Source organism: Pseudophryne corroboree, chromosome 4, assembly GCF_028390025.1.
Source record: "Pseudophryne corroboree isolate aPseCor3 chromosome 4, aPseCor3.hap2, whole genome shotgun sequence".
Taxonomy (NCBI): domain Eukaryota; kingdom Metazoa; phylum Chordata; class Amphibia; order Anura; family Myobatrachidae; genus Pseudophryne; species Pseudophryne corroboree.
In genome coordinates this window covers 890,416,774-890,705,131 of record NC_086447.1, presented here as the reverse complement: position 1 = coordinate 890,705,131, position 288,358 = coordinate 890,416,774, and the positions used below count along the sequence as shown (strand labels likewise).

Here is a 288,358-nt window from a genome sequence, read left to right as displayed (position 1 = left end):
CAGCCCGTCCATAATTGTATATACCACCTAACCGTGGTTTTTTTTTCTTTCTTTATACATACATACTAGTTACGAGTATACTATCTCTTTATCAACCAGTCTATATATTAGCAGCAGACACAGTACAGTGCGGTAGTTCACGGCTGTGGCTACCTCTGTGTCGGCACTCGGCAGCCCGTCCATAATTGTATATACCACCTAACCGTGGTTTTTTTTTCTTTCTTTATACATACATACTAGTTACGAGTATACTATCTCTTTATCAACCAGTCTATATTAGCAGCAGACACAGTACAGTGCGGTAGTTCACGGCTGTGGCTACCTCTGTGTCGGCACTCGGCAGCCCGTCCATAATTGTATATACCACCTAACTGTGGTTTTTTTTTCTTTCTTTATACATACATACTAGTTACGAGTATACTATCTCTTTATCAACCAGTCTATATATTAGCAGCAGACACAGTACAGTGCGGTAGTTCACGGCTGTGGCTACCTCTGTGTCGGCACTCGGCAGCCCGTCCATAATTGTATATACCACCTAACCGTGGTTTTTTTTTCTTTCTTTATACATACATACTAGTTACGAGTATACTATCTCTTTATCAACCAGTCTATATATTAGCAGCAGACACAGTACAGTGCGGTAGTTCACGGCTGTGGCTACCTCTGTGTCGGCACTCGGCAGCCCGTCCATAATTGTATATACCACCTAACCGTGGTTTTTTTTTCTTTCTTTATACATACATACTAGTTACGAGTATACTATCTCTTTATCAACCAGTCTATATATTAGCAGCAGACACAGTACAGTGCGGTAGTTCACGGCTGTGGCTACCTCTGTGTCGGCACTCGGCAGCCCGTCCATAATTGTATATACCACCTAACCGTGGTTTTTTTTTCTTTCTTTATACATACATACTAGTTACGAGTATACTATCTCTTTATCAACCAGTCTATATATTAGCAGCAGACACAGTACAGTGCGGTAGTTCACGGCTGTGGCTACCTCTGTGTCGGCACTCGGCAGCCCGTCCATAATTGTATATACCACCTAACCGTGGTTTTTTTTTTCTTTCTTTATACATACATACTAGTTACGAGTATACTATCTCTTTATCAACCAGTCTATATATTAGCAGCAGACACAGTACAGTGCGGTAGTTCACGGCTGTGGCTACCTCTGTGTCGGCACTCGGCAGCCCGTCCATAATTGTATATACCACCTAACCGTGGTTTTTTTTTCTTTCTTTATACATACATACTAGTTACGAGTATACTATCTCTTTATCAACCAGTCTATATATTAGCAGCAGACACAGTACAGTGCGGTAGTTCACGGCTGTGGCTACCTCTGTGTCGGCACTCGGCAGCCCGTCCATAATTGTATACTAGTATCCAATCCATCCATCTCCATTGTTTACCTGAGGTGCCTTTTAGTTGTGCCTATTAAAATATGGAGAACAAAAATGTTGAGGTTCCAAAATTAGGGAAAGATCAAGATCCACTTCCACCTCGTGCTGAAGCTGCTGCCACTAGTCATGGCCGAGACGATGAAATGCCAGCAACGTCGTCTGCCAAGGCCGATGCCCAATGTCATAGTACAGAGCATGTCAAATCCAAAACACCAAATATCAGTAAAAAAAGGACTCCAAAACCTAAAATAAAATTGTCGGAGGAGAAGCGTAAACTTGCCAATATGCCATTTACCACACGGAGTGGCAAGGAACGGCTGAGGCCCTGGCCTATGTTCATGGCTAGTGGTTCAGCTTCACATGAGGATGGAAGCACTCAGCCTCTCGCTAGAAAAATGAAAAGACTCAAGCTGGCAAAAGCAGCACAGCAAAGAACTGTGCATTCTTCGAAATCCCAAATCCACAAGGAGAGTCCAATTGTGTCGGTTGCGATGCCTGACCTTCCCAACACTGGACGTGAAGAGCATGCGCCTTCCACCATTTGCACGCCCCCTGCAAGTGCTGGAAGGAGCACCTGCAGTCCAGTTCCTGATAGTCAGATTGAAGATGTCAGTGTTGAAGTACACCAGGATGAGGAGGATATGGGTGTTGCTGGCGCTGGGGAGGAAATTGACAAGGAGGATTCTGATGGTGAGGTGGTTTGTTTAAGTCAGGCACCCGGGGAGACACCTGTTGTCCGTGGGAGGAATATGGCCGTTGACATGCCAGGTGAAAATACCAAAAAAATCAGCTCTTCGGTGTGGAGGTATTTCACCAGAAATGCGGACAACAGGTGTCAAGCCGTGTGTTCCCTTTGTCAAGCTGTAATAAGTAGGGGTAAGGACGTTAACCACCTCGGAACATCCTCCCTTATACGTCACCTGCAGCGCATTCATAATAAGTCAGTGACAAGTTCAAAAACTTTGGGTGACAGCGGAAGCAGTCCACTGACCAGTAAATCCCTTCCTCTTGTAACCAAGCTCACGCAAACCACCCCACCAACTCCCTCAGTGTCAATTTCCTCCTTCCCCAGGAATGCCAATAGTCCTGCAGGCCATGTCACTGGCAATTCTGACGAGTCCTCTCCTGCCTGGGATTCCTCCGATGCATCCTTGCGTGTAACGCCTACTGCTGCTGGCGCTGCTGTTGTTGCCGCTGGGAGTCGATGGTCATCCCAGAGGGGAAGTCGTAAGCCCACTTGTACTACTTCCAGTAAGCAATTGACTGTTCAACAGTCCTTTGCGAGGAAGATGAAATATCACAGCAGTCATCCTACTGCAAAGCGGATAACTGAGGCCTTGACAACTATGTTGGTGTTAGACGTGCGTCCGGTATCCGCCGTTAGTTCACAGGGAACTAGACAATTTATTGAGGCAGTGTGCCCCCGTTACCAAATACCATCTAGGTTCCACTTCTCTAGGCAGGCGATACCGAGAATGTACACGGACGTCAGAAAAAGACTCACCAGTGTCCTAAAAAATGCAGTTGTACCCAATGTCCACTTAACCACGGACATGTGGAGCAGGGCAGGGTCAGGACTATATGACTGTGACAGCCCACTGGGTAGATGTATGGACTCCCGCCGCAAGAACAGCAGCGGCGGCACCAGTAGCAGCATCTCGCAAACGCCAACTCTTTCCTAGGCAGGCTACGCTTTGTATCACCGCTTTCCAGAATACGCACACAGCTGAAAACCTCTTACGGCAACTGAGGAAGATCATCGCGGAATGGCTTACCCCAATTGGACTCTCCTGTGGATTTGTGGCATCGGACAACGCCAGCAATATTGTGTGTGCATTAAATATGGGCAAATTCCAGCACGTCCCATGTTTTGCACATACCTTGAATTTGGTGGTGCAGAATTTTTTAAAAAACGACAGGGGCGTGCAAGAGATGCTGTCGGTGGCCAGAAAAATTGCGGGACACTTTCGGCGTACAGGCACCACGTACAGAAGACTGGAGCACCACCAAAAACTACTGAACCTGCCCTGCCATCATCTGAAGCAAGAAGTGGTAACGAGGTGGAATTCAACCCTCTATATGCTTCAGAGGTTGGAGGAGCAGCAAAAGGCCATTCAAGCCTATACAATTGAGCACGATATAGGAGGTGGAATGCACCTGTCTCAAGTGCAGTGGAGAATGATTTCAACGTTGTGCAAGGTTCTGATGCCCTTTGAACTTGCCACACGTGAAGTCAGTTCAGACACTGCCAGCCTGAGTCAGGTCATTCCCCTCATCAGGCTTTTGCAGAAGAAGCTGGAGGCATTGAAGAAGGAGCTAAAAGGGAGCGATTCCGCTAGGCATGTGGGACTTGTGGATGCAGCCCTTAATTCGCTTAACAAGGATTCACGGGTGGTCAATCTGTTGAAATCAGAGCACTACATTTTGGCCACCGTGCTCGATCCTAGATTTAAAGCCTACCTTGGATCTCTCTTTCCGGCAGACACAAGTCTGCTGGGGTTGAAAGACCTGCTGGTGACAAAATTGTCAAGTCAAGCGGAACGCGACCTGTCAACATCTCCTCCTTCACATTCTCCCGCAACTGGGGGTGCGAGGAAAATGCTCAGAATTCCGAGCCCACCCGCTGGCGGTGATGCAGGGCAGTCTGGAGCGACTGCTGATGCTGACATCTGGTCCGGACTGAAGGACCTGACAACGATTACGGACATGTCGTCTACTGTCACTGCATATGATTCTCTCAACATTGATAGAATGGTGGAGGATTATATGAGTGACCGCATCCAAGTAGGCACGTCACACAGTCCGTACTTATACTGGCAGGAAAAAGAGGCAATTTGGAGGCCCTTGCACAAACTGGCTTTATTCTACCTAAGTTGCCCTCCCACAAGTGTGTACTCCGAAAGAGTGTTTAGTGCCGCCGCTCACCTTGTCAGCAATCGGCGTACGAGGTTACATCCAGAAAATGTGGAGAAGATGATGTTCATTAAAATGAATTATAATCAATTCCTCCGCGGAGACATTGACCAGCAGCAATTGCCTCCACAAAGTACACAGGGAGCTGAGATGGTGGATTCCAGTGGGGACGAATTGATAATCTGTGAGGAGGGGGATGTACACGGTGATATATCGGAGGGTGAAGATGAGGTGGACATCTTGCCTCTGTAGAGCCAGTTTGTGCAAGGAGAGATTAATTGCTTCTTTTTTGGGGGGGGGTCCAAACCAACCCGTCATATCAGTCACAGTCGTGTGGCAGACCCTGTCACTGAAATGATGGGTTGGTTAAAGTGTGCATGTCCTGTTTTGTTTATACAACATAAGGGTGGGTGGGAGGGCCCAAGGACAATTCCATCTTGCACCTCTTTTTTCTTTTCTTTTTCTTTGCATCATGTGCTGATTGGGGAGGGTTTTTTGGAAGGGACATCCTGCGTGACACTGCAGTGCCACTCCTAGATGGGCCCGGTGTTTGTGTCGGCCACTAGGGTCGCTAATCTTACTCACACAGTCAGCTACCTCATTGCGCCTCTTTTTTTCTTTGCGTCATGTGCTGTTTGGGGAGGGTTTTTTGGAAGGGACATCCTGCGTGACACTGCAGTGCCACTCCTAGATGGGCCCGGTGTTTGTGTCGGCCACTAGGGTCGCTAATCTTACTCACACAGCTACCTCATTGCGCCTCTTTTTTTCTTTGCGTCATGTGCTGTTTGGGGAGGGTTTTTTGGAAGGGCCATCCTGCGTGACACTGCAGTGCCACTCCTAGATGGGCCCGGTGTTTGTGTCGGCCACTAGGGTCGCTAATCTTACTCACACAGCTACCTCATTGCGCCTCTTTTTTTCTTTGCGTCATGTGCTGTTTGGGGAGGGTTTTTTGGAAGGGACATCCTGCGTGACACTGCAGTGCCACTCCTAGATGGGCCCGGTGTTTGTGTCGGCCACTAGGGTCGCTAATCTTACTCACACAGCTACCTCATTGCGCCTCTTTTTTTCTTTGCGTCATGTGCTGTTTGGGGAGGGTTTTTTGGAAGGGCCATCCTGCGTGACACTGCAGTGCCACTCCTAGATGGGCCCGGTGTTTGTGTCGGCCACTAGGGTCGCTAATCTTACTCACACAGCTACCTCATTGCGCCTCTTTTTTTCTTTGCGTCATGTGCTGTTTGGGGAGGGTTTTTTGGAAGGGACATCCTGCGTGACACTGCAGTGCCACTCCTAGATGGGCCCGGTGTTTGTGTCGGCCACTAGGGTCGCTTATCTTACTCACACAGCGACCTCGGTGCAAATTTTAGGACTAAAAATAATATTGTGAGGTGTGAGGTATTCAGAATAGACTGAAAATGAGTGTAAATTATGGTTTTTGAGGTTAATAATACTTTGGGATCAAAATGACCCCCAAATTCTATGATTTAAGCTGTTTTTTAGTGTTTTTTGAAAAAAACACCCGAATCCAAAACACACCCGAATCCGACAAAAAAAATTCGGTGAGGTTTTGCCAAAACGCGTTCGAACCCAAAACACGGCCGCGGAACCGAACCCAAAACCAAAACACAAAACCCGAGAAATTTCAGGCGCTCATCTCTAATAGATACCCTGGATAGGGATAACGTTCTCTTGACACTTGGTCATATCAGGGATGCTGCAGCATACCTAAAGGAAGCTGCGAGGGATATTGGCCTTTTGGGATCAAAGGCCAATGCCATGGCGGTCTCAGCTAGGAGAGCATTGTGGATTCATAAATGGAATGCTGATGCTGACTCTAAGAAAAATATGGAGTCTCTACCGTACAAAGGTGGTGTCTTGTTTGGTGACGGCCTCGCTGATTTGGTGTCTATGGCTACCGCGGGTAAGTCATCATTTTTACCTTATGTTCTTGCACAACAAAAGAAAATACACCACTATCAGATGCAGTGCTTTCGGCCCAATAAATACAGGATAGGCCGAGGTTCTTCCTTCCTTGCAACTAGAGGAAGGGGAAAGGGTAAAAGATCTCCGGCCGTTGCAGGTTCCCAGGAACAGAAGTCCTCCCCAGCTTCTGCCAAATCCACCGCATGATGCTGGGACTCCTCTGCGGGAGTCCACACTGGTGGGGGCACGTCTCAAACTTTTCAGTCAATTCTGGGTTCGTTCGGACCTGGACCCATGGGTTGTAGAAATAGTGTCCCAGGGATCCAAACTAGAGTTTCAAGACGTTCCCCCTCGCCGATTTTTCAAATCGGCCTTACCAGCTTCTCTTCCGGAAAGGGAGGTAGTATGCGATGCAATACAAAAGTTGTGTCAAAATCAGGTCATTGTCAGGGTTCCCCCATCACAACAGGGAGAAGGCTTTTATTCGAGCCTGTTCATGGTCCCGAAGCTGGGCGGCTCGGTCAGACCAATCCTGAACCTGAAATCCCTCAATTTCTACCTCGAAAATTCAAATTCAAAATGGAATCTCTCCGGGCAGTGATCTCCAGTCTGGAGGAAGGGGATTTTATGGTGTCGGTAGACATAAAGGATGCCTATTTACATGTTCCCATTTATCCTCCGCATCAGGCTTACCTGAGGTTTGCAGTTCAGGATTGTCATTACCAATTTCAGACGTTGCCGTTTGGTCTGTCCACGGCTCCGAGGGTTTTCACCAAAGTCATGGCGGAAATGATGGTTCTCCTGCGCAAGCAAGGAGTCACAATTATCCCGTACTTGGACGATCTCCTGATAAAGGCGAGATTCAGGGACCAGCTACTGCAGAACGTTACGCTCTCCCTGACGGTTCTGCAACAACATGGTTGGCTCCTAAACTTGCCGGAATCACAGTTGGTGCCGACGACGCGGCTGTCGTTTCTGGGAATGTTTCTGGACACAGAATTACAGCGAGTTTTTCTTCCAGTGGAAAAGGCTCTGGAAATCCAGAACCTGGTCAGACAAATTCTGAAACCAGTGAGAGTGTCAATCCATCAATGCTGGGGAAAATGTTGGCGGCCTACGAGGCCATTCAGTTTGGCAGATTCCATGCCAGAGTGTTTCAGTGGGACCTGTTGGACAAGTGGTCCGGATCCCACCTGCACATGCACCAAAGAATAATCCTGTCTTCCAAGACCAGAATCTCACTCCTGTGGTGGCTACACAGCTCTCACCTCCTAGAGGGGCGCAGGTTCGGGATCCAGGACTGGATCCTAGTAACCACGGATGCGAGTCTCCGAGGCTGGGGGGCAGTCACACAGGGGAAAAACTTCCAGGGAAGATGGTCAAGCCAGGAAACTTGTCTACACATAAATGTTCTGGAGTTAATGGCCATTTACAACGGCCTTCTTCAAGCAGAATGTCTGCTTCGCAATCTGCCCGTATTGATTCAGTCGGACAATATAACAGCAGTTGCGTACATAAACCGCCAAGGCGGAACAAAAAGCAGAGTGGCAATGGCAGAGGCCACGAAGGTTCTCCGCTGGGCGGAAAGACATACAAGCGCCCTGTCTGCGGTCTTCATTCCAGGAGTGGACAACTGGGAAGCAGACTTCCTCAGCAGACACGATCTCCATCCAGGAGATTGGGGTCTTCATCAAGAGGTCTTCACAGAAGTGACAGGTCTTTGGGGAATTCCTCAAATAGACATGATGGCGTCTCATCTCAACAAGAAACTTCAGAGATATTGTTCCAGGTTGAGGGATCCTCAAGCAATAGCATTGGACGCCCTAGTGACACCGTGAGTGTTTCAGTTGGTGTATGTATTCCCTCCGCTACCTCTCATTCCAAAAGTGCTAAAGATCATAAGAAGAACAAAGGTTCAGGCGATCCTCATTGTTCAGGACTGGCCAAGGTGGGCTTGGTATCCAGATCTTCAGGAATTACTCATAGGAGATCCCTGGCCTCTTCCTCTACGAGAAGATCTGTTACAGCAGGGGCCGTGCGTGTATCAAGACTTACCGCGGCTGCGTTTGACGGCTTGGCGGTTGTACGCCAGATCCTAGCTCGAAAGGGTATTCCCAGTGAAGTCATTCCCACACTTATTCAGGCTAGCAAAGGGGTAACGTCTAAACATTACCACCATATTTGGAGAAAATATGTGTCTTGGTGTGAATCCAAGAAGGCTCCTACGGAAGAATTTCAGTTAGGACGTTTTCTCCATTTCCTACAAGCAGGTGTGGATGCGGGCTTAAAGTTGGGCTCAATTAAAGTTCAAATTTCAGCCTTATCGGTTTTCTTTCAAAAACAATTGGCCTCCCTTCCAGAAGTTCAGACTTTTGTAAAAGGCGTGTTGCACATCCAACCTCCATTTGTGCCCCCAGTGGCACCATGGGATCTTAATGTGGTGTTGCAGTTCCTTCAATCACATTGGTTTGAACCTTTACAGAAGGTGGAGTTGAAATTCTTCACTTGGAAAGTGGTCATGCTGTTTGCCTTGGCATCCGCAAGGCGGGTATCGGAGTTAGCGGCTTTGTCTCACAAGAGCCCTTATTTGATCTTCCATGAAGATAGAGCAGAGCTGAGGACTCGTCAACAATTTCTGCCGAAGGTGGTTTCATCGTTCCACATGAACCAACCTATTGTGGTGCCTGTGGCTACTGACGCCTCAGTGGAGTCAAAGTCTCTCAATGTGGTCAGAGCTTTAAAAATCTATGTCGCCAGGACATCTCAGCTTAGGAAAACGGAGGCTCTGTTTGTCCAACAAGATTGGGGCTCCTGCTTCCAAGTAGACTATTGCACGCTGGATCTGTGCTGCGATTCAGCAGGCTCATTCTACGGCTGGATTGCCGTTACCGAAATCGGTGAAGGCCCATTCTACCAGAAAGGTGGGCGCGTCCTGGGCGGCTGCCCGGGGGGTCTCGGCGTTACAACTTTGCCGAGCAGCTACTTGGTCGGGTTCAAACACTTTTGCAAAGTTTTACAAGTTTTAACCCTGGCCGATGATGACCTCAAGTTTGGTCAATCGGTGCTACAGAGTCATCCGCACTCTCCTGCCCGTTCTAGAGCTTTGGTATAACCCCATGGTTCTTATGGTGACCCCAGCATCCTCTAGGACATATGAGAAAATAGGATTTTAATACCTACCGGTAAATCCTTTTCTCTTAGTCCGTAGAGGATGCTGGGCGCCCGTCCCAGTGCGTACTGTATCTGCAGGTATTAGTTCTGGTTACACACAGGTTGTGTTTCGTTTATAATCAGCCGGTTGCTGACATTGTTCATGCTGTTGACTTGCGTTCTGTTGAATGCCATGTTGTACGGCATGTTTGAGATGTGAGCTGGTATGTGTCTCACCTTAGTTTAAAAATAAATCCTTTCCTCGAAATGTCCGTCTCCCTGGGCACAGTTCCTATAACTGGAGTCTGGAGGAGGGGCATAGAGGGAGGAGCCAGTTCATACCACTTTCTAAGTCTTAAAGTGCCCATGTCTCCTGCGGATCCCGTCTATACCCCATGGTTCTTATGGTGACCCTAGCATCCTCTACGGACTAAGAGAAAAGGATTTACCGGTAGGTATTAAAATCCTATAAACCTCCTAATGATAATTTGTGGACCCCTTATTCAAAAGTAAAGCATTCAGTACCTTTAATACCAAGAAATAATGACACGGAGACTTGAATTTGGCAGAAAATTGTTAGCTATTTATTGTACCCTAACCATTAGTAAACCTGTAAATTGAAAAATTTATTTAACATGCCGATTCAGCCGGCATATGGTGGCAGAAAAAAGAACGGCTCTATTAAACTGACGCTAACCTTAAAACGTTAAAATTCAAAACTATCCTAATTTAAATACAAACTATAAAATCGGTAATAGATGCCCAACTCATACCCCCACGGTGACTACCCACCCTGATGGGTGATGCCGCTGCCCCCGGACGGGTGGTCGAGAGGCCTTAAAAGTCAATGGAAGTGAGTGCACCTAAACCACACCAAACTGTAAATCACTGCAGCTAACAAGACAAACTACAACCTGCCGTTCTTTTCCGCCAACAAATAGCCAACGATAAAACCAGACTAACAATTCAAAGCCAAGGCACTCCGTGCCAGAACCTCTACCAAACAGGGTGGGAGGGCGGGAAGGCAATTCAGCAGCAAGAGAGACCGAGCTGGCCTAGCATTCCCTATATATATTAACCCTCCCCTTTTTCCATGGGCTGTACTTTCCTCACAGCTAGGTCCACCCCTCACAGGATGTTTAACTCTCTCCATTCCTATGCAGTGATTTCGCTCTCCTAAACCTCCTAATGATAATTTGTGGACCCCTTATTCAAAAGTAAAGCATTCAGTACCTTTAATACCAAGAAATAATGACACGGAGACTTGAATTTGGCAGAAAATTGTTAGCTATTTATTGTACCCTAACCATTAGTAAACCTGTAAATTGAAAAATGTATTTAACATGCCGATTCAGCCGGCATATGGTGGCAGAAAAAAGAACGGCTCTATTAAACTGACGCTAACCTTAAAACGTTAAAATTCAAAACTATCCTAATTTAAATACAAACTATAAAATCGGTAATAGGTGCCCAACTCATACCCCCACGGTGCTACCCACCCTGATGGGTGATGCCGCTGCCCCCGGACGGGTGGTCGAGCGGCCTTAAAAGTCAATGGAGGTGAGTGCACCTAAACCACACCAAACTGTAAATCACTACAGCTAACAAGACAAACTACAACCTGCCGTTCTTTTCCGCCAACAGCGAAAGACTCCTCCCCAGAGTCTTCGCACCGCCACCATAACCTCAACCTAACTCCTGCAACACAAGAAACAGATCCTCCAGGAAAAGCATCATCCCCTCATTGGACAGATGCACACCATCAGGCCGAAAAAGGTGACTGTCTCGAAACCGAATCCTAGGGTGGCGAACCACTTTGCCTCCGTGGGACAACACCCACTTCGCCACCGCCCCATTCACCTTCTGCCTGGCCTCATCAATCAGGCGACCGTCCGCCACACCTCGCCAACTCAACCTTGGCACCATCATTGAGAACACCAAGACACAATTGGTCCATGCTGCGGCCACACAGGCCAGATCCTTCATCATGGCCCACCGCAGCTCCAAAGATGTCCTCTTCCCCAGGTCGTTGCCACCTAAATGGACAACCAGTACCCTAGGGACTCCATGCTCGCTGGCCTGACTGACTAATCTACTCTTCAGATCTTTCCACATCATCCCCCGCCAACCAAGCCAACGAATGCCATGAGCCCTAGGAAACATCTGCGCCCCCTCCGAGGCCAAAAACCTGGCTGCCCAGTACACATAAGAGTGGCCAACCACCCAGACTGCCAAATCATCGTCTACCCTACCTGAAGAGAAGGAAAGGGGTAAAAATTTGGTTAATAAGAATCTAAAGCAGAGTTTATTAAATGCATTAACCTGAAAGATCTGCCAAAAGAAAAAATGGATTTTCGTGTCTTGCAGAAGTAACGGCCTAGCCGATCTGCACAAGCTTCCAGCCAATTTGAAGCAGAACATAAACACACAATGGGAAAATCAAAATTAAAATAAGAAAATAAACGGGGGGTATAAAATGGGAAAAACATGTAAGAACTCAGCTGGAGGTGAAAGCGTAAAAACCTGCTGAGGGACTTTGATTAGAACTGATCAGCCGAATTGTAGATTAGAATTCAGTCCGTCAAGTCAGGCAAAAAATCGCAAAAGAACTCCAGACCCCCGCTGCTAGCAGCGGCGAGTGGCTAATCCCTGAGTAGGATAAACAGGGGAAACAAACAGATACACCACACAAGGACGTACCGAACTTTACAACAGGACTTATACAACTACAAATAAACAAAACCATATTCAAGCAAACATATCATGCAACGAAGCGAATGTATCGTCTGTAACTCGACGACTTCCATTGCCCCACCGCCTGGATTTCAGCCACGGAAAACCCTGCCGACGCAGCCGACGTCGCAGCCCCGATGTGGAAGGAATGCGTCCCGAAAGCAGCGGGTGGAAGGCCCAAGCTCGCCAGACAGCGACCCAGCATCCAACGAAACTGATATTTCGTCACCGGCAGACCGTCATAATGCAGCAACCACGACCCCCGACCATCGGGCCGTACTGCCGCATATTGTACTGCCAACCTCACTGGGCAAATGCTCTCCTCCAGCGCCGAAACCAAGGTGACCCATCGACCTCTACCTACTTGATCCGTCTTAGAGCGACGCAATCTGCACAGCAAGGACCTCTCACCCACCACCACGTCCTCGAGAAGCATGCGTGAATCTGCTCGCTTAGATGGCGCCACCAGCTCCGAAACCCGAAAGGCACCGTGATAAGCCATTGAGAATGCCAAACGGAACAGCAGCGACTCAAAAATAGACGACGCGATACTGCCAACCACCATGATGACGCATCAATGGGCCGCCTCCTATCAGGCGGCGTCGGCGCCACGCGCGCCCACCCCTTCATCGCCTTAAGCAGAATCCCGCTCTTTGTCACGTCAGGGACACCCTTGATTTTGTTAAAGAACGAAATACCAGCTAAGTACCGGGATACCACCGCTCTGGACCTACCCGTAACAAACAGCTGCCAAAATAAGAATTTACTTACCGATAATTCTATTTCTCGTAGTCCGTAGTGGATGCTGGGAACTCCGTAAGGACCATGGGGAAATAGCGGCTCCGCAGGAGACTGGGCACATCTAAAGAAAGCTTTAGGACTATCTGGTGTGCACTGGCTCCTCCCCCTATGCCCCTCCTCCAAGCCTCAGTTAGGATACTGTGCCCGGACGAGCGTACATAATAAGGAAGGATTTTGAATCCCGGGTAAGACTCATACCAGCCACACACCATACAACTTGTGATAGGAAACCCAGTTAACAGCATGATAACAGAGGAGCCTCTGAATAGATGGCTCACAACAAGAACCCGATTAGTTAACAATAACTATGTACAAGTATTGCAGACAAGCCGCACTTGGGATGGGCGCCCAGCATCCACTACGGACTACGAGAAATAGAATTATCGGTAAGTAAATTCTTATTTTCTCTGATGTCCTAGTGGATGCTGGGAACTCCGTAAGGACCATGGGGATTATACCAAAGCTCCCAAACGGGCGGGAGAGTGCGGATGACTCTGCAGCACCGAATGAGAGAACTCCAGGTCCTCCTCAGCCAGGGTATCAATTCGTAGAATTTTGCAAACGTGTTTGCCCCTGACCAAGTAGCTGCTCGGCAAAGTTGTAAAGCCGAGACCCCTCGGGCAGCCGCCCAAGATGAGCCCACCGTCCTTGTGGAATGGGCTTTTATTGATTTAGGCTGCGGTAATCCTACCGCAGAATGCGCCAGCTGAATAGTGCTACAAAACCAGAGCGCAATAGACTGCCTAGAAGCAGGAGCACCCAGCTTGTTGGGTGCCATCAGGATAAACAGCGAGTCAGTTTTCCTGACTCCAGCCGTCCTGGAAAAATAAAATTTACAGGGCTCTGACTACGTCCAGCAACTTGGAATCCTCCAAGTCCCCAGTAGCCGCAGGCACCACAATAGGTTGGTTCAAGTGAAAACCTGGGACCACCTTCGGGAGAAACTGAGGACGAGTCCTCAACTCCGCCCTATCCATACAGAAAATCAGATAAGGCCTTTTACATGACAAAGCCGCCAATTCTGACACACGCCTGGCCAAGGCCAAGGCCAACAGCATGACCACTTTCCACGCGAGATACTTTAGCTCCATGGTTTTAAGTGGCTCAACCAATGCGACATTAGGAAATCCAACACCACGTTGAGATCCAAAAAGTGCCACAGGAGGCACAAAAGGAGGCTGAATATGTAGTACTCCTTTAACCAAAGTCTGAACTTCAGGCAGTGAAGCCAGTTTTTTCTGGAAGAAAATCGACAGAGCCGAAATCTGGACCTTGATGGACCCCAATTTGAGGCCCAAACGTCACCCCTGCTTGCCGGAAGTGCAGGAATCGACATAGTTGAAATTCCTCCGTCGAGGCCTTCATGGCCTCCCACCAAGCAACAAATTTTCGCCAAACGCGGCGATAATGTCTTGCGGTGACATCCTTCCTGGCTATGATCAGGGTAGGGATGACTTCCTTCGGAATACCCTTTTCCTTTAGGATCCGGTGTTCTACCGCCATGCCGTCAAACGCAGCCGCGGTAAGTCGTGGAACAGACAAGGTCCCTGCTGCAGCAGGTCTTGTCTGAGCGGCAGAGGCCAAGGGTCCTCTGCCAGCATCTCTTGAAGTTCCGGGTACCAAGCTCTTCATGGCCAATCCGGAACCCCGAGTATGGTTTTCACTCCTCGCCTTCTTATTATTCTCAGTACCTTGGGTATGAGAGGTAGAGGAGGAGACACAAAAACCGACTGGTACACCCACGGTGTCACTAGAGCGTCCCCAGCGATCGCCTGAGGGTCCCTTGACCTGGCGCAATATCTTTTCAACTTCTTGTTGAGGCGGGACGCCATCATGTCCACCCGTGGTCATTCCCAACGGTTTACCCGCATTTGGAAAACTTCTGGATGAAGTCCCCATTCTCCTGGGTGTAGGTCGCCCATCGGAGAATCCTTGTGGCTTCTGCCATCGCCATCCTGCTTCTTGTGCCGCCCTGTCTGTGTACATGGTCGACCGCCGTGATGTCGTCTGATTGCATCAGTACCGGCTGGTTCTGAAGCAGGGGCCTTGCTTGTCTTAGGGCATTGTAAATGGCCCTTAGCTGCAGAATATTTATGTGAAGCGAAATCTCCTTGGAAATCCGTGGTCACCAGGACCCGTGGTCACCAGGATCCGTGGTCACCAGGACCCAGTCCTGTATTCCGAATCTGCGGCCCTCTAGTAGATGAGCCCTCTGCAGCCACCACAGCAGCGACACCCTGTTTCTTGCTGACAGGGTTATCCGCTGTTGTATCTGTACATGGGACCCGGACCATTAGTCCCACAGGTCCCACTGGAACGTCCTTGCGTGGAGTCTTCCGAATGGAATTATGCTTCGTACGAAGCTACCATTTTTCCCAGGACTCGTGTGTATTGATGTACCGACACCTGTCCTGGTTTTAGGATGTCTCTGACTAGAGATGACAACTCCTCGGCTTTTTCCACTGGAAGAAACACTCTTTTCTGGTCTGCGTTCAGAAACATTCCCAGGAACAGAAGACGTGTTGTCGGGACCAGCTGTGACTTTGGAATATTGAGAATCCAGTCGTGCTGTTGTAGCACTTCCCGAGAGAGTGCTACCCCCACTACCAACTGTTCTTTGGACCTCGCCTTTATCAGGAGATCGTCCAAGTACGGGATAATAAAAACTTCCTTCTTGTGAAGGAGTATCATCACTTCGGCCATTACCTAGGTAAAGACCTTCGGTGCCGTGGACAACTCCAACGGCCGCGTCTGGAACCATGCAGGTACGCATCCTTGATGTCCAGGGAGACCCTGTAATCCCCCTCGTCCAGGCTCGTAATAAGCGGCCTGAGCGATTCCATCTTGAACTTGAATCTTCTGATATAAAAGTTCAAGTATTTTAATTTCAAGATGCGTCTCACCGAACCGTTGCGGTACCACAACCACTGTGGAATAGTAACCCCTTCCTTGCTGAAGGAGGGGCACCTTGACAATCACTTTGTTGTGATTATAGTGTTGAATATCCACCAACACCGTCTCCCTGGCAGAGGGAGGTGCCGGTAAGGCAGATTTTAGGAAACGGCGGGGGGAAGAACGTCTCGAACTCCAGCCTGTACCCTGAGATACTACTTGAAGGACCCAGGGATCTATGTGAGAGAGCCCACTGTCCGCTGAAATATCTGAGACGGGCCCCCACCGTACCCGGGTCCGCCTGAGCAGCCCCAGCACCATGCTGTGGCCCTACCGGACGCAGGGAGGACTTCTGCTCTTGGGAACTAGCTGTGTGTTGCAGCTTTTTTCCTCTACCTTTGCCTCTCGGCAGAAAGGATGAGCCTCTAGCCCACTTGTTTTTCTGGGGCCGAAAGGACTGTACTTGATGATACGGTGCTTTCTTTTGTTGTGGGGTAGCCTGTGGCAAAAAAATTAATTTCCCAGCAGTAGCTGTGGAAACGAGGTCTGAAAAACTATCCCCAAACAGTTTTACCCCCTTATAGGGCAACTTCCATGTGCCGATTCGAGTCGGCATCGCCTGGCCATTGCCAAGTCCATAACCCCCGTCTGGCGGCAATGGACCTAGCGCTTATTTTTGATGCCAGCCGGCAAATATCCCTCTGTGCATCACGCATGTATAAAACCACGTCTTTTATATGCTCTATTTTCAGCAAAATATTGTCCCTATCCATAGTTATTTTCCGACAGGGAATCTGACCACGCAGCGGGAGCACTGCCCATCCATGCCGAAGCAACGGCTGGTCGCAATATAATGCCCTAGTGTGTGACCATATCTTATAGGGTAACCTCCTGCTTTCTATCAGCAGGTTCCTTCAGGGCGGCCGTACCCGAAGACGGTAGTGCCACCTTTTCTGATAAGCGTGTAAGCGCTGTATCTACCCTATGGGGTGTTTCCCCGCGTGACCTATCCTCTGGCGGGAAAGGGTACGCTGCCAATAACCGTTGTAGAAATTATCAATTTCTTACCGGGGGAAGACCACTCTTCCTCACACACCTCATTTAATTTCTCAGATGCAGGAAAAACTACTAATAGTTTTCTCTCACCAAACACAATACCCTTTTATGTGGTACCTGGGGTATAATCATAAATGTGTAATACATTTTTCATTGTCTCAATCCTGTAACAGGTGGACCTATTTGGAGGGTACACCAGTCTCATCGATGTCGACACTGGAGTCAGTGTCCGTGTCGACATCTGTGTCTGTTATCTGAGGTAGCGGGCGATTTTAGAGCCCCCCATGACATTTGAGACGCTGGAACAGGCACAAGCTGAGTAGCCGGCTGTTCCGTGTCGTCGGCCTTTTATGTAAGGAGTTGACACTTTCACGTAATCCTTCCATAAGTTCAACCACACCGGTGTCGACCCCGCAGGGGGTGACAACATATTTACAGGCATTCGCTCCGCCTCCACCTCATTATCCTCCACATACCTGTCGACACAGCCGTACCGACACACAGCACACACACAGGGAATGCTCTGATAGAGGACAGGACCCCACAAAGCCCTTTGGGGAGACAGAGGGAGAGTATGCCAGCACACACCAGGGCGCTATATATCACATGGATAGCACCTATAAAAAAGTGTTTTCCCTTATAGCTGCCTATATGTTGTATACTGCGCCTAAATTGTGCCCCCCCCCCCTCTCTTTTTAACCCTTTCTGTAGTGTATTAACTGCAGGGGAGAGCCAGGGAGCTTCCCTCCAACGGAGCTGTGAGGGAAAAATGGCGCCAGTGTGCTGAGGAGATAGGCTCCGCCCCTTTTTCGCGGACTTTTCTCCCGCATTTTTATGGAATCTGGCAGGGGTTAATATACATCCATATAGCCCTGGGGGTTATATGTGATGTATTTTTGCCAGCCAAGGTGTTTATATTGCTGCTCAGGGCGCCCCCCCCCCCCCCCCCCCCCCCCAGCGCCCTGCACCCTCAGTGACCGGAGTGTGTGGTGTGCATGAGGAGCAATGGCGCACAGCTGCAGTGCTGTGCGCTACCTTGGTGAAGACTGATGTCTTCTGCCGCCGATTTTCCGGACCTCTTCTTGCTTCTGGCTCTGTAAGGGGGCCGGCGGCGCGGCTCTGGGACCGGACTCCGAGTCTGGGCCTGTGTTCGGTCCCTCTGGAGCTAATGGTGTCCAGTAGCCTAAGAAGCCCAAGCTGGCTGCAAGCAGGCAGGTTCGCTTCTTCTCCCCTTAGTCCCTCGATGCAGTGAGCCTGTTGCCAGCAGGTCTCACTGAAAATAAAAAACCTAAAACTAACTTTTTCTAAGAAGCTCAGGAGAGCTCCTAGATTGCACCCTGCTCGGTCGGGCACAAAAATCTAACTGAGGCTTGGAGGAGGGTCATAGGGGGAGGAGCCAGTGCACACCAGATAGTCCTAAAGCTTTCTTTAGATGTGCCCAGTCTCCTACGGAGCCGCTATTTCCCCATGGTCCTTACGGAGTTCCCAGCATCCACTAGGACGTCAGAGAAATAAAAGAAAGCATCATCCGATGCCCGCTCTTACCTTGTTGACTTCGTCCTCGGACAAACTCCTCCCACTCGCTCCAAGCTTGTCCGTAAGCCTTGAGCGTTTTCGCTAGACCCTCCAGTCCGGCCCGATCACCTGCCAGACATAACCGGGACATTGAAACCCTTGCTCATCGGCCTCGGGTGCCAACAAACAAAACCTCTCCCACTGACCTCGTGACAACGCGTCGGCAATTCCGTTCTCCAGACCAGGCACATGCTGCGCGCGGAACCACACATTCCTATGCAAGCATGTCAACAGCAACTGCCCCAGCACCCTCCGGACCACCAGCGATTTCGCCCTCTGGTTATTTATCGCATGCACCACGCCCAGATTGTCACATCTAAACAAGATGCTGCGATGCGCCAGACGAGCGCCCCAAACCTCCAGCGCCACCATAATGGGGAAAAGCTCCAGCAGCAAAAGGTCCTTAGTAAAACCCTCGCGATGCCATTCCGCCGGCCACGAGGCCGCGCACCAAGATCCCTCCAGATAGCAACCGAACCCAGAGGAACCCGCCGCGTCAGTAAACAGCTGCAGCCCAGCGCTGTCGACTGTTGGGGCCTGCCATATACACACCCCGTTGAAGTCCTCCAGGAACGAGGCCCATACGGCCAAATCCCTCTTAATCTCAGAGGACAAGCGTACGAAATGATGCGGTCTGGCACACCCCGCAGTCGCCCTCTCCAGCTTCCGTCAGAAAACCCTGCCCATCGGGATTACCCGACAAGCAAAGTTCAAAAGGCCGAGCAAGGACTGCGCCTGCCGCAGCGTGACTTTGCGCGACCTTACGAACCGGCAGATAGCCTCGCGGAGCTTCGAAACCTTGTCCGGAGGCAGTCGACACGATCCCGCCACCGTGTCGATTTCTATCCCCAAAAATGACAAACAGGAGACCGGCCCCTCCGTTTTATCCTCGGCCACAGGAACGCCAAAGTGAAAAAACAGAGCTCGGATGCTGAACAGCAAGTCGCCGCAGCGTGGCGAATCCGCCGGACCCACACACAGGAAGTCATCGAGGTAATGGGCGACTCCGTGACCCCCCGATGAAGACTCCACGCACCAATGTAGGAATGTGCTAAACCGTTCGAAAAACGAGCAGGAAACGGAACATCCCATCGGCAAACATTTGTCGATGAAATACTCCGCTCCAATCCGAAAACCCATAAAACGGAATGAGTCCGGATGCAACGGCAGCAACCGAAACGCGGATTCCACATCTATCTTAGCCATCAGGGCCCCAGGGCCGTAACTACGGACCAACTCTAGCGCCTTGTCAAACGACTGATACACCACCGAGCAATGAGCCGGTGGTATTGCGTCGTTGACCGACGACCCCGACGGGTAAGAAAGATGCTGAATGAGCCTAAAAGCACCTGGAGTCTTCTTGGGAACTACCCCCACTAGGGAGATGACCAAGTCATCCACCGGGGGTGAGATAAACGGTCCCTCCATCCTACCCAGCCTTATCTCCTTATCCACTTTCTCCCGCAGAACCGACGGCAAGGCACGAGCAGACTGGAGATTCCGTTGGGCCCGGACTGAAACCTTGCTCGCAACAGGCAAGCGAAAACCAAACTGAAAACCGTGAAACAAAAACTGAACGTCCGCCTTATTTGGATACCAATCCAACCACTTGGCCATTGTATCCAAATTAATTGGCGTTGGTGCCCTGCGGAGCGCTCCCGCTCGCGCCAGGTCTTGGGTAACTTTGCTTACCCCGGGCGCCCTAGCGACTGCCTTTAAAACAGGTAGAGGCTGGGTGGGAGCCGCCACATTGCAAGCACAAATGTCGAAACCGACACTGCTTGCCGAAGGAACAGGACGCATTGTTAAATGCGAAGCACTTCCCTTTTGCGGCGGCCTGCCCCCCCCCCCCCCCACGGACGGCCAACCTACCTGTCTTGCCAGATCCGCCGTCCGCGCCGGTCCCTTGGGCGGACGACCCTGCGCGGTGCCCGTCCGCCCCCGGATTCCGGGGCTCCCTAGCAGGTTGAGAAGCCCGGGTGACTTGGAGCCAGACTTCCACGTCCTTGCAACCAAAGTCAATCACCTGCAAGCAGTCCTGTTTTTCCCGGAATTTCTCGTCATACATCCGCCATTCGATGCCCGACGATGTGCGCTGCATATCGTGTATTAAATGCAGGTATCTAATGACGTTCATATGTTCGTCAGGCCTATCTTCTAGGTAACAAGCCGCGAAGACACAAAAACCGGCCAGCCAGTTGTCGAAGGTACGGAAAGCCTCGGCCCCGATGCCCTTCTTTGCTGACGCCGACTTATAGTCCTTCTTTGCGTCCTTCGTCAAGACGAACATATCAACGTAATTGCCCCTGCAGATATTCCTACGGCAGCTATCCCGCAGTCCCCGCATCACGGCAGTGTAATCGCAGTGGACTACCCCAGGCAAATTGCGGCGCTTCTTGGCCCTGCGAGCGTCCTCGCTAAGCCGCTTACGTCTCTTCCGCCTCTCCTGCTGACCCGCCGCCCTCTTGGCGTATTTCGTTGCGCGCTTTTTCGCCCTAGTCGTGCTACTGACTTCGGACGCCGGCGACGACAGAGAAGAAGAAGAGGAAGAGCTGCGAGAACTAGAGCGCGTGCTGGAGCCCGACACCGACTGCTCAACCTCACCTGATGCTGTCGACTGCTCGGACCGGGAATCTTCCGGCGTGGCCACTGCGACATCCACGTCCTCGCTCCCCACCATCTCAACTTCGCCGCGGTCACCTGAAGTAGAAAACGGCGCAGAGGACCCAGCAACCAAACGAGGCGCATGCCTAGCACCCCGGGGTGAAGGCGTCCCCACCACGCGCCCTTGCTCGTCCCGCATGGAACGACGACCTAGCTGCGCCGCGGCCGCCCCTGCGCGCGCGGCCCGCTGCTTCCCGCCACAGTGTCTGCAGCCTGCGCCCGGATAACAGCCGGACGAGACCCCGCTACAGGCCTCGTCCGCCTCGCGACCGCCGCCCGCCCGCTCTGCCCCCCTCGCCCGGCACCGCCTCTCGTCCGCGACAAGGGGGAAGAGAAGGGGACTGCAACGGCAGCCTCCGTCGGCCGCCCAACGTGGCGTGCGGGCGCCTGAACGCAGCACCGAAGCCGCCAACACTGCACCCGGAGGTGAGGGCCGATGCCCGACTACCTCCGGGCGTCCTGCCTGTGCCCCCAGCCCTCCCCGCCAGAGCCGTAACTAGGTATGTGCGCTGTGTGCCTTGCACACAGCGCAGGATGATCTGGGGCGCAATCAGCAGCCTCCACCACAATCAATATTAGGTGACGGTCAGCTCTGCCTATCCCCGCCCCAAGCCGGAGCTTAAGACTGAGAACAGCTCGCACAGTGAGTGACGGTGACGGGAGGAAATGATGCTGCTGCAGTGCGGACACTTGTCTCCTCCCCGTCCGGCGCTGCCAATTCGGGTCTCCTCTCCTCCTCACCGCCGCGGCCAACTGTCTCCTCCCCGTCCCGGCGCTGCTACTCGGGTCTTCCCCCTTCACCGCCGCGGCCTCCTGTCTCCTCACAGTCCCGGCGCTGCTGTACAGTTAGTTTCCCCCTCACTGCCGCGGCCACTTAGGATGCTGGGGCATGCGCGGGCGTCACTATAGCAGCAGGAGCTACGGAGGCAGCGGCCGGGAACGCCAGAGCTGGGGGACGCGATGCGGCGCTGGGCAGCGCTGGAACCTTACCTTCCTTGTCCTCTGCACTCCTCGGCAGCACCTGCACCCTCCGGGACGGGGGCCCGCGGCATCACCACACAGGCGAGATGAGGGAGGGGGGTAGGGTAGCTGTACTGGGTGGGAAGTGTCTGGCCAGCTCACCCTCAGATCACCTGGACTGCAGCTCACCCTCAGATGATCTGGGGATGAGCTGCAGTCCAAGTGACCTGGGGATGAGCTGCAGTCCAAGTGACCTGGGGGTGAGCTGCAGTCCAAGTGATCTGGGCCAGATCACTTGGACTGCAGCTCACCCTCAGATCACTTGGACTGCAGCTCACCCTCAGATCACTTGGACTGCAGGGACATGGAGGAATAAATGAAATAAATGTAACAAAAATGTATTTTTTTTTATATATATATAGATATATATATATATATATATATATATATTCTCACAGCTGACCAACGCATGCTGCACTGCCACTGAAAGCTGACCACAACTGGCGGTGGTCAGAGGGACATCAACGCCGCAGCAACGGACAGCTTAGTACCGCCGTATCCCCGCAGACCATGGGCTCCGCCGCCGCCAACCGTCCCTTCCGCACCTCCGCTGCACGTATCAGGTAATGTTTCCCTGCTTCCCTATATCCCTGCTGTCACTTTCCCTGTCCCTTCTGTCACTCTCTGTCCCTTCTGTCACTCTCTCTCTCCCTGTCCCTGAAATGTAGATCATACCGTGTGCTGTAATGTGAATTTCGGCTCATACCGTGTGCATAAATTTGTGTGTCCAGCACTTTTTTAAATAAGCTATTCAGCCCGGCGTGTTTATCCCGGCGCACTCCTTTTTAACAGCAATCGCTGGAATATATACATATGCCAGAGGGGGGACCCACACGTGACGTTTGTAGGGTCAGTGGGGAGCCCAAACACTGCAGGGGGAGGCAGCGAGACAGCTCCGCAGTGGTGGTGGGTGAGCATTGATGGCGCTGGATTTTCTCCCCTTTACTCAACCACTGCCCTCTCCACAGTGTTGGACTGGGGCATGAAGGGCCCACTGGGGGAATGCAGTGGTAAGGGCTCAAGTGCAGGCGTGTGTCCAGTCTCCAGAGGGGATGTGGCCAGCCGTCACAGAGGCTTGGCTAGCTATTAGAGAGTGCATGGCCTGGGCCCCTTGATAAATGTATATTGTTATTGCTGCTAGTGCATTCATGGTAATGCACCAGCGGGGGCATTTTAAGAGCAGAGAGGGCCCGCTTGCAGACTCCGATGTGCCCCCCCCCATCCCCCCATCCCCCCATCCCCCCATCCCTTCTCTGGCAGTGAGTAGAATCTGGCATCTACTGCACAAGCGCAGGTCCGGATTTAGGGGCCTGTGAGCACCGCAATCCTTGCACTCATTATAAAAAAACATATGTGTACCAGATTAGTAACAGCAATGCACTGTGGAAAATACACCGTCCTCCTGTGCAGTGTGAGGCCTACGTCCCAACTGTCCCGATTTTCATGGGACAGTCCTGTTTTTGGGCACTGATCTACTGTCCCACAGTGTCCCGTGGGGGGTCAGTTGGGAGGCTCCTGTCACTCGCTGCTCTGCTTGACAGAGCAGCGGTGAACAGACAAACAGCATCCATTCATGGGAGACAGAGGGACAAAAACGAGAGGCGTGGCTCATGATCGTGGCATTCCCGCGAAGCCAAGCAGTTTTTGCAGAGGCCACGATGCCTTTTTTGGGCTCACAGATAATTTTAGATGTTGGGAGGTATGGTATAAGGTAACTATGTATGATGTATAATTCAAGTGCACAGTCTGGAACCTAGGGGGTCATTCCGAGTTGATCGCACGTAGCAACTTTTTGCTGCTCGTGCGATCCACCTGACGCCGCCTGTGGGGGAGTGTATTTTAGCATAGCAGGGCTGCGATCGCTTGTGCAGCCCTGCTATGCTAAAAAAGTTTCAAGTAAAAGAAGACTAGCCCTGCAGCTACTTACCCAGTGCGACGGATCCAGCGATGAAGGTCCCGGCAGTGACGTCAGACATCCGCACTCCAAACGCCTGGACATGCCTGCGTTGGACTCACCACACCTGGAAAACGGTGAGTATCCGCCCAGGAATGCCTCCCGCCTGTCTGTCTTCTTGCGATCGTCGCTGCGATCACATTTCTCGATGGTGGCGTCGCGGCCCACAACGTGCGTGCGCAATGTGTCCGACGTGAATGCGCATTTCCGACCCGTTCACACCGCAGTGAAAAAACGCTGTGCGCGAATGGGTCAGAATGACCCCCCAGATCTCTAGAGCTAGAGGTGGGCCCTCAGACAGCGGGGCCCACTGTGGGCCAATCCAACCCAGCCTATGTCATACTTCATGTTCCATTATAATATGAATCAGTTTGCATATAACTTTCCCATACATTGCTCAGAGCTGCAGAGACTTCCCAACACCATATAAATAAATAGGAAACATCGATGCCTATTAATTCTTATTTTTTTTACCGTAATGAGAGCATATTTCCAAAATCACACCAGCATGCCACAAAACCCTCCTCTAGGCATTTTGTGCCCTTCATCCGTATCCCTACTGGCTGTGGTGGATAACGCACTGAACATTAGGAGACATGTCATCTATTAGCTGAGGCACTGACCTGACACTGTGATCCCTGGGAGCACCTGCTCTGCTGACAGACCTGTATGAGGAGCTACGGCTGAGCCAACAGGAAAATGACTTTAGTAAATGAGTACAAGGTGAAATGGACTCAGCTCTGTTTCTCAGTGATAGCTGCACCTTGTGTATCTGAGGCACGTGCCAGCTATATTTATATACACTGGTTCATCCCTGCCGCCCGGAGGCAAGATGGAGGTTGGAGCCACCTCCCCTCTTAATAAAAAGGGTGTATGAGTGAGTGAGTGTGTGTATGTATGTGTGTGTTGTGTGTGTGTGTGTGTGTGTGTGTGTGTGTGTGTACATATATATATATATATATATTATATATACATACACGTGATTTACAGAACATAGTTGCCGACTTCTGGGCTGCTCTCTCCGGGAGAGAGCAGCCCGTCGGCTCAGCAGGGGGGGCGGGCAGTGAGGTGACGTGACAGGGGGGTGGGCCGGAGGTGGGCCAGAGGCGGAACGGGGCGTGGCTTCTGGACCGCGTCATTTAAGCCATGCCCCCACTGTGTAATTCCGCGATTACCGGCATTATGCAGCAGGGGGCGTGGTTACGATGACGCGATTCAACAAGAATCGCGTCATCGCTTGCCCGGACTGCCCACTTTACTCGTTAAGTGGGCGGCGGGCAGGGGGTGACCCGCGGATATCGGGAGACTTGCCTGCTCTTCCGGGGGGCTGGGAGGGTCACCCGTTTTTCGGGAGCCTCCCGGCCATTCCGGGAGGGTAGGCAAGTATGTTACAGAATTATATATTTATCACTCTCTGCCAATCTACAGGGACCGGAGCCTGCAGTGAATTGTCAGGGCTCCAGCTACACTGTGTGAGAACGGCGGGTGGGTCAGGGTCAGACACACAAGATTCAGCCGTCTGCAGCATGCCAAATCAAAGATCACCGGTAGTCCCATCCAAGGCTGCCAAGAGAAATCCTGGGCCCCAGTACAACAAATGACCAGGCCCCCTGGAGTGGGTGTGGCCACAGTATGTAAATGTATATATCTCCAATAGAAAAAGGCACTCTGGAGACTTACATTTAGCAAATCATCTATATTAGACTTAGTATATTGGGGGTCATTCCGACCTGTTCGCACGCAGCAGTTTTTCGCTGCAGTGCGAACGGGTGCAGAATGCGCATGCGCGGCGTCAGCAGTGCATGTGTGCGACGTTGCCCGATGACAGGGGTAGCCGGGTTACACCGCGACTACCGAAAGAAGCGGTCGCAACTGCGACCGCTTAGCAGATTGACAGGAAGGAGGCGTGGCTGGGCAGATCCGGACCGTTGGAGACCGTTTTCGGGGAGTGGTGAGTGAAACACAGGCGTGTCCCGGACAACGGAGGGCGCAGGAGTGACGTCAAAGCCGGGCCCATCATCGCTGGATCCATCGCACAGGGTAAGTAGGTATAGGCCTAGTCTACTTCTGCTTGAATTTTTTCTATCTTAGCAGGGCTGCACAAGTGATCGCAGCCCTGCTAAGCAAAAATACACCCCCCCATAGGCGTGGACTAGTTGATTGCACCAGCAGCAAAAAGTTGCTGGCTGCGATCAACCTGGAATGACCACCATTGTGACAATGTAAATGTGAATGTAAGACTCCAGAGTGCCTTTTTCTTTTGGATTCATAGATATCTATTACTAACTAGGTGATTCATTACGCCCTACGGGCGCTCTTCACACCGTCGTAAGGGGCTATGCCCCCTTAACCCTTGTGGCATGCAATATTTGTATTATATGGAGTATTACATCCAATCATAATTGTGTGAGTGGTTAAATATTGCACGGACAAAGGGTGTGCGATAGTTAAGGGGTGGAATCTCCTTGCAACGGCGTGAACAGCGCATGCAGGGCCTGATGAATCACCTAGTAGGTGCTGTGGTTGGGGCAGTGGCGGGTGCGGGGGAGGCACAGATGGGGGAGGGGGTCTGGGGGTGCTGCGGATTGGGGAGGGGGTCCGGGGGTGCCACGGGTGGGGGAAGGGCAGTTGCGGTGGTGCCGCGGGTGGGGCTGGTGCGATGGTGGAGCGGGTGGGGGAGAGGCGGGTGCGTGGGTGCTGCGGGTGGGGATGAGGGTCCGGAGCCACCGCGGGTGGGGAAAGTGTGGTTGCGGGGGTGTTGCAGGTGGGGAAGGGGCAGGTGCAGTGGCGCCGCAGGTGTGGGAGGGGTGGGGAAGGGAGTTGCGGGTGGGGGTGGGGGTCCGGAGCCACCGTGGGTGGTGGAGGGGGGTGTGTGGGGGTGCCACAGATGGAGCCCGGGGGTACTGTGAGTGGGGGAGGAGCGGGTAATGCTTCTCCTCCTGGAAGCAGCTAAGCTGCTGTCCTCCCTTTGGCAGTGGCTCTCCCAGAGACTTGCACAGCAGCCAAGCAGCCAGTCACTATTGTTAGCGCCAGTGTCCCAACGCGCCGCCCTACAGGGAAGAAAATGCACTCAATAAACTACAGCTCCCAGCAGACCTTAGCTCCGGAATGCTTCGGCACTAAGGGCGGCTGGTAGCTGTAGTTTATTTAGTGCGTCTACTTCCCTGTAATGTGGCGTGTTGGGACACCGGCGCTAACAATAGTGACTGGCTGGCAGAACTGAGTGACTCGCTGAATCAATGTAAAAGGTGAGAGTGCTGTGCAGTATCAGTGACACTGCACACCCACTGCACTGCACAGCACTGTCACCTTTTACATTGATTCAGCGTCCAGACATTACCCTGCGTGATATCACCCACTCTATCTGTTACATTAGCCATCTCGGGGCTTCCAGGCCGGCAGCCCAGGTGCTGTGTTGCGGAGTCTGGGCCTCTGGGGATCTGGGTGCGTCTGTGGCGGGGAGGCACTTCTGTGACATCATGCGCAGAGAAGGCTCCGGGGTTCAGAGAGTATGCGGCGCAGGGAGGGCTATGAAAGCCTTCCGATGTGCCGCTTTCATACACATCTATGCCGGTGGCCGCAGCAGCTTTTGTTCCACCTGCGCCGCAGCTAGGGAGTGGGGATTGTTGATGCCGGAGGGGGCACGTGGACTGCCAGCAGGACATAGGGGGCCATTCCGACCTGACCGCTAGCAGGATACTTTTAGCACTGCTGCGATCAGGTAGTCGCCGCCTACAGGGGAGGGGGGAATTGCTGTGCAGGGCTGCAAACGCTTGTGCAGAGAGCTGCACAAACAAAAGTTTTTGCAGTCTCTGCACAGCTCAGGACTTACTCACCCGCTGCGATCATCCAGGACGGAGCTGACGTCAGGAACCCTCCCTGGAAACGGCTGGGCATGCCTGTGTTTGGACAGACACTCCGTGAAAACGGTCAGTTGACGCCTCCGGCCAGCCTCTTCCTGTCAATCTTCTTGCGTTCCCCGTTGCAAATGCTTTCTTTGTTATTCTCATCGCTGCCCGCAGTGAGGCACCTGTGCATTACAGCGCACATGCGCAGTTCTGATCCGTTTGCACGGCTTTACCCGTGGTCACGCCCCCTTTTCGAATTTGTAGCGATTTTTATGTGTAAAGTGTTGGAGGGTATGTTGCTGCAGATGCAGTGGGCCTATTTTGGGGTGTGGACCTGGAGCTGCAGCTCCATCAGCCCCATTGCTAATCCTGCTCTGGTAACACACAGCAGCCAAAGGGCAGAGCCTCCCATTGGATGTAACCTGTGTGGGAGGGCGTTTCTCGCCCAATCAGCTGTGGACTGGGTGTGATAGATCTGCTACTAACCCAATGAGAGCTCCTAGCCACGCCCAGCCACAGAGTCACAGATCTGGGCTATTATATAGCAAGTGGTAATGTATGGATGCATGTATTATAGAATATTTATATAGAATTTATAAACTGTTTGCAGCTGCCTGCCGCACCACAGTGTTGTGTCTGTCACTCACAGTCACAGATCTCAACTCACAATGTCACACCCTAACAGGCTAGCTCCCAACAAGGTGACAGCCCTGCTGCAGATTCTTACAACTGAGGTGAGCTGCACAACTTCTTAAACCCATGGGCCATGCTCAGCCAGTTGCATGCCTGCCCCTCCCAGTCCTTGCTCACCACACAGAGCCTGCTGATTCTGAAGAGTCCGCCCAGAGCTGGCTGCAGAGATTGACTCTCAAGATGATGTCATCATCTCACATAATCTTAGCAGCGATGCTGCAGCTGGAAGTGGCTGTGAGGGACTTCCACAACAAGGGATAAACAGCCAGGTGAAACACACATACATCCCACCTCCCGGGAAGCCCAACCCGCCGCTCGCCCGCCCTCCCACTGATTTATAATCCCTCACCAAAAAATTCCCACTGGTGTGCCCTGGCCTGGGCCCCCTGGCATGCTCGGGCCCGGGTAATCTGTACCCCCTCCCCCCTCTCTTGGCACCACTGGTCCCATCTCACAGTCCAACAACAGCGTCAGGTGCACCGTCGCTTGCTGCAGCGCAGGCTGAGCGGTACCAGGTGGGAGCCGTCCTGTCCCCTATTGCAGGTGTAATCAGGGCTCCTGAGACAGAGCCAATTACTCAGAGCCGGCCCTAACCAATATGATGCCCTAGGCAAGATTTTGGCTGGTGCCCCCTAGCACCGCCGCTAGTTCTGCAGGAGATGCCTGGCATGAGTCAGCTGGCAGCTCTGCTAATGTCAGGCGCCTTTTGTTTATGAAAATTACTATGTGGATCTGCTGATTAAAATGATATGCAGCATGCCTATATTCTGTGTGCGACTGCGGCTGTATCTGCATACGAAATGCTACATTACAGTGATTTCCAGGAATACACTGCAACGTAGCATTTCGTATGCAGATACAGCCAGAGTCACACACAGTATATAGGCATGCCGCATATCATTTTAATCAGCAGAAGCTGCTGGTGCCCCTAAGCATACCAAATGCCCTAGGCATTTGCCTAGTTTGCCTATGCCTAAGGCCGGCTCTGCAATTACCTGTGCAGCAGCAGCAGCAAGTGCGCCACCTTGCTCCATTGGAAGAGCAGCAGTCACACTTGGATCCCGCTATGAACCACACAGGTGCTGCAGTACATACAGGTTCCCTTTCAGGTCTTGGAGCCCAGAGGCAGGAGTCTGGGAGTCTATCTACTAAGCCTTGGATGGAGATACAGTAAAGTGGCCGGAGATAAAGTACCAGCCAACCAGCTCCTAACAGTCATTTTTCAAACACAGCTAGGAGCTGATTGGTTACAACTTTATCTCCATCCAAGGCTTAGTAAATAGACCCCTTACTCCCCTGTTTACACTACTGTATGTGTCACTCTTTTCACATGTTGATTAGTGAGTGTCTCTCATGTCAAAATACACGCTGGGCTTTTGTGTGCAACATTCTCTCATTAGGATCTGTACATCTCTCTGATCAATCTCAGAATGGGCTAGAGCTTCAGTACTGTATGTACAGGGACGGTCCTAGACCTTGTGGTGCCCAGGGAGAAAGTTTCCTTTGGCGCTCCGCCCCCCCGACAGGTGACATAGGGTTAGCGGCAAAATAGGGGCGTGGCTTCATAGGGAAGGGGCGTGGTCACAGTTTTGCTCCCCGAAGTTTTGCCCCCTGTAGCTGTTGTGCCCATTGTAGCTGTTGTGCCCCCAGTAGTTTTGCCCCCAGTACTGCGCCCCCATTAGTTTTGCCCACATTAGTTTTGCCCCCATTAGTTGTGCCCCATCATTGGCGGATCCAGGGGGGGGGGGGGGGGCATTCGGGCCCGTGCCCCCCTCCCCCGTCGTTACCCAGGAATTGATGTTGGGCACAAAACATAAAAAAACACCGGGTCCCGGCTCCCTCAGGACGCGCTGTGAGCCGCAGCGCTGTCCTGTCCTGCGCTGTCAATCAGTCTGGTGGGAGGGACGGAACGGAGGGAGGAACTTGGAAGAGGCGGAGACCATGAACAGTGTGATCTCCCGCCCTCCCCTCTTTCTCTGCTCCGCATGCTCTCCCCCCACGATTAACTCCGCTGCTGTACCTGAGGTGGGGGCAGTTCGGTCCCTGGTCCCCCGGCTGTATGCCGCCGCTCTCCCCGCTGATTCCACTCTTCTCCCTCCTCAAGCATGCGGCCGCCCCCTCCGCGTTTCCCGCTCCCTCCTGGCCGCATCCTGTGACTCCATGCTGGCGGCGTTGTGGCCTCATGCGGATCGGACTATACCCCCGGCCTGACAGCGCTGCTGCTCACAGTGTCCATGGTAAGCGGTGGGGGCCTGGTCCCTGGAGGGAGTTATTTGGTGGGGTTTCTGGCTGCGCTCTCTCCTGCCTCTCTGTCCCTACCCCCTTAGTGCCTCTGTCCCTACCCCCTGGTGCCTCTGTCCTTACCCCCTGGTGCCTCTGTCCTTACCCCCTGGTGCCTCTGTCCCTACCTACTGGTGCCTCTGTCCCTACCCCCTGGTGCCTCTGTCCTTACCCCCTGGTGCCTCTGTCCCTACTCCTTGCTCTCTCTGTCCCTATTCCCTGGTGCCTCTCTCTGTCCCTACAACCTGCTACCTCTGTCGCTACTCCCTAGTACCATATAAAACGTTTATAACATGCTCTACCTGGCGCAATGTGTATAGAACACTACCTGGTGCAGTGTGTATAACGTGTTCTACCTGGCGCAATCTATATAACGTGTTCTGCCTGGCGCAATCTATATAACGTGTTCTACCCGGCGCAATCTATATAACGTGCTCTACCTGGTGCAATCTGTATAACGTGTTCTACCTGGCGCAATCTATATAACGTGCTCTACCTGGCGCAATCTATATAACGTGTTCTACCTGGCGCAATCTATATAACGTGCTCTACCTGGCGCAATCTGTATAACGTGTTCTACCTGGCGCAGTGTGTGTAACGTGCTCTACCTGGCGCAGTGTGTATAACGTGCTCTACCTGGTGCAGTGTGTATAACGTGCTCTACCTGGTGCAATCTGTATTGCGTGCTCTACCTGGTGCAGTGTGTATAACGTGTTGTAACTGGCGCAATCTGTATAACGTGTTCTACCTGGCTCTGTCTGTATAACGTGTTCTACCTGGCGCAATCTGTATAGCGTGCTCTACCTGGTGCAGTGTGTATAGCGTGTTGTAACTGGCGCAGTGTGTATAACGTGCTCTACCTGGCGCAGTGTGTATAACGTGCTCTACCTGGCTCAGTGTGTATAACATGCTCTACCTGGCGCAGTGTGTATAACGTGCTCTACCTGGTGCAATGTGTGTAACGTGCTCTACCTGGTGCAGTGTGTAACGTGCTCTACCTGGTGCAGTGTGTGTAACTTGCTCTACCTGGTGCAGTGTGTATAATGTGTTCTACCTGGCGCAATGTGTAGGGTGTTCTAACTGGTGCAATGTGTGTAACGTGCTCTACCTGGTGCAATGTGTATAGGGTGTTCTAACTGGTGCAATCTGTATAACGTGCTCCACCTGGTGCAATGTGTATATAACGTGCTTTACCTGTGTGGTGTAATGTGAATTGGTACTGTTATGTGGCCATGCTCTTTCCCCATGAAGCCACACCCATACATTTTTGGTGCGCGCCTTCGGCGCGCACTGTCCCTGGTTTGAAGTACGGCAGGAGGAGCACCAATTTACTTTCTCCCAAAGGGCACTGAAATGTCTAGTTACAGCTCTGGGGCAGAGTGTCCTGTATGCTACACAGCCCAGCAGCATTGTCACCCCCTCCTCCCCCTCGCAATACTTTTGTAGTGTCGAAATCAAGTCTGTTTTTATATTTGAATAATTAATAAGATTAATATGAACCTTCATTCCGATGGGACCCAGAAAAGGACAGATAGGACCCTAATTTTTAAAAGTGAGGGGTCCGTGGGACCCACTTTTTTTGGGGGCTCAGCGCGATCACTGACACTTCTTTTTTTTTTTCAAAAGGAGAACCACACTCCTTATCGGAGAGCATGCGTGCCTTAGGTGCATGTAAATATAACTATTACCGTTCCCCTATCATGGTGCCCCCCTTTCATTTTCTTCTGGATCCGCCCCTGTGCCCCATTAGTTTTGCCCCTAGTAGTTTTTCCCCTAGTAGTTCTGCCTCCAGTAGTTGTGCTCTCATTACTGTGTCCACCTTCCCGACCGCTGCTGCACTCCATCTCCGGGCGCCGGCGCCAATCCTCAGATCTATGGGAGAGACATCATGACGTCTCTCCCATAGGAGGGCACAGACACCAGAGGTCAATTATGACCTCTAGCGTCTATGGCTGTTCTAAACTGCAGTGCGGTGCGCGATGATGTCAGTCAGACCGCACGGCAGACACCAGTAGCGGGGAAAGGTCCTGTCCGCGAAGGGAAACAAGACGCTACCTCACTGCACGTCTAGTTTCCCTTCGCGGAGAGCACCTTTTCCTAACCACCGCCGCCACCACCGCAGTTAGTAGCGGCTCTTCTCACGGCGGCAGCGCCCTCGGGATAGCGACGCCCCGGGCAAAAGTCCTGTTTGCCCGTCGCAAGAGCCGCTACTGTGTATGTACAATAAACCTTTGTGTGTTTTATTGTACCTCTTTTTACATTTTTACATTCACCTCCATCCAAAATGTCATTTTCAATATTTTATTAACAGATTACAGAAACTATGTTGCTATATGTAATTTCATAATAATTAAAGTAATTAAAGAAAAAATATATCCTGAGATATGGTGTTTGGAATTTTGCTCGCTATGCTAAAACCTAACGATCCCCCTGAAGATCCGAACATGGTGACTCATGTAAGTGGTCAATGTACTAAGCTTTGGAGAGAGATAAAGGGGCTAATTCAGGTTGGATCGCAAATCGTGATCCAACCAGAATTTTTGCGGTGGGGCCGCGGGCACATGCGCAGCGGGTCATACTCCTCATGCGCCCGCACTTACTGCAGGGGGAAGCGCAGAAAATGCGATCTGTCAATCAGGCAGAGGCGGTCGCGGGGCGGGAGGGGGGGCGGCAACGCTCCGTTTCCAGGGAGGAGACGAAGCGTTGTAGGGGTGGGGCGACCCGAGTGGTGGGCGGTGCGGCGTGAACGGGGGCATGTCGGGGGCATGGTTGCGGCGGCTGTGTTACGTCAAACGCAGCCACTGTGACAGGTAAGATGGCGCCGGGACTCCTGCAACTGCAGCTAAGCTGCTGCGGCCGGAGTCATCCTTAGTTTCTGCTGACAAGCAGAAATTGCGAAGCGATCGCAATTTCTGCTTGTTGAAGCGGGGGAGGCGCCTCTCAGTGTGCTGGGCGGCCTTGCCCAGGGATGGGCGGCCACCAGCGTGCGACCAAAAGGATAGCAAATTCTGCTGATTATCAGAATTTGCTATCCTTACTTAATTAGCCCCAAAGTGGATGGATAAAATACCAACTAACCAGCTCATAACTGTCCCTTTTCAAACACAGTGAACGTACCAACTAATCAGCTCCTAACTGCCATGTCACAGGCTATGATTCAAAAATCTCCATCCACTTTATCTCCAACAAAGGCTTAGTACATAGATCCCTTAGTCTGTAACATGGCAGTTAGGAGCTGATTGGCTGTTACTTTATCTCTTAACTTTATTTTTCACTATCTATTGATTGCACAACTATCTCCTCCAGCCCCCAAGTACGATGTCTTGGAGTTATCCTTGATCCCTCCCTCTCCTTCAAACCACACATACAGTACCTCTCACAGTACTGCCGTTTCCATCTCAAAATTATTTCCAGGATCAGACAATCACCCTGGATGTTACAAAGACCTTCATTCACTCACGCATCTCTGGCCTTATCTCCCTGTACACTCCCACCCATCCTCTTCACTCCACAAACTCATGCCGCCTCTCCAGCTAGTTGATTACTTCCTCCCATTCCTGTCACCAAGATTTTGATAGTGTTACTCCCTATCTCTGGAATTCACTACCTCTCCCCCTCAGACTCTGCACCTCTCTTCAAAACTTTAAATGGGCTCTCAAGACCTACTTCTTCATCAAACCCAGATAACTGTCCTTCTAACCCTCTGCCACATGCTGACTTCTACCCCATCTCTCATCCTAACCCTCTGCTACATGTCTCACTTCTACCCCAAATCTTATCCTAACCCTCTGCTACATGGCTCACTTCTACCCCATCTCTCATCCTAACCCTCTGCTACATGGCTCACTTCTACCCCACATCTCATCCTAACCCTCTGCTATATGGCTCACTTTTACCCCAGCTCTCATCCTAACCCTCTGCTACATGGCTCATATCTACCCCAAATCTCATCCTAACCCTCTGCTATATGGCTCACTTTTACCCCCAGCTCTCATCCTAACTCTTTGCTACATGGATCACTTATACCCCGTCCCTCATCCTAACCATCTGCTACATGGCTCACTTCTACCTCATCTCTCATCCTAACCCTCTGCTACATGCTCACTTCTACCCCATCTCTCATCCTAACCCTCTGCTACAAGGCTCACTTCTATCCCATCTCTCATCCTAACCCTCTGCTACATGGCTCACTTCTACCCCATCTCTCATCCTAACCCTCTGCTACATGGCTCACTTCTACCCTACATCTCATCCTAACCCTCTGCTATATGGCTCACTTTTACCCCAGCTCTCATCCTAACCCTCTGCTACATGGCTCACTTCTACCCCAAATCTCATCCTAACCCTCTGCTATATGGCTCACTTTTACCCCCAGCTCTCATCCTAACTCTTTGCTACATGGATCACTTATACCCCGTCCCTCATCCTAACCATCTGCTACATGGCTCACTTCTACCTCATCTCTCATCCTAACCCTCTGCTACATGCTCACTTCTACCCCATCTCTCATCCTAACCCTCTGCTACAAGGCTCACTTCTATCCCATCTCTCATCCTAACCCTCTGCTACATGGCTCACTTCTACCCCATCTCTTATCCTAACCCTCTGCTACATGGTTCACTTCTACCCCATCTCTCATCCTAACCCTCTGCTACATGGCTCACTTCTACCCCATCTCTCATCCTAACCCTCTGCTACATGGCTCACTTCTACCCCATCTCTCAGCCAAACCCTCTGCTACATGGCTCACTTCTACCCCATCTCTCATCCTAACCCTCTGCTACATGGCTCACTTCTACCCCATCTCTCATCCTAACCATCTGCTACCTGGCTCACTTCTACCTCATCTCTCATCCTAGCCCTCTGCTACATGCTCCCTTCTTTCCCATCTCTCATCCTAACCCTCTGCTACATGCTCACTTCTTCCCCATCTCTCATCCTAACCCTCTGCCATATGGCTCACTTCTACCCCATCTGTGTCACCCCTGTCTATCTGCCCCTCCTTCAGAATGTAAGCTCTCACAAGCAGGACCCTTTGCCTTCATATGCTTTCCCTCTCTTAGACTATTTTCTACTCCAAACTCACTATAACGGCTCCTAACCCTCGGTTCCTGCCTCCCTGATGATTATTTCAGTTTCCTGTCCCCTGACGCAGCAATGTTTATATACCATGAACTTGTCCTACATTGTATTGTACTGTAAGTCATTGTTTATTTGTTTTGCACATTTGTTTATGTACTTTGTTATTCGCTGCGCATCCCTTGTGGTAGTATATAAATAATAATGATAATAAGAATAACAATAATAATATTAGACCGCTTATTAGGTAATAAATTCAAATAGTAACAGAAGAGGGAAAGATCATTACGATATTGCCATATTTCTCATTGGGAACCCCATCACCTCTTACTGCGGTCAGGGGCCTAATCATCCGTTACAAGACTATTACACATGTGAAAACTGTAGTTTCCGCATTGTCAAAGTCAGAAAAATATCTCTATGCACACTGCCATATTTGCACCTCACACAGGTCTGCGCTGCGCATGCGTGCGCTCTCCCGTGCGTGCGCATACTCGCTGTTGCGGGCACCCGCGGGTGCGCGGTATGTGCATTTACGGTAGAGTTCATGTGTTCGTAGCGTGCGACCCAATCGTTACATATTTCCACTATATAATGTATTTTGTAGATCATGGTCCCTTTGATAGAGTCTGAAAGTTTTGTTAATGTAGAATGTTCATGAACAGAGAAATCCCTCTTTGTTTGATACGAAGGGTCAGACAGGAGTATTACAGTGGTGTTTAGTACCCATCGGAAGAGTATTTAATTAGCAATATTCCGGTGTTGGTTTGAAGCGGATTAATCGCTCGTGCGAATAGTTATGGACATAAGAAGTTTATGAACATTTACTGTATTTGCACTTACCGTATATACTCGAGTATAAGCCGACTTTTTCAGCACTTTTTTTTGTGCTGAAAAAGCCACCTCGGCTTATACTCGAGTCAGTGCAGGCAGAGGCAGAGCAGTGTGAAGGAGGGACATGGAGCGCACAGCGCGCGGCGCTCCTGTGTCCCTCCTGCATCTCCGGCGGCAGCAGCGGCGGTTCTATTACAGGAAATACCCGTTCGTGACCTCTGATCACGAACCGGCACTTCCTATAATAGACCCGCCGCGGCCGCCGAAGATGCAGGAGGGACACAGGAGAGCCGCGCACGCTGTGTGCTTCGTGTCCCTCCAGAAGACAGCGCGGGATCGACGGAGGGGTAAGTAACAGCACTGTGGGGCATACCTGGCACTTGGGGAGGGAACGTATCTGGCAGCACTGTGGGGGCATATCTGGCAGCACTGTGGGGGCATATCTGGCAGCACTGTGGGGGCATAACTGGCAGCACTGTGGGGGCATAACTGGCAGCACTGTGGGGGCATATCTGGCAGCACTGTGGGGGCATGTCTGGCAGCACTGTGGGGGCATAACTGGCAGCACTGTGGGGGCATATCTGGCAGCACTGTGGGGGCATATCTGGCAGCACTGTGGGGGCATATCTGGCAGCACTGTGGGGGCATATCTGGCAGCACTGTGGGGGCATATCTGGCAGCACTGTGGGGGCATATCTGGCAGCACTGTGGGGGCATATCTGGCAGCACTGTGGGGGCATATCTGGCAGCACTGTGGGGGCATAACTGGCAGCACTGTGGGGGCATATCTGGCAGCACTGTGGGGGCATATCTGGCAGCACTGTGGGGGCATATCTGGCACTATGAGGGCATATCTGGCACTGAGGGCTGTGTACGGCTAGAGCTGCATTTCCCACCCTAGGCTTATACTCGAGTCAATAAGTTTTCCCAGGTTTTTGTGGTAGAATTAGGTGCCTCGGCTTATATTCGGGTCGACTTATACTCGAGTATATACGGTACTTATCCATGCGGCGGGAAACCCAGTTTCCCTCCCACCTGAGCTGTTGGAAATAGTCACAGCCCACCTGTATGAATCAACCTATGACCTTTTGTTATAATGCGAGGAGGAATTCCTGTGTCCAATGAACAATGAGATTGTAGGGACCATTGAATTGTATTGTGTGTGGGGCATAAATAGACAAGCCGATCACATCCAGCTCTCACTCTTCAACGGTTATCATTGCTGAAAATCGGGAGCTGGATGTCCAGAGGCGCATGCGATCGTTTCCTTTGTGCGTAAGTTTTCTCCGCAATCATATTGTCTTTCGTGATGTTATGGGCCATTTCTCTCTCTTTCTCTCTTCTCTTCTTTCTCTCGTACTCTCCTAAACGTAATAGTATTGTATTGTATTTCCTGTGTAGTTATCTGGTTAGGTAGTCTATGTTATATTGTAGTGTATGACTTGTATTGTATTAATTCTTTTGCAAGTATAACATTCATAATATATATATTAGGCGTTGGACCCTAAGCACGGTATCTGTGTATTTCTTATAGTGTTAAGTATTCACAGAGCGTCGGTGACGCTCAAACAGCTTTTAAGTTAATAAGGTTACACTGTGTTGCATCTACACCCTATCTCTACACTAAGGTTTTACAGCATATTACATTGTTTTTGGTTTAGATTTAAATGTTTAACATTGTGAGCGTCAGCGCCGCTGGTGATCTCCTCGTGGTCCCGAGCGTCCGCTACGCTATAGCGAATCATTACGTTAGCCGGCAGCCAATAGCGTGCCTGCCTGTGATCTCTCGGCCGTGAGCGAACGTGACGCTTGAGCGTCTCGACCACGGCTAAGCGATCGTTACGCAACGAGCGTACCCTTACGGTACTCCATACGTAAATAGCGTACAGTGTTCTTAGACCTCATAAAGAGTTTTATATAAGATAAATATTTAGCTTTATCAATTGGCGGCTCGTCCTGTCCTTCACATATCTCTGCTAGGTAATTTCAGCAGACATTATCCAGCAGCAAAGGGCGGGAGGTCATATTCCTCGTAGTGCTGTTTGGATAAGCGTCTGCTTCGCTTAGTAAAGGGTGCTGAAGGAATCCGGAACCGGAGGTAAGAACAACACGCTAGTGTCTTTTAAAACTGTTTATTTCTGTCTTGCGTACACACGCACATATCTGCATTTCTTTTTCATTCGTGTATTTTCATATATCACTCTCCTGTTTGCCATTTTATAATTGATAAAACGTGCTAAGAGAGATTTGTCGCTATTTCATAGTTAAAGTGTAAAAGCACACACGCAGCTCTACCTAAAGGTAAAAGTAGAGATTGGTGTGTTGCGCGGTAGACGATCGAGGATCATCTACATTGATAAAAGTGTTAGTTGTGTTGCGGTGGACATTGGTTTTGTGTACACGTGTCTCTAACAAAGGGCTGAGACTCGCGTACGCCAAGGCCGACGCACGCAGCGTAAATTACGCAACGGAGCGTCTGGGTACGCCCACATAACTCAAGTCACACGATAGTTGATTTTTAAGTAGCGCAACAGGCGATAAGTAGCGCAACAGGCGATAAGTAGCGCATCAGGCGATAAATAGCGCAAATCTATTTTAAATCCGAAATTTAGATTAACAGATCCTTCTCCAAATTCACAACACATCTGGTCTAAAGAAAATTTCTGCGCAGAAATAGAAATAGAAGCAAAAGTGTACGTGTGGTGAGTGAGTGTTTTGTATATATAAGTTTATACAATTTTACAGGTTGAACCACAAGAAGTCGAGTTCTCGCAGAGGTACATACATGTAAGTGACGTGCATGGTGGCTAGGGAGGCATCTCTGGTTAAACATAAAATTTGAGCAGTAGAGAATAGTAGACCAGGAGGTCATACTACAGACCGGGAGGTCCAGGTACAGCAGACTAAGAAGTCTGCCATAAAAGAGAAAAGGGCACAACCCAGGGGGTTGGTGCAAAACCCATATAGGCCAATAAAGCTCTGGCTGAAGGAATTCGCAGCCGAAATTTTCGATTCCATTGGTCGCTCAGTACATAAGATTAGTTGCTTATGTGCTGAACGATTGTACCGCACGTAATTGTGTACATTAGTTAAATCTGACCAGTACCATTTGTGTACGATCCCGGTCATAAAACTATTTGTACACTCTGATGTGATTTGTGTAATTTTTTATTTTCTGAAGGGAAGTTCGCTGGTCACTCAGGAATTGTGCAACAACCAATAGTTACTGGAAAGAGTAAGTGTTCTGCGGATATCCCTCGCATGTTCCAGTAAATAGAGGTTCATAGGGGCCCTGGGTCGAGTACGCCAGCACTAAGGCAGTGTGTGGGTCGTATTGGTCGGCGTGGGCGAGTGAGTGGGGTACTCGGTAAACCGCCACCGTCAGCCTATCGTGAACATTTTGGTTTTTGTAAGGGTTCGCTGAAGACCCTGAAATAAGGTCAGAGGTGGTGAAAGCAACGCCTGCAAGTTATGGGGGCCAATTGTTCAGGAAGGGGGCGATCAACCTCGGTTCGGGTTGATTCAGTAAACCGACCAGTCGGGTCGGCAAGGTACGTAATGTGTGAAAAATATGGCTCACATACAGAGGTTTTATGTGATGAATGGGAGAGAATGACAGTGCATGACGGGGAGAAATTCCCAAGAGTAGGTAGCTTTAGATCAGAAGTGTTGCAAAATTTAAGGAGGAGGATATGTCTCATTAAATCAACAAAGAGACGAATCCAACATTATGATTATTTGCAGTTATGGCAACAGGAGGGTGAAATACAGAGAGGATTGGCTTTGGCGGCAGGATCTAATCCTATCAAGAAATTGATAGCGACAGCCCCGCCGCCACCATACATATCAGGAGAGAAATTGGTTGCGGAGAATGACGCATTAGGGTGTAACAAACAAACACTTAGCAACTGTGTAAATGTTAATAAGTTAACTAATGCAAGTATTAACCCGTGCAAGGGGGATTAACAAAATAGTTGAGAGTCAGTTCCCCGTAGTGCCAAATCCAGCTGTCATCCTTATGCAAATCCCTCCCACTGCGAAATTTTTCACTGTTATTGACCTCTGCTCCGCTTTCTTTTCGGTACCTCTGCACCCTGACAGCCAATACTTGTTTGCATTCACATACAGAGGAGTCCAATACACATGGACACGATTACCACAAGGTTTCATAGACAGTCCAAGTATCTTTTCCCAGGCTTTGCATGATTGTTTACAGTCTTTCCAACCAGAGAGTGGATCAGTATTAATACAGTACGTGGATGATCTACTACTGTGTTCTGATTCATTGGAAGCATCCCTGAAGGATACGAAACAGCTCCTGTTTCATCTTTCAGACACAGGACACAAGGTTTCCAAAGACAAGTTGCAATTATGCCAAACTAAGGTAAAATATTTGGGACACTGTCTAACACAAGGACTGAGACACCTGACCGCTGATAGAATTCAAGCAATTAGAGACATGACTCTGCCACAAACCCAGCAACAGATCAGAACATTTTTAGGAATGTGTGGGTATTGCCGTAACTGGATCCCAGGGTTTTCCATTCTAGCGTTACCTTTGCAGAAGATGGTCTCCTCAAACAAACCTGAGCGGATTTCGCATACAGACGAGTCCGAGATGGCATTTGAGAGACTTAAACAGTGCCTAACGCAGGCACCGGCATTAGGTATGCCAGACTATGGGAAACCCTTTGAGCTGTACGGAACAGAAAGTGCTGGTTGCGCGGCAGGCGTCTTAACCCAAAAGCACGGTGATGCCAGCAGGCCGGTAGCATACTACAGCGCTCAGCTAGACACGGTAGCGCGATCTCTCCCCACATGCTTGCGAAGCGTTGCTGCGATAGCATTGCTAGTAACGAAAAGCGAAGATGTAGTGCTAGGTCACAACCTCACAATTCATACACCACATGCAGTGTCAGCCTTGCTAAATTCTGCCCAAACCAGGCACGTCTCATCAGCGCGGTTTACAAGATGGGAATTGGCACTAATGGCCCCCGTAAACATCACCATAAGGAGATGCAGTGCATTAAACCCTGCAACATATCTCCCAGGTGCGCCTGGACAGGCACAAAGGGTGGAGGATGAGAGTGGTGGGGAAGGAGAATTTAACACAAAGGAAGACACACATGATTGTATGGAATATTTGACCCAAAATTTTACCGCAAGGCCTGACATCAGTGACAATCCACTGGAAGATGTAGATCTAACTTTCTACACGGACGGTAGTTGTCACAGACAGTCAGACTCGGGAGACTTGTGTACTGGATACGCAGTCGTAGATGACCAAGGCACCATAGAAGCGGAACCGCTAGGCCCACCTCACTCAGCCCAGGTTGCTGAACTGGTCGCCCTAACCAGAGCATGTGAATTGGCTAAGGGCAAATCAGCCAATATCTACACCGACTCTAGATACGCATTCGGGGTAGTCCATGATTTCGGAGCCCTATGGCGCCTCAGAAATTTCATGACGGCAGCTGGTACACCGGTAGCGCATGCAGCTCACATCAAAAGGCTTCTAACAGCGATACAGGAACCCGACAGAGTGGCTGTTATCAAGTGTAAAGCACACACATATAGCCAGGACCCAGTATCACTTGGTAACAGCCGAGCAGACGAAGCAGCTAAGTTAGCAGCTGGTACCCCCAGACAGACAGACACCACACAACTGATGGTATTTCATACCATCAACACACAGAAGTTGTGTGAAATGCAAAATTTGTGTTCCACACAGGTAAAGGCAGTCTGGAAGGCAAAGGGATATGGCCAGGAGTCCTCTGGACTCTGGACGGATGGACAAGGTAAACCGGTGGCCCCCAGAGCATACCTTCCATGTTTAGCTGAGGCAGCTCACGGGCTGACTCATCTGGGCAAGGAGGGAATGTGCAAGTTGGTAAGAGCATATTGGTGCGCCCCAGGATTTTCATCTCATGCAGGTAAGAGAGCAATGTCATGCCTTACCTGTTTGAGAAAGAACATCGGAAAAGCAATACCAACAGAACCATCTCATATCCCACCTGCAGGCGGCCCTTTCCAGGTAATACAGATTGACTTCATTCAATTACCCCCTTGTCGAAATTTGAAATATGTACTTGTTTGTATAGATGTTTTCTCAAATTGGGTCGAAGCATTTCCTGCGGCCACAAATACCGCTATGTTTACTGCTATGAAAATTGTGCAGGAATTTGTATGTAGATATGGTATCCCTAGAATAATTGAAAGTGATAGGGGTACCCATTTTACAGGTGATGTCTTTCAAGGAAAGTGTAAGTTGATGGGAATTGATAGCAAGCTGCACACTCCATACCGTCCACAGGCGAGTGCGAAGGTAGAAAGAGTGAACAGCACTATTAAAAATAAACTGAGCAAAGTTATGGCAGAGACAGGATTGACATGGCCAGAAGCTCTACCCATTGTACTGTACAGCATCAGAACCACTCCCAGGTCCCCTCTTAATCTGTCTCCTTTTGAAATCTTGTTTGGTCGACAACCGCATGTTATGATTAACCCTCAGGATGATTTGAAGTGTAACAATGAAGTGACTGTAAAGTACTTGATTAGCATGAGTAAACAGCTAAGGAATCAAAATGATAATTTGAAGTTGGTGATTCCTGATTTACCAGATAGTAATTGTCATGACATTGAACCTGGGGATTATGTAATGATACGGAATTTTCTACGCTCAGGTTGCCTTATTGACAGATGGGAAGGACCATACCAAGTCTTATTGACTAGCACTACAGCATTGAAAGTTGCAGAGAGAGAGACTTGGGTTCATTCGTCCCATTGTAAGAAGGTTGCTGATCCAGAGAGGTCCCGTGATAAGGAACAGACGGTAGAGGAAGTTGTATCACTGGAGTGTCTGTTCCAGGAGGACTGAGGCGGCACCTGAGCATTGAGAATCACAAGATCAAAAGCAGTTGTCGATTCCCTGTTCCCTTTTATTGTTTTTCTCCACTTCCCATCCCCCCTCCCTCAAATTATTTTTCCCCCTTCTCATTCTTCTTCGTTTCCTCCTATAAGATGGACTTGCCCCAAGAGACTGTGATCCGGATTTTCCTGTTGACCATGATGTTGACCAGAGCAGTCTGTTCCGGCGAGAGTACCATGGAGGTCGAGAGAGGTTCTGGAATGGGTTCTGATGACAGAGATGGAGGCGTAGTTTCCCAAGAACAACATAATCAACAAGCAAAGGCGAGTATCAGAAAACGATCCGATAGCATTGACCATAGAAGGAATTGTGAAGGATTGTTAGCTGAAGAAAACTGTATCTGTAGGCTCTGTGACAATGTAGTCGAGGATGGGTGCATTAAGAAATGCCAATCCAGTTTTAATATCCACATGGACCGGCATCCCTTGAGTGACTATCACTCCTTAGTGGGTAGTGTGTTAAATCAAACAGATTGTTGGGTATGCTCTCAAGTACCTCAAGGTCATAGCAAATCAGGACTAGTACCATTTCCTTTAACGATAGGGGAGGTACTTGAGCTAAGTGGTGGGAGGCCGGTGGACAGGAGGTTTAATATCTCCAGTCCTCCTAGTTTGAAGCTCCACCAATATCATGTGGATAGATCCCTCATATGTTTTAACATTTCCAATCCCCGAAAGCCGGGAAATTGGGAAGTGTCATGGAGTAACCAAACCATGACCTTTTCATATAGAGCAGATAGAATGCCGACAGATACAGAGCTTATACGCCACATAGCCAGTAGAGGAAAATCTTTCCGATATAGGTATACCCTAGGAAATAGGATTACGAGAGTTGGAGAGGTATCACCAGGATACTGTGCACATATCGTACAAGCTGATACGTGTACTAGACAGATGGGAGAATTAGGGTTAGGAGATTTCACATGGAAGATGTGTAATATGGTTATGTCCTACTCCGTCCCATATGTTCTCCCCGATGATGCATATTTCATATGCGGGAGGAAGGCGTATAAGTGGCTTGCCCCAAACTCTGAAGGATTGTGTTATATTGGAAAAGTACTGCCTGAAGTAATGACTGTATCACATGCCAAAATGAAGGATATACACCGTGTTGCCCAAGCTCCTTATACTCACACCCATTACGAGCACGTAGTTAAACGGCACCTGATAGAAAGAACAGAGCATCCGGCCTCTGACATGGTCCATGAATCCACCGGGATTCAGGTTCTAATCGCGTTAGATTTCACTCGCACCGCCAGAGGAGTGTTGAATTATAAATACATATCTGCGCTCGCAAATTTGTTAGACAATATCACAGAAATGTATGATGACACGTTTAGGTATACTGGAAGAGAACTTCAAGCTTATAAAACAGAACTGGTTCAGCATAGAATGATTCTCAATTATCTCACGGCAGTGACAGGTGGATATTGTGTCACACTGGCAACGCAGTACGGCGTGAAATGTTGCACATATATTACAAATAGTACCGAGGACCCGGTCGTGGTCATAGACCAAAAGATGGACGATATTCTCCAACTGAAGTGGGAATTTCGCAGGAGACACAATCTCACTCTTGCTGCTGTAGGTAATGAGCTGACTGGTTGGGTGTCATGGTTGAACCCGCGAAATTGGTTCTCTGGTTTAGGAGAATGGGCTCAAGGAGTCATAATGGATGTTGGGAAGTTTCTCCTATGTATCTTAGGTGTTATCATAACGATTGGCTTGATATTTAGATGCGGTCAGGCTTTAACGAAGTGCAAATGAAGTACCAGGGTGATGAGTTTAAGGAGTGAGGAAACTGTAATTCCAATGGATTTGATTTATGACCCAAATGTAGAAACAATGATGTGATGAAAATGCGATTTCTACGGTCCGTTTCTTTCACCTGTTTTTCCGATTTCCTCCAAGGTAAAAAGACCCACTTGGACGAGGAATTTGATGAGCCGATATACAGACAACGGATGGATTAAAGAAGAAGTTTTGACAACCTGATACACAGATTTTTGATGAACTTTGCCATAGATCCCCAGTTTCCCTAGAAATTTTAAAATTACGCTAGCCCAACACTTTTGTAAATCTATGGACATTGACAAAGCTTTTGCTCGCACCTTATGGGCAAAAGCACAAAGAAGACTGCATTCAACAGACACCGAACAAGACTTCAACCGACAAATGTTCATTTACCTGACATAGAATACCACTGCATTTACCGTAATTATGTCTTTTCTTCATCTCTACAACCTTCAGGTAATTACACACATAGTATAGGGAATACAGGCACAGATACCAGCAATCACATATTCCCCCATTCATGTATCATCAACTAAAATGTGCTCCCCATTTTGTTCAAAATCCGAAAAGAGCTCGGTAAAGTTTGACAGCCCATCCACAGACCCGTACCACGGGATAAGAAGGAATTCAAATGTATACTTCGCAATGCCTCGAAGCTTGATTTAAAACACGTACGGCACGATGATACATGACCCCCAAGCACGGATTAATACACACATGCTTCTGCTATCACACTAGGTCATACCCTTTTCCCACCTTCTCCTCTCCTCCCCTACCCAACCATGTAAATGTATTAACCCCTGACATATATTTTTCTCGTTTTGAAATGTTTTAGGAAGTGGCAGTTATTGTTGACTGCCAAAGGGTGGACTGTCAAAGTCAGAAAAATATCTCTATGCACACTGCCATATTTGCACCTCACACAGGTCTGCGCTGCGCATGCGTGCGCTCTCCCGTGCGTGCGCATACTCGCTGTTGCGGGCACCCGCGGGTGCGCGGTATGTGCATTTACGGTAGAGTTCATGTGTTCGTAGCGTGCGACCCAATCGTTACATATTTCCACTATATAATGTATTTTGTAGATAATGGTCCCTTTGATAGAGTCTGAAAGTTTGGTTAATGTAGAATGTTCATGAACAGAGAAATCCCTCTTTGTTTGATACGAAGGGTCAGACAGGAGTAATACAGTGGTGTTTAGTACCCATCGGAAGAGTATTTAATTAGCAATATTCCGGTGTTGGTTTGAAGCGGATTAATCGCTCGTGCGAATAGTTATGGACATAAGAAGTTTATGAACATTTACTGTATTTGCACTTACTTATCCATGCGGCGGGAAACCCAGTTTCCCTCCCACCTGAGCTGTTGGAAATAGTCACAGCCCACCTGTATGAATCAACCTATGACCTTTTGTTATAATGCGAGGAGGAATTCCTGTGTCCAATGAACAATGAGATTGTAGGGACCATTGAATTGTATTGTGTGTGGGGCATAAATAGACAAGCCGATCACATCCAGCTCTCACTCTTCAACGGTTATCATTGCTGAAAATCGGGAGCTGGATGTCCAGAGGCGCATGCGATCGTTTCCTTTGTGCGTAAGTTTTCTCCGCAATCATATTGTCTTTCGTGATGTTATGGGCCATTTCTCTCTCTCTCTCTCTTCTCTTCTTTCTCTCGTACTCTCCTAAACGTAATAGTATTGTATTGTATTTCCTGTGTAGTTATCTGGTTAGGTAGTCTATGTTATATTGTAGTGTATGACTTGTATTGTATTAATTCTTTTGCAAGTATAACATTCATAATATATATATTAGACGTTGGACCCTAAGCACGGTATCTGTGTATTTCTTATAGTGTTAAGTATTCACAGAGCGTCGGTGACGCTCAAACAGCTTTTAAGTTAATAAGGTTACACTGTGTTGCATCTACACCCTATCTCTACACTAAGGTTTTACAGCATATTACATTGTTTTTGGTTTAGATTTAAAGGTTTAACATTGTGAGCGTCAGCGCCGCTGGTGATCTCCTCGTGGTCCCGAGCGTCCGCTACGCTATAGCGAATCATTACGTTAGCCGGCAGCCAATAGCGTGCCTGCCTGTGATCTCTCGGCCGTGAGCGAACGTGACGCTTGAGCGTCTCGACCACGGCTAAGCGATCGTTACGCAACGAGCGTACCCTTACGGTACTCCATACGTAAATAGCGTACAGTGTTCTTAGACCTCATAAAGGGTTTTATATAAGATAAATATTTAGCTTTATCAGCATGTTTTACGTAACAGGCCCATTCATTATTAACGGCCTGGTAGGGCCGCCTAGCATTATGCAAACTCCGAACACTGAAAAGTTTCAGTGTTTGCTTGCGAGAACCCACAGTATGCCATCTTTAGATGGCACTGGTCCTCAGAGCATCGCTCCTTCCTATAGGAAGGAGGTCTTGGGTTGAAAAGGGGGATCCAAGCGGATCCCTCTGCCACACATTGCAACCTTTGGCTGTGTATATCTTAAACCCATTGGAAAAAAACCCATTAAATACAATTCTGATTGTACTACTTGGTTCAGGGTTATTTAGCAAACTCTGCTTGCTGGGACAGTGCGTGTGATAAGAGGCTATCCTAGTAAAGCACTTTCCTATTGTACAGTCCTTAATCGCTAGCACAACACAGAAGTGTAACACTCCATGGAGTAAACTGCTGCGCATGTGTGGCCTAAAACCTGGTAAAGATGGCAATAGTTACTGGGGGCAAGATCCAATGCTTGTCAGAGCTTGATAAATTTTAAAATAATAACTCTGTAATAGTAGAGATGTATATAGACGGCAATATCCTCTATTTTAACATCTGAGAGCCTTAATAAATAGCTCGTAATTGAACAATGTCCTTTTTTGATAATAGAACTTTGTCTTTGGTATAATACCCTACATTTATTATTTACTATTGCAGCAACTTTACACATCTCTGATCACAGCATACAATATATCTTTTCTGCCTGCAGATGGCGCTATAACATTTCTTATTTTGGCTACAGTCCAGCTTTCATCTCATCTCAATAGTACATTAAGAGATCTGAGGGTACTGCCTGTCAAGAAACTGTATAATATATCCTCATTTTACACAGGTCATAAGAAGAGGTTGTCTAACTTTTGGAGCCAAGGCTTCCTTTTGAGTTTCGATCTTTGGTCCGACTCCTTAAACCCCCAAAATAGGCTCTAAGGGGCTAAGGTATCATTTCTGGAGGAATGTTTCCAAAAGCTTAACTTCCCAGCAAAGCAAAAACGTTTTTGTTTTTTTTAAGTTAAATTATTTTACTGTAAATACCAAGTTCTGCTGAGTCACATTTGGCAATGTTACTGATGTATTCATAACCATAAATGAGGATGGCCCCAGAGCTGAGGACATCATACCTGTTTACCCATTGAATAACGAATATTAATAATCGTTTTGGTGGAATTATTTTTATTTTCATTATTTCTTAAAATTAAGGTAAGGAAACTCCACCAAAAACAAAACAGTTAAGTTTCCAGTGGAGTGCAAAAGTTGAAATAAAACTAGAATGCTGTATCTGCTGGGTCCACCATAGACAATAGAGAGCATAATGTGTAATGGTTCCATGCTGTACCCCATTCTCTTCTGCCCACTCTACCTGTTGGAGACAAATCAATGAACATTTTATGGATCCTGTGGGGCTTCAGGGCGTGTGCCAATTATCCTCAGAAGTTGTGTCTCCACCATTAGCAGGCAGGGGGTGAAGGTGGCAACGTCTGTTCCTCAGACTGAGAATGTGGTGCTTGGCTGTGACATCATAACCTATCAAATCTCCATCTTATCGCGGACATGGAAGCAGCCTAAATACTCAATATTAAATATTAAATTATTAATGCCATTCTAATTTATTATGCAGTTTCGGTGCATGTCTAGCAAAAATAGTAGAATACTGTTTTCTGAAATATTGGCTTCATTCCGCATTTGGCTGTGGAATTTTGCACATTTATCCATCAGAATTTAGCTGTAAGTTTTCCAAATGGAATTCCCATATTATTTTTGTTCAGTCAAGATTTAGCTATTATTCTATCTCAACTACTCTATGGAGCTCTATTTATAGCCCCAAACTACCCACCAATTGCATGATAATGAGCTATACCTACTGTACAATATATGGAAATCTTGCCGTTTGTCAACTCCTCATTTACTGTAAGAATTTAATCATATGTAAATTGTAATTTCATTCACTGGACAATAATCCCCTAACCATACTGGGCACAGTTTGGCTTCTTGCCTCTGGTGTAAATGTTGACTTACCTGAGTCATTCCATTAAGGCAGCAGAATCTAGTACATTTGCATATGTAAGTACAAGGACCTCTATCAAACAAATCTTCAATTTTGGAAATCTGCTAAGTGTTCGGGGATCTACCTCTCTCCAAGCGGATCACTTGCCTTTATGTGCTCACATAGTCAGTTGTTGTTAACAAAACCTCTGCCTGCTCCCTGTTTATTGCATATTCTGGGGGGGAGTGGTTTGTATAATGCGTGATTATGCAATAGATGGCAGCAGAGCACAATATTGGAAACTTTTGCAGAATGATATAATAATATGCCTTCCGAATTATTTATTTTCAATTGACCAAAAGTGCATTCTGTCATGGATTGGGTGGCTATACAGTATGTGCGTTTTTATACTTATGCTCAGCAGGAGTTTGATGATTTGTCAGTGGAGTCAGAAGCCAGGAGCAGCAGCCATAGCCTAAATCACCTGTTGTGGAAGGGGGTGAGGGATTAGATCAATAGAGTAACAAGTACTATTAGCTGTTTCATTGACACATGTTGGTAGCTTGCCCAACAACCATCCATCTGCCATTTGTCTCATCTCAAATTTTGCAGACAGAGATGATTTGCTGAGGATGTAGGCATTATAGCATGAACCAGGATAGCCAGTAACAACACTCATGAATTAAAGTTTCATTTTATCATCCGATGAAAGTGTCAGATATTGCGCTATGCTGCTATCTATTGCATATTCATGTACTGGGCATGATGCCCATTTGTATAAAAATGAACAGTATCCGGACTTCCGGTTCCGGCAGCGACATGGACGGCTGCTGATCTATACAGCTCCGCTGACTGGGACGCCTCACTACCGATCTCATGGCTTTTTTAGCCTCCCTAACGCTGCCAGCCACTCAGGATAGCTGAGGGAAGGTGTCCGCTACATGGACAAGTACCTCACCTCCATGCCGTCTACAAAGAAGCGCAACGCGAAGGAGAAAGAGCGGCGCCACGCGGACTCCAAGTTGGCGCTGGACGCCGCATCGATCACAGCGGGCCGCCCGTCCACTCCTCTGCCGCAACGTGTACGCAACCCAGGGCAAGAGGTAACTGACCCCTCCGATGCAGACTCCCCCCCGGACTCTCCGGCCTCAGTCTCTGACCGGGTGATACCGCACATGGATCACCCGGTCACATATGGGGAAATGGTGCAGGCAGTGATGGCTAGCAATAGACCCGCTTTTAAAGGCACAGACTGCACAGATTAATCAGAAATTGTCTATGCTGACACAAAGAGTACTGAATACTGAACATCAGTTGGGGGAAACGTTTGCTGATGTTAGTACACTGAAAAAACAAGTCGCTGCGCAAGCTACTGAAATTCACCAGCTACATAATAAAGTACAAGACCTGGAGAATCGCTCACGCAGGCAAAACTTAAGGATTGTGGGCCTCCCTGAGACAGTTAAGGGCCAAGAACTATTTGACTTTATACGCATTACACTACCGACATTGCTGAATGTTGCCGACAGATGTCAGGATTTAATAATTGAACACGCGCACAGGATTGGTCCGCCACGACATCATGAAAATGCGCGGCCCCGAGCTGTTGTCTTTAAAAGCCTTAATTATCTTCATAAAGAATTGCTCTGGACAGTTTCTCGTAGATGCAGGAATTTATCCTGGAATGGAGTAAAAATCCTCCCTTTCCAGGACTTTTCGGCCGAACTGTCCAAAGCAAGAAAGGATTTTGCCCCCATTTGTTCACAGCTAGTGCAAGATGGATGCAAGTTTGCACTTTTGTACCCAGCTCGCTTACGTATATATGACGGTGCCTCGTTTACTGATTTTTTAAATCCTGCAGATGCTAAACCCTACCTGGAAGAATATGCTGCGGGGGCTAAGTTTAAGTCTACGTCTGGATCACACATGGCAGACTATGATTGACCTGTTATGTAACGGTGATACCACCTTATAGCTGATACTCATATGCAATGTTTTCTTTATATTTACATTTTCTGCCCTAATATGATGTTTATTGATATAATATGGGCCTTAGCTCTCCCTACATCTGAGAATTCTCCAACTCTCCATTGCGTTATTAACATATATAGGCTGCAGACCCCAATAAGACCGTGCTCAAGTGAGGTGTGCCGGCCCAGGAGCCCGGCATTTATTATTCCTTATTATATGGATATATGGTAATGTATCACGGAAGTCAGAGAATGGTTTGTGTCCTCCTTAGGATGAGTTGTATGTTGTTTAGTTGTCGGTTTACCCCTTCATTGTTTGCCCCCTGTTGCATCTACCCTCCCCAGTCCCCCCCCAGTACAGCCTGATATTCATGTTACACTGCTTGGCTCCGAATTGAAATGTTCAGTATGTATACCCAACCAGCAGAGGTCTTCACCGACCTCTTACTAAAACTGTTTCCCTTAAGATGTCACAGACGTTCAAATTAGGATGCTGGAACGTTGGCGGCATCAATTCACCCCAGAAAAGGAAGCGCATCTTAATATACCTTAACAAACTACGGTTAGACCTAGTATACTTACAGGAGACTCATTTGGTCCCCTCTGAAACCCTAAAGTTGAATATGCTGGGATGGAAGGTCCTGGCCGCAGCATCATATACCTCTAAGGCTAGAGGCGTAGCAATATTAGTAAGGCGAAGATTCCACACTGAGGTCTCAGATATTCTTTCAGACCCTATGGGGCGATATGTCTCGTGTCAACTCAAGTTTGAAAAACAACTATTTTACTGTATGAATGTATATGCACCCAATGTATATGACCGGGCTTTCTTTACCCACATTATTACTATTCTTACACCGAAAACACACAGTAATGTTCTTCTGGGTGGAGACTTCAATCTAGTTGCTCATCCTCTCCTAGACAGACAGGTACAGCGTCCTAAGAGATGTGGATCTCCATCTCTGGGGATCCCGGATCTGGCACGACAACTACAACTTGTGGATGTATGGCGTCTATTACATCCCACAGATAGAAATTTCTCCGGCCTTTCGGCGGCCAAACATACCCTATCCCGCATAGATTACCTCCTTATCTCAACCAATCTGGTACCAAAGGCTTCCATTTCTGAAATGGAGCCGATACATCTCTCCGATCATGCGGTAGTGTGGGTACAGATTGCAATCTCTTGCGACAAGGGTAATTATATAAACTGGAGATGTCCCTCTAATTTAGCGACGTTAACCAGACTCAAACAAGCTGTCTTAGACGCTTGGTCTAACTATGAAAATAATAATTTAGATACCAAACAAGCGGATCCGGCCCTTTTTTGGCAGGCATCTAAAGCCACTATTAGAGGAGAAATGATATCCCGATCATCCACACTCAAAAAGCAGATGACTAAACAATATCTAGAATCCCATGACCTTGTCACTCAGACATTTCTAGCCTTTACAAAAAATCCTACTCCCTCACATAGGGCTTCTTACCTAGCAGCAAAATCAGCTCATGAGAAAATATTCATCAAAATGGAGATGTCCTACTCATTCTCCCGAGATTTTAGATTTCACAAATTTGGCAACAAATCAAGTAGGCTTCTATCAAATTTACTCCAGGGCTCCCGTCCCACGTCTGTGATCCACCCTTTGAAACTCTCAAATGGCAAACTGACCATTGAAAACACACAAACCACACAAGTCCTTCATGACTTTTATCAGAAGCTTTATTCTGCCCCCAGTTCAGACAAATTACAGGAGACCCGGTTCTGGGACAATCTTGTGCTGCCCACAATGCCGGCTGACGGGGGAGAGGCACTGATAGCGGAGATTACCCAACAAGAGGTGAGAGAGGGGATATCCAGTCTTAAACGTGGAAAGGCACCGGGTCCAGATGGCCTTACAGCAGATTATTATCTGCTTCTCGCTAATAATATTATCCCTATATTGACCTCAGTATACAACGCAATTTTATTTTCAGGTAGCATTCCTGCATATTTCAATAGGGCTCTCTTGAGAGTACTGCCAAAGCCAGGCAGGGATCCCTCAGATCCGGGCTCATATCGCCCAATATCACTCCTCAACTTAGACTATAAAATCTTGATGAAGATTTTGGCTGGTAGGTTAAAGCCTTTCCTACCGGATCTGATACACAGAGATCAGACAGGCTTCATTCACGGAAGAAACCCAGTGACCAATATAAGAAAGGTCCTGGCGGCGGTGAATGCTTCCCAGTGCGCCATGTCAAATTCTAATACAGCAATACTATCTTTAGATGCGGAAAAGGCTTTTGGCATGGTGCACTGGGAACACTTATTTCATTCCCTCCTTAAATTTGGTTTCCCAGACCGCTTTGTCCAGTTTATCAAAACATTATACAATGATTCAGCTTCCAATATTCTATGCAATGGGGCTCTGTCCGACCCCTTTCCCATCCGGAGGGGCACTAGACAAGGCTGCCCTCTATCACCATTACTTTTTGCGCTCGCACTAGAACCCTTAGCTTTAGCCCTTCGCCAATCCCCACATTATCAAGGTATCTCAATTGGCCCCGTAGACCTCCGTGTGTCACTATTCGCTGATGACATGTTACTCCTTCTTTCACACCCAGAACACTCCATCCCAACTGCCATCTCGATCATCTCTGACTTCAGCTCCTTTTCAGGATATAAAATTAATATTCACAAATCTGAATTGCTAGTGCTAAATGGCCCCGCCCCGATCCTGCCTCAAAAAGATGGTATGGCATCTATTAAATCAGCCAGCTCACACATAAAATATCTGGGAATGCAAATTCCCCGATCTCTCCCGAATCTTTACAAACTTAATTTTACACCGGCCATATCAAATCTAGAAAAATCCCTGAAACATTGGCATGATCTTCCACTATCCCTACTAGGCAGGGTGGAAGTGATCAAATCTATATTACTTCCAAGGCTAACTTACATAATGCAACTTTTACCCATTAAACTTACTGCTACAGACATAAAATCCATTAATAAAATGTGTATGAAATTTGTCTGGCAATCTAAGAAACCAAAAATTTCCCTTAAAAAACTATGTCTGCCAAAGAAGGATGGAGGGCTGAGTTTCCCGGATTTAACAATGTATTCCCACGCTATTCACTTTCGCTACGCCATGGACTGGCTTCTAGAACACAAACAATACACAAATTACGAGATAGAATGCGCGCTGTTTGCACCATTATCCCCAGGGGCCCTATTGCACGTCCCTAAAACTGCAATAGATAAGAGCATATACCATAATATATTTCTCAGAGAGGCCCACTCAGCTTGGCATTATGTAAACACGGCACTTGGCCATGACCCATTATAGTCCCAGTGGTTACTGATATGGGGTAACCCCTTATTTAGCCCGGGAATCGAAAATGCAGCTTTTCATCGCTTTAGACAAAAAGGTCTAAGGGCAGTTTCTCAGGTGTTTGATCCTGGAGGGAAAATCCGCCCCTTTAATCAGTTACAAAACACATATGGCTTAGCCAACTCAGGCTATTTTGCCTACGCACAACTGAGACACTAGGGGGTAAATTTACTAAGGTGGGAGATTTTTAGAACTGGTGATGTTGCCCATAGCAACCAATCAGATTCTACTTACCATTTATCTAGCTGCTTCTAGCAGATAATAGATATAATCTGATTAGTTGCTATGGGCAACATCACCAGTTCTAAAAATCTCCCACCTTAGTAAATTTACCCCTATGTCTTGTCTCTCCCCATAATACCTAAATCTCCAACCTCCACAGACAAATTGAAACACATTTTTAACAAATGCTTGCTTAATAAATACAAACCAAGATACACTTATTTAGCTTTATTAGACCGTCATAGAGAATACACTTGGACACAAGTCACAGACTCATGGGTAAGGGACATCCCCTCATTGCCACAAGATGGCTCAATAGTGAAATATTATCATTCAGTGTTAAAGGTGGTGCACTCCTCTGTGCTTCAGGAGGTTCATGTGAAAACTATCCATAGAGCGTATATCTCCCAGAGCAGACGCAGTCATTTTGTGCCGGAGGAGGATGGCAGATGCCCAAAATGTAGGGCGTCTTCTGCGACGCTCTTGCATAATTTTTGGACCTGCGGACACATAAAGAAATATTGGAATAAGGTTATGTATTTTATAAATACAACCTTCAATACATGTCTAACTCCCAATCCTCTACCTCTACTATTCGCTAATTTTGATATTTGGGACCTTGGGGCACAGAGGAGGCGCCTCATACCCATACTGTCCATGATAGTCACAGTAGCAAAAAAGGTAATCTTGAACTCATGGATCAAGCGTAAGTCAGAGAGAGATGACGAACCTACTCAACAAATACATAGCATTTGACAAATATGATGTTTTATCTGACTCTAGAAATGGCACAGAGAGATTCAACAGGAAATGGGGTCCCTATACAGAGAATATATAGAGATTGTGTGGAAAGATGGAGTGGGAGATAAGATATGCTACCATACTGAGGACATAAAAACGAGGGGTGGATAAATCTTTATAAATCTTTATAAATCTTTATAATTTTCATAAGTCCTATGTTTTACATTGTCAAGGTTACAGACCCTATATGCTGTGTGCTGACCTGAAGGCTCAATTTGGTTATGATTATTTACATGCCTCTATTCACCGACCAGGTACAATGCTCCTGTACGAATTGAAATGTATGATCTCAGGCTATGTCCCTAGTTTCCCCCTCCTCACTCCTTCCCCCCCCCCTCCCTTGTTCACCCCCCCCCCCCCCCCCTTGCTGAATTTTCTAGCATGTATTGCTTATGAATATATATTGAATACCAGAGACGCCTACGTGCTCAATGTTGGACTACCCTGCACAAGTTATATATTACAATATTTTATTTTTGTCGTGGCTCTCAAGGTTACCGCTGCTGGCCCACCTACATCAGAATCCACTCTTTTCTTTCAAGAATGGAATACGAAACCATGTTATGTTTCACTGACCCCTATTTGTATCAGTCTCTACTGTCGATGTTGTATGTTGTCTGATAAATACGTAAAAAATCAATAAATACATTTGAAAAAAAAAAATGAACAGTATTCAACTCCTGAAGCTGCTGATGTTGCTCTGATTAATGCTCCTGGGTTCCTCTCAGTCATGTGGGGATTTTCATACTGGTGGTTAGGTGCACAACATACCATAACCTTGGATAGCCATTATTCCTAGAGCCACATTGCTCCACATGCTTTGGGGTACTTTAAAAGTTATCACAACCAATTTCCTTCCAATAGAATGGTGTTTAGAAGCACAAATCAAATGTCTAACATGATGCAATATATTTGGGAATTTGAAGATCAATTTAGAGTTTGATTTCAAATTGAATTTTAGTAAATGAGGGGATCTTATAGTCGACTATGGGAAAACATTGATGTTTCTCAGAAATTTGATTTTGAGTGGGATTTTAGTTGAATTTGGTTTTAGAATTGATTTGACATTCAATTTTGCCTTTAGTAAATCTCTTCAATCAAAATCTAAAGTAAATCAAATGGAAGTCGAATGCCAAATCCCTAGAAAATCAAAATTTAACTTTAGTAAATATACCCTTAGATACTCCCTTGATCAATAATTTGTCAACTTGGCTGATTACTACTGTATCTATTAGCAGCCATTTCTCATTCTGTACTAAGAACCATATGCTTCCCTGCAGTCTATCCAGGGCTTCAGTATGAAGAACATAGAGGTCATATTCTTTTATTTAACTAATGGTACATTCTAATTGAGGACTATCAACGAAAATGGATCTCAATTCCGACTACTACTGGAGATTTTCAGTGACATACAGTATAGGCAAGCAACGCTGGGGGTAATTCAGACCCCATTGCTGCTGTGCAATGTGCAGGCGCGAGCCCCCCTAGCAATGGGGGCAGCGACGAGAAGAAGAAGAAAGAGATCACACAGGCAATCGCAAAAAGATTGACAGGAAGAGGCCGTTTGTGGGTGTCACCTGACCGTTTCCAGGGAGTGTCCGGAAAAACGCAGGCATGTCCAGCCGTTTGAAGGGAGGGTTCCTGACGTCAGCTCCTACCCGGATCATCGCAGTGGAAGAGTAAGTCCTGTGCTGTGCAGAGACTGCTCTTTGCTCTTTGCACACCCCAGAACAGCGACTACCCTCTCCCCCTGTAGGCGGCGACTACCTGATCACAGGGTGCAAAAAACGCACCCTAGCGATCATGTCTGAATTAGGCCCATTGTTTCGACAATTGCTTTAAACAGAGCATCACGGTTTCCCATTAATGAGTGCTTGAAACCTGGGCACCAGACTTAAAAGTCCACCTTCAAACAGCTCCTGACTCCCACTGTACTAAAGATCTGCATGCAGGTGCCTTTCCATGAGGTTCCTTTACCTTCATCTTTGGCTCATTTTGTAAGTTTTTTGAGGGGTTACTTCTTTGAGGGGTTATACCCTTAAAGGGAACATTCTGTCCTACTCCACTATTTCACGACCATGTATAATGCCCTTCTTGGCCACAGGAATAGCATTCTTGAAGGTTCTTTTCTGGACCATTTGTGCATCCTCATGTGCAAGTACAGTAGACCTAGTTGACATCTCTTTGGGCCATCAGCCAATCAACAAAGTCTGTAACTAAGTCATATCACTGTCAGGTTCCAAGGAAGATTTGACCACTGTTGGGATGTGCATAGTATAAATATAAAGACTGTGTAGGGCATCTTGTGTGCCCGAACAGCATAAACTCACCGGTCTGGGCATTTAGCATGTCAGTCAATGGATCACTGCTGGCTGTCAGGGGTTAAGGTTTTTTTTTGGGAGGAACGTTGTGTATGTCCTGGTTTAACTTGATTGGCTGTTATAGAGTCAGGGGTGGTACTGCTAGTAATATAGGATTTCAGCCTAGAAGTTTCTGCCTCTTTCCAGTTTTCTTGTTGGAAGGATAAGTACGGTGCTTCTGTTGAAGTGTGGTTTTGCTGTAATTCTATATTCATACTTTTCTATTCTGCTCTTATCTGCATCTTCATTCTAACTATTAATTATTTTCTTTCTTTTCCTCTATTCTTCTGCTTTCTCTGTTGTGTATAGTTATGTCTGCTAGGCCTAGGCACAGTGCGGGAATGCCAGCGAGATTAGCTGACGCGGACTGGGTGTCCCAGGTGGGTGTTCAGGGTCGTGGCAGGCCGGAGGCAGTTAGGAGTGGCGCGGGCCTTCGGGGACGTGCTTGTCCTCCGAGCCGTGTCACAATAGGGCCCCTTCTCGGTCTCCAGCGAGGTCCTCTATGGCTATTAAGGATGTCAGACCGCACGGGCTCCGGTGCGGGATCCGGGCTTGATGGTGCAGGTGGGGCACTTTCCGAGGCAGGACTTAGTGATGAGTGTTCCCGCTCCGTTAAAGCTAGGTCGTCCCACGGCATAACAGGCGGTAGGGCTGGTAGGCTTGGAGGTGGATGATCCTGGTCCGGATGGGCCGGGGCGTCCTCCGGTGCGGGGGGGGCATGGCTTCTCGTGGCCGCAGATGGCAGGTTAGGCCTTTGCTAACAGAGGACTCATTTGGGGGTGCTTCGGATGGAGCTATGAGTTCAAGTACTGTGGGTATTGCGCGTGATGGGGGTATTGAGTCGACTACGCAAGGTCACATGGCCTTTCTGGGTCGCGCTTGGCATTCAGAGGCAGGCTTAGTGTTGTGGGGAATGCTGGAGCTGCGGTCGGGGATCCCAGAGTCTCCATGGCAGCGATAGCATGCAGGCTGTGGAAAGAGGGGCTAACGCTAGGGAAAGGAGGAGAGTGAGGCGTAGGAGTGCGTAGCAGAGTTCCTCTGGGGTAGATGATGGTTCCACAGCGGCTGACAGTGAAGGCTCGGCTGGGCTGTTGCAGCCCACTGGGGGCGCACATTCCTCTCTTCGAGGCCATAGGACTTACGCGGAGGTAGTGCGTGGCGTACCGCCTAGCTTAGCCGCTCCTACTTTGGATGCATCTGTTTTATCTACAATTTGCTCGGCGGTTGTAGTCCCCCTGCTAACCACCGTGCCAGGTGGGCAGGGCACTGATGCTGGTTCATTGGCTACTGATGTTATGTGGGTCCTTGCACCAGTTTTGGTCTCGAAAAGTGCACCTAATTAATTCAATGTGGTTTCGTGCGAAACTTGCGTTCCACGCGTGACTTTCCGGATGTTTTGAAGCATAAGGTTTCTGCCGAGGTTAGTTTAGGACGGATGGTGGGCCCCTTTCGGGGGGCTCCTATTCCGGATTTAGTGCTTTCACCTGTGGGGGTGGTACCAAAAAAGATTGCCGGCAAGTTTAAGCTCATTCAGCATCTTTCTTATCTCCTGGGGGCATCAGTGAATGATGCTATCCAGAGGAGCTTTGTTGGGTGGTTTACTTATCTTTCGACTCTGCCTTGGAGATAGTCAGATCATTCGGTAATGGGGCGCTTATGTGAAAGTTGGATGTGGAATCGGCCTTTCGCCTCCTTCCTTTACACCCGTCGGCGTTTCGGTTTATGGGTTTTAAGTTGTATGACGGGTTTTATGTCTTCAGATGCCTGCCTATGGGTTGCTCAATTTCTTGTGCGTATTTTGAGCAGTTTAGTACATTCTTACATTGGTGTCTACAAGAGGCTACGGGGGAACGAGGGATTACACACTATTTGGATGATTTTCTGCTGATCGGTCCCCGGAATTCAGATCGGTGTAGGATTCTGCTAAACAAGTCATTAGCATTGTTCGAGGTTTTGGGAGTTCCAATTGCTTGGGATAAGACCGGGGGTCCTACAGAGTACTTGATTTATTTAGGTATCCAGATTGATACTCTGGCAGGTTTGTGCAGGCTTCCAGAAGATAAAGTTCGGCGTCTCCATGATGGAATTTTGTTGCGCTTGCAGCAGGCAAACTCACTCTTAAGCAGGCTCAATCTCTTTTGGGACTGTTTAACTTTGCCTGCAGGGTGATCCCTATGGGGAGAGTGTTTTGTAGGAAATTGGAAAGGGCAACAGTGGGAATTAGACGGCCGCATCATTTTTTGAGGTTATCTCATTTTCTTTTTCAATTTAATGGGGTGTGTTTATGGCAAGAATCTGCAGTTCCCAATACTGTATTGGAGCTTTTTATGGATACAGCGGGTGCCTGTGGTTTGGGGGCTTATTTCGTGGGTAGATGGTGTGCGGCGAGTTGGCCGGAGGATTGGGTAACCAATCGATTGCTAGGAAACATGTTGTTACTCAAAATGTTTCCTATCATGGTGGCATTGGAATTATGGTGTCATTGCCTGCGGAATAAGGAGGTAATTTTTTGGTGTGACAACCTAGGAGTGGTCTTTGCCATTAATCGGCAGAAATCTCCTTCCTTGCTGGTCCTGTGGGTTCTTGCGCAAATAGTGTTGACATGCTTGGTGAACAACATCACGTTGCGAGCCAAGCATGTTTGGGAGTGCGTAACGACATTGCTGATGCCCTCTCCCGTTTTGATTGGTAACGTTTTAGACGGTTGGCTCCCTCTGCTTCATCCTTTGGGTGATGAATGTCCTGATTATGTGTGGCAGGTTATCCACCAAGACTGGAGGACCTAGCGCACAGGTCCTTGGCTCCTGCGACGTTTGCGGCCTATTTGGCTTCTTGGGAGTGTTGGAACCGTTGCTTGCTGGAGAGAGGCCATAGGAGAAAGAACTTTCCTGACTTGATTCTTGTCTTTGTGTGGCATCTTTATGTCGACGGGAAGTCGCGCGCCTACGTCGGACGGGGTTCTTGCGAGCATCTCATAATTTTTGCGTCTTCGTGGGAAGAGGGACTTTACTAAGTCCTTTTTCCTTACGAGGGTTCTGAAGGGCTGGGCAAGGGCGGTTCCACCTTTGCCTGACAGAAGGCGCCCGATTGATGGTTCCTTGTTGAGGCAAATTTTGTGGTTGCTGAGGAGGATTTGTTCCTCAGACTACGAAGTTCATCTCTTCAAGATGGCCTTTGTGATGGTTTATCATGGAGCATTCAGGGTGGGTGAACTGATGGCGGTTTCTCGTACAGCAGTTTCGCCCATGCTGGCGAGCCATGTCGTTGTGCGTCCCGACGGTTTGTGGAGCAAGATACAGTGCTCGAAGACTGACATAGTGGGCAGGGGGCAGTGGGTCCGAATGTGTTGGGCCAGTGTACGCCGCATTTGTCCGATGGCTGCGGCCGAGGCTTATTTGGGCTTACGGCCTCATTCGTCTGACGGGTGGCTAGTTCATAGTGACGGTTCCCCGTTGGATCGTTTCCAGTTCAGGTCAGTTTTGAAGCACTGTCTATTGGACCTGGGTCTGTCACCGGTCGATTATTGGACTCATTATTTCCACATTGGTGCTGCTTCATCTGCCGCTGTGGTGGGTTGGTCCGAAGTCGATATCCGGGCACTGGGTAGGTATTTCAGTTGTCAGTGTCCTTATTTATTTAGATAAGTGAGTTTGAATGATGTGCGGATGCATCTGGCCGTGTGATGTTTATGGATTAATGAGTGTACAACCGCCGTCCCCAACCCTAAAATCAGAAACCCTAAAGCCCCCTATGTGCCAGTGGAGCATTTATAACATATCAGTGAGAAATAGGTGTATGGTGCAATTAGACTGTAAGGTGAATTAGGGTTGTGTAGGTCACTGTTGTGATGTAATGATGAGTGTGCAGTGTTGGATACTGTAGGTCTATGTTTGTTGCAGTCAGTGCCACTGATCTCTCTCTGGAGTCTCCTGGGTGAAGTTGATACATGCCGCACTGATTTCTGCCAGAATAATTAGTTCACATTAAGAGCATTTAACAAACATAAATAATAATTATCATTGGCACCAGCTCTGTACAGGGAGGCTAATTACTCTGACCCAGCACACACTGAGAGCTGTATTGTATATATCCATTATCCAGTATATGTACACAGTAGCCTGCAGGGCAATATTATACTCCTGTTACAGTGTATCTTAGATGTCGTTCACCATCCCTGACTTACAGGCACCTCCCCCGGCTTACAGGTACTTGTCACTAACCTCTCAGATTTAGGACATGGTAACTGACATTTGAATGACTATGATGGATTAAATCGTATTTGGCACTTTCGCCGATGTGAAAGGAAACACAGAGACACTGTGACATTACAGAAACAATGATGAGTGGTATAATAAAATATAATTGACGTATTAAGATATTTTTAGAGATTAGAAGTGAACCAGAATCAGGAGAAACATTCAGAGATAAAGTCAGAGGTTGGTCTCAGGGCCTCAGCCTAGGGGGACAGAGCCTGGTGGGGTAGATATGACCAATGGCTTGAAGACTGTAATGGCCCATACAGACTATGCAATATAATTTACGATTTGAACGATATTGTTCGTTTCTGAATGATATTGTATAATGTGTACGCAGCATCCAACGTAGGATGCGCGCTCCAGCGGGTCGCTTGTGACATCATACGTCGGACTGCATGGTCTTGATGAGGCGATATTGTGTGCTTTTGTACTCCAATGATGACTTTGTTTCTAGACATCGTTTGACATCGTTTGTAGTATGTACACACGATCCGATCCGATATGATATTGTATACAATATCATAAGATATCGTATCGTATGGGATTGCACAATGGCCCTCATTCCGAGTTGTTCGCTCGCTAGCTGCTTTTAGCTGCATTGCACACGCTAAGCCGCCGCCCTCTGGGAGTGTATCTTAGCTTAGCAGAATTGCTAACGAACGATTAGCAGAATTGCAAATAGAAATTTCTTAGCAGTTTCTGAGTAGCTCGAGACTTACTCCTACACTGCGATCAGTTCAGTCAGATTCGTTCCTGGTTTGACGTCACAAACACACCCAGCGTTCGCCCAGACACACTACCCCGTTTCTTCAGACACTCCCGCGTTTTTTCCAGAAACGCCAGCGTTTTTCCGCACACTCCAATAAAACGGCCAGTTTCCGCCCAGAAACCACACTCCGATCACCAGAACGATGAAAAATCTTCGTTAGGCCGTGAGTAAAATACCTAACTTTTGTGCTAATTTACTTGGCGCAGGCGCACTGCGAACATTGCGCATGCGCAGTTTGCGACTAATCGCTCCGTAGCGAAAAAAAACTAACGAGCGAACAACTCGGAATCACCCCCAATGTGTACATAGCATAAGATGCAGATTGTGAGTGAGGAGCTTCTGTTCCATGACAAGTGGGCAGCTACATAAGCGAGAATTGTGAGGGGCACTGGGATGGCCAGAGGTACCTAAGGTGATGTTAGAGAATAAAGTCATTACTTTAGAAACAAATACTTGTAATTGATATGGTGAAACACATGATTACGTTTTCAACAGGTTTATGGCTTTTAAAAAGTAATATTACACACTTGCCACTTTTCTTCTGCTTGAAGGTACGTGGGACAGTGTGCCATGAACTGCATCATTCCCGCTCCGGACCACAGGTGTGGGATTAGACAACTATGACTTGTTATGTACTAACATTATCCGAGCCATTTAAATGCTAGTTTCAGGTACAGCACATAGCATACTTGCCCACCCTCCTGCCACGTCTGTGAGGCTCCCAAATCAAGAAGTCTCCTGGAGGATGTCTGGCAGCCGCCCACTTACCAAGTAAAGTGGACGGTCCCGGCAGTCAATTCGGCCTGAACAGGTAATCGTGGCATTGTATAGTGGGGCAGGGCCATGATGATACAAAGCGCAATCACCACTTGGCAGTGATACACTCACCGTTTCGCCAACCTGGGGGCCCCCCTTTTATAGGGGACAGCCAATATGCCGGCAACTAACGTATGTACACATTTACCTATATACATTATAGCTATGTACAGTACCTACAGTATGTACACCTATAGCTATGTACCTTTCTACATCTATTCCTATGTACACATCTACCTATATACATCAATAGCTATGTACAGTACCTACTGTATCTACACCTATAGCTAGGTACCTACTGTATCTACACCTATAGCTACAGTATTTATCTACACCTACAGTATACCTGTGAAGACACTTATTTCTTCTACACTACAGTATGTAACCTGTTTCCTAGCTGGTATCCGGACTCCAGGTCGACAACAAAAAGGTCAACACACCTTAGGTCGACGCCAATTGGTCGACACACCTTAGGTCGACATGGACAAAAGGTCGACATGAACAAAGTCGACATGGAAAAAGGTCGACATGAGTTTTTCATAATTTTTTTCTTTTTTTGGGACCTTTTCATACTTAACGATCCACGTGGACTACGATTGGAACGGTAATCTGTGCCGAGCGGAGCGAAGGCACCATGCCCGAAGCATGGCGAGCGAAGCGAGCCATGCGAGGGGACGCGGTGCACTAATTTGGGTTCCCGGTCACTCTACGAAGAAATCGACACAAAAAAAACCATAAAAAACTCATGTCGACCTTTTTCCATGTCGACCTTGTTCCTGTCGACCTTTTGTCCATGTCGACCTAAGGTGTGTCGACCGTTTTGTTGTCGACCTGGAGTCCCAGACCCTCCTAGCTATGTGCTGTATGTACACCTTTACCTACTGGATCTATATGTCCCATGTGATTTCTTAAAATATATGAAAACATGTACGTGTTATAAAGCAATGTTACTGATATAAAAAGTCACCTGTGATTGCTTTGTCCTGTATTAGAGCACTTAGCCTACAGCCTCGGGCATCAGTTTGGTCGGAGGAATGTTTCTCAGGTAGAGCTATCAGATCAGCCATATAAATCTAGAGAGATCTGGCTGTGATGGCCGAGAGCAAATTCTCTGCGGGGGAGAATGGAACAAGTGTCAGATGCATGTAAACACATTTTCAGAAGTGCCCTGAGTGCTAGGATTTAGCATTGGTGCAGTAAGCCTCAGATGCTCTTCTAAAAATCTTTGTTGTAGCCTTTGAATTTCACAGGTTACCTGACTGCATTACATGTACTGTAGCTGCTACCAACACTGCAATCCTGCAGTCTGACTACATTCAGTATATATATATATATATATATATATACACACACACACACACACACACACAAAGTGGGGCAAAAAAAGTAATTGTACAGCCACCGATTGTGCAAGTTGACCCTCTTAAAAAGATGAGAGAGGTCTGTAATTTCCATCATAGGTACACTTCAACTGTGAGAGACAGAATCTGAAAAAAAACCGAGGAAATCACATTGTATGATTTTTAAACAATTTACTTGTATATTATTCTTGTGGAAAATAAATATTTGGACACCTACCAAGCAGCAAGATTTCTGGCTCTCACAGACCTGTTACTTCTTCTTTAAGAAGCTCTTCTATCCTCCACTCGTTACCTGTATTAATGGCACCTGTTTGAACTGGTTATCTGTATAAAAGACACCTGTCCACACCCTCACACAGTCAGACTGCTACCTCTCCACCATGGCCAAGACCAGAGAGCTGTCTAAGGACACCAGGGACAAAATTGTAGAGCTGCACAAGGCTGGGATGAGCTACTCGACAATAGGTAAGCATCTTGGTGAGAAGAGATCAACTGTTGGCGCAATTATAAAAAAATGGAAGAAATACAAAATCACTGACAATCTCCCTCGACCTGGGGCTCCATGCAAGATCTCACCTCATGGGGTATCAATGATCTTGAGAACGGTGAGGAATCAGCCCAGAACTATACGGGGGGACATGGTCAATGACCTGAAGAGAACTGGGATCACAGTCACAAAGGTTACCATTAGTAACACACTACATCGTCATGGATTGAAATACTGCAATGCCTGAAAGGTCCCCCTGCTTAAGCCAGCACATGTCCAGGCCCGTCTAAAGTTTGCCAGTGACCATGTGGTCAGATGAGAGCAAAATCAAACTTTTTGGTATAAACTCCACTCGCCGTGTTAGGAGGGAGACGAAAGATGAATGGCATCCCAAGAACACCATACCCACTGTGAAAAAAGTGTTTTTTCACATCATGTTTTTCACCACTGACCACAGCAGCCGGATCTCATCCTGACGAAGGGACTATGCCAGGTCCCGAAACGAGCCGTTGAAATTACAGGCAGGCTGTTTTCTTCTATGTGTATCAAGTGATGATTTAAAAGCTTATTAAAAGCACTTTTTTTCAAGCTGGAGTGACGTGCAGTTTGCTAATGCTTATCTAGCAACAGTGGAACTTATATGTGTATATATATATATATATATATATATATATGCAATGATTTTGCTGTTTCATGGCTTTTGCTTGCAGTGCTGCAATGTGAGCTGTTACCGCCATCTCAGTATGGCATTGTAGCAAAATAAGTTAAAACAAAACGTTATTGTTTGAATAAAGCATTTTTTAATGAAAAAAGTTTTTAAAATGTGTCTAATTTTTATCTGTTTTTATTTTTATTTTATATCTGCTGCTGCGCTGTCAGGTTCCCTGGGTATGGAATAGTCAGTTAGCCGACACATGACATGACATATCGGCATACACAGGCCCATTGAAGTGGTAATTCCACCATAATAATCTTTACATATTTCTTACTTAATACTCAGCAGCCCTGGCAATATTTTAGAGATAAGTTGCGGCGATTGGGACACAGACAGTTACATACTGATAAATACGCTCCACAGTGTAAAATTTGCTAACTCAAAGATTGCATCACCGGAACGTCACACCCCTGTGAAATTCCCTGTTTCACTGCATAACGTGATTCCTGTGAAATTTTCACACAATTTGCCTTGGTGCTAGGCTTGGCGATTGCTGTTACAGATCTATAAATTTAACAAAATGTGAGTTTGCAAATACAGCATGGTAGAGAGCAGATTGCACATCCCAAACTACGCACGTTGGTTACGCAGCCCGTTCCGACCTCAGAATTTGCTTTACATGCAATTTTGCTGAAACGTGGCTCATTTCTATATACATGTCATTTGGATATGAACTAGGTCAATCTTTCCATGCAATCTTATTCGATCAAAATGTGCGCCTTATTCGCACGAAACAACTAGAAGTGACAAAATTGTCTTATTGGGGAAAAGTGCTATATAAATAAAAATGGGATTTTAATACCTACCGGTAAATCCTTTTCTCTTAGTCCGTAGAGGATGCTGGGGTCACCATTAGAACCATGGGGTATAGACGGGATCCGCAGGAGACATGGGCACTTTAAGACTTTCAAAAGGTGTGAACTGGCTCCTCCCTCTATGCCCCTCCTCCAGACTCCAGTTTTAGAATTGTGCCCAGTGAGACTGGACGCACTACAGGGGAGCTCTACTGAGTTTCTCTGAAAAAGACTTGTTAGGTTTTTTATTTTCAGGGAGACTGCTGGCAACAGACTCCTGTTATAGGAACTGTGCCCAGGGAGATGGACATTTTGAGGAAAGGATTTATTGTTAAACTAAGGTGAGATTCATACCAGCTCACACCTCAAGCATGCCGCACAACGTGGCATTCAATAGAACACAAGCCAACGGCATGAACAATTTCAGCAACAGGCTGACTATAAATGTAACAACATGTGTGTAACCACAACTAATAACTGCAGATACAGTACGCACTGGGACGGGTGCCCAGCATCCTCTACGGACTAAGAGAAAAGGATTTACCGGTAGGTATTAAAATCCCATTTTCTCATACGTCCTAGAGGATGCTGGGGTCACCATTAGAACCATGGGGTTATACCAAAGCTCTAGAACGGGCGGGAGAATGCGGATGACTCTGCAGCACCGATTGACCAAACTTAAGGTCATCATCGGCCAGGGTATCAAACTTGTAAAACTTTGAAAAAGTGTTTGAACCCAACCAAGTAGCTGCTCGGCAAAGTTGCAATGCCGAGACCCCCCGGGCAGCCGCCCAGGACGAGCCCACCTTTCTAGTAGAATGGGCCTTCACCGATTTTGGTAACGGCAATCCAGCCGTGGAATGAGCATGCTGAATCGTATTACAGGTCCAGCATGCAATGGTCTGCTTGGAAGCAGTGCACCCAATCTTGTTGGGAGCATACAGGACAAACAGAGCCTCCGTTTTCCTAACCTGAGCCGTTCTGGCGACATAAATTTTCAAAGCTCTGACCACATCCAGAGACTTTGACTCAATTAAGGCGTCAGTAGCCACTGGCACCACAATAGATTGGTTCATGTGGAAAGATGAAACCACCTTCGGCAGAAATTGCTGACGAGTCCTCAACTCTGCTCTATCTTCATGTAAGATCAAATAATAGCTTTTGTGAGACAAGGCCGCTAACTCAGACACCCGCCTTGCGGATTCCAAGGCCAACAGAATGACCACTTTCCAAGTGAGGAATTTCAACCCCACCTTCTGTAAAGGTTCAAACCAATGTGATTGAAGGAACTGCAACACCACGTTAAGATCCCATGGTGCCACTGGGGGCACAAATGGAGGTTGGATGTGCAACACACCTTTCACGAAAGTCTGAACTTCTGGAAGGGAGGCCAATTGTTTTTAAAAGAAAACCGATAAGGCTGAAATCTGTACCTTAATTGAGCCCAACTTTAGGCCCGCTTCCACACCTGCTTGTAGAAAATGGAGAAAACATCCTAGCTGAAATTCTTCCGTAGGAGCCTTCTTGGATTCACACCAAGAAACATATTTTCTCCAAATACGGTGGTAATGTTTAGACGTTACTCCTTTCCTGGCCTTCTTCTTATGATCTTTAGAACTTTTGGAATGAGAGGAAGTGAAGGGAATACATACACCGACTGAAACACCCATGGTGTCACCAGTGCATCCACTGCTATTGCTTGAGGGTCCCTTGACCTGGAACAATATCTCTGAAGCTTCTCGTTGAGACGAGATGCCATCATGTCTATTTGAGGAATTCCCCAATGACTTGTCACTTCTGTGAAGACCTCTTGATGGAGGCCCCACTCTCCTGGATGGAGATCGTGTCTGCTGAGGAAGTCTGCTTCCCAGTTGTCCACTCCTGGAATGAAGATTGCTGACAGAGCGCTTGTATGCTTTTCCGCCCAGCGGAAAACCTTTGTGACTTCTGCCATTGCCGCTGTGCTTTTTGTTCCGTCCTGGCGGTTTATGTACGCTACTGCTGTTACATTGTCCGACTGGATCAGTACAGGCCGATTGCGAAGAAGATGTTCCGCTTGTAGAAGGCCATTGTAAATGGCCCTTAACTCCAGAATGTTTATGTGGAGACAAGTTTCCTGGCTTGACCATCTTCCTTGGAAGTTTTCCCCCTGTGTGACTGCTCCCCAGCCTCGGAGACTTGCATCCGTGGTTACTAGGATCCAGTCCTGGATCCCGAACCTGCGCCCCTCTAGGAGGTGAGAGCTGTGCAGCCACCACAAGAGTGAGATTCTGGTCTTGGAAGACAGGATTATCCTTCGGTGCATGTGGGATCTGGACCACTTGTCCAACAGGTCCCACTGAAACACTTTGGCATGGAATCTGCCAAAGTGAATGGCCTCGTAGGCCGCATCCATCTTCCCCAGCAACCGAGTGCATTGATGGATTGACACTCTTGCTGGTTTCAGAATTTGTTTGACCAGACTCTGAAGTTCCAGAGCCTTTTCCACTGGAAGAAAAACTCTCTGTAGTTCTGTGTCCAGTATCATTCCCAAAAACGACAACCGCGTCGTCAGAATCAACTGTGATTTTGGCAAGTTTAGGAGCCAACCATGTTGTTGAAGAACTGTCAGGGATAGTGCAATGTTTTGCACCAACTGGTCCCTGGATCTCGCCTTTATCAGGAGATCGTCCAAGTACGGGATAATCGTGACTCCTTGCTTGCGAAGGAGAACCATCATTTCCGCCATCACTGTGGTGAAAATCCTCGGAGCCGTGGACAGACCAAATGGCAACGTCTGAAATTGGTAATGACAATCCTGAATTGCAAACCTCAGGTAAGCCTGATGCGGAGGATAAATGGGAACATGTAAGTAGACATCCTTTATGTCCACCGACACCATAAAATCCCCTTCCTCCAGACTGGAGATCACTGCTCGGAGAGATTCCATCTTGAATTTGAATTTTTTTAGATAGAAATTGAGGGATTTCAGGTTTAGGATCGGTCTGACCGAGCCGTCCGGCTTCGGGACCACAAACAGGCTTGAATAAAAGCCTTCTCCCTGTTGTGACGGGGGAACCATTACAATGACTTGATTTTGACACATCTTTTGTATTGCGTCGCATACTACCTCCCTGTCCGGAAGAGAAGCTGGTAAGGCCGATTTGAAAAATCGGCGAGGGGGAACGTCTTTAAACTCCAGTTTGTACCCTTGGTATACTATTTGTAAAACCCATGGGTCCAGGTCCGAACGAAACCAGAACTGACTGAAGAGTTTGAGACGTGCCCCCACCGGTGCGGACTCCCGCAGAGGAGCCCCAGCGTCATGCGGTGGAGTTGGCAGAAGCCGGGGAGGACTTCTGCTCCTGGGAACCCGACAAGGCTGGTGATCTTTTACCTTTTTTCCTTCTTGTAGTAGCAAGGAAGGAAGAACCTTGCCCTTTTCTGTATTTTTTGGACCGAAAGGACTGCATTTGATAGTGGTGTGTTTTCTTTTGTTGTGGAGAAACATAAGGCAAAAAGGATGACTTACCCGCAGTAGCCGTAGATACCAAATCAGCGAGGCCGTCACCAAACAAGGCACCACCTTTATATGGTAGAGATTCCATATTTTTCTTGGAGTCAGCATCAGCATTCCATTGGTGAATCCACAATGCTCGCCTAGCTGAGACTGCCATGGCATTGGCTTTTGATCCCAAAAGGCCAATATCTCTCGCAGTTTCCTTTGGGTACGCTGCAGCGTCCTTGATATAACCTAGCGTCAAGGGGATGCTATCCCTATCTAGGGTATCTATATCAGATGACAAGTTATCTGCCCACTTTTCGATAGCACTACTCACCCACGCAGATGCAATGACAGGTCTGAGTAGCGTACCTGTGGTCGCATAAATGGATTTTAACGTAGTTTCTTGCTTACGATCCGCAGGGTCCTTAAGGGCTGCCGTGCCAGGTGACGGGAGAGCCACCTTTTTAGACAAACGTGATAGGGCCTTGTCTACAATGGTGGGTGACTCCCACTTTTCCCTATCCTCAGAGGGAAACGGATAAGCCACCGGAATCCTTTTGGGAATCTGAAACTTTCTGTCAGGGCTTTCCCAGACTTTTTCAAATAGAGTGTTCAGTTCATGAGAGGGAGGAAACGTTATCTCAGGTTTCTTTTCCTTATACATACAGACCCTTTTATCAGGAACAGCAGGGTCCTCAGTGATATGTAATACATGTTTAACTGCCACAATCATGTACTGAATGCTCTTTGCCAATTTTGGATCTAATCTGGAATCACTATAGTCAACACTGGAATCAGTGTCCGTGTCGGTACCAGTGTCTGCCAACTGGGCAAAAGTAAGTTTTTGTGACCCCGAGGGGTCCTGGACTTGTAATAACACATCCTCCACAGATTTCTTCCATGCCTGGGTCTGAGACTCAGACTTATCTAATCTCTTACTAATAAGAGCCACATTAGCATTCAAAGCATTTAAAACATTTACCCAATCAGGAGTTGGCGGTGACCGACAGGGTCACCCCCACAGACGTTTGTGTCCCTAATACAGCCTCCTCCTGGGAAGAGCACTCAGCCTGAGACATTTCGACACACGTGTACCAAACACCCACAGACACACCGGGCATATAGGGGACAGACCCACAGTAAAGTCTGTCAGAGAGACACAGAGGGGATTTGCCAGCTTACAACCCAGCGCCAAATTAACGGGTCTGAAAACACAAAAAAATGCCCCAGACCTTTAGCGCTTTAAATATCAAATATATTGCACCAAATTATACTGTGCCCCCCCCCCCCCCCCCCCCGTTTTGCACCCTGATACTTGTCAGCAGTGTGAGGAAGGACCAGCGTCTCTGCAGCCCTGTGTAGAGGAAATGGCGCCGAGCTGAGAGTGAGCTGTGAGGAAGAAGCTCCGCCCCCTTAATGTCGCGCTTCTGTCCCGCTTATTTTAATAAATAATTATACTGGCGGGGGTCAGGACTAATGTCCCCTCTTGCCAGTGGAAATTGAGGATTTTTGCTGCTCAGGGCGCCCTCCCCCGCGCCCTGCACCCTGCAGTGCTGTGAGTGTGGGAGCATGGCGCGCAGCGTACCGTTCGCTGCGCGGTACCTCAGAATGCCATCACTGAAGAAGAGTCTTCTTTTCTTCTGCTACTCACCTGTCTTCTGACTTCTGGCTCTGTGAGGGGGAACGGCGTGCTGTGGGAGTGAGCATCTAGGCGTACCCAGCGATCAGCATTCTCAGGAGCTAATGGTGTCCTGTCAGCCAGAAGCAGAGCCATTGAACTCACTAGAAGCTGGTCATACTTATCTCCCCTAATTTCCACGAAGCAGGGAGACTGTTGCCAGCAGCCTCCCTGAAAATAAAAAACCTAACATAAATCTTTTTCAGAGAAACTCAGTAGAGCTCCCCTGTAGTGCATCCAGTCTCACTGAGCATAATTCTAAAACTGGAGTCTGGAGGAGGGGCATAGAGGGAGGAGCCAGTTCACACCTTTTGAAAGTCTTAAAGTGCCCATGTCTCCTGCGGATCCCGTCTATACCCCATGGCTCTAATGGTGATCCCAGCATCCTTTGCCGCACTAATCTATTTGAAGCGCAACATTTGTACATCCGTGTGCGAATAAGTCTGACTCTGAATCTGTATGTGCAGTGCTGCGTCTGTGGCTTTTCCTCACACCAAGGCCAGTATTTACTAAAAATCCGAGTTTGTTCGATTTGTGTTTTTCTTTCTAAGTCCCAATCCGGGAATTCACTAAGCACCAATCTCGGCAGTGTCTGGTCTATTCGTAATGGTTTGACTGACAACGTCCCGAAATACGAATGAATAGACCATCGGTCAAACGCGGCTGTTATTTCATAGAATACGGGAATTCACTATTCATTCGTATTTGGGTGTTAGTCTCTGAGGGCTCAAATGCGGTCACATTTTTTTGCGATTCGTTAAAAAAAGCGGCAAAAAAATAGACCTGCTTTTTTCAGTCGTGTTTACATGTGTTGGCAATAAAAAATCACTCACACCTGAATTAGGATGCCTATAAAAGGATGTTAGGCCCATTTCAATATACCTACACTCAGAAATGGCAGCAGGACTGTGGGCCAGTGATCTTTTGTGTGCTGTGGGATTCCTCAGACTCAGACATCAGCCTGTAAGTACCCAGGGCCAAGAAAATGAACATGGTCAGCAGGTTGTACAGGGTCCGCGGAAGCTGCGCAGGCCTCGTTTTTTTAGGGGGCGTTTAAACTTGAACGCATTGTCCGATGATAAGGTCATACAGATGTTCCGTCTAAATCGTAACAACATTTTCCGTCTGTATGACCTTATCAAACTGGGCCTAGACCCTGAGACAGCACGCTCTCGCCCTGTCTCAGGCCTGCACAAACTCCTGGCTGTGTTGCACTTTATGGCTACTGGCAGCTTTCAGGCTGTGTTTGGGGATGTCATAGGAATCTCACAGCCCTCATTTTCAAGAATCTTAATACAGGTGATGTATACCTAACAACCTCTTCTGTTTTGTGTTTGTTTTAATTTCTCGGTGGCCAGTTCTGTCCTAAAATCTCAAGTTTATTGTTCGTTAAAATGTTCACACAGGTTTTGGCTGTTTTGCAGCCCCACATCGAGGCCTCAATCTGCTTCCCTACCCAGGAGTCTCAGTGGCATGCCGTCAGGGTAGATTTCTATGAGCTGGCTGGCATGCCCAATGTGCTTGGAGCCATAGATTGCACACACATTCAGCTGAGACCACCTAGGGGCAGGCAGCACATATATACTAACCGCCATTTTCAACACTCCACAAATGTGCAGGTGGTTTGTGATGCAAATCTCAAAATAATGAGTGTTGTTGCTGGTTACCCTGGGGGCTGCCATGACTCCTTCATCCTCAGTCAGTCATCCCTCTTTGATAAGTTTGAGGACGGACAAATGCCAGATGGATGGCTGCTGGGTATGTAATTTGATATGTGTAGGCCTGCGTATACTTTGTCCAAATACAGGGGCAGATGTATTAACCTGTAGAAGGCATAAGGAAGTGAGAAACCAGTGATCTGTGCAAGGTGATAAAGGCACCTGCCAATCTGCTCCAATATGTAAATTAACATTTAGGAACAGATTGTCTGCTGCCTTTTTTACCTTGCACATATCACTTGTTTTTCACTTCCTTATGCCTTCTACAGGTTAATACATCTGCCCCACAGTGTGTTACTTATGTGTTGCTATATCTTAACATGATTCATGTTACTGTATCTGTCTTTTAGGTGATGGAGGATATGGCTGTTACTCTTGGCTTCTAACTCCATTGTCCCGACCTGATACCCCTGCTGAACACAATTACAATAATGCACATAAGTCCACGCGGAATGTGATAGAAAAATGTTTTGGTGTGCTGAAATCTAGGTTTCGGTGTCTGGATAAGTCTGGTGGCCTTTTGTTGTATAGTCCCTCCAAGGTGACTCAAATTGTGTTCTGCTGCTGCTTTCTTCATAACATGTGTTTGCAACAACATCTGCCACATGTTGAGTAGGAGGAAGAAAGCAGCCAGCAAGCAGAGGAATTAGAGACATCTGGTGATACTTGGAGTACTGATGTAGGGAGGCAGGTTAGGCAACAGATCATAAATCGCTATTTCTAAGGTAAGCTTGTTTTCCTTATTTAATTTGTTGTGTCTTCATAAATAGATGTTTTGTGTTTTTTGCCAAAATCCATTACTCTGAATGTGTCTGTCTCCTTGACACATACAAACATACCCTCGCTATATGCTTAAAAAATGTTGCATGTGTATTGTGTGTTTTTTTAATATCAAAACAACAGATTATGAGTGGCATGCATTAAGTCTGGATAAGTGTTCAAAATCTTGCAGTGCTAATTTCTTACAAGCCAACATCAACCATTTAGTATTTTACTTTATCATTGTGTGTAATGTCCTAATGCACAGGTTCACAAACTCGGCCCTCAGGACCACACACAGTGCATGTTATTCAAGTAACACAGTAGAAGCACAGGTGTATGAATTACTCACAGACATATGTTAAAAGGTTCACAGGTGGAGCTAATTATGTCACTTGTGATTCTGTGAGTAGACTTGCAAAACATGCACTGTGTGGGTTCCTGATGGCCGAGTTTGAGAACCTGTGTTCCCAAAAAACACTCCTCAACATATAATATGTTAGCCTTGAGGAAAACATGTGTCCCTATGTGTGATGCACCATCATATTTAAGACTCACAAACTTACTGTAATCATGAATAATTTTTTTACTAATGTTTGATGCTGTAAACTTGATGATGTGTAAGTAAATACACAGTTTGCCACACATATACATTATTGTCCACTTTTTTTTTAAGGGTAAAAGTACATATTTGTTTGTTTATGCATCATGTGTAAAAACATGCTTAATCATTTTTAACACACACAAACATGTCCCAACAATACTGACATTCATTTGGACAATGTTTTATAAACAAAACAAAGGCAACATATTACAAGCTTTTTACGCCACTCAATTGAGTTCATCTTGTAATGTTGTATAGATAAGATAGCTAAGATATGTATCACTAACATTGTAATTTGGATTGTCTGCAGGCAAAGAGAATGATTGGAATCTAGAAAGAGTAATGATTAGAAAAAAATCAAGTGGTCAGTTTACTTCCTGCTAAAGACATTCTGCCTGGCAGGCAATTATTGTATCTGCAGGCAAAAAGAATGATTGGAATCTAGAAAGAGTAATGATTAGAAAAAAATCAAGTGGTCAGTTTACTTCCTGCTAAAGACATTCTGCCTGGCAGGCAATTATTGTATCTGCAGGCAAAGAGAATGATTGGAATCTAGAAAGAGTGATGATTAGAAAAAAATCAAGTGGTCAGTTTACTTCCTGCTAACATGTATGTGTGGCTACATCAACATTTTCCTCCTCCAATACCCTAAAAAAAAGAAAAGGAATAAATGTGCGTACTATTTTTTTCTATTATTTTGGCCCACTTATAATTAATGATGTTAAAAAAAGGGTCAAGGAGCTAAGTGTGATATTTTGTAAACCATCAAAAACACTTGCAAACTATTTTGTGTTAATTATCACAAATGTCTAACTTGTTTTTTTACGTTTTGGGTGGCTGCTTGTCCTGGCCTTTGCCTTTAGCACTGTCATGTTGGCGTGCTCTGGTGGACCGTCTTCTTGGTGGTGATGAGACTGGCGTGATATTTGGAGTAGTCGTACCAGAACTGCTGGTTGTTTGCTGTTGGTGCATGCATCTGAGAGTTTCATTCAGGTTAGTGAGGGTGGCATTGAGTTCACGTGTAGCAGCATTTTGATTGTCTACTATTCTGATTAAACTTTCATTAATCTTTTGACTGTTTTGAAAAAAGCTCATATAACTTTGCTGTTGTCTGTGCTGTTCTTCCATTAGTCTGTGCTGTTCTTCCATTATGCGCTGTAAGTTGCCCATGACCTGTGTAATGTCTGTACGCATGACTTCCATGGTATTGCCTATTCTGGTTGTTTGCTCATTTTGTCAACTCAGATTTCTTGAGATTCTTCTCAGGTGAGATGGTAGGCTTGCAAACATTTGTGTCTGCTTACGCAGGCAATCTTCATTAGTGGCCTGCTGTCTAGCCCAAATAGTCCAAAACACCTGATCAGGGCCTTGTGTTCCTGGTGTTGTTGGGCTGTGTTGTGGTTGTGGTGTGCTTTGCTGTGGTGGTGTACTCACAGGTGCTGGGAGGCTCATTCCTTGCATTAATGGCTGCATTTCTAAGATGTTTGTCTCCTCCATGTCACTGTGTTGGTGTTGTTGCGGAGGGATGCTGTTCCCAGGACTCGAAGCTGAAATATTAAACTTATCTACGTTAGCTATCCATATGTTTGTGAAATGATAAAAAAACACTACACATGGAACACATGTCATTCACTGTTGCTTTCAACTATTCTGCCTAGCAACATCATCACTCATAGCTTAAATGCATACATATGCCTGTTTGTGGCAAATGTGTCTGGTTACTTAATTGTGAAAGCAAACACTTTAGTTTTATTGTAGCTCACACATACTCCACCATAAAAAAAACATTGTAATACATAATGTGTTACCTTATAGCTTTGTTCCAACAAACATAGTAATGTTTTTGAATGTATTTTGCAATGTAACCTCAAGCACACATGAGAGTTTCAGAAAAAAAAAAAACTTTTAACAAACAAACCAACATGCTTTTTTGTTGCAGCATCTTATACCCAATGTCATACTGTATGACTCAAGTGGACATACATATCTTTACTGGATGTGGACAAGGACATTTAGTTTGGATTCCATTTCAGCTTTTACTTACTGCGGTAAGTATTTTTGTTTTGGAAGTGTTTTGACTTAGTGCGGTTATGGCTGATTATAATTATGTTCTGACATTTTTCACTTTGATTCCAGTTTGATACTCACAATCAAGATGAGGGGAGTGTGGATGACATCTTGGAGGTGTGTCCATAATTTGGAGTGGGGGCACCGAACATACGGACGATAATCTTCGTGGCGGGGTAGCCTGCTGTGTTTGTGCCGGGACAGACTACCTTGCTTTCTTTTCCGCCACAGATTTCTTGTGGTGATGTCTTCCAGAAGAGCCACTTCTGCTGCTCCATACTTCTTTTGATGGACCTTTTAATGAAAGTGCAATTTTGTTATGGCCATTCCTTTACAAGCATACCCTATACTACAATGGACACTTTACCTGCTTCCGCAGCGTCATCATCATCAGATGTGTTAGGATTTACTGGCCGACGAGTAGTACTGCTTTTTTCAGACACTGTATAAAATGAGATATATTCATAAATCATGCTATTGCGTATACATCCACCCATTATGCTTATAAACAGTTTTACATTTAGAAATGCTTGGTTTTTAATTCAAACAAACATAAGGACCAGAAAGCCAAAAATTAAACACAAAAAACAACCAAAACACATATGCACTATGGCAACATCAAGACAGCCAAACATGTACAGGACACTGACATAGGCCACAAGTTCAAGGAAAGGTTTTTTATTTTTTTTAAAAAAGACAACTTCATTTTGTATTGATTTTAAAAATATTACAGATGCAATATCTAATTTGCTCTGTGATGTGGCACTCCAAAGACACATTACCAGTATATGACCAAAATATTTTAAAAACTAATTTTTGGGTAAAAAAATATGCAGTATGGTGTCACGGTACAAATACAAGCCAAAAAAACCCCCCAAAAAACCAATAACATTCTCTAAAGATGACATTACACATGTAAGTGGTTTAAAAACCACTTTCCAGTACTCCAGCCTCTAACATGACAACAAATTTGTTAACTGAAAAAAAAACATGGAACACATATATAAAACATAGTCATAATCTAAAAAAAAAAAAAAAGCCCAAAAGGAACACATTATTGCAGTACAAATCAGAGACACACCAAGTCCAAACTACACATGCAAAATATCTGTCTGAAAAACACATGACATACAATAAAGTAAGATGTTACATTGGCTTTTAGCTAACACATGACCCAAAACAATGAATTTGCAGACACACACTTGAAGATGGGAGTAATATGCAACGTCACATGACACAGATTACAAAATAAAACATTTTAACGCAAAAAAACCCACAAAAAAATACACATGCTCACCATTCTTCCTTGGCCTATCTGAATCCCGGACATGGGTTGCAGAGACAACTTCAGGAGGTATTACACTCCGCATGGGCTCCTCATACTCCAGATAACTTGCAATATAGGGCTGCCCACCACCGGTTTTCCTAGCAGACTTGGCCTCCTTGGCCATTTTGGACTTAACACGTCGCTTTGTGTCATAGTACCGTTTGCGGCATGTGTCCTCCGTCCGCTTGACCACCCCCTCACTATTGACAGCAGCAACTACTTTCGACCACAACACCGTCTTCCTCCGTGTTGGCACCTTGGCAGACTCAGGGCCAAATAGCTGCCTCTGATACTTCATCAGCTAACGCACCAATGCCACATTTTCTGCAAAACTAAACTTAACATTCCGCCCAGTCTTAGTAGTGGTGCGTGGCTGCGGAGCACTCTGACTGTCACTGTCACTTGAGGCTGCTGCAGCAACCTCACCCACCTCCTCCACCTCACTAACCTCACTAACACTCACCTCCTCCACCTGACCGACCTCCTCCCCCTCACTCACACCCTCCACCTCTGAGTCACACATAATTGTGTGTCTACACAGTTAACACAGGGAAAAAAAAAGACAAACAACACACTCCTCCACTACCACTACACAACTCACGCACACACACACACACACACACACACACACACACACACACACACACACACACACACAAACACTGACAAGGGACTATAAAGAAAAATAACTTGGACTAAAAATGAGACAAAACCACAAAATACAAGACAACAAGAAAGACAAGACGACTTTCAAACACAATACCATACTCAGAAATCGCTACCAGCACTCCTCACCAAACCACAAATTCACCTACCTCCACAGCACAACCTCCCTCCTCCTCACCACTAACTAAACCCACGAGGTGCGGCGGTTTGGGGCGTATTTATATGGTTGCGCACAGACACTCCTACCATCTGAAACACAACCAATCACAAACGGGGATGAAAATAGAAACTGAAAGTGAAAATGCGGCCGCGAGAAAAAAAAACCCTGCCACGTTTAACTTAGGAAAAAAAGCTGCAAATCCAACAAAAACACGTACGCAAACGACAATGATGTCCGTAAATGTGCCAAAAAAACCGACTGGCATCGACATCGGAAAACTCGAAAACCATAAAGTCGACTGCTTCGTAACTTTGCGTATATGGATTCAAAAAGTTGCATGAAAATGCACCCGATACAAAACGAGTTTAAACACTACACAAACCGAATCAAACACGAATATTAGTAAATATTGCCCCAAGGGTGTAATTCTGAGTTGATCGCAGCAGGAACTTTGTTAGCAGTTGGGCAAAACCATGTGCACTGCAGGGAGTCAGATATAACATGTGCAGAGAGAGATAGATTTGGGTGTGGTGAGTTCAATCTGCAATCTAAATTGCAGTGTAAAAATAAACTAAAGCAGGCAGTATTTACCCTGCACAGAAACAAAATAACCCACCCAAATCTAACTCTCTCTGCAAATGTTATATCTGTCCCCCCCCCCTGCAGTGCACATGGTTTTGCCCAAATGCTAAAAAAAAATTCCTTCTGCGATCAACTTGGAATTACCCCCCAAGTTCTGTTATGTTTCATCTGAGACTTTGTTCGTAGTTAAAACCAAATCCTGTGTGGTTAAACCCGGCATCTGTAGCTTTGCCCCCTGCTATGTCAAGATTCTCAGCATTGTACAGAAGGGGGCGTGGCTACAATGATCCGATTCAGCGCAAATTGCATCATCGGCCACCCAGTCCGCCCACTTTACATGGTAAGTGAGTGGAGGGGTGCAGGCGGCTCCGGGAGATTTGCCCACTTCCCTGAGGGGCCGGGAGCACCAACCGAGTTTCGGGTACCTCCTGGCCGATTTGGGAGAGTTAGATAGAATGGGACACATCTGGATGCGCATGCAGCATATGGCGTACAAGAGTTTATTGTTTTGTTTTATCATTTCTCTATTGCATCCTTGAAAATGATAGACAGGATCTGATTGGTTCCTCTGGGCAACAGCACCACTTTGCATTTTCAGAAGCTTTAGTATATTTACCCCTAGCTATTTGGGTGACTGTGTCAGTTAAGAATGACGATAGATTGAGACGAAGATTTCTAAAAGGGCAAAAAGTGCCACTAATTAAGCATTTCATTGCAATTCATTTGAGGGTAGTACTTCGTCATAGCCTGTAAGGGGTGCTGTTGGTGTCACTATCTATGAGCAGGAAGATCAGTGTTATGTGTATAGCCACCTGCAGACTGTACAAACCAGAATAGGCAGTCACTGCCACCAAATAATACTGTAGCTACAGATAAATACATGTTATCGTACATTTAATTGACAGTTCTAATGTAAAACAAAGCAACAAAGGTAATAAAACAATAACCTGTATGAAAACAGTGATGCACTTTATAACCTCTGGGGATGACATCACCAGAGATTGGAAGTCAATCTCTCACAATTTATATGTCTACAAATCAATAGGAATAAGCAGAAAGCAAAGTGCACATGGAAGCGGCTTCTTTGTGGCTATAGGTAAACTGCAGATACAGTAATCTATACAAACAGCAGAGGAAAATTACCGGGTACTGGTTAGGAACGCGCAGCGGGACTGCAAGCTTATTCTGCAAGGTTATGGCTTTCAGGCTACAACAACTGTATATCATGAAAACACTTTTATTTCTTATACCTCTTCTAAACATTTATATATCTACTCATAAGAGAGAAGAGGAGACTGTTAGCGTTCGTGGGGGGTGCCACATCTACGCTGATTTGTCAGCTGCGCATATTTAATGGTATTTATATTACTTGGTGGGATGTATTAAACATCGCATTTTAAATGCAATACATTCCGCCACTGATCGCATGCAGGGTGGCGTTGTATGCATGTACTATTGCGATGAAAATGGAAAAGTATAGCTATTCCGATAAAAGCTGTCCTTTGTGATTAGAAGACTTCCAGGTTTATGACCCAGTAGTCCTTCTGAGCATGCTGGAGCATTGGGAGAGATCATATCGAATCAAGTCCTGGAAATTATGAGTAAATAATCTCATAGGTTTCAATTAGGCAGCACCATCTATAGGCATTGGGAGGGGATGGTTAGGGTTAGGCACTAGGGGAGGGTAAGGGTTAGGATATGGGATGGTTAGGTTATAAGGGGAGGGTAAGGGTTAGGATGAGGGAGAGGATGGTTAGGGTTAGACTGTAAAGGGGCGGGGTTAGGGTTAGGATGAGGGAGGGAACAGTTAGGGTTGGGCACTAGGGGAGGGGAGTGTTAGGCTGCAGGAGGGGACAGTTAGGCACTTCATGGAGGGTTAGGCTGTGGGAGGGGACAGTTAGGGTTAGGCGCTAGGGGGCCGTGTCCATCTTCTCCCTTTTCTATCACACAGCAGTGCTGCAGAGTGTGTACATCTTGCCTCTGTAAAGCCAGTTTATCAACGTAGAGACCATTGGCAGATTGTTTTGTGGAGGCCCAAACAAACCAATCACTTCAGCCACAAATGGCAGTCCCTGTCACTGAAGTGATTGGTTTGTTAAACTGTCCATGTCCTGTTTAATATATACAACGTAAGGGAAGGTGGGAGGGCCCAAGGACAATTCCATCTTGCATCTCTTTTCTTTGCATTATGTGCTGTTTGGAGCATTGCTGATACCCCTTTCACACCACACAAATAACCCGGTATCGACCTGGTATACTGCCGGGCCGACGCAGGTCACTGTGCGAAGTAAAAGGGGTCAGTCCCGATTTCCTGGGTTGCCTAAACCGGTATTTCAACCCGGGAATAAAGAAGGGTTATTACTGGGTAAGGTGCAGTGTGAACAGGTTACCGGGTCGATGTCAGATACAGATCTTAAACCAAACACGGGGGTCGGTGCACATCTCTAATACAAATACAAAATAGAGATGTGCACTGGACCAGGATTTTGATCTGGCTCTGATTCCTTGGCGCATGCGCATTGTGATCGCAGCACATGCGCAGTCTGCCAATAATTGCTCCATTGCGTGATAATCGGCCATTGCTCACAAACTTGAATTAGACCCAGAGTACGATCAGCTGATATTGGATTCTTCTTAATTATAATTAAAGTGCTAACGTGTTTTGTATTTGCTCCTTTTGGAGTTTTCGATAGGAAACTTTCAACATCTCAATGCTTTACTGCAAGAATATTTAAGAGGGAATTCAATTAGCCACGTGTTAAATCGGAGTCTAATTGAATAGCCCCATGCTTTCACCCTGCTTTCACCAGCAGTACTTTACCACGGGTACAGTAGCTGAATACTGCCCAAAGTGTGAAAATTCAGTACATATGGACCTGGGTTCTAGTACAAGACGTCTGAAGGATCTGACACTGCTCAATTCAGGGATGCCTTAATTGCATAATACCCTAAAATTCCAGGATGACTGCCAGATTCCGAGGCGATCTCCCAAACTCTCAAGAGCATAAACTAGATTCCCGACTCCATCCACTTCCTCAGAGAAAGTAAGGTTTGATGACCCAATTCACGGTGAATCGTGGTATTATCATCACTGCCCAGTGCCACGTATTGCGGTGTAGTACTGCATGGTGTGGAGCCACAATAATACCATTCTCAGTGACATGCATCCCTCCCCCACACACACCCACAAACACCCACACACCTGTACATCTCCCGGGGTGCACAGGCAAGTATGAGTAATGTTGGACAGGAATTTTTCCCAAGCGAACTTAATTACATCGGCACAGAAATTGGGAAGTTATTCAATTTGGCAGATTCATAAAACTGAAATGTCACATATATCTAGACAATTGGAACGCTTGAAGACTTTACAATTTCATATTACTCTACCTTGATCTGCCTGCAGTGCAGGGGACTTATTATGCCGGAGTACAAAAGACTCAATGTATTCCGGATAAACTGCCCATGTATTAAGCTGTTCTATGGGGCTCTTGGCTGCAACTTGAATGCTGAACTTTAGTAAACTATGCTGACTTTCCCACTGTGCCTATATTAAGACTCCTCACTGCCCGCGAGATCTAATGACACAGCGCACATACATTCACTCTCACTGTTGTTAGAAACCTTTCTGTTCACGTTCACCTCTGCTGCAATGTCAACAGGCCAGAGAAAATCCACAGGGCAGATTAAAGGACGAATAAGCCCCAATGGCCTGCAAACCCCCCCAGTATTTTCAATGGTGATAGTACCTAGCATTATACTGTACATTAAGGAGTTAAGCCCAGATATTAATTATTATTATGCACGTTTATTTTTATATATATATATATATATATATATATATGTGTATATATATATATATATATATATATATATATACAGGTTGTGTATCCCATATCCAAATATTCCGAAATACGGAATTTTTTGAGTGAGACTGAGATAGTGAAACCTTTGTTTTCTGATGGCTCAATGTACACAAACTTTGTTTAATACACAAATTTATTAAAAATATTGTATTAAATGACCTTCAGGCTGTGTGTATAAGGTGTATATGAAACATAAATGAATTGTGTGAATGTACACAAACTTTGTTTAATGCACAAAGTTATTAAAAATAATGGCTATAATTACCTTCAGGCTGTGTGTATAAGGTGTATATGAAACATAAATGCATTCTGTGTTTAGACTTGGGTCCCATCACCATGATATCTCATTATATTATGCAATTATTCCAAAATACGGAAATATCCGATATCCAAAATACTTCTGGTCCCAAGCATTTTGGATAAGGGATACTCAACATATATATATATATATATATATATATATATATTAGAGATGAGCGGGTTCGGTTCCTCGGAATCCGAACCCCCCCAAACTTCACCCATTTTACACGGGTCCGAGGCATACTCGGATTCTCCCGTATGGCTCGGTTAACCCGAGCGCGCCCGAATGTCATCATCCCGCTGTCGGATTCTCGCGAGATTCGGATTCTATATAAGGAGCCGCGCGTCGCCGCCATTTTTCACTCGTGCATTGGAAATGATAGTGAGAGGACGTGGCTGGCATCCTCTCACTTTGTTTCAGGGGGCTACATATCTTTATTCTGGGGACCAGCAGTATTATAGGAGGAGTACAGTGCAGAGTTTTGCTGACCAGTGACCACCAGTATTATACGTTGTCTGCCTGAAAAACGCTCCATATCTGTGCTCAGTGTGCTGCATAGATCTGTGCTCACACTGCTTTATTGTGGGGACTGGGGACCAGCAGTATTATATAGGAGGAGTACAGTGCAGAGTTTTGCTGACCAGTGACCACCAGTATACGTTGTCTGCCTGAAAAACGCTCCATATCTGTGCTCAGTGTGCTGCATATATTTGTGCTCACACTGCTTTATTGTGGGGACTGGGGACCAGCAGTATTATTAGAGATGAGCGCCTGAAATTTTTCGGGTTTTGTGTTTTGGTTTTGGGTTCGGTTCCGCGGCCGTGTTTTGGGTTCGAACGCGTTTTGGCAAAACCTCACCGAATTATTTTTGTCGGATTCGGGTGTGTTTTGGATTCGGGTGTTTTTTTCAAAAAACCCTAAAAAACAGCTTAAATCATAGAATTTGGGGGTCATTTTGATCCCAAAGTATTATTAACCTCAAAAAACATAATTTACACTCATTTTCAGCCTATTCTGAACACATCACACCTCACAATATTATTTTTAGTCCTAAAATTTGCACCGAGGTCGCTGTGTGAGTAAGATAAGCGACCCTAGTGGCCGACACAAACACCGGGCCCATCTAGGAGTGGCACTGCAGTGTCACGCAGGATGTCCCTTCCAAAAAACCCTCCCCAAACAGCACATGACGTAAAGAAAAAAAGAGGCGCAATGAGGTAGCTGTGTGAGTAAGATTAGCGACCCTAGTGGCCGACACAAACACCGGGCCCATCTAGGAGTGGCACTGCAGTGTCACGCAGGATGTCCCTTCCAAAAAACCCTCCCCAAACAGCACATGACGCAAAGAAAAAAAGAGGCGCAATGAGGTAGCTGACTGTGTGAGAAAGATAAGCGACCCTAGTGGCCGACACAAACACCGGGCCCATCTAGGAGTGGCACTGCAGTGTCACGCAGGATGGCCCTTCCAAAAAACCCTCCCCAAACAGCACATGACGCAAAGAAAAAAAGAGGCGCAATGAGGTAGCTGACTGTGTGAGTAAGATTAGCGACCCTAGTGGCCGACACAAACACCGGGCACATCTAGGAGTGGCACTGCAGTGTCACGCAGGATGTCCCTTCCAAAAAACCCTCCCCAAACAGCACATGACGCAAAGAAAAAAAGAGGCGCAATGAGGTAGCTGTGTGAGTAAGATTAGCGACCCTAGTGGCCGACACAAACACCGGGCCCATCTAGGAGTGGCACTGCAGTGTCACGCAGGATGTCCCTTCCAAAAAACCCTCCCCAATCAGCACATGATGCAAAGAAAAAGAAAAGAAAAAAGAGGTGCAAGATGGAATTATCCTTGGGCCCTCCCACCCACCCTTATGTTGTATAAACAAAACAGGACATGCACACTTTAACCAACCCATCATTTCAGTGACAGGGTCTGCCACACGACTGTGACTGATATGACGGGTTGGTTTGGACCCCCCCCAAAAAAGAAGCAATTAATCTCTCCTTGCACAAACTGGCTCTACAGAGGCAAGATGTCCACCTCATCTTCACCCTCCGATATATCACCGTGTACATCCCCCTCCTCACAGATTATCAATTCGTCCCCACTGGAATCCACCATCTCAGCTCCCTGTGTACTTTGTGGAGGCAATTGCTGCTGGTCAATGTCTCCGCGGAGGAATTGATTATAATTCATTTTAATGAACATCATCTTCTCCACATTTTCTGGATGTAACCTCGTACGCCGATTGCTGACAAGGTGAGCGGCGGCACTAAACACTCTTTCGGAGTACACACTTGTGGGAGGGCAACTTAGGTAGAATAAAGCCAGTTTGTGCAAGGGCCTCCAAATTGCCTCTTTTTCCTGCCAGTATAAGTACGGACTGTGTGACGTGCCTACTTGGATGCGGTCACTCATATAATCCTCCACCATTCTATCAATGTTGAGAGAATCATATGCAGTGACAGTAGACGACATGTCCGTAATCGTTGTCAGGTCCTTCAGTCCGGACCAGATGTCAGCATCAGCAGTCGCTCCAGACTGCCCTGCATCACCGCCAGCGGGTGGGCTCGGAATTCTGAGCCTTTTCCTCGCACCCCCAGTTGCGGGAGAATGTGAAGGAGGAGATGTTGACAGGTCGCGTTCCGCTTGACTTGACAATTTTGTCACCAGCAGGTCTTTCAACCCCAGCAGACCTGTGTCTGCCGGAAAGAGAGATCCAAGGTAGGCTTTAAATCTAGGATCGAGCACGGTGGCCAAAATGTAGTGCTCTGATTTCAACAGATTGACCACCCGTGAATCCTTGTTAAGCGAATTAAGGGCTGCATCCACAAGTCCCACATGCCTAGCGGAATCGCTCCGTGTTAGCTCCTTCTTCAATGCCTCCAGCTTCTTCTGCAAAAGCCTGATGAGGGGAATGACCTGACTCAGGCTGGCAGTGTCTGAACTGACTTCACGTGTGGCAAGTTCAAAGGGCATCAGAACCTTGCACAACGTTGAAATCATTCTCCACTGCACTTGAGACAGGTGCATTCCACCTACTATATCGTGCTCAATTGTATAGGCTTGAATGGCCTTTTGCTGCTCCTCCAACCTCTGAAGCATATAGAGGGTTGAATTCCACCTCGTTACCACTTCTTGCTTCAGATGATGGCAGGGCAGGTTCAGTAGTTTTTGGTGGTGCTCCAGTTTTCTGTACGTGGTGCCTGTACGCCGAAAGTGTCCCGCAATTCTTCTGGCCACCGACAGCATCTCTTGCACGCCCCTGTCGTTTTTTAAAAAATTCTGCACCACCAAATTCAAGGTATGTGCAAAACATGGGACGTGCTGGAATTGGCCCAGATTTAATGCACACACAATATTGCTGGCGTTGTCCGATGCCACAAATCCACAGGAGAGTCCAATTGGGGTAAGCCATTCCGCGATGATCTTCCTCAGTTGCCGTAAGAGGTTTTCAGCTGTGTGCGTATTCTGGAAAGCGGTGATACAAAGCGTAGCCTGCCTAGGAAAGAGTTGGCGTTTGCGAGATGCTGCTACTGGTGCCGCCGCTGCTGTTCTTGCGGCGGGAGTCCATACATCTACCCAGTGGGCTGTCACAGTCATATAGTCCTGACCCTGCCCTGCTCCACTTGTCCACATGTCCGTGGTTAAGTGGACATTGGGTACAGCTGCATTTTTTAGGACACTGGTGACTCTTTTTCTGAGGTCTGTGTACATTTTCGGTATCGCCTGCCTAGAGAAATGGAACCTAGATGGTATTTGGTACCGGGGACACAGTACCTCCAACAAGTCTCTAGTTGGCTCTGCAGTAATGATGGATACCGGAACCACGTTTCTCACCACCCAGGATGCCAAGGCCTCAGTTATCCGCTTTGCAGTAGGATGACTGCTGTGATATTTCATCTTCCTCGCAAAGGACTGTTGAACAGTCAATTGCTTACTGGAAGTAGTACAAGTGGGCTTACGACTTCCCCTCTGGGATGACCATCGACTCCCAGCGGCAACAACAGCAGCGCCAGCAGCAGTAGGCGTTACACGCAAGGATGCATCGGAGGAATCCCAGGCAGGAGAGGACTCGTCAGACTTGCCAGTGACATGGCCTGCAGGACTATTGGCATTCCTGGGGAAGGAGGAAATTGACACTGAGGGAGTTGGTGGGGTGGTTTGCGTGAGCTTGGTTACAAGAGGAAGGGATTTACTGGTCAGTGGACTGCTTCCGCTGTCACCCAAAGTTTTTGAACTTGTCACTGACTTATTATGAATGCGCTGCAGGTGACGTATAAGGGAGGATGTTCCGAGGTGGTTAACGTCCTTACCCCTACTTATTACAGCTTGACAAAGGGAACACACGGCTTGACACCTGTTGTCCGCATTTCTGGTGAAATACCTCCACACCGAAGAGCTGATTTTTTTGGTATTTTCACCTGGCATGTCAACGGCCATATTCCTCCCACGGACAACAGGTGTCTCCCCGGGTGCCTGACTTAAACAAACCACCTCACCATCAGAATCCTCCTGGTCAATTTCCTCCCCAGCGCCAGCAACACCCATATCCTCCTCATCCTGGTGTACTTCAACACTGACATCTTCAATCTGACTATCAGGAACTGGACTGCGGGTGCTCCTTCCAGCACTTGCAGGGGGCGTGCAAATGGTGGAAGGCGCATGCTCTTCACCTCCAGTGTTGGGAAGGTCAGGCATCGCAACCGACACAATTGGACTCTCCTTGTGGATTTGGGATTTCGAAGAACGCACAGTTCTTTGCGGTGCTTTTGCCAGCTTGAGTCTTTTCAGTTTTCTAGCGAGAGGCTGAGTGCTTCCATCCTCATGTGAAGCTGAACCACTAGCCATGAACATAGGCCAGGGCCTCAGCCGTTCCTTGCCACTCCGTGTGGTAAATGGCATATTGGCAAGTTTACGCTTCTCCTCCGACAATTTTATTTTAGGTTTTGGAGTCCTTTTTTTTCTGATATTTGGTGTTTTGGATTTGACATGCTCTGTACTATGACATTGGGCATCGGCCTTGGCAGACGACGTTGCTGGCATTTCATCGTCTCGGCCATGACTAGTGGCAGCAGCTTCAGCACGAGGTGGAAGTGGATCTTGATCTTTCCCTAATTTTGGAACCTCAACTTTTTTGTTCTCCATATTTTATAGGCAGAACTAAAAGGCACCTCAGGTAAACAATGGAGATGGATGGATTGGATACTAGTATTGGATACCTGCCGACTGCCGACACAGAGGTAGCCACAGCCGTGAACTACCGCACTGTACACTGGTTGATAAAGAGATAGTAGTATACTCGTAACAACTAGTATGACACTATGACGACGGTATAAAGAATGAAAAAAAAACCACGGTTAGGTGGTATATATTATAATAATAATACAATTATGGATGGACGGACTGCCTGCCGACTGCCGACACAGAGGTAGCCACAGCCGTGAACTACCGCACTGTACACTGGTTGATAAAGAGATAGTAGTATACTCGTAACAACTAGTATGACACTATGACGACGGTATAAAGAATGAAAAAAAAACCACGGTTAGGTGGTATATATTATAATAATAATACAATTATGGATGGACGGACTGCCTGCCGACTGCCGACACAGAGGTAGCCACAGCCGTGAACTACCGCACTGTACACTGGTTGATAAAGAGATAGTAGTATACTCGTAACAACTAGTATGACACTATGACGACGGTATAAAGAAAGAAAAAAAAATACCACAGTTAGGTGGTATATATTATAATAATAATACAATTATGGATGGACGGACTGCCTGCCGACTGCCGACACAGAGGTAGCCACAGCCGTGAACTACCGCACTGTACACTGGTTGATAAAGAGATAGTAGTATACTCGTAACAACTAGTATGACACTATGACGACGGTATAAAGAAAGAAAAAAAAATACCACGGTTAGGTGGTATATATTATAATAATAATACAATTATGGATGGACGGACTGCCTGCCGACTGCCGACACAGAGGTAGCCACAGCCGTGAACTACCGCACTGTACACTGGTTGATAAAGAGATAGTAGTATACTCGTAACAACTAGTATGACACTATGACGACGGTATAAAGAATGAAAAAAAAACCACGGTTAGGTGGTATATATTATAATAATAATACAATTATGGATGGACGGACTGCCTGCCGACTGCCGACACAGAGGTAGCCACAGCCGTGAACTACCGCACTGTACACTGGTTGATAAAGAGATAGTAGTATACTCGTAACAACTAGTATGACACTATGACGACGGTATAAAGAATGAAAAAAAAACCACGGTTAGGTGGTATATATTATAATAATAATACAATTATAGATGGACGGACTGCCTGCCGACTGCCGACACAGAGGTAGCCACAGCCGTGAACTACCGCACTGTACACTGGTTGATAAAGAGATAGTAGTATACTCGTAACAACTAGTATGACACTATGACGACGGTATAAAGAAAGAAAAAAAAATACCACAGTTAGGTGGTATATATTATAATAATAATACAATTATGGATGGACGGACTGCCTGCCGACTGCCGACACAGAGGTAGCCACAGCCGTGAACTACCGCACTGTACACTGGTTGATAAAGAGATAGTAGTATACTCGTAACAACTAGTATGACACTATGACGACGGTATAAAGAATGAAAAAAAAACCACGGTTAGGTGGTATATATTATAATAATAATACAATTATGGATGGACGGACTGCCTGCCGACTGCCGACACAGAGGTAGCCACAGCCGTGAACTACCGCACTGTACACTGGTTGATAAAGAGATAGTAGTATACTCGTAACAACTAGTATGACACTATGACGACGGTATAAAGAATGAAAAAAAAACCACGGTTAGGTGGTATATATTATAATAATAATACAATTATGGATGGACGGACTGCCTGCCGACTGCCGACACAGAGGTAGCCACAGCCGTGAACTACCGCACTGTACACTGGTTGATAAAGAGATAGTAGTATACTCGTAACAACTAGTATGACACTATGACGACGGTATAAAGAATGAAAAAAAAACCACGGTTAGGTGGTATATATTATAATAATAATACAATTATGGATGGACGGACTGCCTGCCGACTGCCGACACAGAGGTAGCCACAGCCGTGAACTACCGCACTGTACACTGGTTGATAAAGAGATAGTAGTATACTCGTAACAACTAGTATGACACTATGACGGTATAAAGAATGAAAAAAAAACCACGGTTAGGTGGTATATATTATAATAATAATACAATTATGGATGGACGGACTGCCTGCCGACTGCCGACACAGAGGTAGCCACAGCCGTGAACTACCGCACTGTACACTGGTTGATAAAGAGATAGTAGTATACTCGTAACAACTAGTATGACACTATGACGGTATAAAGAATGAAAAAAAAACCACGGTTAGGTGGTATATATTATAATAATAATACAATTATGGATGGACGGACTGCCTGCCGACTGCCGACACAGAGGTAGCCACAGCCGTGAACTACCGCACTGTACACTGGTTGATAAAGAGATAGTAGTATACTCGTAACAACTAGTATGACACTATGACGACGGTATAAAGAAAGAAAAAAAAATACCACGGTTAGGTGGTATATATTGTAATACAATTATGGATGGACGGACTGCCTGCCGAGTTCCGACTGCCGACACAGAGGTAGCCACAGCCGTGAACTACCGCACTGTACTGTGTCTGCTGCTAATATAGACTGGTTGATAAAGAGATAGTATACAATACATACAACAATATATTACTATACTGGTGGTCAGGCACTGGTCACCACTAGTCACACTGGCAGTGGCACTCCTGCAGCAAAAGTGTGCACTGTTTAATTTTAAATTAATATAATATTATGTACTCCTGGGGGCTCCTGCTATAACAACCTGCAGTGCTCCCCAGTCTCCCCCACAATTATTATAAGCTTTGCCTTTTATACATTGATGTGCAGCACACTGGGCTGAGCTGAGTGCACACAGACTGAGTCACACTGTGTGACTGGCTGCTGCTGTGTATCGTTTTTTTTCAGGCAGAGAACGGATATAGCAGAGAACGGATATATTAAAATAAATAAAAGTTAACTAACAACAACTGCACTGGTCACTGTGGTAAACTCTGTCTGACTCTGCACAATCTCTCTCTCTCTTCTAATCTAATTTCTAATGGAGAGGACGCCAGCCACGTCCTCTCCCTATCAATCTCAATGCACGTGTGAAAATGGCGGCGACGCGCGGCTCCTTATATAGAATCCGAGTCTCGCGAGAATCCGACAGCGTCATGATGACGTTCGGGCGCGCTCGGGTTAACCGAGCAAGGCGGGAGGATCCGAGTCTGCTCGGACCCGTGAAAAAAACATGAAGTTCGTGCGGGTTCGGTTTCAGAGAAACCGAACCCGCTCATCTCTAAGTATTATATAGGAGGAGTACAGTGCAGAGTTTTGCTGACCAGTGACCACCAGTATACGTTGTCTGCCTGAAAAACGCTCCATATCTGTGCTCAGTGTGCTGCATATATCTGTGCTCACACTGCTTTATTGTGGGGACTGGGGACCAGCAGTATTATATAGGAGGAGTACAGTGCAGAGTTTTGCTGACCAGTGACCACCAGTATTATACGTTCTCTGCCTGAAAAACGCTCCATATCTGTGCTCAGTGTGCTGCATATATCTTTGCTCACACTGCTTTATTGTGGGGACTGGGGACCAGCTGTATTATATAGGAGGAGTACAGTGCAGAGTTTTGCTGACCAGTGACCACCAGTATTATACGTTCTCTGCCTGAAAAACGCTCCATATCTGTGCTCAGTGTGCTGCATATATCTGTGCTCACACTGCTTTATTGTGGGGACTGGGGACCAGCAGTATTATATAGGAGGAGTACAGTGCAGAGTTTTGCTGACCAGTGACCACCAGTATTATACGTTCTCTGCCTGAAAAACGCTCCATATCTGTGCTGCATTGTAGTATATAGTAGGAGTACAGTGCATAATTTTGCTGACCACCAGTATATGATATATAGGAGTACGGTACAGAAGGCCACTGCTCTACCTACCTCTGTGTTGTCAAGTATACTATCCATCCATACCTGTGGTGCATTTCAGTTTTGCACAGTTTGCTGACCACCAGTATATAATATATAGCAGTACGATACAGTAGGCCACTGCTCTACCTACCTCTGTGTCGTCAAGTATACTATCCATCCATACCTGTGGTGCATTTCAGTTTTGCACAGTTTGCTGACCACCAGTATATAATATATAGCAGTACGGTACAGTAGGCCACTGCTCTACCTACCTCTGTGTCGTCAAGTATACTATCCATCCATACCTTTGGTGCATTTAAGTTTTGCACAGTTTGCTGACCACCAGTATATAATATATAGCAGTACGGTACAGTAGGCCACTGCTGTACCTACCTCTGTGTCGTCAAGTATACTATCCATCCATACCTGTGGTGCATTTAAGTTTTGCACAGTTTGCTGACCACCAGTATATAATATATAGCAGTACGGTACAGTAGGCCACTGCTCTACCTACCTCTGTGTCGTCAAGTATACTATCCATCCATACCTGTGGTGCATTTAAGTTTTGCACAGTTTGCTGACCACCAGTATATAATATATAGCATTACGGTACAGTAGGCCACTGCTCTACCTACCTCTGTGTCGTCAAGTATACTATCCATCCATACCTGTGGTGCATTTCAGTTTCTCTAATGTCCTAGTGGATGCTGGGGACTCCGTAAGGACCATGGGGAATAGACGGGCTCCGCAGGAGACAGGGGCACTTTAAGAAAGAATTTAGATTCTGGTGTGCTCTGGCTCCTCCCTCTATGTCCCTCCTCCAGACCTCAGTTTGAGACTGTGCCCGGACGAGCTGGGTGCTGTTCAGTGAACTCTCCTGAGCTTGCTGTGAGAAAGTATTTTGTTAGTTTTTTTATTTTCAGGGAGCTCTGCTGGCAACAGACTCCCTGCATCGTGGGACAGAGGGGAGAGAAGCAGCCCTACTATCTGAAGCTAGGTCCTGCTTCTTAGGCTACTGGACACCATTAGCTCCAGAGGGATCGTACACAGGATCTCACCCTCGTCGTCCGATCCCAGAGCCGCGCCGCCGTCCCCCTCGCAGAGCCGGAAGACAGAAGCCGGGTGAGTATGAGAAGCAAGAAGACTTCGAAATCGGCGGCAGAAGACTCCGTTCTTCACTGAGGTAACGCACAGCACTGCAGCTGTGCGCCATTGCTCCCACACACCTCACATACTCCGGTCACTGTAAGGGTGCCGGGCGCAGGGGGGGGCGCCCTGGGCAGCATATGGACCTCGTTTGGCAAAAGTACACATATATACAGTTGGGCACTGTATATATGTATAAGCCCCCGCCAAGAAAATGTATATTTAAGCGGGACAGAAGCCCGCCGTCGAGTGGGTGGGGCTTCTTCCTCAGCACTCACCTGCGCCATTTTTTCTCCACAGCTCCGCTGAGAGGAAGCTCCCCTGGCTCTCCCCTGCAGATACACGGTAGAAGAGGGTAAAAAGAGAGGGGGGACACATAATTAGGCGCAAAAATCTATATAAACAGCAGCTACTGGGTTAACATTAAGTTACTGTGTTATTCCTGGGTTTATAGCGCTGGGGTGTGTGCTGGCATACTCTCTCTCTGTCTCTCCAAAGGGCCTTGTGGGGGAATTGTCTTCAGATGAGCATTCCCTGAGTGTGTGGTGTGTCGGTACGTGTGTGTCGACATGTCTGAGGTAAAAGGCTCCCCTAAGGAGGAGATGGAGCAAATGTGTGTGTGAGTGGTGTCTCCATCGACAACGCCGACACCTGTTTGGATATGTGAAATTAAGTGCTAAGGTAAATTTATTGCACAAAAGATTAGAGAACAGACAGGGAATCTACCCATGTCTTTCCCTATGTCGCAGAGACCTTCAGAGTCTCTCAATGCTCACTATCCAAAATAATAGACACTGATATCGACACGGAGTCTGACTCCAGTGTCGACTACGATAATGCAAAGTTACAGCCAAAATGGCAGGAAAGTATTCAATATATGATTATTGTAATAAAAAATGTTTTGCATATCACTGATGACTCATCTGTCCCTGACACAAGGGTACACATGTTTAAGGGGAAGAAAGCTGAGGTAAATTTCCCTACTCTTATGAAGAAAAAGAGCGGGAATCTCCAGACAAGAGACTGCAGTTTCCCACAAAGAATTCTCAGGGAGTATCCTTTCCCTACTAGGGCCAGGATACGATGGGAATCTTCCCCTAGGGTGTCACGTTTGCCCAAAAGGTGGCGCTGACTTAACAGCTATCCTCAGGGATCCTGCAGATAGCATGCAGTAAAAGTACTTTGAAGTCCATTTACACACATTCTGGTACTCTACTCAGACCGGCGATTGTGTCGGCATGGGTTTATAGCGCTGTAGCAGCGTGGACAGATACCTTATCAGCAGAGATTGAGACCCTAGTATGTATATATATATATGTATATATATAGATATATATATATAAAAGATGCTGTCTTAGATATATATATATATATAAAACATGCCCAAAGAGACATTAGTCTACTGGGTTCTAGAGTCAACGCTATGTCAATTTCTGCTTGACGTGTCCTGTGGAACATGCAATGGACAGGTGATGCCGACTTAAGAGGCATATGGAAGGTTTACCTTACAAGGCTGAGGATTGTGTGGAGAAGGGATCTCGGACCTGGTCTCCACAGCTATAGCTGGTAATTCTGATCTTTTGCTTTATATTCCAGCACAGCCTAGGAAAGCACGACATTATCAAATGCAGTCCTTTCGATCACAAAGAAACAAGAAAGTCCGAGGTGCGTCCTTTCTTGCCAGAGGCCGGGGCAGAAGAAAGAAGCAGCACAACACAGCTAGTTCACAGGAACAGAAGTCCTCCCCGGCCTCTACAAAATCCACCGCATGTCGCCGGAGCTCCACAGGCGGAGCTAGGCCCGGTGGGGGCACGTCTTCGAAATTTCAGCCACAAGTGGGTTCACTCCCTGTTGGATCCCTGGGCAATAGATATTGTGTCTCAGGGATACAAGCATATAATTCCACACATTAAAAAATGGAGAACAAAAATGTGGAGGGTAAAATAGGGAAAGAACAAGATCCACTTCCACCTCGTGCTGAAGATGCTGCCACTAGTCATGCCCGAGACGATGAAATGCCATCAACGTCGTCTGCCAAGGCCGATGCCCAATGTCATAGTAGAGAGCATGTAAAATCCAAAACACAAAAGTTCAGTAAAATTACTCAAAAATCAAAATTAAAAGCGTCTGAGGAGAAGCGTAAACTTGCCAATATGCCATTTACGACACGGAGTGGCAAGGAACGGCTGAGGCCCTGGCCTATGTTCATGGCTAGTGGTTCAGCTTCACATGAGGATGGAAGCACTCATCCTCTCGCTAGAAAAATGAAAAGACTTAAGCTGGCAAAAGCACAGCAAAGAACTGTGCGTTCTTCTAAATCACAAATTCCCAAGGAGAGTCCAATTGTGTCGGCTGCGATGCCTGACCTTCCCAACACTGGACGGGAAGAGGTGGCGCCTTCCACCATTTGCACGCCCCCTGCAAGTGCTGGAAGGAGCACCCGCAGTCCAGTTCCTGATAGTCAAATTGAAGATGTCACTGTTGAAGTACACCAGGATGAGGAGATGGGTGTTGCTGGCGCTGAGGAGGAAATTGACAAGGAGGATTCTGATGGTGAGGTGGTTTGTTTAAGTCAGGCACCCGGGGAGACACCTGTTGTCCATGGGACGAATATGGCCATTGACATGCCTGGTCAAATTACAAAAAAAATCACCTCTTCGGTGTGGAATTATTTTAACACAAATGCGGACAACAGGTGTCAAGCCGTGTGTTGCCTTTGTCAAGCTGTAATAAGTAGGGGTAAGGACGTTAACCACCTCGGAACATCCTCCCTTATACGTCACCTGCAGCGCATTCATCATAAGTCAGTGACAAGTTCAAAAACTTTGGATGACAGCGGAAGCAGTCCACTGACCACTAAATCCCTTCCTCTTGTAACCAAGCTCCTGCAAACCACACCACCAACTCCCTCAGTGTCAATTTCCTCCTTACACAGGAAAGCCAATAGTCCTGCAGGCCATGTCACTGGCAAGTCTGACGAGTCCTCTCCTGCCTGGGATTCCTCCGATGCATCCTTGAGTGTAATGCCTACTGCTGCTGGCGCTGCTGTTGTTGCTGCTGGGAGTCGATCGTCATCCCAGAGGGGAAGTCGGAAGACCACTTGTACTACTTCCAGTAAGCAATTGACTGTTCAACAGTCCTTTGCGAGGAAGATGAAATATCACAGCAGTCATCCTGCTGCAAAGCGGATAACTCAGGCCTTGGCAGCCTGGGCGGTGAGAAACGTGTTTCCGGTATCCACCGTTAATTCACAGGCAACTACAGACTTGATTGAGATACTGTGTCCCCGGTACCAAATACCATCTAGGTTCCATTTCTCTAGGCAGGCGATACCGAAAATGTACACAGACCTCAGAAAAAGAGTCACCAGTGTCCTAAAAAATGCAGTTGTACCCAATGTCCACTTAACCACGGACATGTGGACAAGTGGAGCAGGGCAGACTCAGGACTATATGACTGTGACAGCCCACTGGGTAGATGTATTGCCTCCCGCAGCAAGAACAGCAGCGGCGGCACCAGTAGCAGCATCTCGCAAACGCCAACTCGTTCCTAGGCAGGCTACGCTTTGTATCACCGCTTTCCAGAAGAGGCACACAGCTGACAACCTCTTACGGAAACTGAGGAACATCATCGCAGAATGGCTTACCCCAAATGGACTCTGCTGGGGATTTGTGACATCGGACAACTCCAGCAATATTGTACGTGCATTACATCTGGGCAAATTCCAGCACGTCCCATGTTTGGCATATACATTGAATTTGGTGGTGCAGAATTATTTAAAAAACGACAGGGGCGTGCAGGAGATGCTGTCGGTGGCCCGAAGATTTGCGGGCCACTTTCGGCATTCAGCCACCGCGTGCCGAAGACTGGAGCACCAGCAAACAGTCCTGAACCTGCCCTGCAATCATCTGAAGCAAGAGGTGGTAACGAGGTGGAATTCAACCCTCTATATGCTTCAGAGGATGGAGGAGCAGCAAAAGGCCATTCAAGCTTATACATCTGCCTACGATATAGGCGAAGGAGGGGGAATGCACCTGACTCAAGCGCAGTGGAGAATGATTTCAACGTTGTGCAAGGTTCTGCAACCCTTTGAACTTGCCACACGTGAAGTCAGTTCAGACACTGCCAGCCTGAGTCAGGTCATTCCCCTCATCAGGCTTTTGCAGAAGAAGCTGGAGACATTGAAGGAGGAGCTAAAACAGAGCGATTCCGCTAGGCATGTGGGACTTGTGGATGGAGCCCTTAATTCGCTTAACCAGGATTCACGGGTGGTCAATCTGTTGAAATCAGAGCACTACATTTTGGCCACCGTGCTCGATCCTAGATTTAAAACCTACGTTGGATCTCTCTTTCCGGCAGACACAAGTCTGCAGAGGTTCAAAGACCTGCTGGTGAGAAAATTGTCAAGTCAAGCGGAACGTGACCCGTCAACAGCTCCTGCTTCAAATTCTCCTGCAACTGGGGGAGCGAGGAAAAGGCTAAGAATTCCGAGCCCACCCGCTGGTGGTGATGCAGGGCAGTCTGGAGCGAGTGCTGACATCTGGTCCGGACTGAAGGACCTGCCAACGATTACTGACATGTCGTCTACTGTCACTGCATATGATTCTCTCACCATTGAAAGAATGGTGGAGGATTATATGAGTGACCGCATCCAAGTAGGCACGTCAGACAGTCCGTACGTATACTGGCAGGAAAAAGAGGCAATTTGGAGGCCCTTGCAGAAACTGGCTTTATTTTACCTAAGTTGCCCACCCTCCAGTGTGTACTCCAAAAGAGTGTTTAGTGCAGCCGCTCACCTTGTCAGCAATCGGCGTACGAGGTTACTTCCAGAAAATGTGGAGAAGATGATGTTCATCAAAATGAATTATAGTCAATTCCTTCATGGAGACATTCACCAGCAATTGCCTCCAGAAAGTACACAGGGACCTGAGATGGTGGATTCCAGTGGGGACGAATTAATAATCTGTGAGGAGGGGAATGTACACAGTGAAAGGGGTGAGGAATCGGACGATGAGGAGGAGGTGGACATCTTGCCTCTGTAGAGCCAGTTTGTGCAAGCAGAGATTGATTGCTTCTTTTTTGGTGAGCGCCCAAACCAACCAGTCATTTCAGTCACAGTTGTGTGACAGACCCTGTCGCTGAAATGATGGGTTTGCTAAAGTGTGCATGTCCTGTTTATACAACATAAGGGTGGGTGGGAGGGCCCAAGGACAATTCCATCTTGCACCTCTATTTTCTTTCATTTTTCTTTGCATCATGTGCTGTTTGGGGACTATTTTTTTGAAGTGCCATCCTGCCTGACACTGCAGTGCCACTCCTAGATGGGCCAGGTGTTTGTGTCGGCCACTTGTGTCGCTTAGCTTAGCCATCTAGCGACCTTGGTGCACGTCTTTTTTTCTTTGCATCATGTGCTGTTTGTGGACTATTTTTTTGAAGTGCCATCCTGTCTGACACTGCAGTGCCACTCCTAGATGGGCCAGGTGTTTGTGTCGGCCACTTGGGTCGCTTAGCTTAGTCATCCAGCGACCTCGGTGCAAATTTTAGGACTAAAAATAATATTGTGAGGTGTTCAGAATAGACTGAAAATGAGTGGAAATTATGGTTATTGAGGTTAATAATACTATGGGATCAAAATGACCCCCAAATTCTATGATTTAAGCTGTTTTTGAGGGGTTTTTGTAAAAAAAACACCCGAATCCAAAACACACCCGAATCCGACAAAAAAATTTCAGGGAGGTTTTGCCAAAACGCGTCCGAATCCAAAACACGGCTGCGGAACCGAATCCAAAACCAAAACACAAAACCCGAAAAATGTCCGGTGCACATCACTGTCTGGTATGAAATTATAAATTAAAACTCTGCTTAAATGAAGACTGGTGAGTGCTCCCATTTTTTGCCTGTATATATATAAAGAGAAATGTTTCGGCACTCAATACCTCTCACTGGTATGCCCGGGTGCCCTCCTATGACCCAATGGTCTATATAGCAAATACGGTGTGGCGGCACTCACTCAGGACTTAAATGAAATAACGACTCCACAGACAAGCTGTCTGTGGAGTCGTTATTTCATTTAAGTCCTGAGTGAGTGCCGCCACACCGTATTTGCTATATATATATATATATATATATATATATATAAGCAAAAGCCCTCACTCACTGACTCATCACTAATTCTCTTACTTACCGATATGTAAGGGAGCTGATATTTAACATAGGTATTCTTCAGGTGGGAAATAGGAAAAAATACGTAATTAGATTTTTTTTTTCTTAACTGAATTATTTATATTGAAGAAGAAAAGCGTTTTACATTACAGGTCTTTGAAATCGGTGTTAACATACATGTACAAAATGTCATGTATGTTAATAACATCTGATCTGTTTTAACATGAAAGCAAGCAAAAAGTTGAGGAAAGGAGAAGAAAAATAAAATTTAAAAGGGGAAAAGGACCTGACAAATATAAGTTCTAAAAAATGTAAATCAATTGATGAGTATGCGCATGCCCTTAAGTAATTAGAATTTTAATAAACCTCCCCTAAGGGAATGAAAAGGGTGTTGACATAATGACGTTATTACCGATGTGTTGATTGTGTTGCGTGAACGATAACGCCGTAACGGACAATCGGATCAAAATTTGGATTGCACCTCCAGTAGGTAGAATTGAATAAACTACAAAATGGTCCTGTCACTTTTTACCGTATTTGCTATGGGTGCTCCTCGGGTAACGCCAAGAACCATGGATTAATATTTACTTACTGTACATTAAGATGTCTCAAATTTACAGCTCTATAGATTTATAAAAAAAATGTAACAATCATTTATATTTACAACTGAGAAAATCAGAAACTCCCGTACGAGCAAGTTTATTAATAACACTGTCCAGACACGGACAGTCTTCTGTATATACTACTTCGCTAAAGTACAATACGACATTGTGTATTCATTGTGTTCCATAACTTGAGAATTTAGGGTCTAATTCAGTATCAGTTGTAAAACTGCTAATATCACAAACGTCCGATTATCGCCCATTTGCACATGTTTAGCGTGCGCATTGTGCATTCCCGAACTTTCACTTTGTGTTCACATCCCGGAAGGATGTGATCGCAAAGTGATTGACAGGCGGCGGGCATTCAGGGGCAGCGACATTGTCTTAGGGGGGAGTGGAGCCTGAAATACAGGAGTTGCAGCCCAATGTCATCTACGTTTCCTGCAACGGCAGTGTATATTGATTCATGCTACAGTACCTCAGTATTCAGAGCATAAACTCCATGTGAATTGGATTTACCGCAATTATTTAAAACTGAGAAGGAGTACATAAACTTCCTATCAGCTTATGTCCATCTACATTTCTACTCCAGGTGAATAGAAGAAAAAACATCTACAATAAAGACACAGAGACATATTGGTGAGGAAAAGGGTCAGATTTATTGAATTATTTATTGAAATGAGGAGAAAGGTATCATGGTGGAGAAAGAATGGCCCTACAGTATACACAGTATGACCATCTTGCCAAATGATCCAATAAAAGGTGAAGATGGCCTCCAACTGCCAGCCCATCACCAATATCTCAAGGCTGAAGATACATACACATGGTGAGACCCTTCCTATGCCCAATTTTTACTATGCGATTTCCCTTGAACCCCCCCAGAGCCCAGAAGCACCGATTTTGACTATCTGTACTTTTGATTTTTTCTATGTATGATTTAGATTAAGGGCCAATTTTGACTATACTTTGTACTAAATAGTATACTAGATAGTCAAGATTGACTTGCCTGCACAGTCTATCTAGCCTCGAATTGGTATCGCAAGCTGCCTAACACCTTGCGATTTCCACTAACTTTCCTTGCGATTTTGACTATATAGTCAAAATCAAAAGGAGAAATCTCACCATGTGTACACACCTTTAGATATGGCCAACTGTCAGCCCATCACCAATAACTCAAGGCTATGATGTGGCCAACTGCCAGCCCATCACCAATAACTGAAGGCTTTGATGTGGCCAACTGCCAGCCCATCACCATTAACTGAAGGCTTTGATGTGGCCAACTGTCAGCCCATCACCAATAACTCAAGGCTATGATGTGGCCAACTGCCAGCCCATCCCCATTAACTCAAGGCTATGATGTGGCCAACTGTCAGCCCATCACCGATAACTGAAGGCTTTGATGTGGCCAACTGCCAGCCCATCACCATTAACTCAAGGCTTAGATGTGGCCAACTGCCAGACCATCACCAATATCTGAAGGCTTAAGATACATACACATGGTGAAACCCTTCCTATGCCTGATTTTGACTATGCGATTTCCCCCGAACTCCCTCAGAGCCCAGAAGCACTGATTTTGACTATCTGTACTTTTGATTATGTCTATGTATGATTTTGACTAAGGGCCAATTTTGACTATACTTTGTACTAGATAGTACACTAAATAGTCAAGATTGACTTGCCTGCACAGTCTATGTAGCCTCGAATCGGTATCACAAGCTGTCTAACACCTTGCGAATTCCGCTAACTTTCCTTGCGATTTTGACTATATAGTCAAAATCAAAAGGAGAAATCTCACCATGTGTACACACCTTTAGATATGGCCAGCTTTCAGCCCATCACCAATAACTCAATGCTATGATGTGGGCAACTGCCAGCCCATCACCAATAACTGAAGGCTTTGATGTGGCCAACTGTCAGCCCATTGCCATTAACTCAAGGCTAAGATGTGGCCAACTGCCAGCCCATCACCATTAACTGAAGGCTTTGATGTGGCCAACTGCCAGCCCATAGCCATTACATCAAGGCTATGATGTGGCCAACTGCTAGCCCATCACCATTAACTCAAGGCTATGATGTGGCCAACTGCCTGCCCATCACTAATAACTGAATGCTTTGATGTGGCCAATTGCCAGCCCATCACCATTAACTCAAAGCTTAGATGTTGCCAACTGCCAGCCCATCACCATTAACTCAAGGCTAAGATGTGGCCAACTGTCAGCCCATCAGCAGTATCTCAAGGCTATAATGTGGCCAACTGCCAGCCCATCACCAATAACTGAAGGCTTTGATGTGGCCAACTGCCAGCCCATCACCAATAACTCAAGGCTAAGATGTGGCCAACTGCCAGCCCATCACCATTAACTCAAGGCTTAGATGTGGCCAACTGAGAGCCCATCAACATTAACTCAAGGCTAAAATGTGTCCAACTGTCAGACCATTACCAATAACTCAAGGCTTTGATGTGGCCAACTGCCAGCCCATCACCAATAACTCAAGGCTAAGATGTAACCAACTGCCAGCCCATCACCAATAACTCAAGGCTAAGATGTGGCCAACTGTCAGCCCATCAGCAGTATCTCAAGGCTATAATGTGGCCAACTGCCAGCCCATCACCATTAACTTAAGGCTAAGATATAACCAACTGCCAGCCCATCACCAATAACTCAAGGCTAAGATGTGGCCAACTGTCAGCCCATCAGCAGTATCTCAAGGCTATAATGTGGCCAACTGCCAGCCCATCACCAATAACTGAAGGCTTTGATGTGGCCAACTGCCAGCCCATCACCATTAACTCAAGGCTTAGATATGGCCAACTGAGAGCCCATCAACATTAACTCAAGGCTAAAATGTGTCCAACTGTCAGACCGTTACCATTAACTCAAGGCTTTGATGTGGCCAACTGCCAGCCCATCACCAATAACTGAAGGCTTTGATGTGGCCAACTGCCAGCCCATCACCATTAACTCAAGGCTAAGATGTAACCAACTGCCAGCCCATCACCAATAACTCAAGGCCATGATGTGGCCAACTGTCAGCCCATCACCATTAACTCAAGGCTATGATGTGGCCAACTGCTAGCCCATCACCAGTAACTGAAGGTTTTGATGTGGCCAACTGCCAGTCCATCACCATTAACTCAAGGATTAGATGTGGCCAACAGCCAGCCCATCACCATTAACTCAAGGCTAAGATGTGGCCAACTGCCTGCCCATCACCAATAACTCAAAGCTATGATGTGGCCAACTGCCAGCCCATCACCAATAACTGAAGGCTTTGATGTGGCCAACTGCCAGCCCATCACTATTAACTCAAGACTTAGATGTGGCCAATTGCCAACCCATCACCATTAACTCAAGGCTATGATGTGGGCAACTGCTAGCCCATCACCAACAATTAAGCCTTAGATGGGGGCAAAATACCAGGTCACTTTTACAAACTCAAGGCTTAGATGGGGGCCAACTACCAGCACATTGTCAATAACCTGAGGATTAGATGTGGGCCAACTGCAAGCCCATCGCCAACAACAAAAAGCTTAGATTCCATGTGGACGGAAAATTAAGAAAACGTTTTTTTCAAAAATGATAAAAATCCAAACAAACTTGTCGACCATTTGTTTGTCACCCACTGTCATGTCAACCTTTTGACTATGTCGACCTACTGCATGTCGGCCATATGGAATCGACCTATTGACTGTCTAACCAGACACTATGGGGTATATTTACTAAAATTCGTATTTTTCAGAATGAGGTTAATGTTCATACACGAATGACATTGAAAGTGTAAATTTGCAACTTTTTGAATTTATATGACTAATTTACTAAGCTGTCGTATTCTGCATTTTCGTGTTTTCCGATGTCGATGTCATTCGTATTTTTTGGCAGTGTTTTACGGGAGTCAATAGTAAAACACTGCCGACATTAACACAATGAATCTCGGCCGGATCTGTGAGATCCGTGCAGGGCTTCATTGTGCACCTTTCGTAAAAAAAATAACATTGTTACAAATCTAAAAAAAAATGCGTGGGGTCCCCCCCCCCCTAAGCAAAACCAGCCTCGGGCTCTTTGAGTCGGTCCTGGTTGACAAAATATGGGGGGAAAAATTACAGGGGTTCCCCCATATTTCATAAACCAGCACCGGGCTCTGCGCCTGGTTCTGGTTCAAAAAATACGGAGTACAAAAAGCGTAGGGGACCCCGTATTTTTGAAACCAGCACCGGGCTCCACTAGCCAGGTACATAATGCCACAGCCGGGGGACACTTTTATACTGGTCCCGGCGGCCCTGGCATTACATACCCAACTAGTCACCCCTGGCCGGGGTACCCTGGAGGAGTGGGAACCCCTTAAATCAAGGGGTCCCCCCCTCCAGCCACCCAAGGGCCAGGGGTGAAGCCCGAAGCTGTCCCCCCCATCCAAGGGCGGCGGATGGGGGGCTGATAGCATTTTGAAAAAAATGTGAATATTGTTTTTAGTAGCAGTACTACAAGTCCCAGCAAGCCTCCCCCGCAAGCTGGTACTTGGAGAACCACAAGTACCAGCATGCGGTGGAAAACCGGGCCCACTGGTACCTGTAGTACTACTACTAAAAAAATACCCCCAAAAAACAGGAGACACACACCGTGACAGTATAAGTTTATTACATACATGCACACCTCCAAACATACATACTTACCTATGTTCACACGAGGCTCGGTCCTCTTCTCCATGTAGAATCCACGGGGTACCTGTGAAAAAAATTATACTCACATAATCCAGTGTACCTTCTGTTCTTTGTATAATCCACGTACTTGGCAAAATAAAAAAACGGAAACCTGACCACGCACTGAAAGGGGCCCCATGTTTTCACATGGGACCCCTTTCCCCGACTGCCAGGACCCCCCCTGACTACTGTCAAAGAGGGTCCCTTCTGCCAATCAGGGAGCGCCACGTCGTGGCACCCTCCTGATTGGCTGTGTACTCCTGTAGTGTCTGTCAGGCAGCACACAGCAGAGATACAATGTAGCGCCTATGCGCTCCATTGTATCCAATGGTGGGAACTTTGCGGTCAGCGGTTGACCGAAAGTAACCTCACCGCTGACCGCAAAGTTCCCACCATTGGATACAATGGAGCGCATAGGCGCTACATTGTATCTCTGCCGTGTGCTGCCTGACAGACACTACAGGAGTATAAACAAAAAAAAAGAATAAACACATGCGCTGCCAATGATGTATATGCAGCCAACCACTAACACTGGAACCTTCACAAAAATTCCACAGAAACTGATACACATAGGATTGGAAAGTGATAGGCGCAAAACACCATAAAAAACGTCCTTACATCTGATATAGATAAATCAAAACAAGGGAATCCTCTTACAATCCTTCACTGGAGTGTTTGCAGATTCCCTTGTTTTGATTTATCTATATCAGATGTAAGGACGTTTTTTATGGTGTTTTGCGCCTATCACTTTCCAATCCTATGTGTATCAGACACTACAGGAGCACACAGCCAATCAGGAGGGTGCCACGACGTGGTGCTCCCTGATTGGCAGAAGGGACCCTCTTTGACAGTAGTCAGGGGGGGTCCTGGCAGTCGGGGAAAAGGGGTCCCATGTGAAAACATGGGACCCCTTTCAGTGCGTAGTCGGGTTTCCGTTTTTTTATTTTTGCCAAGTACGTGGATTATACAAAGAACAGAAGGTACACTGGATTATGTGAGTATAATTTTTTTCACAGGTACCCCTAGGATTCTACATGGAGAAGAGGACCGAGCCTCGTGTGAACATAGGTAAGTATGTATGTTTGGAGGTGTGGATGTATGTAATAAACTTATACTGTCACGGTGTGTGTCTCCTGTTTTTTTGGGGGTATTTTTTTAGTAGTAGTACTACAGGTACCAGCTGGCCCAGTTTTCCACCGCATGCTGGTACTTGTGGTTCTCCAAGTACCAGCTTGCGGGGGAGGCTTGCTGGGACTTGTAGTACTGCTACTAAAAACAATATTCACATTTTTTTCAAAAGGCTATCAGCCCCACATCCGCCACCCTTAGATGGGGGGGACAGCCTCGGGCTTCACCCCTGGCCCTTGGGTGGCTGGAGGGGGGGACCCCTTGATTTAAGGCGTTCCCACTCCTCCAGGGTACCCCGGCCAGGGATGACTAGTTGGGTATGTAATGCCAGGGCCGTAGGGACCTAGATAAAAGTGTCCCCCGGCTGTGGCATTATGTACCTGGCTAGTGGAGCCCGGTGCTGGTTTCAAAAATACGGGGGACCCCTACGCTTTTTGTCCCCCGTATTTTTGGAACCAGGACCAGGCGCAGAGCCCGGTGCTGGTTGATTAAATATGGGGGAACCCCTGACATTTTTTCCCCCATATTTTTTCAACCAGGTCCGGCTCAAAGAGCCCGAGGCTGGTTTTGCTTAGGAGGGGGGACCCCACGCATTTTTTTCCTGAAAATGTAACACTTTCCCACCCCTTCCCACTGATAAACATGCACGGATCTCATGTATCCGTGCATGCCTATCAGAACACGGTAAAAAAAAGCAGGTCTGTTTTAAATCTGCTTTTTTTTACGATTTGTATTTTTTCACGGCAGTGTTTGGCTATTGCCGGCAGTGTTCGTGAAATACACTTTTTAGTAAATTACCGAGTTGTATCAAAAAACAGTCGTATTTGACCGATGGTGTATTCATTCGTATTTTTTTTCTTTGACTTCCAAAAAAATACGAATGCCGACATCACTGCCGAGATTTGAGTTTAGTAAATTCCCGAGATGACACTTTGAAGAAAAAACACCATCTCGGTCAAAATCGGGAGCTTAGTAAATATACCCCTATCTATACATTGGTATCGTGTCAATAATAGAGATGTGCACAGAGCCGTGTGTTTTGGGTTTGGAACTAAACCATCAAGCAGTTTGATTTTGGTTTCGGATCTGGCTTTCTTTAAAAATATATAAAAACAGCTAAAATCATGTAATTTGGAGCCTGTTTCTGCTCCTACAGTATTATTAAAATCAATAACATTAATGTCCAGTCATTTCCAGTGCGACACCTGAAACATTGAGGGAGGGACTTACATGTAATCCAAAATACGCAAGTTTTGGTTTTTAGATCCAAGAACTGACTTTGTTGGACTAGAGGTGTGTACACACGGTAAGATATTTTCTTCCGATTCTGACTATATAGTCAGAATCGGAAGAAAATATAGTGCAGATCGCAAGGTGACAGTCACCTTGCGATCTGTATCCGATCCCGATGCGCGTCCCCGCGCGGTCGGCATCGCAAGAAAAGATAGACCGAGCTGGCAAGTCAATCCTTGCTAGATCGGTGTCCTATCTAGTTCATATCGCAAGTGTTTCTAGTACCTTGCGATATGAGCTTGCGATGCCGATCAGCGTCATGTGGCCACTCCCCGCCGGTCTATTCTCTTCACAGCGCGGAGGAAGGAAGAAAGAAGAAGCAGCAGCAGCGGCAGCACGTGGAGGAGAAAATCCAAGGACACGTAAGTATATCCAGCGGGGTTGGGGGGCAGCACTGGGGACTGTGGGGCACTGGCACTGTGGGGCAATGTAACCTGGCACTGAGGGGCATATCTGGCACCGTGGGGCAATGTAACCTGGCACTGGGGGTCATATCTGGCACTGTGGGGCAAAACTGGCACTGAGGGGCATATCTGGCACCGTGGGGCAATGTAACCTGGCACTGGGGGTCATATCTGGCACTGTGGGGAAAACTGGCACTGAGGGGCATATCTGGCACCGTGGGGCAATGTAACCTGGCACTGGGGGTCATATCTGGCACTGTGGGTCAAAACTGGCACTGAGGGGCATATCTGGCACAGTGGGGCAATGTAACCTGGCACTGGGGGTCATATCTGGCACTGTGGGGCAAAACTGGCACTGGGGGGGCATATCTGGCACCGTGGGGCAATGTAACCTGGCACTGGGGGTCATATCTGGCACTGTGGGGCAAAACTGGCACTGGGGGGGGCATATCTGGCACTGTGGGGCAATGTAACCTGGCACTGGGGGTCATATCTGGCACTGTGGGGCAAAACTGGCACTGGGGGGGCATATCTGGCACTGTGGGGCAATGTAACCTGGCACTGGGGGTCATATCTGGCACTGTGGGTCAAAACTGGCACTGAGGGGCATATCTGGCACAGTGGGGCAATGTAACCTGGCACTGGGGGTCATATCTGGCACTGTGGGGCAAAACTGGCACTGGGGGGGCATATCTGGCACCGTGGGGCAATGTAACCTGGCACTGGGGGTCATATCTGGCACTGGGGGGGCATATCTGGCACTGTGGGGCAATGTAACCTGGCACTGGGGGTCATATCTGGCACTGTGGGGCAAAACTGGCACTGGGGGGGCATATCTGGCACTGTGGGGCAATGTAACCTGGCACTGGGGGTCATATCTGGCACTGTGGGGCAAAACTGGCACTGGGGGGGCATATCTGGCACTGTTGGGCAATGTAACCTGGCACTGGGGGTCATATCTGGCACTGTGGGGCAAAACTGGCACTGGGGGGGCATATCTGGCACTGTGGGGCAATGTAACCTGGCACTGGGGGTCATATCTGGCACTGTGGGGCAAAACTGGCACTGAGGGGCATATCTGGCACCGTGGGGCAATGTAACCTGGCACTGGGGGTCATATCTGGCACTGTGGGGAAAACTGGCACTGAGGGGCATATCTGGCACCGTGGGGCAATGTAACCTGGCACTGGGGGTCATATCTGGCACTGTGGGGCAAAACTGGCACTGGGGGGGCATATCTGGCACTGTGGGGCAATGTAACCTGGCACTGGGGGTCATATCTGGCACTGTGGGGCAAAACTGGCACTGAGGTGCATATCTGGCACTGTGGGGCAATTTTTCTGGCACTAGGGGGGCACCGTATCTGGCACTGGGGGGGCACCGTATCTGGCACCGTGGGGCAATGTATCTGGCACTGTGGGGGCTCTCCCACATGCGGCTCTCCCCCCTCCTCCGCCGGCTCCGTCCTCCCACTGACAGGAGCAGCGGCATGGCCCTGCAGTGTATGCGGCTCTCCCCAGCAGCAGCAGGTTAGTCTCTCTCTCTCTCTCTCTCTCTCTCTCTCTCTCTCTCTGTGGATGTGTGATGTGTTAAGTTTTTTTTTGGATTTTTTTACAGGTACCCCTACCCTATTGGATTCTACTGGACAAGTGGACGTGACCGGCGTGGGATGTAGGTAAGTAATCTGTCTCTCATTTTTACAGGTACCCTATTGGATTCTACTGGACAAGTGGACGTGACCGGCGTGGGATGTAGGTAAGTATGTGTGACTGTGTAAGTGTGTTTTAATAAATTTTTACTGTCACGGTGTGCGAGTTGTGTTTTTATTTGGGTATTTTTTTTGTTGTAGACCTACAGGTACCAGCGAACCCGTTATTTCCCTGCATGCTGGTACTTGAGGTTCTCCAAGTACCAGCGAGCGGGGGAGGCTTGCTGGGCCTTGTAGTTCCACAACAAAAGACAATATTCTCTTCTTTAAACACATGACTATCAGCCTCCCATCCACCGCCCACGGATGGGGGGGACAGCCTCGGGCTTCACCCCTGGTCCTTGGGTGCCTGGAGGGGGGGTGACCCCTTGATTTAAGGGGTCCCCACTCCTCCAGGGAACCCCGGCCAGGGGTGACTAGTTGGGGGGGTAATGCCACGGCCGCAGGGACCTCCATAAATGTGTCCCCCGGCTGTGGCATTATGTCCCTGGCTAGTGGAGCCCGGTGCTGGTTTTAAAAATACGGGGGACCCCTACATCTTTTGTCCCCCGTATTTTTGGAACCAGGCCCGGACTAAGAGCCCAGTGCTGGTTGTCGAAATACGGGGAACCTCTGTCCATTTTTTTCCCAGTATTTTAACAACCAGGACTGGCTCAAAGAGCCCGAGGCTGGTTATACTTAGGAGGGGGGACCCCACGCATTTTTTTTTTGAACTTTTTTAACACATTCAGACCCTTCTCCATTAAGTTAATGGAATCCCTGGACAACAAAATTGCATTCATGTCCTCCTCCCACTCCCTTCCCATACAGTAATTGTTATTGTTTCTGTAAAAATGTACAATATATTACAAGTATGATGAGCAGGCAGGCCTGGAGATGCAAATTAGTGGCGGAGGGCTGGGTCAGTTGATGGTGGGCGACTTCGTAAGCCATTGGTGGTGGCAGCAGGCATTGGCTCATAGGCAGTAGTGGGCATTGGCTCGGCGGCGGTAGGGGTCATCTGCAGGATTCGTCGAACATTATGGCTGTAGTGCCTCACCAGCCACTGACCTCACCGCACGCCACTGGTAAAAAGTGGACTCTTGCCTGCCGTGATGTATAAAATGGGGACAATTGCCTGCAGTAATGTATAAAATGGGCATTCTGCCCTGATGTATAAAATGGGGACACGTGCCTGCCATAATGTGTAAAAAGGGGGACACTTGCCTGCAGTAATGTATAAAATGTGGACTCTTGCCTGCCATAATGTGTAAAATGCGGACTCTTGCCTGCCGTAATGTGGGGATTTCATGTATCAAGGGCATTGCGGAGTGTGGCTTAATATGGTGCAGGGGGCATTACTGTGTGGGGCTTAAGATGGTTGAATTTTTATTTCCCTATGGTGGGCGTGATCTGTTGGTACACGGTCAAATACTGGGGTTTGAGGTAGTTTTTTCAGATGAGGCACGCCCATTAAAATGAGGCCAGCACATTCAAATAATGAGGACACGAACCCTTGCCGGGGGGATGCTGGCGACACATTAAGGGATGCATTTTTGGGGTAGATAGATACATATATATATATATATATATATATATATATATATATAGAGAGAGAGAGCGAGAGAGATAGATATAGATATATAGAGATAGATATATAGAGATAGATAGATAGATAGATATATAAATAGTATTTTTAGGCTTTTTGTATGTGACGGTTGTATTTTGTCGGCTAATTGTGTTATTTTATTTTCAACCAGCAATGTCATCTGCGGAGTACCGCCAATTCTGGTCAGGATTCATTGATCTGTACCGTCAGAACGAGTGCCTGTGGCGTGTCAGGAGCCCGGACTATGCCAACAGAATCAAGCGGAATCGGGCATATCAGCAGCTTATTGAGTACAGTAGAGGCAAAAACTCTGATGTTGATGTCGATTGGGTGAAGAAAAAAATTTCAAATTTCCGAACAGTGTTCGTGAAGGAACGCAAGAAGGTGCAAGATTCACAGCGATCCGGAGCCGGGACTGATGAGGTCTATAAACCGACGCTGTGGTACTATGACCAAATTCAGTTCATTATAGAGCAAGAGGCGCGGGTAAGGTCACGGGACGCTCTAGATCCAGAGTCTCCAGTTCTTGTCGAAGAGGAGGCCCAGGAGAGTCTGGATCTGGTAAGTACACACACATTTGTTTCATATGCCACCCACCAATTTTGACATAGACCTAATTTTTGTTTTTCTTATATTGCAGGATGCTACCCCGGAGCTGGAGGTGGAGCCTACCACAAGCCAAGGGGCAGAAGTGGAGGAGCCGGTAGCGGAGCCGGTAGCGGAGCCGGTGGCACCCCCACAGGCGCGCCCAGGAAGACCGAGGCGCACGGCAAGGAGGACCACTTCTGCAGCCTATAGCACCCCCTCTGGCTCCCAGCAGTTTTTTCAACGCGCTGAGGAGGTTTTGCATAGGCCCCCGGATGCCGAACAACAATTTGGCAATTTTATTGCATCGGAAATGCGCCTGATGACGGATGATCAAAAATTCATCGTCCAACGGTTAGTCAATGAGATTGTCTCACGTGGCAGGCGCCAAACACTGGTGTCGGCGTGTGAGATAGTGCCAACTGACCCTTGGTATCACCCAAATTTGTCCCGTCCCCCCTTCCCAAACAACCCCCCCATGGAGCATGCGCCGGTAAACCCCCCTCAGCAACCGTATTTTTTTCCGTCGGGAGCCACACAGCCCAGCCCCTCCCTCCAATCTAGCACCTCGTCCAGTGGCATGTACTCTGACATGCAGAGTACACAGTCCTCTGTGCTGGGCGACCCACGCTTTTTTCATTTATAATTAGTTTTTTGGACCCGGTTTTTTAGTTTTGTTAGAAAAATCTGCTGGTGACCTTATCCTACGCTCTTGCTCAAAGTGAACTGTATTGAGGTCATTAGTACTGCAGCGTCGGTTTTGTGTCCTCACTGTCCCGGACTACGGATCGTTGTAAAGACTGCACTTCTTGTGTTCCTTCCAGACTGTTTGGAAATTTGATGATGTTCTTCACCCAAGGCAAAATTGCACTGTTTACCTCTACTGTACTCGGATATGCCCGTTTCCTGTTCTGTTGGCATAGTCCCTGTCCAAAGGCACTCGTTCTCATGGTACAGCTTATGAATCCTGGCCAGAGTTGGCGTTGGCATTTAATATTTTTATAAATTTTACGAAAAAACAAACTGTGTGGTGTATTTTTTTTAAAAAAGGTAAAGGGGTTTATATTGTGTTATCGGCAGGTAGTAAAAACTACATGTCCCAGCAAGCCTCCCCACATGCTGGTACTTGGAGAACCACAAGTACCAGCATGTAGAGAATTAAAAGGCCTGCTGGTACCTATAGTTCCACAACAAAAGAAATACCCCAAGAAAGACAAAACACACACACCGTGAAGGTAAAAGTTTATTGACACACACACTAACACACTCGCACATACTTACCTAGTGTCCCACGCAGCCCCTCGGTCCTCTTGTCCATGTAGAATCCATAGGTTCACTGGAAAAAAATGTCAACAAAAATCAGCCACAGAGCAGAAATGCACTGTTTTAAAAATGGCTGACAGTCGAAAAAGACACTCCCCCCAACCCTGTAATGCCATCCCACTATTATAATGAGATAGTCAAAATCTCACATAAGCCGAAATCTCACATAAGCCAAAATCTCACATAAGCCAAAGCACACAAACACAGATCTCAAGAAAAGTTAGTCAAAATCTGTCCTATCTGGCCTCCGGGGAGTTCAAGGGAAATCTCAAGAAAAAATAGGACATAGCAAGGATCTCATTCCGACCCAATCGCTCGCTGCACTTGTTCGCAGCACAGCGATTGGGTCGGAACTGCGCAAGTGCCGGCGCCACAGTGTGCCGGCGCATGCCGGATTGGCCGCCGTTTTGGGGCCGCGGTCTGGCCAACGCAGGCATGGCCGCACCGTTCGGGGGCGGGACGTGGCGGCTGCGTTACATCACATGCATCCGCTGCGACCAGGGGCAGCGACGAGCAACTCCCGGTCAGCCGCAGGAGATGCGCTGGCCAGGAATTACTCAACAAATACAAAAGCACCGCCGCTGTGCGATGCTTTTGTACTTGTGCAGGGGAAAGGGGCGCGGACAGACATGTGGGGTGGGCTTGCCCTGTGCTGAGCATCCCCCCGCATGTCTGGGAACATGATCGTAGCTGTGCTAAATTTAGCACAGGTACGATCAACTCGGAATGACCCCCTAAGGGTGAACAGCAATAGACTGTGCATTGCGCCGACAACAACGGGCATCGCCGGTCAGTGACAGGATGGTGCAAAAATTTCATTCGCACGGGCATTCGCAAGGTGATTGACAGGAAGATGCCATTCGTGGATGGTAACTGACCGTTTACTGGGAGTGTCCGTAAAGACGCAGGCGTTCCCAAGCGTTTTCAGGGAGGGTGTCTGACGTCCGCTCCGGCCCTGATCAGCCTGTTTGTATCGCACTGTAGCGGTAAGTCCTGGTCTGCACACAGACTGCACACACTGAGTGAGGTGCGAACGGATTTGCAGCTGCCCGCATGCGATTGGACATTTGCATGGGTGAATTTCCACTCGCCCTTGGGCGGCGACTATCTGATCGCAGGACAGCAACATTAGCAGCCCAGCGATCAGGTCTGAATCACCCCCTAAGTTCATACTTACCTACTCTCCCGGAAGCTGCGGGAGGCTCCCGTTTTTTGGGGTAGCCCCCCGCACCCCCAGAAGAGTGGGCAGGTCTCCCGCATCCTGCTCGCACCCTAGTGATGCGAGCAGGATGGAGAGATTTGGAACCCCAAAGTTTGAGTATGTTTGGTTTTCAGCAACATCAAACTGCTCATCTCTAATCATTAATCTCACTTTCTGAGAAGATGACAAACAATATTATCTGTATTGGTCATCTTTTACTAATTAAACAACTGTAAATACATTATTATTCATTTGAATGGAGAGACAGAGGTACTGCACTATGGGGGTAATTCCAAGTTGATCGCAGCAGGAATTTTGTTAGCGGTTGGGCAAAACCATGTGCACTGCAGGGGGGGCAGATATAACATGTGCAGAGAGAGTTAGATTTGGATGTGGTGTGTTCAATCTGCAATCTAATTTGCAGTGTAAAAATAAAGCAGCCAGTATTTACCCTGCACAGAAATAAAATAACCCACCCAAATCTAACTCTTTCTGTACATGTTATATCTGTCTCCCCTGCAGTGCACATAGTTTTACCCAACTGCTAACAAAATTCCTGCTGCGATCAATTAGGAATTACCCCCTATGTTATTAAATTTGTGGATTAAAATAAGACATACATTACTTACCTACTGTAACAGAACATTCAGAAAAGCCTCTCGGAGGACCTGCTTACATCTGCCTACTTTGGTTGGTCCAGAAGGCTTGATGAGGTGATTTGCACTGAATTACGGCCCTGCTGATAGCCAGGATGTTGGCAAGCATGAAATAAGTACCTAAGGGGAGAATTATCAATGTGATAAAGTGGAGAGAGATAGAGTACCAACCAATCAGCTTTCGTCATTTGACAGGCAGAGTTTGAAACATGGCACATACCTCTCAACTTTCCAGATTTTCGCAGGACAGTCCCTTTTTTGGGGGATTGTCCCGCTGTCCCACCCGCGGGCCACAGTGTTCCGCGTTGGGGGGCAGTTGGTAGGCTCCTGTACTTGTTCATGGCCAGCAGCTCAGAGGTGCCGTCCATGCCTCCCCTGTGACGAAGGCATTGCCGCAAAGCCACGCCCCCTTTCCCCGAGGTCACTCCCCCTTTTTTGACCTTTACGCGCATAAAGGTCCTACTTAGGAGATTATAAATGTTGGGAGGTATGATGGCAGGAGCTGATTGGTTGATTCTTTCTCTCCATTTTATCTCTCTCCAAGATTTGATAAATCTCCCCCCTAGTCCAGAGAAAAAAATTGCAGCTGCAGGTTCTACCCATGGTAAAAAGGTTGTACAAGCTAGTATGTGTCTAATTGAATCTGCCCCATATTATTCATTTATTGCCCCTTATTGTACGCTATGACAGCTAGCTACTCTTCTTTAAAATATTTAAACTATTTTTATTCCTTAATAAATAAGACAATTGATAATTGATTTACTTTTTTGTATGTGCTCCTAAGGCGGGATGTAATGGAGCCCGACATCATTGGAGGTGCGGAATGCCGGCCGATCTTGGATGTTTTTTTAAAGAGCCAGTCACTTACACGGCAAAAACATCCTATTGTTGATTTATGAATACTTTATGCCAGCATATCATATTGACAGTTTTATTGGTAGGACCCTTTAACCTCTTGATGCCTGCCTGCAGGAGATTTACGGTGAACCACTGCCTCTGTCACTTTTAAGCAATGGTTGGAACATCACCTGGCAATGACAGCACTGCCCTCCTGGGCTTTGCCGTATTAGTGAATGCGGGCAGCCTCTGACAGATGCAAGAATCCATAAAGATCTAGGAACCGAATCACCATCCACTTAAGAAACCTGGATCCTGTGATTATCATATATATATCACTCTGAACTCTGAGAGGACTGCATTGATCCTAATTTATCTGCTAACCACGGTTATTTTATGAAGCCGGTTACCATCTGTCCATATAGAGTCAGAGTTTTTATTTACTTTTTCTATACCTATAGTCGGTCACTTACCTGACCCCCATTCAGAATTTTTTGAATTCCGTTCAAATATGGAATCATGTCAGTAATTCGCCTGACATATTGACTTGGTGTCATTCCTATTTTTATCGTTACACACTTCAGAATCATTTTAAGATAATTGGCATTTGATTCTGTACCCCTGAGGTAGTCCCAGAAAGGGACAAAACGCGTTGGGTTTTGTTCAAGTACTGTATCCATCTTTGTTATATGCCATCAATGAAGGATTGTCTAAAGCACTAAATATATTCTGGACATATGACGACAAAGAATTGTTATACCATCTGTATGTCCATCCGTGAACACCTGGAAAACCTTGACTGTAATTCTATATTCGTGCATTTTTTTATGTAATAAATGCTAAAACTGAGTCTCTCTTACGTCCTAGAGGATGCTGGGGACTCCAAAAGGACCATGGGGTATAGATGGGATCCGCAGGAGACAGGGGCACACTATAAGACTTTGAATGGGTGTGAACTGGCTCCTCCCTCTATGCCCCTCCTCCAGACCTCCGTTAGATTCTGTGCCCAGGAGAGACTGGACACACACTAGGGGAGCTCTACTGAGTTTCTCTGAAAAGACTTTATGTTAGGCTTTTTTATTTTCAGAGAAACCTGCTGGCTACAGGCTCCCTGCATCGTGGGAGTGAGGGGAGAGAAGTCAGACCTACTTCTTCTGAGTTAAGGGCTCTGCTTCTTAGGCTACTGGATCTACTACTACTGAGATCTGTATTCTATATATAATATATATATATATATATATATATATCTATCCGGTAAGTCCACACTCACTGCTGCAGTTCACAACATGGGCGGTGCTCTGTAAAGGGCTCTCAAGAAGTCCAAAACATATCCAAAAAGAGTACAGGCACTCACCACTTCCTTGATGATGAAAAATTTATTACAACTCACAGGTGTATCTCACATAGAGACAGTCAACAACATGTCAGCAAAAGATGTCGACGTTTCGGCTCCATCTGAGCCTTTTTCAAGACAGATAAGATCACATCAGGTTCACACCCAGCAGCCCATAACACACACCAAACCCTGAAGCACCTTTATAGCAGAGGCATATCACAAACCCCGCCCATCAATCAACCAACAGGAAGTAGCTAAAACACTAATACTACAGTGCCTAATCTGAAATATAGATATAGCCCATCCACTGTGTCATAGCGCCAAATATATACATAGCATATGGACACATTAAAATGTGTTGTTGGTCCATCAAAGCGGCTAATTGCGGCTAATAGCCGCGATGCCGGAAGTGATGTGCGTTCCATTGCCCATGGAACGCACTCGTCAGAATTGTTAATTGCGGAAGTGAGTCATGGTACCGGAAGTGGTGTGCGTTCCACTGTCCATGGAACGCACCCATGTGACCGGAAACACAGGCTGCGTAAGACGGCTGCCGGCCGTCGCTAAGCAACCTCACTGGCAATACTGGTCACCGTGATACACGTAATAGAACTACATAATGCGATCACATGACCTGACTGGGCTGGCTTGACAACAAGAGGAAACTAAACGATAAAAACCTAAGTTATATCATATAGAGTATGTGAATCAGATGAAACACACCAGACAAATAATGGATGCATTGAGCATGAGTATGGACTCCATAACAGTCCTGGGTAAGGAATAAACACTTGTCGCGATACACAATACTTGTTCAATTTCGATAAGTAATAAACATTTTTATCACAATAAACACATCTTTGTTCAATTTCGATATTAACACAACCTAAGATAACCAAATTCCTATGGTAAATACTGGTAGCCACCAGATAGTATCCAGGTAGCCCACCAACACTCCCCTATATATAGACAGAACAGTTCATAAAAACTATCAAGATTAGCTAGAGGATGTGTAATGCAAAAGTGCTAAGTCTAAAGAATATGGATATACATATTAGAGATGAGCGCCTGAAATTTTTCGGGTTTTGTGTTTTGGTTTTGGGTTCGGTTCCGCGGCCGTGTTTTGGGATCGAACGCGTTTTGGCAAAACCTCACCGAATTTTTTTTGTCGGATTCGGGTGTGTTTTGGATTCGGGTGTTTTTTTCAAAAAACCCTAAAAAACAGCTTAAATCATAGAATTTGGGGGTCATTTTGATCCCAAAGTATTATTAACCTCAAAAAACATAATTTACACTCATTTTCAGCCTATTCTGAACACATCACACCTCACAATATTATTTTTAGTCCTAAAATTTGCACCGAGGTCGCTGTGTGAGTAAGATAAGCGACCCTAGTGGCCGACACAAACACCGGGCCCATCTAGGAGTGGCACTGCAGTGTCACGCAGGATGTCCCTTCCAAAAAACCCTCCCCAAACAGCACATGACGCAAAGAAAAAAAGAGGCGCAATGAGGTAGCTGTGTGAGTAAGATTAGCGACCCTAGTGGCCGACACAAACACCGGGCCCATCTAGGAGTGGCACTGCAGTGTCACGCAGGATGGCCCTTCCAAAAAACCCTCCCCAAACAGCACATGACGCAAAGAAAAAAAGAGGCGCAATGAGGTAGCTGTGTGAGTAAGATTAGCGACCCTAGTGGCCGACACAAACACCGGGCCCATCTAGGAGTGGCACTGCAGTGTCACGCAGGATGGCCCTTCCAAAAAACCCTCCCCAAACAGCACATGACGCAAAGAAAAAAAGAGGCGCAATGAGGTAGCTGACTGTGTGAGTAAGATTAGCGACCCTAGTGGCCGACACAAACACCGGGCACATCTAGGAGTGGCACTGCAGTGTCACGCAGGATGTCCCTTCCAAAAAACCCTCCCCAAACAGCACATGACGCAAAGAAAAAAAGAGGCGCAATGAGGTAGCTGTGTGAGTAAGATTAGCGACCCTAGTGGCCGACACAAACACCGGGCCCATCTAGGAGTGGCACTGCAGTGTCACGCAGGATGTCCCTTCCAAAAAACCCTCCCCAATCAGCACATGATGCAAAGAAAAAGAAAAGAAAAAAGAGGTGCAAGATGGAATTATCCTTGGGCCCTCCCACCCACCCTTATGTTGTATAAACAAAACAGGACATGCACACTTTAACCAACCCATCATTTCAGTGACAGGGTCTGCCACACGACTGTGACTGATATGACGGGTTGGTTTGGACCCCCCCCAAAAAAGAAGCAATTAATCTCTCCTTGCACAAACTGGCTCTACAGAGGCAAGATGTCCACCTCATCTTCACCCTCCGATATATCACCGTGTACATCCCCCTCCTCACAGATTATCAATTCGTCCCCACTGGAATCCACCATCTCAGCTCCCTGTGTACTTTGTGGAGGCAATTGCTGCTGGTCAATGTCTCCGCGGAGGAATTGATTATAATTCATTTTAATGAACATCATCTTCTCCACATTTTCTGGATGTAACCTCGTACGCCGATTGCTGACAAGGTGAGCGGCGGCACTAAACACTCTTTCGGAGTACACACTTGTGGGAGGGCAACTTAGGTAGAATAAAGCCAGTTTGTGCAAGGGCCTCCAAATTGCCTCTTTTTCCTGCCAGTATAAGTACGGACTGTGTGACGTGCCTACTTGGATGCGGTCACTCATATAATCCTCCACCATTCTATCAATGTTGAGAGAATCATATGCAGTGACAGTAGACGACATGTCCGTAATCGTTGTCAGGTCCTTCAGTCCGGACCAGATGTCAGCATCAGCAGTCGCTCCAGACTGCCCTGCATCACCGCCAGCGGGTGGGCTCGGAATTCTGAGCCTTTTCCTCGCACCCCCAGTTGCGGGAGAATGTGAAGGAGGAGATGTTGACAGGTCGCGTTCCGCTTGACTTGACAATTTTGTCACCAGCAGGTCTTTCAACCCCAGCAGACCTGTGTCTGCCGGAAAGAGAGATCCAAGGTAGGCTTTAAATCTAGGATCGAGCACGGTGGCCAAAATGTAGTGCTCTGATTTCAACAGATTGACCACCCGTGAATCCTTGTTAAGCGAATTAAGGGCTGCATCCACAAGTCCCACATGCCTAGCGGAATCGCTCCGTGTTAGCTCCTTCTTCAATGCCTCCAGCTTCTTCTGCAAAAGCCTGATGAGGGGAATGACCTGACTCAGGCTGGCAGTGTCTGAACTGACTTCACGTGTGGCAAGTTCAAAGGGCATCAGAACCTTGCACAACGTTGAAATCATTCTCCACTGCACTTGAGACAGGTGCATTCCATCTCCTATATCGTGCTCAATTGTATAGGCTTGAATGGCCTTTTGCTGCTCCTCCAACCTCTGAAGCATATAGAGGGTTGAATTCCACCTCGTTACCACTTCTTGCTTCAGATGATGGCAGGGCAGGTTCAGTAGTTTTTGGTGGTGCTCCAGTCTTCTGTACGTGGTGCCTGTACGCCGAAAGTGTCCCGCAATTTTTCTGGCCACCGACAGCATCTCTTGCACGCCCCTGTCGTTTTTTAAAAAATTCTGCACCACCAAATTCAAGGTATGTGCAAAACATGGGACGTGCTGGAATTTGCCCATATTTAATGCACACACAATATTGCTGGCGTTGTCCGATGCCACAAATCCACAGGAGAGTCCAATTGGGGTAAGCCATTCCGCGATGATCTTCCTCAGTTGCCGTAAGAGGTTTTCAGCTGTGTGCGTATTCTGGAAAGCGGTGATACAAAGCGTAGCCTGCCTAGGAAAGAGTTGGCGTTTGCGAGATGCTGCTACTGGTGCCGCCGCTGCTGTTCTTGCGGCGGGAGTCCATACATCTACCCAGTGGGCTGTCACAGTCATATAGTCCTGACCCTGCCCTGCTCCACTTGTCCACATGTCCGTGGTTAAGTGGACATTGGGTACAACTGCATTTTTTAGGAGACTGGTGAGTCTTTTTCTGACGTCCGTGTACATTCTCGGTATCGCCTGCCTAGAGAAGTGGAACCTAGATGGTATTTGGTAACGGGGGCACACTGCCTCAATAAATTGTCTAGTTCCCTGTGAACTAACGGCGGATACCGGACGCACGTCTAACACCAACATAGTTGTCAAGGACTCAGTTATCCGCTTTGCAGTAGGATGACTGCTGTGATATTTCATCTTCCTCGCAAAGGACTGTTGAACAGTCAATTGCTTACTGGAAGTAGTACAAGTGGGCTTACGACTTCCCCTCTGGGATGACCATCGACTCCCAGCGGCAACAACAGCAGCGCCAGCAGCTGTAGGCGTTACACGCAAGGATGCATCGGAGGAATCCCAGGCAGGAAAGGACTCGTCAGACTTGCCAGTGACATGGCCTGCAGGACTATTGGCATTCCTGGGGAAGGAGGAAATTGACACTGAGGGAGTTGGTGGGGTGGTTTGCGTGAGCTTGGTTACAAGAGGAAGGGATTTACTGGTCAGTGGACTGCTTCCGCTGTCACCCAAAGTTTTTGAACTTGTCACTGACTTATTATGAATGCGCTGCAGGTGACGTATAAGGGAGGATGTTCCGAGGTGGTTAACGTCCTTACCCCTACTTATTACAGCTTGACAAAGGGAACACACGGCTTGACACCTGTTGTCCGCATTTCTGGTGAAATACCTCCACACCGAAGAGCTGATTTTTTTGGTATTTTCACCTGGCATGTCAACGGCCATATTCCTCCCACGGACAACAGGTGTCTCCCCGGGTGCCTGACTTAAACAAACCACCTCACCATCAGAATCCTCCTGGTCAATTTCCTCCCCAGCGCCAGCAACACCCATATCCTCCTCATCCTGGTGTACTTCAACACTGACATCTTCAATCTGACTATCAGGAACTGGACTGCGGGTGCTCCTTCCAGCACTTGCAGGGGGCATGCAAATAGTGGAAGGCGCATGCTCTTCACGTCCAGTGTTGGGAAGGTCAGGCATCGCAAACGACACAATTGGACTCTCCTTGTGGATTTGGGATTTCAAAGAACGCACAGTTCTTTGCGGTGCTTTTGCCAGCTTGAGTCTTTTCAGTTTTCTAGCGAGAGGCTGAGTGCTTCCATCCTCATGTGAAGCTGAACCACTAGCCATGAACATAGGCCAGGGCCTCAGCCGTTCCTTGCCACTCCGTGTGGTAAATGGCATATTGGCAAGTTTACGCTTCTCCTCCGACAATTTTATTTTAGGTTTTGGAGTCCTTTTTTTTCTGATATTTGGTGTTTTGGATTTGACATGCTCTGTACTATGACATTGGGCATCGGCCTTGGCAGACGACGTTGCTGGCATTTCATCGTCTCGGCCATGACTAGTGGCAGCAGCTTCAGCACGAGGTGGAAGTGGATCTTGATCTTTCCCTAATTTTGGAACCTCAACTTTTTTGTTCTCCATATTTTATAGGCAGAACTAAAAGGCACCTCAGGTAAACAATGGAGATGGATGGATTGGATAGTTTACTAGTATACAATTATGGACGGACTGCCACGGTTAGGTGGTATAAAAAAACCACGGTTAGGTGGTATATATTATAATAATAATACAATTATGGATGGACGGACTGCCTGCCGACTGCCGACACAGAGGTAGCCACAGCCGTGAACTACCGCACTGTACACTGGTTGATAAAGAGATAGTAGTATACTCGTAACAACTAGTATGACACTATGACGACGGTATAAAGAATGGAAAAAAAACCACGGTTAGGTGGTATATATTATAATAATAATACAATTATGGATGGACGGACTGCCTGCCGACTGCCGACACAGAGGTAGCCACAGCCGTGAACTACCGCACTGTACACTGGTTGATAAAGAGATAGTAGTATACTCGTAACAACTAGTATGACACTATGACGACGGTATAAAGAATGGAAAAAAAACCACGGTTAGGTGGTATATATTATAATAATAATACAATTATGGATGGACGGACTGCCTGCCGACTGCCGACACAGAGGTAGCCACAGCCGTGAACTACCGCACTGTACACTGGTTGATAAAGAGATAGTAGTATACTCGTAACAACTAGTATGACACTATGACGACGGTATAAAGAATGGAAAAAAAACCACGGTTAGGTGGTATATATTATAATAATAATACAATTATGGATGGACGGACTGCCTGCCGACTGCCGACACAGAGGTAGCCACAGCCGTGAACTACCGCACTGTACACTGGTTGATAAAGAGATAGTAGTATACTCGTAACAACTAGTATGACACTATGACGACGGTATAAAGAATGGAAAAAAAAACACGGTTAGGTGGTATATATTATAATAATAATACAATTATGGATGGACGGACTGCCTGCCGACTGCCGACACAGAGGTAGCCACAGCCGTGAACTACCGCACTGTACACTGGTTGATAAAGAGATAGTAGTATACTCGTAACAACTAGTATGACACTATGACGACGGTATAAAGAATGGAAAAAAAACCACGGTTAGGTGGTATATATTATAATAATAATACAATTATGGATGGACGGACTGCCTGCCGACTGCCGACACAGAGGTAGCCACAGCCGTGAACTACCGCACTGTACACTGGTTGATAAAGAGATAGTAGTATACTCGTAACAACTAGTATGACACTATGACGACGGTATAAAGAATGGAAAAAAAACCACGGTTAGGTGGTATATATTATAATAATAATACAATTATGGATGGACGGACTGCCTGCCGACTGCCGACACAGAGGTAGCCACAGCCGTGAACTACCGCACTGTACACTGGTTGATAAAGAGATAGTAGTATACTCGTAACAACTAGTATGACACTATGACGGTATAAAGAAAGAAAAAAAAATACCACGGTTAGGTGGTATATATTGTAATACAATTATGGATGGACGGACTGCCTGCCGAGTTCCGACTGCCGACACAGAGGTAGCCACAGCCGTGAACTACCGCACTGTACTGTGTCTGCTGCTAATATAGACTGGTTGATAAAGAGATAGTATACAATACATACAACAATGAATATACTACTATACTGGTGGTCAGGCACTGGTCACCACTAGTCACACTGGCAGTGGCACTCCTGCAGCAAAAGTGTGCACTGTTTAATTTTAAATTAATATAATATTATGTACTCCTGGGGGCTCCTGCTATAACAACCTGCAGTGCTCCCCAGTCTCCCCCACAATTATTATAAGCTTTGCCTTTTATACATTGATGTGCAGCACACTGGGCTGAGCTGAGTGCACACAGACTGAGTCACACTGTGTGACTGGCTGCTGCTGTGTATCGTTTTTTTTCAGGCAGAGAACGGATATAGCAGAGAACGGATATATATTAAAATAAATAAAAGTTAACTAACAACAACTGCACTGGTCACTGTGGTAAACTCTGTCTGACTCTGCACAATCTCTCTCTCTCTTCTAATCTAATTTCTAATGGAGAGGACGCCAGCCACGTCCTCTCCCTATCAATCTCAATGCACGTGTGAAAATGGCGGCGACGCGCGGCTCCTTATATAGAATCCGAGTCTCGCGAGAATCCGACAGCGTCATGATGACGTTCGGGCGCGCTCGGGTTAACCGAGCAAGGCGGGAGGATCCGAGTCTGCTCGGACCCGTGAAAAAAACATGAAGTTCGTGCGGGTTCGGTTTCAGAGAAACCGAACCCGCTCATCTCTAATACATATCCCAGGACATAATGGAATCCATATAGGGTGTGTGATATAGCCTCTGCCATTAGGTAATCCAGGGTAATCACCAACATAGAAGACAATGTAAAAAACAAAACAACACACATATATATGTAATCATACATGTAAAACATGTATAATTAAACAACATGTATAATTAAAAAGAGATGTCTAGTCATAGCCCTATCCGAGAAAAATGTTAAATGGATTTGCCTCATTTAATCCTCGTGGTGCTAAAGTGTCCAGCTCATAGATCCATTTAGCCTCTCGTTGCCGTAACAGCCTTTCCCAGTCACCCCCACGTGGAGGCCTTGGTACGTGATCAATCAACATACACTTCAAGCTAGATATTGAATGCCCTCTAGTTGCGAAGTGTTGCGCTACTGGTTTGTCAGACACCTTGGAAACCAGGGCAGCTCGAATTGATGTGCGATGGTTGGCCATCCTGTCACGAAAGTTTCTTGTTGTCATGCCAACATAATAGTACCCACAGGGACAGACAATGATGTAAATTACATGGTCAATGGTGCAGTGCAAGCGGTGGCGGATTTTAATTTGTTGACCACTATGTGGGTGTGCAAAACTCACACCAGTCATCAATGATCGGCATGTGGTACAATTAGGGCACCGATAGCAACCTTTCTTGGTGTCTGGAAACCAGGTATTGCTGGTGACTGATGGTTGTAAAGTCGGATGCATTAGCATTTGTCGTAGGTTTTTTCCACGTCTGTAGGCACAGAGCGGTGGCTGCTGACTTAATCCTTTAAAGACTGGGTCAGTGGCTACAATCGGCCAATGCTTGCGTAGCACTTTTTCGGAATGAGGTGAGGCAACGTCATATGTAGACGTGAAAATCATTCTGTTAGCGGCTCGCTTGGCACAACAACTGTTGTTAGAGTGGGAGTGCCTGTACCTTGCTTTGTTTAAACATCTTTTGACGGTTTTCCTCGTATAGCCACGTTCATAGAATCTTTCAGCCATCGCCTTAATCTGTATCTCAATGTCCTCATCTGTGGTATTATTTCGTAGCAACGCATGAACTGTGAAATAGGTAAACTCTCTTTAAGATGAACGGGGTGATGACTGGAGGCATGAAGGAGTGTGTTCCTACCAGTCTCTTTTCTATAGAGGGTCGAGGCAAGTCTTCCATTGTGTTGAAAAAGAGACACGTCTAAAAAATTCACTTTATCACGGTCAATGTGATATGTGAAGCGGATAGGGCTATCTAGACTATGAAGATAATCAATCATCTCATAGAACTCTGTGTCAGTCCCTAGCCAAAGAATGAAAACGTCATCAATATACCAAAAAAAAAATAAACACTTAGACCCAAACCTTGGTATGATATTATTAGATTCGTATTTGTGCATGTATAAGTTGGCATACGATGGGGCCAAATTTGACCCCATCGCAGTGCCACTACACTGAATATAGAAGTCCTTGCCATAGGCAAAATGGTTCTTTTTCAATACTAAACCCGCGAATTCAAGCAAAAGTTCAGATGGTGGACCCTCATGAGGACCCGCAATCAAAGCATCACGCATAGCCTCTAGGCCCTCTGTGTGTGGAATAACTGTGTACAAGGACTGAATGTCCATAGTTATTAGCCAGGCATCCTCAGGTATAACGCCAAGAGAGTCTATCTTGTCAATCAGATCTGCAGTGTCCCTAATGTAACTAGGCATCATTGTTACAAGTGGTTGAAGAAATGAATCAATAAAAATTGCTAGTGGCTGTAAAACAGAACCCATCGCCGAAATAATCGGGCGACCGAGAGGGTCAATCATGGATTTGTGTATTTTTGGTAGTTTTTTTATTTGTAACATTGGACTACCTCTGCACTTCACATATACCTTGGAATCTGCCAATTGCCTAAGTATTTCAGCATTGTATTTACACCAGTCCTGCACCATTACGGCACCGCCCTTATCGGCGGTGCCGTGGTGGTGCAGGACTGGTGTAAATACAAGGTATATGTGAAGTGCAGAGGTAGTCAAATGTTACAAATCAAAAAACTGGTTGATACCACTATCAACCAGGCTTTGGTGTGTGGATGGTTGGACCAAAAAATATCTGGCAATCTGACAGTGGACAGTCCAGTGTGTCCAATCATCTACACACTACCGAAAATACGCAAATCCATGATTGACCCTCCCGGTCGCCCGATTATTTCGGCGATGGGTTCTGTTTTACAGCCACTAGCAATTTTTATTGATTCATTTTTTCAACCACTTGTAACGATGATGCCTAGTTACATTAGGGACACTGCAGATCTGCTTGACAAGATAGACTCTCTTGGCGTTATACCTGAGGATGCCTGGTTAATAACTATGGACATTCAGTCCTTGTACACAGTTATTCCACACACAGAGGGCCTAGAGGCTATCCGTGATGCTTTGATTGCGGGTCCTCATGAGGGTCCACCATCTGAACTTTTGCTTGAACTCGCAGGTTTAGTATTGAAAAAGAATCATTTTGCCTATGGCAAGGACTTCTATATTCAGTGTAGTGGCACTGCGATGGGGTCAAATTTGGCCCCATCGTATGCCAACTTATACATGCACAAATACGGATCTAATAATAAAAAAACAACTACACTAAAGTAGCTCCCCTAGCGCCAATATAATTAGATTTGTTCAATTAACAACATGTATATGTCCCAAATCTGCACGCAGCTCACTATGCACAGAGGGACTTCCCAACCCTCTTCAGATATAAGAGAAAACTAAGAAAAAAAGGAACTACAGACAGCGCTTGCAGATTTCTTATTATAATAAATTTATTAATTAATTTTTATCTCAATGATAAATTTCCACTAGTATTATTATAGTACCGAAACTAAAAAATCTTTCCCTTGCCTTAACAACAAATTTGCATGTAAAATTACTAAAACCACATTAATACTTCATATTACATATAATAAAACATTCAATGCTCTGCTCCTTACATCAATTTAGCTAGCCCTTTTGGTGCAAAAAAGATACAATAGTTTCAATGAATCCTAGTGTTGCATTTAGTTGCTACAAAGCTTACAGCAGCTGAGTCCGTGGTTTGGTTACTTATTTCCACTCGGTTCTCTGCTGAATCCTTTCTTTAATAGTTGTGATCTTGAGCTGGATGTTATGACACTAAGTGAGATATACTACAGGTGAAAGGGATTGCATTTAGTCACACACAGTCCGTGTATAATCCAGTAGCTTTTTTTCTCTCTCCCCCTCCTCACTTTAAAGTGACACTGATCCAGTTAACAGTAATTTAATCATGCATAGCTCTTTTGGAGCAGTAAGGTTAGTGAGCAAAGTCACAGCTTTTAAAACATGGCCATGTTAGGTTTTAATTACCACTCCGCCTTAGGTTAATGATTCTGTAGTTCTCCTGGCTCTGGTGCTGATCAACCTTTCGTAGTGAGCCTTACCTCAAGATCACAACTATTAAAGTAAGGATCTAATAATATCATACCAAGGTTTGGGTCTAAGTGTTTATTTTTTGTTCGTTTTATTGACGACGTTTTTTTATTATTTGGCTAGGGACTGACACGGAGTTCTATGAGATGATTGATTATCTTCTATAGTCTAGATAGCCCTATCCGCTTCACATATCACATTGACCGTGATAAAGTGAATTTTTTAGACGTGTCTCTTTTTCGACACAATGGAAGACTTGCCTCGACCCTCTATAGAAAAGAGACTGATAGGAACACACTCCTTCATGCCTCCAGTCATCACCCCGTTCATCTTAAAGAGAGTTTACCTATTTCACAGTTCATGCGTGTGCTACGAAATAATACCACGGATGAGGACATTGAGATACAGATTAAGGCGATGGCTGAAAGATTCTATGAACGTGGCTATACGAGGAAAACCGTCGAAAGATGTTTAAACAAAGCAAGGTACAGGCACTCCCACTCTAACAACAATTGTCGTGCCAAGCGAGCCGCTAACAGAATGATTTTCACGTCTACATATGACGTTGCCTCACCTCATTCCGAAAAAGTGCTACGCAAGCATTGGCCGATTGTAGCCACTGACCCAGTCTTTAAAGGATTAAGTCAGTGCCTACAGACGTGGAAAAAACCTACGACAAATGCTAATGCGTCCGACATTACAACCATCAGTCACCAGCAATACCTGGTTTCCAGACACCAAGAAAGGTTGCTATCGGTGCCCTAATTGTACCACATGCCGATCATTGATGACTGGTGTGAGTTTTGCACACCCACATAGTGGTCAACAAATTAAAATCCGCCACCGGTTGCACTGCACCATGGACCATGTAATTTACATCATTGTCTGTCCCTGTGGGTACTATTATGTTTTTTATCGCTTTGTTTCCTCTTGTTGTCAAGCCAGCCCAGTCAGGTCATGTGATCGCGTTATGTAGTTCTATTACGTGTATCACGGTGACCAGTATTGCCAGTGAGGTTGCTTAGCGACGGCCGGCAGCCGTCTTACGCAGCCTGTGTTTCCGGTCACATGGGTGCGTTCCATGGACAGTGGAACGCACACCACTTCCGGTACCATGACTCACTTCCGCAATTAACAATTCTGATGAGTGTGTTCCATGGGCAATGGAACGCACATCACTTCCGGCATCGCGGCTATTAGCCGCAATTAGCCGCTTTGATGGACCAACAACACATTTTAATGTGTCCATATGCTATGTATATATTTGGTGCTATGACACAGTGGATGGGCTATATCTATATTTCAGATTAGGCACTGTAGTATTAGTGTTTTAGCTACTTCCTGTTGGTTGATTGATGGGCGGGGTTTGTGATATGCCTCTGCTATAAAGGTGCTTCAGGGTTTGGTGTGTGTTATGGGCTGCTGGGTGTGAACCTGATGTGATCTTATCTGTCTTGAAAAAGGCTCAGATGGAGCCGAAACGTCGACATCTTTTGCTGACATGTTGAGTTGTAATAAATTTTTCATCATCAAGGAAGTGGTGAGTGCCTGTACTCTTTATGGATATATATATATATATATATATACTGCATGCTACATGAGGTCAACTAAAGAGTGCAAATATAAAAAAATACAATTCTCTATAATAAAGATAAAAATGTTTGGAAGACAGTAAAAAAGAAAGACTGTGCCTCCTCCCTTGCAAGCGTGGCAAGTCCTTGTCACTCATATATCTGTAACACTTACGATGTCCATGTTATTGTAATAAACCTGAACAAATAATATCAAGCTGTGCAATAAAATCTCATATTTACTATACGCTCCAAAATCTGTCCTACTAGCACTGGCCTTATATATCGTTCAGAATGGCAAAATGCCAAATGTCAACATTGACCGTGGCGTTAGACTCTATCCTATGAGCTGTACTCCACAGAAATTACCAGGAGAGGGTTCACAGTGGAACCCTCTCTGCAAATGGCTTTTGCACATGTACGGTCAGCAGGCCGCGAATGCGCAGTAGATCTGCGGGGTCCTGAAAGAGAAGCGATCACTTCATTTCCAACACATCTCATGATTGGTCTGTCCCTGAATGTAATTTTTAAAACCTTTCGGCGAATCTTTATTTCTTAAATAGCGGCGTTAAAAAGTGACAATTACTGATTCTCAGACCCAATAAGTAATAAATGTGCCAAAATATAACAGCGCCACCAGTGCCGGATTAAACCCTGTGGAGGCCTCCTAGGCAGTCGAAAATCTCGTGGTCCCCCTCGCAAATCATCTCCCTAATACGTTTTTAATTTTACCAACCCACAGTCTACAATATGAAAACTCTAATGTGAATCTGACGTCTATATACCACATTCAGATCGCAAATGCCGGATCCCACCCGGTAAAAGAAACGTGTCCTTACCGGGTGGGATCCGGCATTTGCGCTCCTTTGCTGGCTTTCCGACCCGGCAATATACCGGGTCGGTTGCCATAGCAGCGGGGGGGTGCAGCAGCAGCAGGGGCGGGGGTGGAGGCGGTGCTGGGAGATGAGGTCATCTCCTGCGCCGCCTCTCCCTATGCTGTGAATGGGAACCGTGTCGCATCGACGCGGCTCCCATTCACACTGCACCTGACCCGGTATTCAACTCGGGTATAATCCTTCTTTTATACCGGGTTGAATTACCGGGTCAGACGACCCGCTAATTCTTGGAAAGTGCTTTCACATCGCACACTGACCCGTGTCGACACGGCAATATGCCGTGTCGATACCGGGTTATTTGTGCGATGTGAAAGCGGTATATGGTTTATGGGGATCCGGTCTGAAGATCGACAGTATCTAGGTCGACAATGTTTAGGTCGACCACTATAGGTCGACAGTCTCTAGGTCGACATGGATGGAAGGTCGACAAGGTTTCTAGGTCGACATGTGCTAGGTCGACAGGTCTAAAGGTCGACATGAGTTTTTCACATTTTTTTTTTCTTTTTTTGAATTTTTTCATACTTAACGATCCACGTGGACTACGATTGGAACGGTAATCTGTGCCGAGCGAAGCGGTAGCGGAGCGAAGGCACCATGCCCGAAGCATGGCGAGCGAAGCGAGCCATGCGAGGGGACGCGGTGTACTAATTTGGGATCCTGGTCACTCTACGAAGAAAACGACACCAAAAAAAAAAAAATCCTCATGTCGACCTTTAGACCTGTTGACCTAGCACATGTCGACCAAGGAACCCTGTCGACCTTCCATCCATGTTGACCTAGTGACTGTCGACCTATAGTGGTCGACCTAAACATTGTCGACCTAGATACTGTCGATTTGATGAACCACACCCGGTTTATGGATTTAAACTGTTAATAGGTACATTACCTTAATACAGTATTTTCTTTATAGAGTCTTTAAGGTAAAGTTTTCGTTTCTTTGAGTTGATTGATTTTTGCTATCTTTTGGGAACAATTAAAGAACGCTTGATTGTAATTTTCTTTCAAGATCAAATCAATATTATTTTGTTCCAATGTCGCGGAGCCCCTAAAAGCCGCGGGCCTATAGGCTGGTGCCTACTCTGCCTATTTGGTAATCATATTTGATGCGCGCCATCAAGTGCTCCCTATTTGTCATTACAGAAAATATATCATATGTTTGAACTTACAGTGTATGACTATGCATACAACACAGAAGGAAAACGACACTGAGGTCGGAATGTTCTCCGAACATAAAGCTTAGAATGGAACATATGGAAGAAGATAGGACCTATGTCTCTCTCTCCTCCATATGCGCAGACTCAGTTTTGCATCCCAGACATACAGTATACGGTAAATGAAGTCTGCTGTAAGGATACATTGCTGTGTTTATAAGGTCAGGTGTCACTGTTTTATCCCAATAGCAAAGACTTTGTCCTCAGATTGTTGTCATTCTGTAAGTACATATGATCTGTGTAGATGTCACACATACCGTGGATGTTGTCTCCAGAGCTCTCGCTCTCACACCATGTGCCCTGCCTGGCATTCCAGCCAGCTGAGATGTCAGCCTCTCCATTGAACAGAGCTATGGGTAGAGACAAGCTCTATAATTATATCACTCGGGGAGGGGAAGGACGGACGGTTTTCAGTCCTTCTCTTAAAAAGTCACTTAATTTATTTTACATGAACAAATTATTATTGTAGTTCCGCATTGATCACGTTACTTGTTCTGTGTGGCCGAAATGGTAACACCTGATATAGCGCCAAATTCATAAACGACAATATATTCAACACGTGTGTTTATGAAGATTTACAGCCCGGTACTAGAACAGAGGGACCTATTTTAATGAGGCATTTTTGTTGGACTGATAGGATGTTGGTGATACCGTGCGAGGTTTGAACGCTTGAAATATTTACTATACTGTATGTAGCACAGTGGTGCAACAGATGCGGCCAGATCTCACGATCGCAACCTTCAACTGAGAGCATTTGCTGTACGAGTGGGCATGCAGACAGAGTTATTCGGAGATGAACAAGTGCGTGAGCCGTCTATTTCACGCATATCTCCTGGACTAAGGCTAGTGCCTGTACACATGTAGATAAGGGAGATGTTATGCAGATAATGGGGGATACAGTATCTGCTTTTACACACGGGGGAATAGGGGAGTTGCGGTCAGATAGTTGTGTTCCGACTGAGATTACAGGCGGGTAAAGATGGACACTCACGCAGGATTTCTGGTCGCTGGAAGCGGCTGCAATTGCGACCGCAGTACAGGCAACTCGGAATCAGGCCTCTATTTAGTGCTAAAGTATGGAAATTAATGGGGCCATTTTAAGATAGAAATACAATTTTGATATTATATAATTATATATAATCAACATTATGTCTCTGCAATATAGATTTTTCTCATGTCCTCTAGATGGGGAGATACCTTCCAACATTATTCAGATGACCTTGGACCCTAACCTTTCATTCTCTCTGTACTCACAGTGCATCTGGAAAGTATTCACAGCGCTTCAATTTTTCCACATTTTGTTATGTTACAGCCTTATTCCAAATTGGAATAAATAAATAAAAATTCCCCTCAAAATTCTACACACAATACCCCATAATGACAACGTGAAAAAAGTGTTTTTGAGTTTGCAAATTTATTAAAAATACAAAACTGAGAAATCACATGTACATAAGTATTCACAGCCTTTGCTCAATACTATGTTGATACACCTTTGACAGCATTTACAGCCTCAAGTCTTTTTGAATATGATGCCACAAGCTTGGCACACCTATCTTTGGGCAGTTTCGCCCATTCCTCTTTGCAGTACTTCTCAAGCTCCAACAGGTTGGATGGGAAGCGTCGGTGCACAGCCATTTTCAGATCTCTCCAGAGATGTTCAATTGGATTGAAGTCTGGGCTCTGGCTGGGCCACTCAGAGACATTCACAGAGTTGTCCTGAAGCCACTCCTTTGATATCTTGGCTGTATGCTTAGGGTCGTTGTCCTGCTGAAAGATGAACCGTCACCCCAGTCTAAGGTCAAGAGCGATCTGAAGCAAGTTGTCATCCAGGATGTCTCTGTACATTGCTGCATTCATCTTTCCCTCTATCCTGACCTGTCTCCCAGTACCTGCCGCTGAAACACATCCCCACAACATGACGCTGTCACCACCATGCTTCACTGTAGAGGTGGTATTGGCCTGGTGATGAGTGGTGCCTGGTTTCCTCCAAACATGACGCCTGGCATTCATGCCAAAGAGTTCAATCTTTGTCTCATCAGTCCAGAGAATTTTGTTTCCTATGGTCTGAGAGTCCTTCAGGTGCATTTTTGGCGGGCTGCCATGTGCTTTTTACTAAGGAGTGGCTTCCATCTGGCCACTCTACCATACAGGCCTGATTGGTGTATTGCTGCAGAGATGATTGTCCTTCTGGAAGGTTCTCCTCTCTCCACAGAGGAAGGCTGTAGCTCTGAAAGAGTAACCTTCGGGTTATTGGTCACCTCCCTGACTAGGGCCCTTCTCCCCTGATCGCTCAATTTAGACGGCCGGCCAGCTCTAGGAAGAGTCCTGGTGGTTCCGAACGTCTTCTATTTATGGATGATGGAGGCCACTGTGCTCACTGGGACCTTCAAAGCAGCAGATATTTATCTGTACCCTTCCCCAGATTTGTGCCTCAAAACAATCCTGTCTCGGAGGTCTACAGACAATTCCTTTGACTTCATGCTTGGTTTGTGCTCAGACATGCACTGTCAAGTGTGGGACCTTATATAGACAGGTGTGTGCATTAGCATTTCTATAATGGGTGCAATGGGCGCGGTGCACACGGGCCCCTTGGTCCAGGGTGGCCCACACCGCACCCATTGCACCCATTTTAATACTTACCTTTCCGGAGTCCAGCGGCGAGAGCTGTGATTGCGCCAGAAATTGCAGCAAAAATGGCCGCCACGCATGCACGGTAGCCAAATTGGTCTCCGGATCATGGCAGGCGCCATGTTTCCGGAGACCTGCGCATGCACAGTACCGGAGTCTACAGTGCAGTGCAGAGGAGGGGGCCCATCCGGAGGTGCACACAGGCCCCCTCCTCTGTAGAAACGCCCCTAGGTGTGTTCCTTTCCAAATCATGTCCAATCAACTGAATTTACCACAGGTGGACTCCAATTAAGCTGTAGGAACATCTCAAGGATGATCAGTGGAAACGGGATGCACCTGAGTTCAATTTTGAGCTTCATGGCAAAGGCAGTGAATACTTATGTACATGTGATTTATTAGTTTTATATTTTTAATAAATTTGCGAAAATCTGAAAAACATTTTTTTCTCGTTGTCATTATGGGGTATTGTGTGTAGAATTTTGAGGGAAAAAATGAATTTATTCCATTTTGGAATAAGGCTGTAACATAACAATGTGGAAAAAGTGTAGCGCTGTGAATACTTTCCTGATGCACTGTATTTGTCTAAACTGACCAATTAAGACTGTATGGCAGATGTACTAAGCATTGAAAAGTAATAAAGTAGAGAGAACCAGCCAATCAGCTCCTAGCTGTCATGTTACAGGCTGTGTTTGAAAAATGACAGGAGCTGGTTGGTAGTTTATCTATCTCCACCTTATCTCTCTCCAAAGCTTAGTTCATCTGCTGCTACATAAAGTTTTGATGGAAACTGTGAGCAACGGAAGACAGTAGAAGTCTACACCACCAACAGAAGTCATACAGACTAGAGAACTCTGTATAATCATAGGAAGCAGGGGCGGATTGGGAACAAAAAGCGGCCCTGGGAAAATTTGTACCAGTGGCCCCACATGGGCAGCACCAGAGGTGTAAGGTCTAGCCATGGGCCATGGCAGCAGCACCCTACCCCCAAGACTTTCCAGATAGTGGGCATGTCCAGCATCAAGGGGGAAGTTAAAAAGAAATAAAATTACATATTATGAGCACATTATATGATACACCTTTAGAATTTAGGAAACTAAATAATTATTTAGAAAGATATATTTTCTTGCTTATTACACCAACCGTATCCCAATCACTATTCACTCAATCTTATATGTCAGCCAAGCAGGCAGACAGAGTATACACTAGATAATCTGCAATCACAGGCTAAGTAGCAAAGTAATTTTCATATATGCTAATTATTTTGCATCTTATTCATTATGTCTATAAAAAGGACCACATGTCCTCAAACAAAACAGGCCCCACGGGTGCGTCGGCCCACCGGGGATCTTCCCTGTGAACCCTATGGCCAATCCGCCTCTGATAGGAAGAATACAGTAAGTTATGAATCGGATTTCCCAGGCTGAGATTAATTACATGGACAGGCAAAAGGATTCTTTTCATCTTTTTCTGTTAGTAAACTCATATGTATTGGCAACATACAGGCTATCTCATGATGTTTATAAATCCCAGTGATTGACCCAATGACAAGAACATCTCCTTGGCATGGTAACAGGTATTTTAATCTTCTTATCCCACCAAAGATCAACGGAACATGCCCCGGGGCATCACAATCAATTATTCCCAACCACAAAGACAACATCCTCTAGAACTTCAACTAGGGTTGGGATCGAAATGCCGGCAGACGGGATGCCGACGGTCAGAAGATCAACAACTGCATCCCGATGCATAGAACCCCAACAGGGGAAGGTAAGTTAGTGATCTTTTGGTATCCCAGCAGACGGGATTCCAGCACCGGACTTGTTACCCTATTCAGGGTGCCGGTGTCAGCATTCTGAGTATTGTTGGGATTCCGGCATCAATATTTTGACTACCGGGATCCCGACCGGATCCTCTTCAACTAGTTGTTGTAATAAATAAATGAAGTCAACAGCGGTTCATAGTTTTACATCAAAGATGACCCTTTGTGAGACTGCCCTCCTGCTTGCCCCACAATTAGAGAAGTGGACCAGTAGAGAAGTTGCCCATAGCAACCAATCAACTTTGAGGTAGAGCTTGCTATGGCACCTTCTGCGCTTTATCTATCTCCAAGGCTTGATACATCTCCATCAGAGCCTGAAAAAGAGAGAAGAGAAGACTGATTTATCCTGAGAGAGCACAAGGCAAGTAGTAGGTACATGAGCGGAGAGCACCTACCCCAGTGTAAAGGGGACTACATACATTTTCCTAATCCACTAACAACGTCAATGTCAGACTATAGTTATAAATGAAATAATAAGCAGATACTGTATTAGTGTTTCATTAAGGCAAATGAACTGCTCAATGTCTTATCTACCGTTTCAGCAAAGACTCATTGCCAGTATGCTGCTTCAAAGGACCAAGTACTGTAGGCCATAAACTACAGCATGTCTGTGTCTGAGGTTTCCATGCAGTAGGAGATATTGCATTTCATGTGGAGCATCTGAATCCAGAGCCACCAGGAAACCTGATCCAAGTCTTTGGTTATCCATGAGGTCACCCATGCACACTTAACCTCTGCTGAGTGGGTGGCTAAACTGACAAGCGTCAGTTTATAGAAACTGCGGTGGCTGGTTTGCATGACCCCATGGGTCACACAGCCAGCTGATGGTGTTGCAGGTGATTCGATGCTGCGTGCTAGGAAGCAGCACGGGTCACTAATGCAAGCAGGAAGCATCTACTTATATCAGATGCCTCTGGCTACATTATCAGACGCAATGCCTCCTCCAACCAGTGGCATCACAAGGGGGGTGCGGGCAGTGCCGTTTCTTGGGCCGGGTCGGCGTGGCCATGACAACTGCATGTTACAGTATTCTGTCTGGAATACTATTGAAACTGTCCCTCCCAAAATGGCTGTTTTTAAGAATGCTAGAGGAGGTGACGGCCATTTTGAGAAGGTAATTTTCAATACTTTGAACCAGGAGTAGGCATCCTGGGGACTGCAGAGAGCAGAGCCGATGGCCAAGGGGATCCCTTGACAACGAGCAGAACCCCTTGACAAGGAGCAGGCACTGTGGTATTACAGTAGGGTGTATAATATGTTGACAAGGGCATGTGGATGCATAATATGGTGTCAGGGGCATAACAGTGGGGACATAATATGGTGATGGGCAAGTAAAGGTCATAATATGGTGTCAGAGCATTACAGTGGGGGCATAATATGGTGACAGGGGCATTATTATTTACTTATTAGCAGTTTCTTGTATAGCGTAGCATATTCCGTTGCACTTTAAAATTGGGGCAACAGTAATAGAACAAAACTGGGTAATAACAGACAGACCTAGAGATAAGAGGGCCCTTCTTGCAAGCTTACAATCTATAGGGAAATAGACATTGATACACAAGGATAGGTGCTACCTATTGCATAATGGCAATGCCAAATTGCAAAGGTTCTTAATGGGCTGTATGATATGATCACCCAGCAACGTTGGCCAAAGGTCAGGAGGATGTGAAAGTGAAGAAAGAAAAAATATGTGAGGGCATAATATGGTGTAAGGGACACTATGTTGTGAAAAGTGTCCTTTTCCTGCAAGGAAAGGGTGTGCTGTAAGGCCACACCCATTGCAGCAAAGCCACACCGATTACGGCGAGACCACGTACCCTTTTGGGGGCGCGCACTAATGATAATTTTTTTATATGTATATGGGGGTGGGCGCATTTTTTTGTGTTCGCACTGGGAGACAAATTGTCTAGAAACAGCACTGGGTGCAGGCCTCACTCGAGTGTCACTCTCAGAGAGGGTGACACCAAAATCTCTGGGGTTGCTGAGCATGCCCCCAGAATAATGTAGAGTGGGGGCTTCCGTGAGGACACCTCCAGGACATATGGACTGTATGGCTCTAGTTATACCTAAGATACAAAGACTGTATTGCTATAGTTAAACCGCTGAACTCATGGACTGCATGGCTATAGTTACACCCTAGGACTCAAGGACTATATGGCCTTAGACTAGTTACAGCCTAGGATCCATGGACTCTATGGCTCTAGTTACATCCAAGGACTCACGGACTGTATTGTTAAATTTATATTTATATGGCTATAGCTTAGTGATGAGCGGGTTCGGTTCCTCGGAAACCGAACACCCCCGAACTTCACCCATTTTACACGGGTCCGAGGCATACTCGGATTCTCCCGTATGGCTCGGTTAACCCGAGCGCGCCCGAACAACATCATCCCGCTGTCGGATTCTCGCGAGATTCGGATTCTATATAAGCAGCCGCGCGTCGCCGCCATTTTCACTCGTGCATTGGAAATGTTAGGAAGAGGACGTGGCTGGCGTCCTCTCCGTTTATTCATTGTTGATGCAAATATTTGTGCTTGCTTATATCTTCTTAATTGTGGGGACTGGGGAGCAGCTGTATATTAATATAGGAGGAGTACAGTGCAGAGTTTTGCTGATCAGTGACCACCAGTTCTTTTATCCGTTCTCTGCCTGAAAAAAACGCTCCTTATCTGTGCTCAGTGTGCTGCATATATCTGTGCTCACACTGCTTAATTGTGGGGACTGGGGAGCAGCTGTATTATATAGGAGGAGTACAGTGCAGAGTTTTGCTGACAGTGACCACCAGTATACGTTGTCTGCCTGAAAAACACTCCATATCTGTGCTCAGTGTGCTGCATATATCTGTGCTCACACTGCTTTATTGTGGGGACTGGGGACCACCAGTATAATATTATATAGGAGGAGTACAGTGCAGAGTTTTGCTGACCAGTGACCACCAGTGTACGTTAACTTGTCTGCCTGAAAAACACTCCATATCTGTGCTGCATTGTAGTATATAGTAGAGATGAGCGCCGGAAATTTTTCGGGTTTTGTGTTTTGGTTTTGGGTTCGGTTCCGCGGCCGTGTTTTGGGTTCGACCGCGTTTTGGCAAAACCTCACCGAATTTTTTTTGTCGTATTCGGGTGTGTTTTGGATTCGGGTGTTTTTTTCAAAAAACACTAAAAAACAGCTTAAATCATAGAATTTGGGGGTCATTTTGATCCCAAAGTATTATTAACCTCAAAAACCATAATTTACACTCATTTTCAGTCTATTCTGAATACCTCACACCTCACAATATTATTTTTAGTCCTAAAATTTGCACCTAGGTCGCTGGATGACTAAGCTAAGCGACCCTAGTGGCCGACACAAACACCGGGCCCATCTAGGAGTGTCACTGCAGTGTCACGCAGGATGTCCCTTCCAAAAAACCCTCCCCAAACAGCACATGACGCAAAGAAAAAAAGAGGCGCAATGAGGTAGCTGTGTGAGTATGATAAGCGACCCTAGTGGCCGACACAAACACCGGGCCCATCTAGGAGTGTCACTGCAGTGTCACGCAGGATGTCCCTTCCAAAAAACCCTCCCCAAACAGCACATGACGCAAAGAAAAAAAGAGGCGCAATGAGGTAGCTGTGTGAGTAAGATAAGCGACCCTAGTGGCCGACACAAACACCGGGCCCATCTAGGAGTGTCACTGCAGTGTCACGCAGGATGTCCCTTCCAAAAAACCCTCCCCAAACAGCACATGATGCAAAGAAAAAAAGAGGCGCAATGAGGTAGCTGTGTGAGTAAGATAAGCGACCCTAGTGGCCGACACAAACACCGGGCCCATCTAGGAGTGTCACTGCAGTGTCACGCAGGATGTCCCTTCCAAAAAACCCTCCCCAAACAGCACATGATGCAAAGAAAAAAAGAGGCGCAATGAGGTAGCTGTGTGAGTAAGATAAGCGACCCTAGTGGCCGACACAAACACTGGGCCCATCTAGGAGTGGCACTGCAGTGTCACGCAGGATGTCCCTTCCAAAAAACCCTCCCCAAACAGCACATGACGCAAAGAAAAAAAGAGGCGCAATGAGGTAGCTGTGTGAGTAAGATAAGCGACCCTAGTGGCCGACACAAACACTGGGCCCATCTAGGAGTGGCACTGCAGTGTCACGCAGGATGTCCCTTCCAAAAAACCCTCCCCAAACAGCACATGACGCAAAGAAAAATGAAAGAAAAAAGAGGTGCAAGATGGAATTGTCCTTGGGCCCTCCCACCCACCCTTATGTTGTATAAACAGGACATGCACACTTTAACCAACCCATCATTTCAGTGACAGGGTCTGCCACACGACTGTGACTGAAATGATGGGTTGGTTTGGACCCCCACCAAAAAAGAAGCAATTAATCTCTCCTTGCACAAACTGGCTCTACAGAGGCAAGATGTCCACCTCATCATCATCCTCCGATATATCACCGTGTACATCCCTCTCCTCACAGATTATCAATTCGTCCCCACTGGAATCCACCATCTCAGCTCCCTGTGTACTTTGTGGAGGCAATTGCTGCTGGTCAATGTCTCCACGGAGGAATTGATTATAATTCATTTTAATGAACATCATCTTCTCCACATTTTCTGGATGTAACCTCGTACGCCGATTGCTGACAAGGTGAGCGGCGGCACTAAACACTCTTTCGGAGTACACACTTGTGGGAGGGCAACTTAGGTAGAATAAAGCCAGTTTGTGCAAGGGCCTCCAAATTGCCTTTTTCCTGCCAGTATAAGTACGGACTGTGTGACGTGCCTACTTGGATGCGGTCACTCATATAATCCTCCACCATTCTTTCAATGGTGAGAGAATCATATGCAGTGACAGTAGACGACATGTCCGTAATCGTTGTCAGGTCCTTCAGTCCGGACCAGATGTCAGCATCAGCAGTCGCTCCAGACTGCCCTGCATCACCGCCAGCGGGTGGGCTCGGAATTCTGAGCCTTTTCCTCGCACCCCCAGTTGCGGGAGAATGTGAAGGAGGAGATGTTGACAGGTCGCGTTCCGCTTGACTTGACAATTTTGTCACCAGCAGGTCTTTCAACCCCAGCAGACTTGTGTCTGCCGGAAAGAGAGATCCAAGGTAGGCTTTAAATCTAGGATCGAGCACGGTGGCCAAAATGTAGTGCTCTGATTTCAACAGATTGACCACCCGTGAATCCTTGTTAAGCGAATTAAGGGCTCCATCCACAAGTCCCACGTGCCTAGCGGAATCGCTCCGTGTTAGCTCCTCCTTCAATGTCTCCAGCTACTTCTGCAAAAGCCTGATGAGGGGAATGACCTGACTCAGGCTGGCAGTGTCTGAACTGACTTCACGTGTGGCAAGTTCAAAGGGCATCAGAACCTTGCACAACGTTGAAATCATTCTCCACTGCGCTTGAGACAGGTGCATTCCACCTCCTATATCGTGCTCAATTGTATAGGCTTGAATGGCCTTTTGCTGCTCCTCCAACCTCTGAAGCATATAGAGGGTTGAATTCCACCTCGTTACCACTTCTTGCTTCAGATGATGGCAGGGCAGGTTCAGTAGTTTTTGGTGGTGCTCCAGTCTTCTGTACGTGGTGCCTGTACGTCGAAAGTGTCCCGCAATTCTTCTGGCCACCGACAGCATCTCTTGCACGCCCCTGTCGTTTTTTAAAAAATTCTGCACCACCAAATTCAAGGTATGTGCAAAACATGGGACGTGCTGGAATTTGCCCATATTTAATGCACACACAATATTGCTGGCGTTGTCCGATGCCACAAATCCACAGGAGAGTCCAATTGGGGTAAGCCATTCCGCGATGATCTTCCTCAGTTGCCGTAAGAGGTTTTCAGCTGTGTGCGTATTCTGGAAAGCGGTGATACAAAGCGTAGCCTGCCTAGGAAAGAGTTGGCGTTTGCGAGATGCTGCTACTGGTGCCGCCGCTGCTGTTCTTGCGGCGGGAGTCCATACATCTACCCAGTGGGCTGTCACAGTCATATAGTCCTGACCCTGCCATGCTCCACTTGTCCACATGTCCGTGGTTAAGTGGACATTGGGTACAACTGCATTTTTTAGGACACTGGTGAGTCTTTTTCTGACGTCCGTGTACATTCTCGGTATCGCCTGCCTAGAGAAGTGGAACCTAGATGGTATTTGGTAACGGGGGCACACTGCCTCAATAAATTGTCTAGTTCCCTGTGAACTAACGGCGGATACCGGACGCACGTCTAACACCAACATAGTTGTCAAGGCCTCAGTTATCCGCTTTGCAGCAGGATGACTGCTGTGATATTTCATCTTCCTCGCAAAGGACTGTTGGACAGTCAATTGCTTACTGGAAGTAGTACAAGTGGTCTTCCGACTTCCCCTCTGGGATGACGATCGACTCCCAGCAGCAACAACAGCAGCGCCAGCAGCAGTAGGCATTACACTCAAGGATGCATCGGAGGAATCCCAGGCAGGAGAGGACTCGTCAGAATTGCCAGTGACATGGCCTGCAGGACTATTGGCATTCCTGGGTAAGGAGGAAATTGACACTGAGGGAGTTGGTGGGGTGGTTTGCGTGAGCTTGGTTACAAGAGGAAGGGATTTACTGGTCAGTGGACTGCTTCCGCTGTCACCCAAAGTTTTAGAACTTGTCACTGACTTATTATGAATGAGCTGCAGGTGACTTATAAGGGAGGATGTTCCGAGGTGGTTAACGTCCTTACCCCTACTTATTACAGCTTGACAGAGGCAACACACGGCTTGACAAATGTTGTCCGCATTTCTGGTGAAATACTTCCACACCGAAGAGCTGATTTTTTTTGTATTTTGACCAGGCATGTCAATGGCCCTATTCCTCCCACGGACAACAGGTGTCTCCCCGGGTGCCTGACTTAAACAAACCACCACACCATCAGAATCCTCCTGGTCAATTTCCTCCCCAGCGCCAGCAACACCCATATCCTCCTCATCCTGGTGTACTTCAACACTGACATCTTCAATCTGACTATCAGGAACTGGACTGCGGGTGCTCCTTCCAGCACTTGCAGGGGGCGTGCAAATGGTGGAAGGCGCAAGCTCTTCACGTCCAGTGTTGGGAAGGTCAGGCATCGCAACCGACACAATTGGACTCTCCTTGTGGATTTGGGATTTCGAAGAACGCACAGTTCTTTGCGGTGCTTTTGCCAGCTTGAGTATTTTCAGTTTTCTAGCGAGAGGCTGAGTGCTTCCATCCTCATGTGAAGCTGAACCACTAGCCATGAACATAGGCCAGGGCCTCAGCCGTTCCTTGCCACTCCGTGTGGTAAATGGCATATTGGCAAGTTTACCCTTCTCCTCCGACAATTTTATTTTAGGTTTTGGAGTCCTTTTTTTACTGATATTTGGTGTTTTGGATTTGACATGCTCTGTACTATGACATTGGGCATCGGCCTTGGCAGACGACGTTGCTGGCATTTCATCGTCTCGGCCATGACTAGTGGCAGCAGCTTCAGCACGAGGTGGAAGTGGATCTTGATCTTTCCCTAATTTTGGAACCTCAACATTTTTGTTCTCCATATTTTAATAGGCACAACTAAAAGGCACCTCAGGTAAACAATGGAGATGGATGGATACTAGTATACTTATGCATGGACTGCCGAGTGCCGACACAGAGGTAGCTACAGCCGTGGACTAACGTACTGTGTCTGCTGCTAATATAGACTGGATGATTGATAATGAGATGAAATCAATATATATATGTATGTATATATAATATCACTAGTACTGCAGCCGGACAGGTAGATAATATATTTATTAGGTAATGATGACTGATGACGGACCTGCTGGACACTGTCAGCTCAGCAGCACCGCAGACTGCTACAGTAAGCTACTATACTATAGTAGTATGTACAAAGAAGAAAGAAAAAAAAAAAACCACGGGTAGGTGGTATACAATTATGGATGGACTGCCGAGTGCCGACACAGAGGTAGCTACAGCCGTGGACTAACGTACTGTGTCTGCTGCTAATATAGACTGGATGATTGATAATGAGATGAAATCAATATATATATGTATGTATATATAATATCACTAGTACTGCAGCCGGACAGGTAGATAATATATTTATTAGGTAATGATGACTGATGACGGACCTGCTGGACACTGTCAGCTCAGCAGCACCGCAGACTGCTACAGTAAGCTACTATACTATAGTAGTATGTACAAAGAAGAAAAAAAAAAAACCACGGGTAGGTGGTATACAATTATGGATGGACTGCCGAGTGCCGACACAGAGGTAGCTACAGCCGTGGACTAACGTACTGTGTCTGCTGCTAATATAGAGTCTAGACTGGATGATAAATTATTGATAATGAGATGAAATCAATATAATATCACTAGTACTGCAGCCGGACAGGTACATTATATATTTATTATGTAATGACTGATGACGGACCTGCTGGACACTGTCAGGTCAGCACAGCAGACTGCTACAGTAAGCTACTATAGTAGTATGTATAAAGAAGAATGAAAAAAAAAAAACCACGGGTAGGTGGTATACAATATTATATATATATATATATATATATATATTATATACAATTATATATATATATATATATATATATATATATATTAAACTGGTGGTGATTGATTATTAAACTGGTGGTCACTTCAGGACAGGTCACGTTGCAACTTGCAACTAGTACTCCGAGGCCTAAGCAGACAATCACAAAATATATTATTATACTGGTGGTCAGTGTGGTCACAACAATGGCAGTGTGGCACTGACTCTGGCAGCAAAAGTGTGCACTGTACGTTATATGTACTCCTGAGTCCTGCTCTCAGACTCTAACTGCTCCCCACTGTCAGTGTCTCCCCCACAAGTCAGATAATACACTTACAGTCACACTATCTAATCTATAAATATCACTTCAGCAAGTAGTATAGTAGTATACAGTAGTACTCCTCCTAATAATGCTCCCCGAAAATACTGTGTCTCTCTCTTCTCTAAACGGAGAGGACGCCAGCCACGTCCTCTCCCTATGACTCTCAATGCACGTGTGAAAATGGCGGCGACGCGCGGCTCCTTATATAGAATCCGAGTCTCGCGATAGAATCCGAGCCTCGCGAGAATCCGACAGCGTGATGATGACGTTCGGGCGCGCTCGGGTTAGCCGAGCAAGGCGGGAAGATCCGAGTCTGCCTCGGACCCGTGTAAAAAACCTGAAGTTCGGGCGGGTTCGGATTCAGAGGAACCGAACCCGCTCATCTCTAGTATATAGTAGGAGTACAGTGCATAATTTTGCTGACCACCAGTATATAATATATAGGAGTACGGTACAGAAGGCCACTGCTGTACCTACCTCTGTGTCGTCAAGTATACTATCCATCCATACCTGTGGTGCATTTCAGTTTTGCACAGTTTGCTGACCACCAGTATATAATAATATATAGCATTACGGTACAGTAGGCCACTGCTGTACCTACCTCTGTGTCGTCAAGTATACTATCCATCCATACCTGTGGTGCATTTCAGTTTTGCACAGTTTGCTGACCACCAGTATATAATAATATATAGCATTACGGTACAGTAGGCCACTGCTGTACCTACCTCTGTGTCGTCAAGTATACTATCCATCCATACCTGTGGTGCATTTCAGTTTTGCACAGTTTGCTGACCACCAGTATATAATATATAGCATTACGGTACAGTAGGCCACTGCTGTACCTACCTCTGTGTCGTCAAGTATACTATCCATCCATACCTGTGGTGCATTTCAGTTTTGCACAGTTTGCTGACCACCAGTATATAATATATAGCATTACGGTACAGTAGGCCACTGCTGTACCTACCTCTGTGTCGTCAAGTATACTATCCATCCATACCTGTGGTGTATTTCAGTTTTGCACAGTTAGCTGACCACCAGTATATAATATATAGCATTACGGTACAGTAGGCCACTGCTGTACCTACCTCTGTGTCGTCAAGTATACTATCCATCCATACCTATGGTGCATTTCAGTTTTGCACAGTTTGCTGCCCACCAGTATATAATATATAGCATTACGGTACAGTAGGCCACTGCTGTACCTACCTCTGTGTCGTCAAGTATACTATCCATCCATACCTGTGGTGCATTTCAGTTGTGCGCAGTATATATAGTAGTAGGCCATTGCTATTGATACTGGCATATAATTCCACACATTAAAAAATGGAGAACAAAAATGTGGAGGTTAAAATAGGGAAAGATCAAGATCCACTTCCACCTCGTGCTGAAGCTGCTGACACTAGTCATGGCCGAGACGATGAAATGCCATCAACATCGTCTGCCAAGGCCGATGCCCAATGTCATAGTAGAGAGCATGTAAAATCCAAAAAACAAAAGTTCAGTAAAATGACCCAAAAATCAAAATTGAAAGCGTCTGATGAGAAGCGTAAACTTGCCAATATGCCATTTACGACACGGAGTGGCAAGGAACGGCTGAGGCCCTGGCCTATGTTCATGGCTAGTGGTTCAGATTCACATGAGGATGGAAGCACTCATCCTCTCGCTAGAAAAATGAAAAGACTTAAGCTGGCAAAAGCACAGCAAAGAACTGTGCATTCTTCTAAATCACAAATCCCCAAGGAGAGTCCAATTGTGTCGGTTGCGATGCCTGACCTTCCCAACACTGGACGGGAAGAGCTTGCGCCTACCACCATTTGCACGCCCCCTGCAAGTGCTGGAAGGAGCACCCGCAGTCCTGTTCCTGATAGTCAAATTGAAGATGTCACTGTTGAAGTACACCAGGATGAGGATATGGGTGTTGCTGGCGCTGGGGAGGAAATTGACAAGGAGGATTCTGATGGTGAGGTGGTTTGTTTAAGTCAGGCACCCGGGGAGACACCTGTTGTCCGTGGGACGAATATGGCCATTGACATGCCTGGTCAAAATACAAAAAAAAATCACCTCTTCGGTGTGGAATTATTTCAACACAAATGCGGACAACAGGTGTCAAGCCGTGTGTTGCTTTGTCAAGCTGTCATAAGTAGGGGTAAGGACGTTAACCACCTAGGAACATCCTCCCTTATACGTCACCTGGACCGCATTCATCAGAAGTCAGTGACAAGTTCAAAAACTTTGGATGACAGCGGAAGCAGTCCACTGACCACTAAATCCCTTCCTCTTGTAACCAAGCTCCTGAAAACCACACCACCAACTCCCTCAGTGTCAATTTCCACCTTACACAGGAAAGCCAATAGTCCTGCAGGCCATGTCACTGGTGTTGGCATAGTGCGATGGATCGATACCATAGGTGTGCAGCGGGAAGTCTTATAGATAAAGTATCACCTCAGGAGTTACCTTGTATTCAGACAGAACGAGACTTGAGATGTATATCTTCTTTATATAGTACTGAATAGCAGGATCAATATAACAACAGGTTTCAGTATCAGCTTCTCAACTTAAACATGTCAGTAACATCAGCTCATCTCCTTTCCTCAGAGACTTTTCTAGAACACACATGTGAGGAGATAAAACAAACAAGTACAAACATATGCAACAGACAAACACTACACCTCTGTAAGTATACAGCGCCATCTGCTGCCCCTGTACGGTAACTACATGCATATAAACAAACCCATAGTCTGTTGTACATATTTCAACAACTGGCAAGTCTGACGAGTCCTCTCCTGCCTGGGATTCCTCCGATGCATCCTTGAGTGTAACGCCTACTGCTGCTGGCGCTGCTGTTGTTGCTGCTGGGAGTTGATCGGCATCCCAGAGGGGAAGTCGGAAGACCACTTGTACTACTTCCAGTAAGCAATTGACTGTCCAACAGTCCTTTGCGAGGAAGATGAAATATCACAGCAGTCATCCTGCTGCAAAGCGGATAACTCAGGCCTTGGCAGCCTGGGCGGTGAGAAACATGGTTCTGGTATCCACCGTTAATTCAGAGGCAACTAGAGACTTGATTGAGGTACTGTGTCCCCGGTACCAAATACCATCTAGGTTCCATTTCTCTAGGCAGGCGATACCGAAAATGTACACAGACCTCAGAAAAAGAGTCACCAGTGTCCTAAAAAATGCAGTTGTACCCAATGTCCACTTAACCACGGACATGTGGACAAGTGGAGCAGGGCAGACTCAGGACTATATGACTGTGACAGCCCACTGGGTAGATGTATTGCCTCCCGCAGCAAGAACAGCAGCGGCGGCACCAGTAGCAGCATCTCGCAAACGCCAACTCGTTCCTAGGCAGGCTACGCTTTGTATCACCGCTTCCATAAGAGGCACACAGCTGACAACCTCTTACGGAAACTGAGGAACATCATCGAAGAATTGCGGGCCACTTTCGGCATTCAGCCACCGCGTGCCGAAGACTGGAGCACCACCAAACATTCCTGAACCTGCCCTGCCATCATCTGAAGCAAGAGGTGGTAACGATGTGGAATTCAACCCTCTATATGCTTCAGAGGATGGAGGAGCAGCAAAAGGCCATTCAAGCCTATACATCTGCCCACGATATAGGCAAAGGAGGGGGAATGCACCTGACTCAAGCGCAGTGGAGAATGATTTCAACGTTGTGCAAGGATCTGCAACCCTTTGAACTTGCCACACGTGAAGTCAGTTCAGACACTGCCAGCCCGAGTCAGGTCATTCCCCTCATCAGGCTTTTGCAGAAGAAGCTGGAGACATTGAAGGAGGAGCTAAAACAGAGCGATTCCGCTAGGCATGTGGGACTTGTGGATGGAGCCCTTAATTCGCTTAACCAGGATTCACGGGTGGTCAATCTGTTGAAATCAGTGCACTACATTTTGGCCACCATGCTCGATCCTAGATTTAAAACCTACGTTGTATCTCTCTTTCCGGCAGACACAAGTCTGCAGAGGTTCAAAGACCTGCTGGTGAGAAAATTGTCAAGTCAAGCGGAACGTGACCCGTCAACATCTCCTCCTTCACATTCTCCCGCAACTGGGGGTGCGAGGAAAAGGCTACGAATTCCGAGCCCACCCGCTGGCGGTGACGCAGGGCAGTCTGGAGCGAGTGCTGACATCTGGTCCGGACTGAAGGACCTGCCAACGATTACTGACATGTCGTCTACTGTCACTGCATATGATTCTCTCACCATTGAAAGAATGGTGGAGGATTATATGAGTGACCGCATCCAAGTAGGCACGTCAGACAGTCCGTACGTATACTGGCAGGAAAAAGAGGCAATTTGGAGCCCCTTGCACAAACTGGCTTTATTCTACCTAAGTTGCCCTCCCTCCAGTGTGTACTCCGAAAGAGTGTTTAGTGCAGCCGCTCACCTTGTCAGCAATCGGCATACGAGGTTACTTCCAGAAAATGTGGAGAAGATGATGTTCATCAAAATGAATTATAATCAATTCCTCCGTGGAGACATTCACCAGCAGCAATTGCCTCCAGAAAGTACACAGGGATCTGAGATGGTGGATTCCAGTGGGGACGAATTAATAATCTGTGAGGAGGGGGATGTACACAGTGAAAGGGGTGAGGAATCGGAGGATGATGATGAGGTGGACATCTTGCCTCTGTAGAGCCAGTTTGTGCAAGGAGAGATTGATTGCTTCTTTTTTGGTGGGGGCCCAAACCAACCAGTCATTTCAGTCACAGTCGTGTGGCAGACCCTGTCGCTGAAATGATGGGTTCGTTAAAGTGTGCATGTCCTGTTTATACAACATAAGGGTGGATGGGAGGGCCCAAGGACAATTCCATCTTGCACCTCTTTTTTCTTTCATTTTTCTTTGCATCATGTGCTGTTTGGGGACATTTTTTTTGAAGTGCCATCCTGCCTGACACTGCAGTGCCACTCCTAGATGGGCCAGGTGTTTGTGTCGGCCACTTGTGTCGCTTAGCTTAGTCACACAGCGACCTTGGTGCGCCTCTTTTTTTCTTTGCATCGTGTGCTGTTTGGGGACATTTTTTTTGAAGTGCCATCCTGCCGGACACTGCAGTGCCACTCCTAGATGGACCAGGTGTTTGTGTCGGCTACTTGTGTCGCTTAGCTTAGTCACACAGCGACCTTGGTGCGCCTCTTTTTTTCTTTGCATCATGTGCTGTTTGGGGACAATTTTTTTGAAGTGCCATCCTGCCTGACACTGCAGTGCCACTCCTAGATGGGCCAGGTGTTTGTGTCGGCCACTTGTGTCGCTTAGCTTAGCCATCCAGCGACTTTGGTGCAAATTTTAGGACTAAAAATAATATTGTGAGGTGTGAGGTGTTCAGAATAGACTGAAAATGAGTGTAAATTATGGTTATTGAGGTTAAATAATACTATGGGATCAAAATGACCCCCAAATTCTATGATTTAAGCTGTTTTTGAGGGTTTTTTGTAAAAAAAACACCCGAATCCAAAACACACCCGAATCCGACAAAAAAATTTCAGGGAGGTTTTGCCAAATCGCGTCCGAATCCAAAACACGGCCGCGGAACCGAATCCAAAACCAAAACACAAAATCCGAAAAATGTCCGGTGCACATCACTACTATAGCTACATCCTAAGACCCATGGACTGTATAGCTATAAATACATCCTATGACCCATGGACTGAATTACTATGGTCACATCCCAGGAACCAAGGACTCTATTGCTCAAGTTACACTATCGGACCCATGGCTTGTATGACTGCAGTTACTCTCCATGACATATGGCGTCTATGGCCCTAATTACACCCCAAAATCCAAGGACTGTATTGCTAAAGTTATAAACCAGGACTCAAGGACTGTATGGATAACGTTATACCTGAAAACCCATGGATTGTATGACTGCAGTTACACTCCAGGACATATATGTGGCATCCCAAATTGTGTGTGCCCCTGTAAACATGGAAATTACAGCGTTTGCAACCTGGAGAGTGTTTTGCTGGTACAGCAGGGGTTAAAGGACGGACCGGAGTCAGGTCACGTGTCCTATACCGGTGAGGTGGACAGAGAGAGTAAGAACAAGCAGAGGCTTGTGGGAAGAAGGAGGAAGAGAGAAGCCATTGAAGGAGCTGGACGTGTTATGAGTAGCAGAGCGGGGGAAGCTAAAATGGAGCAAACCGGGTGGTCACGGAGGCTGGTGGAGAGCAGCGCTGCAGAGACCCTGGAGAGCAGGGTTGATACGTCACAGCCGGGAACCAGACACCACCAGGCCTATGCAGAGGCACACATTTCGCGACCATCTTAAAAAGCTGGAAACCGCTGAGACGGGTCCAGCCAGAGAATGGAATAACCTGTATGGTTCAAAGTCAGTAAACAAAGACTGTTTGTGTTGCGGACAACAAACTGGCAAGTGCTAGACCCAATTATCGATATCTCACACATACTGCTCACGACTGCATGGAGAGAAGGGGTGCTACCAGGCCCTTAATAGAAAATCCCACAGAGTAGCCCCTGCTTGAACACAGTTATCAGTACAGAGACATTACTTGTGAAAGGAAGTTGAGAGAGAAGTTGTTTTAAAGGCTAAAAACTGAGTCATTTGGTCCATGAATAATTACTACAATGAAAGTTGCATTGCTAGAGATTGTGAGATACCACTGCACTTTACATTATTTTTGCAATACTAAAGGACAGTGACTGTCAGATCTAAGAGCTCCAATGTAAAATTGTCAGTGAAAATTGGGACATTCTTATCAGGTATAGTTAGAAAAGTAGTGATTGCCATTGAAACAGTATTCTTAATCATTTTTTTTTTTTTCATTGTCCTCATTATTGTCTTTTTTTTGTTGGAATATGCATGCATCTGTGATTAGATTGAATGAACCACTGCATTATTGAATGCTCCGGTGTATTGTGAGCTGTAGTCAAATGTGATTTTATTGACTTCTTTAATTCATCATTATTATTGTGATTGTCCAAGTTTGCCAAATAACTAATCAACATCTTTAATCCAAAGTTCTTTGCAGCTCAATAAAAGAAACGTCCTGTTGGAATTGCCGTCAGTATTACTGTTGTGTATCAATCTAGGTATGGGGGAAAGGGTCTGTCACATAGCCACCTGACACCTGTGATACCTCTTCCAACCACTTAGATTCCTGCCAACCCTGGGGTGCTACATATGGACTGTAAGGCTATAGTCATACTCCAGGACATATGGACTGCATGACTATACTTATATTCCAGGACATATGGACTGTATGGCTATGTCACACTCCAGTACATATAGATTATATAGCCATAGTTACTTCCCTGACTGGTTTACAAACTTTGAAGTGCACCTTCGAGTAACAACAATATTGGGAACATGTGTTGCATTAAGGAGAGAGAATTGACTGCATAGGAGAGGAAAGAGTTAAACATCTGGTGAGGGGTGGACCAAGCTGTGAGGAAAGTACAGCCTTTTTTGAAGGGGAGGGTTTGATATATATAGGGAAAGAGAGGCCATTTTAGCTCTCTCTTGTGGTGATTTGCCTTGTGGGTGAGTGCTGCATTGCAGAAATTGTTTTCTTGCCACATTAATTGTGCAGGTTTATTACACAGCCACTGTGCCCCCCTTTTTGCCTTGATATATCAGAAGGGTCGCGTAAGCCAGAAGCAGCAGCAAGTGTTTGGACATCTGGACTAATAGGACAGTGATTATATCTCAGAAAGGTGAGCAGCATGAAACACATGCTCACTCACAGACACACATAGACTTGGGCTAGGCAGTGCAGATACTATTTTATTTATTAGATCTGCATTGCTGGGCTGTTTTTACCTTTCATTTTACAGCATCAGTTTCAGGGAGTGAAAATCCAGTGAGGTGAGTGAGACAGTGAGAAGCCTCATGCAGCTGCTGGCTCTATTCTGTCTGTGTCTGTGTCTGACTCCTCCTTCCTGATCAACTAATCTTTGCCAAAGCTGTGAACTGAATAAACTATTTCACTTTGAAGATTAGTTGATTTTGAACTAATCTTTCATGAACTACCCATCACTAGCCAGTTTCTACGTCTCCCCTGCTGCCTCCCTTACAGCCGGCGGGGCGCGGCGGCGGGGTCGTCCCAGGATAGGGCGCGGCAGCATTGAACCCCACAGAGGTGCCTTACCTGCAGACAGAGAGAGCTCCGGCCTGTGGGGGGAGGGCACGCGCAGGGGGGCCGGTGGCAGGCACAGCAGCGATAGTGAGGGCCAGCAGGCACAGGATAGGATAGATGATTGGCGGGGGGCCACGCCTATTGTGGTCAAGGGGGCCAGCGGATCACCAGCAGGCCAGGCGGGGCATTGGCCGTTGGGTCCCTTATCGGCGCCCGCCGGCCGACGTGCCAGGAGAGGTGCGCCGGCATCTGCGTGGGGCTCCCGCTGGTGCCGGCCGCGACTTTTGGGGAAGTCAGGAGACCTCCAGAGAGTTGGCGTCGGCTCTGTCGACGGTGGTGGCGGCATTGGGCCCATTGGCCGCAGCCGCATCCCCGGGCGCGCACGCAGAAGCGAGGGCGTCCGGTACGCAGCCGGGGTCAGCGGCTCAGCGAATAGCGTGCGCTTTCCGTCTCCTGGGAGCGGCGCTTTTGGGTCACTGTCCAGTACGGACGGAGCGCGGACGCGAGGTGGGGATATCTTTGGCCCGGAGTGCTAGGCAGGCCCCGGGAGTGGTTTCCGGGTCCCGTACTTTGTCTTCTTTTTCAGGTGATCGCGGAGAGGTTGAGGTGGACGTGAGCGATGGGAGTATTTCGAAGTTTCCACACTGGAGGACTCCCAGTCCGAACAGTCGACAGCATCAGGGGAGCTCAAAGGAAGAGGAGATGGCAGAGTTCGAGGAGGACGACGTCGGTTTGGCCACGCCGGAGGATTCCATGTCGGGGCAGTCGGCGGCATCAGGTGAGGTGGTGCAGTCGGTATCGGGTTCCTCCACAAGCTCTAGTCCTCGTAGTTCTTCCTCTTCCTCCTCTTCATCGTCTCTGTTGTCGCAGGCATCCGAAGTCAGTAGCACGACTAGGGCGAGGAAGCGGGCGACGAAATTCGCCAAGAGGGCAGCGGGCCAGCAGAAGAGGCGTAAGAGACGCAAGCGGCTTAGTGAGGAAACTCGTAGGGCCAAGAAGTGCCGCGATTTGCCCGGTGTCGTGCGCTGCAACTATACTGCTGTAATGCGAGGGCTGCAAGATAGTTGCCGCAGGAAGATTCGCAGGGGGGACTTCGTGGATGTGTTCGTCTTGACGAAGGACGCGAAGAAGGAGTATAAGGCGGCGGTCGCAAAGAAGGGCATCGGGGCTGAGGCATTCCGTACCTTCGATAATTGGCTGGCCGGGTTTTGGGTCTTCGCGGCGTGTTACCTGGAGGACAGGCCGAACGAGCACGTTAACATAATTCGGTACCTGCATCTCGTGCATGACATGCAGCGCACGTCTTCGGGTTCGGAATGGCGTAAGTACGACCAGGAATTCAGGGAAAAGCAGGACGGTTTGCAGGTCATGGATTTTGGGTTCAAGGACGTTGAGGTCTGGCTCAAGGTCACGCGGGCTTCGCAACAGGCTGAGGAGCCCCGGAAGCCGGGGGCGGACGGCGGGTTGGCCAAGCCGGGTTGATCGGCCGTCCGCGCAGGGGGGCGAGCAGCCACAAAAAGAAAATGTTTTGCGTTTAACAACGCGGCGTGTTCCTTCGGCAAACAGTGTCGTTTTCGACACTCATGCCTGCAGCGTGGCGGATCCCACCCAGCCTCCTCCTGCTTAAAAGGCAGTCGGCAGGGTGCCCGGGGTAAGCCAACTTACCCCAGGCCAGCCGCGGGCGGGAGCGCTCCGCAGAGCACCAACACCAATTAAGTTGGAAACTATGGGCCGGTGGTTTGACTGGTATCCGAATAGGGAGGATGCACAATTTTTGTTTTCCGGTTTTCAGTTTGGGTTTCGCTTGCCTGTTGCGAGCGAGGTGTCCGTGCGGGCCCAGCGGAACCTCCAGTCTGCCCGAGCCTTGCCGTTAGTACTGAGGGAGAAAGTGGATAAAGAGGTCAGGTTGGGCAGGATGGAGGGACCGTTCCTATCACCCCCGGTGGATGACTTGGTCATCTCTCCAGTGGGGGTGGTTCCCAAGAAGACTCCAGGCGCTTTCCGGCTCATTCAGCATCTTTCTTACCCGTCGGGGGCGTCGGTCAACGACGCAATACCGCCGGCTCATTGCTCGGTGGTGTATCAGTCGTTTGACGAAGCGTTGGAGATGGTCCGCGGTTACGGGACTGGGGCCCTCATGGCTAAGATCGATGTTGAGTCCGTTTTTCGATTACTGCCATTACATCCGGACTCGTTCCGTTTTATGGGTTTCCGGATCGGAGCGGAGTATTTCATCGACAAATGTTTGCCGATGGGATGTTCCGTTTCATGCTCATTTTTCGAGCGTTTTAGCACGTTTCTACATTGGTGCGTGGAGTCTTCGTCAGGGGGTCACGGGGTAGCACATTACCTCGATGACTTCCTGTGCGCGGGTCCGGCAAATTCACCACGGTGCGGCAACTTGCTTTTCAGCATCCGAGCGCTGTTTTTCCACTTCGGCGTTCCGGTAGCCGAGGATGGAACAGAGGGCCCGTCCTCCTGTTTGTCCTGTTTGGGGATTGAGATTGACACGGTGGCAGGAACGTGTCGGCTGCCTCGGGACAAGGTGGTGAAGCTCCGCGACGCTATTTGCCGGTTTGAGGGGTCGCGTAAGGTCACACTGCGGCAGGCGCAGTCCTTGCTGGGCATGTTGAACTTTGCTTGTCGGGTAATCCCGATGGGCAGGGTTTTCTGCCGGAAGCTAAAAAGGGCGACTGTGGGGTGTGTCAGACCACACCATTTTGTGCGTTTGTCCTCAGAGATCAAGAGGGATTTGGCCGTATGGGCCTTGTTCCTAGAGAACTTCAACGGGGTGTGTATATGGCAGGCCCCAATGGTGGACAGCGCTCGGTTGCAGCTGTTCACCTATGCAGCGGGTGCCTCTGGATTCGGTTGCTATCTGGAGGAATCTTGGTGCGCGGCCTCGTGGCCGGCGGAATGGCATCGCGAAGGTTTAACTAAGGACCTTTTGCTGCTGGAGCTTTTCCCCATTATGGTAGCACTGGAGGTATGGGGCGATCGGCTGGCTCATTGCAGCATCTTGCTTAGATGTGACAATCTGGGCGTGGTGCATGCGATAAATAACCAGAGGGCGAAGTCGCTGGTCGTTCTGCGGGTGCTGGGGCAGTTGCTGTTGACATGCCTTCGTCGGAACGTGTGGTTCCGCGCGCAGCACGTGCCGGGGCTAGAGAACGGAATTGCTGACGCGTTATCACGAGGGCAGTGGGAAAGATTTTGTTCGTTGGCACCCGAGGCCGACGAGCATGGTTTTCATTGTCCCGGTTATGTTTGGCAGGTGATCGGGCCGGACTGGAGGGTCTAGCGTTGCGGTCAGTCGCGCCAACCACGCTTAAGGCTTACAGGCAAGCTTGGAGCGAATGGGAGTAGTTTGTGCAAGGATGAAATTCGCAAGTTAAGAGCAGGCATCGGATTATGCTTTCTTTTATTTGGCAGCTGATTGTTTCGGGTAGGTCCAGAGCGGTGGTATCCCGATACTTGGCTGGGATTTCGTTTTCAGCAAAATAAAGGGCGTCACCGACGTGACTAAGAGTGGGATTCTACTGACGACAATGAAAGGATGGGCGCGAGTCGCGACGCCGCCGCCTGACAGGAGGCGGCCCATTGATGCGGCCTTGTTGCCGGCTGTTATCAGGGCGGTAGGAGGTGTCGCATCGTCCAGGTTTGAGTCGCTGTTGTTCAGTTTGGCGTTCTCAAGGGCTTACCACGGAGCCTTTAGGGTTTCGGAATTGGTGGCGCCTTCTAAGCGAGCAGATTCGCGCATGCTGGTCGAGGACGCAGTGGTGGGTGAGAGGTCCTTGCTTTGCGGATGGCGTCGCTCTAAGACGGACCAAGTGGGGAGAGGTCGTTGGGTCACCTTGGTTCCGGCACTGGATGGGAGCATTTGCCCAGTAAGTGTGGCAGGGTAGTATGCGGCAGTACGGCCCGGCGGTCGGGGGTCATGGCTGCTGCATGATGACGGGCTGCCGGTGACGAAGTATCAATTTCATTGGATGCTGGGTCGCTGTCTTGCGAGCTTGGGCCTTCCACCCGCTGCGTTCGGGACGCATTCCTTTTGCATAGGGGCTGCGGCGGCGGGATTTTCCATGGACGAGGTCCAGGCGGTGGGGCGATGGAAGTCGTCAAGTTACAGACGATATATTCGCCCCGTTGCATGAGATGTTGGCTCGCGCGTAGTTTTTTGTTTAATTACAGTTGTTCAGTCATGTTGTACAGTTCAGTACGTTATGGTGTTGTGCGTGTGTTTGTCTTCCCCCCTTTTAGCCTACTCAGGGATTAGCTACTCGCCGTTGCGGGCATGAGCCGGCAGCGGGGGTCTGGAGTTATTTTGCGATTTTTTGCCTGACTTGACGGACTGAATTCTAATCCACAATTCGGCTAATCTGTTCTAATCAGAGTCCCTCAGCAGGTCTTTACGCTCACCTCCAGCTGAGTTATTACATGTTTTACCCCTTTTTTACCCCCCTCCCTCCCCCCCCCTTTTTTGTTTATTTCTTAATTTTGTTTTCATCTTTCCCATTTGTGTGTTCATGTTCTGCTTCAAATTGGCTGGAAGCTCGTGCAGATCGGCTAGGCCGGGACTGCTGCAATATACGGAAACAAAATGTTTCTTTTTGGCAGATCCTTCAGGTTAATGCAGTAAATTAAACAATGGTATAGATGATTAGTAACCACTTTTACCCCTTTTTCCTCCTCTTCAGGTTGGTTGGAAGATGACTTGCCTATTTGGGTGGTTGGCCACTCTTATGTGTATTGGGCCGCCCAGTTTTGGCCTCGGAGGGGGCGCAGATGTTTCCTAGGGCTCGAGGAGTTCGTTGGCTTGGTTGGCAAGGGATGATGTGGACGGAGTTGAGAAGTAGACTAGTGAGTCAGGCCAGCAAGCATGGAGTCACTAGGGTGTTGGTTATCCATTTAGGTGGCAACGACCTGGGGAAGAGGACTTCTTTGGAGATGCGGTGGGCCATGATACAGGATCTGGCAAGTTTGGCCGCAGCATGGACCAATTGTGTATTGGTATTCTCCTTGATGGTGCCAAGGTTGAGTTGGCAAGGTGTGGCGGACGGTCGCGAAATTGAGGCCAGGCAGAAGGTGAATGGGGCGGTGGCGAAGTGGGTGTTGTCCCACGGAGGCCAAGTGGTTCGCCACCCTAGGATTCGGTTCAGAGACAGTCACCTTTTTCGGCCTGATGGTATGCATCTATCCAGTGAGGGGATGATGCTTTTCCTGGAGGATCTGTTCCTAGTGTTGCAGGAGTTAGGGTGAGGTTATGGTGGCGGTGCGAAGACTCTGGGAAGGAGTCTTTCGCTGTTGGCGGAAAAGAACGGCAGTTTGTATTTGTATGGTAAGCTGTAGTGTTTTACAGTTTGGTGTGGTTTAGGTGCACTCACCTCCATCGACTTATTGGCCGCTTGACCACCCGTCCGGGAAGGCAGCGGCAGGGCACCCAGGAGCGGTGGGTAGTCACTGTGGGGGTTGAGTTGTCACCTATTACCGGTTTGTGATAGTTGTAGTAAAATTAGGATGGTCTCGAATTTTTAGTATTTTAAGGTTAATTTAGGTTAATAGAGCCGTTCTTTTTGCTGCCACCATATGCCGGCTGGATCGGCATCTTAATAAAATTTTCTATTACAGGTTTGCTACTGGTTAGGGTCAAATAAATAGCTAGCAATTTTTCTGCCAAAATTCAAGTCTCCGTGTCTTTATTTCTGGTTTTGAAGGTAATGAATGCTTTACTTTAAAAGAAGGGGGTCCACCAAATATCACTAGGATGTTTAGGAGAGAGAATTGACTGCATAGGAGAGGAAAGAGTTAAACATCTGGTGAGGGGTGGACCAAGCTGTGAGGAAAGTACAGCCTTTTTTGAAGGGGAGGGTTTGATATATATAGGGAAGGAGAGGCCATTTTAGCTCTCTCTTGTGGTGATTTGCCTTCCCACCCTCCCGCCCCTGTGGTCAGAAATTCTGGCACGTGGTGCCTTGGCGTTAAGTTGTTGGCTGGTTTTATCGTTGGCTATTTATTGGCGGAAAAGAACGGCAGTTTGTATTTGTATGGTAAGCTGTAGTGTTTTACAGTTTGGTGTGGTTTAGGTGCACTCACCTCCATCGACTTATTGGCCGCTTGACCACCCGTCCGGGAAGGCAGCGGCAGGGCACCCAGGAGCGGTGGGTAGTCACTGTGGGGGTTGAGTTGTCACCTATTACCGGTTTGTGATAGTTGTAGTAAAATTAGGATGGTCTCGAATTTTTAGTATTTTAAGGTTAATTTAGGTTAATAGAGCCGTTCTTTTTGCTGCCACCATATGCCGGCTGGATCGGCATCTTAATAAAATTTTCTATTACAGGTTTGCTACTGGTTAGGGTCAAATAAATAGCTAGCAATTTTTCTGCCAAAATTCAAGTCTCCGTGTCTTTATTTCTGGTTTTGAAGGTAATGAATGCTTTACTTTAAAAGAAGGGGGTCCACCAAATATCACTAGGATGTTTAGGAGAGAGAATTGACTGCATAGGAGAGGAAAGAGTTAAACATCTGGTGAGGGGTGGACCAAGCTGTGAGGAAAGTACAGCCTTTTTTGAAGGGGAGGGTTTGATATATATAGGGAAGGAGAGGCCATTTTAGCTCTCTCTTGTGGTGATTTGCCTTCCCACCCTCCCGCCCCTGTGGTCAGAAATTCTGGCACGTGGTGCCTTGGCGTTAAGTTGTTGGCTGGTTTTATCGTTGGCTATTTATTGGCGGAAAAGAACGGCAGTTTGTATTTGTATGGTAAGCTGTAGTGTTTTACAGTTTGGTGTGGTTTAGGTGCACTCACCTCCATCGACTTATTGGCCGCTTGACCACCCGTCCGGGAAGGCAGCGGCAGGGCACCCAGGAGCGGTGGGTAGTCACTGTGGGGGTTGAGTTGTCACCTATTACCGGTTTGTGATAGTTGTAGTAAAATTAGGATGGTCTCGAATTTTTAGTATTTTAAGGTTAATTTAGGTTAATAGAGCCGTTCTTTTTGCTGCCACCATATGCCGGCTGGATCGGCATCTTAATAAAATTTTCTATTACAGGTTTGCTACTGGTTAGGGTCAAATAAATAGCTAGCAATTTTTCTGCCAAAATTCAAGTCTCCGTGTCTTTATTTCTGGTTTTGAAGGTAATGAATGCTTTACTTTAAAAGAAGGGGGTCCACCAAATATCACTAGGATGTTTAAAGATAACAGAAATGAGGGTGGTTATAATAATGAAGCGAGTAAAACCTTTAATCTCATCTGGACACAAAGGGATTATCAGGGGTCAGACAGATCTGATATTACAGGCTATTGAGTGGAAATGCTGGGACACGGAGCTGACGGGCAGTTATTTCGCTGGCAGCTACGTGTGGAGATCTCTGTAACAGGGTGACACAATGAAAGCCGAGACACAGTTCTCAGTCTCAGCCATTCTCAGTGTGTCACTGGTCTAATTAAAGTAACAACATACCTCTGTATAGGGCTCTGCCCAGCCATCAGTGAGGACACGCTGTGAATATGGTAACAGGAGTATGTAGATTATCCATGTATGTCTCGAAGAGGATTAACATTTATTATAGGGAGCCACATGGGGCAAACCTTGAGCCATGAAATACTGTTTCCTATCTGAGAAAATGTGCACAACCATATGAATCTCAGCTTTACCTGCTCACTCCTCGGATGGCTAACATTTCTCTGCCAATGGAAAATATCTGGTATTCATAAAGAGATTATCGCCCTCTGCCCCGATAACATCCCATACGGCATATTTTTAGGATTGCTCAAGATGCCTAAGCATATTTACAATGGGTACAAGGTGTGTGGTGCACAAGGTTTCCTGCTGCTGGCAAGTGAAATCGCCTTTCCCATTAACCTCTCCGGAAAGATGGTGCCGCACAGTGAAAGCACAGACTCTAGCACAGTGCCTTTGCTATCTCATACCTCCCAACTGTCCCGATTTTTACGGGACTGTCCCGCTGTTCCATCCGCGGACCGCAGTGTCCCGCAGTGGGGGAGGCAGTTAGGAGGCTCCCTGTCACTCGCTGCTCTGCTGTAGCGCAGCGTTGAATAGATTCTGTGCGCATGCGTCGCTTCGCGGGAGGCAGGGAGCTGACAGAGAGCTGGGCATGCCCCCAAAGTAACGGACACGGGAGGCGTGGCTCGCAATTGCCGCATCCCTGCGAAGCCGCACTCCCTTTTGCTAAGGCCACACCCCCTCTTTGGGAGCACGTGGCTTCGCTGCGCAGAAGTCCCAACTAGCTGGTATTTAAAGTTGGGAGGTATGTTATCTTGTATGTATGTATGGAGAATAAAACTAGTATGCTGCGCTTGTTTGTGTTTATCAGCAGCTCAGTTAATGTGTTTTAATAATAAATCCAATTCAGCATAGACTGATAATAACGAGCGCTAAATGTACACTATGGTGTGTATAGACATAGGGGATCATTCTGATTCTGACCCATTCGCTTTTGTCGCAGCTGAGCGAACGGGTCCCTACTGCGCGTGCGCCGGTGCCGTAATGCGCCGGCGCATGCCAGACGGCCAAAGGCCATAGCAGGGATGTGATTGCCTCTGCCTGATTGACAGGCAGACGCTGGGCGGGATGGAGCGGAACGGCGGTGTTTGGCCGCCATTTCGTGGAAGCGGTCCGTCCAACGCAGGCGTGGCCGGACCAAACGGGGGCGGGCCGCAGCAGCTGCGTGACGCCACACGCAGCCGCTGCGGGCCGGTGAGCGATGAGTAGCTCCCAGCCAGCACGCTAAAGCTGCGCTGGCCGGGAGCTACTCTTGAAGTGCAAAGGCATCGCCGCTGAGCGATGCCTTTGCACTTCTGCGGGGAGGGGTCGGACTGACATGCGGGGCGGACTAGCCCTGTGCTGGGCGTCCCCCTGCATGTCAGGGAAGAAGATCGTAGCTGTGCTAAATTTAGCACAGCTACGATCAACTCGGAATGACCCATAATACTTACTGCATGAAATAGTAAAGGGATAGTTAAAGAAGGATGAAGATTTGAGATAGAAAATATCACAGGAAGTAGAATTTTTTTTTAAGGAAGTATAAAAACTAAGGAACAAAAATAAAATAAATTAAATTTGAAAAGGATGTAAATAAAAAATAAAAATATATATATATAAATAAAATAAAAATAAAATAAAAAATTGTAATTAATGTTTAGGCTCTCTTTTAGTTGAATTTTTGTTGTTAGCAGTGAGATGATTTTCAAAAGCACCGTCCCGGCATCAGGTGGTAGATGAACTTTCCCTATCTTACCCTGTGATGTTCTTTTTAGCCAGCGCTGCTGGTATCCGGACTCCACAGAGCAGAACTTCTGATCGGTGTTCGCGGCTCCCTCTTCTCCCTTGTCGGGCTGGCTCTGGCGGTGCTTTTTCTATCTCCACGGGATGCCAAATACGGCAGAGCGGGACTTCCGGTCGCGGGTTGCTTCCCATGTTGATTCTCCACTGTCACACTGCTGATTCGTCTTTCCAACGCATTTCACGTCACCAGGACGCTTCCTCATGGATGATTTGATCTTTTTCTATCTCAAATCTTCTCCCTTCTTTAACTATCCCTTTACTATTTCATGCAGTAAGTATTATGTCCATACACCATAGTGTACATTTAGCACTCGTTATCAGTCTATGCTGAATTGGATTTATCTTGTATGTATGTTCCATCTTCCCAAATATCGCAAGGAAGATGGCGCCACTTAGGAGGTGGAGCACACTTGCTAGCACCAGGTAGGCTGTGGCAAGGCAGTGCTCAGAGAAAGGGAACAGAATTGATCTGTTGAGTTGGAATATCCTACCTACCAGTAATCTTATTGATCTGTGTTTCTGGCAGGGACGTGCAGTCAGGGGAGGCAGTGCCTCCCCTGTCATAATTAGAGATGAGCGCCTGAAATTTTTCGGGTTTTGTGTTTTGGTTTTGGGTTCGGTTCCGCGGCCGTGTTTTGGGTTCGAACGCGTTTTGGCAAAACCTCACCGAATTTTTTTTGTCGGATTCGGGTGTGTTTTGGATTCGGGTGTTTTGTGAGTAAGATTAGCGACCCTAGTGGCCGACACAAACACCGGGCCCATCTAGGAGTGGCACTGCAGTGTCACGCAGGATGGCCCTTCCAAAAAACCCTCCCCAAACAGCACATGACGCAAAGAAAAAAAGAGGCGCAATGAGGTAGCTGTGTGAGTAAGATTAGCGACCCTAGTGGCCGACACAAACACCGGGCCCATCTAGGAGTGGCACTGCAGTGTCACGCAGGATGGCCCTTCCAAAAAACCCTCCCCAAACAGCACATGACGCAAAGAAAAAAAGAGGCGCAATGAGGTAGCTGACTGTGTGAGTAAGATTAGCGACCCTAGTGGCCGACACAAACACCGGGCCCATCTAGGAGTGGCACTGCAGTGTCACGCAGGATGTCCCTTCCAAAAAACCAAAAAAGTTTACGCTTCTCCTCCGACAATTTTATTTTAGGTTTTGGAGTCCTTTTTTTACTGATATTTGGTGTTTTGGTTTTGACATGCTCTGTACTATGCCATTGGGCATCGGCCTTGGCAGACGACGTTGCTGGCATTTCATCGTCTCGGCCATGACTAGTGGCAGCAGCTTCAGCACGAGGTGGAAGTGGATCTTGATCTTTCCCTAATTTTGGAACCTCAACATTTTTGTTCTCCATATTTTAATAGGCACAACTAAAAGGCACCTCAGGTAAACAATGGAGATGGATGGATTGGATACTAGTATACAATTATGGACGGGCTGCCGAGTGCCGACACAGAGGTAGCCACAGCCGTGAACTACCGCACTGTACTGTGTCTGCTGCTAATATATAGACTGGTTGATAAAGAGATAGTATACTCGTAACTAGTATGTATGTATAAAGAAAGAAAAAAAAACCACGGTTAGGTCACTGGTATATACAATTATGGACGGGCTGCCGAGTGCCGACACAGAGGTAGCCACAGCCGTGAACTACCGCACTGTACTGTGTCTGCTGCTAATATAGACTGGTTGATAAAGAGATAGTATACTACTAATATTATATACTGGTGGTCAGGTCACTGGTCACTAGTCACACTGGCAGTGGCACTCCTGCAGCAAAAGTGTGCACTGTTTAATTTTAATATAATATTATGTACTCCTGGCTCCTGCTATAACCTATAACTGGCACTGCAGTAGTGCTCCCCAGTCTCCCCCACAATTATAAGCTGTGTGAGCTGAGCAGTCAGACAGATATATATAATATTATATATAGATAATAGATGATGCAGCACACTGGCCTGAGCCTGAGCAGTGCACACAGATATGGTATGTGACTGAGTCACTGTGTGCTGTGTATCGCTTTTTTCAGGCAGAGAACGGATTATAAATAAAAGTGGTGGTCACTGGTCACTATCAGCAAAACTCTGCACTGTACACTACTGAGTACTCCTAATGCTCCCCAAAATTAGTAAATCAAGTGTCTCTCTAATCTATTCTAATTCTAAACGGAGAGGACGCCAGCCACGTCCTCTCCCTATCAATCTCAATGCACGTGTGAAAATGGCGGCGACGCGCGGCTCCTTATATAGAATCCGAGTCTCGCGATAGAATCCGAGCCTCGCGAGAATCCGACAGCGTCATGATGACGTTCGGGCGCGCTCGGGTTAACCGAGCAAGGCGGGAAGATCCGAGTCGCTCGGACCCGTGAAAAAAAACATGAAGTTCTGGCGGGTTCGGATTCAGAGAAACCGAACCCGCTCATCTCTAGTCATAATGATTAAAATAATACAAAGTAGATATTTATAACAGAGTTTGTGTTATAGATATCTTCTTTGTTTTATTCTAATCATCACCCCTGTGGTGGGGATGCAGCATAGCGGGGCGGGAGGCAGCGGGAGAGGTGCCTCCCGCTGACAATAGTAAAGTTCAGCCAGTGGGGGGCGGGCAGGGGCGAGGCCATGCTACGGGCTGTAAGAGCCCATTGAAAATGCATGTAAAAGTGGCACCAGTACAGGTGCCTCAATGACAGGAGTGTGCATTCACTCACATGTAAGCACGCCTCTGTCAGTCCAGGAGATGTGATTGGCCCAGTGGATCCAGTGCAGGATCCACCCGTATCCAGTGCTGGATCTGCTGGGTAGCGAGCGCATGCGGTGGGACACAACGGGTTCGTGACGGCGGGACCCGGCAGACACAGCGCGGCTGGCGGCAGGCCTGGATCCGGGTGGATCCTGTGCCTGCTAGCCATTTTGCAGAGTTCGGCAGCGGGTACCCATTTCAAAAATGGTTTCTCAGCGTAATTTTTGAAATTCAAGATGGCCGCCACATGCCAATCACGTCATCGCCCCGCCCCCTCTGGCTGACGTATTTAAGTCAGCACGAGGCAGCAGCGTCAGTCCGACGGCAGAGGAGGAGCAGTGAAGAGCTCCTGAAGTCAGAAGACGCCGGGGAAGTCCTGGATGGGCAGCGGTCATGCAAAAGACCTTAAAGGCTGCTGGCCACCAGGTGAAGAGACGCCGGAAGCCCTGGAGCGGAGGCAGCCATGCAAAAGAGCTGAAAGGCCGCCACCCCCAGGTGAAGGTGCAGCACATTAAAATATTAAAACATGGTGTGGTATTTTTATTTTAATATTTTCTTTACAGACAGACTTCGGGGGCCAGCGGGCCCTTAATGTCCGAGCATGCTGGCACTTGTGGTTCTCCAAGTGGCGGCATGCTTGGGCAGGCTTGCTGGGACCTGTAGGCCATCTGTAAAGAACAATATTATCCTGCCATGAACCCCACACCCACCGCCACCACCACTTTCTGAGTAATTCTAGCCCTGGGCTGACCAGTTTAGGGGTAGTTAAGGTGATGGCAGGGGGACCCCACACCGAGTGTCCCTCCTGCTATGGCATTATCCCCCCTTGCTGGTTGTGCCTGGTGCTTTTTTTTTTCTCTTTCTCTTCCCTTCTTCATTGGAGACGGGGGCGTAGTTAATAAAACCAGTGCCTCCCCTGCCGTTTAACTCACCGCACGTCACTGGTTTCTGGTAACATGACTATATCAACATAAATAGATCCCATCCATCCACCAACCAACTGCTTCTGTTTCTTCTAGATATGACATACAGTCCATATACAGTAGGGTAGACCAAATACTGATCGGTTTTCACCTTGGTCGAACAACCAGATTTCAGAGTGTGTTACTACTGTATATTAGTTTGGGATGGCCACTAGCATAGATATATTTGGTATGGAGGCAACAGGACGCCACAGACTGAGAGTTGTACAGTGAAAGGAGCAGGGTTCCCAGCAGCACAGAATAGTGATGTGAGATTCTTGAAGTAGGAGATGAATGCAAAACCATCTCTACATGAGGCCAGGTTGGGATACACCTCAGTTGCAGTGTTCCAGAGTTCCTGTAGCTCCATGGCTGCTGTGCCAAGTCGTGCGAAGAGGAGCTGCATCCTGTTCTTTGTGAATTATGGTGAGATGTACTAAAGGTGAAAATGGTATCCTGATGATAGGGCGACCTTAATTAGGTCGACAGTTAACAGGTCAACCACTGATGGTTGACATGCATTATGCTGACATGGACAAAAGGTCGACATAGTCATTAGGTCAACAGATCTTATGGTCGACAGGTACAAAAGGGTGACAGGTGCAAATGGTCGACACACATTTGGTCAACACCACTTTTTTTCTCTTCATTTTTTTCAAAGTTTTCATACTTTACCATCCGTGTGGACTACGATTGGGAATAGTAACCTGCCCGATGCATGCAAGCAAACGGTATACTAATTGGGGTACCATGTGGTGTGATGGTAAAAACAATACCAAAAAAAGAAAAAAATAGTGTGTCAACCTTTTTTGTGTTGACCATTTGTCATGTTGATCTTTTCCAGTGTCTATCTTTTGTCCCTGTTGACCTTTTGACAGTCAACCTTTCACATGTGGAGCTTTCCATCATGCGACCTTTGCCATGTTGACCAACAGTGGTTGACCTAATGACTGTCAACCTAATTAGGGCCGACCCTGTGATCCATACAGCCAAAACTTGGCCGCATTCCCATATGTACCAAGCTCAGGAATGGCATACACACATGGCTGATCATAGGGGCCAGATCTGACCTCAGCCTTCAGGCAGAGAAGGCTAATGCAGGGGAACTGAATCATAGGGAGCCTTGATATCTCATATTTCTTTTTTTTTTTAGTAAATTCTTCTTCAATTGCCCATTAGTAGATTCAGGTGATTATAAAATAATGTGAAAAGGGTGTGAAAACCCTTTGTCTCTCATTGTCTGCATTTGCTTGGGGAACTTTTGCCTCTCTGCTAGGGTGTGGTGTAAGTTGAGAGTTACCGGCTAATGAAAATGTGAGAAGATTGAACCCCATATTAAACCCAAACCACATCATTTGTATTCTGACCTCTACAAAGTATCATGCATTCATCCAGGTTATTTGGAAAAAGTAAGATAGTGACATTTTATATGCGGAACAGTAATTTTAATAGCAGGGATTTTTTTTTATTCTTTAGAAATTCTAACTTATGTCGATTCAAACTCCCTTTGTCGATATAAACATCAAAGAAAGCCTGCAGTTGTTGTATCTTAACTCTAAAATCTTGTGTTGTATTAGGTGTGTGACTGGACACATTATGTAAGATATTTATGTCTTCATCTCTGGGTGACCGTAAAATCACCTTACTTACCCTGCAGTTTGCCACAGAAAAAAGAAATGTGTGGTTAATGTCTTACAAGATTTATCCCCAGCAAGGAGCTGTGTATATGTTCATGGAGGTCACGCACAGTGCATAGTGCTGTCACACTCACGTGTGTATGTATAACACACAAGTATCAATACACATGACATTATTACAACATAGGGAGGGACACACATGTTTTTATGGTTTATTTGATAATAATCTACACACTATGCGCTGCATGTCTGTATTTGGGAAATGCTAACTTATAATAAATGAGATGTAATAGGAAGAGAAAGCAAAGGGAATACTGTGGCAAGTCATTTTATACCTCTCAACTTTATAAGGCATAAAGACAAATGTGCGCACACTCACATATATACGATATTATATATTACTCACATGTATTATATAACTCTTACATATATATTAACACCTAAACAACATACATATGCATAACTTACACACACATATACAGTACATTATATTTAATATTTAGAGATGAGCGGGTTCGGTTCGTCGAGATCCGAACCCCCCCGAACTTCACCCATTTTACACGGTTCCGAGGCAGCCTCGGATCTTCCCGCCTTGCTCGGTTAACCCGAACGCGCCCGAACGTCATCATCCCGCTGTCGGATACTCGCGAGATTCGTATTCTATATAAAGAGCCGCGCGTCGCCGCCATTTTCACTCGTGCATTGGAGATTGAACAGAGAGGACGTGGCTGCGTTCTCTCCCTGAAAAGCTCCGTAATCTGTGCTCAGTGTGCTGCAAATATCTGCTCAGTGTGCTGCAAATATCTGTGCTCAGTGTGCTGCACATGTCTGTGCTCAGTGTGCTGCAAATATCTACGTTCTCTGCCCGAAAACGCTCCATATCTGTGCTCAGTGTGCTGCAAATATCTGTTCTCAGTGTGCTTTATTGTGGGGACTGGGACCACCAGTATATAATTATACTTATAGTAGTACAGTACAGTAGGCCATTGCTGTATCTTGCAGCTCTGTGTCACTGCAAGTATCCATTCCATATCTGTGCAGCATTTTTGTGAGCAGTATATATAGTATTACAGTGCAGCATTTTGGTGACCCAACAGTATATAGTTGTGTACAGTAGGCTATTGCTGTATCTTGCAGCTCTGTGTCACTGCAAGTATCCATTCCATATCTGTGCTGCATTTTTGTGAGCAGTATATAGTAGGACAGTGAAGCATTTTGGTCACCAGCAGTATACATATATAGTACAGTACAGTGGGCCATTGCTGTATCTTGCAGCTCTGTGTCACTTCTAGTATCCTGATCAGTGCTCAATATCTGCAGCATTGTTGTGACCAGTATGTATACTGTACTGTGCGACATGTGTTATACACCTGGTGATTATACATCCTGTAATCTGTACTGAGCGATGTGTGAGATACACCTGGGGATTATACACCCTATATTATTATTATTATTATTATTATTATTATCCTTTATTTATATGTCGCCACAAGGGTTCTGCAGCGCCCAATTACAGAGTACATAAATAATCAAACAGGAAAACAGCAACTTACAGTTGATGACAGTATAGGACAAGTACAGGGTAAATACACATAGTTACATCAGCAGATGACACTGGAATAAGTATCAGGTGGCAGAAGACTGCTGGATGTGGTACAGTTGAAGATTATTAAAGTAAGACAAAGGATAAGCACATGAGGGAAGAGGGCCCTGCTCGTGAGAGCTTACAATCTAAAGGGAAGGGGTAGACAGACATGGGTGACACAGATGGGGTACATAGAGAACATGGAACAGAGGGTTAGGATGAGATTTGGCTGGGTTTGGTGAAGAAGTGGACCCCCAGAAGGCACAAGTCAATACTTAACATTGCAACATTTTACTGGGCTATGCAGGAGAAAATTAAAAATAGGGGAAAATAAAAATAAAAAAATAGAATCGATAACTTCTACCACTTTCAAAAAGGTCAACGGAAGCTGAAATAATGGACAACTACCTCATGGAAGCCAGATACAGTATACCAAACAGTACTCAGCAGAGTTAGGAATGAGTGCTTATGAAATACAGTAACATTTTGTCATAATATTTCAGAAACTGCATAGCTGGTCTCTTGCACTCTTTTGCTCTAATACACCACCTGCTTTAGGATTATTATTCAAAAACATTATGTCTCCATAATCCCCAAAACGTCAGTCTTCTTGGAAAGTGGTTTGTTCCTTTGTAAGGGAAAGAGAACAAACGTTCTCAAACAACGGTTTCTCAATTTCTTTTTCCTCTGGGAAGGGATTGTGGATTCGCAGGAATATCTGAGCATTTCTGTAATCAGAAAGCAGCAACTTTCTACAAATGTTTACGAATAATTCCAGTGATTTTGTCATTTTCTTCCAGTGATTTGGACCAATAATACCATTGATTAGAACAAATAATTCCAGTGATTTTGTCATTTTCTTCCAGTGATTTGGACCACTAATACCATTGATTAGAATGAATAATTCCAGTGATTTTGTCATTTTCTTCCAGTGATTTGGACCAATATTACCATTGATTAGAACAAATAATTCCTGTGATATTGAGGTGTTTGTGTCACTTAGCTTAGCCGTCCAGCAACCACAGTGCACCTCTTTTTCTCTTTTCATCATGTGCTGTTTGGGGCCAATTTTTTGAAGTGCCATCCTGTCTGACACTTACGTATATGTCCAGTGGTACTGCCATTTGATATAATTCCCGACATTACTGCCATTTAATTCCAGTGATTTTGTCATTTTCTTCCAGTGATTTGGACCAATAATACCATTGATAAGAACGAATAATTCCAGTGATTTTGTCATTTTCTTCCAGTGATTTGGACCAATAATACCATTGATTAGAACAAATAATTCCAGTGATTTTGTCATTTTCTTCCAGTGATTTGGATCAATAATACCATTGATTAGAACAAATAATTCCTGTGATATTGAGGTGTTTGTGTCGCTTAGCTTAGCCGTCCAGCGACCACAGTGCACCTCTTTTTCTCTTTTCTTTGCATCATGTGCTGTTTGGGGCCAATTTTTTGAAGTGCCATCCTGTCTGACACTGCAGTGCCACTCCTAGATGGGCCAGGTGTTTGTGCCACCCTCTTGGGTCGCTTTGCTTAGTCATCCAGCGACCTCGGTGCAAATTTTAGGACTAAAAATAATATTGTGAGGTGTGAGGTGTTCAGAATAGACTGGAAATGAGTGGAAATTGTAGTTATTGAGGTTAATAATACTATAGGATCAAAATTACCCCCAAATTTAAGCTGTTTTTGAGGGTTTTTTGAAAAAAAAACACCCGAATCCGACAAAAAATTTTCAGGGAGGTTTTGCCAAAACTCGTCCGAATCTAAAAAACACCCCCGCGGAACCGAATCCAAAACCAAAACACAAAACCCGAAAAATTTCCGGTGCACATCTCTTAATATTCCTATACTGTATGTACTATACGTATTTTATATTACACACACACACACATACTTGCAACACATACAGAGAACTGAAGGAAGTGTATATGTTGCCCATAGCAACCAATTAGATTCTACTTATTTATTTAGCACCTTCTAGAACAGACATGTCAAACTTGTGGCCCACGGGCCGCATGCGTCCTAAACACACATTTTATGTGGCTTGACAGTGTGTGTAAGTTGACAGTATCACGTGATGACATGTGCATGCGCCGATTCTGGCAGTAACGCGCTTCCGGGGAGAGATGCCACAAGGACCTGCACTCCTGGGAGCCCACCTATGCCGCAGCCCGTACCGCACCTGCACTCCCAGCTGCTGCAAACCACAAGGATCTGCACTCCTGGGAGCCCACCCATGCCACAGCCCGTCCCACACCTGCACTCCCAGCTACTGCACTTCACAAGGACCTGCACTCCTGGGAGCCCGCATACAGCTGCAGCCGTGCCTCACCTACACTCCCAGCTGCACATACCTCAAGGGCCTGCAATTCCGGGAAGCCCACCTAAAACCACAGCCCGTACCTCACCTGCACTCCAAGGTGCACATATAAAAAGGGCCTGCTCTTCCGAGAGCCCGTCTACTGTTGCAACCCATCCCTTGCATGCACTTCCAACTGCCACATACCACAAGGGCCTGCAATCCCGGGAGCCTGCCTGCCGCATCCCGTATCTCGCCTGAATTTCTGTTGCCTTGAGCCAGCTCTACAGCTTACTAGTACAAGGTCCTAGTTCCATCTAGGACACAGTCCCCGGAACACCCAGAAGTGTCACAGATCTCTGTAGGCACCCTTCAGGTGCCTGTGAAACAAGCAAGAGCTCAGCCAGAAGGGACAGGATGATGGCCAATCACTGCAGTGAGTCTGCAGCCACTGAACCTGGATTCATAATATCACACCTGTAAGTACACTCTGATTTACCACTGCCTGGTGCTGCCATGTGCTCTGCCACTTTCTGTGCAGTCACAGCTGCTGTCCATTAGTTCCGCAATGTACTAGTTACATGGCAAAATCTTTCACAGTTATGGACTTTAAAAGTATTTTCCTACACGATTTATAGAAACTAGCAAGTCCGCATGTGATATTATTTCCATGTTCGGAAGTACCTACCAGTGTGAGCAATTACTCTCATTAACGAAAGGAAGCAGGTCTCCTGCTAGGTCCAGATGGACAGACTTTCATCTTGGTTCAATTTTAAAAGTTATCACATCTAATGAGATGTCAAGTATCGGGAAGAAAACATTAAAATGAATTAAAGACATCTCTTTGATTATACTTTATTGTTGGTTTTCTTACTAATAAAACTTAAAAAATTGCATATAAGACTACTTTTTCTTGCGGCCCACACAATCGTAGACCTTAATTATTCGGCCCGGTTGGGATTTTGAGTTTGACATCCCTATTCTAGAAGATAATAGCTGGAATCAGATTGGTTCCTATGGGCAACATCCCACTTTTAAAAGACCTACACTTTATTAAATATACACCTTAGACTTATTTTTAATTAAAGATATGTGGTACAGATTTTAGGAAGTCCGAGCCCCCCTGAATTTCGGTTTCCGAGTAAATACGAGCCCTGACTTTGGTGTTCCCGCCAGGCACAGATTCTAAATCAGGCAAAACATTATCAACACGGCATTGTGGAATCCATATAAGGCCCTCTTGCGGTGACTTGAGCGCCATTTGACTCCAGTCACACTGCTGTGTGCCGTTCTGTTCTCTGCTGCGTCCATCCACAAGTGACTGTACTGCGTCCATCCACAAGTGGTTGTACTGTGTCCATCTACAAGTGACTGTGCTGTGTCCGTCCACAAGTGGTTGTGCTGTGTCCATCAAGTGGCTGTGCTGTGTCCATCTACAAGTGACTGTGCTGTGTCCGTCCACAAGTAGTTGTGCTGTGTCCATCAAGTGGCTGTGCTGTGTCCATCCGCAAGTGACTGTGTTGTGTCCATCCACAAGTGACTGTGCTGTGTCTATCCACAACTGGCTGTGTTGTGTCCATCAAGTGACTGTGCTGTGTCCATCCACAAGTGACTGTGCTGTGTCCATCCACAAGTGGCTGTGCTGTCTCCATACACAAGTGACTGTGCTGTGTCTATCCTCAAGTGGCTGTGCTGTGTCCATCCGCAAGTGACTGTGCTGTGTCCATCCACAAGTGACTGTGCTGTGTCCATCCACAAGTGGCTGTGCTGTGTCTATCCACAACTGGCTGTGCTGTGTCCATCAAGTGGATGTGCTGCATCCATCCAAAAGTGACTGTGCTGTGTCCATCCACAAGTGGCTGTGCTGTGTCTATCCAAAAGTGGTTGTGTTGTGTCCATCAAGTGGCTGTGCTGTGTCCATCAAGTGGCTCTGCTGTGTCCATCCACAAGTGACTGTGCTGTGTCCATCCACAAGTGGCTGTGCTGTGTCTATCCAAAAGTGGTTGTGTTGTGTCCATCAAGTGGCTGTGCTGTGTCCATCAAGTGGCTCTGCTGTGTCCATCCACAAGTGGCTCTGCTGTGTCCATCTACAAGTGGCTCTGCTGTGTCCATCTACAAGTGGCTCTGCTATGTCCAGTTCCCTAAGTCTAGTTATTCTGCCACACAGTGGTGCTGCACTGACTCTGCAGGCCACACCCACTTCATTTACATAAAAGGAGGTGTGACTCCCCAATCATAAAAACAGCGTTCAGTACTGTACCTGTGGGTCGTATACAGTTTGGGACACAGAGCGTGATACGGTGTGAGTGGGATACAGTGCGAGTCAGATACAGTGGTGATCAGATACAGTGCAGGATACAGTTTGGGTTGGATACAGTGCGGGTTGAATACAGTGTGGGATACAGTGCAGGTTGGATTCAGTGCATGTGGGATACAGTGTGGGTCAGATACAGTGTGGGTTGGATACATTGTGGGTTGGATACAGTTTGAAAAGGATACAGTGCGGGTCAGATACAGTGTGGGTGGGCTACAGTGCGTGTCGCATATAGGGGGTCATTCCAAGTTGATCATAGCTGTGCTAAATTTAGCACAGCTACGATCATAAACTCAGACATGCGGGGGGACGCCCAGCACAGGGCTAGTCCGTCCCGCATGTCAGTGCCGCCCCCCCCCCCCCTCCCCCCGCACAAATACAAAAGCATCACACAGAGGCGATTCCTTAGTATTTGAGGAGTAACTCCCGGTCAGCGCAGCTCCTGCGACTGGCCGGGAGTTGCTCGTCGCTCCCGCTGGCCGCTGCGGCCCGCCTCCCCCAACGGTCTGGCCACGCCTGCATTGGCCGGACCGCTCCCCCTAAACGGCGGCTTAACGCCGCTGTTCAGCCCCCTCCCACCTAGCGACCGCCTCTGTCTCAGAGGCGATCGCTAGGTAAAGAAAACTGCCATGCGTTGGCGCACTGCATTGCTGATGCATGCGCAGTTCTGACCTGAGCAAATCTGCAGCAAGCGATCGGGTCGGAATGACCCCCATAGTGCAGGTTGTATTGTGGGTTGCATACAGTGTGGGTTGGATACAGTGCAGGTTGGATACAGTGTGGGTTGGATACAGTGCAGGTTGGATACAGTGTGGGTTGGATACAGTGCAGGTTGGATAGAGTGTGGGTTGGATACAGTCTGGGTCTACAGGCCAAATACAGTGCATTATACAGTGTGGGCTGGATACAGTGTGAGTTGGATACAGTGTTGGTCAAATAAAGTGTTTGATTGATATAGTGGGGAATACAGTGTTGGTTGGATGCAGTGCGGTTTGGATATAGTGTGTGATACAGTGTGGCTTGGATACAGTGTGGGATACAGTGCAGGTTGGATACAGTGCGGTATACAGTGCAAGTTGGAGACAGTACGGTATACAGTGTGGGTTGGATACAGTGCACATTGGATACAGTGTATGTTGGCTACAGTGTGGTATACAGTGTGAGTTGGATACAGTGCAGGTTGGATACAGTGAAGCTTGGATACAGTGCAGGATATAGTGTGGGTGGGATACTTGTGTGGGTCAGATACAGTGCGAGATACAGTGTGGGTTATATACAGTGCGGGCTGGATACAATGTGGGGTACAGTGTGTGTTGGATACAGTCAGGTTCGGATATAGGGCCTAATTCTGAGTTGATCGCAGCATCAAATTTGTTAGCAGTTGGGCAAAACCATGTGCACTGCAGGGGGACAGATATAACATGTGCAGAGAGAGTTATATTTGGGTGGGTTGTATTCAAACTGAAATCTAAATTGCAGTGTAAAAATAAAGCAGCCAGTATTTAGCCTGCACAGAAACGAAATAACCCACCCAAATCTAACTCTCTCTGCACATGTTATATCTGCCCCCCCTGCACTGCACAAGGTTTTGCCCAATTGCTAAAAAACTTGCTGCGATCAACTCAGAATTAGCCCTATAGTGCAGTTTGGATATACCAAGTGCACTCACTGTGACAGGAGGTGCCGGCAGTGTGGGAGTGACAGCGGTGTCCTCAGTTCAGGGATGTCGGCTGTGTCAGCAGTGCAGGAGTGCCGTTGGTGTGCTCACTTTTTGGCCAAAAAATACTAGCCCACCAACCAGTGTCTAGGTGACCTCGTCTTTGGTGGATCCCTCAGAGCCGGCCATAGGCATAGGGAAACTAGGCAATTGCCTAGGGCATTTGATATGCCTAGGGGCATCAGCAGCTTCTGCTAATTAAAATGATATGTGACATGCCTATATTCTGTGTGTAGCATGTCATATGCAGATACAGCCACAGTCTCACACAGTATATAGGCATGCTGCATATACGTGCCTGACGTTAGCACTGAGGCAAGATTTATGAGGATACATCTGTATCCAAGTAGAGGCAGAGGTCACAGTGTTAGTGGCAGTGTGAGTGCTGTGTGCATGTGAGTGGGTTGGTTGTGCAGTAGTGTTCAGAATATGTGTAAGGAGCATTATGTATGTCATGTAAAAATGTATTAATAATGTGCAACATATGTGTAAGGGGCACTATGTGTGTCATTATGTGTATAAGGGCATTAATAATGTGCAGCATATGTGTAACAGGGTACTACTGTATGTGTGTCATTATGTGTAAAGGGGCACTAATAATGTGCAGCAAATGTGTAGGTGGCACTATGTGTGTCATTATGTGTATAAGAGCATTAATAATGTGATGCATATGTGTAAGGGACATTATGTGTAAAAGGGCATTAATAAAGGTTGTCATAATGTGTAAGGCGCATTATGTTTATAAGGACATTAATAAGGTGTCTCATGTGTAAGGGGCATTACTGTGTGGAATTATGTGTATAAATGCATAACTAATGTGTGGCATTATGTGTATAAGGTGCTCTACTAGTTGGGTTTGCTTATAGAAATGGCACTACTGTGTCGTCTAATGTGAATAAAGAGCAATAAGGTGTGGTGTAATGTGAATAAGGAGCAATTCAGTGTGATGTAATGTGAATAAGGGGCTCTATTATGAGGAATAACGTTTATAAGGTAAAGTGATACTACTGTGGGATGTAATATGAATTATGGACACTATCGCATGATCAAATGTGAATAAAGTTGCAATACTGTGTGGCGTAATTGGAATTGGGGTTACTATTGTGTGGCCATGCCCCTTGCCAGCAAAAACACACCCCTTTTTGGGCTGTGCGCCAAATGTGCGAGCTGTTCCTATTTAAAGTATAGGGGGTACAAACCCAAAAATAAGGACTGCTATGGGTGAGGGGTGGTGGTGCTGGGAAAGAGGTGTAAGGTCAGAGGCGGAACCAGCGGTGGTGCTAGGGGGCACCATCCAAAATCTTGCCTAGGGCATCATAATGGTTAGGGCCGGCTCTGGGATCCCTAACTCTAAGTTTGAATCCGTGGCATGGGACCCCAACAAGACGGCGAAAGCCAGTCACCCCAGGGCAACACACCAGTGAAAAGCTAAAGGTGTTAGCTATGTATTAAAAAAGTGTTACACGGGTGAAAGGTGTTCAGAGAAATTTTTTTATTTTTTTTTATTTTTTTTATTGATCACTAGCTGAATACCCATGCTTGCTTTGCTACGGAATTTCAAGTATTTCTGTGCGTATAACTTTCATTTTGAAGGACTTCCTGATAAACTAAGACCACCCATCCCCCTGCAAAGCAGCATCCAACAGCACCCGGAGGGAGCAGGCCAGAGACGGAGGGGACGCCCGCTGCTGGGAACCTCTCGGGATCATACCCTCCCCAAGCCGGACACAGCAGCCAGCGCCGGGTACACCGGTGGAGAGACATCTGCGTTACCTAGGAGCATTGCCGCCGTGCCCCCCGGTGTCAGTGGCCTGTACAGTGACAGTAGTAGTTATAGCGGTGGCGGCTGTGCCGGGGGGTGGTCACAGGGGGCAGCGACCCTGCTGCGATTTATCCTCGCTGCTGCTGTGTAGTCGGGGACGGAGCTGCATCGTGCTGCTGCAGATGAATTGGCGGAAAGCAAGTAGCGGATCGGAGGGAGGATGTTAAACGTGGAGAGCCTGGACCAGGTGGATCTGTGTGAGAGTCTGTTGATGTGGGTAGGGGTGGAAGTAGCAGCAGCAGGGCTGCCCCATCCCCCACCCCCAGGCCCTGCACACACTGCCGACTGCTGTCATTGTGGGTCATTCCGAGTTGATCGTTCGCTAGATATTTTTTTGCAGCGATGCGATCAGATAGTTGCCGCCTTTGGGGGAGTGTATGTTTGCTTTGCAAGTGTGCAAATGATTGTGCTGCCGAGCACTACAAAAACAGTTTGTGCAGTTTCTGAGTAGCTCTGAACTTACTCAGCCGCTGCGATCACTTCAACCTGTCCGGGACCAGAATTGACGTCAGACACCGGCCTTGCAAACGCTTGGACACGCCTGCGTTTTTCCAAACACTCCCTGAAAACGGTCAGTTGACACCCACTAATGCCTTCTTCCTGTCAATCCTCTTGCGATCGGCTGTGCGAATGGATTCTTCGCTAAATCCATCGCCCAGCACCGATCGTCTTTGTACACGTATAAAGCGCTACAAAAAATAGCGTGCGATCAGGTCGGAATGACCCCCATTGTGTCATCACCCGAGCCGGGTGTAGTCTATATGGGAACTGTTCCCCCAGGGGTCAATATGTAATTGGCCTCTGGCCTATATAATTGTCAGTTTGATGCTTATAGCGCTAGCATACTGTAATTTGACAGTAATGTCGGTCATTATGGACATTTATTTTCACCCCTTTCCCCCCCATGCTGATGGGGGCTGAATTTGGACTTAAATGGCATCGGGAGTGTCACTATTCATCTCCATGACCCCGAAAACTATGGATAAACATCTTAGTGATATTTGGTGGACCCCTTTCTTTGAAAGTAAAGCATTCATAACCAAGAACCAGAAATAACGACACTGAGACTTGAATTTTGGCAGAAAATTGCTAGCTATTTATTTGTCCCTAACCATTAGGAAACCTGTAAATAAAGATATTAATTTAATATGCCGCTCCAGCTGGCATATGGTGGCGGCCCAAAAGAACGGCTCAATTAATCTAAATTAACCTTAAATAACTTAACCCTATAAATTTACTAAAAACTTACCATAAACCGGTAATAGGTGACAACTCAACCCCCACAGTGACTACCCACCGCTCCTGGGTGCCCTGCCGCTGCCTTCCCGGACGGGTGGTCAAGCGGCCATAAGTCGATGGAGGTGAGTGCACCTAAACCACAACAAACTGTAAAACACTACAGTTTTCCTTACAATACCAAACTGCCGTTCTTTTCCGCCAATAAATAGCCAACGAAAAACAGCCAACAACTTTAAAGCCAAAGCACCACGTGCCAAAATTTCCAACTACCAGGGCGGGAGGGTGGGAAACCAAATCACCAAGAGACTTAAGATGGCTTCACCTTCCCTATATATATCAAGCCCTCCCCCTAAAGAAGGCTGTACTTTCCTCACAGCTAGGTCCACCCCTCCCCAGATGTTTAACTCTTTTCTCTCCTATGCAGTCAATACTCTCTCCTAAACATCTTAGTGATATTTGGTGGACCCCTTTCTTTGAAAGTAAAGCATTCATAACCAAGAACCAGAAATAACGACACTGAGACTTGAATTTTGGCAGAAAATTGCTAGCTATTTATTTGTCCCTAACCATTAGGAAACCTGTAAATAAAGATATTAATTTAATATGCCGCTCCAGCTGGCATATGGTGGCGGCCCAAAAGAACGGCTCAATTAATCTAAATTAACCTTAAATAACTTAACCCTATAAATTTACTAAAAACTTACCATAAACCGGTAATAGGTGACAACTCAACCCCCACAGTGACTACCCACCGCTCCTGGGTGCCCTGCCGCTGCCTTCCCGGACGGGTGGTCAAGCGGCATTAAGTCGATGGAGGTGAGTGCACCTAAACCACAACAAACTGTAAAACACTACAGTTTTCCTTACAATACCAAACTGCCGTTCTTTTCCGCCAACAGCGAAAGACTCATCCCCAACAGTCTTTCGCACCGCCACCATAAACCTACCCTAACTCCTGCAAAGCGAAACCTAGATCCTCCAGAAAAAACATCATCCCCTCATTGGATAGATGTACTCCATCGCGCCGGAAAAGGTGGCTGTCTCTGAACCGTATCCTCGGGTGGCGAACCACCCTCCCACCGTGGGACAGCACCCACTTTGCCACCGCTCCGTTCACCTTTTTCCGGGCCTCATCAATCTGGCGACCATCCGCCACACCCCTCCAACACAATCTTGGCACCATCATGGAAAAAACCAACACACAGTTGGTCCATGCCGCGGTCACACTTGCCAGATCCTGTATCATGGCCCACCGCAGATCCAAGGATGTCCTCTTCCCCAAGTCGTTGCCACCTAGATGGACAACCAACACCTTAGGGACTCCATGCTTGCTGGCCTGACTCACTAACCTACTCCTCAGCTCACCCCACATCATTCCTCGCCAGCCAAGCCATCTGACATCCTGAACTCCAAGCAATACCTGAGACCCTTCCGATGCCACAAACCTGGCCGCCCAATAAATGTAAGAGTGGCCAACCACCCAAATGGTCAAATTGTCTTCAAACCATCCTGAAGGGAAAAAGAGGGGTAGAATTGATTACTAAGAGGCTTATTAATTGTTTATACTGAAGGATCTGCCAAAAAAGAAAACTTTAGATCTCGCTATTGTAGCAGTCACGGCCTAGCCGACTGCACCATGTTTCGTAGCCAATTTAAGAGCGCAATTAAAGACACAAAGGGGAAAGATCAAATAAAACAAACGAAATAAAAAACAGGGGGGGGGGGGGGGGTATAAAATGGGAAACACATGTAATAACTCAGCTGGAGGTGAAACGTAAAGACCTGCTGAGGGACTCCGATTAGACCAAATTAGCCAAATTGTAGATTAGAATTCAGTCCGTCAAGTCAGGCAAAAAATCGCAAATAACTCCAGACCCCCGCTGCCGACTCATGCCAGCAACGGCGAGTAGCTAATCCCTGAGTAGGATAAAACAAACAAAAGGGGGTAACATCAACAGACGCACAACACCATAAATTCACAGAACTGTAACAACATAATACATTGCAAATTTAAACAAAGCACCAAGCGCAAACCGCCCGCTCATGTGACGGGGCGAATATATCGTCTATAACTTGACGACTTCCATCGCCCCACCGCCTGTATTTCAGTTCTGGAGCAACCCGCCGCAGCAGCCGACGTCGCCGCGCCTATGTGAAAGGAATGGGTACCGAAAGCAGTGGGTGGGAGGCCCAAGCCCGCCAAACAGTGACTCAGCATCCATCGAAACTGGTATTTCGTGACTGGCAGCCCATCATAATGCAACAGCCAAGACCCCTCCTTAACGGGTCGCACCACCACGTATTGCCTTGCCAGCCCCACCGGGCAAACGCTCTCCTCCGGCGCTGGGACCATTGTAACCCAGCGTCCTCTCCCCACTTGATCCGTCTTGGAGCGTCGCAACCTGCACAGCAAGGACCTCTCACCCACTACAACGTCTCCGACCAGCATGCGCGAATCTGCTCTCTTGGAAGGCGCTACCAACTCAGAAACTCGAAAGGCCCCGTGGTCAGCCATTGAGAACGCCAAACTAAACAAAAGCGTCTCAAACCTGGACGACGCGACTCGCCCTACTGCCTCGATGACGGCCGGCAACAACGCCGCATCGATGGGCCGCCTCCTATCCGGTGGCGACGGCGCGACTCGCGCCCACCCTTTCATTGCCTTCCGCAGAACCTCGCTTTTTGTTAAGTCAGGGACCCCTCGCAGCTTGCAGAAAAATTATATGCCTGCCAAATACCGCGAAACCACTGCTCGTGACCTCCCGGAGACGTACAGCTCCCACATAAAAGAAAGCATCAGCCTATGCCTGCTCTTACCCTGATGCTGACGCCCCTGTACAAACTCCTCCCATTCACTCCAAGCTTGTCCGTACACCCTGAGCGTGGCCGGCGCGATTGACCGCAACGCTAGACCCTCCAGTCCGGCCCGATCACCTGCCAAACATAACCAGGACAGTGAAAACCTTGCTCTTCGGCCTCAGGTGCCAAATCCCAAAATCTCTCCCACTGTCCGCGTGACAACGCGTCTGCGATTCCGTTTTCCAAACCGGGCACGTGCTGCGCTCGGAACCATAGGTTCCTACGTAAGCATGTCAAAAGCAATTGCCCAAGTACCCGCAGTACCACTAGCGATTTCGCCCTCTGGTTATTAATCGCATGCACCACGCCCAGATTATCGCACCTGAACACTATGCTGCGGTTAGCTAACCGATCGCCCCAAACTTCCAACGCTACCATAATGGGAAAAAGCTCCAGCAGCACCAGATCTCTTGTAAGACCCTCGCTATGCCAATTTCCCGGCCAAGATGCCGCGCACCACGATCCCTCCAGGAAACAACCGAATCCAAAGGCACCTGCAGCATCAGTAAAAAGCTGCAAACTCTCGCTGTCAACGGCTGGCGCTTGCCATATGCTCACCCCGTTGAAATCCTCCAGGAATGAAGCCCAGACGGCCAAATCCCTTTTTAATTCCGAGGACAATCGAACGAAATGATGCGGCCTGGCACACCCCGCAGTTGCCCTTTCGAGCTTCCGGCAGAAAACCCTGCCCATCGGTATCACCCGACAAGCAAAATTCAGCATGCCCAGCAAGGACTGCGCCTGCCGCAGCGTGACTTTACGCGAGCCGCTGAAACGGCAAATAGTTTCGTGGAGCTTTGACACTTTGTCCTGGGGCAGGCGACACTCTCCCGCCACGGTGTCAATTTCAATCCCCAAAAATGATAGACAGGAGGCCGGACCCTCCGTTTTATCCCTGGCTACCGGGACACCGAAGTGGTAAAAAAGGGCCCGTGTGCTAAACAGCAAGTCGCCGCATCTTGTGTCAGAAGCCGGCCCCGCACACAGGAAATCATCGAGGTAATGTGCAATCCCGTGACCGCCTGACGCAGACTCCACGCACCAATGAAGAAAAGTGCTAAAGCGCTCGAAAAACGAGCATGAAACGGAACATCCCATCGGCAGACATTTGTCGATGAAATACTCCGCCCCAATCCGAAAACCCATAAATCGAAATGAGTCCGGATGCAATGGCATTAATCTAAAGGCTGACTCAACATCAATCTTAGCCATAAGGGCCCCGCTCCCGTAGCTGCGGACCATCTCTAGCGCCTCGTCAAACGACTGATACACCACAGAGCAATGAGCCGGTGGTATTGCGTCGTTGACCGATGCCCCTGGCGGGTAAGAAAGATGTTGAATGAGCCGAAAAGCACCTGGAGTCTTCTTTGGTACTACCCCAACCGGGGAGATGACCAAGTCATCCACCGGGGGTGACTTAAACGGCCCCTCCATCCTGCCCAACCTGACCTCCTTATCCACTTTCTCCCGTAACACAGTCGGCAAGGCTCGGGCGGACTGAAGGTTCCTGTGCGCGCGCACTGACACTTCGCTTGCAACAGGCAAGCGAAAACCGAACTTAAAACCGTCTAACAAAAACTTTGCATCCCTTTTATTAGGATACAGACCCAACCATTTACCCATAGTTTCCAACTTAACTGGCGTTGGTGCCCTGCTGAGCGGTCCCGCTCGCGGCCTGCTTAGGGTAGGGTTGTTTCCCCCGATTGCCCTGTCGTCCCCCTTTGAAACAAGAGGAGGCTGGGTGGGTTCCACCGCACTGCTGGCAAGAGTGGCGAAAACGACACTGCTTGCCAAATGAACATGTTCCGCTGTTAAAAGCGAAGCATTTCCCCCGAGGGGCAGACCGCCCGCCCATGCGAACGGCCAACCCGCCTGTCTTGGTAAATCCCCCGTCCGCGCCCGTTCCCTGCGTTGACGGCCCTCTGCGGCGCCCACCCGTTCCCTGCTTCTGGGTCTCTTCCTCCCGCTGGGATGCCCGGGTCACTTTGAGCCAGACCTCCACATCTTTGAACCCAAAGTCCATGACCCGTAACCCGTCCTGCTTCTCCCGAAACTCTTGGTCATATCGCCGCCATTCCGAGCCCGAGGATGTGCGCTGCATGTCGTGCACAAGATGAAGGTACCGGATGATATTCATGTGTTCTTCCGGCCTGTCCTCCAAATAGCAAGCCGCAAACACCCAAAATCCGGCCAGCCAGTTATCAAAAGACCTGAAAGCTTCTGCCCCCATGCCCTTCGTAGCGGCCGCCGCTTTGTAATCCTTCTTCATGGCCTTAGTCAAACCGAATAAGTCCACAAAGTCACCCCTACGTATCTTTTTGCGGCAGCTGTCTCGCAGCCCCCGCATAACCGCGGTGTACTCGCAGCGCACTACCCCCGGCAGGTCTCGCCTCTTCTTTGCCCTACGCTCCTCTTCACTGATTCGCCTGCGCCGCTTCCGCCTTTTCTGCTGTTTTGCTGCCCTTTTGGCAAGTTTCTCGGCCTCCTTCCTTGCCCTAGCAGTACTATCAGCGTCGGACGCTTGCGACGCCAAAGAGGAGGATGAGGAGGAGGACGAAGAGCTACGCGAACTCGAGCTTGCGGTGGAGATTGAAATAGACTGTACCAACTCACCGGATGCTGTCGACCTCTCCAACCTGGATTGTTCGTCGTCTTCATTCCAATCGTCGTCAACCGCGAAGTCTGCCGAATCCCTTTCACCTTGGTCCTCTGTGGAAGACAAAACAAAAGAGGGCCCGGCCCGCGCATGCGGCGCACGCCGGGCACCCCGTGTGGAATGCGCAGTGACCGTGTTCCCCTGCCTCTCACGATCTGATCCTAGCTCCAGCTCTGCCGCGGCGGCCCCCAACTCTCGGCAGGCTCGTGCCACTCGCTGCGCCGCTGATGCCCTGCCATTGCCTGACCGCCTGTGTCCCGCAGCCTGGCCGAAATCCGCCGTCGCCCTAGGGGAGGCCACTGCAGCTAATGGCCCAAGAGCCTCCACCACCGTGGCCAGTGCAGACGCCATGGCCCCAGGAGGATCCCATGCGGCGCGACCCCCGGAGACGCCGCCCGAGGGACGACCGGACCTTGATTGGGCGCGAGCCCGCGCCCATCTACCGCCCGACGCGCCCAGGGGACCCTGCCCCTCATGGTCCAACCCGAAGGCAAGAGCCCCCCGGCCGGCCCAGCCGCTCTCCCTCTCCGATCCTTCCCCTTCCCTATCCAGGGAAGCGGAAGAATCCTCTGGTCCTGGGGAGGACCCGCTGTCGTGCGCAGCGGCCCGGGCCGCGGCCCTGCGGCCGCTGACCCACTCCCTGTCTACACTCCTGCCGCGGGACCCGCTGCGTCCTGCGACGGTCACAGGGACCTGCTGCCCCCCCGCGCGTGCATCCCCGCGTGTCACCTGACCAGCGGAGAGTGCACCCGCATGCTGCCGGCGGCCACCCCTTGCCGGTCTTGCTGTGCCCCCATCACTTAAAACCCTGTCCATGCGCCCAGCGCTGCCTCCCTGAGGCACCCGCTGCACCCCCCTAAAATGGCCTCTCCCCCTGCCGAGCTCCGGCATCTGGGGAGAAGCAGAGGGTGGCCTGAGTAAAGCTGGCGCCGCTGCACGCGCACGTGCGCGGCCAGCGGCGTCCGGAGCGAGCGTGGGCGCGCGCGCACCTCGAGCGCGCGTCCCACGTCCTCCCGCCAACGGCCTCCCGGACTACTCCTCTTCATCGGCCGCCGCGCGAGGCTCCTGTATAGTCCCCGCGCGGCGACCGCCAGCTCCCTCCACCGCCCTCTCTCCCCGCCCGGCCCGAACGGCCGACCTCGGCGAGGAAGGAGAGACATTGCCTGCCGCTCTTGTGCGCCCACCGCGGCGCGCACGCGCGCGCCCGCGGGCGCCCGCTATGATCCCGGGCTCATCGGCTCCCGGCGGAGACGGCCGCCGCCCGCCGATGCTCGAGCTGCCTGCAGGGACCCTTGGTCCCCCACGCCGCCCCCGTCTGGCTGGAGTGCCCGACTCGGCACCCGGCGGCGAGTCCGCCCGGGCCCCGCCAGCGCTGCCTGCGGCCGCATTTGATGAGGCCCTAGGGGACGGAGCCCCGTCCCTCACGCTGCCCACCGCCGCCTCAGGGCCCGCTCGGCCGTCCGACCCACTGTATCGAGCCGGGGCCCTTAGCACGCCCTGGGGGCGAGCGGACATACTCGCATACACAAAATACCGGGAGGTTTAAGTGAAGTAAATAGCCAGGGGATACTGGAGAGGAGAGCACCAAAGATAGGGCACACTATAAACAAGTGAACAGCAAAAGTCACCCAATAAGCAAGATTAGCTGGCACTGCAGCACTCACCAAACCAAATCACCAAGAGACTTAAGATGGCTTCACCTTCCCTATATATATCAAGCCCTCCCCCTAAAGAAGGCTGTACTTTCCTCACAGCTAGGTCCACCCCTCCCCAGATGTTTAACTCTTTTCTCTCCTATGCAGTCAATACTCTCTCCTTTTTACAAGTCACCCCCTACCCACCCCCACCCCTAGGGTGCTGGGGGGGGTCTTATCCCCACAGTATTTTGTTCCAGATTGTAAGTCACATGTTTACCAAATTTGGGTTAAATTGCTCCAGGCATTCCAGAGTTATGCTGAAAACTATGGATTTTTACATGTCACCCCCTTCCCACCCCCACCCCTAGGGGTGCTAGGGGTGTCTTACGCCCACCGTATTTTTTTCCAGATTGAAAGTAATATGTGTACCAAGTTTGGTGTAAATTGCTCCAGACATTCCAGAGTTATGCTGGAACATACATACACACATACACACATACATACATACATACATACATACATACATACATACATACAGTACATACATACATACATACATACATTTTTATATATATAGATTATTATGGAGTAGTAAATAGCTATAAATACTGAGAGACAAATTATATCAAATATATAGTTACAGAGAGATAGGTAAGGTCCCCCTAGCACTTCAGCATTACTTAGAAAAATGTAAGTGCCCTAAAGGCTAAATATGCAAATGACATGCTAACGTAAGTGCTAACTCATTAGTAGCTATTCTCTGAACTCCTTTATGCCTAACGCAGGGTCAAAAAAGGCCAAATATTTAAGTAACACCTAAGCCTGTCATTACAGCTCACAAGAGGCACTTAATGTACAGTATTCTGCTCAACAAGGTCACCTTATTTCCTTTCTTTTTTCTCTGTCTCCATTGCATGTGTGTACTTGTGTGTACAGTACAGTATGTCTGTATGTATAAGTGTGCACGTGCGCTTACTGCTGTGTATGGCATATAAATGTGTGTTACTTATTTTGGTAAGACTTTTAATTTGCATCTTTTCTTTCAGTGGGGGTAATTCAGATCTGATCGTAGATCTGCTAAATTTAGCACATCTACGATCAGTTTCTCAGACATGCGGGGGGACGCCCAGCACAGGGCTAGTCCGCCCCGCATGTCTGGCCCTACCCTACCCCCGCAAGGGTGCAAAAACATCACACAGCGGCGATGCTTTTGCACCCACTGAGCAGCTACCTGCCAGCGCAGCTGGGTCTCAGTGGTTGCGTGTGACGTTACGCAGTCGCCGCAGCCTGTCACTGCGGCCCGCCCCACAATTGTCCGAACAAGCCTTTATTGTCAGGACCGCACCTCGCCAACTGCGTTCTAATGCCGTTGGCACGCCCCCTCCCTGTCAATCAGGCAGAGGTGATCGGAGCCCAGAGATGCTTTTAGCATCTCACTGGGCTCCCGGGGTGCGCGGACGCACTCGACAAAAAAAATTCAAATTGCGCTTGCTGCCGCTGCAGTGATCCAGTCTGAATTAGCCCCAATCTGCGCTCACCAACATAAACCTAACTTTTATGTATGTATGTCAGACACGTGCATACATATGGTTTACATGCAGGGGAGGATTGGAAACTAAAAGTGGCCATGGAAAGGTTTGGGAAGTGGCCTCATGTTGGCGGCACCAAATCAGCTATGCAGCACGCACAGAGGGATAGGGGTGCAGCACGCACAGAGGGATAGGGGTGCAGCACGCACAGAGGGATAGGGGTGCAGCACGCACAGAGGGATAGGGGTGCAGAATGCAAAGAGGGATAAGGGTGCAGCACGAACAGAGGGATAAGGGTGCAGAACGCACAGGGGGATAAGGGTGCAGCACGCACAGAGGGATAAGGGTGCAGAACGCACTGAGGGATAGGGGTGCAGCACGCACAGAGGGATAGGGGTGCAGCACGCACAGTGGGATAGGGGTGCAGAATGCACAGAGGGATAGGGGTGCAACATGCACAGAGGGATAGGGGTGTAGCACGCACAGAGGGATAGGGGTACAGCACGCACAGAGGGATAGGGGTACAGCACGCATAGAGGGATAGGGGTGCAGCACGCATAGAGGGATAGGGGTGCAGCACGCACAGAGGGATGGGGTGCAGCACGCACAGAGGGATAGGGGTCTAGCACGCACAGAGGGATAGGGGTGCAGCACGCACAGAGGGATAGGGGTGCAGAATGCAAAGAGGGATAAGGGTGCAGCACGAACAGAGGGATAAGGGTGCAGAACGCACAGGGGGATAAGGGTGCAGCACGCACAGAGGGATAAGGGTGCAGAACGCACTGAGGGATAGGGTTGCAGCACGCACAGAGGGATAGGGGTGCAGCACGCACAGTGGGATAGGGGTGCAGAACGCACAGAGGGATAGGGGTGCAGCACGCACAGAGGGATAGGGGTGTAGCACGCACAGAGGGATAGGGGTACAGCACGCACAGAGGGATAGGGGTACAGCACGCAGAGCGATTGGGGTGCAGCATGCACAGAGGGATAGGGGTGCAGCACGCACAGAGGGATAGGGGTGCAGCACGCACAGAGGGATAGGGGTGCAGCACGCACAGAGGGATAGGGGTACAGCACGCACAGAGCGATTGGGGTGCAGCACGCACAGAGGGATAGGGGTGCAGCACGCACAGAGGTATAGGGGTGCAGCACGCACAGAGGGACAGGGGGGCAGCACGCACAGAGGGATAGGGGTGCAGCATGCACAGAGGGATAGGGGTGCAGCATGCACAGAGGGATAGGGGTGCAGCATGCACAGAGGGATAGGGGTGCAGCATGCACAGAGGGATAGTGGTGCAGCACGCATAGCAGCATGCACAGGGAGATAGTGGTATAGCACGCACAAAGGGATATGGGTGCAGCACACACAGAAGGATAGGGGTACAGCACACACAGAGGGATAGGGGTGCAGCACACACAGAAGGATAGGGGTACAGCACACACAGAGGGATAGGGGTGCAGCATGCACAGAGGGCTATAGGTGCAGCACGCACAGAGGGATAGGGGTGCAGCATGCACAGAGGGATAGGGGTACAGCACGCACAGAGGGATAGGGGTGCAGTATGCACAGAGGGTTATAGGTGCAGCACGCACAGAGGGATTGGGGTGCAGCATGCACAGAGGGATAGGGGTACAGCATGCACAGAGGGATAGGGGTGCAGTATGCACAGAGAGTTATAGGTGCAGAACACAGAGGGATAGGGGTGCAGCATGCACAGAGGGTTATAGGTGCAGCACGCACAGAGGGATAGGGGTGCAGTATGCACAGAGGGTTATAGGTGCAGAACACAGAGGGATAGGGGTGCAGTATGCACAGAGGGTTATAGGTGCAGAACACAGAGGGATAGGGGTGCAGTATGCACAGAGAGTTATAGGTGCAGAACACAGAGGGATAGGGGTGCAGCATGCACAGAGGGATAGGGGTACAGCACGCACAGAGGGATAGGGGTGCAGTATGCACAGAGGGCTAGAGGTGCAGCACACACAGAGGGATAGGGGTGCAGTATGCACAGAGGGCTAGAGGTGCAGCACACACAGAGGGATAGGGGTACAGCATGCACAGAGGGATAGGGGTGCAGTATGCACAGAGGGTTATAGGTGCAGAACACAGAGGGTTAGAGGTGCAGCACACACAGAGGGATAGGGGTACAGCGTACAGATGGGTGAGGGTGCAGCATTCATTTATAAGATCAAATGTCAATATAATGGCAGTTCTATGACTTGCATAACAGGGAACCAGAGTGATTTATGGGTTGGGGCTATAATGCTGGCGGTTGGGATCCCGGAGGTCAGCATACCGACCCCAGGATCCTTGCCGCGGGGGGGTCCGAGCACAACGGAGCTAAGTGCAGGCTCACTGCGCTCGCTACATGTTCTATTCCCACTCTATGGGTGTTGTGGACCCCGACGAGTGGGAATAGCCCCTGCTAGCAGGCATTCCGGATGTCGGGCTTGTCAGTCGATGGGATTCCGGCATTGGTATCCTGACTGCCGAGATCCCGACTGCCGGCAAATCAACTAAATCCCTGATTTATAACTGGTGGGAGTATATAGACATTAACACTTCTGAAAGAAAGCGCCCTCAGTGTCAAGTGAGGTCAGATGGAACCTTATAGAGAGCAGATTCCCCCAAATAATGAGAGGCTCACTCTGGCCGGGTAGACCACCGCAGACATTTGTAGCACGTATACAGCACGTTTCGATCAGTTCTTACCTGAGATGCAAGTCTCACGTTACAAGCACTCTGCAGTCTGCACAGACCCCTGTCTCTGTACCCACCGCTACTATCGCCGTACATGCCTCTCTTCACTGACTGAAGCCACTGTCTCTGAGGTGTGCACTGTGCAGACATCCACACTCCTACGCTCTGCCTCACTTTGACAATCAAGGGGTACTGACCTGCACAGCTGCAGGGCAGGCTGGAATACTGAAGAGGAGAAGACAGGAGGAGCAGCAATGTGAGGCACGGATCAGTCACACGTTGCCATCGTACATTAGCAATGCTGGTGCAAGTCAGTCTGCAATATTTTTTTATCTTACGTCCTAGAGGATGCTGGGGTCTATTTTAGTACCATGGGGTATAGACGGTTCCGCAGGAGCCTTCGGCACTTTAAGACTTTTCAACAGTGTGAACTGGCTCCTCCCTCTATGCCCCTCCTTCAGACCTCAGTTTAGAAAATGTGCCCAGGAGACTGGATGCACTCTACTGGAGCTCTACAGAGCTTTGCTGGAAAAAGACTTTCTTAGGTTTTTTATTTTACAGGGAAGCTGCTGGCAACAGTTTCCCTGCTTCATGGGACTTAGGGGGGGGAAGTAGGAACCAACTTCTCAATTAGTTAATGGTTCTGCTTCCGCTGACAGGACACCATTAGCTCCTGGAGGGTACTGAACACTGCCCAAGCCTGGCCAGCGTTCACTCCCACAGCACTGCCACCACCCCCTAACAGAGCCAGAAGGCTGGTGAGTATATTACCGGATACTAGGGTGCAGAGCGTGGGGAGGGGGGGGGGGGGGGGGGGCGCGCTCTGAGGGCATGTTTTAAAACGGCAAAAAGGGTACATACATCAGACCCTCCAACATGACCCGCCCCACTAGGTACAAAATGCTCTGTTTCTGGACTTCCCTCTTAATTTATGATTTCCATCACCTGTGTTGAACTAGTTAAATGATAAGAAAGCTGTTTCTTCACAGGTGATGGCAATAATAAATTAAGAGGGAAGTCCAGAAACAGAGCATTTTGTACCTAGTGGGGCGGGTCATATTGGAGGGTATGCATACATGTACAGCCGCTGATGTGCCATCCCCAGCCAGTATAAATATTACATTGCTGAGGCTGAAGGGCGGGGCTTCTCCTCAGACTTGCCAGATCACTCACTGGGTGCCATTTTCTCCTGCAGAAACTCCAGTGTGAGGCTCCAGAACGCTGTTTCTCCTCATGACAACGCTGATACAAGAACAGGGTGTTATAGAAGGGGCAGAGAGTGTTCATTATAATTAGGTCTGTGGGCCTATTATTGGTATGTGCGCTGTAAGTGGGTAATATTTCCACAATTCACAATAAGGTGCAGTGTGTGGACTGGCAAATCCCTCTGTGTCTCTCTGACAGACTTTAGTGTGGATCTGTCCCCAATAGCACCCCTGTGTGATAGGTGTGTGTGTGTGTGTGTGTGTGTGTGTGTATACAAGTGTGTAACATGTCAGATATTGGGGAGGGTTCTTCCCAGGAAGAACCCATTTTAGATGCACAAGAGGGTAATGTGGTGGCCCTTCCCTCTCAGAAGGAGCCGGAGTGGGTGAGAATGTTGCAAAAGAATATGTCAATGCTTGCAAAGAAATTCTCTGAGTCTGAACGACAAACTAAATATTGGAGGCAGTCTGTGGAGGATGCACTGTTTACTGACCCCTCCATATCATCCACTCGGGTCCTATCCAGTTCCCAGAAAAGGTCTCTGTCCCAGATAATGCAATGGGACACAGACACAGATTCCGACTCGGACATCGACACTGGGGATTTGAGAGGGTAGACCCCAAATTAGCCAAAAGCATACAATGTATGATAGTTGCTATAAAGGAAGTGTTGGCGTTTCCTGAAACAACACTGGTCCCAGAGGAAAAGGATTATTTTAAATTAAATAAAAAGCAGGTTGTGACTTTTCCTCCTTCAAAGGATTTGAATGCGTTCTTTGAAGAATCCTGGGCTAACCCTGAGAAGAAACTTACCCTTCCCAGAAGGATACGTGTAGCTTACCCTTTCCCTGAGGAAGACAGGCGCAAATGGGAGACACCATACCCTCCAACTGTACCTTTTTAATAGGTACAGTACCTTTTTTTCATGGTCTGTACCGATTTTTGGCTCTCCAAACTTCCATTGAAAGTATAGGAAAAGGGACGTGGCCACGCCCCCTTTACCCGCAGCCACGCCCCTTTCCCGGATTTGTACCGATTTTTCAGTGTAAAATGTTGGAGGGTATGAGACACCCCCAATGATAGACACCTCACTTTCTCAGCTATCTAAGAAAATAGTTTTGCCTGCCCCTGGTTCAGCCGCTTTAAAAGATCCAGCTGACCGTAAATTAGAAACAACCCTTAAATCCATAGAGCTTTGGTACATCCCCATGGTACTAAAATGGACCCCAGCATCCTCTATAACGTATGAGAAATGGGATTTTAATTACCTACCGGTAAATCCTTTTCTCGTAGTCCGTAGAGGATGCTGGGTACCCGCCCAGTGCTCATTGCAAATTACGTTTTGTCTTTTTACACAGGTTCTCATGTGTTAAGATGTTTTACAGCAGTTGCTGTTACGTTATGCATGCATGTTAGCATGGGTTATGTTAAAGGCCATGTTAGGCGTCATGTTTTGGATGGTGTGAGCTGGGGTGAATCTCGCCACTAGTTTAATGTCAATTCTTCTCTCGAAGTTGTCCGTCTCCTCGGGCACAGTTCCTATACTGAGGTCTGGAGGAGGGGCATAGAGGGAGGAGCCAGTTCACACTGTTATAAAGTCTTAAAGTGCCAAAGGCTCCTGCGGAACCGTCTATACCTCATGGTACTAAAATGGACCCCAGCATCCTCTACGGACTACGAGAAAAGGATTTACCGGTAGGTAATTAAAATCCCATTTCTCATACGTTCTAGAGGATGCTGGGGATGCTTCAAGAACCATGGGGATCCGCAGGAGACATGGGCACTTTAAGACTTTAAATGATTGTGAACTGGCTCCTCCCTCTATGCCCCTCCTCCAGACTCTAGTTAGATTCTGTGCCCAGTGAGACTGGATGCACACTGAGGAGCTCTCCAGAGTTTCTCAGAAAAAAAGACTTTATGTTAGGTTTATTATTTTCAGGGAGACCTGCTGGCAACAGGCTCCCTGCATCGTGGGACTGAGGGGAGAGAAGCAGACCTACTTCTGTGAGTTTCAAGGCTCTGCTTCTTAGGCTACTGGACACCATTAGCTCCAGAGGGTCTGATCGCTAGGTACGCCTAGATGCTCGTTCCCGCAGCCGCACCGTCACCCCCCTTGCAGAGCCAGAAGTCAGAAGCCGGGTAAGTAGAAGAAGATCAGAAGACTTCAGTGACGGCAGAAGATTTCAGTGACGGCTTTGAGGTACCGTGCAGCGGCCGCGCTGCGTGCCATGCTCCCACATACAAAGCGGCTCTGCAGGGTGCAGGGCGCAGGGGGGGCGCCCTGGGCAGCATAAAACCTCAATAGCAACTGGCATAAGAGTATACAGTGCCTGGGCACTAAATACAGACCCCCGCCAGTATAAATATATAAAAATAAGCGGGACTGAAGCGCGCCATTAAGGGGGCATGGCTTAGCCCTCACAGCTCTAACCAGCGCCATTTTCTCTTCACAGCTGCAGAGACGCTGAGCCTGGCCTCTCACACTGCTGTACAAGTAACAGGGTGCAAAATGGGGGGGCACAGTTTATTTGGTGCTATTTTATTGATATTAAAAGTGCTAACAGGTCTGGGCAGTATATTACACACTTCAGAACCGGGATAGGCGCTGGGTTGTGAGCTGGCAGAACTCCCTCTGTGTTTCTCTAACAGGCTTTGCTGTGGGTCTGTCCCCTATAGCCCCAGTGTGTTGTGGGTGTCGGTACGTGTGTGTCGACATGTCTGAGGCTGAGTGCTCTTCCCAGGAGGAGGCTGGAGTGGGGACAGAAAAGGCTGTGGGAGTGACCGTGTCGGCACCGCCGACGGCTGATTGGGTAAATGTTTTGAGTGTTTTCAATACTAATGTGGCTCGATTGAATAAACGATTGGATAAATCTGAGTCTCAGAACCAGACATGGAGAAAATCCATGGAGGATGCATTATCACAAGTTCAGACCCCCTCGGGGTCACAGAAGCGTTCATTTACCCAGATAGCGGATACAGATACCGACACGGACTCTTATTCCAGTGTCGACTATAGTGATGCCAGATTGAATCCTAAACTGGCTAAGGGGGTAATTCCAAGTTGATCGCAGCAGGAATTTTGGTAGCAGTTGGGTAAAACCATGGCCCTCATTCTGAGTTGTTCGCTCGTTATTTTTTTTCGCAACGGAGCGATTAGTCGCTAATGCGCATGCGCAATGTTCGCAGTGCGTCTGCGCCAAGTAAATTTGCTAATCAGTTTGGTATTTTACTCATGGCTTAACGAAGAAATTTCTTCGTTCTGGTGATCGGAGTGAGATTGACAGGAAGTGGGTGTTTCTGGGCGGAAACTGGCCGTTTTATGGGTGTGTGCGAAAAAACATGCAGTTTCTGGGAAAAACGCGGGAGTGTCTGAAGAAACGGGGGAGTGTCTGGGCGAACGCTGGGTGTGTTTGTGACGTCAAACCAGGAACGAAACTGACTGAACTGATCGCAGTGGCAGAGTAAGTCTCGAGCTACTCAGAAACTGCTAACAATTTTCTATTCGCAATTCTGCTAATCTTTCGTTCGCAATTCTGCTATGCTAAGATACACACCCAGTAGGCGGCGGCTTAGCGTGTGCAATGCTGCTAAAAGCAGCTAGAGAGCGAACAACTCGGAATGAGGGCCCATGGCCCTCATTCCGAGTTGTTCGCTCGCAAGCTGCTTTTAGCAGCTTTGCACACGCTAAGCCGCCAGAGCCGGATTAAGAGGGGGTCCCGGGGATAAGTACCCCGGGCCCCCTTTTTTCAAAGGGCCCCCCGTCGCAGATCGGAACAGAGATCCGATCTGCGGTATTGTGCTGCACTCCCGGGAGCCGGTGCCACACGCAGCGGCAGGGCAGCTCAGCGATTGCTGTCCCTGGCGGCTCTGGCTCCAGGCTCCCGGCTCCACTGACCTATAGCGGATTTACCACTAAACGACAAAGGCAGTCGCTTAGGGCCCGGGGGTACCAAGGGGACCGCTGACTGGACTTTCATGGTGACTTTTCTGATTGCTGGCTACTCCTGGCAGGCAATTTTTTTTGTCTGTTTCACTTCCCCGACTCCCGGCTAGCACTGATCGGAAGCTGGCCTCAGCAGACAACCAGAGTGAACTGGAGGGAGGCCCCACCTCCAGTTGCTCAAAGCTCGGCGCGGGCGTCTCACCCGTCTCTCACTGATGGTGACTGCCTGGGTAGCATACGTTTGTCTGGCGCCTGACCCGACCCGCACCGCATCACCGCGGAAAAGGTCCACCACCTGCCTCCTGAACTCTGGCCATACACGGATCCCCAGCAGCCTCTTCCGGATACACCAGATTGCAACAGCAGCCGGAGACTGAGGGGCTGCTTAGGAGGCTGCCGTTGGTGTGCTCAGGGCCAGGATTTGCAGCAACCCCGGGTCAGTGTTTCCATACCCCAGCCCAGTGTCCTCCTCCCCTCAGCCCATTGCCCCCCAATCTCACAGACCCCCACCCTTTCCAATGTCTCCCTCTCCAGCCCAGTGTCTCCCACCATCTCACTTCCCCCACCACATCCCAGTGTCTCTCTCTAGCCCAGTGTCACCATCTCACCCCCCACCACATCCCAGTGTCTCTCTCTAGCCCAGTGTCACCATCTCACCCCCCACCACATCCCAGTGTCTCTCTCTAGCCCAGTGTCACCATCTCACCCCCCACCACATCCCAGTGTCTCTCTCTAGCCCAGTGTCACCATCTCACCCCCCACCACATCCCAGTGTCTCTCTCTAGCCCATTGTCACCATCTCACCCCCCACCACATCCCAGTGTCTCTCTCTAGCCCAGTGTCACCATCTCACCCCCCACCACATCCCAGTGTCTCTCTCTAGCCCAGTGTCACCATCTCACCCCCCACCACATCCCAGTGTCTCTCTCTAGCCCAGTGTCACCATCTCACCCCCCACCACATCCCAGTGTCTCTATTTAGCCCAGTGTCACCATCTCACCCCCCCCCCCCCCCACATCCAAGTGTCTCCTACCCTGCCAGCTTAGTGTCATCCTCCTCCCCTCCCTAACCAGCCCACTATCCGTAGGCGTGCGCAGAGACTGACTGGAGGGTGCCACTCCGGACTCCCTCCCCCCCCCCCCCCCCCACGGCATTATAGTGTTCTCTCACCTCCCCAGTCCTGGATATAGACTGCTCAGGGCCGCCCAGGTGAGCAGTCTTATGTCCCAGTGGAAGGGGTGGAGGACGCAATCAGTTATCTGGCGGAAGGGGGGAAGTCAGGAGCGGCACCCGCATGTCAGTCTCTGCGCACGCCTATGCCACTATCCCATCTCACTTCCACCTAGTACCCCCCAGCCAGTCCTGTCATAGTGTCCTCCCCTCAGTCATTCCAATGTCCTCCCTTCTCCAGCCTAGTGTTACACCTTCTCATCCAGCCTATTGCCCCCCTCCCTTTTGCACTTTCCCATCAGTGTATAAAATAAATTGCTTAAGTTTTAATATATAGGGCAGGATGTAATGGCGTCTGAGGTCGCTGGAGGTGCGGGATGCCAGCTGATCTCGGACGTTGTTTATTTTTTAAACAGGCATGATTTTGCATTATAAATGATTGCCCCTTTAAAAAAACATCCAAGATTGTCTAGCATAACATACCTCTGGCGATCTCGGACGCCATTACATACCTTAGTATTTTGTCACTAAATTCATAATTGGCATATTTTATACATAGTTATATATACATTGTTTTTTTATATTTATATAATGTGTTACTATTTAAGTATCTGGATTTTATTGAACTTCATGTAAAGCCGGTGCAAATGCAGGATTTCCAGGGAGGGGGGGCGGTCTTCCATGCATGTTTGCTGGGCAAACGCAGGTTTCGTCAGGGGAAGCGGTGGGGGTGAATTCCACACACGTTACATAGAACAAATACATGTACTGACACAAAGACACACATATATATATATATATATATACATTATATATACACACATGGAACACATACATACAACCTACACACATAGAACACAAACACACAGAGCCCGTATACACTAGAGATGAGCGCCTGAAATTTTTCGGGTTTTGTGTTTTGGTTTTGGGTTCGGTTCCGCGGCCGTGTTTTGGGTTCGAACGCGTTTTGGCAAAACCTCACCGAATTTTTTTTGTCGGATTCGGGTGTGTTTTGGATTCGGGTGTTTTTTTCAAAAAACACTAAAAAACAGCTTAAATCATAGAATTTGGGGGTCATTTTGATCCCAAAGTATTATTAACCTCAAAAACCATAATTTACACTCATTTTCAGTCTATTCTGAATACCTCACACCTCACAATATTATTTTTAGTCCTAAAATTTGCACCAAGGTCGCTGTGTGAGTAAGATAAGCGACCCTAGTGGCCGACACAAACACCGGGCCCATCTAGGAGTGGCACTGCAGTGTCACGCAGGATGTCCCTTCCAAAAAACCCTCCCCAAACAGCACATGACGCAAAGAAAAAAAGAGGCGCAATGAGGTAGCTGTGTGAGTAAGATTAGCGACCCTAGTGGCCGACACAAACACCGGGCCCATCTAGGAGTGGCACTGCAGTGTCACGCAGGATGGCCCTTCCAAAAAACCCTCCCCAAACAGCACATGACGCAAAGAAAAAAAGAGGCGCAATGAGGTAGCTGTGTGAGTAAGATTAGCGACCCTAGTGGCCGACACAAACACCGGGCCCATCTAGGAGTGGCACTGCAGTGTCACGCAGGATGTCCCTTCCAAAAAACCCTCCCCAAACAGCACATGACGCAAAGAAAAAAAGAGGCGCAATGAGGTAGCTGTGTGAGTAAGATTAGCGACCCTAGTGGCCGACACAAACACCGGGCCCATCTAGGAGTGGCACTGCAGTGTCACGCAGGATGTCCCTTCCAAAAAACCCTCCCCAAACAGCACATGACGCAAAGAAAAAAAGAGGCGCAATGAGGTAGCTGACTGTGTGAGTAAGATTAGCGACCCTAGTGGCCGACACAAACACCGGGCCCATTTAGGAGTGGCACTGCAGTGTCACGCAGGATGTCCCTTCCAAAAAAACCTCCCCAATCAGCACATGATGCAAAGAAAAAGAAAAGAAAAAAGAGGTGCAAGATGGAATTGTCCTTGGGCCCTCCCACCCACCCTTATGTTGTATAAACAAAACAGGACATGCACACTTTAACCAACCCATCATTTCAGTGACAGGGTCTGCCACACGACTGTGACTGATATGACGGGTTGGTTTGGACCCCCCCAAAAAAGAAGCAATTAATCTCTCCTTGCACAAACTGGCTCTACAGAGGCAAGATGTCCACCTCATCATCACCCTCCGATATATCACCGTGTACATCCCCCTCCTCACAGATTATCAATTCGTCCCCACTGGAATCCACCATCTCAGCTCCCTGTGTACTTTGTGGAGGCAATTGCTGCTGGTCAATGTCTCCGCGGAGGAATTGATTATAATTCATTTTAATGAACATCATCTTCTCCACATTTTCTGGATGTAACCTCGTACGCCGATTGCTGACAAGGTGAGCGGCGGCACTAAACACTCTTTCGGAGTACACACTTGTGGGAGGGCAACTTAGGTAGAATAAAGCCAGTTTGTGCAAGGGCCTCCAAATTGCCTCTTTTTCCTGCCAGTATAAGTACGGACTGTGTGACGTGCCTACTTGGATGCGGTCACTCATATAATCCTCCACCATTCTATCAATGTTGAGAGAATCATATGCAGTGACAGTAGACGACATGTCCGTAATCGTTGTCAGGTCCTTCAGTCCGGACCAGATGTCAGCATCAGCAGTCGCTCCAGACTGCCCTGCATCACCGCCAGCGGGTGGGCTCGGAATTCTGAGCCTTTTCCTCGCACCCCCAGTTGCGGGAGAATGTGAAGGAGGAGATGTTGACAGGTCGCGTTCCGCTTGACTTGACAATTTTGTCACCAGCAGGTCTTTCAACCCCAGCAAACTTGTGTCTGCCGGAAAGAGAGATCCAAGGTAGGCTTTAAATCTAGGATCGAGCACGGTGGCCAAAATGTAGTGCTCTGATTTCAACAGATTGACCACCCGTGAATCCTTGTTAAGCGAATTAAGGGCTCCATCCACAAGTCCCACATGCCTAGCGGAATCGCTCCGTGTTAGCTCCTCCTTCAATGTCTCCAGCTTCTTCTGCAAAAGCCTGATGAGGGGAATGACCTGACTCAGGCTGGCAGTGTCTGAACTGACTTCACGTGTGGCAAGTTCAAAGGGCATCAGAACCTTGCACAACGTTGAAATCATTCTCCACTGCGCTTGAGACAGGTGCATTCCACCTACTATATCGTGCTCAATTGTATAGGCTTGAATGGCCTTTTGCTGCTCCTCCAACCTCTGAAGCATATAGAGGGTTGAATTCCACCTCGTTACCACTTCTTGCTTCAGATGATGGCAGGGCAGGTTCAGTAGTTTTTGGTGGTGCTCCAGTCTTCTGTACGTGGTGCCTGTACGCCGAAAGTGTCCCGCAATTCTTCTGGCCACCGACAGCATCTCTTGCACGCCCCTGTCGTTTTTTAAATAATTCTGCACCACCAAATTCAAGGTATGTGCAAAACATGGGACGTGCTGGAATTTGCCCATATTTAATGCACACACAATATTGCTGGCGTTGTCCGATGCCACAAATCCACAGGAGAGTCCAATTGGGGTAAGCCATTCCGCGATGATCTTCCTCAGTTGCCGTAAGAGGTTTTCAGCTGTGTGCGTATTCTGGAAACCGGTGATACAAAGCGTAGCCTGCCTAGGAAAGAGTTGGCGTTTGCGAGATGCTGCTACTGGTGCCGCCGCTGCTGTTCTTGCGGCGGGAGTCCATACATCTACCCAGTGGGCTGTCACAGTCATATAGTCCTGACCCTGCCCTGCTCCACTTGTCCACATGTCCGTGGTTAAGTGGACATTGGGTACAGCTGCATTTTTTAGGACACTGGTGACTCTTTTTCTGAGGTCTGTGTACATTTTCGGTATCGCCTGCCTAGAGAAATGGAACCTAGATGGTATTTGGTACCGGGGACACAGTACCTCCAACAAGTCTCTAGTTGGCTCTGCAGTAATGATGGATACCGGAACCACGTTTCTCACCACCCAGGATGCCAAGGCCTCAGTTATCCGCTTTGCAGTAGGATGACTGCTGTGATATTTCATCTTCCTCGCAAAGGACTGTTGAACAGTCAATTGCTTACTGGAAGTAGTACAAGTGGGCTTACGACTTCCCCTCTGGGATGACCATCGACTCCCAGCGGCAACAACAGCAGCGCCAGCAGCAGTAGGCGTTACACGCAAGGATGCATCGGAGGAATCCCAGGCAGGAGAGGACTCGTCAGAATTGCCAGTGACATGGCCTGCAGGACTATTGGCATTCCTGGGGAAGGAGGAAATTGACACTGAGGGAGTTGGTGGGGTGGTTTGCGTGAGCTTGGTTACAAGAGGAAGGGATTTACTGGTCAGTGGACTGCTTCCGCTGTCACCCAAAGTTTTTGAACTTGTCACTGACTTATTATGAATGCGCTGCAGGTGACGTATAAGGGAGGATGTTCCGAGGTGGTTAACGTCCTTACCCCTACTTATTACAGCTTGACAAAGGGAACACACGGCTTGACACCTGTTGTCCGCATTTCTGGTGAAATACCTCCACACCGAAGAGCTGATTTTTTTGGTATTTTCACCTGGCATGTCAACGGCCATATTCCTCCCACGGACAACAGGTGTCTCCCCGGGTGCCTGACTTAAACAAACCACCTCACCATCAGAATCCTCCTGGTCAATTTCCTCCCCAGCGCCAGCAACACCCATATCCTCCTCATCCTGGTGTACTTCAACACTGACATCTTCAATCTGACTATCAGGAACTGGACTGCGGGTGCTCCTTCCAGCACTTGCAGGGGGCGTGCAAATGGTGGAAGGCGCATGCTCTTCACGTCCAGTGTTGGGAAGGTCAGGCATCGCAACCGACACAATTGGACTCTCCTTGTGGATTTGGGATTTCGAAGAATGCACAGTTCTTTGCTGTGCTGCTTTTGCCAGCTTGAGTCTTTTCATTTTTCTAGCGAGAGGCTGAGTGCTTCCATCCTCATGTGAAGCTGAACCACTAGCCATGAACATAGGCCAGGGCCTCAGCCGTTCCTTGCCACTCCGTGTCGTAAATGGCATATTGGCAAGTTTACGCTTCTCCTCCGACAATTTTATTTTAGGTTTTGGAGTCCTTTTTTTTCTGATATTTGGTGTTTTGGATTTGACATGCTCTGTACTATGACATTGGGCATCGGCCTTGGCAGACGACGTTGCTGGCATTTCATCGTCTCGGCCATGACTAGTGGCAGCAGCTTCAGCACGAGGTGGAAGTGGATCTTGATCTTTCCCTAATTTTGGAACCTCAACATTTTTGTTCTCCATATTTTAATAGGCACAACTAAAAGGCACCTCAGGTAAACAATGGAGATGGATACTAGTATACAATTATGGACTGCCTGCCGAGTGCAGACACAGAGGTAGCCACAGCCGTGAACTACCGTACCGTACTGTGTCTGCTGCTAATATAGACTGGTTGATAAAGAGATAGTATACTCGTAACTAGTATGTATGTATAAAGAAAGAAAAAAAAACCACGGTTAGGTGGTATATACAATTATGGACGGGCTGCCGAGTGCCGACACAGAGGTAGCCACAGCCGTGAACTACCGCACTGTACTGTGTCTGCTGCTAATATATAGACTGGTTGATAAAGAGATAGTATACTCGTAACTAGTATGTATGTATAAAGAAAGAAAAAAAAACCACGGTTAGGTGGTATATACAATTATGGACGGGCTGCCGAGTGCCGACACAGAGGTAGCCACAGCCGTGAACTACCGCACTGTACTGTGTCTGCTGCTAATATAGACTGGTTGATAAAGAGATAGTATACTCGTAACTAGTATGTATGTATAAAGAAAGAAAAAAAAAACACGGTTAGGTGGTATATACAATTATGGACGGGCTGCCGAGTGCCGACACAGAGGTAGCCACAGCCGTGAACTACCGCACTGTACTGTGTCTGCTGCTAATATATAGACTGGTTGATAAAGAGATAGTATACTCGTAACTAGTATGTATGTATAAAGAAAGAAAAAAAAACCACGGTTAGGTGGTATATACAATTATGGACGGGCTGCCGAGTGCCGACACAGAGGTAGCCACAGCCGTGAACTACCGCACTGTACTGTGTCTGCTGCTAATATAGACTGGTTGATAAAGAGATAGTATACTCGTAACTAGTATGTATGTATAAAGAAAGAAAAAAAAACCACGGTTAGGTGGTATATACAATTATGGACGGGCTGCCGAGTGCCGACACAGAGGTAGCCACAGCCGTGAACTACCGCACTGTACTGTGTCTGCTGCTAATATAGACTGGTTGATAAAGAGATAGTATACTCGTAACTAGTATGACTATAAAGAAAGAAAAAAAAACCACGGTTAGGTGGTATATACAATTATGGACGGGCTGCCGAGTGCCGACACAGAGGTAGCCACAGCCGTGAACTACCGCACTGTACTGTGTCTGCTGCTAATATATAGACTGGTTGATAAAGAGATAGTATACTCGTAACTAGTATGTATGTATAAAGAAAGAAAAAAAAACCACGGTTAGGTGGTATATACAATTATGGACGGGCTGCCGAGTGCCGACACAGGGGTAGCCACAGCCGTGAACTACCGCACTGTACTGTGTCTGCTGCTAATATAGACTGGTTGATAAAGAGATAGTATACTCGTAACTAGTATGTATGTATAAAGAAAGAAAAAAAAAACACGGTTAGGTGGTATATACAATTATGGACGGGCTGCCGAGTGCCGACACAGAGGTAGCCACAGCCGTGAACTACCGCACTGTACTGTGTCTGCTGCTAATATATAGACTGGTTGATAAAGAGATAGTATACTCGTAACTAGTATGTATGTATAAAGAAAGAAAAAAAAAACCACGGTTAGGTGGTATATACAATTATGGACGGGCTGCCGAGTGCCGACACAGAGGTAGCCACAGCCGTGAACTACCGCACTGTACTGTGTCTGCTGCTAATATATAGACTGGTTGATAAAGAGATAGTATACTCGTAACTAGTATGTATGTATAAAGAAAGAAAGAAAAACCACGGTTAGGTGGTATATACAATTATGGACGGGCTGCCGAGTGCCGACACAGAGGTAGCCACAGCCGTGAACTACCGCACTGTACTGTGTCTGCTGCTAATATAGACTGGTTGATAAAGAGATAGTATACTCGTAACTAGTATGTATGTATAAAGAAAGAAAAAAAAACCACGGTTAGGTGGTATATACAATTATGGACGGGCTGCCGAGTGCCGACACAGAGGTAGCCACAGCCGTGAACTACCGCACTGTACTGTGTCTGCTGCTAATATAGACTGGTTGATAAAGAGATAGTATACTCGTAACTAGTATGTATGTATAAAGAAAAAAAAAAAAAACACGGTTAGGTGGTATATACAATTATGGACGGGCTGCCGAGTGCCGACACAGAGGTAGCCACAGGCATGAACTACCGCACTGTACTGTGTCTGCTGCTAATATAGACTGGTTGATAAAGAGATAGTATACTCGTAACTAGTATGACTATAAAGAAAGAAAAAAAAACCACGGTTAGGTGGTATATACAATTATGGACGGGCTGCCGAGTGCCGACACAGAGGTAGCCACAGCCGTGAACTACCGCACTGTACTGTGTCTGCTGCTAATATAGACTGGTTGATAAAGAGATAGTATACTACTAATATTATATATACTGGTGGTCAGGTCACTGGTCACTAGTCACACTGGCAGTGGCACTCCTGCAGCAAAAGTGTGCACTGTTTAATTTTAATATAATATTATGTACTCCTGGCTCCTGCTATAACCTATAACTGGCACTGCAGTGCTCCCCAGTCTCCCCCACAATTATAAGCTGTGTGAGCTGAGCACAGTCAGATATATATATACATTGATGCAGCACACTGGGCTGAGCAGTGCACACTGATATGGTATGTGACTGAGTCACTGTGTGTATCGTTTTTTTCAGGCAGAGAACGGATATATTAAATAAAACAAACAACTGCACTGTCTGGTGGTCACTGTGGTCGTCAGTCACTAAACTCTGCACTCTCTTCTACAGTATCACAGCCTCAGGTCAATCTCTCTCTCTCTCTCTCAACCCTAATCTAAATGGAGAGGACGCCAGCCACGTCCTCTCCCTATCAATCTCAATGCACGTGTGAAAATGGCGGCGACGCGCGGCTCCTTATATAGAATCCGAGTCTCGCGAGAATCCGACAGCGTCATGATGACGTTCGGGCGCGCTCGGGTTAACCGAGCAAGGCGGGAGGATCCGAGTCTGCTCGGACCCGTGAAAAAAACATGAAGTTCGTGCGGGTTCGGATTCAGAGAAACCGAACCCGCTCATCTCTAGTATACACCTACATATACACACACTTAGAACATGTACAAACACACATACATATAAAAATGCACACATAGAACACATAGAAACACACACACATACTGTAGGACACTTACATATGTAGAGCCGTGACGGCATGCCCCATGCTGATGCTGTAACCGGGTGAGGTGTCCTCTGCCGGGCTTGCAGGGGCTCACAAGCCAGGACCAGCTCACAAGCCTGGACACTCTTCCTAATATTACCATGAGTCGCAAACTCATGTAAGAAAGGCCTGCGTGGGTAGGCAGTCAGCGGTCACCAGGAGAATTGTCAGTAAGCAGTCAGCAGGTAGGCGCTGCATAAACTGCAGTACAAAAGGGGACACTGAGCAGTGGTTCCGAGGGTGCCTGAAGGGAAAGTGCTGCAGCTAGCTGACGCTTCGGTCCCTGGTGAAGAGAAGAATTGATCTGGGACCTGGTTGGGGAGGGGGGGTTCTGGGTACTCAGAAACTCACCCTGCGTGTGCTACTGTAAAAGGTGCCAGGGACATTAAAAAAAAAATTTGATTGGAAAAAAAATGCACAGGTGGATGATCTGTGGCGGTCAGTGATAAGGTGGACACAGCATTAATTGAAATAAATATAACTATAAAAATACTCTCATACAGCTACTTCCTTTGATAAAGTCTGCAGGACAGAAGAAACGCGTCAGGGGGATCTTAAATATTTATTTCAATTACTGCTCTGTCCACCTTATTGGAGCCAGCTTTCACCTACTGATGTGCCATCTGGTATAATATAAGGATCAGTGTTTAATATGAGTTTGAGGATACTCACCAAAAAAACGAAAATGAAAATAATAAATGTCACTGAGCTTTTTATTAGCTGGTGACATTTATTGTTATTCCTATAATTGATGGCTCAATATAAGGATTTCTGTTATACCCGTGTGTTATGGGCTGTGGTTGTGGAGCATCTAAGTGGCAGCAGCTGTTACCATTATCGACTGTAGGTTATCGCATCATTTGTTGTGAACATACACCTAGACGTGCCATTTTCCTTTATTTACCTTGAGCACCATCAACTCCCTGTGACAAGGACACTAGAAAGTTGGGAGGTACATTGTATGTTATTCACCGGGGTGAGGTCAGCACTAGGGCTAATGGTCTGCTGACCTCTCCAACATTTGCTTATGGCCATGTTTCTCTGGGGCCACTTTTGGAAATTTTTCCCAAATTCCCAAACCACCCCTGGCTGTCAGTAATTAGCACATTAGTACCACTGCCATCTGCCTGCTACAATCGGGGCATACACTGACTGGGCAGGTGCACACATTAAAGATTATTTGAGTAAGTGGGGCCCCAAATCGTTGTCATGCCGTTGCATCGGCATGGGTGAGTAGCACTGTTGAAAAGTGGGCAGATAACTTGTCATCTGATATAGATACCCTGGACAGGGATAGCGTTCTTTTGACACTGGGTTATATCAGGGACGCTGCAGCCTATCTAAAGGAAGCTGCGAGGGATATTGGCCTTTTGGGATCAAGGGGCAATGCCATGGCAGTCTCTGCTAGGAGGGCATTGTGGATTCATCAATGGAATGCTGATGCTGACTCTAAGAAGGCTATGGAGTCTCTGCCGTATAAAGGTGGTGTATTGAGTCCAGATGAACTTGAAAAGACTGAAACTGAAGAAATCTTTGGCTGAACGAGTAGGACTGGATTGGATCCAAGGAAACTTGAATTGGCTGGAGCCAAAGGAGACTGACCAGGCTGGTCCTGGAGTATCGCTGGACCAGATGGAACCGGGACGGACTGACCAGGCAGGGCCTGGGGTATTGCTGGACCGGCTGGAACCGGGACAGACTGACCAGGCGGAGCCTGGAATATTGCTGGACCGGCAGGAGCCCCCTGTTCACGGGGCTGGGCTGAGGCAAGAGCCCCCACTTCACGGGGCTGGGCTGAGGCAAGAGACCCCACTTCACGGGGCTGGGCTGAGGCAAGAGCCCCCACTTCACGGGGCTGGGCTGAGGCAAGAGCCCCCACTTCACGGGGCTGGGCTGAGGCAAGAGCCCCCACTTCACGGGGCTGGGCTGCACTCTGTAGACTCTCTGGCTAAGCAGCGCTCTGTAGACTCTCTGGCTGGGCAGCGCTCTGTAGACTCTCTGGCTGGGCAGCGCTCTGTAGACTCTCTGGCTGGGCAGCGCTCTGTAGTCTCTCTGGCTGGGCAGCGCTCTGTAGTCTCTCTGGCTGGGCAGTGCTCTGTAGTCTCTCTGGCTGGGCAGCGCTCTGTAGTCTCTCTGGCTGGGCAGCGCTCTGAAGACTCTTTGGCTGGGCAGCGCTCTGAAGACTCTGGCTGGGCAGCGCTCTGAAGACTCTCTGGCGCTGGATACTCTGAAGAACCCCCTCCTGGGGCTGGACACTCTGAAGAACCCCCTCCTGGGGCTGGACACTCTGAAGAACCCCCTCCTGGGGCTGGACACTCTGAAGAACCCCCTCCTGGGGCTGAAGACACGGATGCCCCTCCTTGGGCTGTAGACACGGACGCCACTCCTTGGGCTGTAGACACGGACGCCCCTCCTTGGGCTGTAGACACGGACGCCCCTCCTTGGGCTGTAGACACGGACTCCTCTGTGACTCTAAAAGGCTTGAACATTCTTCTCTGGACACCGAACTTGGGATAAGGTCTTTTAATCACCGGACCCCAGTCATAAATTTGAGTCTCTTTCAGAGTAGCCTTCTTGATACCCCCGTCAGCAGTAGCAGGATCGGCTACTGTGAACGACTTGTAGACATGAGCACCATGATACTGAGATTTGTCACCATTCCCTGGCTTGCGAAAAATGCAGTCTTTAACAAACTGACCGGAATTTCCACAGTAAAGACAGAGGTGTAGCTCCCTACGCCGCTGAAGTTCAGCTTCAGAGAGCTTGGGCCGTGGATAGCTCTGATGAACAACTTTTCCTTGCACAGAGAAAGAGACTTTATTAACTGGATGGGACAAAACAGGTTCAACAACGTTGGTAGTATTCCTGAAGAGATCAGGCATCACAGAAAGAATACTAGACAAAAGTTCTTGTAACTGTAATAACATCTGGTAGAAAACCTGCAGTTGGTCAGGAGTCTTAGTGCAGAAGGTCTGAGAATCTCTGGAGAACGAATTCCGCTGCAGACACTGTGCCAATTGATGCTGAGTCGACTCCAAACCCTCCAAGCGTCCTGCAATATTGCTTAGGAGGTCCTGCGTCAGACAAACACTTTCGGCCGGGTCCATGTGGCCAGTTCCTACTGTCATGACTGTGGTTTTGTGAACCCGGTGTTAGTGAAGTCTGTGCGGGCGACTGGAGGACTATGTGAATACTTTCACTGACCTGGTTTGGGAGTGTTGTGGGCTCGGGGTTTCTTCCGGTGACCGGGAAGAGGAACCGCAGCAGAGATGGCAGAATCTAGGTTTTCCTCATGCAGGATTTGATCGGCAGACAGGAAGCACGTATGGATGCTGGAGGTCTCCTGAAAGACCGAACTTGAAAAGGTGCTGAGGAATGAATTAAGGAGTACCGGATGCTGGAGACACCAACTACGCTTGTGAGCACTTGGTGTTTGGAGGCACTGAGGTGCTAGGAGGCACTGAGGTGCAGAAGTGCCTGGAGGCACTGAGGTGTTTGGAGGCACTAAGGTGCTTGGAGGCACTGAGGTGCTTGTAGGTGCAGAAGTGCCTGGAGACACTGAGGTGCTTGGAGGCACGGTGGTGCTGAGGCACGGAGATGCTGAGGCACGGAGATGCTGAGGCGCGGGGTGCTGAGGCACGGAGGTGCTGATGCACGGAGATGCTGAGGCACGGAGGTGCTGAGGCACGGTGGTGCTGAGGCACGGAGATGCTGAGGCACGGAGATGCTGAGGCATGGAGGTGCTGAGGCACGGTGGTGCTGAGGCACGGAAATGCTGAGGCACGGAGGTGCTGAGACACGGAGGTTCTAGGAGGCACGGAAGCCACAGGGATACGGGAGCTCTGGAGATCACAACTACAACAGCAGTAAAGATGAAACACGGCAGCTGTGGTTTTCAGTTGAGACTATGGTATACAGTACTGTGCCTTTAAGATGAACCACTGCAGCTGTGCCTTTACATTGAGACTCGTGGAAATAGTGAATATCAGTGGCAACACAAAAGTAAACCAAACGGGGTAACAAGGGAACAGAGTTTCCACAGGAACTAAAGTACAAAGGTTACCTTTAGGGAGCTCAGCTTTAAGGCTCACACAGAGCTGTGTGTGACACGAGGAACTGGCCCAGTTTCCAACTCAGTCTCCCGACTTATACTTCCTGGTCCTTGGTGATTGGTGAGCAGGATTAGGTGATGCAGAGAGACTCAGGCTGGCAGAGGATTGGACAACTCTGGGTCAGGTGAACAGTCACTGTCATGTGAGTACTCTAGACTAGGCTGTGATGTAGAGTGAGGCCTAGCAGGCCGAGAGAACACTGAAGCCTGAACTTCTGCAAAACATAGGATGCTGGCTTTTAGGCCTAAACTTCAGATTACTGAATTCAGCCTCACACAGGAGATCACCACAGGTGGAGCTAATTAACTATTACCTTTCAGGCAGAGAACTCAGGAAAACTCAATGCTGACAAGCTGTTTAACTCAGTGAGTAAAAAGGACACAGGATCCGGGACAGATGGCAGGGGTAAGTCACCAAATATGAAACCTACAGTCAGGATTGTGACAGTACCCCCCTCTTCAAGGGTGGACTCCGGACACCCATCTTGAATCTTAGAGGAACTTGAGAAATTCATACAGAAGAACTTAGGACCTTCGTCGATGCCTCTTCTTCTTACGGGAACATTTGGTTTTGACCAAGGAGAGCGGAATCTCCTGTAAAGAAAAACCTTCCTTAGAAAACATGGGACCTCCCATGAAAGGAGTAGCATCATGAACTGGATCAAATTCAGAGTCTGAGTCCAAGTCTAATGGAAGATATGAATCTCTCTTAGATACACAGTTTGCAGATGAAAAGGAAGTGCACTGGAGTTTTAAATTCTCTGGGCTAGGAGAGACTCCTACATGAGCAATTTTAATGGTCGGATTCTTACCGAAGGAGATTCTTAGATTATCCCTGGGAGGACAGCACAAACTTCCTTCTGCATTCCCTTTAGAGCATGATTCTTTTACCGAGTCAGATTCCAAAGGTTTAGGACTTAATTCTTTAACCACAGCATTACTAAAAGTCTGTAAGTCATGGAACACAGGATCATTACTCTCAAAACGCGTGTTGGCCCACTCCAAAGCTTTTCCTCTGAATGCCAGGAACAGATATCGAGTAACGTTGGAAGGAGTTACTGCACCTGAAGGATCAGACTCCATCAGAGAGAGAAATTGTTCAACCAGAGCGGCATATTGCAATAAATCTCCATCAAAGTAAATAGGTGGTAAACCATCAGACGAAAGCTTAGAGACTGAAACCGATGATGCACTCTCAGAAGCTAGATTGGAGTTAGTTTGTGGAACGTCAGGCTGATGAGAAACTATCCCTTCTGAAGTAGTCTGGCTGAAGTCCTTCTCAGCGAAATTAGCCTGAAGTCCTGTATCCAAATCAGCAGATGGAACATTAAGTTGCTCAGACAAGCTTAGGGACAAAGCTGAGAAAAATGTACTTAGATCAGTATCCAGCTCTATAGCACGTTCAGACTTTAAGTGTGTAGCCTTGGGATTTTTCTTAACTTTAGTGGTTACAGCCAATTTATCCTGACAATGAAGAGAATAGGTATTAGAATCCACCGCAGAAGCTGTGGACTCAGTACTGGAAGACAAGGAAACAGAATCAGAGACAGACTGAAGTCTAATTTTAGAACTAGATGGTGGAAGTCCTTTACTGGAACCAACTGACAAAAGTTCTGTACTCGGACCAATGCTTGGAATCAGTTTAAATCCAGATGAACTTGAAAAGACTGAAACTGAAGAAATCTTTGGCTGAACGAGTAGGACTGGATTGGATCCAAGGAAACTTGAATTGGCTGGAGCCAAAGGAGACTGACCAGGCTGGTCCTGGAGTATCGCTGGACCGGATGGAACCGGGACGGACTGACCAGGCAGGGCCTGGGGTATTGCTGGACCGGCTGGAACCGGGACAGACTGACCAGGCGGAGCCTGGAATATTGCTGGACCGGCAGGAGCCCCCTCTTCACGGGGCTGGGCTGAGGCAAGAGCCCCCACTTCACGGGGCTGGGCTGAGGCAAGAGACCCCACTTCACGGGGCTGGGCTGAGGCAAGAGCCCCCACTTCACGGGGCTGGGCTGAGGCAAGAGCCCCCACTTCACGGGGCTGGGCTGAGGCAAGAGCCTCCACTTCACGGGGCTAGGCTGAGGCAAGAGCCCCCACTTCACGGGGCTGGGCTGAGGCAAGAGCCCCCACTTCACGGGGCTGGGCTGCACTCTGTAGACTCTCTGGCTGGGCAGCGCTCTGTAGACTCTCTGGCTGGGCAGCGCTCTGTAGACTCTCTGGCTGGGCAGCGCTCTGTAGACTCTCTGGCTGGGCAGCGCTCTGTAGTCTCTCTGGCTGGGCAGCGCTCTGTAGTCTCTCTGGCTGGGCAGTGCTCTGTAGTCTCTCTGGCTGGGCAGCGCTCTGTAGTCTCTCTGGCTGGGCAGCGCTCTGAAGACTCTCTGGCTGGGCAGCGCTCTGAAGACTCTCTGGCTGGGCAGTGCTCTGAAGACTCTGGCTGGGCAGCGCTCTGAAGACTCTCTGGCGCTGGACACTCTGAAGAACCCCCTCCTGGGGCTGGACACTCTGAAGAACCCCCTCCTGGGGCTGGACACTCTGAAGAACCCCCTCCTGGGGCTGAAGACACGGATGCCCCTCCTTGGGCTGTAGACACGGACGCCACTCCTTGGGCTGTAGACACGGACGCCCCTCCTTGGGCTGTAGACACGGACGCCCCTCCTTGGGCTGTAGACACGGACTCCTCTGTGACTCTAAAAGGCTTGAACATTCTTCTCTGGACACCCAACTTGGGATAAGGTCTTTTAATTACCGGACCACAGTCATAAATTTGAGTCTCTTTCAGAGTAGCCTTCTTGATACCCCCGTCAGCAGTAGCAGGATCGGCTACTGTGAACGACTTGTAGACATGAGCACCATGATACTGAGATTTGTCACCATTCCCTGGCTTGCGAAGAATGCAGTCTTTAAGAAAATGACCGGAATTTCCACAGTAAAGACAGAGGTGTAGCTCCCTACGCCGCTGACGTTCAGCTTCAGAGAGCTTGGGCCGTGGATAGCTCTGATGAACAACTTTTCCTTGCACAGAGAAAGAGACTTTATTAACTGGATGGGACAAAACATGTTCAACAACGTTGGTAGTATTCCTGAAGAGATCAGGCATCACAGAAAGAATACTAGACAAAAGTTCTTGTAACTGTAATAACATCTGGTAGAAAACCTGCAGTTGGTCAGGAGTCTTAGTGCAGAAGGTCTGAGAATCTCTGGAGAACGAATTCCGCTGCAGACACTGTGCCAATTGATGCTGAGTCGACTCCAAACCCTCCAAGCGTCCTGCAATATTGCTTAGGAGGTCCTGCGTCAGACAAACACTTTCGGCCGGGTCCATGTGGCCAGTTCCTACTGTCATGACTGTGGTTTTGTGAACCCGGTGTTAGTGAAGTCTGTGCGGGCGACTGGAGGACTATGTGAATACTTTCACTGACCTGGTTTGGGAGTGTTGTGGGCTCGGGGTTTCTTCCGGTGACCGGGAAGAGGAACCGCAGCAGAGATGGCAGAATCTAGGTTTTCCTCATGCAGGATTTGGTCGGCAGACAGGAAGCACGTATGGATGCTGGAGGTCTCCTGAAAGACAGAACTTGAAAAGGTGCTGAGGAATGAATTAAGGAGTACCGGATGCTGGAGACACCAACTACGCTTGTGAGCACTGGGTGTTTGGAGGCACTGAGGTGCTTGGAGGCACTGAGGTGCTAGGAGTCACTGAGGTGCAGAAGTGCCTGGAGGCACTGAGGTGCTTGGAGGCACTGAGGTGCTTGTAGGTGCAGAAGTGCCTGGAGACACTGAGGTGCTTGGAGGCACGTAAGTGCTGAGGCACGGAGGTGCTGAGGCACGGTGGTGCTGAGGCACGGAGATGCTGAGGCGCGGGGGTGCTGAGGCACGGAGATGCTGAGGCGCGGGGGTGCTGAGGCACGGAGATGCTGAGGCACGGATATGCTGAGGCACGGAGGTGCTGAGGCACGGAGATGCTGAGGCACGGAGGTGCTGAGACACGGAGGTTCTTGGAGGCACGGAAGCCACAGGGATACGGGAGCTCTGGAGATCACAACTACAACAGCAGTAAAGATGAAACACGGCAGCTGTGGTTTTCAGTTGAGACTATGGTATACAGTACTGTGCCTTTAAGATGAACCACTGCAGCTGTGCCTTTACATTGAGACTCGTGGAAATAGTGAATATCAGTGGCAACACAAAAGTAAACCAAACGGGGTAACAAGGGAACAGAGTTTCCACAGGAACTAAAGTACAAAGGTTACCTTTAGGGAGCTCAGCTTTAAGGCTCACACAGAGCTGTGTGTGACACGAGGAACTGGCCCAGTTTCCAACTCAGTCTCCCGACTTATACTTCCTGGTCCTTGGTGATTGGTGAGCAGGATTAGGTGATGCAGAGAAACTCAGGCTGGCAGAGGATTGGACAACTCTGGGTCAGGTGAACAGTCACTGTCATGTGAGTACTCTAGACTAGGCTGTGATGTAGAGTGAGGCCTAGCAGGCCGAGAGAACACTGAAGCCTGAACTTCTGCAAAACATAGGATGCTGGCTTTTAGGCCTAAACTTCAGATTACTGAATTCAGCCTCACACAGGAGATCCTCCACAGGTGGAGCTAATTAACTATTACCTTTCAGGCATAGAACTCAGGAAAACTCAATGCTGACAAGCTGTTTAACTCAGTGAGTAAATAGGACACAGGATCCGGGACAGATGGCAGGGGTAAGTCACCAAATATGAAACCTACAGTCAGGATTGTGACACCAAGAGCAGAAGTCCTCCCCGGCTTCTACCAAATCCACCGCATGACGCTGGGGCTCCTCTGCGGGAGTCCGCACCGGTGGGGGCACGTCTCCGACTCTTCAGTCAGGTCTGGGTTTGCTCGGCCCTGGATCCTTGGGTATTAGAAATAGTAGCCCAAGGGTACAAATTGGAGTTTCAAGACGTGCCCCCTCGCCGATTTTTCAAATCGGCCTTGCCAGCTTCTCTTCCAGAAAAGGAGGTAGTATGCGCTGCAATACTAAAGCTGTGTCAGAATCAAGTCATTGTCACGGTACCCCCGTCACAACAGGGGGAAGGCTTTTATTCGAGCCTGTTCGTGGTCCCGAAGCCGGATGGCTCCGTCAGACCTATTCTGAACCTAAAATCCCTCAATTTCTATCTAAAAAAATTCAAATTCAAGATGGAATCTCTCCGAGCAGTGATCTCCAGTCTGGAAGAGGGGGATATTATGGTGTCGGTTGTCATAAAGGATGCCTACTTACACGTCCCCATATATCCTCCACATCAGGCTTATCTGAGGTTTACTGTTCAGGATTGTCATTACCAATTTCAGACGTTGCCGTTTGGTCTGTCCACGGCCCTGAGGATTTTCACCAAGGTTATGGCGGAAATGATGGTTCTCCTGCGCAAGCAGGGAATCACAATTATCCTGTACTTGGACGATCTCCTGATAAAGGCGAGATCCAAGGAGCAATTACTTAAAAACGTTACGCTCTCCCTGACAATTCTGCAACAACATGGTTGGCTCCTAAACTTTCCAAAATCACAGTTTGCTCTGACAACACGGCTATCATTCTTGGGTATGATTCTGGATACAGAATTACAGAGAGTATTTCTTCCGGTGGAAAAGGCTCTGGAAATACAGAACATGGTCAAACAAATTCTGAAACCGGCAAGAATGTCGATTCTTCAATGCACTCGGTTGCTGGGGAAGATGGTGGCGGACTACGAGGCCATTCAATTTGGCAGGTTCCATGCCAGCGTATTTCAGTAGGACCTGTTGGACAAGTGGTCCTGGTCTCACCTGCACATGCACCGGAAAATAATCCTATCTTCCAGGACCAGAATCTCTCTCCTGTGGTGGCTGCACAGTTCTCACCTCCTAGAGCAGGGGTGGGGAACCTCAGGCCCGAGGGCCGTATAAGGCCCACAGAGCCACTTGATCCGGCCCGGCCAGGCTCACCTAGCTGGGCGCCTGCTGAGATTTTGTTACTAGTGGGCGCCTGGCTTCTTACCCCCAGTAGCAACCAGAGGCAAGAGCTCACTCCTGAGCTCCGGCTCTGGCAGTGTGTGTGTGCTGCTGAGCGGTGTTATGGGAGAAATGTCATGACTTCTCTCCCATAGTTCTGAGGAGCGAGCGGTCAGGCGGAGGGCAACAGTCCAGAAGCAGGAGCAGGGCTGGTGAGTATTGTAGTTTTTTTTTACTTTTAATGTGTGTGTGTAAGCGTCAATACTAGGGGGCATATCTAATGGGGCATAACAACTGACTGGTGGCATAGCTAATGGGGCATAACAAGTGACGGGTCATATCTAATGGGGCATAACAAGTGACTGGGGGCAAACTTACTGGGGGCATATCTGCTGGGGCATAACAACTGACTAGGGGTATATCTACTGGGGGCATAACTACTGACTGGGGGCATATCTACTGGGGCATAACTACTGGGGGCATATCTACTGGGGGCAGGCTCATTTTTAAGTTGATAATTTTTGTATGGCCCCCGAAGGATTTTATAAATATCCAAATGGCCCTTGGTAGAAAAAAGGTTCCCCACCCCTGTCCTAGAGGGACGCATGTTCGGGATTCAGGATTGGATCCTGGTGACCACAGATGCATGTCTCCGAGGCTGGGGAGCAGTCACACAGGGGGAAAGTTTCCAGGGAAAATGGTCAAGCCAGGAAGCTTGTCTGCACATAAACATTCTGGAATTAAGGGCCATTTACAACGGCCTTCTGCAAGCGGAACATCTTCTTTGCGGTCTGCCCGTCTTGATTCAGTCAGACAACATAACAGCAGTGGCGTACATAAACCGCAAGGGCGGAACAAAGAGCAGAGCGGCGATGGCGGAGGCCACAAAAGTTCTTTGCTGGGTGGAGAAACATGCAAGCGCTCGGTCAGCAGTCTTCGTTCCAGGAGTGGACAACTGAGAAGCAGACTTCCTCAGCAGACACAATCTCGATCCAGGAGAGTGGGGTCTTCATCAAGTGGTCTTTGCAGAAGTGACAAGTCGTTGGGGAATTCCTCAAATAGACATGATGGTGTCTCGCCTCAACAAGAAACTTCAGAGATATTGTTCCAGGTCGAGGGACCCTCAAGCAATAGCGGTGGACGCCCTGGTGACACCGTGGGTGTTTCAGTCGGTCTATGTGTTCCCTCCACTTCCACTCATTCCAAAGGTGATAAAGATCATAAGAAGAACAAGGGTTTAGGCGATACTCATTGTTCCGGACTAGCCAAGGAGGGCCTGGTATCCGGATCATCAAGAATTGCTCATAGAAGATCCCTGGCCTCTTCCTCTACGAGAGGAACTGTTACAGCAAGGACCGTGCATGTATCAAGACTTACCGCGGCTGCGTTTGACGGCATGGCGGTTGAACGCCAAATCCTAGCCCGAAAGGGTATTCCCAGTGAAGTCATTCCCACACTACTTCAGGCTAGAAAAGCAATAACGGCGAAGCATTACCACCGTATTTGGAGAAAATATGTGTCTTGGTGTGAATCCAAGAAGGCTCCTACAGAAGAATTTCAGCTGGGGCGTTTGCTCCATTTTTTGCAAGCAGGTGTGGATGCGGGCCTAAAGTTAGGCTCCATTAAAGTACAAATTTCGGCTTTATCAATTTTCTTTCAGAAAGAATTGAGAATTGGCCTCCCTTCCAGAAGTTCAGACCTTCGTGAAAGGCGTGCTGCACATCCAACCTCCCTTTGTGCCCCCAGTGGCACCATGGGATCTTAATGTGGTGTTGCAGTTCCTGCAATCTCATTGGTTTGAACCTTTACGTAAGGTTGAGTTGAAATTCCTTACTTGGAAAGTAGTCATGCTGTTGGCCTTGACATCCGCAAGGCAGGTGTCTGAATTGGCGGCTTTGTCTCACAAAAGCCCCTATTTAATCTTCCATGTAGATAGAGCGGAGTTGAGGACTCGTCAGCAATTTCTGACAAAAGTGGTTTCATCGTTTCACGTAAACCAGCCTATTGTGGTGCCAGTGGCTACTGATGCCTTGGCGGAATCGAAGTCTCTTGATGTGGTCAGAGCTTTGAAAATCTATATCGCCAGAACGGCTCAGATTAGGAAAACAGAGGCTGTATTTGTCCCGTGGGCTCCCAACAAGATTGGGGCTCCTGCTTCCAGGCAGACTATTGCACGCTGGATCTATAATATGATTCAGCAGGCCCATTCTACGGCGGGATTGCCGTTACCGAAATCGGTGAAGGCCCATTCTTCCAGAAAGGTGGGCTCATCCTGGGCGGCTGCCCGAGGGGTCTCGGCATTACAGCTTTGCCGAGCTGCTACTTGGTCGGGATCAAACACCTTTGCAAAGTTTTACAAGTTTGATACCCTGGCTGAGGAGGACCTCTTGTTCAATCGGTGCTGCAGAGTCATCTGCACTCTCCCGCCCGTTCTAGAGCTTTGGTATAAACCCCATGATTCTTGAAGCATCCCCAGCATCCTCTAGGACGTATGAGAAAATAGGATTCTACCGGTAAATCCTTTTCGCTTAGTCTCCGTAGAGGATGCTGGGCGCCCGTCCCAGTGCGGGCTGTATCTACAGTTATTGGTTATGGTTACACTCATGTTGTGTTGAGTTCAGTCAGTCTGTGGCTGATGTTATTCATGCCGTTGCATGCGTTGTTGTTGAATGCCATGTTGTACGGCGTGTTTGAGGTGTGAGCTGGTATGTATCTCACCTTAGTTTAAAAATTGAATAAATCCTTTTCCTCGAAATGTCCGTCTCCCTGGGCACAGTTCCTATAACTGGAGTCTGGAGGAGGGGCATAGAGGGAGGAGCCAGTTCACACCCATTTAAAGTTTTAAAGTGCCCATGTCTCCTGCGGATCCCGTCTATACCCCATGGTTCTTGAAGCATCCCCAGCATCCTCTACGGACTAAGAGAAAAGGATTTACTGGTAGTTATTAAAATCCTATTTTTTTTTATTTATTACCCTCAACCTTGGTGGCGCCCACAACAGTCCATTACCCTAGGCAGGTGCCTAATGGCAACGTCGGCCCATTGTTCAGCAGGGACATGGGGTGAGGTGAATGGCTCAGGAGGCACTGACTAGAAACAGAGCCATATTTACACACAGTACGAGCCCAAGGGTACATGTGGGCATTAAACACAGGTGCAGCAGTATATACATGTGGGTATTATACACAGGTGCAGCAGTATAAACTCCTGGAAAATTTGGTGAGTTTTGATCAGAGATGTGCGGAAAAGGGGGGTCATTCAGACCCGATTGCACGCTAGCTTTTTTGCAGCGGTGCGATCAGGTATGAACTGAGCATGATTAAGCTCCGCAATGCGCAGGCGCGCCGGCCGCTGGCGACAGGGATCGCCAGACAGCGACAGATCTAACGAAGAAAGTGATCGCACCGGCGATCGCAAGAAGATTGACAGGAAGAGGCCATTTGTGGGTGTCAACTGACTGTTTTTAAGGAGTGTCCGGGCGAACGCAGGCGTGTCCAGCTGTTTCAAGGGAGGGTTCCTGACGTCAGCTCCAGGCCGGATCGTCACAGCGGCTGAGTAAGTCCTGAGCTCTGCAGAGACTGCACAAACTTTTGTGCACAAGCGATCACACCCCTGCACAGTGTTTACCCCCTCCCTCTCTAGGCGGCAACTACCTGATCGCAGCACTGCAAAAAACCGCCTGCGTGCGGTTAGGTCTGAATCACCCCCAAGGTCAGCAGGTGAGGCACTGCCTCACCTGTCATAGACTCTTTACTCCAGAGATTTGACCATATGATTAGAATAATACAAAGAGGATATTTCTAATATTTTTTTTTGTATTTTTCATATACTTTAGTTTATACAGTCAAAACTCTGATCCAAACGTTAGTATGATGGGAAAGGCTCTGCTTCACCCCACCGCACGTCACTGTTGTGCAGCACTCAACTGCTCCAGTGCATTGCGGCTAGCAATGTATGCTGGGATGGGCAGCGCCATACACCATCCTTGAGCAGCTCACAGCAGCCTTGCAGGCAGGACTTGGAGATACAGGAAAGCCGGTACTGAGTTTTCCCTGTGGGTCCTATGGCCAATCCACCCCTGTTTCATGTATAAAGAGTACTCTGGCATTCTTGACTGCATGTGTTCATGGCATGCATTAGAGATGAGCATGTTCGGTTCTCAGAGAACCGAACCTTACCGGACTTCACACTCCGAGCCCGGATCCGAGTCAGGCTCGGGTTTTCCCACCTGACTCGGAAAACAGAACGAGGCAAAACGTCATCATCCCGCTGTCGGATTCTTGTGGGGTTTGGATTCCATATAAGGAGCCGTGCGTCGCCGCCATTTTCACTCTGACATTGGAGAGTGTAGAGAGAGGACGTGTCTCCGTTATCTCAGTGTCCGTGTCTTGTGTTGAATCTGTCCAGTCACAGTGCTTGTGTCCTCTGCTGCCATATGCCCAGTGCTGTCCAGTGGTGCTGTGTTGTGCTGCATCAGTTCAATGGTGGTGTGTTGTGCTGCATCCTCTGATGAAACGACCAGTGCCTACGGTCGAGAAACGCGTTAGGTTGAACGGCTCTGGAGTGATCCACGGTTATACACCATCTCTCTGCGATTGGGAGACGAACGGACATCACCAACAGCCCTAACCTGCCCATAACCGCCACAGTTATTTTCCTCTTTAACATCCCAGCCTAAGGATTACCCAGCTGCACTGTCGGAGGAGCACCCAGGCAGTGCAGCACTGAACGGCTTGTGGATTGGTAACGGCGGAGGTCCGGTGAACATCCGGCCGGACGGACGGCTATTGCATTCACTGGCACGGGTGAGACTGCTACGAGTGATACGGGGTTTATTCATTTATACATTATCCCGTCATTATAGCTACCCACATATATGGCCTCGTTGGGCTAGGTGCTATTTGAGTCATTCGGGACTTTGTTCCAGTATTTTTTGTTCACATTTATCATCTTGTTGCGGGACTGCATTATCACGGCATTGGCTGCCCACATTAAACAGCTGCCTAAGGCTAGGTGCTTTTACCGAGACTTTCATTAGTTTTTGGTCTAAAAGACGGGACTGGTGTCTATTCATTAGCTCCAACATTTAGCAATTACATCAGCAGCCGTATGAGGTTAATTCCCTCACGAGACTTTTGGATACATATATAACGGCTAACTATTACTATTTTAGACTGTTGTTGGAAGAATCCTGAGCTCTTACCATCTATGCAATTATATGATATCTTCTAGACAACAATCTTTCATTTTTCTATTCGTTCTTTTGATACATCCTATTTGTGCACAATTTATTAAGTATTAATTAAGGCTGGCCAGCCATTGTTCTTCAGGATTATATATATCTGTATCCATTATTGATCCTTTAGAATATTAATCATATATGAGAACAACTAGTTGGTAATATATTTTATGATTATGTTGTTTTATTTATTTTAAATTTATTTGTAATATCCTACTGTGGTCACTCCGAGGAATATATATTTGAATTGAATATTTTTTAATAACTACAATTACTATTTAATAAAATAGATTAATATATTTTTAGTTTGGCTCTTCCTTTTGCGCACGTTTTGGTTCTTTTATCGAGGCACTGCCTCACCTGTCATAGACTCTTTACTCCAGAGATTTGACCATATGATTAGAATAATACAAAGAGGATATTTCTAATATTTTTTTTGTATTTTTCATATACTTTAGTTTATACAGTCAAAACTCTGATCCAAACGTTAGTATGATGGGAAAGGCTCTGCTTCACCCCACCGCACGTCACTGTTGTGCAGCACTCAACTGCTCCAGTGCATTGCGGCTAGCAATGTATGCTGGGATGGGCAGCGCCATACACCATCCTTGAGCAGCTCACAGCAGCCTTGCAGGCAGGACTTGGAGATACAGGAAAGCCGGTACTGAGTTTTCCCTGTGGGTCCTATGGCCAATCCACCCCTGTTTCATGTATAAAGAGTACTCTGGCATTCTTGACTGCATGTGTTCATGGCATGCATTAGAGATGAGCATGTTCGGTTCTCAGAGAACCGAACCTTACCGGACTTCACACTCCGAGCCCGGATCCGAGTCAGGCTCGGGTTTTCCCACCTGACTCGGAAAACAGAACGAGGCAAAACGTCATCATCCCGCTGTCGGATTCTTGTGGGGTTTGGATTCCATATAAGGAGCCGTGCGTCGCCGCCATTTTCACTCTGACATTGGAGAGTGTAGAGAGAGGACGTGTCTCCGTTATCTCAGTGTCCGTGTCTTGTGTTGAATCTGTCCAGTCACAGTGCTTGTGTCCTCTGCTGCCATATGCCCAGTGCTGTCCAGTGGTGCTGTGTTGTGCTGCATCAGTTCAATGGTGGTGTGTTGTGCTGCATCAGTTCAGTGGTGGTGTCCTCTGCTGCCGTATGTCCAGTGCTGCTGTATAAAATGTCACTTACAGTGTTGCTGTGTTGTCCTGCAACAGACCAGTGGTAGTGTCCTGACCATCAGTCAGTCCAGTGGTGTCCTCTGCTGCCATATGTCCAGTGCTGCTATATAGGGTGCTGTGTTGTGCTGCATTAGTACAGTGGTGGTGTATTGTCCTGCATCAGTCCAGTGGTGGTGTCCCTGTGCTGCCGTATATGTCCAGTGGTACTGCCGTATATGTCCAGTGATCCTGCCGTATAATTCCAGTAATCCTGCTGCTGCGGCTCCAGTCCCCCCCCCTCCTCCTCCTTGTCCGATGCCTGCACAGAGGGAGTTGCCAGCACGAGGAGCCTGTCAGCGGGGAGATGGTAAGTATATCTCTCTCTCTCTCTCTCTCTCTCTCATTCTCTCTCTCTCTCAGGGGTACACCGTCTGCCATAATGTCTAAAAAGGGGGACTGGCTGCCGCAATGTGTAAAAAGTATGACACAGTCTGCCGTAATATGTAAAAAGGGGGCCTGGCTGCCGCAATGTGTAAAAAGGGGGACACAGTCTGCCGTAATAATAAGAATTTACTTACCGATAATTCTATTTCTCGTAGTCCGTAGTGGATGCTGGGAACTCCGTAAGGACCATGGGGAATAGCGGCTCCGCAGGAGACAGGGCACATCTAAAGAAAGCTTTAGGATCACCTGGTGTGCACTGGCTCCTCCCCCTATGACCCTCCTCCAAGCCTCAGTTAGGATACTGTGCCCGGACGAGCGTACACAATAAGGAAGGATCTTGAATCCCGGGTAAGACTCATACCAGCCACACCAATCACACTGTACAACTTGTGATCTGAACCCAGTTAACAGCATGATAATAGAGAAGCCTCTATAAAAGATGGCTCACTACAACAATAACCCGAATTTTTTGGTAACAATAATTATGTACCAGTATTGCAGACAATCCGCACTTGGGATGGGCGCCCAGCATCCACTACGGACTACGAGAAATAGAATTATCGGTAAGTAAATTCTTATTTTCTCTGACGTCCTAGTGGATGCTGGGAACTCCGTAAGGACCATGGGGATTATACCAAAGCTCCCAAACGGGCGGGAGAGTGCGGATGACTCTGCAGCACCGAATGAGAGAACTCCAGGTCCTCCTCAGCCAGGGTATCAAATTTGTAGAATTTTACAAACGTATTTGCTCCTGACCAAGTAACTGCTCGGCAAAGTTGTAAAGCCGAGACCCCTCGGGCAGCTGCCCAAGATGAGCCCACCTTCCTTGTGGAGTGGGCATTTTAAGATTTTTGGCTGTGGCAGGCCTGCCACAGAATGTGCAAGCTGAATTGTACTACAAATCCAACGAGCAATCGTCTGCTTAGAAGCAGGAGCACCCAGTTTGTTGGGTGCATACAGGATAAACAGCGAGTCAGATTTTCTGACTCCAGCCGTCCTGGAAACATATATTTACAGGGCCCTGACCACGTCAAGCAACTTGGAATCCTCCAAGTCCTTAGTAGCCGCAGGTACCACAATAGGTTGCTTCATGTGAAATGCAGAAACCACCTTAGGTAGAAATTGAGGACAAGTCCTCAATTCTGCCCTGTCAGAATGAAATATTAAATAAGGGCTTTTATATGATAAAGCCGCCAATTCTGACACACGCCTGGCTGAAGCCAGGGCTAACAGCATCGTCACCTTCCATGTGAGATATTTTAAGTCCACAGTGGTGAGTGGTTCAAACCAATGTGACTTTAGGAAACTCAACACAACATTGAGATCCCAAGGTGCCACTGGAGGCACAAAAGGAGGCTGTATATGCAGTACCCCTTTTACAAATGTCTGAACTTCAGGCACTGAAGCCAGTTCCTTTTGGAAGAAAATCGACAGGGCCGAAAATTGAACCTTAATGGACCCTAATTTTAGGCCCATAGACAGTCCTGTTTGCAGGAAATGGAGGAAACGACCCAGTTGAAATTTCTCTGTAGGGGCCTTCTTGGCCTCCCACCACGCAACATATTTTCGCCAAATGCGGTGATAATGTTTTGCGGTTACGTCCTTCCTGGCCTTGACCAGGGTAGGGATGACTTCATCTGGAATGCCTTTTTCCTACAGGATCCGGCGTTCAACCACCAAGCCGTCAAACGCAGCCGCGGTAAGTCTTGGAACAAACAAGGTCCCTGCTGGAGCAGGTCCTTTCTTAGAGGTAGAGGCCACGGTTCGTCCGTGAGCATCTCTTGAAGTTCCGGATACCAAGTTCTTCTTGGCCAATCCGGAGCCACGAGTATCGTTCTTACTCCCCTTTGCCGTATAATTCTCAGTACTTTTGGTATGAGAGGCAGAGGAGGGAACACATACACTGACTGGAACACCCACGGTGTTACCAGAGCGTCCACAGCTATTGCCTGAGGGTCTCTTGACCTGGCGCAATACCTGTCCAGTTTTTTTGTTGAGGCGGGACGCCATCATATCCACCTTTGGTTTTTCCCAACGGTTCACAATCATGTGGAAGACTTCTGGATGAAGTCCCCACTCTCCCGGGTGTAGATCGTGTCTGCTGAGGAAGTCTGCTTCCCAGTTGTCCACTCCCAGAATGAACACTGCTGACAGTGCTATCACATGATCTTCCGCCCAGCGAAGAATCCTTGCAGCTTCTGCCATTGCCCCCCTGCTTCCCGTGCCGCCCTGTCTGTTTACGTGGGCGACTGACGTGATGTTGTCCGATTGGATCAATACCGCCTGACCCTGAAGCAGGGGTTTCGCTTGACTTAGGGCATTGTAAATGGCCCTTAGTTCCAGAATGTTTATATGAAGAGATGTCTCCAGGCTTGACCATAAGCCCTGGAAATTCCTTCCCTGTGTGACTGCTCCCCAGCCTCGCAGGCTGGCATCCGTGGCCACCAGGACCCAGTCCCGAATGCCGAATCTGCGGCCCTCTAGAAGATGAGCACTCTGCAACCACCACAGGAGGGATACCCTTGTCCCCGGTGACAGGGTTATCCGCTGAAGCATCTGAAGATGCGACCAGGACCATTTGTCCAGTAGGTTCCACTGGAAAGTCTTGCGTGGAATCTGCCGAATGGGATTGCTTCGTAGGAAGCCACCATTTTTACCCAGAACCCTTGTGCATTGATGCACTGAGACTTGGTTCGGTTTTAGGAGGTTCCTGACTAGCTCGGATAACTCCCTGGCTTTCTCCTCCGGGAGAAACACCTTCTTTCTGGACTGTGTCCAGGATCATCCCTAGGAACAGAAGACAAGTCGTCGGAACCAGCTGCGATTTTGGAATATTGAGAATCCAATCGTGCTGCCGCAACACTACCTGAGATAGTGCTACACCGACTTCCAAGTGTTCCCTGGATCTTACCCTTATCAGGGAATCGTCCAAGTAAGGGATAACTAAAATTTTCTTCCTTCGAAGGGATATCATTTCGGCCATTACCTTGGTAAAGACCCGGGGTGCCGTGGACCATCCCTACGGCAGCGTCCGAACTGATAGTGACAGTTCTGTACCATAACCTGAAATACCCTTGGTGAGAAGGGTAAATTTTGACATGAAGGTAAGCATCCTTGATGTCCCGAGACATCATGTAGTCCCCTTCTTCCAGGTTTGCAATCACTGCTCTGAGTGACTCAATTTTGAATTTGAACCTCTGTATGCAAGTGTTCAAAGATTTTAGATTTTAGATTTTAAAATCGGTCTCACCGAGCCGTCTGGCTTCGGTACCACAATAGTGTGGAATAATACCCCGTTCCCTGTTGCAGGAGGGGTATCTTGATTATCACCTGCTGGGAATACAGCTTGTGAATGGTTTCCAAAACTGCCTCCCTGTCAGCGGGAGACATCGGTAAAACAGACCTTTGGAAACGGCGAGGGGGATACGTCTCGAATTCCAATTTGTACCCCTGAAATATTACCTGAAGGATCCAGGGGTCTACTTGCGAGTGAGCCCACTGCGCACTGAAATTCATTGAGAACGGGACCCCACCGTGCCTGAACTTGTAAAGCCCTAGCGTCATACTGAGGGCTTGGCAGAGGCGGAAAAGAGTTTCTGTTCCTTGGAACTGGCTGATCTCTGCAGCCATTTTCCTCTCCCTCTGTCACGAGCAGAAAAGAGGAACCCTTTTGTCCGCTTGCCAACCAGGACTGCGCCTGATAATACGGCGTCTTATTTTGAGAGGCGACCTGGGGTACATCCCCTTTTTTTTTTTTTTTTAAGGCAATACTTCCAAATGCCGTTTGGAATCCGCATCACCTGACCACTTTACTGGTATAATTGGACAACGCACTTATACTTGATGCCAGTCGGCAAATATTCCGCTGTGCATCATGCATATATAGAAATGCATCTTTTAATTGCTCTATAGGCAATAATATACTGTCCTTATCTAGGATATCAAATTTCCAGTCAGGGAATCCGACCACGCCAACCCAGCACTGCACATCCAGGCTGAGGCGATTGCTGGTCGCAGTATAACACCAGTATGTGTGTAAATACATTTTAGGATACCCTCCTGCTTTCTATCAGCAGGATCCCTAAGGGCGGCCATCTCCAGAGAGGGTAGAGCCCTTGTTCATACAAGCGTGTGAGCGCCTTATCCCCCCTAGGGGGTGTTTCCCAACGCACCCTAACCTCTGGCGGGAAAAGGTATACCGCCAATAACTTTTTAGAAATTATCAATTGTTATCGGGGGGAAACCCACGCATCATCACACACCTCATTTTATTTCTCAGATTCAGGAAAACTACAGGAAGTTTTTCCTCACCAAACATAATACCCCTTTTTTTGGTGGTATTTATATTATCAGAAGAGTGTAAACTTTTTCCATTGCCTCAATCATGCAATGTGTGGCCCTATTGGAAATCACGGTTGTCTCTTCACCGACGACACAGGAGTCAGTATCCGTGTCGGCGTCTGTATCTGAGGTAACGGGCGCTTTAGAGCCCCTGTATGAGACGTCTGGACATGCACAAGCTGAGTAGCCGGCTGTCTCATGTCAACCACTGTCTTTTATACAAAGCTGACACTGTCACGCAATTTCAACAGTACATCCACTCAGGTGTCGACCCCCCAGGGGGTGACAACACTATTACAGACACTCTACTCCGTCTCCTCATCATTTTTCTCCTCATACATGTCGACACAAACGTACCGACACACAGCACACACACAGGGAATGCTCTGATAGAGGACAGTACCCCACTAGCCCTTTGGGGAGACAGAGGGAGAGTTTGCCAGCACACACCAGAGCGCTATATATATACAGGGATAACCTTATATAAGTGTTTTTCCCTTTATAGCTGCTGTATTGTTTATACTGCGCCTAATTTGTGCCCCCCTCTCTTTTTTAACCCCTTTCTGTAGTGTAGTGACTGCAGGGGAGAGCCAGGGAGCTTCCCTCCAACTGAGCTGTGAGGGAAAATGGCGCCAGTGTGCTGAGGAGATAGGCTCCACCCCTTTCTCGGCGTCCTTATCATCCGTTTTCTTGTATGTTTTGGCAGGGGTTAAATGCATCCATATAGCCCAGGAGTTATATGTGATGCATTTATTTTAGCCATAAAAGGTTTTCTATCGATTTATTGCGTCTCAGGGCGCTGCCCCCCCAGCGCCCTGCACCCTCAGTGACCGGAGTGTGAAGTGTGCTGAGAGCAATGGCGCACAGCTGCGGTGCTGTGCGCCTACCTTTATCTGAAGACAGGAAAGTCTTCTGCCGCCGATTTTTCCGGACCTCTTCGCTCTTCTGGCTCTGTAAGGGGGCCGGCGGCGCGGCTCCGGTGACCCATCCAGGCTGAACCTGTGATCGTCCCTCTGGAGCTAATGTCCAGTAGCCTAAGAAGCCCAATCCACTCTGCACGCAGGTGAGTTCGCTTCTTCTCCCCTTAGTCCCTCGATGCAGTGAGCCTGTTGCCAGCAGGTCTCACTGAAAATAATAAACCTAAACTAAAACTTTCACAAAGAGCTCAGGAGAGCCCCTAGTGTGCACCCTTCTCGTCGGGCACAGAAAATCTAACTGAGGCTTGGAGGAGGGTCATAGGGGGAGGAGCCAGTGCACATCAGGTGATCCTAAAGCTTTCTTTAGATGTGCCCTGTCTCCTGCGGAGCCGCTATTCCCCATGGTCCTTACGGAGTTCCCAGCATCCACTAGGACGTCAGAGAAATGTAAAAAGGGGGCCTGGCTGCCGTAATGTGTAAAAAGGGGGACTGGCTGCCGCAATGTGTAAAAAGGGGGACACAGTCTGCCGTAATATGTAAAAAGGAGGCCTGGCTGCCGCAATGTGTAAAAAGGGGGACTGGCTGCCGCAATGTGTAAAAAAGGGGGACACCGTCTGCCGTAATATGTAAAAAGGGGGTCTGGCTGCCGCAATGTGTAAAAAAGGGGACGCTGGCTGCTGCAATGTGTATAAAGGGGGACACCGTCTGCCATAATGTGTAAAAACGGGGACGCTGTCTGCTGTAATGTGTAAAAAGGGGACGCTGTCTGCCGTAATGTGTAAAAAGGGGGACGCTGTCTGCCGTACTGTGTAAAAATGGGGACGCTGTCTGCCGTAATGTGTAAAAAGGGACGCTGTCTGCCGTAATGAGTAAAAAGGGGGACGCTGTCTGACGTAATGTGTAAAAAGGGGACGCTGTCTGCTGTAATGTGTAAAAAAGGGGGACACTGTCTGCCGTAATGTGTAAAAAAGGGGATGCTGTCTGCCGTAATGTGTAAAAAAGGGGACGCTGTCTGCCGTAATGTGTAAAAAGGGGATGCTGTCTGCTGTAATGTGTAAAAAGGGGGACGCTGTCTGCTGTAATGTATAAAAGGGGCTCTACCTGGTGTAGTGGCGCTACTGTGCAGCGTAATTTGAATAATGGAGACTACTGTGCACCGTAGTATGAATTGCTATTATTTTGTGGCCACGCCCCTATATATTTTTTGTGCGATTACGGCGCACACTGGCCCTGTCTTGGATTTGGGGGGGGGGGCGCCAATGTCGTTTCTTGCACACAGCGCTAAAATGCCTAGTTACGGCACTGAATTACAGTAATCCTGCCGTATAATTCCAGTGGTATTGCCGTATAATTCCAGTAATCTTGCCGTAAATTACAGTATTACTGGCGTATAATTCCAGTAATCCTGCGGTATAATTCCAGTGGTACTGGCGTATAATTCCAGTAATCCTGCCGTATAATTCCAGTGGTACTGGCGTATAATTCCAGTAATCCTGCCGCATAATTCCAGTAATCCTGCCGTATAATTACAGTAATCCTGTCGTATAATTACAGTGGTACTGGCGTATAATTCCAGTAATCCTGCCATATAACTCCAGTGGTACTGGCATATAATTCCAGTAATCCTGCCGTATAATTACAGTAATCCTGACGTATAATTCCAGTAATCCTGCCATATAATTCCAGTGGTACTGGCGTATAATTCCAGTAATCCTGCCGTATAATTACAGTAATCCTGCTGTATAATTCCAGTGGTACTGCCGTGTATGTCCAGGGGTACTGCCATATAATTCCAGTGATATTGCCGTATAATTCCAGTGATATTGCTGTATAATTCCAGTGGAAATTGTTTGTGTCACTTGGCTTAGTCATACAGCTACCTCATTGCACCTCTTCTACATCTTTGCAAGAGGTGCTGTTTGGGGCCTAGTTTTTGAAAAGTGCCATCCTGTCAGACACTGCAGTGCCACTCCTACATGGGCCAGGTGTTTGTGCCGCATACTTGTGTCGCTTGGCATAGTCATAAAGCAACCTCGGTGCACCTCTTTTACTTCTTTGCATCATGTGCTGTTTGGTGCCTTTATTTTTTTTTATATCTGCCCTCCTGTCTGCCACTGCAGTGCCACTCCTAGATGGGTCAGGTGTTTGTGGCGCACACTTGTGTCGCTTAGCTTAGTCATACAGCTACCTCGGTGCAACTTTTAGGCCTAAAAACAATATTGTGAGGTGTGAGGTGTTCAGAATAGACTGGAAATGAGTGGAAATTAATGTTATTGTGGTTAATAATACCGTAGGATCAAAATTACCCCTAAATTATGTGATTTTAGCTGTTTTTATGGGTTTTTTTTTTTTTTTTTTTTAAATCATCCAGATCCAAAACCAAAACATGAAAGGCTGGTTTTGGCAAAGCCAAGCCAAAATCAAAACATGAAAGTGGAATTAGAACCAAAACCAAAACACAAAACACGAAAAGTGCCAGCCGCACATCTCTAGTATGTACTTGTTTTGCTCACATATTTGCATGGTAAATGCATGTATCGCGTGGTCCGTATTATACAGTCTCTTACAGAAATGTTCTTTAAGACTCACTCATTTTCATTTGTAACAATCACAAATCCTATGTGATATTATTATTATTTTTAAGCACTAAAACTGTTATTTTATGTTATGTTATATAAAACATGTTAAGAAACAAAACCCCGAAATATGCTCTTAGTTTAAAGGTCCACCGTCTTCCCGTGTTAAATAAATAGCATCTGTTACTGCCGGGATTCGCAATGATTAATTAACATAGTAACATAGTATTTAAGGTTGAATAGAGGCAAATTGCCCATCGTGTTCAACCTGTTTTAAGTTGTGATGATTCTACATACTTGCTAAATAATGTTTTATGACTAGTTAGCTACTGTAACTCATGTTACCCCCGGATTAACCACGTTGATATTTTATGTATTATAACCTTGGATAGCTTTTTCATTCAGAAATGTATCCATTCCTTTTTTAAATCCAATTACAGAGTCCGCCATTACCACCTTCCCTAGCAGGGACTTCCACATCCTGATTGCCCTAACAGTGAAGAACCCTTTCCTCCGTTGCGTACAGAACTTTCTCTCCTCCAGTCGCAGCGAGTGCCCACGTGTCCTAAACTGTGTTCTTTTAATGAATAATTCCTCTGATAACTCTTTGTGATGTCCCTTTACATATTTGAAGATATTAATAATATCTCCTCTTAGGCGCCTCTTTTCCAGTGTATACATATTCAGCCTAGTAAGTCTTTCCTTATAGTCCAGTCCTTCTAGGCCTTTAATCAATTTAGTAGCTCGCCTTTGAACACTTTCGAGTTCACTGATGTCTTTTTTATACAATGGTGCCCAAAACTGAACACAATATTCCAGATGCGGACGTACCAATGCCTTATACAGTGGCATGATTACATCCGAGTCCCTTGTCTCAATTCCCCTTTTTATGCACGCTATCACCTTACTTGCCTTCTTTACTGCGTTTTGACATTGTGTACGGTTATTAAGCCTATTATCAATGAATACCCCCAAATCTTTTTCCAACTCTGTTTCCCCTAGGCGTTCCCCATTTAATATGTAGGATGCAAGTTTGTTTTTAGTCCCAAATTGCATAACCTTGCATTTGTCTGTATTGATCCTCATTTTCCATTTAGACGCCCAGCGTTCAAGTTTAGATAGATCATTCTGCAAGGACTCCACATTCAATTCTGAATTAATTACCTTACACAGTTTAGTATCATCTGCAAAGATTGACACTGTGCTTTCCAGGCCTATTTTTAGGTCATTGATAAATATGTTGAACAGTACTGGTCCGAGTACGGACTCTTGTGGTATTCAGCTGACTACTGGGGACCAGGTTGAGGACTTCCCGTTGACCACTACTCGCTGTACCCTGCTATGCAACCAGCTGCTTATCCATGTGCAAATAGTTTTTCCTAGGCCAATCTCCTTTAATTTGATCATCAGTCTCCTGTGAGGAACTGTATCGAAGGCTTTTGCAACATCTAGGAAGACCACATCCACTGCTTTTCCTTGATCAAAATTATTGCTCACTTCCTCGTAGAAGCTAATTAAGTTAGTCTGACATGACCTGTACCTCACAAACCCATGCTGGTTCTTGCTAATAATCCTAGCGGACTTTAGATACTCCTGTATGACGTCCCTTAGAATTCCTTCCAATATTTTCCCCACTATAGATGTTAAACTAACTGGTCTGTAGTTTCCTGGAAGATTTTTGGATCCCTTTTTAAATAATGGCACTACCTCAGCTATACGCCAATCCTTCTGTACCATGCCTGATCTAATTGAACTATTGAAAATCAAGTATAGGGGTCGTGCTAGTTGTGAACTAAGCTCCATAAGAACCCTCGTGTGAAGTCCATCAGGACCAGGTGATTTATTAATCTTAATTTTGCTTAGTCTCTCCTGGACTACTTCTTCGCTTAAACAAGTATCTAACCATGAATCATTACTGTCACAATTGTTATGCTCTACTCCCACCATCAGTTCTTCACTGATGAATACTGATGAAAAGAATTTGTTCAGTATTTCTGCTTTTATTTCGTCATCATTTATCGATTCTCCTAATTCATCTTTTAATGGACCTATATTCTGCTTTTTTAACCTTTTACCGTTAATTGATGCGCTGATGTCTCTGGGATGGCTTTCTTCTTTCCATGTCACAGAAGTGAAGGAGGTGTTTGCAATGTGCTGTAAAGATCCCTCTCTGGCGATATTATAGCCTGTACGCTACACTGGCTAATGCCATCTGAAGACAGCATTCGCTTACATGGGGGTGCCATGGAGAAAAACCTGTGAGTAAACCAATCAAAGATTGGGCGTCTGGGAGAATGGCAGACATCATTTTATAGTGGAATTTTCTTGGGATACCTTATAATAGGAAGAGTCTGCATGGCAGTACACGGGGCTGTTGAGACATCCTCAGGGCCGTGTTGCTGAGGGGGCGTGTCCAAACCTGGGAGGGGTGGCCACACCTCCAAAAACAAAAATCAGTGTAAAATACGATGTGCTGCGCTGTCCTACTTGGAAGATGCCCTGGGCCCTTGCCAGGTCCTTCCAACGGGCCCGGGTAATTAGTACCTGCTACCCCCAGTTCAAGACATCCCTGGCAGTCCTCCCACTATAGTAGACTATGCACAGTAAACCCTTATATTTTGGGGCCGGGGGGGTAATATTTCTGGTACTGTAGACATCATATCACAATGAAATGTATGGAGCACACCCAGTGGCATAGCAATAGCCCACGCGGTGGCTTGGAGGCAGCGTTGTAGGTGCATGGGGGCGTGGCTGGTGGCAAGATGTCCAGGGGTGTGACCGACGGGGAAGTGGGGAATCCGGGAGCGTGGCATCACGATTGCGTCATCGTGGCTCTACCCCCCCTATACAGTGCAGAGAAAATAGGCACTGTATAGTGGGGGGCGGAGCTACGATGACGCAATTCAGGGTGAAATACATCATCGGATCTCCTCGAACCGGCCACTTATTCTCTGCTGTGGCGGCTGGGGGTGGGGGGGGGGGGGGGGGGTTGACAGGGCAAGCAGGAGACATGCCCACCTTTCTGGGTGGTCATGAGGGCCACCCGATTTTCGGGAGCATCCTGGCCATTACGGGTAGGTAGGCAAATATGCTTAGGGGTGCCAGCGCCTGTGTTATGCAGATGAAAATATCCAGTCCAAAAATGGCAGCTGGCCAGGAGGACACAGATGCTAGAGGTCTTACTGGACCTCTAGTATTTGTCAGGGAAGCACAGCGTGTATAGCATTGCTTGGAAGTGTGGGGATTCCAGGGAACTCGGCAACGAGCATGAAAACCCTGGTAACAAGCATATAAGTACAAATTATAATTAATGTAAGGGGGCGAGGGCAGAAACTATTTTTGGCAGACGGGTGCAAAATTTCTTGTTTTGCACCCGTTTGCGCCACTCAGTACACCTCTTGTTACAGTATAACATTCATAGCAGTCCTCAAGCTAGAATGATATCATTTTATTGTGACCTAAGTCAGAGCCTGATCTAAAATGATGCTGTGACCAATACGATAGCCTTTGTGGCTTCTGTGAGTTGTTAGGTCACTTTAGTGTTTGTCTGGCCATAAAACGTATACTCACCGGGCCGAGTGCTTTCTCCATACTCTCAATGTATACAGCCTGTGTCAGCTTCCTCGTGAACATCGGCCACCTGGTGCTGATGTTACCACACTGTAAACATCTCATCCAGCTGTAACACTGCACAGCGCCAAGACTAAATACTCAAGGCTTGTATTTATTTCTGGAATACACATATAGTAAGTGCTCTTCATGAGTCAGTGGGAGCCGGGCCCACCATAGCGTTCCCCCACCAACACAAGTTTTCCTATTTCATAACTTAATGTAAATGATGATGGACTAATAACAATTTTACTATAATCTGTGTTATTTAAAGCTGGGTGGTCACGGAATCTGATTTACACCAGCTTGGAGTCATATTCCCAAGGCAGAAGATCAGATTAGATTGTAGTCACCAAGCTAAACACTGGTAGCTGGGCTTATTTCATAACATTTACACACAGAAATGCCTCGGCTACATGCGCTACTTTGTGTTATACATCATTCATTCTCCACACTACATTCTGATCTCTCCAGAGTGCCAGCCCACACTTAGGGTCATAGTTATAAAACTGCAGAAATAAGTATGATTATGGCACTGATGAAAGATCTCACTAAGGCTTAGTGACTATTAGGGGGAGATTCAAATGTTTGAAAAGTCGGTTGGGTGTCTGCTTTTTCCTGTCTATTAGATAGGAAAAAACAGACACCCAACTGACTTTTCAAACATTTGAATCTCCCCCATTGTGACTAAGAGGTACTGGACTGCAGCAGTAAGGGGAAGGATTAGAATATACTGCGTCGCCGCCAGGCCAGCCTCTGGTAATATGTGCCTGCTTCAACGGAATACTATCGCCAATTGCTCAAGCAAAGTGGAATTATAACTCCACATTTAGGCTTTCCATTCCATTTGTGGAAGAAAAAAAAGGGTAAAAATGTTTTTTTTATAATATGTATACACACACACACACACACACACACACACACACACACACAAATATGCAAAATAGTATTTACTAGCACGTCCTCAAGCATTTCTCAGACGGAAATCTACAAATACAGATCTCCTGGAGGTGATAATCGTGTTACAGAAATCTTCTTTAAAAGTGCTCGACTCTTTACACTGAACCTGATTGCAAATTGTGTTGTCACAGAAATTCACTCTGGATAAAACTCCGTATATTGAGCCTGCAGCTATCAGGAGCAGCACATGTAGCAAAACAGGTTCAGAGGATTTCTGTAACACGATTTGTATTTGGTTCCATTACCCTTTAACCAGTTCAGGTGGACCATCTGATTTAACCATCTAACTAGCAGAAATATTTGACTATATAATATATATATATGGAGTATGGATGTCCTCATTTATGAAGGATTCCTTCTTTGTGATACCATGTAAAAAAAACACCCTGAAGAAGACTTTTTGACGAAACGCATTGGGTTAAATCAGCTACGGTCTCTTGTTCAGTTTGTCATCACACCCTGTTGAGCTCACACCTGCAAAGGTGAGGGTGGTTTGATCTTTCCAACTGTTGAAACTGACAAACGTCTTTGGCTGTATCTTGGTGTACTTTTTTACACTGTTCATGTCAACATATGAAGTTTTATTATGTACTTTTTTAATAAAAGTGTTTGGTATCATGTCTAATTAGGCCTTTGGGCCTTTTTTTTGGGGTGTATATCTGCTGTGAGGGTATACTTACAGGTGACACCATATGTAAAAAAACACACTTTGGAGGATTGTTCATTGAACATATACGAAAATCAGAAAAACTGAAGTCAAGCATGCTAGGAGGCTATACACTAGTGCAATTGGTTGTTTGTGTGTAAATATATATATGTAGGTTGAGTATCCCATATCCAAATATCCGAAATACGGAATATTCCGAAATACGGAATTTTTGAGTGAGAATGAGATAGTGAAACTTTTGTTTTCTGATGGCTCAATGTACACAAACTTTGTTTAATACACACAGTTATTAAAAATATTGTATTAAATGACCTTCAGGCTGTGTGTATAAGGTGTATATGAAACATAAATGAATTGTGTGAATGTAGATACACTTTGTTCAATGCACAAAGTTAGAAAAAATATTGGCTAAAATTATCTTCAGGCTGTGTGTATAAGGTGTATATGAACCATAAATGCATTCTGTGCTTAGATTTAGGTCCCATCGCCATGATATATCATTATGGTATGCAATTATTCCAAAATACAGAAAAATCTGATATCCAAAAATACCCCTGGTCCCAAGCATTTTGGATAAGGGATACTCAACCTGTATATATACACTGCTCAAAAAAAATAAAGGGAACACTAAAATAACACATCCTAGATCTGAATGAATGAAATATTCTTATTAAATACTTTGTTCTTTACATAGTTGAATGTGCTGACAACAAAATCACACAAAAATTATCAATGGAAATCAAATTTATTAACCCATGGAGGTCTGGATTTGGAGTCACACTCAAAATTAAAGTGGAAAAACACACTACAGGCTGATCCAATTTTGATGTAATGTCCTTAAAACAAGTCAAAATGAGGCTCAGTAGTGTGTGTGGCCTCCACATGCCTGTATGACCTCCCTACAACGCCTGGGCATGCTCCTGATGTGGTGGCGGATGGTCTCCTGAGGGATCTCCTCCCAGACCTGGACTAAAGCATCCGCCAACTCCTGGACAGTCTGTAGTGCAATGTGGCATTGGTGGATGGAGCGAGATATGATGTCCCAGATGTGCTCAATTGGATTCAGGTCTGGGGAACGGGCGGACCAGTCCATAGTATCAATGCCTTCGTCTTGCAGGAACTGCTGACACACTCCAGCCACATGAGGTCTAGCATTGTCTTGCATTAGGAGGACCCAGGGCCAACCGCACCAGCATATGGTCTCACAAGGGGTCTGAGGATCTCATCTCGTAACCTAATGGCAGTCAGGCTACCTCTGGCGAGCACATGGAGGGCTGTGCGGCCCCCCAAAGAAAATGCCACCCCACACCATTACTGACCCACTGCCAAACCAGTCATGCTGGAGGATGCTGCAGGCAGCAGAACGTTCTCCTTGGCGTCTCCAGACTCTGTCACGTCTGTCACATGTGCTCAGTGAGAACCTGCTTTCATCTGTGAAGAGCACAGGGCGCCAGTGGCGAATTTGCCAATCTTGGTGTTTTCTGGCAAATGCCAAACGTCCTGCACGGTGTTGGGCAGTAAGCACAGCCCCCACCTGTGGTCGTTGGGCCCTCATACCACCCTCATGGGCCAGTATTTACTAAAAATCCGAGTTTGGCTGATTTGTGTTTTTTTTTCTAAGTCCCAATCCGGGAATTCATTAAGCACAAATCTCGGCAGTGTTTGGACTATTCGTAATGGTTTGAATGACAACGTTCAGAAATACAAATGAATAGACCATAGGCCAAACGCGGCTGTTATTTCATAGAATACGGGAATTCACTATTCATTCGTATTTGGGTGTTAGTCTCTGAGGGCTCAAGTGCGGGTCTATTTTTTTCCGAATCGTTAAAAAAAGCAGCAAAAAAAATAGACCTGCTTTTTCCAGTCGAGTTTGGATAACCATGCACGGATCAGTGAGATCTGTGCATGGTTATCTATGGTAAAGGGTGTGTTTAGTGTAAAAACAGAAAAAGAAAATTGCGTGGGGTCCCCCCTCCTAAGCACAACCAGCTTCGGGCTCTTTGAGCCGGTCCTGGTTGACAAAATATGGGGGGAAAAATGACAGGAGTTCCCCCATATTTCATCAACCAGCACCGGGCTCTGCGCCAGGTCCTGGTTCCAAAAATACGGGGGACAAAAAGCGTAGGGGTCCCCCGTATTTGTAAAACCAGCACCGGGCTCCACTAGCCAGGTACATAATGCCACAGCTGGGGGACACTTTTATAGTGGTCCCTGCGGCCCTGGCATTACATACCCAACTAGTCACCCCTGGCCGGGGTACCCTGGAGGAGTGGGAACCCCTTAAATCAAGGGGTTCCCCCCTCCAGCCACCCAAGGGCCAGGGGTGAAGCCCGAGGCTGTCCCCCCCATCCAAGGGCGGCGGATGGGGGGCTGATAGCCTTGTTTACAAAATGTGAATATTGTTTTTAGTAGCAGTACTACAAGTCCCAGCAAGCCTCCCCGCATGCTGGTACTTGGAGAACCACAAGTACCAGCATGCGGTGGAAAACCGGGCCCGCTGGTACCTGTAGTACTACTAATAAAAAAATACCCCCAAAAAAACAGGACACACACACCATGAAAGTATAATTTTATTACATACATGCACACCTCCAAACATACATACTTACCTATGTTCACACGAGGCTCGGTCCTCTTGTCCCTGTAGAATCCTTGGGGTACCTGTGAAAAAAATTATACTCACAGAATCCAGTGTAGAATCAGACCTTTGTATAATCCACGTACTTGGCAAAACAAAAAAAAAACGGAAACCTGACCACGCACTGAAAGGGGTCCCATGTTTACACATCGGACCCCTTTCCCCGACTGCCAGGACCCCCCCTGACTGCTGTCAAAGAGGGTCCCTTCAGCCAATCAGGGAGCGCCACGTCGTGGCACTCTCCTGATTGGCTGTGTGCTCCTGTAGTGTCTGTCAGGCAGCACACGGCAGTGATACAATGTAGCGCCTATGCGCTCCATTGTAGCCAATGGTGGGAACTTTGCGGTCAGCGGTTGACCGAAAGTAACCTCACCGCTGACCGCAAAGTTCCCACCATTGGCTACAATGGAGCGCATAGGCGCTACATTGTATCACTGCCGTGTGCTGCCTGACAGACACTACAGGAGCACACAGCCAATCAGGAGAGTGCCACGACGTGGCGCTCCCTGATTGACTGAAGGGACCCTCTTTGACACGAGTCAGGGGGGGTCCTGGCAGTCGGGGAAAGGGGTCCCATGTGTAAACATGGGACCCCTTTCAGTGCGTGGTCGGGTTTCCATTTTATTATTTTGCCAAGTACGTGGATTATACAAAGGTCAGATTCTACACTGGATTATGTGAGTATAATTTTTTTCACAGGTACCCCAAGGATTCTACATGGAGAAGAGGACCGAGCCTCGTGTGAACATAGGTAAGTATGTATGTTTGGAGGTGTGCATGTATGTAATACAATTATACTTTCACGGTGTGTGTGTCCTGTTTTTTTGGGGGTATTTTTTTAGTAGTAGTACTACAGGTACCAGCGGGCCCGGTTTTCCACCGCATGCTGGAACTTGTGGTTCTCCAAGTACCAGCATGCGGGGAGGCTTGCTGGGACTTGTAGTACTGCTACTAAAAACAATATTCACATTTTGTAAACAAGGCTATCAGCCCCCCATCCGCCGCCCTTGGATGGGGGGGACAGCCTTGGGCTTCACCCCTGGCCCTTGGGTGGCTGGAGGGGTGGACCCCTTGATTTTAGGGGTTCCCACTCCTCCAGGGTACCCCAGCCAGGGGTGATGCCAGGGCCGCAGGGACCACTATAAAAGTGTCCCCCGGCTGTGGCATTATGTACCTGGCTAGTGGAGCCCGGTGCTGGTTTCAAAAATACGGGGGACCCCTACGCTTTTTGTCCCCCGTATTTTTGGAACCAGGACCAGGCGCAGAGCCCGGTGCTGGTTGATTAAATATGGGGGAACCCCTGTCATTCCCCCCCCCATATTTTGTCAACCAGGACCGGCTCAAAGAGCCCGAGGCTGGTTATGCTTAGGAGGGGGGACCCCCACGCAATTTTTTTTAACTTTTTTAAGACTTTAATGAACTTTTTAAGGTACACAATGAAGCCCTGCACGGATCTCACAGATCCGGCTGGGATTCCTTGTGTTTTGTAAGGCAGTGTTTTACTCATCACTCCCGTAAAACACTGCCTGATATTACGAATCACATCGACATCGGAAAAAACGAATGTGCAAAACTCGGCAGCTTAGTGAATGACCGTATCAGGATTCACAAAGTTGCAGTAAAATGCACCCGATACCATTCGAGATCAAACACCCTTCAAAACGGCAAAAACACGAATATTAGTAAATAAACCCCATGGAGTCTGTTTCTGATCGTTTGAGTAGACACATGCACATTTGTGGCTTGCTGGAGGTCATTTTGCAGGGCTCTGGCAGTGCTACTCCTGTTCCTCCTTGCACAAAGGCGGAGGTACTGTAGCGGTCCTGCTGCTGGGTTGTTGCCCTCCTACGGCCTCCTCCACGTCTCCTGATGTACTGGCCTGTCTCCTGGTAGCGCCTCCATGCTCTGGACACTACGCTGACAGACACAGCAAACCTTCTTGCCACAGCTCGCATTGATGTGCCATCCTGGATGAGCTGCACTACCTGAGCCACTTGTGTGGGTTGTAAGGAAGTCATACAGGCACGTGGAGGCCACACACACTACTGAGCCTCATTTTGACTTGTTTTAAGGACATTACATCAAAGTTGGATCAGCCTGTAGTGTGTTTTTCCACTTTAATTTTGAGTGTGACTCCAAATCCAGACCTCCATGGGTTAATAAATTTGATTTCCATTGATAATTTTTGTGTGATTTTGTTGTCAGTACATTCAACTATGTAAAGAACAAAGTATTTAATAAGAATAATTAATTCATTCAGATCTAGGATGTGTTATTTAAGTGTTCCTTTTATTTTTTTGAGCAGTGTATATATATATATATATATATATATATATATATAGAGGCTTAAATAAATATTACCGCTCATAGTGAATCAATAAGGCAACTTCTGGATTTTATAATCTCGGTAGCATGCAAATTGCACCAATGTCACATACTTGCTCTGCAACTCCCAATTTCCAGCTTTGTTTTCAGTGCTGATTCTGTAAATAAAAAATCTCTTGACTTTATATAAGCATATTTCTTCTAGGGGTTCCAGAGTCTGTACCTTTAAGGGGGGTACTCACGGAGCGATCGCTGCTTAAAATCTAAGCAATCTGACCAGATTGCTTAGATTTTAAGCATGATCGCTCCGTGTGTACCCCCCACAGCGATAGCGATGCGCAGCCCCGCGCTTCGCTATCGCTGGTGCTAGATTGGCCTGCCGTGCAGGCCAATCAGCAGGTCGCTCATTTCACCCAGCGGGTGAAATGAGCGGCCCCCCCATCTCCCTCCGCACGCTCAGCACACATCGCACTGTGCTGAGCTGTGGGAGAGGTGTGTGCTGAGCGGTTCGCTCAGCACACATCTCTACCAAATCGGGCCGTGAGTACTGGCCTTTACTCTCTTGAAACAGAGACTACCAGCGTGGATATACAACTACAGAAAATAATTTCTGCAAGATAAAAGTGGAGAACCATCTAAAAGATATTATGAAGAGTTTGCAAATATCAGTGTGCCACTGTGCAGTTTCCATGATGCTCTATTAAATGAAGCATCTGTCATTAACCAAGATGGCCCCATTGAGGTGGCATCTTGGTCATTGTTTTTGAGAGCCATGGTACTAAACAGGAGTGTAGCACTTAGATCGGGGACAACCCACAGAATTATCCCACGCTGACACACATACATTACTATTATGTGTATACCACAAGTATAGTACACACATACTGTATCAACTAAATAGAGCCTCTTGTTCAGTTTTACACACAATGAATTGCCTGCACTTCATAACCTGTCTGTACTATTCTCACCCTCTGGCATATAAGGACAGTAATCATGTTTACCCAATTATGCTTACAGTCAGGGGCAGATTTAGGGGGCAGGGCACCCCCATGCACAACAGTAATGGCCGGAGTAAAATAATTACGATGCACAGTAGTCTCCATTATTAAAAATTACGCCACACAGTAGTACCAGTTATATATATTACGCCAGATAGAGCCCCCTTTTACATATTGCACCAGGTAGAGCTAGTCGCACATTATTCCAGGTAGAGTACCCTTTTACACATTGCGCAAGGTATAGTATCCTTTTACAATGCCAGGTAGAACCAGTCACACGTTATTCCAGATAGGACACCCTTTTACACAATGCTCCAGGTACAGTTCTCTTTTATACACTGAGCCAGGTAGAGTTCCCTTTTACACTTTGCGCCAGGTAGGGCATCCTGTTACACATGCTGCTTCCCCCAGCACACATTACTATGAACCCCCCTTCATCAGCAAATATTAATATGTCCCCGCCACCCCAGCACAGTAGTGTTCGATAGTCACATTACACCGCAAAGTAGTCTGTTAGTAACATTATACCGCATAGTAGTGTCTGTTTTCCACATTACACCGCATAGTAGTGTCCGTTATTCACATTACACCGCACAGTAGTGTCCGTTATTCACATTACACCGACAGTAGTGTCCGTTATTCACATTACACCGCGCAGTAGTGTTCGCTAGTCACATTACACCGCATAGTAGTGTCCATTAGTCACATTACACCGCACAGTAGTGTCCGTTACTCACATTACACAGCACAGTAGTGTCCGTTACTCACATTACACTGCACAGTAGTGTCCGTTACTCAGATTACACTGCACAGTAGTGTTCATTACTCACATTACACCGCATAGTAGTGTCCGTTACTCACATTACACCGCATAGTGGTGTCCGTTACTCACATTACACAGTTCAGTAGTGTCCGTTACTCACATTACACCGCATAGTAGTGTCCGTTACTCACATTACACAGCACAGTAGTGTCCGTTACTCACATTACACTGCACAGTAGTGTCCGTTACTCACATTACACCGCATAGTAGTGTCCGTTACTCACATTACACCGCACAGTAGTGTCCGTTACTCACATTACACCGCACAGTAGTGTCCATTATTCACATTACACTGCACAGTAGTGTCCGTTACTCACATTACACCGCATAGTATTGTCCGTTATTCACATTACACCGCACAGTAGTGTCCGTTACTCACATTACACCACATAGTAGTGTCTGTTACTCACATTACACCGCATAGTAGTGTCCGTTACTCACATTAGACCACACAGTAGTGTCTGTTATTCACATCACACAGTAGTGTCTGTTGCTCACATTACGCCGCATAGTAGTGTCCGTTACTCACATCACACCGCACATTAGTGTCTGTTACTCACATTACACCGCACAGTAGTGTCCGTTACTCACATTACCGCACAGTGTGTCCGTTAGTCACATTACATGCATAATAGTGTCCGTTAGTCACATTACACTGCATAGTAGTGTCCGTTATTCACATTAAATAGCACAATAGTGTCCGTTAGTCACATTACACGCATAGTAGTGTCCGTTACTCACATTACACAGCACAGTAGTGTCCGTTACTCACATTACACGCACAGTAGTGTCCGTTAGTCACATTACACCGCATAGTAGTGTCCGTTAGTCACATTACACCGCATAGTAGTGTCTGTTAGTCACATTACACGCATAGTAGTATCCGGTACTCACATTACACCGCACAGCAGTGTCCGTTAGTCACATTACATGCACAGTAGTGTCCGTTAGCCACATTACACCGCATAGTAGTGTCCGTTAGTCACATTACACCTCATAGTAGTGTCCGTTAGTCACATTACACGCATAGTAGTGTCCGTTAGTCACATTACACTGCACAGTAGTGTCCGTTAGTGACATTACACTGCACAGTAGTATCCGTTACTCACATTACCCTGTACAGTAGTGTCCGTTAGTCACGTTACACTGCACAGTAGTGTCTGTTAGTCAAATTACCCTGTACAGTAGTGGCCGTTAGTCACATTACACTGCACAGTAGTGTCCGTTAGTCACATTACACTGCACAGTACTGTCCGCTAGTCACATTACACTGCACAGTACTGTTCGCTAGTCACATTACGCTGCACAGTAATACCCTTGTACACGTTACACCGCACAGTAGTGTCCGTTATTCACATTACACCGCACAGTAGTGTCCGTTATTCACATTACACCACACAGTAGTGTTCGCTAGTCACATTACACTGCATAGTAGTGTCCATTAGTCACATTACACCGCACAGTAGTGTCTGTTACTCACATTACACAGCACAGTAGTGTCCGTTATTCACATTACACTGCATAGTAGTGTCCGTTACTCACATTACACTGCATAGTAGTGTCCGTTACTCACATAACACAGTACAGTAGTGTCCGTTACTCACATTACACCGCATAGTAGTGTCCGTTACTCACATTACACAGCACAGTAGTGTCCGTTACTCACATTATACTGCACAGTAGTGTCCGTTACTCACATTTACACCGCATAGTAGTGTCCGTTACTCACATTACACCGCACAGTAGTGTCCGTTACTCACATTACACCGCACAGTAGTGTCCGTTACTCAGATTACACCGCATAGTAGTGTCCGTTACTCACATTACACCGCACAGTAGTGTCCGTTACTCACATTACACCGCATGTAGTGTCTGTTACTCACATTACACCGCATAGTAGTGTCCGTTACTCACATTAGACCGCACAGTAGTGTCCGTTACGCACATTACACCGCACAGTAGTGTCGTTAGTAACATTACACCGCACAGTAGTATCCGTTACTCACATTACACCGCACAGTGTGTCCGTTAGTCACATTAAATAGCACAATAGTGTCCGTTAGTCACATTACACGCATAGTAGTTTCCGTTACTCACATTACACCGCACAGTAGTGTCCGTTACTCACATTACACCGCACAGTAGTGTCCGTTACTCACATTACACGCACAGTAGTGTCCGTTACTTACATTACACGCACAGTAGTGTCCTTTAGTCACATTACACCGCATAGTAGTGTCCGTTAGTCACATTACACGCATAACAGTGTCCGTTACTCACATTACACCGCACATTGGAGGTCATTCCGAGTTGTTCGCTCGCAAGGCGATTTTAGCAGAGTTGCTCACGCTAAGCCGCCGCCTACTGGGAGTGAATCTTAGCATCTTAAAATTGCGAACGACGTATTCGCAATATTGCGATTACACACCTCGTAGCAGTTTCTGAGTAGCTTCAGACTTACTCGGCATCTGCGATCAGTTCAGTGCTTGTCGTTCCTGGTTTGACGTCACAAACACACCCAGCGTTCGCCCAGACACTCCCCCGTTTCTCCAGCCACTCCTGCGTTTCTCCAGCCACTCCTGCGTTTTTTCCGGAAACGGTAGCGTTTTTTCCCACACGCCCATAAAACGGCCTGTTTCCGCCCAGAAACACCCATTTCCTGTCAATCACACTACGATCGCCTGAGCGAAGAAAAAGCCGTGAGTAAAAATCCTACCTTCATAGCAAATTTACTTGGCACAGTCGCAGTGCGGACATTGCGCATGCGCACTAAGCGGAAAAACGCTGCGATGCGAATAAATTTTCCGAGCGAACGACTCGGAATGACCTCCATTGTCCGTTAGTCACATTACACGCATAGTAGTGTCCGTTACTCACATTACACCGCACAGTAGTGTCCGTTACTCACATCACACGCACAGTAGTGTCCGTTAGTCACATTACACCGCATAGTAGTGTCCGTTAGTCACATTACACAGCATAGTAGTGTCCGTTAGTCACATTACACGCATAGTAGTGTCCGTTAGTCACATTACACTGCACAGTAGTATCCGTTTGTGACATTACACTGTACAGTAGTGTCTGTTACTCACATTACCCTGTACAGTAGTGTCCGTTAGTCACATTACACTGCACAGTAGTGTCCGTTAGTCACATTACCCTGTACAGTAGTGCCCGTTAGTTACATTACACTGCACAGTAGTGTCTATTAGTCACATTACACTGCACAGTACTGTCCGCTAGTCACATTACACTGCACAGTACTGTCCGCTAGTCACATTACACTGCACAGTAGTACCCTTATACACGTTACACCACACAGGAGAGCCGCTTATACATGTTACACCAGAGTAAAAGCCTCTAATACAAGTTACGCCACAGTAGAGCACATTATACATGTTATGCCAGGTACAGCCCATTATACACATAATGCCAGGTAGAGCCCATTGTGCACATTATGCCATGTAAAGCCCATTATGCACATTATGCCAGGTACAGCCCATTATACACATTATGGGGGTCATTCAGACCCCGCCACATTAGTGGCCGGCAGTGCAGTTTGCCAGTGGCAGCAAACTGTGCATGCGCAGTGGGCATATACATTGCAGTCGCATCCCGATGGATGCAACCCCAATGTGATTGACAGGCGACAGCGCAGCAGGGTTAAGGTGATGCGGGGGTGGCGCTGGAAAAATGTGGGTGGGCCGGGACCATTTTCTGGGCGACTGCATGATGTCACACACAGCCACTTAAAAAAAAAGGCTGCTGACAGCGCTGCGAGGGGTCAACCTTAGATCAGATGCGTCGGCAATGTAATTGCGGATGCATCGGGAGGTGGCGCTACACATGCTGGGCAGCCTTGCTTTGTGTTGGACGGCCCTCAGCATGTACAGAGATGAACGCAGAACTGGCTGCATATTCAGCGATCTGCATTCATCTCTGAATGACCCCCTATGCCAGGTACAGCCTTCATTCCCTCCACAGTGCGGCCCCGGTACCTGCAGAAGTTCCCAGCTTGGGCGCTGCTCCTCCTCTCCCTTCTCCGGTTTCTTGCTGGCTCCGTTACTCCAGTGGCTCTGTAGGATGTTGTTAGTGATCCCGAGAGGGGGGGAGGGAGCAGGTACTAATTACCCGGGCCTGGGACTGATGGTGGGGCGTGGCGGGGGCCCTGGTCCGCTGCACTTCCACCGGGAGTGCTGCTTACTGGGCAGCAGCAGCTCTCATCTTGGCAGCACATGCAGTGTGCTGTGCTGCAGTGGGGCAGAGAGGCTGCTGCTGCTGAGCCTCGGTCTGTTCCTGTATGGGTGGGGGCCGGGGGGTAAGTGATCACACTTTCCCCTCAAATTGACCCTGGCTGAGGTCTCAGGTATCGGGCACTGCAGACTGCACCCACCCTGCTTGGCACTGGATTTATTTTTTATTACTTTTTCCACAAAGGGGCGTGGCCATGGCTCCCACGATTAGGCCACACCCCCAGACCTCTAGGCAGCATGGGATGTGACAGCGGCGCTATGTGTGGGCTGAGGCCGCACACTGCGTGCTCTCTCTGGGGAGGAGGAGGGGGAGGGAGCCTTGTTGTAAGCTGCCAGCGCCGCTACCTGTCATCCACTGTGACAGGCGCAGCGGCAGCCGGCAGCAGCAGGGATTTAGAACAGGGACAGCGCCACTTCAGCTGTGCGCCTCCCTGCACTGCATCCCTTTACCGAGCGGCTAGCGCCGGTTCTTTGCAGCACAATTCAAAATTCAAATAGGGGAGCAGCACCAACTGCCACCAACTGCCATTTCAAACTGACTCACTGGCAGTTGGTGTCTCCCACCTATTTGAATTTTGGATTACGCTGCAGCCCCACCTCTTGAGCCGCCGCTGGTTTTAAGCCCTCTTTTAATTATAGTCAACTTAATATAATAATAATAATAAAAAAGGCCTGAACTATGACATTTTCTTTTCTTTTTTTATTCTATATACACATTTATTCAGTAGGACAACTTATAGGGCCAGTCTCTGTTTGTTTCTATGCTTCAAGATAGCGTATGGCACAGTACAGTGGAAATATTTTGTAGTTACTGGTAAATTTCGGACTGACAGCAGTAAAACAAGCATCTAAGTCCCATCCCCCTAACAATTGCCGCCCCTAGGCACGTGCCTCATGGGAAATTCACCGCTGCTTACTATAATTAACATACCAGCCCCATAGGCTACTCATTGTAAACTATCACATCTCTTGTCATTTCAACTACCTGAAAATGCTCCAACTTCCTTTCATGTGTCCAGACACAGGACAAGTGTTACTTTGTTGTACAACATTGGCATCTTCTTTTCTCTATGATGAATGCAAGTTGTAGTATCTTAGAACTCACTAGATGTTCCTGTAATTATGATGCACCACTTCTGTTTCTTTGGGGTAGACATAAAGCCGATATTCATGAGAATTTTCAATGTTTTTCAACTGCGCATGTGTCTAAGGGGGAGATGTACTAAGCAGTGACAAAAGTGGAGAAGTGAGCCCATGGCAACCAAGCAGCATTGACGTCACATTTATAATTTGCATACTGTAAAATTATACAGAGCTGCTGATTGGTTGCCATTACCAACTTTTCCACGGGCACACTTCTCTTCTTTAAGCAGTGATAAAAGTGGAGAATTGAGCTCGTGGAGAAGTTGCCCATGGCAACCAATCAACTTTGACGTAACATTTAAAATTTGCATACTATAAAAGTATACAGAGCAGCTGATTGGCTGCCAAGGGCAACTTCTCCACTGGCTCTCTTCTCCACTTTTATCGCTGCTTAGTACATGTCCCCCTTAGCACTGCTTAGTACATCTCCACCTAAGTCGTTAAAAAGTCACACAGTGCATGCTTCCCGGGATGTGAGTGTACAGAGTCGCAGAACTGAATGAGACGCACAGTCTCAGAAATACTTTTCAAATGTAGTCGGCGTTCCAGGGAGGTTACTGGGAGGTGGCTACTCAGATGCACGGAGATGTGTGACGGAACTGGTTGAAAACTCAGACGTTGAATCGACTACACTGGGGGACATACTCTGACAGAGAATCTGCGCATAGCATGGGGCTGGTGCGAGTTTCGATATTGCGGCTGATGGTTGCGTCTAAATAAGCACCAAGCATCCGAAGACGCACAAGGTGGAAGTCTCAGTCTTTGCGCGATCTGACATGAGGACATGAACCAGGAAAAGGCTTCTATGAGAAACCAAATGACTGCTTTAAGAAATGAGGAAGTATATCATTATGTCGGCTGGTGTAGGCGTCCACAGCATGGGTCGCAAACATCGATCATGGCTAGATCAAACATTGATGTTTGTTCTCTCATCGAACAAATATCAATACATAAAATAGATTTAGCCGATCAATGGTGAGTAATAAAATGGGCTTAAAATATATGATGCCTTTTCCCCAATGATTGATGTACATCAATCATTAATGTTTGTAAGAACAGGTGTTCCCAATCAGGGGTTAAAGTGAGCCGGAACGGGCGGAACTGCGTTCCGTCAGTTCCACTTGAAGACGGAACGCAGTTCCGCCTTTTCTGGCTCACCTAACCCAATGTCCCGGCGATGTAGGGAGATGCTGGGCACCTGCTGAGATTGCGTTACCAACGGTGGTCCGGCTCCCTTTCCGCTGCGGAAGCCGGAGGCAGGAGCTCACTGTTGAGCTCTGGCTTCCGGCTCTGTCAGTGCGCGATATGGGAGAGACGTCATGAGGTCTCTCCCATAGTGCAGAGGAGTAGAAGCCGAGAGGACTGCGGCGGGAGCGGAGCTTGGTGAGTATGGTGTTTCCCCCTCCCTCCCCCCCTGTCCCATATGTGTACTAGCGGCGCTTCTACTGGGGGACAACAAGCTACTGGGGGCAACCTACAAAGGGGCAAACTACTGGGGCATTACTACTGGGGGCTTTACTACTGGGGGCAAACTACAAAGGGGAAAGCTACAAAGGGGCAAACTACTGGGGTCGGGGCATTACTACTGGGGGCATAACTACAGGGGCATTACTACAAGGGGGCAAACTACAGGGGGGCTAAACTACTGGCGGCATTACTACTTGGGGGCTAAACTACCGGGGAGTAAACTACTGGGGCATAACTACAGGGGGCAAACTACAGGGGGCATCACTACAAGGGGGCAAACTACTAGGGGCATTGCTAACGGGGGTTATCTACTGGGGGCAAACTACATGGGGGCTAAACTACAGGGGCTAAACAACTGGCTGCACAACTGCAGGGGGCATTACCACTGGGGGCTAAACTACAGGGGGCGGGGCTAAACTACATGGGGCAAACTACATTAGGGCTAAACTACTGGGGGCATTACCACTGAGAGGCTAAACTAAAGGGGGGGGGAGTAAACTACTGGGGTCATAACTGCAGGGGCATTACCAGTGGGGGCATAACTACTGGGGCTAAACGACTGGGGGCATTACTACAGGCAACATTACTACTGGGGGCAATACTACACAGGGGCATTACCATTAAGGGCATTACTGATGGGGTGCACTACTAATGAGGGCATTGTAAAGGGGGCACTTCATAAGGGGCACCACTCCTGGGGACATAAGGGGCACTACTATTGCGGGCATTGCATAATGGGCACTACTACTGTGGGCATTGTAAAAGGGGCACTACTACTGTGGGCATTGTATAAGGAGTGCTACTGCTGTAGGTATTACTGTTTGTGCATTACGGCGTGCTAACAGTGCTCGAAGTGGGCCGGTATACAACGGTATGGTATACCGGCACTTCTTTGATCACTGCAGGGCCGACAAAGTAGATGAGCTCCCGGTCCGCCCTTCGCCCCTCCGCTCCTTCACCCCTACCATTGCCGCCGCACTGGAAGCCCTGGTTCCAGACTCCCAGCTGCAGCAAATCTGGGACCAGGCCAGCTTTATTATCCCTGACCCCACATCGAGCTCCTGTGAACGTGGCGCTACTAGTTCAAATCTGTCGATTGGCTGCCGGTCCGCGGCAGTTTTGAAATATTAGCGATGTGGTCACAGGAGCTCCCTGTCCCTGCTTTCACTCTCCGTGTCTCTCTGTCACTCTATAATGTGAATTTCGGCTCATACTGTTTGCTATAATGTGAATTTTGGCACATACCTTGTGCTATAATGTGAATTTCGGCTCATACCGTGTGCTATAATGTGAATTTTGGCTCATACTGTTTGCTATAATGTGAATTTTGGCACATATCTTGTGCTATAATGTGAATTTCGGCTCATACAGTGTGCTATAATGTGAATTTTGGCTCATTCTGTGTGCTATAATGTGAATTTCAACTCATACAGTGTGCCATAATGTGAATTTCGGCTCATTACAGTTGGGTATAATGTGAATTTCGGCTCATACCATGTGCTATAATGTGAATTTTGGCTCATACTGTTGGGTATAATGTGAATTTCGGCTCATACTGTGTGGTATAATGTGAAAGGGGCACCAGTAAGGGGTTCTACTATTGTGGTGCATAATGTGTATAAGGGGTATATGGTGTGGTAAACTACACTGAAGGACACGCCCCATTTTGAGTGGCCATGCCCCCATACCAGGAGCATGCGCACATTCGGCGCACATAATTACAACCTTCACTTTTCCATACCCCCATTTCAAAATTTCCACTTGGGTGCTACTACTGTGGGCATTATTACTATTGCATGACCACGCCCCTTTCTTTTTGAGACCACACACCCTTTTTGCCACAATAACTTTATTACATGGGTGCCGTGTGAATGGGGGTGAGTTCCACCACCTCTCTAGGACCACTTTAAGCACTGTTCCCAATAATCTATAGGCAATTAAAAAAAGAAAAACACAAAAGCGATTATCGATAACCCTCAATTGGCTAAAACTATTTAATGTGTTGATGTTTATTCGATTGTCAGGTAAACATCGATGTTTGATCTAGCTGTGATCGGGGTTTGCTGCCATGACATGTCTTTATTAAGACTGACTACGTTTTGTAATGTCTATATTAGAGATGAGCAGGTTCGGTTCGTCGAGATCCGAACCCCCCCGAACTTCACCCATTTTACACGGTTCCGAGGCAGCCACGGATCTTCCCGCCTTACTCGGTTAAACTGAACGAGGCCGAACGTCATCATCCTGCTGTCGGATTCTCACGAGATTCGTATTCTATATAAAGAGCCGCGCGTCGCCGCCATTTTCACTCGTGCATTGGAGATTGAACGGAGAGGACATGGCTACATTCTCTCCCTGAAAAGCTCCGTATCTGTGCTCAGTGTGCTGCAAATATCTGTGCTCAGTGTGCTGCAAATATCTGTGCTCAGTGTGCTGCAAATATCTACGTTCTCTGCCTGAAAACGCTCCATATCTGTGATCAGTGTACTGCATTTTGGTGAGCCAACAGTATATAGTTGTACAGTACAGTAGGCCATTGCTGTATCTTGCAGCTCTGTGTCACTGCAAGTATCCATTCCATATCTGTGCTGCATTTTTGTGAGCAGTATATATAATAATACAGTGCAGCATTTTGGTGACCAACAGTATATAGTTGTAAAGTACAGTAGGCCATTGCTGTATCTTGCAGCTCTGTGTCACTGCAAGTATCCATTCCATATCTGTGCTGCATTTTTGTGAGTAGTATATATAGTAGTACAGTGCAGCATTTTGATGACCAACAGTATATAGTTGTACAGTACAGTAGGCCATTGCTGTATCTTGCAGCTCTGTGTCACTGCAAGTATCCATTCCATATCTGTGCTGCATTTTTGTGAGCAGTATATATAGTAGTACAGTGCAGCATTTTGGTGACCAACAGTATATAGTTTTACAGTAGAGTAGGCCATTGCTATTGATATAATAATATTACTGGCATATAATTCCACACATTAAAAAATGGAGAACAAAAATGTGGAGGGTGAAATAGGGAAAGATCAAGATCCACTTCCACCTAGTGCTGAAGCTGCTGCCACTAGTCATGGCCGAGACGATGAAATGCCATCAACGTTGTCTGCCAAGGCCGATGCCCAATGTCATAGTAGAGAGCATGTAAAATAAAAAAAAATAAAGTTCAGTAAAATGACCCAAAATTCTAAATTAAAAGTGTCTGAGGAGAAGCATAAACTTGCCAATATGCCATTTACGACACGGAGTGGCAAAGAACTGCTGAGGCCCTGGCCTATGTTCATGGCTAGTGGTTCAGCTTCACATGAGGATGGAAGCACTCATCCTCCCGCTAGAAAACTGAAAAGAGTTAAGATGGCAAAAGCACAGCAAAGAACTGTGCGTTCCTCTAAATCGCAAATCCCCAAGGATAATCCAATTGTGTCGGTTGCGATGCTTGACCTTCCCAACACTGGACGGGAAGAGGTGGCTCCTTCCACTATTTGCACGCCCCCTGGAAGTGCTGGAAGGAGCACCCACAGTCCAGTTCCTGATAGTCAAATTGAAGATGTCACCGTTGAAGTACACCAGGATGAGGATATGGGTGTTGCTGGTGCTGAGGAGGAAATTGACAAGGAGGATTCTGATGGTGAGGTGGTTTGTTTAAGTCAGGCACCCGGGGAGACACCTGTTGTCCGTGGGATGAATACGGCCACTGACATGTCTGGTCAAATTAAAAAAAAAAAATCACCTCTTCGGTGTGGAATTATTTTAACAGAAATGCGGACAACAGGTGCCAAGCCGTGTGTTGCCTTTGTCAAGCTGTAATAAGTAGGGGTAAGGATGTTAACCACCTAGGAACATCCTCCCTTATATGTCACCTGGAGCGCATTCATCAGAAGTAATTGACAAATTCAAAAACTTTGTGTGACAGCGGAAGCAGTCCACTGACCACTAAATCCCTTCCTCTTGTACCCAAGCTCCTGCAAACCACACCACCAACTCCCTCAGTGTAAATTTCCTCCTTAGACAGGAACGCCAATAGTCCTGCAGGCCATGCCACTGGCAAGTCTGACAAGTCCTCTACTAACTGGGATTGCTCCGCTGCTGTTGTTGCTGCTGGGAGTCGATCGTCATCCCAGAGGGGAAGTCGGAAGACCACTTGTACTACTTCCAGTAAGCAACTGACTGTCCAACAGTCCTTTGCGAGGAAGATGAAATATCACAGCAGTCATCCTGCTGCAAAGCGGATAACTCAGGCCTTGGCAGCTGTGTTGGTGTTAAACATGTGTCTGGTTTTCCACCGTTAATTCACAGGGACTTAGAGAATTTCTTGAGGTAGTGTGTCCCCGGTACCAAATCCCATCTAGGTTCCACTTCTCTAGGCAGGCGATACCGAGAATGTACACAGACGTCAGAAAAAGAGTCACCAGTGTCCTAAAAAAGGCAGTTGTACCCAATACCCACTTAACCATGGACATGTGGACAAGTGGAGCAGGGCAGACTCAGGACTATATGACTGTGACAGCCCACTGGGTAGATGTATTGCTTCCCGCAGAAAGAACAGCAGCGGCGGCACCAGTAGCAGCATCTCGCAAACGCCAACTCATTCCTAGGCAGGTTACGCTTTGTATCACCGCTTTCCATAAGAGGCACACAGCTGACAACCTCTTATGGAAACTGAGAAACATCATCGCAGATTGGCTTACCCCAATTGGACTCTCCTGGGGATTTGTGACATCGGACAATGCCACCAATATTGTGCGTGCGTTACATCTGGGCAAATTCCAGCACGTCCCATGTTTTGCACATACAATTAATTTGGTGGTGCAGAATTTTTTTTAAAATGACAGGGCCGTGCAAGAGATGCTGTCGGTGGCCGAAAGAATTGTGGGCCACTTTCGGCATTCAGCCACCGCGTGCTGAAGACTGGAGCACCAGCAAACACTCCTGAACCTGCCCCTCCATCAGCTGAAACAAGAGGTGGTAACGAGGTGGAATTCAACCCTCTATATGCTTCAGAGGATGGAGGAGCAGAAAAGGCCATTCAAGCCTATACATCTGCCTACGATATAGGCAAAGGAGGGGGAATGCACCTGACTCAAGCGCAATGGAGAATGATTTCAACATTGTGCAAGGTTCTGCAACCCTTTGAACTTGCCACACGTGAAGTCAGTTCAGACACTGCCAGCCTGAGTCAGGTCATTCCCCTCATCAGGCTTTTGCAGAAGAAGCTGGAGAGATTGAAGGAGGAGCTAAAACGGAGCGATTCCGCTAGGCATGTGGGACTTGTGGATGGATCCCTTAATTCGCTTAACCGGGATTCACGGGTGGTCAATGTGTTGAAATCAGAGCACTACATTTTGCCCACCATGCTCGATCCTAGGTTTAAAGCCTACATTGTATCTCTCTTTCCGGCAGACACAAGTCTGCAGAGGTTCAAAGACCTGCTGGTGAGACACTTGTCAACTCAAGCGGAACGTGACCCGTCAACAGCTCCTCCTTCACATTCTCCCGCAACTGGGGCTGCGAGGAAAAGGCTAAAAATTCCGAGCCCACCCGCTAGCGGTGATGCAGGGCAGCCTTGAGCGAGTGCTGACATCTGGTCCGGACTGAAGGACCTGCCAACGATTACTGACATGTCGTCTACTGTCACTGCATATGATTCTGTCACCATTAACAGAATGGTGGAGGATTATATGAGTGACAGCATCCAAGTAGGAACGTCAGACAGTCCGTACGTATACTGGCAGGAAAAAGAGGCAATTTGGAGGCCCTTTCACAAACTGGCTTTATTTTACCTAAGTTGCCCCCCCTCCAGTGTGTACTCCGAAAGAGTGTTTAGTGCTGCAGGTCACCTTGTCAGCGATCAGCGTACGAAGTTACTTCCACAAAATGTGGAGAAGATGAGACATTCACCAGCAATTGCCTCCAGAAAGTACACAGGGACCTGAGATGGTGGATTCCAGTGCGGACGAATTAATACTCTGTGAGGAGGGGGATGTACACAGTGAAAGGGTTGAGGAATCGGAGGATGATGATGAGGTGGACATCTTGCCTCTGTAGAGCCAGTTTGAGCAAGGAGAGATTGATTCCTTGTTTTTTTGGTGGGGGCCTAAACCAACCAGTCATTTCAGCCACAGTCGTGTGGCAGACCCTGTGGCTGAAATGATGGGTTTGTTAAAGTGTGCATGTCCTGTTTATACAACATAAGGGTGGTTGGGATGGCCCAAGGACAATTCCATCTTGCACCTCTTTTTTATTTATTTATCTCTGCATCATGTGATGTTTGACACTGCAGTGCCACTCCTAGATGGGCCAGGTGTTTGTGCCGCCCACTTGGGTCGCTTAGCTTAGTCATCCAGCGACCTCGGAGCAAATTTTAGGACTAAAAATAATATTGTGAGTTTTGAGGTGTTCAGAATAGACTGGAAATGAGTGGAAATTATGGTTATTGAGGTTAATAATACTATAGGATCAAAATTACCACCAAATTCTATGCTTTAAACTGTTTTTACGGGGTTTTTGAAAACACACCCGAATCCGACAAAAAAATTTCCGGGAGGTTTTGCCAAAACGCGTCCGAATCCAAAACACGGTCGCTGAACTGAATCCAAAACCAAAACACGAAAAATTTCCGGTGCACATCTCTATATACGAATTATTTTAAACATGTCAACCTTTTGACCATGTCAACCTTGGTTTTGTTTCGATGTCGACATTTTGACCATGTCACCATTTTAACAGTCTGCAATATGACTTTATGTTGACATTTTGACTGCCGACTTTTTGGTGTAGATCATACTTGCTTACTCTCACGGATTGGCCGGGAGGCTCACGAAAATTGGATGGCCCTCCCAGCCTTCCGGTAAAACAAGCAAGTCTCCTTATTTTAGAGGAACCCCCCTGCCCGGCTGCCCACTTAACGAGTAAAGTGGGCGGTCCAGGCGCTGATGACACGATTCTGGGTGAATCATCATAGCCACGCCCCCTATGTATAACACTAGTAATCTCGGCATTGTAAAGTGGGCGGTTGTGGCGACAATGACGCGATTGCTGTCACCACGCCCCCATACCGTCTCCTTTATATTGTTATGCCTCCATCCGCCCCTTAGATGCACCACACACCAGATCCGCCCCACCAGCTGAGCCGACCTGGCTGCTTTCTCCTGGACAGAGCAGCCAAGAATTCAGCAAGTATAGTGTAAATGTTTTAACTGTCTATGGAGTGTATTTACTAAGACTTGGGTGGAGATAAAGTGCACAGAGATAAAGGGGGTAATTCAGAGTTGATCGCAGCAGCAAATTTGTTAGCAGTTGGGCAAAACCATGGGGGTCATTCCGAGTTGATCGCTAGCTGCTTTCGGTCGCAGCGCGGCGATTAGGTGAAAACGTGGCATTTCTGTGCATGCGTATGGTGCGCACGCGCGATGTACTTTCACACAAAACTATGCAGTTTCACGCAAGGTCTAGCGACGCTTTTCTGTCGCACTGCTGATCGGTGAGTGATTGACAGGAAGTGGGTGTTTCTGGGTGGTAACTGAGCGTTTTCGGGGAGTGTGTGTAAAAACGCAGGCGTGCCAGATAAAAACGCAGGAGTGGCTGGGAAACGGGGGAGTGGCTGGCCGAACGCAGGGCGTGTTTGTGACGTCAAAACAGGAACTATACAGTCTAAAGTGATCGCAAGCTAGGAGTAAGTTTCGAGCTGCTCAGAAACTACAATCTTTTTTTGTAGCTGTGCTGCGATCTTTTCATTCGCACTTCTGCTAAGCTAAGATACACTCCCAGAGGGCGGCGGCTTAGCGTTTGCACTGCTGCTAAAAACTGCTAGCGAGCGATCAACTCGGAATGAGGGCCCATGTGCACTGCAGGAGGGGTGCAAATATGCACAGAAATGCAGCTTTTTGACCTAATCGCTGCGCTGCGACCGAAAGCAGCTAGCGATCAACTCGGAATGACCCCCATGGTTTTGCCCAACTGCTAACAAATTTGCTGCTGCGATCAACTCTGAATTTGGCCCAAAGTCCCAACCAATCAGCTCCTAACTGTCATTTTTCAAACACAGCCTGTGGCATAGCAGTTTAGAGCTAATTGGCTGGTACTTTAGTTTTCATCCACTTTATCTCCATCCAAGGTTTAGTAAATAGAACCCTATGTTGTGATTGTCTACATTATGACTAAGGGGGTCATTCTGAGTGGATTGCTCGCAAGCTATTTTTTGCAGCGCTGCGATCAGATAGTCACCGCCTATGGGGGAGTGTATTTTCGCTTTGCAAGTGTGCGAACGCTTGTGCAGCCGAGCGGGACTAAAAAGTTTTGTGCAGTTTCTGAGTAGGTCTGAACTTACTCAGCCGCTGCGATCACTTCAGCCTGTCTGGTCACGGAATTGACGTCAGACACCCGCCCTGCAAACACTTGGACACACCTGCGTTTTTCCAAACACTCCCTAAAAACGGTCAGTTGACACCCATAAACTCCTTCGTCCTGTCAATCTTCTTGCGATCGGCTGTGCGAATGGATTCTTTGTTAAATCCATCGCCCAGCACCGATCCGCTTTGTACCTGTATGACGCGCCTGCACATTGCGGTGCATATGCATACGCAGTTATGCTAAGTTTTGACCTGATCGCAGCGCTTCAAAAAAAAGCAAGTGTGCGATCAGGTCGGAAATCTTTTGTACTGTATATATGGACTTTTCCCTGAAATCACTCGTTCAATATTCAAAAACACACTGTTGCCGCTGTTTGAGTAATGGGTTGTGAATGGCTGACTGCCCTTAGCAACATTCACTACTATGGAAACAGCCAGTGCAGCCTACAGTTTGTGTCCATGGTTACTGTTGTTGCTAAGGAAGGCACTGTATGTTATTCACAAAACATCTGTCAAATAGCAGCAACTGTTTATTTCTGAATTATTAAATCCTATTGTATGTACAGTACATGGATTATTTATCATATTAGTCCGGTAAACTTTAGTACATGACACAAGTATGAGTTTTATACTGTCTGTACCATTTATTAAGCCTGGAGAAGTGATAATGTGGAAGATGATAATGCACCAACCAATCAGCTCATAACTGTCATTTTCAAACCCTGCCTGTAAATTGACAGTTAAGAGCTGATTGGCTGGTGCGTTACCACCTTCCACTTTATCACTTCTCCAGACTTAATACATATGTCCTGACCACTATTTAAGTATTTATAAGATGCTGGTTGATTCTTATTGTCCTGTACTCAGTAGAAGACGATTGTGGGGTGATTGGAAAAGCAGAGACACTAACGCTGGCAGCGTTTGCTGGAGAGAAGTAATTATCTGGATGCGAGGATGATGGGTCACGTGCCTTTGTCCTTCTGGGGGAGTAAGAAATCTGTGATTGGCGTCTTTCTCCTCTTTGGAGTTTTTTGCTGAGTCCTATGTTACTGTCACATTTTGCACACATTCTGTATTATTCTTTCATTATCCTGGCAGGAAAGGAATAATAAACATAATCCACATATCACTCCTGTAACCCCAAATATGCAGAGCAGGAGTCAGCCAAGGAGTGAACTCATTACACGGGTCACAAGTGTGTTTATCAGGAAGTCCGAGGATTCTGTCTTACAGTACTTTTATTATAATAATATTAGCATTGTCTCATCTGCATTCGGGCATGGGGTAAATGTCATTCTAGCACCATATAATTCAACGTAGAGCTAAGAGAAATTAAGGAAGTAAGGGGTCTATTCATGAAGCAGTGAAAAGTGTGGAGGGGCGAGTCAGTGGAGAAGTTGCCCATGGCAACCAATCAGCTGCTACGTGTAATTTTATAGAATGCACTTTATAAATGTTACCTAAACACTGATTGGTTGCTACGGGCAACTTCTCCAGACACCATAAAGAATGCACTTTATAACTGTTACCTAAACACTGAGTGGTTGCTACGGGCAACTTCTCCAGACACCATAAATGACAAAGGGGAATATTTATCACACTCTGCATTTGTATTTGTAATGCACATGTTATAGACATTTTCATGCAAATTAAGTTTCTCTTGTCAAGAGATGGGTTCTGATAAGAGTCCGTCCTAGCAAAGAACACGAAGCAATGTGATATCCTAAAGATTCCTGGCAGGGTTGGACTGGCCCACGGGGGTATAGGGGAAACCACCGGTGGGCCCCCCTGCCCGTGGGGGCCCCACCGCCTCCTCTAGGGATCAAGTTCCAGACTGTGCACTTAAATTGTGCATTATACATATGTATAATGTTTATACTTATTATTCCGTACTTTATATATTTATCAAGGGGCCCAGACTATGCACTCTGTAATGGTTAGCTAAGCCTCTGTGGCAGCTGACAACGCCCCCTCTGGAAACTGGCCACACCCTAAACATGGGCCCCTACAACAGCATGCACCCAGTGCAGTGGCGGATACAGACAGGGGCGAAATGGGCGAACGCCCCCCCTACACATATTGCGGCGGGATAAAAGGGTCCGGTTCCGGTAACCGCGATGAGCAGGACCTTCGGCTGCGGCAGCACTAACACAGCCCGCAGCGCCCGCCACCGCTGAGAGTCTGACTGAGGAAGAGGCTAGTAAGTGCAGGAGCCGGAGCCCCGAAGCAAGCAGTGTTCTCACTGTCATCTCCACCGCGCCCGGCTCCCCAGTCCCCCGTACCAGCGGTAGCGTCTAATTTCCCTTCATGGAGAGGACCTTCCAGGTCCTGATCACGAAGGGAGCATAGATACAACCCTGTCTCAGCCGCTCCAGCTCCTCCTCCTCCTCAGTGATACGATGCCTCTGCGCAATGACAAACACTGTCATGCGCAGTAGGCAATGGGCATTTGTGTACGCCAAGGTTTTATTCAGGGGCAGGCTGGCGCCATTTTTCCAGCAGCAGAGGAGTGGGCACGGAGAGAGGAGCTAAAGCCTGTAATTGCCTCATTGTGTGTCTAGGTGAGCTGTCTAGATCTGTCACTTTCCCTGTCACTCTGTCACTACCTATGTCCCTGCTGTCACTTTCCCTGTCCCTCTGTCACTCTCCCTGTCCCTGCTGTTACTTTCCCTTTCCCTTTATCACTCTCCCTGTCCCTATGTCCCTGCTGTCTCATTCCATGTGGCATGATGTGAATTTTGGCTCATTCAGTGTGCTATAATGTGAATTTCGTCTCATTCAGTGTGCTATATTGTGAATATCGGCTCATACCCTGTGCTATAATGTGAATTTCGTCTCATTCAGTGTGCTATATTGTGAATTTCGGCTCATACCCTGTGCTATATTGTGAATTTTGGCTCATTCAGTGTGCTACAATGTGAATTTCGGCTCATACCCTGTGCTATATTGTGAATTTTGGCTCATTCAGTGTGCTACAATGTAAATTTCGGCTCATTCTGTGCGCTATAATGTGAATTTTGGCTCATTCAGTGTGCTATAATGTGATTTTCAGCTCATTCAGTGTGCTATATTGTGAATTTCGGCTCATTCAGTGTGCTACAATGTGAATTTCAGCTCATTCAGTGTGCTACAATGTGAATTTCGGCTCATTCTGTGCGCTATAATGTGAATTTCGGCTCTTTCAGTGTGCTATAATGTGAATTTCGGCTCATACTGTGTGCTATAATGTGAATTTCGGCTCATTCTGGTTGCTACAATGTGAATTTCGGCTCATTCTGTGTGGTATAATGTGAATTTCGTCTCATTCTGTGTGCCATAATGTGAATTTCGGCTCATTCTGTGTGGTATAATGTGAATTTCGGCTCATACTGTGTGCAATAATGTGTACCATTGTTGTCTTATTACTTATGCCATCACAGGATCTATTAAAAGAAATGAGTATTTATATAAAGCATTTTTTTTCTGCTAAAGTAAATTTATTTCACTTTTTTTTTCTCTGAAAGTGGACTGGTAGCCCAAATCTGGTCTGCATGATTGTGCATGTGTGATCTACGAATGTGCAGATGCATGCAGGAATGGCGATTCGCCAGTCTGTATCACCAGTGCGCATGGTTCTCTCCACTAACTGGCAATAATAGGACATTTTAGAAGCGAACAGGAGGGACATTTCAAAGTGGGAGGAGCTATGATTAGGGGGAGGGGGTCATCATGCTTAAACCGCCCCCCCCCCCCCTAAAAGTTAAGTCTTGATCCGCCACTGACCCAGTGGGCCCTTCATGCCCCAGTCCAACACTGCTTCCTGGTACGGGTCCCCGGCACACAGAGCTCATGCGCAGCCATCATCCGACTCATGCGTCGCCGGGGTCCATGGCCTCGGTAAAAATGTGCGACAGTAGCTCATAGACTACTATATGATAATAGCATGCTGTAGGATGGCGCTATCCTATCTGGACCAAGCTCCAAATGCTTCCCGGCAGCGGAATCCCGGCGTGCTGGGTGGTGACCTGCAGTCGCCACGGGGTCTTTTCCCACTCTATGGGTGTCGTGGACACCCACGAGTGGGAATAGTCCCTATTGGTCGGCATGCCAACCGTCGGGATAGTGAGGGGGCGGGATGTTGGGGGAGGTCATGTGACTGTCAGTCTCCTGACCGCCGGTCACATGACTACATCCCGACAGTATATCCCTATACACTTCACATTTCAACCGGCTGCATCATCAATAAACACTAGTGACCCAGTGCCATTGGAAGCCATGCATGCCCATGCCATCATACTGCCTTCATCGTGTGTTCAGGCCTGAATATCCCACAAGACCACTTAAGCGCCCACCTGAGGCCCCGTGGGTACTAAGGGGCCCTTAGATGGGCCCCACGAAAAGAAATCTGGCCTATCAAAACATTCCCAGAGTAGCAGTGCGTGACTACCGAGTGATGTCATGACATTGCGCGGACTCGCCCATACACCCAGAGTCTGGTTGTCTGCACTGTGCATGTAATATACATGTAATATAAGGCAGTCCTGCCCACTTCCCACCTACCATAAAAAAAATAATCCAATAGTGTCCTTAAAAAGTGGGTGTCTCCCTGTATGCTTATACCGACATCTATCAATTGCAGGGTTATTTAATTGGGTAGTCAGTGTCTAGCTTGTAAAATTACTTTGGCACCCCAGTAATGTCACTGTTATATTAGGCAGGCACCCAGTGCTCGCAGTGTGAAAATGAAAATGAAGGCCCTGTGCCACGCAGCCCGTGAAAGATAAGTCCACCATAGTCTGTGCTGATAACTTATCACCATCGTTAATTATATGTCATAGGCACTATGCAGGGCACAGTCACACACATGCCAGTGCATGTACCCTAACCCACCACACCACCAGCTCTTTGTGTCCACACCATAGCCCCCACTGCAGATGCCACCTCGCAACGACCTTCTAATCCCTAGCACTCTTTCAGATCACAATTGTGCTGTATGTAAGCAGCAACGGATATAGGGCCATCCACCTTTATAGTACTAAGAAGAATAAACTTAGGGTTAGGGTATTATGGTTGGTGTAGTGGTTTAGTTTAATGTTAGTTAAGAGGCTTGGGTTAGGAATAGGGTATTAGGGTTGTGTAGGATTTAGTGGAATGGGTTCAGGGTTAGAGGTTACGGTTAGGGTGAGGTTTGGGGTTAGGCATGAGACAGGATCATGCAACTGATTGATTATTGGTAGACTGCGCACCGCCGCGATTGCACTACACATGCACCAAGGTACTTTGTGATGTCACTCGCAATCAGGAATGACAAATAGTGCTATGGATCGTTTGAAGGAGGGGGGGCTCCAACTGGTATCTTGCCTACAGCCCCATGAGGTCTAAATCCAGCTCTGCGTGTGTTACAGAGGATGTGGTATGCTTTAGATTATTTGACATTCCAAGCCTTCTCCAGACTTTTTTCTTCCCATCATTCTGGTACAGGTTGGTCTTAGTTTCATGTGTCTAAAGAATGCTGTTCCAGAGCTTGGCTGTCTTTTTTTTTATAAGTTTTTGGTCAAAGTCTAATCTGGCATTTTTGAGACTTATGAATGTTTGCATATTGAATGCTTTGTATTTGTTTTTGTAAAGTCTTCTCTTTATGGTAGACTTGGCTAATACAATTAGCAGTTAGTCCGCCGAGAGGTCAGGTTCTGACCGGTAGTGAGGCACCTCAGAGCCAGGAAGTCGGCGCTCAGTGAGGGGAACTTCAGAGAGATCCGGTCAGAGCAGTGCAGACGCCGGGGTATGGCTGAGTGTAACAGCTGGCACCAAGGTGAAGAGACAAGAGAGTAAAATAGAGCTTTCCCGCGGACAGCTCCACAGAATGGGGAGGAGAGCTGGAGGCAGAGTGCTGCAGAACAGACAAGCCCTTAGGACAGCGGGTGTGAGCAGCAGAGGCAGTTCCCGATAGTTACTACTGAGGAGTGATGAGCTCTAACAGATCCGAAGACTGGTATGCACTAAGTGGGCACAGGGAACACTAATAGTACAGTACACCTATAAATACAACACTAGTGCAGATATTGCAGGACACAGAGGAAAGAATGGCCAACTGCAGAACTACAGAAGGGAGAGGTTCCTTTTAATAAAGCAATGTTATAGCTAATCACCTTGAGCATCAGAAAGAGGTGGATGTTCACTAATAAATAGCACAAGGCAACATAAAGGCAGGTAGGCTCAGGACAGTGTCTAAGGATATATAAGATACTCTGCTTCTTCTTTGGTACTCATAATACTGAACTGTGCACTCCCCTGTATTACAATGTGTCTGAATGGTAGATAGTAAATAGAAAGTCAATAGGTCAACAGAGTAAAAAGGTTGACAGGTTAACATAGGTTGACGTTCAAATGGTCAACACAGAAAAGGTCGACACATGTTTTTTCCTGATTTTTAGGGTTAGGGTGGACAGTTAGGGTTAGACTGTGGAAGGGGACGGTTAGGATTAGACTGTGGAAGGGGACGGTTAGGGTTAGACTGTGGAAGGAGACAGTTAGGGTTAGACTGCGGAAGGGGACGGTTAGGGTTAGACTGTGGAAGGGGACAGTTAGGGTTAGACTGCGGAAGGGGACGGTTAGGGTTAGACTGTGGAAGGAGACAGGGTTAGACTGTGGAAGGAGACAGTTAGGGTTAGACTGCGGAAGGGGACGGTTAGGGTTAGACTGTGGAAGGAGACAGTTAGGGTTAGACTGCGGAAGAGGACGGTTAGGATTAGACTGTGGAAGGAGACAGTTAGGGTTAGACTGTGGAAGGGGACAGTTAGGGTTAGACTGCAGAAGGGGACAGTTAGAGTTAGACTGCGGAAGGGGACAGTTAGGGTTAGACTGCGGAAGGGGACAGTTAGGGTTAGACTGTGGAAGGGGACGGTTAGGGTTAGACCGTGGAAGGAGACAGTTAGGGTTAGACTGCGGAAGGGGACGGTTAGGGTTAGACTGTGGAAGGGGACAGTTAGGGTTAGACTGCGGAAGGGGACGGTTAGGGTTAGACTGTGGAAGGAGACAGGGTTAGACTGTGGAAGGAGACAGTTAGGGTTAGACTGCGGAAGGGGACGGTTAGGGTTAGACTGTGGAAGGGGACAGTTAGGGTTAGACTGCGGAAGGGGACAGTTAGGGTTAGACTGCGGAAAGGGACGGATAGGGTTAGACTGCGGAAGGGGACAGTTAGGGTTAGACTGCGGAAGGGGACGGTTAGGGTTAGACTGTGGAAGGGGACGGTTAATGGTAGATAGTAAATAGAAAGTCAATAGGTCAACAGAGTAAAAAGGTTGACAGGTTAACATAGGTTGACGTTCAAATGGTCAACACAGAAAAGGTCGACACATGTTTTTTCCTGATTTTTAGGGTTAGGGTGGACAGTTAGGGTTAGACTGTGGAAGGGAACGGTTAGGATTAGACTGTGGAAGGGGACGGTTAGGGTTAGACTGTGGAAGGAGACAGTTAGGGTTAGACTGCGGAAGGGGACAGTTAGGGTCAGACTGCGGAAGGGGACAGTTAGGGCTAGACTGCGGAAGGGGATGGTTAGGGTTAGACTCTGGAAGGGGACAGTTTTGGTAAGACAGCGGAAGGGGACAGTTAGGGTTAGACTGCGGAAGGGGACGGTTAGGGTTAGACTGTGGAAGGGGACAGTTAGGGTTAGACTGCGGAAGGGGACAGTTAGGGTTAGACTGCGGAAAGGGACGGATAGGGTTAGACTGCGGAAAGGGACGGATAGGGTTAGACTGCGGAAGGGTACAGTTAGGGTTAGACCGTGGAAGGGGACAGTTAGGGTTAGACTGTGGAAGGGGACGGTTAGGGTTAGACTGTGGAAGGGGACAGTTAGGGTTAGACTGTGGAAGGAGACAGGGTTAGACTGCGGAAGGGGACAGTTAGGGTTAGACTGTGGAAAGGGACAGTTAGGGTTAGACTGCGGAAGGGGACAGTTAGGGTTAGACTGTGGAAGGAGACAGGGTTAGACTGCGGAAGGGGACAGTTAGGGTTAGACCTTGGAAGGGGACAGTTAGGATTAGACTGCGGAAGGGGACGGTTAGGGTTAGACTGTGGAAGGAGACAGTTAGGGTTAGAATGCGGAAAAGGACGGTTAGGGTTAGACTGTGGAAGGGGACAGTTAGGGTTAGCCTGCGGAAGGGGACGGTTAGGGTTAGACTGTGGAAGGAGACAGGGTTAGACTGCGGAAGGGGACAGTTAGGGTTAGACTGTGGAAGGGGACAGTTAGGGTTAGACTGTGGAAGGCTACAGTTAGAGTTAGCCTGCGGAAGGGGACGGTTATGGTTAGACTGCGGAAGGGGACGGTTAGGGTTAGACTGTGGAAGGGGACAGTTAGGGTTAGCCTGTGGAAGGGGACGGTTAGGGTTAGACTGTGGAAGGGGACGGTTAGGGTTAGACTGTGGAAGGGGACAGTTAGGGTTAGACTGTGGAAGGGGACAGTTAGAGTTAGCCTGCGGAAGGGGACGGTTAGGGTTAGACTGCGGAAGGGGACGGTTAGGGTTAGACTGTGGAAGGGGACAGTTAGGGTTAGCCTGTGGAAGGGGACGGTTAGGGTTAGACTGTGGAAGGAGACAGGGTTAGACTGCGGAAGGGGACAGTTAGGGTTAGACTGCGGAAGAGGACGGTTAGGATTAGACTGTGGAAGGGGACAGTTAGGGCTAGACTGCGGAAGAGGACGGTTAGGATTAGACTGTGGAAGGGGACAGTTAGGGTTAGACTGCGGAAGAGGACGGTTAGGATTAGACTGTGGAAGGGGACAGTTTGGGTAAGACTGCGGAAGGGGACAGTTAGGGTTAGACTGCGGAAGGGGACGGTTAGGGTTAGACTGTGGAAGGGGACGGTTAGGGTTAGACTGTGGAAGGGGACAGTTAGGGTTAGACTGCGGAAGGGGACGGTTAGAGTTAGACTGCAGAAGGGGACGGTTAGGGTTAGACTGTGGAAGGAGACAGTTAGGGTTAGACTGCGGAAGGGGACGGTTAGGGTTAGACTGTGGAAGGGGACAGTTAGGGTTAGACTGCGGAAGGGGACGGTTAGGGTTAGACTGTGGAAGGAGACAGGGATAGACTGCGGAAGGGGACAGTTAGGGTTAGACTGTGGAAGGGGACAGTTAGGGTTAGACTGTGGAAGGAGACAGGGTTAGACTGCGGAAGGGGACAGTTAGGGTTAGACCGTGGAAGGGGACAGTTATGATTAGACTGCGGAAGGGGACGGTTAGGGTTAGACTGCGGAAGGAGACAGTTAGGGTTAGACTGAGGAAGGGGACGGTTAGGGTTGGACTGTGGAAGGAGACAGGGTTAGACTGCGGAAGGGGACAGTTAAGGTTAGACTGCAGAAGGGGACGGTTAGGGTTAGACTGTGGAAGGGGACAGTTAGGGTTAGACTGCGGAAGGGGACGGTAAGGGTTAGACTGTGGAAGGAGACAGTTAGGGTTAGACTGCGGAAGGGGACGGTTAGGGTTAGACTGTGGAAGGGGACAGTTAGGGCTACACTGCGGAAGGGGACGGTTAGGGTTAGACTGTGGAAGGGGACGGTTAGGGTTAGACTGCGGAAGGGGACAGTTAGGGTTAGACCGTGGAAGGGGACAGTTAGGGTTAGACTGTGGAAGGGGACGGTTAGGGTTAGACTGCGGAAGGGGACAGTTAGGTTTAGACTGTGGAAGGAGACAGTTAGGGTTAGACCGTGGAAGGGGACAGTTAGGGTTAGACTGTGGAAGGGGACGGTTAGGGTTAGACTGCGGAAGGGGACGGTTAGGGTTAGACTGTGGAAGGGGACAGTTAGGGTTAGACTGTGGAAGGGGACGGTTAGGGTTAGACTGCGGAAGGGGACAGTTAGGTTTAGACTGTGGAAGGAGACAGTTAGGGTTAGACCGTGGAAGGGGACAGTTAGGGTTAGACTGCGGAAGGGGACAGTTAGGGTTAGACCGTGGAAGGGGACAGTTAGGGTTAGACTGCGGAAGGGGACGGTTAGGGTTAGGACTAGGGTTAAAATAAAAATAAATTGTCAACCTTTTGACCGGTTCCGGTATGAATGGTCGACCATGTTGCATGTTAAGGTCAACAGTCATTAGGGCGACCACTATTGGTCGACATTGACATGGTCGACATGGACAAATGGTCGACACATGAAAATGGTGGACACATGAAAATAGTGGTCAACCTAATGACTGTCGACCTTAACATGATATATTGGCCCCACCTACATGAGACTACCTTCAGAAAATATAGCCTCACACACACACACTGCCCCCATAACCTTACACACTCACACTGCCCCCATAGTCTCCCACACATGGGTGCTGCCCCCATAGCCTAAAACTCACACGCTGTCAACACAGCCTCACACACACACACACACACACACACACACACACACACACACACACACACACACTGTCCCCATAGCCTCACACACTCACACAGCCCTCATAGCCTCACACACATGGGTGCTGCCCCAATAACTTCACACTCACACACCCTGCTCCCAGAGCCTCACACACGGGTGCTGCCTCATGATGGCCTCACACTCACTACTTCCATTATCATGGCCCCGCCCATCGCTGCATAACACATATAAATGCAGCATCGTGTAGTGAGTGCGAGCCAGGATGACAGAATAGCAGAATTACACCAAGCGCCTCACCAAATGTACTGCAACACGCCTCCAACTGAGCCAATCTGGCTGCAAGTATGGTTAAATTGAAAGCATTTTTTATTTTATTTATACTTCTAATTTGTTTTGCATACTATTGTATGTTTCTTCTTCTCCTTTCTTTTATTTCATTATCCTTACCTGCTGAAGGTCAGATGTTCCTGCCTGTAAGAAACTTCAGTCTTCCTCCCCAGAGTTCAGTGTCATCCTGGCTGTGAGCCCTGCCTGGGATGAACGCTGGAACCAAGACAAAATAATAGCCACAAGCAGCTCACCCCTCGCACACTACCCCGGAATATTCCACATTTCATGCTAAGTCCTGGCCCTGTGTTATTGAACTCTGTATCATTCCATCTCGCACTACACGTGTGGTTCTTCCTCAGTGCACCGGGGTGTAAGATGATCTCCGTTCTCTGTCCCCTTTACCTTATTGTGTGCGTGTGTATATAATGCCAGGAAATGTTTATATACTCTCTGCCAGCTCTCGCTTCCCAACCAGTTTAGAGCCACTTACATGGCCTCACCCTGATCAGGGAGTTTCACGCCGACTGCCATATTTACTAAAGCGATGCGCTCGCTATACCCGTCAATGGGCCTAATTCAGACCTGATCGCTAGGGTGCGTTTTTTGCATCCCTGCGATTAGGTAGTCGCCACCTACAGGGGGAGGGTATGGAGTATGTGCAGGGATGCGTTCGCATTTGTAGCAGAAGTGCACAAACATAAATTTGTGCAGTTTTTGCTCAATCCAGGACTTACGCTGCTGCTGCGATGATTGGGGCCGGAGCTGACGTCGGAAACCCTCCCTCCAAACGCCGGGTCCCTCTTGCGTTTTCCTGAACACCCACAAACAGCCTCTTCCTGTCAATCTCTTTGCGATCGCCGGTGCGTTCGGAAATTTCGCACCATCTCGTCGCTGGCCGGCAAACCCCGTTGCTGCACTCCGTTGCGCCTGCGCATTGCGGTGCATATGCATGCGCAGGGTAGACCAGATCGCAGCCTGTGAGAAAACGCCCAGCAGCAATCAGGTCTGAATTACCCCCAGTATTTCCACGCTTGATGCTTGGCTATTAATTAAGAAAAGTTGGGAAATGTCACTAAGGGAGTGGGTGTGACAGAAAGGATACAGGGGAAAATGTATCAAACCTAAAGAGGACAGGTGGAAAAGTTGCCCGTACCAACCAGTCAGCTTCTAGCTATTATTTTATAGATTGTCCTTAATAAACGACAGCGCCAGGAGGAGGAGCTGCTTGGTCAGCCCCTAGGTGGGAGGTACTAATAGTAAAATGCGGTAAAAACCCTACTTTCAGGATATATACCGCATTGTCATATGTATTAAGGCCGGCAAAGCCAAACTTCGGTGCGGAGAGTAACTAACACCAGCTATGGACTTCTTTCCGCATCCCACCCACTCTCCCCACACAATCCGCCCAGCACCGCAGACTCCGGGCATCACACTGTGCCCCCCTCATCTGGCTGCAGGGAGCAGGAGAAGCCCGGAATGACCAACCTCACCAGACCTGCCTCAAAACTATTATTTATTTTAAAATTTATATAGATTCAGTTCAAATGTCTTGGCCAAGGGGGAGAAGCTCCTGGGATAAGATGTCTGCGTGGAATCGGGGGAACAGGTCTTTTCATGTCTGTTCCGGCAGGTTCTGAGCCATTTAGAGTATCAGAAGCAGATCTAACATATCTAACTTTTATGTTGTGGTTTGGCACGCAGCACGGAAAAGTGACGCTTCCTACATGTTGTACAGGATGTATCTTGGACAGGTCTCAAGGCCGGCAATACGATATGAGCTCTACCAGTCCTAAAACTTGCAGTTTCACAAACAGTTTTGTCTTTGATACAGTACATTGCAAACTGCACGAAAACTATACAACAAAGCAGATGTTCATTATAAATCCCCCCTAGGTGCGGCCTCCTCACCAGGTCTGCTCTTACATCCTATGTGGGCACAAAGTTCATTATAACAGTTAGCCTGTGTAAGAGTTTTAATGGTGTGAGTGTAGCTTGCTGATACATGGGTTGGACTGTATGTTATGCTTACAATCTGCATCTGGTCTCTCATCTATCAGACATGAGAGACTACTCTTGATTGGCTGGCCATCTATGACATAGGCGGGCACCCAGCCATTCATGTCTCCTGCTTCAAGGAGCTAAGAGGCTTGGCCCGTGTCGGTGACGTGGTGGGTCTTTTTCTTTTGAAGTGCCAAAGGGTAACATTGGATCAAGATAGAAGAAAACATATGTTGAAAGTGGAATGTGCTACTGCGCAGACTCCATGTTGCTACTCCTCAAGAGAAGCTTCAATCCCTGTTCCAAGATGGCCACTGAGGCTACTACTGATCATGTGCGGAGCCATTTTGGGACTGTGTGAGAGTGCCATAGTGGGAGACAGTAGTCTTCAACTTAGCTCCAGGGAGACCTGTGATTAACTGTGATCCACATAATTTTCTAGTCCTGCACTGTTATCCAGTACCTACTGTACATACACTCACCGACTGGTGAGCAGTGTGACACAGCGCTCTGCTCAAGCACCACCCCATCTACCAGTGCGTATAACAGTGAGTATGGCTGTACCTGCTTTATCTTCAATAAAACCACTCCACTGGTTAAGAAGTGGGCTACTACATCCTCAAGTCTGTACACACATATTTCCAGCAACACTATAGGAGTATCACTACCCTACAGAAACGATAGAGAACATTAATAATATTCTATATTGAAGGTGGCAGATTATTATGTTCTAAAAAACTGAATGGATGTATTAAAGAATTTTACTTTATGTTTGTATCCATGAACATGTTGGCATCTGCAGGGACCAGAGGGTTAGAGTTAGAATGCAGGAAGGGAGGCTTAGGGTTAGACTGCTGGAGGGGAGGGTTAGGCTGCAGGAAGGGAGGGTTAGGGTTAGACTGCTGGAGGGGAGGGTTAGGCTGCAGGGGGGAGGTTAGGATAAGGCTGCAGGAGGCCAGGGTTAGGGTTAGGCTGCGGGAGGGGAGGGTTAGGCTGCGAGAGGGGAGGGTTAGGCTGCAGGAGGAGAGGGTTAGGCTGCCGGAGGAGAGTGTTAGGGTTAGGCTGCAAAAGGGGAGGGTTAGGGTTAGGCTGAGGAAGGGGAGGTTCAGGCTGCAGGAGGGGAGGGTAAGGCTGCGAGAGGGGAGGGTTAGGCTGCAGGAGGAGAGGGTTAGGCTGCAGGAGGGGAGAGTTAGGGTTAGGCTGCAGAATGGGAGGGTTAGGCTGCAGAAGCGGAGGGCTAGGGTTAGGCTGTGGGAGTGGAGGGTTAGGATGCAGGAGGTGAGGGTTAGGACGCAGGAGGAGAGGGTTAGGCTGCAGGAGGAGAGGGTTAGGGTTAGGCTGAGGAAGGGGAGGTTTAGGCTGCAGGAGGCCAGGGTTAGGATTAGGCTGCTGGAGGGGAGGGTTAGGCTGCAGGAGGAGAGGGTTAGGCTGCAGGAGGAGAGGGTTAGGATGCAGGAGGAGAAGGTTAGGCTGCAGGAGGAGAGGGTTAGGGTTAGGCTGAGGAAGGGGAGGTTCAGGCTGCAGGAGGGGAGGGTAAGGCTACGAGAGGGGATGGTTAGGCTGCAGGAGGAGAGGGTTAGTCTGCAGGAGGGGAGAGTTAGGGTTAGGCTGCAGAATGGGAGGGTTAGGCTGCAGAAGGGGAGGTCTAGGGTTAGGCTGTGGGAGTGGAGGGTTAGGATGCAGAAGGTGAGGGTTAGGATGCAGGAGGAGAGGGTTAGGCTGCAGGAGGAGAGGGTTAGGGTTAGGCTGAGGAAGGGGAGGTTTAGGCTGCAGGAGAGGAGGGTAAGGCTGCGAGACGGGAGGGTTAGGCTGCAGGAGGAGAGGGTTAGGCTGCAGGAGGGGAGAGTTAGGGTTAGGCTGCAGAATGGGAGGATTAGGCTGCAGAAGCGGAGTGCTAGGGTTAGGCTGTGGGAGTGGAGGGTTAGGATGCAGGAGGGGAGGGTAAGGCTGCGAGAGGGGAGGGTTAGGCTGCAGGAGGAGAGGGTTAGGCTGCAGGAGGGGAGGGTTAGGGTTAGGCTGTGGGAGGGGAGGGTTAGGATGCAGGAGGGGAGGGTTAGGGTTAGGCTGTGGGAGGGGAGGGTTAGGCTGCGAGAGAGGATGTTAGGTTTAGGCACAGGGGTGGGGGGGTCAGGAGTTAGCGACCAGAAATGCTACAGGATGAACCGGAAGTTATCCTGATGTCGTCACCGGTCCCGAAACACACTGAACCAGGTAAGTCCCCACTAGACTATCAGGGACGTGTTGTCAGCATTCTACACATGTCAACATTTCCTCAGTGTCGACACAATGAATGTTGATGTGGTCAATGACGACACGTGGCATGTCGGCAATACAAGCATGTCGACTTTCTCATGTCATTATGAAACTCGTCATTATGAATGTTGACAAAGTATACAGCAGCACTCCCGCAATAATGAAAATAATTATCATGCTGACAATATATTAATTCTGCATTTAATCGTGGCATATATATTTATTTTATGGGGGCACTCTGTTACATAGTCTATATTTCCCTTCTACAAGAACATTATAGAACCTTACACAAACTGCCCTTTAATAGATGTTCCCCATGTACAGTAGTCATAAGATTGCCACACAGATTTCAGATACACAAAGACCCCATTCCTTACATAAAAAAACAAAAACATACAGTATTAGACTAAGGGGGAGACGTATCAAAGCTTGGAGAGAAATAAAGCGGAGAGAGATAAAGGGGGAGATTTATCAAAGCTTGGAGATAAAATGAAGAGAGATAAAAGGGTAGACTTAACAACGAGTTATGTTCTTGTTATCACTCGTTCAATCAGCTCCTAATTGTCATTTTTTTAAACACATGGCTGATTGGCTGGCGCACCATTTAACTTTTGTAATGAATGTTAAGAATAATATCACACAATGGGGTAATTGTATGAAGCAGTGATAATTGGGGTAAATGTATGAAGCAGTGATAAAAGTGGAGAAGTGAGCCAGTGGAGAAGTTGCCCATGGCAACCAAATCAGCTGCTCTGTATATTTTTATAATATGCACATTATAAATGTTACTTCAATGCTGATTGGTTGCCATGGGCAACTTCTCCACTGGCTCACTTCTCCACTTTTATCACTGCTTCATACATTTACCCCAATATTACTAATTGGTAAATCTGCCCAAAAGTACCAACCTATCAGCAAGGTGAGAAGTTTTGTGGGGAATGGGCATGGCCATGTACATCACACGGGGGAAATCACACCTCAGAGAGAGAGATAAAGTGGGAGAGAGATAAAGTACTAACCAATCAGCATTTTTTTTTTTAAACACAGCCTTTAAATTGACAGTTATGAACTGATTGGTTGGTGTTTTCTCTCTTTCCAAAGTTTGGTCCACCTCCCTTCCCGCCCATGATTCAGTTAGGACAATTACCCCTAGGTTGCTGCTTTCTATAGGTGAGAACAAAGCAGTATTTGCATATGGAGCTTTCACATTGCTAAAACTAACGTTCCACAGTACGTCTCAATGAATGACCTCAGTGTGTTTCCTTATTACCAGGAAATACTATAATAAATGAATATTAGACTACGATAGATACATATCCACAGATCTGTCAGCTAAATGCCTGCCATTAGGCTTAGACGCAGGTAAAAGTATCATTAGAAGACAAATGGCTGTTCTATAACCCGCATCATATCCTAAGCTCTGTAAATATTTCTGTGGCTGCAGAAAGACAAGTGCAGTAAAAATGGTTCCACTTCAGAAAGTGCTTTAACTTTTCTCCTTCTGAACAGTCAGTGCTAACAGAGCGGTTATGGAAACGATCCAGACGCATGTATCAAATTTAAGGTGGAATAACAAAAGATCTTCCTAGTAGTGTTCTCTTTTATATGCACCCAAACAAAAGGTGAGCTTGCGGTTCCACGCTTTTCTAACTCTTATATCGCTTCCCAACGTCACTGAATACAACAGTCTTTCGAATAACAAGCAAAGCCGCAGCTAAGGATTGCTGGGGAGACAAGACATGACTTGCTAAGTCTGGCTGAATAATGTTCTGTACTGAATGAGCTCCTGGCACACAGCACCCAGGTACAAGATGCTGCCAGTGCTAGAGGCCTGTAAAAATATAATGTCATGTAATACTATTTACATGTATGACCCGGCCACTTGTGCTGGCTCCCCCTGCAGGTTGCAGTAAGAGCTGAAGACCCCCAGCAGGAGGGAGCAGAGGTGCTGCGGAATTTTGCTCAAATCAAATTTTGCGGGTTAAAAGTGCAAGACGCACTGATTCAGTGATGCGATGTGTCCTTTTTTCTTCACTATTCCTCATACAGTATATTACAGTCTGCAAACGTAGCTGGGACAATGATAGTGTCCAGTCATTCCACTGTAGGGTAGGCGTATCTTAGGAAGAAGACAAGATGAAACAAAGCTGATGGGGGGGTTCCTCCAGGAGAAGCAAAGCTGATGGGGGGATTCCAGCAGAAGCAAAGATGATGGGGGGAATTCTAGGAGGAATACAGCTGATGGGCAACTCCAGGTGGAACAAAGCTGATGGGGGGGGGGGGTCTCCAGACGGAATACAGCTGATGGGAGGACTCCAGGTGGAACACAGCTGAAGGGGGGACTCCAGGTGGAACAAAGCTGATGGTGAGACTCCAGGCGGAACACAGCTGAAGGGGGGACTCCAGGTGGAACAAAGCTGATGGGGGGACTCCAGGCGGAACAAAGCTGATGGGGGGACTCCAGGTGGAACAAAGCTGATGGGGGGACTCCAGGCGGAACAAAGCTGATGGGGGGACTCCAGGCGGAACAAAGCTGATGGGGGTACTCCAGGCGGAACAAAGCTGATGGGAGGACTCCAGGTGGAACACAGCTGAAGGGGGGACTCCAGGTGGAACAAAGCTGATGGTGGGACTCCAGGCGGAACAAAGCTGATGGGGGGACTCCAGGCGGAACAAAGCTGATGTGGGGACTCCATGCGGAACAAAGCTGATGGGGGTACTCCAGGCGGAACAAAGCTGATGGGAGGACTCCAGGTGGAACAAAGCTGATGGGAGGACTCCAGGTGGAACAAAGCTGATGGGGGGACTCCAGGCGGAACAAAGCTGATGGGGGGACTCCAGGCGGAACAAAGCTGATGGGGGGACTCCAGGCGGAACAAAGCTGAAGGGGGGACTCCAGGTGGAACAAAGCTGATGGGGGGACTCCAGGCGTAACGAAGCTGATGGGGGGACTCCAGGCGGAACAAAGCTGATGGGGGGACTCCAGGCGGAACAAAGCTGATGGGGGGACTCCAGGCGGAACAAAGCTGATGTGGGGACTCCATGCGGAACAAAGCTGATGTGGGGACTCCATGCGGAACAAAGCTGATGGGGGGACTCCAGGCGGAACAAAGCTGATGTGGGGACTCCATGCGGAACAAAGCTGATGTGGGGACTCCATGCGGAACAAAGCTGATGTGGGGACTCCATGCGGAACAAAGCTGATGGGGGGACTCCAGGCGGAACAAAGCTGATGTGGGGACTCCAGGCGGAACAAAGCTGATGGGGGGACTCCAGGCGGAACAAAGCTGATGTGGGGACTCCATGCGGTACACAGCTGATGGGGGGGATTTCAGGTGGAACAAAATTTACAGAGAGAAATCCATGCTGAACACTTGTGATGTATCCATCAGTGAAAAGAGTGATGAAGTGGACAAGCAGAGACATTTTACAAAATAACTAATCAGCTGCTACCTATCATTTTATATGTACTTAGTAAATCCCTCCTCGAAGTTGATCTGTTGCTATAGGCAACTACTCCCTTATTTAGACTGCTTGATATCTCATTGGGAAGATGCTTGAAAGTACCAAACAGGGAGGGTGGGTGGAGGTGGGAGGGCGGATAAGGTAGCAAATATTGGAGAGAAATAAAGTGGAGAGAGATAAAATACCAACCAATAAGCTCCTAACTGCCATGTTACAGGCTGTGTTTGAAAACTTACAGAAGCTGATTGGTTGGTACTTTACATCTGTCAACTTTAGGGTTAATATACTAAGCCTTGTAAATTGATACAGGGGAAAGTGATAAAGTACCAGCCAATCAGTTCCTAGCTGCCATGTTACAGGCTGTGTTTGAAAAATGACAGGAGCTGATGGGTGGTACTTTATCTCTCTCCACTTTATCACTTTTCAAGGCTTATTACATCTGGCCTCTTTCCAAGACTTGAAAAATCTTGAGGCAAATATCCCATGGAACACTGTTGTCTGCTTCTCCTCTAGCTACGTATTGAGGGGCCAGCTGAGCAGTGAGGTGCAGTGTAGTCAATGGCTGAGGAGGCACTGGCTAGTATTAGAGACAGATTTACACACACATACGTATTCGGAGGCACCGAGAGGAGGGGTGGGAAGAGGGTATTAATTACCAAGGCCTGGGCTAGCTGGAGGGGCCCGGGTCCGCCCACCCTCCCCCTTACCTGTCAGCTGGCAGCAGCCTCTTTCTCTCTCTCCCCAGCAGCCAGCACTTTTTTTTTAGTGGGCATGGACATGCCTCCCTTGATTAGTCCTCGCCCCCTACATTACCCAGGCCCGTCCACCTTCTCTATGCCCCTGCAGATATATGAACCCGATGGTTCATGTGGGCAGCAGTATACTCAGTATGTTTCCCTATGGATCCAGTGCACGATGTGTAGTATAACCAGTGTATACCCTTATGGAATGTCTTCTTTGGAGTGACATCATGGTTTACACTATTCAGATCATATGGCCGTGTTTGGTGATTGCCAGGAGAACGTCTTATGCCAGAGTGCACAGTACCTACAGTAAAGCATGAAGGTGGTGGCATTACGCTGTGGGTCTGTTTCATCTGGTTTGGCTTGGGTCCACTAGTTGTAAGTCACATTTGTTGGCAGAGTATAGCGGAGTGCCTGGTGCAGTGACGTCAGTCCACACACTTAATGAACTTAAACAGTAATGCAGGTTTATTCAGTAAACACACAGGTGTCTTGGAAGTACTATTGTAATAGATAATTGGCCCCTTATGTAAGACAAGGTAACACAGCAATGATAGCGGTACTTATCAGTCTGTTTGTTTGGCTGCGGTATATCAGCAGAAGTTGTCTCCAGTGGTAAGGGACGGAGGACTGTACAGCCGTGCAGTCTGACTCCCGCTGTTAAGATGGTGTGCCGCCCGGCTCTGTGATAGCTCCGGAGGCGCGGTACATGCAGGAAGCACTGTAAGTCTCTCACTGAGCTCTGCTCCCGGTCTCAGCTCTACACGCACTCTCTGGGGTAAATTTACTAAGGTCCCGATTTTGACCGAGATGCCGTTTTTTCATCAAAGTGTCATCTCGGTAATTTACTAAGCAATAATCACGGCAGTGATGAGGGCATTCGTAATTTTTTGGAAGTCCAACAAAAAAATTACGAATGAATACACCATCGGTCAAAACGCGGCTGTTTAAGTATGAATCTCGGTCATTTACTAAGAAGTGCAAAGCAAAAAAAAAACAAACACTGCCGTGAAAATTTACAACTCGTAAAAAAGTGCTAAAAAAAAACAGACCTTTTTTTTTTATCCGTGATTGGATAGGCATGCACGGATCCATGAGATCCGTGCATGTATATCAGTGGGAAGGGGTGGGAAAGTGCTTATTTTTTCAAAAAAAATTGCGTGGGGTCCCCCCTCCTAAGCATAACCAGCCTCGGGCTCTTTGAGCCGATCCTGGTTGCAGAAATATGGGGGAAAAAATGACAGGGGCTCCCCCATATTTAAGCAACCAGCATCGGGCTCTGCGCCTGGTCCTGGTTCCAAAAATACGGGGGACAAAAAGAGTAGGGATCCCCCGTATTTTTAAAACCAGCACCGGGCTCCACTAGCTGGACAGATAATGCCACAGCCGGGGGTCACTTTTATATAGTGCCCTGCGGCCGTGGCATCAAAAATCCAACTAGTCACCCCTGGCCGGGGTACCCTGGGGGAGTGGGGACCCCTTCAATCAAGGGGTCCCCCCCCCAGCCACCCAAGGGCCAGGGGTGAAGCCCGAGGCTGTCCCCCCCCATCCAATGGGCTGCGGATGGGGGGGCTGATAGCCTTTGTTGTAAAAGAAAATATATTGTTTTTAGTAGCAGTACTACAAGTCCCAGCAAGCCTCCCCCGCATGCTGGTACTTGGAGAACCACAAGTACCAGCATGCGGCGGAAAAACGGGCCCGCTGGTACCTGTAGTACTACTACTAAAAAAATACCCAAAAAAAGACAAGACACACACACCGTGAAAGTATAATTTTATTACATACATACACACATACATACATACTTACCTTATGTTCCCACGCAGGTCGGTCCTCTTCTCCAGTAGAATCCAAGGGGTACCTGTTGAAGAAATTATACTCACGAGATCCAGGGGTCCAGGGTCCTCGGAGAAATCCTTTGTAATCCACGTACTTGAAAAAAAAAAGAAGATTGACAAGAAGAAGGCGTTCCTGGGTGGATCCGGACTGTTGGCTGCCGTTTTCGGGGAGTGGTAAGGAAAACGCAGGCGTGTCCAGAAGAACGGAGGACGGATGTCTGACGTCAAAGCCGGGTCCAGCATCGCAGAGATCGTCGCACAGGGTAAGTAGGTATAGGGCTAGTCTTGTTCTGCTAGAAAATTGTTTAGCTTAGCAGGACTGCACAAGCGATCGCAGCCCTGCTAAGCTAAAATACACTCCCTCATAGGCGTGGACTAGTTGATCGCAGCAGCAGCAGCAAAAAGTTGCTGGCTGCGATCAACTCGGAATGAGCACCTATCTCCGGTCACATATTTAAAGAACGTGAAATTTTATTAAACATTTCAATAAAATCATTCCTGTAACCGAAAACATAAATGTGAAGCAAAAACAGTAAGAATAAATCAACATTAAACATATTCCAGGCCACATTACATCAGGAATGCATGTAATAAGTGAGATGACAGTCTTTTTGTCAACAAGTCAGCAATATTTTCTTCACTTGCAACGTATTCCACATTGATAGACTTGTTTTTCACTAGTTAGTTCACGAATGAAGTGATGTCTTATAGCAATGTGTTTAGACTGTCCATGATACTTTGTACTACAAAAAAGATCAATTGCTCCCTTGTCATCACACTAAGGGGTATATTTACCAAGGTCCCGATTTTGACCGAGATGCCGTTTTTTCTTCAGAAAAAAATCAGGAATCAATACACCATCGGTCAAATACGCCTGCAATTTGCTAGAAATCGGGAATTTACTAAAAAGTGCAAAACACAAACACTGCCGACAATAGCCAAACACTGCCGTGATGAAATACAAATCGTGAAAAAGTGCTAAAAAAAACCAGACCTGCTTTTTTATCCCGTGTTTGTATAGGCATGCACGGATCCATGAGATCCGTGCATGTTTTTCAGTGGGAAGGGGTGGGAAATGTTTTAATTTTTCAAAAAAAAAATGTGTGGGGTCCCCCCTCCTAAACCAAACCAGCCTCGGGCTCTTTGAGCCGGCCCTGGTTGCAAAAATATGGGAAAAAAATTGACAGGGGTTCCCCCATATTTAAACAACCAGCACCGGGCTCTGCGCCTGGTCCTGGTTCCAAAAATACGGGGGACAAAAAGCGTAGGGGTCCCCCGTATTTTTGAAACCAGCACCGGGCTCCACTAGCTGGACAGATAATGCCACAGCCGGGGGTCACTTTTATACAGTGCCTTGCGGCCGTGGCATCAAATATCCAACTAGTCACCCCTGGCCGGGGTACCCTGGGGGAATGGGGACCCCTTCAACCAAGGGGTCCCCCCCCCAGCCACCCAAGGGCCAGGGGTGAAGCCCGAGGCTGTCCCCCCCATCCAATGGGCTGCGGATGGGGGGCTGATAGCCTTTGTTGAAAGTTATGAATATTGTTTTTAGTAGCAGTACTAAAAGTCCCAGCAAGCCTCCCCCGCAAGCTGGTACTTGGGAGAACCACAAGTACCAGCATGCGGCGGAAAACCGGGCCCGCTTGTACCTGTAGTACTACTACTAAAAAAATACCCCAACAAAGACATTACACACACACCTTGAAAGTATAACTTTAATGCATACATACACACCACCATATACACATACTTACCTTATGTTCACACGAGGGTCGGTCCTCTTCTCCATGTAGAATCCATGGTGTACCTGTTGAAAAAATCCTACTCACCAAATCCAGTGTAGAGGGCTCCTCGGGTAATCCATTTGTAATCCACGTACTTGTAAAAATAAAAAAACAGACACCCGACCTCGCACTGAAAGGGGCCCCATGTTTTCACATGGGACCCCTTTCCCCGAATGCCAGAAACCCCCTCTGACTGATGTCTAAGAGGGTTTCTTCAGCCAATCAGGGAGCGCCACGTTGTTGCACCCTCCTGATCGGCTGTGTGCTCCTGTACTGTCTGACAGGCGGCACACGGCAGTGTTACAATGTAGCGCCTATGCGCTCCATTGTAACCAATGGTGGGAACTTTGTGGTCAGCGGGTGACCGAAAGTAACCTCACCGCTGACCACAAAGTTCCCACCATTGGTTACACTGTGGGTTGTTTCCTACTTGCCCAGCATATGGCTGCGCCTGCTAGTGCAAACAGGTATCCAGACCCCCAGTCAGCGTCATAGAATACTTTTAAGCTAGTATCTGATGATTTTGTAAATCTCAGCTTTAGTGAACTTTTACCTTTGAGGTACCTTAGCATTCTCTTTACTGCAATCCAGTGTTGTCTCTCAGGATTATTTGCAAACTGGCTTGCCCGACTCACTGCATGTGTGATGTCAGGTCATGTCCCAATACTTGCATACATCAAACTACCAACAGCATTTTGATAAAGAATTTCTTGCATTTCCTTTTTTTCATACGTCCTAGAGGATGCTAGGGATGCTTCAAGAACCAAGGGGTATAGGGGGTAATTCTGAGTTGATCGCAGCAGGATTTTTGTTAGCAGTTGGGCAAAACCATGTGCACTGCAGGGGAGGCAGATATAACATGTGCAGAGAGAGTTAGATTTGGGTGGGTTATTTTGTTTCTGTGCAGGGTAAATACTGGCTGCTTTATTTTACACTGCAATTTAGATTGCAGATTGAACACACCACACCCAAATCTAACTCTCTCTGCACATGTTATATATCTGCCTCCCCTGCAATGCACATGGGCCCTCATTCCGAGTTGTTCGCTCGGTATTTTTCATCGCATCGCAATGAAAATCCGCTTAGTACGCATGCGCAATGTTCGCACTGCGACTGCGCCAAGTAACTTTGCTATGTAGAAAGTATTTTTACTCACGGCTTTTTCATCGCTCCGGCGAACGTAATGTGATTGACAGGAAATGGGTGTTACTGGGCGGAAACACGGCGTTTCAGGGGCGTGTGGCTGAAAACGCTACCGTTTCCGGAAAAAACGCAGGAGTGGCTGGAGAAACGGTGGGAGTGCCTGGGCGAACGCTGGGTGTGTTTGTGACGTCAACCAGGAACGACAAGCACTGAACTGATCGCACAGGCAGAGTAAGTCTGGAGCTACTCTGAAACTGCTAAGTAGTTAGTAATCGCAATATTGCGAATACATCGGTCGCAATTTTAAGAAGCTAAGATTCACTCCCAGTAGGCGGCGGCTTAGCGTGTGTAACTCTGCTAAATTCGCCTTGCGACCGATCAACTCGGAATGAGGGCCCTGATTTTGCCCAACTGCTAACAAAAATCCTGCTGCGATCAACTCAGAATTACCCCCATAGACGGGATCCGCAGGAGACATAGGCACACTTTAAGACTTTGATTGGGTGTGAACTGGCTCCTCCCTCTATGCCCCTCCTCCAGACTCCAGTTTAGATTATGTGCCCAGTGAGACTGGTCACACACAGGGGAGCTCTACTGAGTTTCTCTAAAAAGACTTTATGTTAGGTTTATTATTTTCAGGGAGACCTGCTGGCAACAGGCTCCCTGCTTCGTGGGACTGAGGGGAAAGAAGTCAGACCTACTTCTCTGAGTTCAAAGGCTCTGCTTCTAAGGCTACTGGACGCCATTAGCTCCAGAGGGTTCGATCACTTGGTACACATAGCTGCTCGTTCCCGGAGCCGCGCCATCACCCTCCTTGCAGAGCCAGAAAAAGAACCGGGTGAGTAAAAGAAGAAAAGAAGACTTCAGTGACGGCAGAAGACTTCAGTGTTGAGGTACCGCGCAGCGGTCGTGCTGCGCGCCATGCTCCCACACACACAGCGGCACTGGCAGGGCGCAGGGGGGGGGGGGTGCCCTGGGCAGCATGAACACTGAGGTTTTTACACTGGCAAATAAGTATATTTAAAGTGCCCAGGCACTAAATATAGACCCCCTCCAGTATAAATATGTGATTTTGAGCGGGACTGAAGCACGCCGGTGAGGGGGCGTGGCTTAGCCCTCACAGCTCTATCCAGCGCCATTTTCTCCTCACAGAGACGCTGGTCCTTCCTAAATACTGCTGCATAGGTCAGAGTGGAAAACGAGGGGGGGCACAGTGGTTTGGTGTAATATAAATTTAAATAAAAACACTATATCATGGGCGCTGGGGGAAATGAGCTGGTAAACTCCTTCTGTGTTTCCATGACAGATTGTACTGGGGTCTATCCCTTATAGCCAGTGTAATGTCGGTGGGTGTTTGGTACATGTGTGTCTGCATATTTGAGGCTGAGGGCTCTGCCACAAAGGGAATGACTATGTCGGTGCTGTCGACTCCTAATGGTACTTGCTACATGTAAATATGTCAACATGTCAGTAGAGGTATTTTTTTTCCCAGGAGAAAACTATATGGGAGACACAGACGTGGGGGGTGTGCCTGTCGGCACCAACAATATCTGACTGGGTGGATATGGACATGTTAATGTGATATCAGATAGAATTATACCTATATGTAATATGTATGTATAGCATGATTATATAGGTCTGTGGCACGATCACAGACGTGATAATATTTATGGAGGGAGTCATATTCATAGAATAGATTTCTCTCAGACCCCTCAGGGTCGCAAAACCCCCCCCCCAAAAAAAACATTTATTTTGCCCAGTTACTACTCCCTGAGATCGACTCGAAAATCTTTCTTAAGTCGACTATAATGTTTCCTGCTCAGATCCTCAAAAATTGGCATTCAGTACCTGTTCATACACATTAGAACATATTAACATCACTAGGGAACTTGCTGTTCCTGACAAAAAAATTGTATATGTTGGTATATATATGTATATATGTGTATATATATGTGTATATATGGATATATGTGTGTATAGGTGCATTGGACGGTATATATGTATGTATATATGTATATAAAGATATTTATAGTGAATGCTGAGGTAAAGTTTGTCCTTCTCATTGGATAGAAGGTGAGAGCCACCCCCTGTTCTGCACGGGGCCATGTCACAAAGGATCAGTGGCGTGCGGTGAGGTCAGTGGCTGGTGAGGCACTGCAGCCATAATGTCCACAGAGTCCCGCCGATGACCCCTACCACCGCTGAGCTGATGCCTGCTACCACCCCTAAGCTAATGCCCACTACCACCTCCACTAATGGCTGCTGCCCACGCCAATGGGCGCTGCCCCCACCAATGTCCTACAAATTGCCACCATCAACCACCCCGGCTTCCCTGCCGCTAATTCGCATCTCAGTCCAATTAATAAAAAATATAATTGGTGCACACCCCCGCCCCGCTGCCCAATCACATAAGACTCAGTGACAGGGGCGTGCTTACATATGGACTGACAGCCTGGCCGTCTTTTCGTACGGGCTCAATGGGCTCTTGCCCAAGGGCCCCAAGAGAATAAGGGCCCTAGGCTGATAGCTGAGGGTCCCCTCTTTCCAGGGGTACCAGATTTTTGAAAATCGGCCCTGGGGAACCAGAGATATACGACTTGAAAGCAGTGGTCCCCATCCAAGCCTGTTAATTGCTCTTCCCAGCCAGATATTTCGGGTCCTGTCTGACTTTGAGTATTTCTAAGGGTATAAGCCAAAAGCCGGGACTCTCCCGTTTTAGTGGACACTGGCAGCTTGTTTCTACTATGCCCAGAACCAGAGATATCAGCCTTCAAGCAGCTGGTCCCTGCTCCAGCTCCACACGCCTAATATGTAGTTTTAGATTTTCGTTGGTGGATTGCTCTGGCTCCTGAACTCTGATCCCCAAGTCCCCAGAACCTTCTGAAAGGTGGAACTCTCTAGTATTTTATTCCATTCAAAGCTAAGAAATATATTTTCAGGACCTTGAGATATCTACAGTCAAGCAAGCTGCCCTCCCACCGTAAAATGATATTAAGCCCACTCCACTATCCACCCCTCCCCTACGTATTAAACACCCCCTACCACCCTAGAAGTCATGTACCAGGGCTTCTTTATTCAGCACAATGACCCCTTCTACAGTTTAGCCCCATCTGTGCAGTAAAGGAGTAATTAGCAGAAATCACTGCTTCTGGACCAACATGCTGAGCAGAAGATAGAACACCCCCTACTGCCCGCGGGACATCAAAGCTGCAGCTGATAGCTCCTCCCACCCCTACCGCTGGAGCATGGGTAGGGGGCCCAGTGCATTGCTGTGCCCAGGGGCCTACACTGCTGTTAAGACGGCTCTGGACAGCCAGAGGCATAACAAGGGTTTTTGGCGCCCAGCGCAAGATGAAAAAAAGAGAGAAGAGGATAGGAAGAGAGGGGAGAGAAGAGAGAGAGGGGGAGGAGAAGTAGAGAGGAACGAAGGAGAAGGGGAGATAAAGGGAGGGAGAAGAAAGAGGGAGGAAGAGAGGGGAAGAAGGAGGAGGAAAAGAGAGAGGAGGAGAGAAAAAGAGGGGATAGGAGGAGGACAGAGGGAGAGGGGAGAACAAGAGAGGGAGAGAGCGGGAAGGAGGGAGGAGAAAAAGAAGGTGAGAGGGAGGGAGGGTAGTAGGACAAAGGAGAAAGAGTGAGGGAGGAGTAAAAAAAGAAAGAGGGGAGGAGGAGGAGGAAGAGAAGAAGAAGGAAAGCGAAGGAGGAGGAGGAGGAGGAGGAGGAGAAAGCGAATGAGGGAGGAGGAGGAGGAGAAGAAGGAGGGAGGAGGAGAAGAAGAAGGAGGGAGGGTAGTAGGACAAGAAAGAGTGATGAGAAGGAGGAGGAGAGGAGCAGAAGAGGGAGAGGGGGGGTGAGGAGGATGGAAAGAAGAGAGGGAAGTAGAGAGGATTAAGGGAGGAGGAGGAGAAGAGGAGAGGGAAAAAGGAGATTGGGAGGAGGAGGAGAAGAAGAAATAGGGAGAGAGGGAGGAGGAGAGAGGAATAAGAGAAGAGAGAGAAGAAGAAAAATAGAGAGAGAAGGAGAATTAGGGAAAAAGAGAGTAATAAAAATATATCACATTTACTGTATTAATAAATCACATTTAGATTCAGCAATAAAAATGAGTATATACTCAATATAAATATATACAAAAAAATACTAGCTGTGGGGTTACTATGAACTGGAGCGGCTGAGTGTGGAAGCAGTATCTCTCTCCGATATTAATAACTGGGAGTGTGCCACTGGAGTGTGATCCTGTTGCGCAGATCCACCGTCGGGTCAGCTGCGTGTGGTTCCCCGAAGCTAAAGGGTCCTCTGAATTCCAACCAGCGTCCACCAGGTCAGCAGCAGGGAGCTACAAGGAGACATACACAGGGGTAAGGGGTGTAGAGTGTGTCATACACAGGGGGTAGGGGTGTACAGGTTGTCATACACTGGGGGTACAAGGTGTAATGCACACATACACCAGGGTAGAGGGGTACATGGTGTCACATACACACAGGGAGGTAGGGAGATATAGGGTGTCACACACACACACACACACACACACACACACGGGTAGGGGGATACAGTGTGTTACAACCACAAACACAGGAGTGTGCGTGTGTGTGTGTGTGTGTGTGTGTGGGGGGGGGTACAGAGTGTCACACACACATGGATAGGGGGGTACAGGGTGTCACACACACATGGATAGGGGGGGTACAGGGTATCACACACACATGGGTAGGGGGGTACAGGGTGTCACAAACACATGGATAGAGGGGTACAGGGTGTCACACAAACATGGATAGGGGAGTACGGTGTGTCACACACACATGGATGGGGGGGTACAGGGCATCACACACACGTGGATAGGGGGGGTACAGGGTATCACACACACATGGGTGGGGGGGTACAGGGTATCACACACAAACACATGGGTAGGGGGGGGTGCAGGGCTCCTCGGGCACTCACCACTTGAGCTCCAATCCACCTCAGGTGAGGAGAAGGTTGGTTCTATATGTGAGGAGAAGGGGGCCCGCAGAACCAGGTACGGGCCTCCACTCGGGGAACTGTACTGTGCCACAGGAGGCAGAGCCCTGCTTCCCCTAAACATCCCCCGAAAGAAACAGCCCTGCCTGCCATGGGGACATACAAGGAGAGGCCTGGTAAGCCGGAAAGTTGCGCACCTTGCCAAGGCCACAGGAGCCGCCCCCCCCCCCCCCCCCCTCTAGCAGCTGATGACCCCGGCGCCCTCCCTCCTCCATCACATCACTAAGGCCACAGGAGCCGCGGCGCCCACCCTCCTCTAGCAGCTGATGACCCCCGGCACCCTCCCTCCTCTAGCACGTCACCAAGGCCACAGGAGCATCGGATGCTAGAGGAGGGAGGGTGCCGGGGATCACCGGCGGCTAGTGGAGGGCGGTCGCCGCGGCTCCCGTGGCTTTGGTAATGTGCTGGAGGAGGAAGGTGCCGGGGGTCATCAGCTGCTAGAGGACGGCGGGCGCCGAGGTCTCTGTGGCCTTGGTGATGTGCTGGAGGAGGGAGGGTGCCGGGGGTCATCAGCTGCTAGAGGACGGCGGGCGCCGCGGGTCCTGTGGCCTTGGCGACGTGCGCAGCTTTACAGCTCACCAGACCTGTTCTTGTATGCCCCCGCGGCAGGGCTATTTCTGGGGGACATTTAATGTGCAGGAGATGCTGTCGCTGGAAGCAGCCTGCTCTGGGTCCATAGCAGCTGCATCTCTGCCAGTAGAGATTCTCCATACTTGCCTACCCTCCCGGAATGGCCGGGAGGCTCCCGAAAGTCGGGTGACCCTCCCGGCCCCCCGGAAAGGTGGGCAAGCCTCCCGCTTTCCCCCTCAGCCGCCAGCAGCAGTGAACAAGTAGGCGGGCCGAGGGGGCCCGATGACGCGATTCA

General features: G+C 47.6%; 1 long non-coding RNA gene across 1 annotated transcript; it reads right to left on the bottom strand.

Annotated features, from left to right (window-relative positions):
* Positions 1–55,605: 55,605 nt before the first annotated feature.
* LOC134911866 (uncharacterized) lies at positions 55,606–287,651 on the bottom strand. The gene is made up of 4 exons (XR_010176915.1): positions 287,416–287,651; positions 286,637–286,816; positions 65,344–65,487; positions 55,606–55,874 (listed from the first exon to the last, which is right to left on the bottom strand). It is a non-coding gene; the product is annotated as an uncharacterized LOC134911866 (long non-coding RNA).
* Positions 287,652–288,358: the final 707 nt, after the last annotated feature.